At 41.1% G+C, this 288,358-nt stretch overlaps 4 protein-coding genes and 1 long non-coding RNA gene across 6 annotated transcripts; 2 read left to right on the top strand and 3 right to left on the bottom strand.

Moving 5' to 3' along the window:
* Positions 1–1,631: 1,631 nt before the first annotated feature.
* On the top strand, positions 1,632–146,439 carry LOC134882591 (copine-9-like). Of its 2 annotated transcripts, XM_063910393.1 has the most exons (20): positions 1,632–1,864; positions 18,741–18,781; positions 27,496–27,542; positions 65,693–65,796; positions 77,372–77,411; positions 78,002–78,081; positions 108,750–108,813; positions 109,758–109,861; positions 110,364–110,468; positions 113,010–113,051; positions 117,885–117,960; positions 118,253–118,306; positions 118,423–118,484; positions 121,027–121,073; positions 122,927–123,108; positions 129,466–129,593; positions 131,812–131,914; positions 134,283–134,340; positions 143,578–143,651; positions 144,267–146,439. In XM_063910393.1, the coding sequence occupies exons 1-20, from the start codon at positions 1,788–1,790 to the stop codon at positions 144,480–144,482; spliced, it is 1,704 nt and encodes a 567-aa protein (XP_063766463.1). In that variant the 5' UTR covers positions 1,632–1,787; the 3' UTR covers positions 144,483–146,439. The 2 variants fall into 2 exon arrangements, with proteins under 2 accessions (XP_063766463.1, XP_063766464.1); XM_063910394.1 differs by lacking the exons at positions 1,632–1,864; positions 18,741–18,781; positions 27,496–27,542 and adding an exon at positions 58,311–58,527.
* A 5,474-nt stretch (positions 146,440–151,913) lies between these two features.
* On the bottom strand, positions 151,914–158,755 carry LOC134883469 (cytochrome c1, heme protein, mitochondrial). The gene is made up of 7 exons (XM_063911840.1): positions 158,603–158,755; positions 155,159–155,349; positions 154,348–154,474; positions 154,073–154,230; positions 153,830–153,990; positions 153,100–153,200; positions 151,914–152,553 (listed from the first exon to the last, which is right to left on the bottom strand). Exons 1-7 carry the CDS (start codon positions 158,681–158,683, stop codon positions 152,449–152,451), a joined length of 924 nt encoding a protein of 307 aa, XP_063767910.1. The 5' UTR covers positions 158,684–158,755; the 3' UTR covers positions 151,914–152,448.
* A 15,080-nt stretch (positions 158,756–173,835) lies between these two features.
* On the bottom strand, positions 173,836–176,683 carry LOC134883599 (E3 ubiquitin-protein ligase TRIM39-like). The gene is made up of 2 exons (XM_063912054.1): positions 176,577–176,683; positions 173,836–176,473 (listed from the first exon to the last, which is right to left on the bottom strand). Exon 2 carries the CDS (start codon positions 176,464–176,466, stop codon positions 175,090–175,092), a length of 1,377 nt encoding a protein of 458 aa, XP_063768124.1. The 5' UTR covers positions 176,467–176,473; positions 176,577–176,683; the 3' UTR covers positions 173,836–175,089.
* A 12,766-nt stretch (positions 176,684–189,449) lies between these two features.
* On the bottom strand, positions 189,450–190,551 carry LOC134883348 (uncharacterized). The gene is made up of 2 exons (XR_010168263.1): positions 190,277–190,551; positions 189,450–189,495 (listed from the first exon to the last, which is right to left on the bottom strand). It is a non-coding gene; the product is annotated as an uncharacterized LOC134883348 (long non-coding RNA).
* An 8,351-nt stretch (positions 190,552–198,902) lies between these two features.
* Positions 198,903–214,963, top strand: LOC134883147 (uncharacterized). The gene is made up of 10 exons (XM_063911356.1): positions 198,903–198,911; positions 199,002–199,069; positions 199,648–199,878; positions 200,667–200,870; positions 201,356–201,443; positions 201,591–201,657; positions 201,842–202,007; positions 202,326–202,364; positions 214,266–214,278; positions 214,364–214,963. Exons 1-10 carry the CDS (start codon positions 198,903–198,905, stop codon positions 214,961–214,963), a joined length of 1,485 nt encoding a protein of 494 aa, XP_063767426.1.
* Positions 214,964–288,358: the final 73,395 nt, after the last annotated feature.

Raw genomic sequence — 288,358 nt, forward strand, 5'->3', positions numbered from 1 at the left:
ACATTCATAAAGCGGTCCTTAAATCAACCTTAAACGTTCGTTTTCAAAGATGTGCAACTCACCGGTGCTCACTGGTTAGTGGTGATGCTCCAGAACCAGTGTCTTAGCGAAACACAGTTTCTGTCGTGTTTAATTTGCCTTTTTGTATTCCAAATATCAAGCGGAAGTTAATAGCCTACTCAGTGAGGTATCTGAAAACATAGTTCCACAATAGCAAATAACAGGATGGAAACCAAATATTTCACCGATATATTTTCTGTAAAACAACTACGAACACCACTTACCACTCGGTGAGTTGCTCAGCTTTGAAAACGAATGTTTAAGGTTGTTTTAAGGACAATGTTATGAATGCCTGTAGCCAACCATTCTGAAGCAGGGGGTGATTCCAAATTAGCCAAAAGCTGGAGACTGGACCAATCTTCAACATTTCTATTTCATCCAAGGCGACCCAGAAAGGGGGCTCCAAGTGCAAAATAGTGAACTTATCCATTAATGAACCCACAGGAGATACCGTTTAGCGTGTTCAGTGTACAGTCTCATTGATATGTAGCTAGCTGTTAGCTTTCATTCAAAACTTACCATTGTTTGTGCAACTTCAAATGTCGAACGAAGTTGGAAGTTGTCGCGTCTCCGTCTGTTATCTTCGTCCCGCATGTTTTACAGACTGCAGTTCTTTTTTTGTTGACCACCTCGAAGTTTTTATATCCAAACAAACTACCCGTGGTATCATTGTCGCCTACTTGGCGCCTTATAGTTTGTTCCGCCTCATTGGTTGTCCAGTACTTTGATTGGTTGGATGCTGTCAGATCAAAACAACGTGGATCTAATTTGATTGGATGTCGTGCCACACACACACACACACACACACACACACACACACACACACACACACACACACACACACACACACACACACACACACACACACACACACACACACACACACACGTTACGCACACAGGTGCAAAGAGAGATAGCGCTGTCCATGTCAACATACTTTTTAATGTTTGGGTTTGGGAAAAGTCTTTTCAAGTCAAAAGGAGCAAGTCCAACTCCAAATGCGAGTCACTGATGTTAAAGTCCAAGTCAAAGTCCTTTTAGATTTTGTCAAGTCAAGTCTAAAGTCATCAAATTCATGACTTGAGTCACATGACTTGGACTCGAAACCCAAACGACTCGAGTCCACAACTCTGCTGTTTAGTGATCTCTTTAACCAACAAAACAAAAGAGGATCATTTTGAAAATCAGCCTTCAATGTCTTTTATTGTATTTTTATTGAAAATCCTTCAAAAAATATTGTTATAAATATTTGAACAGTGGTAAACAGTTCAGCATGTACTTTAAAAAGTCTCTTAAAAGCCTCTCTGCCACGTGCTCTCCTGAGGCACTCATAACCCCCCATACAGGGACAGACAGCAGACAGCCGTACCTATACTGAAGGGTCTCTGCCTCCACCTGGCGATGGATGGATATCTCTCTCTCTCTCTCTCTCTCTCTCTCTCTCTCTCTCTCTCTCTCTCTCTCTCTCTCTCTCTCTCTCTCTCTCTCTCTCTCTCTCTCTCTCTCTCTCTCTCTCTCTCTATGAATGAAGGCTCTTCTTCAAGTACGCCTCCTCTCCCTCCGCTGCGCTCCAGCCGTCAGCAGGAACACTTACTCCAGCCAGAGCAGATTCCCTCCGCGTTTCTGTGACTGTCGCTGGATGAAACCCTTCAGAGCCACAGGAAAAGTCGAGCTGTGATAGAAGTGAGAATTTGAAGGATCCGGAGGAAGTGAGTAAAGCCTAAGTCATGGCGACAATAGGGGATTTCGATCCGCTCAACTCCACCGTACCTGCGACCAAGATAGAGATCACCGTCTCCTGCAGGTAAGAGCCAACAGCTTCACAAACACCTGCAAACGTTCATCGGTCATCTCACACTCCCACATCCTGGATGTTTGTTGTTAAATATAATCTGTGCGTTTATTACACTCTTGTGCGTAATTTCCTTGTTTTTTTTTTTGCTATTGTTCATATCGCTTTAAATCAGCATTTTGTGTCTTTAAAGTGCAACTCTTCTTCATCCTGAGGAGGAATTTGCATGCGCTGTGGGTGTGTGTGTGGGGGTGCAGCAACTATTCTGAGTGTCTTGGAGAGCTCCGGAGAGACTCTCAGAGATCACAGTGCGTGGATCATGCTCCCACTGACAGTGAAGAAGGACACTGAATATAATGTGAACAGTGGTGAGTTTAATGAGGTCTGGAGATAAAGAGAAGATCATTGTTAGGAATACTTATCATCAGCACATGGAGACTGTGGTGCCATGGAGCTTTAAGCTTTATTGTGAATTTGTGATAAAGGGCCATGACAGACCAATTAAAGGGGAAAACATAATATTGTCCAGGATCTTTCAGAGACCTTTCCTCTCCCTGTTTCTCCTGCTCCATCTATCAAAGAACACGGTGAAATATTCAGTGTTGGGAAAGTTTGTGGTATTTAGCATTAGATACTTCTCTGTATTTGACCAATCACTGCATATAAAAATGAATTTGCATAGGGAATGTAACTATTTCTGCTAGTGTTGAATATCTGCTCCAATACCCTTTTAATCCACACATAGCCATATTACTGTAGTGTTGCTGTGGCAGATGGGAATCAGAACACACACACACACACACACACACACACACACACACTGGATCAAAACAGTCCTTATTTATTGACAGATGTTAGATTATTGACAGTAAATTGCTGTTATTGTGACAGCATTATTTTATTTAGTGAGTCACCAGGGTTTACCTGGGTTTTTAAAAAGGCTTAGTTGCTATGCAGCCCCAGGTGAATCTAAAAGGATTTAAACTTAAAGTTACACAATTTCACATCATTTTGTTCTAATATTTTTCAGTAAGATTCTATGTTCTATAGCAGGGGTTCTTAACCTTTTTGACCTTGAGGAACAATTTTTATAGTACAAAGTGGCCCGGGGCCCATTAAATATTTACACTGTATAGGTTTAATTGACCTCACTCACGGTTTGATTTGTATTCAATCATAAACCAAATCCACTTACAGTTTAACAAGCAAAAACCTTGTCAAATAAAATGACATGATAAAATGGGATCATCACAAAGACGTTTATTAGACATGTGTATGTAAACCTGCACACACATCAAGCCACTGAATAGGCTGATAATTCCTGGCACAAATCAAGCCGGGACAAGAATTTTTTTTAAAGGATCAAGTCAGGCTTTTTAAATAAAAAAGGACCAATATTTAGATTTTACTTATAATAAAGAAATTACAAATATATATATAAATCAATCAATAAAAAGGTGATAAAATATGAATATTTTTTTTAATGAAATAAACTGTAAATAAAATTGAAATAAAGTGCAAATGAAACTATAGCCTTATAATCTGTGAAGTCATTTGACAATTGTTTCAGCAGGCATGCAGAACCAGAAGAAACTTTATATCTGACAATTCAACACTAACAGCAACAATAACAACAATGAACAACAGTAATACAACTCCCTTTTTTATCTTCACCTCCTAATGAGACATTTGGGCCTGCCTCTGAGACATAATCAGATCCAGTCTGGGTGGAATGGGGGAAAGGCTCACTCTCAGAGTATAGCCTCCAGCATTGCTCTGAGTCTGTTTCGGGCTTTGGTCTTGGTTGTGGCCACAATGGAGAATCCTGATTCACACAGGTATGTAGTTGTGAATGGGAGGAGTTTCACAGCCCTCAGTGCAAGACATGGGTACTCCTTTGAGACAGCAATCCAGAAGGAGCCCAGGTCCAGTTTGCCCCACTGCAACTTTAAAGTGCTGTCAGTGGAAACTTCCAGAAGCTGGGATTCCAGATGTGAGGGCAAAGCAACATCATTTTTAGTGGGATCCACTGAAAATGGGTCAAAATCCACGTTTCCCTCTCTGGGATCCTCAGGAAAGTAGTTATCAAATTTCTCTGCCAGTTGTGAGAGGTGCTGAGAGACTGAGTCACTGATATTCACCTGAGGGGAGTTTTCCAAAATGTCAGACAAAAGTGGAAACATGTCCATCCTCTTTTCCTGGGGCCTCTTGGTCCACAAAGCAAGTTTCCTCTTGAAAGCTTGAACTTTTTCTGCAACAAAAAATATGTTGCCGTTTCCTCCTTGAAGTGAGATGTTCAGTTGGTTCAGCAGTGAAAAAATGTCACAGAGGTAGGCCAGTTTTGCTGTGAACATTGTGTTGGCATAGTACTGTGCAAGATGATTGTTTTTCTCAGTGAGAAAAGAGAAGACCTCATTCCTCAGTTCAAACAACGCTTAAAGACCAGTCCTCTTGAGAGCCATCTCACTTCACTGTGATACAGCAGCTGGATGTGATCTGCTTCTATGTCCTCGCAAAGCTTAGCAAAACATCTGGAGTTTGCAGCATTGTTTTTAATAAAGTGTATGGTTTTCACACTTACATCCATCACCTGGTGGAAATCTGGTGACAACTGTTTTGCTGCAAGGCTTTGACGGTGGAGAAAACAGTGTGTCCATTTAGCTTCTGGTGCACGATCGAGTATCTGTCTGATGACACCCTGATGCCTGCCAGTCATTGATGATGCACCGTCACTGCACACCCCGACACAGTTCTGCCAGTCCAGGCCGTTCTCAGTGAAGTAGTTATCCATGCAGCGGAAACATTCCTGAGCCATGGTACGTGTTGGTAGCTCTCCACAAAACAGTATGTCTTAGTGCAAACTACTGTCCCAGCGATAGCGAACAAAAACCAGCAGCAGTGCAGCATTCGTGACATCCGTGGACTCGTCTAGTTGTAAAGAGAAAAACTGGCTACTTTTTATTCTTTCAAGAAGTTGATGCTGTATGTCTGAGGCCATGTCCGCGATACGGTGACTCACAGTGTGGGATGGTCAGCAGCTTCTTTGCAGCGGCCTCTCCGATCATCTCACGGCACATATCAACAGTGGCAGGCAGAACCAACTCCTCCGCTATGGTGAACGCCTCCTTGCTCTGTGCCACACGTCTGGCTACGAGGTAGCTGGCTTTCAGTGCATATTTGGAGCTGCCAGTCAGTGACACGACCGACCTTTTCTGCATCTGCAGCCCATTTTCTTTTCTTTTGAAAAATTCCACCGGCTTTCCCACGAGCGTCGGGTGCTTGGTCTGTAGATGCCGCTGTAGTTTTGAGGGCTTTAGTGCCTCATTTGACTGCGTTAGCCCACACTCCACACACTGGGCTATCGGCACTGCCTCGGTACCTCCGTTTACGAAGCCGTATTTTATATAATCGGGATTGTACCGACGCAAAAATTTACTCTTTTGTGGGGGGTCGGCACGATGTTCATCATTTTTCCGTTTTAAAAACTTCTCCATAATTTTATATATATATAAAATATATAATATATATATATATATATATATTAAGAAGACAGTCTTCTTCTCTACGCTAGATACATATAATATATATATATATATATATATATAAAATATATAAAATATATATATAGCTATATATCGCTATATATCTAGCGTAGAGAAGAAGACAGTCTTCTTCTCTGTCTATTGCAGCTCATTAAAAAACTGACTGATGCATTACCGCCACCACGTGGTCGAAAGCTGCATTGTAACTGAGCTTCTCATGGATAACATCTCCTTGCGGCCCACAGGTGCAAAACTAAAAGTTTTTTGCGGCCCTCTAGGTGGCGCTGGCGGCCCAACTAGTGTCCGGGCTGCGTCAGGCTACGTTCCCAAATCCCCATAGGGTTAGCCACAGTTTGCATCAGTACTTGTGTAGAGCATTAAAATTGTATTGATTTATAGACCCCCCTTCCACTTAACATCCCCTACAGCGGCTCATGCTCTTCACATCGCATTTACATTGATTCTGCACAGGTTTAGCGACATTGTTCAGGACGTTCACCTACGCAATATGATGGCATGGAACAGCCTGGGCACTTTTCACATTTTTGCTTAAAGTGGGGGAACACCTTGCATTTACTACACATCCCTCCAAACACTGGTCTGGTTCGATGCTGGATATTACGCTCTATCTGCCTTACAACCTCCTCCAGGTGAGTACCTTCTATTCTTTGTAGTCCACCTTTGTGATATCGCAGATCTGCTGACACGTCACTTGTAAAGCAGCACCTTGTACTCTTTGATCTCCTCTTGGTGTCTGCAAGACCCAGCGGAGGAGTCTTTATGTCCTGGGAAAGTGAAAAGGCAGTGGTTCCACTTGATTCCTTGACCTAACATCTGGAAAACTCTCTCAGAGAGGGTCAGTTGTGTTACACATTAGGATCCTTTCAAGAACTGACGCTTAAGATATGTGTATGTGTAGAGGAAGCAGGCTTATATAATATTGTGTAGGTCCCCCTTTTGCGGCCAAAACAGCCCTGCCCAACCGTGGCATGGACTCCAGTAGACCTGTGCTGTGGTGTCTGGCTCCATGACGCTAGTAGCAGATCCTTTAAGACCTGTAAGTAGAGAGGTTGGGCCTCCATGGATCAGACTTGTTTATCCAGCACATTCCACAGATGCTCAATGGATTGAGATCTGGGGAATTTGGAGGCCAAGTCAAAACCTTGAACCCATTGTCGAGTATGGGCAATGGGTCAGCATGAGCACCCTGACTGGTCTGCAGGATAAGAAAAATATATATAAGAAAGTTTAAAACCATAATGACTCGGAGCTTTGAAAATAAAAACATGAATGCTGAATATTTTTGAATGTGTGTGTGGAAAAAAATATATTGTCAACGTCCCATATGCAACAAGCTGTGATGCTCTGTGAGTTCTGACAGCTTTCTAACAGAACCAGCATTAACTGTTTCAGCAGTTTGAGCTACAGCATCTCTTCTGTTGGATCGGACCACAGGGGCCAGCCTTTGCTCGCCATGAACATCAATGAGCCTTGGCCTCCCGTGACCCTGTCGCCGGCTCAACAGTTTTCCTTTCTTGGACCACTTTTGGTGTACTGACCCCTGAAGACTGGGAACCCCCCACAAGAGCTGCAGTTTTGGAGATGCTCTGACCCAGTTGTCTAGACATCACAGTTTGGCCTTCGTCAAAGTCGCTCTCGTCCTTACGCTTGCCCATTTTTCCTGCTTCCAACACATCAACTTTGTGGACAAAGTGTTCCCTTGCTGCCTAACATATTCATGGGCTTTAGTAGCAAGGCACTTTTTTTGAAAAGTTCTCTCACAAACAAATGGAACACGATCAGCTTCTATCTCTGCATGAGTTCTGGCTTCCTTCCCTGAAAAGAGAAGGTAACGCGTGCTTCTGTCTCAGGGGACCAATGTGATCTAAAGGTTAAAGTGAGACCCCTCAAACACTTCTGCAAAGACAGCTCCACTATAACAATGCAAGATATGTCAAACAACTTTTAGAAATGTTCTTTCTGCCTGTGGTTCAAGAAAAATTTGCCTGGCTATAAATTCAGGGGGCAAAAAATAGGTGGTTTTACCCCAAGAAACAAGGCTTTTTACTTTCTTGAAATTCCTTTTTTGCAGTGCATATAAGTAATAAAGGTCAGCATTCACACAGAGGCTCAGGGAGTAACATTCCGTGGGCAATGCATGAGGATCAATTCAGGGTTAAAGTGTCTTGCCCAGGGATTCATACATGCTAACTGCATGTATGAACGCAGTTAGTCTGATTTGTAGATGACTACTCCAGCCACTGTCAGTCGACAACCTGAATAATAGCTTCATTGACACTTCCATGTGCAATGCTGTGGATTTCTAAATGGAGAGTGATTTTGCTGTGAATGAGACAGAAGATGTTATAGAGCTCTGAAATTGCCGATGATTGATACTCTTCTCTGCTGACAGAAACAGGGCTGCTCGGGGTTGATGCTGGTGATCTTTTTGTTGCTTCTCATCAGAACACCTGCTGCCTCCTTCATCACCACCCTCCTTCCTCACCTTCCTGCATCATCCTGTCTGAGAGGACGCGCCTGATGTGTCGTGACATTTGATGATTCTTTCATGTAGCCACACTGTCATTATTGCATGAACGTTGCAGTATTGTCAGGGGAGGTTATCTGGAGGTGAAATATTTTATTTCTAAAGCCTGTGACTTCTCTCTTATTCTCAACTTTTTAAATCTCAGCTTGTTTTGCAATATGAGAAGGATTTGCCTGAAGAGAAAAGAAATGGGTCTGTCTCCACACACTCGATGCCTCAGCCAATCTATTCTCTGCCGTCTCTTTTTTCCATTACGGGTTTCAGCTGTGCTGCTGCAGCCCAGAGCCCCGGCAGGTGGTAATGAGGTGGATTGCTTTCTCCACTCAGGTTAAGATGCCTGACACAGAGGTTACTGTTCAAACGGATAAGTCACAAGTGGAAAAGGGAAATGAGAATGAGGGGAGAGCCCGGGAGAGTCTTGTCCCTGCACAGAATGAGTTCATTAAAGCGAAGACAGGCGGGCAGCTGCATCAAGCCTCAGATCTGCTTTAAGTGTTTGGTACGTGACGCGGTTTTAAGTCACGTTGGGATAAGGAAACAAAAGAAGAGCAGTCATTGTGAATTACAACTAGAACAGGTGCATTGAGGGGAGAGCCTGCACCGATGCTCAGCTATATTCCATTTTATATTCGTAAGTTAAATAGGTTTTTTGGTTTAGGATTATGAAAAACATTTAATGTTTGATTCCAGATGTGTCCTGCTGTCTGATCTTCCTTCTGTTAGGGGGGTATACTTTTCAATCTTAAAGAAAACTATAGCGACTTCAAAAAGCAAATAAGTAGCTGAGAGGCTGAGGCCGGGCCTGGTCGCAATTGTGTGACACGCTATCAAAAAAATGACTTACTGAGATCAAAATGTGAGGTGAATAATAAGGTACTTTAATGAAATAACGAGAGGATCCATTTAGGACAACAAATGATGATAATAATCAAAGTAATCGTACTGTTTGCAGTCAACAAAAAATACAACGACCCTGTCGTCACCCTCTCTTCCGCACACTCACACAGCTGCCTCAGGTGAACAGGTGATTATGCCTGTGAGTGCCGCCCATATCCATGTGATCCAAACGAACCAACCCATTGCGATCACACACACACACACACACACACACACACACACACACACACACACACACACACACACACACACACACACACACACACACACACACACACACACACAATAGTAGCAAAAGAAACTCCCTCTGGAGTGAACACAGGGATTTAGCATTTGCAGACCACAACAACATATAGAACACACCACAGGAAAGAGCCTCTTTAATCTCCAACTGATGAAAACAGAGTAAATCAGGAAGTGTGTGAAAACCTTGAAGCTCCTACTGTTGTTATTGTCATGTGACTATAGCATCTTCCACATCATTCTGATGGAAAAGATTTGATTGTGAAAATCATGGGTACAATCGGTGCAGCCTGTCTGTTGATCTATCCTACACCACAGTCTTTTTAGGTTTTACTAGGACACATTCTAACACTGCTTCCTAACGTGGCTTTAAAATGAGCAGAATTGGCTCCACCACAACAAGGGTTACATAACGTCCCATGTTAATCAGTATAAGTACACAGTGTCATGATTCCTGCGGTGTTGCTCTGTGGAAACCACTGTTGCAAGTGGAGTTGTTTTTTGTGTGTGTGTGGTGTAATCTTTTCCCCTCGGGCGAGTCGTGTAACGTGTGTCGTGACACTCACCTGAAGCAGCGAGAAGAGTGGATGACATTACAGGCTCCTATCTGACAATAAAGCGCCCTGAATCAGTGGTGTGAAAAATGGGTGTAAAATTACCAGGGAGTTGTTGTAAAGGTTGGAGATTGAATTTGCCAAACGAGCCGTCAGAAAGTGACTGTAAAGGTCCAACACTAAGAATCTGCTTTACATGAATCTTCGGGATAATCATACAATGCTAAGTTCGCTAGCTAATGTGCTAAGCTGGACCAAAACAGTTCAACTTGGTTGTTCCCAACAAGTTAATGTTGGAATTTTGAGTGTGCAGTAAGTATTTGTATTAAGCCAAACAGAAGACTAAAACCTCTGTTTATAGTTCATTTCATATCATTTACTTATCCCTAGTAACATCCCTCACAACATTTTTCAATACTGAATGCTCTGCCTTCCTCTCTGTCCACGCACATCGCAGCATCTCGTTAAGCTGGACTTCTCCTTCCTGGTGGGGTCCCTGGTGGAGCAGAGGCTTGTAGCTGTGGGTGGCGGTCGTGCACTGATGCTCCGTCTACAATGCACAAATAAAACAAGCAGCGATAGCAGCACAGCACTGTTCACTCACACAGAGGTTATGCTTCTCCTCTACATGTAGATCAATGCTTTTCTTTTCTTTTTTTAATTCTGTGTTACACCTTTAGTCTTACTTCAGTCCAACCCATTACCACACATTTTCCCTTAGTTTTGGAATTTAGGGCCTAGTTTACATGAAAGTATACCCTATTTTTGATCGCAAAAGTTTTCATTTGGGGTCAGAAAGACCCAAAGGACTACACAAGTTTAACTACAACTTATATTAATGTTTGTTAAATGCTGCCATTGCCTAAACACAACCATAAAATAAAGATATTGTGGGAAATGCAATAATATATGCCAATATGAACTTTTTGTTACTTGAGATAAGCTTGCTTCCTCATTACATTGATAAAAGATTTGATCTGGACAGCTTTATGTTTAGGGGTCAAGGATATTTATTTTCACTACACAACACAGGTTTGTGCAAAAAAATTAAATTATACTCCATAGTATTTCCAATATTTCCTCATTTTCTTTCTGGTGGCCTCGCAACTCCTCCAACAGGAGTGTTTGTGGAAGCTGTCGTCTACAATTGTAATACGTTGTGGTTACAGTCGGTATTAAAGACAGCCTCCACCTCAGAGACAGAGGATTTGACAATACATTTAGAGGCTTGTTGCTGCATCCAGAGCTGTCAGACTGTATTTTGCTGTACAACAGTTCAGAAATGACAGAAAGTGAAGACTGCTCTTATTTGATCACTCGATGACAGGGTGAAGGCTCCAGCTTACAGCGCAGGTTTGAGATGAGTCTCAGTGTGTGTGAGAAAGGCAGTCAGACAGTGTGAAAGGAAGCAGGGGGTTTCCTCTGTCTGATAGAAGTGTCAGCCAGTCTTCAGTCTGCATTGATTACCGCTGCCACAGGCCTGTTACATGAGACTAATAAATGACATCTGCTCTCGAGGAAGCGAAGCACCTAATAACCCAATCTCTAGCTCTCTGGTGAAGATTTCAACAGGGTGACTGTGGCTGTGAGGTAGAACAGTTTTCTTTTAATCGAATGTTGATCTTCGAATGTCATGTTGATGTATCCTAGGGCAAGATTCTTAAACCCAAATTGCTCCTGATGGCAGTGAGTGTGAATGTTTGTGTAGCCCAGTTACATTTGTGTTGCCCAGTTATTCCCTAGTTTAATTAGGGAAGGGCCCTGAGTTTGTTAACTCTATAAATCAAATTTACAATAAAGAATACATAAGGTAATGTTGTCTTATTTCTCTTTCGTTATCCTGTTTATATGTTACCAATGTACCCTTTGTGTTATCTTGAGTCCCTTTAAGCACCTTTAAATAATGTAACTTCACTTGTCACTTACCTTAAACACATAGTTTAAATACCTCTATTAACAGAAATCACCAAATTTCACACTGAATCAGTTTAAGACATAGAGATCTCAATTATTTACTGTGTACTTATGAACAAACAACATTAATATACAGTCAGAATGTGCCTTCAATAATGTCAGATTAATAATCCCTTTAACTGGAAATTATTGTAATACCAAAATAGTTCAGGTCACCTTTGTATCAATTTCACACTTAACTCAGTGGGCCCACACTCATTCAGCACACACACACACACACACACACACACACACACACACACACACACACACACACACACACAAGCCGGCAAATAACATGAAATAAAACCCCTCACGTTGCAGGCCTGATGTGATGCTTGAGAGCGTTCAAAGTCAACACTATTTGTCCTCTTCACTCCAATGAGCAATAAAACCAAAGCGATACCTGAACATCTGCAACTCCAAACTGCAACTGCACCGACCCCTCTGTCTCAGGCTACGTGCCCACGACAACGCTCTGAAGCAAAAACGCAGATGTCCGTTTTTCCCCTCCACAATTTATCTGCGTTTATCTGCGTTCTCACGAGCGTTTTGGGGGTGGATATCTGTCTATCCATGGGAACAGGGAAAACGTATAAAACTCATAATACTCGCAGTTTGCCGATGAAGTAAGCACGCCCCGGACGTAGGTGGCAGTAGCAACAATACACCACATCATTAACGAAGTTCTCCCACCACTCGGAGCTTCTCCCTGGCCTCGTCCACACTCGTCTCTCACTTCGTCGTGTCTCCTCCTCCGGTGCGTCAATAATGTCCAATATCCGTTGGTATCGTCTCCTATGGTCTAAATGACTCTCGGTAAAGAGTCTCGCCATTTGTTGGCCTGCATGCATACCATTCAACGCGGCTACTGCTACACGTTCATCCATGTTTATCAAAGGGCAGGCTCAAATTTGGCGCTAGAACGTCACTTCCAGATGCCTGTGCAAAAAAAAAACCTGTGCAAAAAACGCACTTCTGCGTTTTGAACTGTTCCTACGGCGACGAGAGACTGGAACGTTTTCAAGATCTCCACTTTGAGGGGCGTTTGCGTTTTCTCCGTTTTCAACTCCTAAAAACGCCGTCGCCGTGTGCACGATAGGCACATCTGTCGAAATGTTCTACGTTTATCTGTCGTTACCGTTGTCGTGGGCACGGGGCCTCAGATGGCGATCAACGGCGGCGGGAAGGTGTCCAGCGACCACGTGCTCTCTCGTATTGTCCAAAACTCCTCACTGTCACCCTCTTGCAGCAAAACTGCTAAAGATCCTCAGGGTGTTCATGCCGAAAAACCCCAAACTGAAGCCAATAGCGCAAGCTGAGTTCGCTATAACATGGCTAAGAGTACATTCACTTTATTAATGAATGCTAACACTCAGTTGCTAACAAGCTAATATACACACGTGGGTAACTATGTGACAAACTTCGAGTACAACGGTATCCAGTTCCTTTTAGATGCTGTGCAGAAAAGGAATCCACATGAAGACCATTGAGCCGACAATCCTGGGACACTAACTGCATACTTATTTGCCACAAACTCTAACTTTAATTCACTCTAGTGCCGCGACTTTGTCAATCAAAAACCCCCCCTCTCACGCCCCTCTCTCCCTCCATCCACTTTCTGCCAACTTCCACCCGACCCCCTGAACCAATCAGTGACCAGCATTTTCCTTATTCACAAATATTACTTCCTGTTTTAACCATAAACTTTCAAAATAACACACAATATTTATACTTTGCAGGAACTACCTATTTCAACCTGGTTACACTTGCCTCGTTGAGCATGTGGAATCCTTTATGGCCTCTGTATGAACGGTGTGAAGAGTGACTGTAAAAACACTTTTAGGGGTAACGAAGACTGGATAAAGCTCCATGTAAAATGCAGTCCATTTAAAAAAACCTTCAAAGACAATGGTATAGGTTAAACAATCAACTGCTAACACACCAAAATTATACATAATTATTTAAACTGAGACTAAAAGAGCAAAACCTCAGCCCAGATCTCGACAACTATAAGCACATTTTCGGCCTCACACATATTGCGAAACACCACAAACATTCAATATTGCACACACAAATCTGACATGATATCACTTCTTTGCCTTAAAAAAGCCTAGACCTGCCTTGGTTAAAGAAAAGGGTCTTAAAGGTCCCCTGTTATAATATTTTTCACCAATATATTCCAGGTCTCAGATACAGTGGAGGAAATAAGTATTTGATCCACTGCCATTTTAGTTAGTTTACCCACTTACAAAGAAATGCACAGTCTGTCATTTTTATGGTAGGTTTATTTCCACAGTCAGAGACAGAATAACATTTTTTTTTAAATACAGAAATGTACATAAAAGAAAAAAGATATAAATGAATGTGCATTTAATGGTGGGAAATAAGTGTTTGATCCCCTTGCAGAACATGCCTCAGTTCTTGGTAGAGAAAGCCTTGTTGACAGCACAGAGGTCAGATGCTTCTTGTAGTTGGTCACCAGGTTTGCTCACATCTCAGGAGGGATTTTGGTCCTCTCCTCTCTGCAGATTCTCTCCAAATCCTTAAGGTTTGGAGGCTGATGCCTGGCAGCTGGAAGCTTCAGCTCCCTCCACAGATTTTCTTTGGGATGGAGGTCCGGAGACTGCCTAGGCCCCTCCATCACCTTAATGGGCTTCTTCTTTAGCCACTCCTCAGTTCCTTGGCCGTATGTTTTGGGTCATTGTGGTACTGGAAGACCTATCCATGTCACATTTTCAGTGTCCTGGCTGAGGGAAGGAGGTTATCAGCCAATATTTTACGATACATGTCCCCCTCCATTCTCCCCTCGATGCGGTGAATCGCCCTGTCTCCTTAGCAGAGAAACCCCCCCAAAGCATCATGTTTCTACAATCTTGTCCCTGATGTCCTTAGACATTAGTTCCACCATGATCACAAGACCTGTCTCTGGTCTTCCCATTGTGGAGAGATTGTAATCTGATTTATTGACTGTGGACAGGTGTCTTTTATCCAGGTAAAGAGTTTACATCAGGAGTACTTTTTTAAAACGAGAGGACTCAACCGGTCCGTGGGAGCCAGAATCCTTATTGGTTGCAAGGGGATCAAATTCTTATATCCCACAATTAAACGCACATCAATGTATATCTTTTTTTAATGTACATTTCTGGATTTTCTTTTTGATATTCTGTCTCTGACTGTTCAAATAAATCGACCATAAAATATACAGACTGTTAATTTCTTTGTAAGTGGGTAAACTGACTAAATTGGCAGGGGATCAAATACTTATTTCCTCCACTGTATATACAGAACATGTCTCTGATTGGCTGAAACACCAAACAGATCATTGGAGCATCCCATAAACCCCTCTATTTCAGCCCTGTTCCAATTGTGCTGATTCTGTGTCTGTAGCTTTAAATGCTAATGAGCTGCTGCTGGCCACGCCCCTCTGAGAGATGATTGTTTTAAAAAATCACAATGGTGCTCTAGGAGGACATTCAGGTGATAAGGTAGGCGGGGGCTACCATGGTTGGTTATTGGCTAATGGTTGCTCAACCCAAAAAACATTATGAACTCACAAAGTGTCCAAAATCTGATCAACTCATTTTCAGACAGGTTTTTATCGAGATGGATCAGGACAAAAAGAGAGAGGGTCTTTGTTCCTGAATCGTTCAGAATGTCTTAAAACAGAGGGGATACTATTTATGTTTAAAGGGTGAAAAAGGTGATTTTGGGTAATTTGGTACAAAAACTTGACTTATCACTTTTCTTTCATATTAAGTTCCAATGGACCAATGATCATACATGGCCATCAGGTTTACAGACACTGACTGGATCTTACAGGTAACCCTAAAAGATTGGTCTGTAAACTAGGAATCAAAAGGATTCAAACTTTTGAAATGAATACTATTTCCACATTTATACATTCTGGAATTTTCATTGGGGATAGAGGAGTCACTTTACACATGTTCAACCCGATTGAAGTGAGTGTGAAACATATAGGGTGTTCTCCAGGAGGGCAGCGATGGCTTACAGAGCCTCTGCACTGTGACTGCTGCTCAGCTTGTTGGAGGTCTGATGCTAAAAAGTGTATTTGCCTGTGTTTCACAGCGAAATGCCAGGTAGGTCAGTGAGTGCAGGGAGCCAGGACTTCTCAGTGGGAGAATGTCAATCACAGCAGGAGGAGGGCTCTGATTGGATACCCAGCTTCCCTCATATCTTGTCCTGAAGGTCTCATGCATAAGGACACATTACAAGCAGAAACCTTTGTCAGCTAAGTGAGATTAGTGTCTAACAGAAGTTAAGCTTCAAAGAAAAAAGCATCACCAATCAAAACCCTTCTGAAGAACGACAGCAGCCATGTGCACGTCCGAGGATTTGAAGTGAAAATGTCAAGCTTGTTGTTGGTTTATTGTTTCTTTTTAAAAGTATATGTGGGATTTAAAGGAAACCTTTCACACACATGTTCAGCCAAAGAGTTGGTGAAATTATTCTTATTATGGAATTTTAGCCTCAATATTCTTAAACGGATGCATTTGTTTATTTTTGTACATTTATGGGCTGCTGTTGATTTTTAAATACACATATTTATACTAAAGTATTTATTTAGTATTTGTTCATATTTGAATACAACACATCATGTGTTAGACATGTCTACACATGAGATTATGCATTGACTCAGGAAATGTCTCTGTTACCCTGCAGATACACATGACAGACAGCAGTCTGAGCCTCACAGGAATACTCTCCTCTGTAAGGCTATTTATAACAGCAACATGGCACCCATAAACTGATATGTTGTGCATGTATGGAGTAAAGCTAAGATATGGATACATTGATATTCATCTGACTTTACCAGACAAAAACTAACAATGTAACAAACAGGCTGAGAAATCCAGAACACCCACTAACAAACACACGTCTTCTTGGAGGCCACTTTTTTTTAAACTCAGATTCACATGACACATTTCTACATGTGTTTTGTTTAGAATTCACAGAATAATCTTTATAAATTAGCCAACTGGAACTTGTTTGAACCATGTGGTCGAAGTGGCACCACCTTTTTATGCTGGAGATTGGTGGAGTTTTGTGGAAGCTGTTCCAAAGTTCCAGTCCCAATGCTAGCAACTACATGCTACTCCTCTAGCTTCTGTAATGCGATATCATTTGTCCTATTTATTTTGTCTGCAAATCTACTGTTAAACAACAAAGTCAAACAATTGATTTGTAAGCAGGCAACAATCACAGCTCCCATAAAATGATTTAAGTATGTTTATGTCATTGTAGCATGTTCCTTCATATTCAACCATTTAGATTCTCTCAGGATTATAAGAAACATAAATAAGATGCTGTGCTTTTGTTAGAGCTATGATTGGATATGCAGGTTGGCCAGCCTTTGACTTTCTAGTGTGACATTGTGTTCATTAAATTCTGCAAAAACTGAAACACTGAATAAAATAAGATTCAATTGATGTGTACCATACCTAAAAATAGAAAATGAAATCCTGTTGAGCAAGGTCTCTTTGTCTCTGATTGGTCTATTTCTTCAGTCAGGTGAAAAATGTACAACTCTATAAAAGACACAGTCAATCCTGTATGATGTATGCGTGTATACATGTGGGGGAAGCCATATGGCTGTTATAGCAGGGGGAGGGCTTCTGTTCTGAGGTCGCCGCATGAATATGAAAATGAACATGAACATATTGCATGTCAACATGAACAGTGCATGAACATGTGAGCATTCTCACTGGGGGCCCCCTGCGGTGGCCCCTCGTCACCTTGACAGCTCGGAGGCCTCTGGAGATGAGCCTGTCAGTCACTGCTCACTAATGTGTCAAGTTGTGAGGAGAAACTGGGTCGTTATCCTGGCATGGTTTATTGTGTGTGTGTGTGTGTGTGTGTGTGTGTGTGTGTGTGTGTGTGTGTGTGTGTGTGTGTGTGTGTGTGTGTGTGTGTGTGTGTGTGTGTGTGTGTGTGTGTGTGTGTGTGTGTGTGTGTGTGTGTGTGTGTGTGTGTGTGTGTGTGTGTGTGTGTGTGTGTGTGTGTGTGTGTGTGTGTGTGTGTGTGTTATGATGCTCTTTGTGTGTGTATGACTCTCCCTTGATGAGGCTACTCTACTTTCATATTATTGGCCATATAACAGTTTGAACCTTTACTCATTCCCCTTCATCTTTTTGTTGTCAGTTGAGAAATTCCAATGCTTCCAACACATGATGACAAAATATATAGAATGAAATATTACACACAGACTGACTGACTGGGAGTTTTTATTTCTGTTTTTTGTATTGGATATGAAAGCTATCATTGATCATAACTGATGGAAACAACGGCTAAACCTACAAAATGAAGGCTGGAGTTGTGCTAAATTATTACAAACTAAGGGGCCCTATTATGTTTTTTTGCAACTTAAACGTCTTTGAGCACCAGGAAAACTGCTATTAATACCATGTATTATTAATATTATTATTATTAGTAGTAGTAGTAGTATTTGGGGGTTTTCTCTTTCCTGTATTGTGTTTTATATGTTTTTGTGCATGTTAATGGTCTGAAAAGGCAAAAATCTCTGTGTTGCCTCCAGAGGTAGTTTCTTACAGAGTGACATCAATATGTAACACCCGTGCTTCTATTGGATAGCACTCCAACACATTGTAGGCGATAGGCTAAAGGGCTGGACATCTCTAAGTGTTTGACCACTCACAACAGAGCCGGCCAGCTAACCAATCAGAGCAGACTGGGCGGTGGTTTCAGACAGAGGGTGAAAACAGGTGCTGCAGCACAGGCAGTATGAGAAAAATAAAGAGCTTTTTGAACAATAAAGCATGGAGACTTTTCCAGGAAAAGACAATATATACAAATATGAACCTGAAAATGAGTATATGTCCTCTTTTAAGAAAAGGACCACATTCTGTTGAGCTGAAACAGTACTCACAATTCCTTATGAACATTAAAATGTCTTTGATCACTAATTCCTTCCTTTTTCTGTACTGGCCACAAAGAGATCCCTCTCAGTGATGCCTTCTGAGATATTTAATCAACAGCTGGTTGACTTGCCTGTCATTATTTTCACCACACCACATTCGGAATTATTTCGGAATGTGGTTCCGAAATATGACTGTGTGCAACGTAATGTGAGACCTCTTTCAATCTTTAAAACGTCTTTCCTTTTGTTGCAGAAACCTGTTGGACATGGACACCTTCTCTAAGTCAGATCCAGGTAACTGCTGCCTCTTCTTCATTTATTCTTTAATCAAATTCAACTTTCATGTCTTTAATTTCAGCTCGACAGTGATTTCAAATCCCCAATGCCATTTACAGAAGTGAATGTGTTCAATTTCATGCAGTGATTGATAAATCGCCTCTTCATGCACCTTATCAGTGCACAGCGAGCATCAGTAAGCAGCAACACAGCCAGAGCACACACACACACACACACACACACACACACACCACACACACACACACACACACACACACACACACACACACACACACACACACACACACACACACACACACACACACAGTACAGCAGCCCATTGATGAAAAGCTCGGTCCCAGGGGTCAACTGGCAGACTTTCAATCAAGTGTGTTATTAGAGCAACTACCTACTGCAGGATGATTGACATATAGCGCTTGTTTGCCACCTAGCAGGAGGTACAGTATGAGCAGCAGAGAGTGGTGGACAGTTACTGTGATTACTGCTGCTAAGGAGGACAGAAAGAAAAAACTGAAACGACTTTAATTAAATGTATTATGTCAACAAATGTCATAAAACTGTATTAGGTTAGTAAAAAGCAATAATATTAAGTTGAACCTAGTATTTTTATCCTTTTTGATTTGAAGTTACCTAAAACAGTTTTTTAAAATCTGTTAACATAATACATTTAATTAAAATTAAGTCAAAGTTTCTGTCTTTTCAGTGACAATGATAGCAAAGGAGAAAAAGAAAGCAAGCAACGCGTAACAATAGTGTTTATTTCTGCCTCTTGACACAGAGTGTTCAGGAATCTGTCCTACAAATGAGTTAGCATTCTGCCTCTTCTAGTTTCCTCGTCTTGGAGTCAGCAATTTTTCAAACGGGTTTTTGGTTAGATGCCTGAAATAAGATCCGTATTATACACTAATTTTTGAGGTTTTCATGTTTATACGATGTACAATACACCAGTAAATAATCCCCTCTTAAGTGTCATCATCTCGAACTGACTCAGCGGTGGTAACTTGAATATATATTGTCTCCAGCCTCCCAGCCTCCCAGCCTCCCAGCCCTCTACAAAGCCATGTTCTTCTTCTTTCTTCTTGCTCCCCATGTCTTCAGTTGTCAACTTTTGTAAAGCCAAGCCATTATGTTTCAATAAAACTTTAATTGCAATTGCCAAGTGAGCAGGATCTGCACAGCGGAGCGGCAAGTGCTGTGTTAGAGTGACCCAATTATGTCAACAATACAGGTTGAGAAATAGCAGGGTTTACTTGAACACATCAATCCTTCAGATACATTAGACTGCATGCTTCAGAAAAAGGTCTTAAGGGTTGATCATTGACTGTGACTCTGAGTGTTCAAAGTGAGTGTGTGTAATATACAGTACTGCCTTTTGGTCCTTATAGTGCCCTATTTGCCTGAGGTTTGTGTGGGTGTGTGTTTGTGTGTGATAATGATTGTGTATGTTAGTGCTGTTGGCTTGTGTATTCTACAGTGAGTGTTTCTCCGTAGCACAGATGAAGGCGCTTCAGATCTCGGTGTCAAAGCCCACAGTACTATCACCAAAAGAAAAGCAATTCTCTTTGAACGTGAGTCGTGCACTACAACCCAACAAATCATGCTTGAGCTTTAGCTACTTTCTGCTTGACACAAAAAGGAGTCGAGTCAAAACAAATCCCAGAGCAGGCTCTCTGACTGTAAGCCCCTTCAGGTGAAGGTGCTTTGTGATCTATTGTGTAACAGATGTGCAGAGGGAATGTTATGAGATAGCTTTATGACACAAGAACCTTCTGTTCAGAAAAGCAAAGAAGGCTCTTTAAGAGATCCTGGAAATGGACGAAGGGGTGAAAGTGATTGAAAAAATAATTGAGACACTTTTAGTCTAGTTAGGGAGGCAGGAAGCAGAGTGTGTCTAGGTAATGTTTAAGGACCAAATACATTTATTTTTCTGGCAGGAAGACGCTGGCAGGGCACTGAGGAACGCCTGCTCCCAGTGTTTCATCAGAAAATCCTCCCAGCGCTCTTTTATTGTTTCTATGACAACAATAAGTCATATTTGTAAGACAAATAGCATGGATTTATTACATGTTTGTGCTACTATACATTATTTCGACACAGTTTTTTAAATATAAGCCACCACCCAAGACTCTAGCTCTCACTTTTGTATGAATGGGTTTGAAATAGATATAGCGAGGGGAATAAGACGGTAAAAGTCACACACTCACCAGCAGCAACACCTGGTGTCCACCGGGCCGATCTGGTCCAACAAACAGGCTTTCCCGTCTTTGTTATGCTAGTTTCTGTTTGAAACACACGACCAAAAACAAACTTGCTGATGGCATGCTCTCTGTTCTTATGGAATCATAAGCTGACTTTTTCGGTACGGTTTTAGTTGTCATTAGAGGCACAAAAAAAACTCAGAATCAAAGCTCATCTCTCCAGTAGAACGCCACGCCAATGCTAACTGTGGTTTCTGCTTCATCAGTATCAATTATTTTCTTTGCTGCTGAACGTGGTGACTTATCAGTAGCATGTGGTTTGGATGGTGATAAAAGTTTCTTGTCAAGTGTTATAGCAAATGAAGAACTACTGGCATAAGAGACCCAATACTTCAGGTTGATGCCACTTTCCCAGCTTGTATACGAACTACAATCCACTGTGGTTTGTCTGTCTATCTTGATACTGTCACAAAAGGTACTGTGATAGTAGCGTTAGTGTAACCTTTTACAGTTGATGCTACATTTTCCTGTAGGCAACGAATAAGCAAACCAAACCTTTCTATCGCTTTTCAGACCCTAACTCTTTCTTTGTGTCTCTACCAACACAAAGAACCTGTTTGTAAAGAGATGGTTTGTTTGACAAGCCGTGGGAAAGCCAAACCTTGATTGGTTGTTTAATACCGACCGGAAAGATAAAAAAAAAAGACCTCAGCTGTGCCCTGAAAGTAACTGTGTCCATTCAGGGACTTCAACTGGCGACCCTCCAGTTCCAAGGCCATGTCTCTAGAGACTGAACCACTGCTGCCTTGTTTCATCCTATTTAGATTAGGGAAGTTTCCCTTTATTGGAGAGTCAATTGTATAGAGGCAGACCGAAAATGTGCATATAGTGATACACTTTGACATACCTTTAGTGATAGAACCTGAGGTCATTGGGGGTTTAGGGTTTGGACACACTGTGTCACATTGGCATTACATATAGCAGGCCGAGGTCTGAGGTCTTTGTGTTTCCCGAGACGCTGTGTCGCTCAAATGATATGTCCACTATTTTATGGGGTATGGAAACGTTAGCAGGGGCAAGTCTTGTCGTAGTAGTTTCCATTTCATGCCTCTCTGATCCGATCACTTTAGTGAGTTCTAAGCTTCCTGGAACCTCTGGGATTCTCCTCTCCTGCAGAGACAAGTGTCTCACAGGAAACAAGGGGAAAGAGATGGGCAATCAAAGTCATCAACTGGAAAAAAACAGGGAAGTTGAATAGTTATATTGCATCACTGTAATCTTTGACAAGTTGAACACCCGAAGCAGTAAAAAACGAAGATGCCTGCTCTTCCCAGTGAATATCCCTCATCTTAATGATTTTTAGAAACCTGGCTAGAACATACAAAGTTTAGTCCCCACTAACACAATTTCATTCAAGTCTTCTTTGACTGACTCAACACACCTAATTCTTTGACTGGCTGTGTGCGAGCGATGCAGGAACATGTTTTGACACTTCTAAAATTATATAATCATTGTAGAGCATCATGTTTGTCTTTTGTTTGCAGTTTTTAAAACCAAACACGATTTGTTTGTTGTAACATCTCCCAATATGTCTCATTACTGTACCTTCATTTCTTGGCCCTGTAACAACTCTCACAATAGTATATTGGTGGTAGGATCCTGCAGTCATTATGTAATGGCAGTCAGTAGGTCTGGATCTGGTTCATGGACAACTTCAGTATTGATGATGAAGCGAATAGTTAACAAAATCATTTCAGAGTTTGGGGGTTTAAATAGACACAAAAGACATGTTCCACTGCAGTTATCAGTCAGTGTTAACATCTGATTATAGTCACGATCTAAATTCCAGTAAATTAAAGATTCTGACAATGTACTTGCCAAGTCCTGCCTCATAACTCAGTTTCATGATTAACATCCTGTATGCATCATTTAATAGGTGTTATTATCTTAATGGTACCACCACTAGACACCAATGTGAGTATTATCTACCACTGTATTACTTTTAGATTAGTTAATCAGCTATAAATTGGTAATATAGCCTTTGAATGGGAAAGACCTGCAGATTCTGGACAGCATGTGCTTCTTGTTACGGTTGGGTATGGACAGTTCGATCATCAGTCTCATATCCTGTTCAGCAGTCAGCAGGCCACAGGTAGGTTATTGACACATCCCATAGATGAGTCTTTCTTCCTGTGCTGGTGGAGGTGGGGAACCATAATGCAGGGTAATGATTATGTCAGAGGGGTCCTGAACTTCAAACCCCCCTCCCCACTGGGTCAGAGAGGGAAGCTGGACTAGCTGTGACCCCGCTGACCCTCCAGCTCTTTCATGTCCCGCCTCTCTCTGAGCCAGGCGTCCGGCTCAACAGGACCGGGTCGATGCGTCCTGATAATGTCACACAGCGTTCCACAGGTAGACTCACGCTGTGAGGTCACTGAGGTGGTTCAGAGCCCAAGTTAAGCAACAGAACATTTCTGTATTAACTCTTTTATAAATGTACCCAATCAATTAACTAACTCTGTGTCAAGAGGCAGAAATAAAACATAAATCATCATACGGCATAATGCTCTGTCATGTTATTACATTTACGGTTGGCCTATTAATTGCTCAGTCTAATTAAAATACAGTAATATGACAGGAGTCTCATTCAGGCAGGGCGATATGGAAAACACCACAATATTTCAGATCAAATAACCCAATGTCAATAGTCCAACAACATTGCAGGGTTAATAGGAGCGTTTACAAAATATTTTCACAATGGAGTTTTTATAAATATCATCAGTAATGTGGATATAATGGCTAAGTGGGTAAATGCAAATCATTGAACAGCTTGAAAAGTCTTGTAATTTCACAAAATGAAATCAATTCCCTGTACCTGAGCCTATAAAACCAGGGGAAATACAAGACTTTAGCCCTTTATCATTTCTCAACTTTCGCCTCCTCGACTCCTCGGTCCTCCGGTAGTGACTCGGAAATTGATTCCAGCGCGTCATGTTGAAGGACATCTCATTTCTCTAAAGGCACATTGAGGATCGAGGATAAAGCACTGAGGAGGCTCTCTGGAGGAGCTATAACCGAGGATACACTGATGTGTCCTCCGAGGATTGTATTTCCGGCAACAGTGATGTTTAACAGAGGTGTGATGCGCGGCTGGACTTACCTGAACCAATGACAGCTCTGCAAACTGTTATTTAAGAGGATCAAATGTAGCTACATCAAACGTTCTGCCCTTCTCCGTTTGTTACTCACTAATCACATCAATCATGCAAAGTTTACAGTGAGAACAGCTGTGAGGTCCGTGCAGAAAGCAGAGCAGTGTTAGAATAGATTACACTCAGTAATATATGTAACAGACCTACCTTACACTCATTTCACTTCAGGGTGGAAGCAGGCCACCTCAGAAAGTCACTCAGACAATATCAGGACCTTCTGATGTACAGTTTAAAAATAAAAGACCTTTGAAATGTCAATATATCCTCTCTCCTCGGTACCCCTCCTCGACTCCTCCGCTCGCATCTCCTGCGAGCGGAGGAGTCGAGGAGGGGAAACTGAGAAATGAGAAAGGGCTCATGAGTAGTCTCATATGAGAATATTGATATTTTGTTTATATGACGCCCAGCCCTAGTCTCATCGTTTAGTCTAAGGGTTTAGGTGCTCTTGTTAAACCTCATTTCAATCAGCAGCAGGCAGCTTGTTCTGCTGTCTACCAGAGGCCAACATATAAATGAATGTTCCTTTTGATTTCTTCAGGAAGTGCAGCTCTTAAAATGTCCAGGACCGCCTGCACTGCAGTCCATGGTGTTCAGACCAGAGCAGTGTTGGGCCCCTTGTGATTCCCACCTCTCCCTCTGTCCTTGCATAGCGTACAGTATTTTTGTGCTGCAATACTTTCTGATTGAAATGCAAATGCTGTAAACAAATTATAATGACGATTGTAACACTCGATGGTTGCTAAAGGATTTTTAATAGTAGGAGACTTTTTCAAAGTGTATTTGGACACAATTGAAGCTCATAAAAAAGAATGAACATACAGTATAAATAATTAGCAATGATTAAAAATGTCAGTAACATTTCCCAATAAACAGGTTTTTTTAATTTCTCATTTGCTTTTGCACGTCGTTTGTTCCAACTATAGTTTTTCTGACCATGTAAAAGAATGTTTGGTTTGAATATGTAAAACTGTTATTTAATATGCATAAATTCAGCTTTTGTGATAACTATTAGCAGTAACAGCTTGGATGTAGATGATTATGACTAATCATTAAATACATATACACATGTCCCCAATATGACATCATACACTAAATCCAAAATTACATTATAATGGTTTTTATTTTATTTATATTTACATATTCCTATTCTTTAACCTCTGATGTTTCTATAAAATTTCTATTTTATTTTATTATAAATTGAAGCTACTTTAACAACCCCCCCCCCACTACCGCTAAATAAAGGAGCTTGATTCAGATTCAGACTCGATGCCCTCACACTTCAGTGCCAACATGATGTAACCTCGACAACGCACTCTGTAAATGCTTCACAAGTGATGGCCTCTATCAATTAAAACACACATACACACACACACACACACACACACACACACACACACACACACACACACACACACACACACACACACACACACACACACACACACACACACACACACACACACACACACACACACACACACACACACACACACACACACACTCCCTTTTCCTTTCTATCCACCCCCTCTCTGTTTCGGTATTTATTTATTTAGCTCGACCCTGTTTTCCTTTCTTGCCCTTTCCCTCTTTCCATTTTTTATTCTTTCAGGCGGAGAACAGGTAGAGAACATCAGGATGCGCTGCATGCCCTGACACCCTGCTTTAGAGAGGAGAGGGGAGAAGGGGGGAGGAGATGAGAGAAGAGACTTGCTTTTCGAAGTACCTTTATGAATCTATTGTCAGACAGCAGATCACTTGAGGACAAACAAACAGAAAACAAACTCAGTACTCAGAAATCCAAATATACCCCCACAGAGCATGAACACCCCCCAACGGCACAAATCTAAAAGCAAGCACATCTCCTATCATGCGATAGTAGGTGTATTCCATCCTCAGTCGGGCTTTCTGCAGCCCCTCCAGAACCGGCACCAATTCCTCACTCCAAGCAACCTGGACCCGTTTCCTGTGTGTCAGGGCCAACTTTTGAGCCGAGTACTTTGGGCCAACAATAAATACAACTATGGAAAACTCCTCAAGACCCTGAAGCACTTTATCTCAAAGCTGAAACAGAGCAGCAGATGAATGTTCCAGCGTTTGGACAGAAAACCCTCCCCTCCCCCAGCTCCAGACTCAGGTGCGCTCTGTTTCTGTTTGTAGCTATTGCCCGTGTTTAACCCTCCCCTGGAGGTCTGCAGTCTAATTAGCATAACTTGTCCAAGGGGGGGTGTAAATGACAGCATCTGAACTATCCCTCAGGCCGGTCTCTTACAGTTGCTGTGATTATCAAAGATTGGAAACCTTAATCACAGTGATTACAGTTCCTCCATCCACTGATGTGTCAGGGCCAACTTTTGAGCCGAGTACTTTGGGCCAACAATAAATACAACTATGGAAAACTCCATAGTTGGATGGATGGATGGAAACCTTAATCACAGTGATTACAGTTCCTCCATCCACTGATCACACTGGGCAGTGTCCTCGGGGAACTCCCTCATGATGTTCTGCTTCAGTACAGAGACCAGCGCACAGGAAGCTTTATTATGAGCAGCGATAACAGGGTTCGGAATATGTTTTAGTTTTATGACCTTCTTATGTTGGCACTTCTCGCTGTAAATGGAGACCTCATTTTCTTTGAAGAACGCGATCCAGAGAAAGACACAACTGCATATGGAGATTGAGGGTGAAAGGGGGAGCAAGCTAAACGTCATTATTCTGCAGTCTTTCATCCGGGCATTCACTTCAAAGAGACAGGTTAAAGGACAGAAATGTTGTCTACTGACACTTTAAAGTATCATTGTGTGTGACGTAGTCTCTGTCCATTGTTGAGGTGCTTCTGCCCTGCACTGCCAAAACATGTGCAAATGAATATTTTCTTGTCACTTATTGCTATACTCCTACTCGCTACGTAATATTGCAGGGTGGTGTCATGATCAGAAGTTTTCTGTTCTCGTATATTGTCTGCTTTCCCTTCCTGTCGTTGTGTTTTCCCGCCTTTAATTGTCTGCCCACCCTGAGACTTTCCACCTGGGTGTATTCACCTGCTGCATTTGTGTTTTTGCTTGCCCTCTCCAGCTGTGTCTTGTCTACAGTATGTGAGTAGTTGCTCTGTGTGTATGCCTCTTTCTCTGTTGTCAATGTTCCCACAGATGTTTTTCTGTGATTCTGCTTGTCAATGTTTTCTTGGGATTCTGCAAGAGGAGAGCTGATTTTGCACATGATTTAGTACTGCACCTGTGCTAATCTGCTTTCATGAGCGTGTAAAAGTAACTCTAAAATGTTTGCATATCTTTTCTGTTCTCAGTGGTGGTGTTATACGTCCAAGGCCTGGGGACCAAGGAGTGGAGAGAGGTGAGTGAATGAAATGCAATTTGTGGAATCAACCTGTTAGATCTAAAGATTAAAATGATAAGGCTGACCAAAGTGTGTGCTTTGCAGAAAGATTAGATGGGGGATAATAAGCTGCTCGCATATTTAGATGTGGATGGACTTTCTGTTATTATATCTGGCTAAATTCCATCATCAGAATCATCTTTGCCCACGTGTTGTGGAAGGGGTTGACATGTGACACGTATTGATGCCATTAGCAGGAGCAGTAGCTGTACTCAATGAGGGGATGTAACTAAGTACAAATACTTGAGTATTTTACTTTTTAAAAAAAATGTAAGTACTTTACTTGACTATTTTCACATTATGCTACTTTATACTTTTTACTCAATACATTTTTTTCTGACAGATTTAGTTGCTAGCAACTTTGCAGATTTAGATTATTTACATACAATATAAATCAACTAATGCATTATGGTATATTTAAATTAAGCTACCCAGTGTTTCATTTAAATAAACCGCACATTTAGCAAGTGCAGCACTGAAGTGATGAACACATTAATCAATCAATAATTAAAAACAATAATTCTATAAAAAATATGTATGGTGATTAAATGCACCATGCTGCAGAAAGAGTACTTTTACTTGTAATACTTAATATATTTTGATGCAAACACTTTTTTGCTTTTACAATTTTGAACACAGGCGTAAACTTGTAACTGAGTATTTTTACACTGCAGTATTGCTACTCTTACTTTAGATAATCTGAGTCCCTCCTCCACCTCTGGTGCTGACTGTGTATCACATTTATGAGTAAATGTAATTTCTCTGCGTTTGTGAGGAAGGCAAAAGAAAACCAGATTCTGTGACCAGACAGCATGATGATGAGAGAACCTACAGAGCTCATCGGAGTCACTACTCGTCCACTTTCACATTTTCTGATTCCCACACATGAGATGTTAGAGAAGAACTGATCACAATGGTCAGGGATCCTTGATTAATACTCACTACTTAACGGCTTTGAAATAAATAAGCCTTAAAGTTGGGATGAAGCATCAGATGGAAGTTTTTTTTTTTCAAATTAATTCGATAATAATACTGATCATCTTCACTGATGAGTTCAGCCTGCTACCTAATACATCTCCAGTCTTCCTGTGTGTGGTATAAGACATTTATTTAGACTGCAACAACACAGTATCTGCCACCTGCCATCAGGGCTGTGCCTCAACAGTATACACAGTACAGAAAGATATTCAACTCCAGACACAAGACATGCATTCTGTAGTTAATTTTAGTTAAGTACACAGACTGTTCTCTGTGTGTATTAGAAAGCAGGGAAAGCACTAAAATGAGTCTTCAAAATGGAAAAAGTTTCAGCAAACAAGGCCAAGGTTGAAAAGAACAGCAATCATTTGAAAAGCTTTTATCATTCTGAGCACATTAAAGATTACAAAATGTGAAAAATGGCCTTTTCTTTCCTCCAGTAAGGTCACAACTAAAGAGAGTCTAAGCAGCCGTGAAACAAAGTGCCCTGTGACGGTCACACTGATCACTCTGCTTTACAGCAAACAGAACTTATTAACATAGTAAGCCCTTCTGTGAAGCCTGAGCATCCAAATATAGGAATTCATAAATTGGAAAAAACAACTGAGACGCATTGGGAGGTTGGCCTGGAACTCTGTGCTGCTCTCTGGCTCATTTCTGCTCTGTGCTATCACAGAAAATCAGTCCTGACTCAGTGGGGATCCCAACACGTACATACAGATCTCAGGGAGCCTCAATCAGTCTCACAGGGAGAGGAGGCACACACACACACACACACACACACACACACACACAAACAGACGCACTTTGGCCGTAACTTGCCAAAGTGCGTCCGTTTTGAACGTTCAACACGATAATAACCAAAAGGAGAAATATGAACTTTACTTTTTTACTGAAATGATCAAATAAAGTCCACATTTCTCAGTGATTACTGAGCGGTGTGGGGTTTCTTACATTTTTTAATCATTATACAATCATACGTATTGGGATTCATGTGAATAAGTGTGGACCAGAGACTGACAGCAATAAGTTTCACATAAAACCATACCATCAGAGCGCACGGTGCCAAGTCTCTAGAGTCTTACAGTAGTCCTTGTTTCCCCAACACACATTAATAACGTCCTTCATCATAAACCCGTCGGATAGTGTCAGTGCAGTCGGATTCTCAAAGCACCTCAGTCTCTTTTCCTCCGTCCTTTTGAATTCTCCTATCCACTATTCCTTAACCTCGTGACGTTTCACACAGAGGTCAAGGAATACAGAATAGGAGAAGACGATAGGAGCTGATTTTTTGACAATTTGACCGCAACCCATGTATTGCCTTCCCTGTTTGTACCCTACTTCATGGTTGGCATCATGCAGTGGCGGGCCGTGCATTTCACACCGAGGCCTTCAGTGATGTCCTACACAGTCCTACCTGAATTATTCCACCTCTTAATACCATCATTATGACGCCATGGCTCTAGAAACTATACATTTAGACAGAAACGCAGCATAACCGGGCGTTGCATCACCTTAACATAGTCAAGTACAACAGAGGTATATTAATATTTCTGAAGCATTTACAATTAACCTTTCCGAGAACCAGCACCTTATCGTGGTGGAGAGGTTTGTGTGCCCCGATGAACCTGGGGGCTGTGTTGTCTGGAACCTTGTGTTCCTGGTAGGGTCTCCCATGGCAAATTGGTGTCAGGTAAGGGGCCAGACCAAGATTGGTTCAAAAGACCTCATGACAAACAAACTTGAAAACGAGGATACCCGGCCCGGAGGAAGCCCGGGGTCCCCTTCTGGGAGCCAGGCCCAGAAGGAGGACTCGTCAGCGAGCGTCTGGTGGCCGGGCTTGCCACGGAGCCCGGCCGGTCACAGCCCGAAAAAGCAACGTGGGCAACACCTCCGCTTCTCCGTCCCGCGGGCCCACCACCTACGGGAAACAACGATGGGGTCGGGTGCGCTGCCAGAAGGGTGGCAGTGAAAGCAGAGGGTCTCGACGGACCAGACGAAAAAGGGGGATCAATTCCAGTCTCACGGGGGGAAGTCGCTGAGGTAGTTAAACAGCTCCACAGTGGCAAAGCCCCGGGGGTGGATGAGATCCGCCCAGAAATGCTGAAGGCTCTGGGTGTTGAGGGACTGTCATGGTTGACACGTCTCATCAACATTGCGTGGAAGTCGGAAACAGTACCGAAGGAGTGGCAGACCGGGGTGGTGGTTCCTCTTTTTAAAAAGGGGGATCAGAGGGTGTGTGCCAATTACAGAGGCATCACACTACTCAGCCTCCCCGGGAAATAATTTTACTTTAAGGTGCTGGAAAGGAGGGTCCGGCCGATTGTCGAACCTCAGATTGAGGAGGAACAATGCGGTTTTCGTCCTGGTGGTGGAACGACGGACCAGCTTTTCACTCTCGCAAGGATCCTGGAGGGGGCCTGGGAGTACGCTCATCTGGTCTACATGTGCTTTGTGGATTTGGAGAAGGCGTATGACTGGGTTCCCAGGGAGATACGGTGGGAGGTGCTGCGGGAGTATGGGGTGAGGGGGTCTCTATTCAGGGCCATCCAATCTCTGTACTCTCAAAGCAAGAGCTGTGTCCGGGTCCTCGGTAGCACGTCGGACCGATTTCCGGTGAGGGTTGGCCTCCTCCAGGGCTGCGCTTTGTCACCAATCCTGTTTGTGATATTCATGGACAGGATTTCTAGGCGTAGTCGTGGGGGAGGGGGTCTGCAGTTCGATGGGCTAAGGATTGCACCACTGCTTTTTGCAGATGATGTGGTCCTAATGGCTTCATCGGTCTCTGACCTTCAGGCTAAGGTGAGAAGTTCAGTCATCCGGGAGGGACTCGGAGTAGAACCGCTGCTCCTTCGTGTTGAAAGGAGCCAGTTGAGGTGGTTCAGGCACCTAGTGAGGATGCCACCTGGGCGCCTCCCTAGGGAGGTGTTCCAGGCACGTCCAGCTGGGAAGAGACCGAGGGGTAGACCTAGGACCAGGTGGAGGGATTATATATCTTCGCTGGCCTGGGAGCGTCTTGGAATCCCCCAGTCAGAGCTGGTTGATGTGGCCAGGGAAAGGAAAGTTTGGGGCTCTCTGCTGGAGCTGTTACCTCCGCGACCCTGACGGAAAAGCAGGACAAGATGGATGGACGGATTTATAATTAATAAATCCGCATTTACAATTAAGAGTGTTAAACTAACAGCTTTAAGATCGCTTGGATACTGTCAAAACTTAAAAATACAAGGCGGTTTTAAGGGATTAGTCTACAAAGTTTTATTAAGTCCACCAAAAGTATGTGAGCTTTAACAAGTTTGATCACTAAACAGCACATTGTCGCACCCACAGCAGTTTCATTTAAGAAACGTGACGATAAAGACACAAACTATTCACTGAAAATAAAAGAAAACAAACAAATAATTTGCATTTGTGCGCCACACACATCTCTTGCAGAAGCATCCAACATGTATTTTTTATATATATTAGTCATTTTAATTAGGCCTACATATATATTAATTCGTTAATATTGATTTAATATTAACGAAATGAAATGACAAAAATATATAAAAATAAAATGTAAATTAAAATGCTCTGTACTCACCAAAACAACTGATTATTTGAACATAAAAGCCATCCTCCTGACCCCGGCGGTGGCGCAACTGGCTGGGGCACCTGCGCCGTTTGCCGGCGACCCGGGTTCGATTCCCGACCCGTGGTCCTTTCCGGATCCCACCCCGACTCTCTCTCCCACTTTCCTGTCACTCTCCACTGTCCTCTCCGATTAAAGGCAAAAAGCCCCCAAAAAATAACGACGAAAAAAAAAAAAAAAAGCCATCCTCCTTTCTTTCCCCAAGAAGACTTCAATTACTCTGTTGGACAGTTTATCAGTGCGCTTCAGTTCCACCAATAAGTCCTTTTCAATAGACATCAAAGCTAATGTTGAAAACCGAGTCTGTCCATGTAGAATTTCTGACATACGTTTTTATTCGTTTTAAGGCCGAGAATGACTGCTCGACAGAAGCAGTGGACACAGGGATTGTCACTGCCACACATGCCAATGTGCAAAGCTCCCCCATGCTCTCGCTCAGATTTTTTTGCTTAAGGAAATCAAGGAGATCAGTGTGACTTTTCCCTTCAAAATCAGTCATGGCATACATTACAGTCAGTTCTGTTTTTATCCGGGACATATATCTGCGACCAAATCAATCTCTTCTCCTCCTTCAGCCATTGTGGGTTGAAAAAAAATAGGTTGTAGAAATCTACACAAATTAGCTCGCTCAAGTTCTAGTTCAGTTTGCTAGCTCTGCCCATAGACTGTATGGCTCTGCCTAGCTCTGCCACTCAATAGTGCGTATCCAATCAGAAGACGTGCACGTGCTAACGTTAGCGTAGGCCTGCTAGCTGGCCTGTTGTTGGCAACACGAAATCTGATTGGTTAACGCCACAGTTTTGCGTTCACTTTAAGCTACAGGCGCCCGCACTGTTGATTCTGAAGGCCTAAGGGCAGATTTCTTTGACCCTAGCAACACATTATGGCTAAAATATGATTGGATAAAAGCTCTAACATAAAAGCCAGCCCTCCAAAGGTCGTTCTGAGGCTGGAAGCAGCGCAACCAAGACGAAAGCTATGAAAGGAAGAGAACAGACTATGGGGAATAATTTAATACATATTTGTGGTAAAAATATATCAAAATTAAATGTATATTCTGATGATGTTTAGGCCAGGAGAGAAGGCCTTGCTGGCCCTGACGGCCCACCACTGGCATCATGTGAAGGCAGCCAGGAACACTGATTCCTAATGTGCTCTCTGTTGTTTATGTGTTTATTTATGCATTAGTGTTAACCATCACATCACAGCTAATGATATGTAAAAAAGTGCCTCTTTCAATAGATCATAATCACATTCACAAGGTTGATCTTTTAATGACAGCCAGTGATTGTAAAGCATGAATGAAACAGCTCAAGCCTGTAAGTATAAACATTGCGTGTAAGTGTCTTGGGATCAAAGTGTCATAAGTAACGTAATGTAATGTAAAGTGTCTTTGAGCACCGGGACAGTGATAAATAAAAAACTTGTATTATTATTATTATTGTTATTATTTTTAAGAAAGCCTTTACAATACATTGTTACTTGTAAACTGTCATACCTTTGAAAATGAAAGTATTACATGTATTATTCACATATCCATTGATGGTTTTTTTAGGCGCTTATATTCTACAGGGAGAACTGTATTGGAGGGGTGTCTCCATGGAGTCAGGATTACTGTGTGTGTGTGTGTGTGTGTGTGTGTGTGTGTCTCACCTAACAGCAGCTGGGAGGTAATGGAGGGAGAGAGAAGCTTTGATTAAAATAAAGACAGTAGCAAATACCATGTTAACTGTGTGTTGCTGAGCTGAAGGGTAGACCTGATCAGCCGATAGGAACAGCTGATATTTGATTGACAGCTCCAGACAGTGAAGGGAATTGGGAGGATGTATTAGAAATAAACTACAGGCATAAACATTCAGAAGAGTAGTGTTCCTGAGTCCAGAAGGGTTGCCGGTTCAGGTCTTGGACACCTTGCTCCCTGGCGCCAGACATCCTGGCAGCCGCTTTGCTCTGGTACCTCTCTTTATAAATGCATGTGTTTGTGAATATCTGTATTCACACCTAATCTGTAAGCATGCGTGTGATTTGAAAAGTGTGATTACAATACCAGAGTGGAAAACTGATTCTCCTTGGGAATTAATAAAGGCTCATCTTATCTTAGCTTACCTTGTCTGATCTTATCTTATAATTTGACATCTGTAAAGGTGAAATATTCACAAGCTAACATTAGCTTTGTTACTTCAGTTAGCTCAACATTCATGACCGCTAGGTAGTGGGCACACATATTTGGTAACAAATCATTTGGTAAGAACTCATTTGTGAGTGAAACCCTTTTATTTAGTGGTGCTTTAATGTCTGTGTAGTATAAATTGGCAATAAACAAGAACAGCTGGAGTTTCCACCTGTAGTTTGTCCATTTTCATTCAATGCATTATAGTCACTTTACTAAAAAGAACCTGAACCTCGTTCACTCAAATAAAAGTACTTGGAAGTAAAGCTAAACTTAAGTCATGTTTAATCATAATTTCACGAGAATGATTAATATCTTTGATTTGCTGCTCTTTGCAGCATATAAATGTATAGTATGGTGTTGGTGGCAAAGTCGGACTTGGCTAGGCAACCGGAAGGTCACCGGTTCAAGTCCCCGAAAGACCAAGTGCTACCTAGGTGTCAATGAGCAAAGCACCGTTCCCTACACTGCTCTCCGGGCGCCGTACATAATGGCAGCCTACTAGTCCTAACACTAGGGGTAGATCTCACTTCTCTTAACTTGCGCATTAGTCCCTCCCACCAGGGATGCACGGTGAGACGCAAGGAAACCACGCGGAGAGAGCAAGCAAAGAAATATATTTTAAGAGCAATGGGACGTCCTTTCCTCAGAAAGCCATGTTCGTTAGTGATGACCAGGTACAGCTGGATGGATGTTCTGACAGCAGCTTCTGTCCCCATTTCATTCAACCACCCCCCCCCCCCCCCCCCGTATCATTTGTTGTAGACCCAAATACATTTAATGAAATACTGTAAGAACTCATTTTCAAAAAAAGATAAAAGCCATTCTTAAAAATGTAAAACAGAAAAGCTGTTCCTGCGGACAGATATTAAATCCATCTCTTTGAATTTTATTGTGTTCATAATAATAATAAGTATTATAAACATTATTTTGTTGTTCTTTTTTAGCCTTCCAGTTTCTTTTCTCCCTTATCACTCACAAAGACCCTGCATTGACTGCATGCTTACAGATGCATTATATCTTTCTGAACCTCTGAGTGAGTTGCTGGGAACATTTTACTGGGAGCGATAGAGCAGAAATCCTATCACAGATTTGCTCTCTAAAGCCTCCATCCAGCACGGTTGGAAAATATATTGCATGCCTCTGCTTCTCTAAGAACATCAAAGTTTATCTGGGAGCATCCTAAACCTTATTTTTCCTCACTGCCTCTCTATCTCGTAGAAACCAAGCCATGTGGTTTGGCTGCGACTGTGTTTACCACTGCTCTTTATTTTTAATAATCCGAGCTGATTGAAGACAGAGGAGCTTTCTTCAGGCCATGGTTGCCAGTTTGGGTAGCAGCCACGGTTGGAGATCTTCCATATGGTTGCAGGTCCCACGCAGCCGCCCACGTCCTCCTCTGTCTGCTTGGACACTGGCGTAGCTGTCTGTCAACAAGCAGAGGGAAACAAGCCCTCTCCCTGCGACGCGGGTATTGTCAGCAGCTTGTACTGTGTGGGCTGCCTGAACACATTGGCGGATTTGGCTCGAGGCATTTTTTGATGCAATTAGCAGAAAATCTAGTTTAAAAATTAATGTGGAGAAATAATAATAACAGATCTGCCAACTTTCTGGTGGGTGACAGACAACAACCTGCACAGAAAACATACCAAACAAAAAGAGAAGCTGTCGAAAAAAACAACTTATTAAAGTTACTTGTCAGTGTGTGTGTGTGTGTGTGTGTGTGTGTGTGTGTGTATGAGGGAGGGAGGAAGGGAGGGAGGGAGAGAGAGAGTAGCTCATTATCTCATTGAAATCTGTTTCCTACTTTACCCCTCATGTCTGTCAGTGTTGGGCTTGTTACCCTAAACCAGGGGTGCCCAAATACTTCCCGATGGAGGGCCAAAATTGAACGTGAGGGGAGGTGCCGAGGGCCAAAATGATAATTTTGCAGTACATTAAGTGTGCGGTAAATATATGAGTGCAGTACATTACGTGTGTAAGTTAAGCATATGTGTGCAAAATAAACACTATATCACAAAGTCCTTTTGAAAAAAGAATTGCACTGTTTATTGTGCTTCACATTTAGGTCAATAACATTTCAGAACATCGATCTGGCTTCTTTAAATTAAAAAAATAACTGAAGCACTATGAAATATTTGTGGACAGGTGTGGAACATTAGGCTACCAGTCCTTGGGCCTACCCAGGGTTTCCCACAGCGCTTTCCTGTTAAGGCGGCCGCCTTAACAACACGGGGTTGCCGCCTTGACTAACGTCACGTCTCCAGAAAAAAAAAAAAAAATGATATAGATATAGGCCTATAGCGATATTTGCCGTTTTACTCTTTCATGTTTTCTACCTTTCATTCCAAACCGTGACTGACAGTCTATCTTCTCTGCAGAACGCATTTTAAAATAAAAAACAAAAAACAAATAAAAGAAACGTTTTAAAATGTGGGGCTATGCCTCCAAATATGCCTCTGAATCGCGTGATGCGTCCGAACAGCGGCATCTAGTGGTATATGTCATTGTGCTATCATCGTTCGACCAACATCCTTCAAAACCAGCATTTTTCGGAAAGACTACTATTTGGATAGCTGACAACCTGTCGAATCTACTATTTGGATTTGACATTTGCACGTAATTTTCTCTCGCAATGTTCACAGCCAAATGGATCGAAAAACTCAGCCCAAAATCGCCGGCTTCTTCATGCGACGTAGCCGGCCGACTTCACCCTCTGCATCGTCGGCCGACTTCACCCTCCGCATCGTCTCCCCCCCCCCCCCCCCCCCCCCCCCCCCCCCCCCGGAGATGAGTACGTGCCCCCCCCCCCTCACCACCTTGACTAACACATTTTCTGGGGGAAACCCTGCTACCATACTCCCAGGTGACACAATGGGGGCCTAGGGCAGGCCTACATATTCTGCCTGTAGTAGTCCAATCAGTGGGAAACATGAAGCCTGTTCTTGGTTTTTAAAAGCCTCTCAATATCAGGTTCAAGCTGACTAACTGACAAAGTGAGAATGTCATGTAGGTGAGAGTCAGATAAAGCATTCCTCAGTTTGGACTTGTTAAGATTCATAAGGCTGAAAGCCTGCTCACAGACATAAGTACTTCCAAAGAGGGATAACATAACCTGGGCATGTTTGCGGATCTTGCCATATCTGTGTGCGGGAATAGACCTGTAAAAGTCTTGTAAGGAAAGCTCTCTGAACCTGCTATGGAGGTCTGAATCAGACTGAAGTTCCAAAAGTTCCATTTGAAGCTCCTCACTGACTGCATCCACATTCACAGAAAAAGGTTGAGCAAACAGCTCAAATGCTGTTGTATTTCCACAAAAATCTTCAAAGCGATGGTCGAACTCCACCTCAAGATTGTTGAGAATGTCGAGGTATTTTGGTGTGTCTTACTCCATCAACCCAACTTCTCTGAGGCTGGGGAAATGTGCCAAATTTCCTGAAAATACAGACACAAAGACAAAAGCAGCAATGTAAGATGCAAGGTTGTTCATGAAATGAAATGAAATACCAATCATCAATCAAATGGTGGGCAGGGGATATATTTTGTTTTGTTTATGGCTGCAGTAGACTATGAAAAGCAATACAACTACTGTTTTGGATTTAATGCCTGGTTTAGTGGTTTTAAAAAGAACATCTATTTTCCACCAACACAAAGTATACATGCATCACAAACAATATATCTATGATAGCATGTTGTGACAACAAGCGTAATACATTGTTTTATGTTCAATAAAATATTAAAGTTAGATCTCACCTGTTGAAAGATGTCTGCTAAGCAGCTGGAGCTTTTGCTTGAAGGCTTTGACATGGTCATACATCTGCGTGATCATCTGGTCTCTCCCTTGGAGCTGAAGATTGAGGATATTCAGCAGCTCTGTGATGTCCACAAGAAAAGCCAGGTCTGCAAGCCAGTGTCTGTCCGTGGGCACTTGGATGTTGTTCGTCTTCATGGCTTGAAACTCTCTTATTTCCTCGCGCAGATCAAAGAAACGCCGCAAAACTTTCCCACGGCTCAACCACCGCACCTCCTGATGGTACAATACATCACCATACTGGGCATCCATCTCATCAAGCAGAGCTTTGAATTGACGGTGTGAGAGGGCCTTTGAGCGAATATTGTTGACAATGGCGACGACATCCTGCATTACGTTTTTCAAGCCCATGTTTTTAGCGCACAGTTGCTCCTGATGCAAAATACAATGGTACTTTAAAATCGAGCCACCAAACTCGGAGACCTTGTCCGACACAGCAGTTAGCCCTGCTCGCTTACCGACCATGGCGGGGGCTCCATCAGTCGTGATGCCAGATAGGGTTTCCCACTTCAAACCGTTCTTGTCCAGAACTCGCTCCACTGCCATAAAAATATCCACACCTTTTGTTGTCCCTTTCAATGTTTCAAGGCCCGCTAGTTCTTGACACACTTCAAAGTCCTCATTGACGCCTCGCAAAAACACCAGCAACTGTGCTGAGTCGGACATGTCGGTGCTTTCATCGCACGCAATGGAGAAGGCAGAAAAGTGACTTGCTCTTTGGGCTATCTGACCTCGAACGTCTTCGGCCATGTCCTCAACGCGGCGGGTGACAGTGTTCCGTGACAGGCTAATTTGAGAAAATACACGCATCTGATTTGGACACACATCTTGGGCAGCAATTGTCAAACACTCCTTGACGAAATCACCCGCTGCAAAAGCTCTCCCACTTCTCACGATTGCATTGCTAATGCGATAACTAGCCCGAGTGGCATTTTCTTGTGCAGTCGACGGCTGAAGTAGAGTTCGCTGCTGGGTGGTTAGCTTTGTTAGCAAGTCTGCTAACTTGACCTTGCGATGTTCTCCATTGTACTTTGCGAACTCAGCCGCATGCTTAGTTAGATAGTGACGGCCAGTGCCGCTGCTAGCCATTTTGGTGCCCTAAGCATAATTCCTTCATGATGCCCTCCCCCCCCCCCCCCAATAAAAAAACATTCGCGGAAAAGTTTAACTTTTTTATTACCAAACATATAAAACAATAGCAGCAGCAAACACACAGCAAAACAACAAACTTTTGACATTTGAAAGTGCAAACTTTCCTTCAGTAACTTTGAATAAATCACACTAAATAACATCAATAAGTACAATCAATAAAATCTTAAATAAAACAAAGATTTAGAGGACGAAAAGTCACAACTTTACTTACTTTGTAAACAGTAAGGCTTTGTAGAACAGCTAAAACACATTCAAGTAAAGTGCAAAAAAAGTGTTATCAAAATACATCAAGGACATCCTTTTTGAGAGAGCATAATGCTATTCTTTAACAATCAAGCATTTCTCTATAAAGACTCTATAGAGGAACACGTCTGCATTTCCTCGCTGCAAAGTCATTAATTAGGTCATCATAGGACAGCCTCTGAGCCACTTCACCATTAATGCTGATGACAGCAAGACCACTTAGACGTTCCTGCCCCATTGTTGAACGTAAGTAAGTTTTGATGAGCTTCAGTTTCGAAAAACTTCGCTCAGCAGAGGCAACTGTAACAGGGAGAGTCAATGCGATTCGAAGAGCAACCCAGAGATTTGGATACACCTCTTGAAGGCGATTCTCATGGAGAAATGAGAGCAACTCCAAGGCAGTTGTTTGTGGTGGCAGTTGAGGAAGGTTGATGATTTCCTGAACCATCTCAAGTCCATCAATATCCGAATTTCCTTTCTCAGTCAGTGTCTTCTGCACTTCGATGCAGTTTTTTTGCAGGTTCTCCTTGGACATTCCGTGCACTCTGCTGAAATCAAGCAGCACTCCAAATTTGTCTCTGACCTGGGTCATGGTCTCAAAACGCTCCTGCAGTGACATCAAAGCGGAGTCCACAACACTGTTGAAAAAGGATACCTCAAGCCTTTTGAGGGCATCACTGAAGGGCTCGTCTGCAGCCTCATATGCAAACTGCTTTCTTGTGTTCCTGAGCCTTTTCTCCTTGAGCTCTGGCTCTATGTTCATCGCCTCGCAAAGGTCCTTGGCAGTTGACACTGCCTGAGCAAACCCAGAGTGCCTGTATCTGGAGAGGGAGGTTTTGGCATTGTCAATGAGCCCGACGGCAATGTCAAGCTGCATTGAACTTGTCTGCAGGAGCTTGTTTACCTGGTTAGTGGTTGTAAGAATTTCACACCAGACAACAGAACAGATCAGAAATCTGAAAGAGGCCACTTCTTCTGCCAGGGCTTGAGCCTCTATTTTTGCAACAGAGTCATTGACAGTTTCCCTAGCCTCGATGAGCGCATTTTGGATTTCTTTGATTTGACTTCTGACAGCTGTGACACTCCTAAGCCTGCTCTCCCACCTCACATCACTCCATGATTTCACAGTTAGGTTGATGTGTTTTGTCAAGATGCTCCACCGCTTTGTAGCTCCTGAGAAGAAACAAAATAGCTTCTGCAAATAGCCAAAAAAGCCAGTGGCATCCCTGGATGACTTCGCAGCATCAGCTATGACAAGGTTCATAGAATGAGCTGCGCAAGGAACAAACAACGCCCTCGAATTCAACTGTAGCAGTCGGGCCTGAACTCCTTGCTTTTTCCCCTTCATGTTCGCACCATTGTCGTAGGCCTGTCCGCGGCAATCATCAAATGGAATGTCGAGTTCCTTTAATTTGTCTAAAAGGACAGTAGACAGGTTCAGGCCAGTTGTTTCAACCACCTCCATATACCCAAGGAAATACTCCTTGATATTTGGCTTTGGCTCCAATTCAACAATGCGCACGATGAGGGACATTTGCTCCTTGTGGCTTATATCAGGTGGACAGTCAAGAATTATGGAGAAATATTTCGCTTCCTGAATCTGTGTGTGGATTGTTTGCAATGTTTTGTTGGAGACGATCTGGATCAGCTCATTTTGTGTCTGCTGACCAAGATAATGTGTTCGGGAGCTTTCATCGGTTATCTTGGTCAGGTGGTTCTCCATCACAGGATCAAAACTGCCTAAAAGTTCCACTTCTTTTAAGAAGTTGCCATTGTCTGGTTCATACAGACACTGTGAAGAGCCTCTAAATGACAAATTCCTTGAGGCAAGAGATAGGGTTATTTTCAGTAAGCGTTTGAGAACATCTCGCCACCTTCTTTTTTCTGCCTCCAGCAATGTCTGTTCCTGGTAGTCTATTGTCGTATTTGTCTGTAAACGTGTGTCCAGTTCTCTCCATTTAAACATGCACTGGGCATGGTCTGAGCTACATTCATGACTTATCAAATTATTGTTAATGTTGGACCAGTCACCGTTGCCCTCTGCAGTGAGCTTTATAGCTTTCAAACTGAAAAGCTTACACGCAAAACAGAATGCAGCATTGTTCTGTTTCGAGTAAACAAGCCAACTTCTCTTGACTTTCTCTCCATTTGAGAGCGTTTTGAAATGCAGGCTACTATGAAACGCCCTGCCATCTAGTCCCTTTGGAAAATTAAAATCTGATGGGACTCTAAATGGACCTCTTCGTACGATCTCAACACCATCCGCATCTAAAATCCGTAATGGCCAGAGAGCAGGATCAGTTGGAGAGGGCAAACCCGTTTCTACCTTGTCACCTTCTGACGGACTCTCAGTGACAGGACTTTCAGAGGTGGTGGTTATCTGCTGTGTATCTGTGGTGGTTGAGGGTGGTTGATCAGGGCTTAGTACTGTTGCGGGGTGTACAGACCTGCTTGCTGGCTGGGGTTGATTGGGTGAACTTGTCGATGGTTCTTCCTCATCTGTGTCCTCTTCTTGGCCTCGTGCTCCCGCTTGAACGTATTTCAGCATTGACCCTGCATTAATTTAGAAATACGAAGAAAAAAGATCAGTATAGAAAGAGACAAAATATTCAAATAAAGAATCTTATACCAAAAAAGAAAATAAAGATTTAAAACTGAAAGCATGCAACCAAGGAGCTCTCCCCCTTTATTACTTATATATCAACTATTTGATCAATCTTATCTAATCTAATATAAAAACATTATAGAATGAGTTGCAATATTGTACACAATTTAATAATAATGTTTGCTTTATATCATTCATAATGGATATTTTATATTTATATCTTAACAACAGGAATAAAAGGAATAAAAGCAAAATGATACACCTTACACAAGACTATTAAACTCTACATTTAATTGAATACAATATGGTTAGGAGGGCATTTTGTTTACTACAAAACGTTTTTCTATTTCACCGACAGATGTCGTCCATGCCTTTGCATGATATAAATGCAATCAAAACGCCAGTTAATTTAGTCATGTATCTTCTGTCACTCTCAGATATAGCTAAGCTAGCTGTAGCAGTAGCTACAGGCTTCACATTATCACGAACCCTTTTCTGTCCCATTGCACATAGAACACCTAACCTTATTTATGTGAGACTGTAGCCTATTTTGCTGAATTCTACCGAATGACAATCCTAAAGATGGCCGTGGGTTTATTATGCATTGGCATTGCAAACTCCAAAATAAAATATACTTTCTCAAATGCTATGTAAACTTTTCTAAATGCCTGGCTAAACACTATTAATTTCACGCCACACAGTGATAAATGGTCTGAAGCCAGAATTGTTAGCCTACCTAGTGCAATGACTGCTAACTGTTACTGAGAAAGTATTGGCCACCGTCACGTCAAAATAAACCATAAACTGTCTACTATTCAATATCTAAAGTAAAGTAACGGCTAACTGGCATCAGTTACTTGCAAAATGCAGTTATAATTTTTAACAGCAAAATCTCAATTTAGCTTGCGCCTAAGTTATAACACATATTTGAGTTTGCTAACATTAGCAATAACGTCAGCTAGTTCAAGGTGTATGCATAGGCTAAGCTTTACACTAGCTGCACATATTTCCCGTATTTAAGAAAGATTAAACGTGGACACTTACCTGCAAGTGATGCACGGGCATCATCTCGCTGTTTCCTCTTTTTTCTTTTTTCTGCTCCTGACTCCTGTTGCCTTTTCATTTCCAAAAATGTCGAGTAATCCAAAAGACCACTGACAGCAAGGGCACCCACAGGGCGCTTGGGACGCAGATTGTGCAGATTGTGTTTTCGTTTGTGTTTGTGTGAGTGGGGAGGGGAGGGGGGAGGGGAGAGGGGGGCACCATCGGTACCTTTGAGTAGTATGCCTAAAAAGTGCCTCATATTTCTATAGTCTACTGAAATAATTTCGGCCTTATAATTATTATGACGATTTTTCATTAGGCTATTTTTGGTGGTGCCCCCTCGACACTTGGTGCCCTACGCACAGCGCGTAATGCGCGTTATGGGAGCGGCGGCACTGGTGACGGCGAATGTTGTATTCCTTTGAAACAGCGACCCTCTGCTTACATACCAGACACACTGCATTGGAATCTACCTCGGTAAAAAAATAGTCCTGTTCCCAAGTTTTTTTAAATTTTCGTTTGTCTGTGTGCCACAGCCTACTACGCTCCATCCTTGAATCCTCTCACTCACTGGTCTTGGGCGTTATCGGGTAGCTAGGAGCTGACTGGAGCTCAACAGCGCCATCCTATGGCATTATTTGGTAGTGCGCCAATAAATAATTTTCAACGAGAGCTTCCGATCGTTTATGGTGGGACAGTGCGGGAAGGCACGGGCCAAATATAATCGGTCGCGGGCCAAGTTTGGCCCGCGGGCCCCAATTTGGGCAGCCATGCCCTAAACCTACAACACTCCTTTCACTTTTTTTTAAAAGAAAGTATTACATTATGGGAGCAGTTCTGTCGCATAAAACAAAATCCATCCAAGGTCTCTTCTTCTTCCTCCTCCTCCTCCTCCCCCTCTTCCTCTTCTTCTTCTTCTTCTTCTTCTTCTTCTTCCGGTGCATGCTGGGAGATTTCGGAGTGTGAGCGAAAGAAAAGAGCGACGTTATATAGTTAAATTTTTTCCGTTTTTACTTGTTTATGGGTGTTAGTTTAATATAGTTTATCGGTGATAGTTTACTTTGCTTAATTTTTGGGTCTTTTGGTGCTGTTTTTGGGGTGTTTTGCGGGCTTCTCCTGCCGGTGTCTCGCCGGCCGGCGTCTGACGCCATGGTGAATGGAGACTTTGCCAGACTCACTCGGAAGCACGGCATCAAAATATCGGCCGGCTTCCCATGCACTGTGGAGGATATCGGGCTGGCTGTGGGGGAGAAGGTCGGACACAGCAGCATTAAGTCCCTGGCGCGGATGAACAGTGCGGTCGTGATCTTTCTGGACCAGGTGGAGAAAGTGAACCGCGTTATCGAGACAGGCATCACGGTGAGTGAAATGTTTGTGCGGGTGCAGCCGCTGACGCTCCCTGCAACCAAAGTGGTTTTATCCAACGTCCCTCCCTTCATAACTGATGAGTTCCTCAGTAGAGAGCTATCCAGACACGGGAAACTTGTTTCTCCGGTGAAGAAGATGCTGTCTGGGTGTAAGTCTCAGTTACTGAAGCACGTGGTGTCTCTTCTTCTTCTTCTTCTTATATATTTGATTGGCGGTTGGCAAACAACTTTTTAGCAGCATTACCGCCATCTACCGTATTGGAGTGTGAGTCTGGGCGAAAATGCTCTAATCTAGAAAATAAATAAATGAATAAAATAAAATAAAAATAAAAAAAATAAAAAATAAAAGGAGGTATTATATCCTTTTAATCAGTCCTGTGGCTTCTAGATATTGGAAAAGGTACTTAAAGCACATCTGACTTGAGCTCTTCTGCAGAATTGTTTTCCTGCTTAACTGCACACTTTCAGAATCTAGTCCAAGGATGAGTTGCTGCCTCTCCTGGTCAAACCTAACACAATGCTCTAATACATGCTCCACGGTCTCAGTAGCACCACATACACTACACTTTCCGTCTGCATGCTTTTTAAAAACAAATAGCGTACTGTTCAGACCAGAATGCCCAAACCTCATCCTTGATATAATGTCCTCCTCTTTGGTGGATCTTGCTGTTGGTCTAGCATGACCAACCACCCCTTGGATGGCAAAGTACATTCTCCCAGTAGCTGCACCACTCCACTCACTCTGCCAGATCTCCCTGGACTTTGCCTTAACAAGTGTTTTTATCTCTGACTTGCTGTGGGCTATTTCTAAGGTGACCTCAGGGATCACACATGCTTTCTTAGCGTACGTATCCGCCAACTCATTCCCTCTTATCCCAAAGTGTGCTGGTACCCATAGGAAGCTGATATCAGTGCCTGTACTTATAATTCCATTCACCACCTGTGCAATTTCTAAAACAATGTCCTGTCTGGACTCCGACATGTTACTCTCAATACTCATTAAGGCAGAAGCAGAATCTGAGGCAATTAGCACTCCACTCCTTGGTCTATTCCCCTCTATCCAGGTCAGAGCAGTGAGGATGGCAACTAGTTCTGCGGTGTATACTGCAAGATCATTGTTTATCCTTTCGTTTTTGCACACCTTAATCTCTGGTATTACAAATGCCACACCCACTTTCCCGTCAGTTGATTTTGAAGCGTCTGTAAAAAACACCAGTTTATTCTTGTACTGAGCTCTGATATGGCACTCAACCATTTCTTTGCTGAACTCCTCCTGCTTCTTCAACTCTAGAAGCATTAAATCTATTACAGGTTCCTTTAACAGCCATGGTGGTACAACTGTATATGTGATAGCTGGACACAGAGTAAGTTCCTGTAGGCCCAGAGCCTCTGCCTTTTGAGGAACCACCCACCCAAAGCTTCTACCTGGTTTATCTTTCTCCTGGCAGTGAGTTAACACAGGTAGACTGATGTGACCTTCCCTTTGCCCTCTGAGGTTAGCCCAATAGACTAAGGCCAGCTGATCTCTCCTTATATGCAGTGGCATTTCCCCCATCTCTACCTGTATAGCATTAACAGGAGTCGACTTCATTGCTCCACAACATAGTCTTAGGGCTTTGTACTGAATAACATCCAGTTTTGCCAGGAGCGTCTTAGATGCAGATCTGTAAGCCACACATCCATAGTCAAATACAGCCCTAATAATGCTGATGTATATCGTTCTCAAGGCTGACCTGTTGGCTCCCCAGTCCACCCCTTTCAGACAGCGCATGACATTCAGTACCTTTTTACATTTCTCAATCATTTTTTGCACGTGCACAGACCAGGTTAATCTCTTATCTAACCACAGGCCTAGATATTTAAAAAAGTTTACTCTCTCTAGCTCAGCGCCTGATAACTTCAGCTTCAAACCCGTGGGAATGTTCCTTCTGGTAAAAAACAAGGTTTTAGTTTTATCAATAGATATTCTAAATCCCCATTCTAGGGCCCACGCTTGGACATGGTCTACTGCCTGCTGCATTTTACGCACAATGAAATCCACATTTCTCCCCCTTATCCACATTGCACCATCATCTGCAAACAGAGCAACATGGACAGATTCCTGCACCTCTTTAAAGACATCATTAATCATGATCAGGAACAATATCGGGCTGATAATGCTTCCTTGCGGAGTGCCGTTTTCCACTGTATATTCACTGCTGAGCTCTTCATTAATTTTGACCGTGATTCTCCTGCCTGATAGGAAATCCTTGACCCACTGAAATATTCTACCCTTGATACCCATCTGCCTGAGTTTAATTAGGAGTCCCTCTCTCCAGACCATATCATAAGCCTTCTCAACATCAAAGAATACTGTCAGTACTGTCTCCTTGTTAACTTGAGCTTTCCTAATTGAGTCTTCTAAGGCCACTACTGGGTCCATGGTGCCCCTTCTCTGCCTAAATCCACTCTGGTAGCTGTGCAACATATTTCTCTTTTCCAACCAGTAAACCAACCTGTCATTCACCATTCTTTCCATTACTTTACCCAACTGTGAGGTCAGCGCTATAGGTCTATAGTTTGATGGCATCTTTGCATCTTTCCCAGGCTTCCTAATAGGGATTATAACAGACAGCTTCCATTCAGCTGGAATAACTCCCTCCACCCACACCTTATTGATTAAACCCAAAACCACCTCTTTCCCCTTATCAGTCAACTTCTCCAACATAATGTAGCAGATCTCATCCCTTCCTGGGGTGGACCTACCCACTTTCTTTAACGCCCTATTCAGTTCACTCAGTCTAAAGGGCGTATTTAGCGCATCCTCCTCCCCCATCTCTTCCTCTAACATATGCCTGTAGCAATCTATTGTGATTTCTCTTCCTCTTGCCTCAATGGGAGTAAGATTCCCTGAACTGTGTACCTGTACCAGTGATTTAGCAATGGCCTCTGCCTTATCCTTACTGCCTACAATAACTCTGTCCTCTACCATCATTATTGGATATTCCAGCTCTCTCCTAATGCCTCTCATTTTTTTAATCATTCCCCATACATTCCCTATTGGGGTAGTTCTGTCCAAAGTTTCACAAAATGCTTTCCAGTACTCTCTCTTAGATTTTTTAACTGTATACCTCACTACCGCTTGACACTGCTTGTACTTTATCAAAGTCTCAAAGTTCAAAGTTTTCTTTAAAATTCTAAAGGCTTTGTTGCGCTCCTTGATAGCCTTCCTGCACTCTTTGGACCACCAAGGCACTATCTTTCTTACCTTACCTGGCCCATTTTTAGGGATAGCACTCTCGGCTGCCCTGATTACACCATTGGTGACTGTCCTACACATGCTCTCAACACAACCCCCTGCTGTAATATTCATTAAGTTGCGCTCACTAGACTCTGAGAAGGTTTCCCAGTCTGCTTCCCTTAACTTCCATTTCCCTTTCCTCACCACCTGTTCTCGTATTACTTCTACCTCAAGCACAACTACTACTGGAAAGTGATCACTACCCACTGTGCTGTCCAGTACCTCCCAGTTGCACCTGACTGCTAAAGTTTGAGAGACTATTGTGAGGTCAATAGCAGAGCCAGTTCCCTTTGCTACGTCTATTCGTGTGTGCGAGCCATCATTTAAACATACAAGCCCCACCTCGTCCAGAAACTCTTCCACAATGCCACCATTTGCATCATTTTTATCCCCCCACAGTGTGCTGTGAGCATTGAAATCCCCACACCATATTACCTTGTCACCCAGCCCCTCCCAGATCGCCACTAATTGCTCCATCTGAATTTGCTTACATGGGTTGTAGTAGTTTACAATGCTCACACTGCCCTCTTTAGTCCATACTTCTACACATAAAACCTCCAACTCCACACTTTTCCTCAGTTCCCTGAACTGAACTCCATTTTTTACAAAGGTGACACACCCCCCACCACCACAACTCCCCACCCTGTCTCTCCTAATGCTTGTGAACCCTTTAATTACAAAGTCTAGATGACTCTTTAGCCAGGACTCCTGAACACAAATAACATCTGGCACCTTGCTTAGCTCTTGGATAAAACCTTTAAACTCTTGCCCATTCGCAATAAGACTTCTGGCGTTCCATTGCAAAACCACTAAATCGGTTTTAATACTGGCGGAGAAGGAGTTAACTCTAGGGACTCGCTCAGATACAGGGCGTGGTTTATCTTATCCTGAGTCACCTCAAGACTCAGGAACTTACTTGCAGCTTTGACTATTACCCTTATTTTCTCATTCTTGGATTTTAGCCCCTCAGTACAATTGATCACGTACGCTATGAAAAGCACAAGCTGCTCCGAACTAAGGCTCGCATCACCCTGTTTTCGCACCGCTTCAAACTTTTCACGCTGCCCTTTATCTCTGTCTACCTCTTTCACAGCATCAGCGTAGGAAAGATTTGTTGTGGCTCTGACCTGCTGCACATTCGCAGCCCTTTTCCTCACTGGACAGCCACCATAGGCGGCTGAGTGATCCCCCCCACAGTTACAGCATTTCCTTACTACCCCCTCACCACACTGACCGTAATCGTGGTTACCCCCACATTTTCCGCATCTCTGCCTCCCGCTGCAGTTAGCCGCTATGTGACCATATCTTTGGCACTTAAAGCACCTCATCGGAGGAGGTATGAATTCACGCACTTTGAAGCTCATATAACCAATCATCACTTTCTCAGGAATGCGTAGTTCTTTAAACCCCAGCAACAGAGAAGTACTCTCAACCTTTTCCCCATTTCGCTTAGCCAGCAGTCTTTTAATAGTCAACACTGTTCCTCCTTTAATATTCTTTTTGATTTCCTCCAAGTTTTCACTCAGCGCCACTCCTGTAATCACTCCTCTGACTCCACGCTCTCCAAACTTCCTCACCTCTGCTATTTCCTTTTGACACACCACCTGGGCTTTCATAACTTTATCCCTCTGAGCTGCATCTTTGCATGTAACTAGTAGGGACCCATCAAACATCACACTCGCCTGTACAATTTCTCCCCAAGACTTCTTCAAACCCGCTGTTAAGCGGACCAAGCCAACCTCCCTAATGTTGTGGCCCTCCTTGAATTTCACAATCAACTTCAAATCAGTTGCAGGATCCTGTACGATTCTCCTTCTAACGTCCCTGCTCTTTCCACATTCTTCTTCCTCATCACGGTCTTTCCTCTTATTTTCCTCTTTACTTCCCGCTACACCACCCCACTGAGTGCTAGGTCTACCTCCATTACCTCTACCCCTACCTCCACTACCTACTCCACGTAAGTCTTCGCTAATCATGAATACTTCCGAGGACAGAAAGTCCTCTTCCATATCATCCTCCATGCCCTACCACTAGACTTGCCCAGACTCAGTCACAATCGGTTTATGCCAACACGCCAAAAAACTCCTTCGAAAAACCAACCCAGCACCTTCTTTGTCCCAAGATGCATTGGTGTTTAACCCCGTTAGCCCACGTGGTGTCTCATCGCAGGCAAGTCTATATGATACTTAACAATCGGAACGCGGAGCTCAACCTCCGTTTTCACGTTAAAGTAGATGATTATGACTACGTGATTTTTGCAACCTCATCGGTTATGAAGTGTTTTGGTTGCGGGGAAGAGGGGCACACCATGAGTGCCTGTCCGGGGCGCGGGGACTCGGCTCCGCCTGGTCCGGATGTCACTTCTGCCTCCGCGCCGGGGCCGGCTGCGGCCGGGCCGGTTGTAGTGGAGCAGCGGGCGGCTGCGGTTGCTGAAGGTGGGGTGTCTCCAGCGGCGGTGTCCGCTGGTGCGGCCGCCGTGGTGGTTGAGGGCTCCCCTCCGGAGGCGGCGGCTGCTGCTGAGGGAGGGGTGTCTCCAGCGACGGTGGCCGTTAACGCGGCTGCTGTGGTGGTGGGGGGCTCCCCTCCGGAGGCGGCGGCGGCTGCTGAGGGAGGGGTGTCTCCAGCGACGGTGGCCGTTGATGTGGCCGCTGTGGCGGTGGGGGGCTCCCCTCCGGAGGCGGCCGCGGCTGCTGACAGCGCCGCTGCAGCCGGCTGTTGCTGTGTCTGACGGGGCATGCGGGGGTGTTGCACAGGGTGTGGGTGATGGTAAGGATGTTCACGAAAGGGAGGTTGTGGTTTTGTGTAGAGGTGAAGAAAATCAGGTGGTGGGAGAAAAAGAAAAAAAAATAATTAAAAAAATGGTGAAAAAAACACAAGAAAAAACTGAGGTAATCGAAAAAATGGTAGAGACAGGTGAAGTCTGCCAAACACAGGAGGAAAATATGGTGAAAACAGGAGAGGAGAGGAAAACATGGGGTGAGCAGGTGGAGATTGCTGAGATGGAGGATGAAGAGGTGGCAACAGCAATAGCAACAACAAAAAAGACTGCCAATAAACGCAGAAGCACGAGGAACAACGCACCTACTCTTAGAAAGAGTAGCAAAGTGGTGAGCGAGGGAAAGAAAGGAAGAGAGCAAGGGCAGACAGATGAGAGTGAGGATGAGTGTGTGTCAGACGGCAGTGACGTGATAGGGTTCAGTGACAGTCAAAAGGGAAAAATGTACACAGCGGAAATGATAAAAAACTATCTACTGCAGACAAAGAACCAGCATGGGGTAGTTGTGGAAGACTATTTCCCTGATTTGGTTGTTTTTTGTTCTTCGGCCAAGTTCCATCTTAGTCGAAAAGAGGAGTCTGCCTTCACAGAACAGGAAGCTTGGAGACTAAAGAAACTGGTGCATAAAGTACGAAAACAAATAAGCAGCAATGAAGTTAAAACCCCTTATGTGTGTTTTATTTAACTTATTTGTTTTTATTGTTGTATGCACTACCTCACTCACAATGGACACTTTTAGAGTGGGAAGCCTGAACGTCAATGGAGCCAGAGAGCTAAGAAAGAGGGCGTTAATTTATCAAACAGCAAGTATAAAACATGTCGACGTGCTTTTTTTTACAGGAGACGCACAGCGACGTTGGTAACGAGAATGAGTGGAAAAAAGAGTGGGAGGGGGAAGTCATTTTAAGCCACAGCACCTCTCTCAGTGGAGGGGTGGGCTTCCTTCTCTCCAAGTCTTTTAATCCTGTCTCACTGGAGGTCGAGCAGTTTATCAAGGGGAGGTTGCTTTTAATAAAAGCAAGGTTTGACCTTTTTACGGCTGTTTTTATAAATGTGTATGCTCCAACAAACGGTGCAGAGAGGAAGCTGTTTTTACAAAAAGTGAATGATGTTTTAAACGGCTGTGCCACGGAGGACTTTTTATTCTTGGGTGGGGATTTTAATTGTACGGAGAATGCATCTTTAGATCGCAACCATGCAGAGCCGCATCCAGCATCCCAGCATGCTCTGAGGCAGCTGGTCCACTCCCACGGCCTAGTGGATGTATGGAGAAGGATGCACACAGACGATAGGCAGTACACCTGGTCCCACATCCGAGAGAATAGGATTTCATCAGCCAGACTAGATCGCATTTATTGCTTTAAGCATCATTTTAACACTTTTAAAATGTGCAGTATACTCCCTGCTGGTTTTACAGATCACTCTTTGCTTCTATGTAATGTTTTTATTAGAAATGTTTTACCGAGAAGTGCTTACTGGCATTTTAATTCGGTTTTAACATTTGATAAACATTTTAAAGAGGCCCTCACTTATTTCTGGAGTGTTTTTAGACAGAGGAAGGGAGAGTTTAGCAGTCTTAGGCAGTGGTGGGACCATGGTAAGACTGAGATAAGAATGCTCTGTCAACAGCACACCCTCAATGTCACACAGGACAACATCAGATCTATGAAAGACCTGGAGAGTGATATAGTGGAACTAGAAACAATAAGCGAGTCCACAGGAGATTGAGGATATATTGAAATCCTCAAAGAGAAAAAGATGGCTCTAGCCAGCCTGCTGGACGTTAAAGTTCAGGGTGCACTGGTCAGGTCCCGGTTTTTAAACATAAACGAGATGGATGCCCCCACTAGTTTCTTCTTTGGCCTGGAGAAAAAGAATGGACAGAGGCGGGTAATCCACTCACTGCTGTCAGACACAGGGCAGGAATTAACAGAGCCAAGCCAGATCAGGAGGCGAGCTGTGAGTTTTTATTCCACCCTCTACACGAGTGAATATAACGAGGACGAAACGCTGTCAGAGGAGTTTTGTGCAGAACTACCTCAGGTCTCTGAGGAGGCCAACTCACAGCTCGCAGGGCCGTTGACAACGCAGGATTTGCAGGCCGCACTGCAAGGCATGCAGGGACGGCGGGCTCCTGGTATCGACGGCCTCTCGGTTGAGTTTTTTAAAGCCTATTGGGACATCTTGTCTCATGACCTGTTAGACGTTTTTAATGAGAGTCTGGCCTCTGGCTCTATGCCAATGTCCTGCAGCAGAGCGGTGATCACGCTGCTGCCAAAAAAAGGGAACTTGCAGGACATCAAAAACTGGCGCCCTGTGTCTTTGCTGTGTGTGGATTACAAGCTTCTGTCCAAGGCTTTGGCCACCAGTTTGGGGAGAGCTATTGAGCAGGTCATCCATCGGGACCAGACCTACTGTGTGCCCGGCAGGTCCATGGTGGACAATGTTCACCTGATTCGAGATGTTTTGGAGGTCTCCAGCTCATTGGGCATTGATACTGGTCTGATTTCTCTAGATCAGGAAAAGGCTTTTGACCGCGTTGAGCACAGCTTCCTCTGGAAAGTAATGGAGAAGTTTGGGTTCAGCGCTGGTTTCATAGCTAAGATCAAAGTGTTGTACAATAAGATTGAGAGTGTGCTGAAGTTCAACGGTGGGCTGTGTGCTCCTTTTAGAGTGTGTAGAGGGGTCCGGCAGGGCTGTGCTCTGTCTGGGATGCTCTATGCACTCTCCCTAGAACCCCTCCTCTGCAAAATACGCTCTAAACTACAAGGGCTGTTTTTACCTGGTTTTAATGGAAGCACGGTTTTATCTGCGTATGCGGACGACATTGTTGTTTTTATTAGTGACCAGAGGGATGCAGACATTTTAACCAATATTGTGACAGATTTTGGTTCAGCATCGGCAGCGAGGGTCAATTGGAAGAAGAGCGAGGCCCTCGCTGTCGGTGAGTGGCGTGGCGGTCTCCCAGTTCTCCCCCAGGGAATGACATGGAAAAGAGATGGCATAAAGTACCTGGGGGTGTTTGTAGGGAACACAAATATAGTCCAGAAGAACTGGGAGAACGTCACAGAGAAAATTGAGGAAAAACTGTCCAAATGGAAGTGGCTGCTACCGCAGATGTCTTTTAAAGGTAGAGTGTTGGTTTTAAACAACCTTGTGGCATCCCAACTGTGGCACCGCCTTACCTGTGTAGACCCTCCCTCAGGCCTACTGGCCCAAATACAAAAGAGATTGGTAGATTTCTTTTGGGATGGGCTACACTGGGTGCCACAGGGGGTGCTGTTTTTACCTAGAGAGGAGGGGGGACAGGGCCTTGTCCACCTGGCCAGCCGAACAGCCACCTTTAGAGTGCAGTTTCTGCAAAGGTATCTTACCGGCCCGGCTGATTTGGTGTGGAGAGATGTGAGCAGCTGCATTCTAAGACGCGTGAGTAACCTGGGGCTGGATGCTGCTCTGTTTTTAACTGATTTAACCATTTTAAAGTTAAGTGGGCTACCTCCCTTTTATCAAGGTGTTTTTAAGTCTTGGGCCCTTTTTAACCATAGAAGGTGTCCAAAGACTGACTCTCTGCACTGGTTGTTAAAAGAGCCTCTGATTCATGGAGCCAGGCTGGACGTTAGCTGCAGCGAGACACCAGGACTGGCGGTGGTGCTGCGCAGATCTGGGACCCTGAGCCTTCAGCAGGTGGTGGAAGCAGCGGGGCCGGAGCTGAGCGGTGCCCGGGCCTTGGGTTCTCTGCTGGGTCTACACTCTGTCCGGGTGGCCCAGAGGATTCTGCAACTCTGGAGCCGGAGCCTCTGCGCTGAGGAGCAGAGACTGTTAAGGAGCTACGGACAGGGCAGAGCCAAACCGGACCCAACAGACCCTTTCCCGGAGATATACCTGAGCCCAGGGCTCGGAGAGCTGACGGGCCCCCTGCTCAAGGTTGCAAACCCAGAGAAGATGACCATACACAAAGCTGACAAAAAGACTATATACACGAACATTGTAAAAACTATTAACAAAAATGGACTGAAGGACAGGGCCTCCACTGTGTGGAGCACTAGACTGGGTGCCGGAAACGGACCAGGCCCACAGTGGAGGATTCTGTACAAACCCCCCTTAAAGAAACGTACTGCCGACCTCCAGTGGAGAATTTTACACGGCGCTATCGCCTCCAATTCTTTTATCTCTGTCATCAATCCTGCTGTCAGTAACAACTGTCCATTTTGTGGTTTTAGAGAGACTGTCTTCCATGTTTTTACAGAGTGCCAGAGACTCACGGGTTTCTTCTCTCTTTTAACATTGGTTTTTAGTCTTTTTAGTATAGCTTTTACAGAGAGCGTGTTTATCATGGGAGCGCCATACAAAAAGACAAGCAAGGAAAAGTGGCAGCTCCTAAACTACCTCTCTGGTGAGGCAAAAATGGCTATATACTTAAGTAGGAAGAACAGAGTGGAAAACAAAAAGGGACAAGAAGCAAAAGCGATCTGGCTGTGCAACATCAGAGCCAGACTCTGGCTAGAGCATCGTTTTTATAAAAACATCGGGGACTTGGAAGCTTTTAAACAACGGTGGTGTTATAAAGACATTGTATGTTCTGTGGTGAATGATGATTTGCACTTTACACAAGTTTTTAAGGCGTAGCTTTTTTATTTACCTATTCTAGGTAAATAGATTTTTGTTGTACTTGATGTAAACCTGTAATAAAGTGTTTTTGTAAAAGTCAAAAAGTCTTCTTCTTCTTCTTCTTCTTCTTCTTCTTCTTCTTCTTCTTCTTCTTCTTCTTCTTCACTACCCTGTACTTTTAAGTCTGGGAAATGTTTGGTTAGTGTGTATCAACATCAACTGATTTTAAGTAAAGATAATGAGCTGATGTAAATGCAGTTTGGTCATAGATATGTCTAGTATCTCCTGCTTGTTCTTGGGGGAAAGTGCAGAGCTTGCCTGAGGCGTAACATAAACAAAGCAGCTGGTCAATGGTTTGGTTTAATCAGGCAGTATTTGAATGTATACAATTGTCCCAAATTAGAGTGCAATTGGAGTCACACTGAATTATGAGGTTCTCTAATAAAAAGTGTTCAATCTAAAACAGCGCAGGATGAAGACCGAGGTCAATCTGTGTGCCATATATACAGCTCCGGAAAAAATGAAAAGCACACCGCAAATTGTTCTTAAATCTTTATCTCTACAAGTATGGCATCATTCCAGTGTCTGTTGAATTCCAACACAGAGAAAAACGGTCAGTAGTTTAGGCCTATAGAATACAATTAAAAAAATTAAATATGAACTCAAAGACATACCTAATAAAACCAGAGAAAATGATAATGCCGCTTCCGCGGCTGTGTACATCCACGCAATCTGCAATACATTTGTGACAGTTACAATGTAAAATATAGTGCAATAGTGTCTGGCTCTTGGCAAACATACCATGACTTGGTACCAGAGCCGGCCCGAAATCACAAAACACACTACACCATACCACAATAGCATTAACATAGCCTATTAATTAGTCGGACTTCCCGCGTTCAGTTAGACCTGAGCGATTCACTGATCATGAAACGTCACGTCATGCATACATAGGCTATAATGAACGTGTTGGCTCTGCTGCAAATTTGCGAAGTTCAAGTCTAGGCGCAGTCATGTCAAAAAGACCAAAGCCGTCTGGTGCCCAGGCAAGAAAAAGAAGGATAGAAGAGGAGAAACAACGGGAAAAAGACAGAGGTAGTGTGATGAATGAATAGTTCATCAATGTTAGCCTATAACAGGCTATTAGTGATTGGAGCACAGTGTTATTTTGGATAGCATACCTTTCCCTCATTCAGTAAATAGCTACGTAATGTGCTTCCACCATAAATACATTATGAATTCATAAGGGGAAGTTTGAAAGTCAATCCCGCTATTTGGCAAATGACCTTAATAATTTTGAGAAATGTGGGTTTTTTTTTCTCTCAAATTTCCTGCATGCAGATGCAATGCTTTCCTTATTTCTTTCCCCCTTTGTAATTAAAACTGCAACTATTTGTGTTTTCAATATTGATTACTCTTACATGTAAAGCAAACGGCATGCATTATGTGAGAAAGGTGATTGAATATTGAATTCTAGTTATCTTACTGCTTTTGTTGACGATAGGCTAGGTTATAATGTATTTTAGGCATTATTATTGTCTGGATTATACCATTGACACCTTTTTGTATTATTACAATGCAAGTTACCACCACCATTGGTCACAGTGTTTTGGTTTGTGTGTAAATAAATTAAATTACATAAAGTCACTTCAATTTGGTGGTTGCATTGATTGCGATAAAAGGGGCACCAGCTAAAATCTCGCCTAGGGCACCAAATTGGCCAGGGCCGGCACTGCTTGGTACCCATGCTATGATTATATTGTCACTGTACGTTTAACCTCCTACTTCCAAGTACCCCGGGGCGGTGCTCAACGTGGGCGGAGTCAGCATCTCCCTACTTCAGGCACAAAAAAGGGCAGGGTTTCCTCTAGGATTTTTTCTTGCGGGCCAAGTCTCCGAAAACAATTTGTTTTCCCGGACAAATTCGAAATTTACCGGTCATGATTCAATAACAGATGTTACAAAAGCAACTATAATGTTTTTTCCCCCAACCCCCGAAGTCTAAAGCCTGATTTAGCTCTGGTTCTTCGCCGGTAAAATATGCCGCTGTTGTTGTTGTTGTTGTTGTTGTAGCCGGTTTATGCCACAATAAGATAGCAAGTAGTCAAGGTAGTCAGATTAGTTTCCGCTGTTATGCTAATATCACCCGTCAGGCAAACTTTCATAACAGCGTTGTGTTGCCAAACAGCGTCAATTCAGACTGAAACACATTCACTATGGGAATGTTGTTGTTGTTGTGAGCAGCGTTGGGGAGAAAATCCGCGAAGTAAATGGTGATGTCATGACGCAGCACAGGGGCGGAGCCAGACTTTATAAACATTCGGGGCTTGAGCCCAAAGCTAACCTAGGAGGTTCGAGGCGTTAAACTGCATTAAAACACGTGGAAAACAACTGTCGTTATTTTCTGAGAAGAGAGAGGTATACAAACCCAATGTATAAAGTCCTGCATTTAACCTCTTTGTGCAGAAGCGCCCCTAGTGGCCCGCCGCCGTGCCCATTCGAAATAAAGATTTCGCTATATACTTCTACAATTATCAATATACAACCAAAAAAACCAAAAAACAACAGATCATTGTTACTAGTATCACAACGATGTGCATAGGTATTTTGGGCAACCTTAATGCAATTGTTAGCTAGAACGAGATAGATTTACCTAGCTTGGTATTTCGCTAATGTTTACACAGGAAGTAGCCTCCCTACAAACATACCTCTTTAAACATGTTTAGGATGCAAGTCAAGCTCAAATAAACTCAAAATAAACTGATTTACCTTCAAAGCATCTGAATAAGTGGTCTCAGCTGCATGAATATGTCCAAAAGGTTGTGTATTTGCTTGCTCACTTTATCGTGAAGAACAGTAACTGTGTTGTCCTCACTGCAGTGTAGCAACTGTAGCTATTGTAAGAAATAATAATCAATATTCAGAGTAACCACAACACAATCTTATTTTGAAATAGTTTATTATTGTAACCGGATATATACAACACTGATGACACTTGATGCCGGACGGGAGAAAACTGCGGGTTTGAGCGTTGGTTTCCTTAGCGGACAGAATCTGGATAAAGGGTGAATAGGGGAATTACTTGTGGTGTTATACATTACACACAATGATTAATTATCCTTATTGACGCTGTAATACCCTAAGGAGGGAGACGACCCTATGCCACGTATACGCTAAACTGACCGGAAGTACTGTTACGACCTGAGGCGACCTCTAGACAAAGAGCAATGCAACTAAGGAATCGACCTCTTTGGCTCGGACCCACGGACAGTAAACACCTGGTGAGCCCTATTCATTTGTTGGGCCTTTTCAAGTGTGTTCTGAGCTACTGAACTTTTGTAAAGCCTACTGCTGCATCCTTTTATTAAATACTCCTTTTAAAACTTATATGAGGAGCCTCACTTCGGTTTCTTTTAGATTGACTCCTGGACTTCGAATAAAAGAACATTTCCTACAACATACAACCAGCTAACTCTGATGCAAAAAGACGCCGAGTCGTAGTGAGCATTTTTCTTGCTGTTTACTGTGGCTTCCAACATCATCTTACATGACAGAGTGAAAACTGTAACAAAAGAATAAAGTTTGACTGTTTTAGCATAAATGTTGTAACTAAGTGTAGTCTTTCCTTTATAAACGGTATTTTAACATTAACCTATTAACCTAACAATGAGTTTGTACTTACGACATTGCCTCTAGTGCTAACAGCAGATGGATTTCACGTGCATACATTCAGATTGTTTACTTTCAACTCTACAGGAAATAGCCGTTCTAACCCCAAAACCCGGAACCGATCTACAGCTTGTCAAATTAAAAGTCCCTTAAACATTTTGCCTTAATGAAAAGCTAAAGATGTCCTCTATAAAATCCAAGAGTTGTTATTTGCTGTAAACTAACTCGTTTTCATAAACGACGGTCTGTGTCCCCTATGACGAGAGAACTCGTCTTGTTTACATAAAAACGTGGTCTCACTTGAATTCCTAATTCGTGTCAGGCTTCCCAGAAGTGATTGACACCTTTCTTAACGAATAGTATGCCTTCTTACCCAAACGTAGAGGGGTCATTTACCCTGATTGGTCTATCCATGTGTTCCCAAGGGCTTGGAGAGGTTATGGACACTTGCTTCAAAATTTTGGTTGTAGCTTCCTAAGAACATGTAGAATCAGGAAATGTAGTGTATGACCTGAAATTCTAACACACCATCCGTGGACTCACTGAAAACTACAAAGATAATAGGCGTTTTTTACTTTTTTGACATTTTGCTCTGTATATGATATTCTGAAATGTACACTTAATGAAGGAAATAAAGGGCTGGAGGCAAATGAATGTCTTGGCCCATTTGTCTTCTTCAATTTAAGCCCTCAATGACCAATGTGCTGCATGTAAAACTTTAGATAATGAATCTTAAATTCTTTAAGTACAAATCGCTCCAAATTAAGCTGGATTTCCCATCTGCACAAAAAGGTTTAAGAATTAAATGAACACTTTTATACTTTCCTTGTCTCCCCTTTCACCTTTATTTTCTTCACTTTCTCTTTCATTCCATTCTTCTGCGCATTCTTCCATTGTTGGAAACTGAAAAACAAATAACTATGTACATGTAAAAGCTACGAGTCATACAGAAATACTGTATATCTAACCTCTAAAGAAACTAGCATGTTAAGCATCTCCATTCTGTCCACTGCTTCTCTTCTTTCTTCACTCTCCGCTCCTTTCCTGCCCTATGTGAACTCTTTCTTCCATTTCTTCTTTCCTTTCCGACTGTTGTCCCTCAATTCCTTGTCTTCTTTCTCAGTTTGCCCTCCTATTGATGTCTGGGTCAGGACATTTTCTCCTTTACTTTTGTGGTGGCAACATAAGGCTGTACCTACGTGCTTTCAACTGAGCAAACCTGTCAATAACGTTGTCAGGGTTTATGGCATCCAGGTTGTCCTTTTCAACTGACATGATGGCCAGGTCGTTGAGCCTGTCTTGGCCCATGGTGCTCCTTAACCATGTGTGAAGACGACGTAAGGCGCTGAAGGAGCGTTCACAGCTGCTGACTGGAATAGTCAGGGCCAGTTGGAAGACAGCCTTCAGGGGGGGAAACATATCTTCATCAAGCATTGGGAATACAGTGGCTGTGTCAGGTACTGTCTCTTTCTCCATCCTTCTCTTGATGGAACCTTTAGCCACCAGGAGTTCTTCTGGCTTCAATTGAATCCTATAATGGGTAGCAAGGCTTTTGAGTGCTTCTTCAAAGAGAACGGTCTCTGTGGTTGGGCTGCAGGCTTGAATAGCTGACACAAGCTCTTCTCCCACACCTGAAAACCAACAGGTGAGCTCCTCTACCATCCTGTCCAGGCATGGATAAAAAAGCTGATGTCTGAAATCATCTGAGGTGGTCAGATTTGAGGTTGACCCACAGGCTGACTCCACCACGAAACCATCAAATCATTTTTGTTTCTGCCTGGGACCAACAGGGAGCTCGATGTCATTTGCCTCACTAAAGGCCATGGCCCTCTTGAACACATCTTCACCACCAGCGTCTGTGTGGAGCTCTGTCAGAGTTTGAGTGACTGCCATCTTGTACTGGACTGCTTTGCCCAAGCACAAACTTTCCCCTTGTAGGTACCGGTGTAACCCTTCAGTTATGCCGAGGAGTTTGGAGAACATCACCAGCATGTACAGTGTCCTCGCCATGCACAGCTTTGACTAGATGTTTATGGTTCTAAGGCAGGTTAAAATGGCAGGAAGGTTTAGCAACACAGCATTGGCAGACCTCACCTGGCACGCCCATCTTGTTGTGGAGAGCTGCAGTTCAGATGCCCTTAATCCGAGATGTTTTTGAATCTCTATGAAGTTGTTGTGGTTCACAAGGGAACTGCTGAAAAATGTGTATACATTCTCCAGTAGTTCAAAGAACGTGGTAGCGTCAGGTATGGCTTTGCACGTGGAGCACAGGACAAGGTTAAGGTTTCAAGGTTCAAAGGTTTTATTGGTCATATGCACAGCATATACAATGTATATGTTGGCAATGAAAATCTTATATCCCATGCTCCTCCAACAACTCAACATACATGGTGCAAATAATGGTATAATATATAGATATGTGTACTATAAACAGGTATGTATGGCAGATGTATAATATATATATACAGTGGTATGCAAAAGTTTGGGCACCCCTTAGGAAAACCACTGCATCAGTTTGTCACTTGCTGAGCTTTTGAAGCAGCAACTTCATTTTAACATATGTTATACCTTATGGTAACAGAAACATCTCAGTAGTGAAATAACTTTTATTGGTCAAACAGAAACATGTTTATGTGCATTCAAACAAAAATAGGCATGTGCATAAATTTGGGCACCCCTAAGAAATAATTCCATTAATATTTAGTATTGCCTCCTTTTGCTGCAATAACGGCCTGTAGACGCCTCCTGTAGCCACAGACAAGTCCCTTAAGCCTGGCAGGTGGTATTTTGGCCCATTCTTCCACACAAAACGTCTCCAGTTCAGTCAGGTTTCTTGGCCTCCGTGCATGGACAGCCTTCTTCAAATAAATCCATACATTTTCAATGATGTTAAGGTCTGGGGACTGGGATGGCCATTCCAGAACATTGTACCTGTGCTTCTGCATGAATTCCTTGGTGGATTTTGATCGGTGCTTAGGATCATTGTCCTGCTGAAAAATCCAACCCCGGCGTAGCTTCAACTTTGTGACTGACTCTAGAACATTCTTGTCAAGAATCTCCTGGTACTGTAAGGAATTCATGTGGCCCTCAACTTTAACAAGTTTTCCAGTACCTGTGCTAGCCACACAGCCCCATAACATGATAGATCCTCCACCAAATTTTACAGTGGGCAACAAGTTCTTTTCATTGAATGCAGTGTGTTTTTTTCGCCATGCATACCTGTTCATGTTATGACCAAATAACTCAATCTTGGTCTCATCTGACCACAGTATTTTGTTCCCAAATGCTTCTGGCTTGTCCAGATGTGCTTTTGCATACCTCATGCGACTCTTCTTGTGATTAACACTCAGGAAAGGCTTTTTGCACATCACCCTTCCAATGAGCTCTTCCTGGTGCAAAGTACGCTGGATTGTGGAACGGTGAACAACTACACCATCAGCAGCCAGATGTTGTTGTAGTTCTCTGGAGGTGGTCTGTGGCTTCTCTGTGACCATTTTCACCATCCTTCGCCTGTGCCTTTCCCCTATTTTTGTCGGCCTACCACATCTTTCCTTCACACGGACTGTTCCTGTGGCCTTCCATTTCACAACTACGTTTCTGACTGTGGAGACAGACAGTTTAAACCTGTCAGATAATTTTTTGTACCCTTCTCCTAATTTATAATGTTGGATTATCTTAGCTTTCAGGTCAGTGGAGAGTTGTTTTGAGGTCCCCATCTTGCCACTCCCTAAGAAAGAACCTAGGCCAGGCACAGCCAGCTATTACCTATGTTAAATAGCCTTTTTCATGATTGGTTCCACCTGTCTTTGTAATTGAAGGTCTAATGAGCTAATCAAAGCAATTTTGTGCAGCAACCTGTCAGCTATAAATCCGTACAGGTGTTGAAATGAATGCTATTTATAAGGGTGCCCAAACTTTTGCACATCCCATTTTTTGCATTTTATTTTATTATAATAAAACTATGTAATGCTACCCTAAGAATTTTGGTCTGGAAAACACTAAAACGTCTACATCTTTGTAGGAAAACAAATGTTGTTGCTGTGATCTTCTATTATAAAGGAAAAGCAAATTGTCATGAAATCTCAGAGGGGTGCCCAAACTTTTGCATACCACTGTATATATATATATATGTATGTGTGTACTATAAACAGATGTGAGTAGACATTCACAGAGCTCAGGAGTTCAGCAGTCTTATAGCCTGTGGTATAAAACTGTCTCTGAGTCTGGTGGTCTTGGTCCGGATGCTGCGGTACCGTCTGCCAGACGGCAGCAGACAGAACAGATTGTTACTGGGGTGATGGGGGTCCTTTAATATCCTACCGGCCTTCTTCCTACACCGCTGGGTGTAGAGGTCCTCCATGGATGGCAGCTCCGTCCTGGTGATGTGCTGAGCAGTTTTCACCACCCTCTGTAGAGTCTTCACGGTTGAGTGCGGTGCAACTGCCATACCAGGCGGTGATGCAGCCAGTCAGGATACTCTCGATGGTGCACCTGTAGAAGTTGCAGAGTATCCTGGAGTCCATGTTGAACTTCCGCAGCCTGCGGAGGAAGAAGAGCCGCTGTCGAGCCGTCTTGGATATGACCCTGGTGTGATGTGTGGTGAGGAGCTCGAGACACGGCAGCCATCTTGCATGGATTTGCCTCATGTGCATAGCAGCACATACACTGCTTCAGGGTGTTGCTCTCTCAAGCGGGATTGGTCACCCCCCACTGCTCCACTCATGACAGCTGCACCATCATATGCTTGTGCAACACACATCAGATCCCCCAAGTTATGCGACTCAAGCATCTCCTCCATTGCATCTACAATGGACTGTGCATTAAAGCCCTGTAGCTCCTGAAGCCCAAGAAAGCACTCCCTCACTATGCCCTCTTGCGTAACAAAACGCACACAGACTGCAAACTGCTCCGTGTGTCTGTCCCTGGCTTCGTCTGCCATCACAGACTACATCTTTGACCTTTTCATTTGTTTGATTATACCTTCTGTGATTTGTTCTGAATTGCAACTGATAATTTCCCCCGGAATGGGGGCATGATCCTAAAAAGTTGGCTTCTGCCACAATATTGAAGATATTGGCGCCTCTCTGATATGTCTGCTGCACTAGCAGTTTTCCGCTGCTCAATTACATCCCCTTGACTTTTTGTGCTTTTAAAGCTCTGCCAGCATGTCATGGTGGAGATGTGGAGGGCACTTTTCACGTTTATGTTAGCCTAAAATAAGGATAACCTATTGACATAACGGTAAGCTATATCAAATTCATCACGTTTATAACAGTAATGTTAATATATTCTAAAATAACTGAAATGTTACTCCTGTTGCTTAGTGTTGGCATTTCTTTTCGTAACGAAAACGAAGCACAAAAGTCTAGGATTTACATTTTGAACGGGTCAGAACACCTCTTTAAGACGGCGGTGACCGAGACATTTCACAAGCTCTAACGTATATTTACTGTAACGTTATGCTCAAAAACAGTCAAATCAGCTAACGTTAGCTAGCGAGCTAAACGCAGCTAATGTTACCGAGGTAGCCAACAGCAACCCTGGGCAACCCTGGGCTAAGTCACCTCACCAACTCACTGCTACTAGCCTAATGTTAAAGCTGCAAATTCACAAACCTGAAACATCTTTCCGCAATTCAAATTCAGTGGTCATCAATGCTGAATCAGATGCTGCTGCAGCTGTACCACTTTCTGTGGATGGCGACTTAGGTTGACAGCTCTTCTTGAAAAAACCTCTTATGTCCATATTCAAACCTACCGGTATGTCCTCCTAACGTTAGTAAGCTCACTGAGGTGACAGACTGATACGTACGTTAGCTACTAGAAAGCAAAGAATCTTAGTAGTCTTAGAATCTTAGAAGTAGCGCTCTAGAATCTTTGCTGGAAAGCTCGTTCACTGACAGACTGACAAGCCAACAATGTTAGATAGCGATACTTCCCCAGCAATAGAACTTCTGCTCCATCGATTTGCCGGTCCAGTCATAGAGACAGAGGGGAAATTACACAAAGTTGATGTTACCCTTAATTAAAAAACCTAAAAAAAGATTTGAGGCTTTTGAGAAAACATTCGGGGCTTGAGCCCCAGAAGCCACCCGCAGCTCTGCCCCTGACGCAGCACCAGTAATGTAGCTGCCAAAACACAAATGTGTAGGGATAGCCTACATTATCTAAGTGTTGTATGAGCATTATAACCAGACATTTTGAATGGCAGGTTTTGAATGTATCGTTTTTTTATACATTTCACCAGTTAAAAACCAGTAATTACCGGCTAACGGAAACCCTGAAACATGGATGTTAGCAAATTGTGATTCAAACTTTTCAAAAAATCCACTTTGCAGGTATCTTATGAGGTAGGAAGAGCATTTAACATGTTTCGTGGATCTCAGAGATTCACACATAACCAGTAACGGTTCATGTAAACATCCTTTTAGTGAGGCCCCCCCGAATGCTTGGTCTTGGCCTGAGTAAAGTGTCTCCAGCAGAGATGGTCCTTTCTCTGTCATGCTAGATTGACTCTTTTTTACTGCCAGCCTAACCTGTTCCAGCAGGGAGGCACACACTGTAGCCATGCTGCCTTGTTAGCAGCAGGCGGTTGGGTATCCCAGTTTGAGGCTGTCACCACTGGTTCAATAGATATTGATGCAACATTAGGTCGAGAGGTTTGAAAGAAGAAATAGTACAGGAGTTACCCTTCTGCACTGTTAGCCTTTACCTCTCATAAAGATTGATAGGTGTATATGTAAGTTGTTGACTGTCTTCTCTTTTTCTTTATTCCCAGTTTGGTCGGACAGAGGTGATCGATAACACACTGAACCCAGACTTTGTGAGGAAGTTTGTCCTTGATTTCTTCTTTGAAGAGAAGCAGAATCTCCGCTTTGATGCGTAAGTTGGAACATCACTTTGTTTTTCCTTGACAGCATTGACTTCTCTGTTATCTTTTTTATACCAGAGGATAACGTCAATCAATTATCTCTTATATTGCATCGCTGACTCATACCACGATTGTTTACAAACCTCCAGTCAGAGTCAATACCATAGATATATTTTCTCTGTCATTGCTAGAGAGTAAATACGCAGAATCACTCAGTATATCAGCAATGTCTGAATATCTTTGGATACTTTTGAAAAAGTCCTAAAACACAATGTATTGAAAAACAAAATATATTAATAAAAATTGTATACACTGTCAATATAAAATTATGCCTTCAACGTTTTGAGATTGTTTGTTGTTGTTTTTCTTAAATGGACATTTCTAGTACCATGTAACATTAATAACTTCAAGAAAATGAATATATTTATCAAGTGTAAATATTAAGGCACTTTTAAGGGTAAAAGAGAAGGGTAAAATGAAAATCTCAAAGTACAAAGTCTAAAAAAACAAATGAAATTGTTCTCTCTTTGGAATCATTTCAACAGATATATTCCTCTTTATTCGGTTGTCTGCATCAGTGGCTGAACACTGCTTATATGGCTCAATATCCCCACACCCACTGCAGATACTGGATTAAAGACCATCTTTGGGGTGAATGGGAATCAAAAGCTTTGTGATACATTTAGTACAATGACAAATTCAACATGAGGTAATGTGTACTTTCTGCATCAGTGTGGCTGCTTCGCTCCATAAAAGTCTGCTGAGTTCAAGTTTATCAGAGGAGTCCATATGGAAGTACTTCATTTTAGCATTTTCTTAAAGTTAAGTATTATTTACTGAGCTACATCCCCTCGTGCACCCCTCTCAGCTCTTTCCCACATTTTAGCATTTTTCTAAATGACTGGAGTGATGGATTTAGTCTCAGATCTAAGTGTGAAGTTAAACTTTATTGAGAAGAGACTCAAAGCAGAGACTGCAGGTAAAGAAAGAAAGACGAGGTAGGACAAACTTAAGAGTTTCACCGCCTTCATTCTTTCCTAGAATCGAAGATATAGAGGGGGGTCAGAGCAGAGAGCCAGCACGGGGCCAGGTTAAAGAAGAGGCTATCACATCTCTCCTATTGATCAGAGCTGCTCTCTACCCCCCAACCCCCCTGTGTGATCAATAACTGTACACATCAACAACACCAGGCTGCCACATTCACATAACTGATCCAATAGCAACAGAAACCACAGTCTGAATTGACATGTTTTTGTTTGTCTTGAAATGTCGAGAAGGGGACTTCCGTTGAAGACAGTGACCAACATGGCTGCTTAGCCCTTTGCTCGGCTCCGCTGAGCTACTCTGCCCCCATGCCACAGTTATAACACTTGACCAAATTTTGCTAAAACAGAGCCCGACAGAGATGGGAGCTCAAGGCGGCGGACAGGCAACACGTGCCGACGGGTTACATGCTGCTATTCTGACATACCTCTACTCCGACATTGACGTCTAATTGTCGGAGTGGCGGCATTTACATTTTTTTTTAAACGTGCCACTACTCCGACAACATTTTCTCCATTGTCGGAGTAGTGGCACTTTACTTTTTTTTCAAACATTCCGACATGGTGCGTTGGGTCTGCATAGCTCCACTTAAGTGGAAGCATTCGGAGCGGTGGTTGACACTGTCAGACACGCAGGGCCCCCCTCCTCCCTCATGGACGCTTCTGATAGCCCTCCCGAATCCACCAACACTGCTCCTCCAAGTCTCTCTATCGTCATCCCATCAACTCCGGTCTACAGCTCCGCAGAATTGGGAGCAGCCTCGATGGCTTGCATAGCTTTAACTTTCTTTGAGGGACTCCCTTGCAGATCGGATGCAGGGCAGAGATGGAAATTAACTTTTTAGCCCACCGGCCACTGTGACTGGTGGATTCTAAAATGTACCAGCCACTCAACTTTTTTACCAGCCACTTTTTATACGTAATATATATATATATGCGTTAATATTTACAATATAATAGGGTATATTATTTTTTTCTAATCAGTAATTGATTATACAATAACTAGGTGCTACCAAGGAACTGAGTTGCAAATGTTACACTCTTACTGCATATGATATTATAAACAATACACAAGTATCTGCCATGTTAAGTAATGTTTATTCTGGGAAACATTGTGCCATTAAACTTCATAAATGTACCTATTTCCTCAGGAAAAGGTTAACACTTTCAGTCACAGACAACACAAGCACAACCCACTTGCCAACATTACAAATACAAACCATAGGCATAGACAGTGCATCAAACTATCCAAGATGCTTCATAGAAAAGGATGATCTCCAAAACATCAGCGAGAAAACTTTTAGAGAAGTCACCACAGTTCAGCATGTTAACCCTGAGTCCACACAACAGTACAGAACAATTCCGTCAACCTCAATGGCCCAGTTACAAATGTTACATAACTAGCTATTTTCAGGACGTCAACATGACATTTAGATGACTCGTGGTCCTTCAAAGCTTCAAATTTCAGGTTTTTTGTCCCCACGTTGAAGTTGTTTGACCTGTGAGCGTCCGATGCGTACAGACGACAGGCTGAGCAGTACATGGTCTGGCTCGTTTCCTCGTACACCAGCCTGTCGCGATCTGTTGTTTGCCATCTCTCTTTAAAAAAGCGCTTAGCCTTTTTTTCGGTGGTAGGTCCCCCCCCCCTCTCCTGTACACTCTCCTCTGCGGGTCTTTTCACCCCGGTGATGTAACGCCACATTTTTGGTTTAAACTAGCAGCTGTGATGGCCGCAGGTTTAGGTAGCCTCCTGCAACATTCTTTATCTCTCCGCAACAAATAGTTCCACTTTGATCAGCCTGTTTTGATTTAAGCGCAGAGTAATAATTGTGGATAAGGAGTCGGAGTGTCATTCTCACGCCGCTTCGACCCAATCAGAAACACGTCATTTGACCGGATCTGACTGTATGGTTGTGGAAAGCGCAGCTGTCATGCGTATGACCCATGTATGATAGGCGAATTCGATCGGATATGACTGAAAAGTTTTACCCGCCACAGTGGCTGGTAAAGTGACACAATATACCCGCCAGCATACAAATCCACCCGCATATGGCGTGTGGCGGGTGCTAATTTCAATCCCTAATGCATGGCGATCGGACAACAACGAAATTTAGTGCCAACCAGTCAGTGCATCCGTTACAACAATAGGCTATATTATATTATACAAAATAAACTGAATATGTTAAAAAGACACACAAACAAAAATGAAAGAAAGACGATGCCCCGACGTGCCTGGGTAGACTGTCGGAATGGCGGTACAAAACTGTTGGAATGGCAATACTAAAGTTGTGTCGTAATAGGGGCATGGCGTAACAGGGGGATGTCGGGATAGAGGTTGCACCCCATGCCGACGACACCAAATCTGAACTTGCTAGCATCAACAGCCTTTTAAGAGGGATTGCAGCAGATGTGAGCAGTATGAAACTGGGTCTGGAAGTACTACAGAGCACGGTGGAGAACCTTGGAGGAAGGATATTCTACCATTGAGCTTGCCATGCAATGCGCTGTTGAAATATAATGAAGTTGTATACAAATTTCTATGGGATGACAAAAAAACATATAAATCGCACAAAACTTTATGCAGCCATAGAGGACGGTGGCCTAGGCCTTCCCCATATAGATTGGTATCACTATGCGTTTTGTTTGAAACAGTTATCCAAAATATATATGACAGCTGGACAAGCCCCAATGTGGGTGTCTATCGAGAGACAACTTTTAAACCCTCACCCTATCCATGCTTTTATTACGCAAACACAATGGGTCACCCCTTATGATAACCCAGTTCTCGCCTTTTCACAGGAAACAACGAGAACCGCACTCAAGATCACGGGCTCAAACCCTGCTTTTACTTGTAAAACATGATTATGGCATAACACAAATTTGAAAATAGGCAAAAAAACATTTTACTTGGCTGGGTGGTTCAAATTGGGAATTGTTTATATTGGGGATCTATTTGATGGAGATCAACTTATGTCCTTCGAACAATTAAGGAAACAGTATAGACTCCCAAGAAGGGATTTTTGGAAGTATCTGCAGCTACGGAGTTGTATCCTGACACGCCCTAGACAAATTACCACTTATTTCAAAAACAGAGATACAGGACAGGCTAGAAAGAGTTTGGCACTTAAAAACTAAGACATCATGCTTTTATAACCTTCTGAGGGGGTCTCATGCACCCACATTTGCAGGCCTTAAGAGATTCTGGGACATAGGGGAAGAGATAACTGGTGAAACATGGGGGGAAATTATTGGGTCATGGTTTAAAGTTTCAAGGGAAATGCAGACACATCTGATTAATTATAAAATCATCAATAGAACATATTGGACCCCGAGTAAAATGGCAAGGCTAAGACTCAGAGACTCCGACTTGTGTTGGAGATGTGATGCTGTATGTGGCACTCTCCTACACATGTTGTATTCATGCCCCATGATTGATATCTTATGGTCAAAGATTATCTCCTTCATTAATACGGTGATGGCTTCCTCTCTCGTACAGTGACCAATGCTTTGCATGGTAGGTATGGTACCAAAGGAAAGTGGTCTGAATGCCTACCAGATCTCATGGTGCAGAATAGCCCTTATTACTGGATGTAGGATAGTGTTGCGACACTGGAAAACTAAAGGGGGATATATCCCTTAAGGAATGGATGGATGAAATAGACAAAATCTCCTCCTATGAAAGAGTATGTTATAAGATGATGGATAGAGTAGATATTTACATGAAAATATGTTGCTGAAGAGTTCCACCCTTTCAAATAATTCAAAACACAAAAATGAAGCAACAATATGATGTACTATGTATTTGATGTATAAATATAAGGTGTTGTACCCTGATAGGTGCAGGATGGTTTGCATACTGCGTATCATGTATATCGTGTATATCATGGAGGATGCTCTACCTCTGTACAGTTCCCTTTGTCCCTCTTTTCTGTTTTAGTCCTGTCTATGGTGTAGCTTGCTGTGGTACTTTGACATTTTGACATGTGATGTATTTAGCAGGATGTGTTGGTGTGTATGTATGTCTCTCTTTTTCTGAAAAAACAATAAAAAGACAATACCAAAAAAAGAAAAGAAGAAATGTCGATAAAGGAGCTACGCATTTAACATTAGGGTCCAGTGTAGACAGTGAGAGGGTAAAAATCATAAGATTGTTGACCTTTACGTCCAGGTTGTGTTTACTAGAAGGTTGCTAACATATACAGTTAAAGGTGACTGAGCTGAGTTTTATTGGTACTTTATTCAACTCATATAATTCAAATTGTTTAAGTTTTATGTATGAGACCCCACGTCTCGTTTGGATACCAAGAAAAAGCAATCCCAACTGGGCTGAATTTGTACTGATGGACAGTTCTCACTGCTTTATGACATCGGCTACATAACGGACGTTCCACAACCAGTCCCGATTGTGATTGCTACGGTACACACAGCACTTAACAAACAAGTTGTGATGATTCAGGGTTTTTTAATTCACTATTTAAGTCATGTACCAATATACTGGGGCCGTTTTATAGGATTAATAGAGCTGTCTGTAACAACAGACGGAATTCAGAGTTCAGAAATACTTTCCTTTATTATTTATTATCCTTTATTAGTCCCACAGCGGGGACATTTACATTGTCACAGCAAAAGAGGCATAGCAGGTAAAAAAAGGTATGCAATAATAGAGAATAATCTGACATAATAATACATAGAATAAAAGCACACATTGGGTATATTAGAATAAAAATACAGACAAATAAGTAGGTAAGTACACATACATGGCTAAAAATGATGAGCAGCAACTACATAACTAATTTCTGTTGAGCAGCTGTGTGCAACTTGAGACAACACTACAGTCAAAATGAATGTACTGCATAAGTGTTCACAGTGAACCAAATTAAGACAACTGTCATATATTTTGAGCTGCGGAGATACAAATGCAAAGCCTGGCTTATACAATGACAAACATGTTTGTACATATTCATTTAAAAATAATGCTGTGCTGTTCCTGGAGCTATTGTAATGAATGAGGAAAAATACTGAGCTGGAAACTAATTCAGAAACTCAGTTGGTATTCTATCTGTATAACAGTCCACAGTATTCAGTGCAGTGAGAGTAGAGCTTGAAGCTTCCTCCCCTGGGACAGCAGCTGCACGCTTAGTCCTAATCTCATGACAAAGTAAATCATTAATGCTGAATTATTAAGTAATGCAAAATGTAACACACACAATGGAAATACACACACACACACACACACACACACACACACACACACACACACACACACACACACACACACACACACACACACACACACACACACACACACACACACACACACACACACACACAAACACTCACACACACTCTCCCTGTTGAGTGAAGTGCATCATGGGTGTTGGTACCTGAAGTGCCTCCTGCATGCCTGTCCTTGGTAGCATCTTGTATTACTGTGCCGTTACTTGATATATGTTTTCAGACCTCTTGAAACGCTCCAATATATACAATGCAAAGCAAGCAAATACCAAAACAAACAAATACAAACACCTAGCCATGAGTGCTGATAGCATACATTTCACCCTAAAGGAATGAATCAGACCTAACACAGCGTGCGGTGCAGTGCAATGAGGTGTTTATATTTACACTGCACTCTGCAGTTTCAGACCGAGACTGTGATTATGAGACACCTCATCCATGATGCAAACTAAATACGTACATCACATCATGCCCAACTTCACATTTCCATACACAGCTTATATCATCATCTTCTTTCTTCACAGACGAAGTCAATGCAGAGAAGTCAATGCAAAGCATGCATAAAATGTCTACATGGTTAAAATATATTACGTACAGTTGGAATTCCTCAAATAAGAAAAAGTTTCAAATGAGTCATGTGATTTTTACAACACTGTGCATGGTCTGGGAATTGAAAATGTCATTAAAAGCTAATGACTCTCTGTAACAAAGTAATTATAATGCCTTGCCATATATATCATTTCTCAAGTCAAGTCAAGCCAAGAACATTTTATTTTCTAAAACCCAATATCATAAATCACCTGTTTGCCACAAGGGCTTTTACAATCTCATTTCGACAGGTTTGGCTGGTAGTGACATAATGTACCTCAGCGTGTGAAAATCATAACTTGCCCGATACTCCCTTGTCCAATCTCCACTTCTTCTGCTCTTACTCTCACCTCTGTGTGTGTATTCTCTGTGGAGAATCCCTGAGCTGTACTCTGAGTGGTTGTGAAGTGAGGAGGATTTGTCAACATTGCATGAAACCCACCTTAAGGCTTCAAGTCTGTGTCTTGTCACGACCCGGTTCTGAAAAAAGAGAGGGAACCGCCGGCTGATGATAATAGTGAACTCAAAATGGACTAACATAAGACGAGACATGAATATCAGTAAAGATCTGTGGCGAGGGTGCAAGCATGAGTGTGTAATCAGAGTAGGAGATGGCCCACCTGATACACTGGTGTATCAGATTTTTACAAAAAAATTACGAATTATTCTTTTTGTTAGCTGCTTCAGGCTGATACAAGGCTCAATCAATCGATCAATCAATCAATCAATCAATCAACCAACCAACCAACCAACCAACCAACCAACCAACCGACCGACCGATCAATCAATCATTTCGGTTCATTCCACAATTCAAGTCCAACCTTAAGGATAATAAAGATTTGTAAAACCCTGAATAACTATGGACCCAGACACTTTCAGTCGAAGGCAGGCAGTATTTAAAAAAAGAGTTTTACAAAATAATAGCTAATATTGTGTCTTATCATAACATCTTTGGTCTGGAAACAGTGTAGCAGAATTCTTAATCCGCTGTCGCCAAAGATTACTTAACTAATCAGAAGGATGGTGACAATATTATGAAAACAGCCTCTTGCATTGTCTTTCAAAGTATCACTATCGCGTGTATACAATATTGACCCGACAATCACAGCCAAGTTTAATCAAGGCTAAATATAGGGTTCCTTATCGCTGTTGGTTAGGGCTGAATACCTAATTTACATAACAGCCAGGTCCTAGCTATGTCAATTTCAATATATATGAATATTCATTTCCTTTTTTAAAATATAAAGCAGCATTTCACTGTAATTCACCATAACAGTGCCTGCACTTTAAGTTCTGTCTTCAGGGCTAAGGTAATAGACAGTCCAAATGAAACAGAATAAACAAAGACTGTAAATATAGAAATGAAAAATGGAACTGAAAGGATGCCAGTCTGAGCAACACAACTTCCTCTCATTGTAACATGAAGGTAGGACAGACAAGCAGCATAATGAAAACTGAAGCACTTTATTGTATTACAGAGAGGAGAATCAACACTTTTCATTTCTTTAAGGCCACATCAGAGTAGGAGGAACATTTGAGCTGCAGTTTTAGCCGGTTCAGCCTTTCTTTGATGTATTTTGCCTCCTCATGGCAGATCATGATGGATTTAAAAATATGTCTCTCATTATAGTGTTGGTTTTCACCGGCTGACACTTACATAACAGTAATGTAATTTCACTGCACTAATCACCCCCATGGTGACTAAATGAATCAGCCTATATGACTTACATTCTGCACGCTGTAAGGCTCTTACTGCTAAGTTCCCTGAGCGAATGTGTTGCCATTAAGCTGTGAAGAGGAGGGAATCCTTTTCAATAAACACAAACTCAGCGGTCTCTGGGGGAAATGATGCCATGAATCCCCGAGGAAGATTCTAAATGATGAGGATCAGGCGTGTGAATCTCATTCACAAAAGACCCCTGTCGTTTTACATTGTGTGATCTGAATCCTGTGTGGTTTGCAGAACAATACAAAAGCAGGGAGAAAGGAAAGATATGGCAAAATATGAAGGCGACATATTTCACTGTTTTCCATAATTTTTGATTAAAGCCCTCCAGCTCCCCTGACGCCTGCGATGGTAATCAAGGTCATTTGATTTTTTTTTGCAACTCTATTACTCCTCCACATTCAAATCTCATTTAGCATCCCTCACAGGCTTATCATACCGTGTGGTAATTTCATCTGATCCCACCCAAACTCCACAGAGCAGTGTGACATCTTTGGAGATGGAGAGGTGTTGAGCCGGGGGAGATTTCTGTTGAAATGGAGGGCAAGGAGGGGAGAGATTGAACTTGTGAGCATAGAAATATAGAGGATAGAGAAGTGTGTCGAAGGCTGTTTATGAGCACTGCATTTTGCCCTTTTGGCCTGCCTACAAACACTGTTGGCAGTTTATGACACATGGCAAACAGAAGAGAAATAAATCCAACATACAGAAGGCAATCTAAGTGATACCCTTACTGGGTGCTTATATTGATGTTACAAAATAACCCCATAATTGTAAACCTTCTCAGTTGGTAGAACTAGAAAAAAAGTGTTGTAGTTTTGAGGACTAAAAACACTTCTCCTGATGCATGTTGTGTTGGTCAGTTCCTCGCATCGTTGTCAGTCCTGTCACATTTATTATTTTTGTCACCTGTCAGAGCTATCTCTGGGAAGGAATGCGGTAGAGGAACCATGTTTAATAACTAAACCTTTTTTTGTGTTTGCTACAGAAAACCCTAACCCCAACTGAAGAGTTGTCACATAACAAATCATATATATTTTAGAGGAAGCCCTTGAGATGTAATGTCTTGATTCAATTGTCTGCTACATATACAGCAGCACTAAACATGTCATGATTATAGGGTTTTGATTCCTGTTTTATTTTTGAAATGTTTTCCCTCCTATCTTTCATGTCTGTATTTTTTCCTGTCTGTGTTTTCCCTCCTGTCTGATTGTGGTCACCTGTTGTCCCTGTGTTTCACCTCCCCTCTCCAGCTGGGCCTTGTCTTGTCATTAGTCCCTGTGTATTTAGTCTTGTCTTCCCTTTGTGTTCCTCGTTGTGTCGTCTTTCTTTGGTCGTCATTCCCTTGCTCCTGTCTGATCCCCAGTCTGTCCTACCTGCCTGCCTCCCTGGACTTCCCGGTTTGTTTCCCATTGTTTGTTTATTCACTTTTGTTAAACTAGTTTGTCCCAGCAGTTTTGTATTTTTGTATTCAGCTTTTTAATAAAGCTTGCTTTTCGTTTGAACACCTCATACCTGCCTCCCCTTGTTTTCACTACTGCACTTGGGTCCTGTTTTCAACCACATGACAGAACCGTGACAAGAAAAATTACACAGCTGGGGCTGAAATGATTGTCATCATTTGACCTAAGAGTCATGCTAGAAATGCAGTAAAAATCTTTGTTTCCTTCCGTAAGAAAGTGACATCACACTCGCACTTTTATTGGCTAGTGCTCCAACACATTTTAAGTGATAGGGGCGGGACATCTCTAAGCAGTTGACCAATCACAACCAAATCGGTCAGCTAACCAATCAGAGCAGAATGGGCTCTGGTTTCAGACAGAGGGTGCGAAGAGGTGCTGCAGCACAGGCAGAATGAGAAAAATAAAGAGCTTTTTGAACATTAAAGCATGGAGACATGTCCCAGTAGAGGAACTAAACAGCAAACACTAATATGAACCTGAAATTGAGCAGAATATGTCCTCATTTAAGAATAAGAAGTAACAACAAATACTCTAACAGTTGAGGTAGTGGATCAAGGGAGATCACGGAAGAAGAGTTTGGGACACAAACCAACACCTCTACCATTCTTTCCTCCATCTTTCACTTTGAAATGGGAAATTTGCTGTAGTGTATGAACATCTTAAATAACTTCAACATTTTTATTGTCTTGGTTTTGACTTTTACCACCGGCCTACATTAAAGCAGGCAGTCCCTGGAGCTCCTTCACATACATACCATATTAAAGCTCTCACTCATCTTCTTCAAGCCTGCCTGCTCCCCTGAGAAACACACACTTCTGAGACACTTCATCTTTATAGTAAAGTAAAAGCAGCTAGCGCAGTACAGTATCAAATACTGCTCCCCCTCTGAGTCAATTAAGAAGTCCCTTTACATACTTCATGTGCTTCCATGCTTGGAACTCCTATAGTGGATGTTAATTAATGTCATAAGTTATGTGTAAATAAATTAGAGGACGAAGAAAACACAGGTGAAAAGATTGTAGCATGTTTGAGTGCTCTGTGGCTTCTCCTTGGAAAGATGCTGATGGCAAAAGAGCGCAGCAGAGATGAAGAGCTGAAGAATACATGACATGTGTAATATCTCGACACTCCAGAAGCTTTCCTTTCTCAGAAATGAGCAGCAGATTTTTCAAAGATGAAAACTCTTAAGAGCAGGTCCTTGGGGAGGCAGTAGCCTTAAGAAAAAGTAAGAAGCTGCCAGAGAGGAAGTGACTTTTATCTGCACGCTGATCCCATAGTTCATTATGTAGCAATGCTGCTCTACATCCATACTTTCATCCTTCATCACTATTCTCTTCACAGCATGTCTCACTGTTTAATCGCGCCCATTATCTCTGTGTTGCCTTTTAAAGAATATAGGTTAAAATCAGGTTGTTTTTACATTGAGACTGTATTTTTGTCCTATTTATATCTAAAAGTCTGTTGTAAGGGATAGCAGTGTGTATTCCAAATGAAAATACCTCAAATGTGTTTGTTCTTTGTTTACTTGCAGGTACAATGTGGATACCAGGAGCTCCAACCTTTCCAAACATGTAAGCAGCCTTTAAGATATCCTGTGAATATGCTGATATAATATAGGCAAACTGGTATTGAGGCCCGAAAAAGACAAGCAGTAATAAAATGAATAATGCTTTTATCGGAAAAACGAGGCCATATAGAAATATATCCCTCCCTTTACTTAGGAAGTTATTTTTATGATTAACTTAATGATGTTTTTATTGTGTCTTACTGCTTTTCCTCTAACTTGTGTTTGCCTTTTCTTACTGCTTACCCTCCTGGATGAGCAGAAGGTAAGCTGACATTATACCTCGATTTAATTTCTCTCTGAAGTCTTTGTGTTAAACATATAGCCTGAAGACTTTCCACAGATGAAATATCATCTGGGTTTGTAAGTGGATCCGCTCATCCCCAAGACTGTGACTGTTCTCTCAAAATCCCACAACATAATCTATCCATCTAGCTCATCCTGATACCATCCCCTTTCAGACGTGTGAAGCAAAACAGTGTCTTCTCTGATAAGCTAGCAATAGTAAATAGCCGCAGATTTTCCCCCAAATGCCACTTTGCCTCCAGTTGGACTGTGATATTCAGTACTAACTGTGTGCTGGTGCTCTGCTCTGTGAAGGACTTTCTGGGTCAGATGTTCTGTACGCTGGGGGAGATCATCGGCTCGACAGGTAGCAGGCTGGAACGGACGCTCTCGTAAGTACAATTTACATTAATCTTCACCAGGGATCACAGAGATCTCTGAGAGCGCCGTGCAGGAATGTGGTCTTAAAGAAGCCCTATTGTGCATTTGGGGGTAATCCCAATTCCTGTAGTGTGTTCTATAGGTTTTTGTGCATGTAAATGGTCTGCAAAAAGTCAAATCACGAAGTTCACCCTAGAGGGAGTCTTCAGTCTGTAAATCTAACACCTAACCTTGCAACAGGAAGTTACACGTTGTGTACTTTTAGGACCTACTTATCGCAAATTTAGCACATCCATTTGAAATTTGGATGTGGATGATGCTACAAGGTGAAAGTTGTGCGTCCACGTTAAACTCCTTGTACTTCTGTAGGCTTTGCCATGAAGAAATAAATTGTATTAAGTGCACTCTCTACAAAATGTTGTGTGTTTGTGTGTGTGTACTGTATACAAGATTTCCCATGCACACACAAACATCTGACTGTTAGAACTTGGTATATATCAGAAACGTCAACAAGAATGATAACCAAGATAGGAGGATACCCAGCACACAACGTGATATACTGGAAGAGGTTTAAGTTTAAAGCATAGACGAGTTTCCAAGGCAACTGAGAGCTTGAAGTGTACTTCACCCTCAGTGCTGCTGAAATATCAAGCTGGGTGAGCCATTGCCTCCATGCTGCTCTATTCTCCTGTGCACAAGATGACATCAGAACCACAGCATGGATCTATTTTCAGACGTTGGGTGGGAAGAGGAAGCCCTTTGGCATTTAATGCGTGGAGGAAAGGATAATAAGGGAAACCCACCACAAGAACCAAAGTCACGACTCACACTGTGTTTAGGCCGTTTGTAAGTCCTCACGGGCTAAAATTAGGGTCTGTAACATTATTCACCCGCCTGCTGACCTGAACTGCACCGCCTCCTGTGCTTTGGTAATGTACTCTACAATCAAGCTCTGCAGAAAGCACTATGGCTGATGTGACACATGACCAAGACTGACTGGAAAACAGTCCGTAATATACCCGCCTTGGGTTGACATGGATGTTAGAACACCAATTACCCATAAATTACAAGGATCTGATGCCCTTCTATGTTTTTTAAAACAAACCATTAATCAACCGTCAATAAAAGTGAATCCTGTTTTCTATGGACAGCAGGGACCTACAGTAAAGGTATACCAACATACAGGATGTACAGTATCTCACAAAAGTGAGTACACCCCTCACATTTTGGTAAGTATGTTATTATATCTTCATATGGGACAACACTGAAGACATGACACTTTGATCCAATGTAAAGTAGTCAGTGTACCGCTTGTATAACAGTGTAAATTTGCTGCGCCCTCAAAATAACTCAACACACAGCCATTAATGTCTAAACCGCTGGCAACAAAAGTGAGTGCACCCCTAAGTGAAAATGGGCAAATTGTGCCCAAAGTGTCAATATTTTGTGTGGCCACCATTATTTTCCAGAACTGCCTTAACTCTCTTGGGCATAGAGTTCACTAGAGCTTCACAGGCTGCCACTGGATTCCTCCACTACAGCCCTAAGTGAAAATGGCCAAATTGTGCCCAATTCACCATTTTCCCTGCCCGGTGTCATGTGACTCGTTATGGTTACAAGGTCTCACATATGGTGTTATCGCTCTCACACTCTCTCATATTGGTCACTGGAAGGTCAACATGGCACCTCATGGCAAAGAACTCTCTGAGGATCTGAACAAAACAATTGGTGCTCTACATAAAGATGGCCTAGGCTAAAAGAAGATTGCCAACACCTTGAAACTGAGCAGCACAGGGGCCAAGACCATACAGCGGTTTAACAGGACATGTTCCACTCAGAACAGGCCTCGCCATGGTCCACCAAAGAAGTTTAGTGCACAGGCTCAGCGTCATATCCAGAGGTTGTCTCTTGAAAATAGACATACGACTGCTGCCAGCATTGGTGCAGAGATTAAAGGGGTGGGGGGTCAGTCTGTCAGTGCTCAGACCATACACCGCACACTGTATCAAATTGGTCTGCATGGCCGTCGTCCCAGAAAGAAGACTCTTCTAAAGATGATGCACAAGAAAGCACCCATCAGTTTGCTGAAGACAAGCAGGCTGAGGACATGGATTACTGGAACCATGTCATGTGGTCTGATGAGACCAAGATAAACTTATTTGGTTCAGATGGTGTCAAGCGTGTGTGGACATTAATGGCTGTGTGTTGAGTTATTTTGAGGGCACAGCAAAATGTACACTGTTATACAAGCTGTACACTGACTACTTTACATTGGATCAAAGTGTCATCTCTTCAGTGTTGTCCCATATGAAGATATAATAACATACTTACAAAAATGTGAGGGGTGTACTCACTTTTGTGAGATACTGTATACAGTACTGGCAGTGACGTGCGGTGAAGTTCATGGCTGGTGAGGCACTGACGTCATCACAATCAGATTTGAACCTTAGAGCATCTTATTAAATGTTCATCTTATGAAAATTGTTTTAGTTTGGATATGCAATCCTCCATTCTAAAAGTAGGGTCAGGCGAGACGAAAAAATAAGCAAACGACTGCACTTGACTTAAGTATAAATTTTAGCTCGCTGTCACTTATTCTGCAGCGCACGAAGAATCACTGGACTCACTAGCACCCCCTGCCATGAGGCAGGAGAACTGCGTGCCTCACCTAGTCTCTCTTCGCAGCAGTTTTGCTCAGCACAAGAGACACGTTACAGACATACAGTTGACAAAAAACACTGTATATTATATACACCAGCTAAAGTATGGAAATTAGTTAATATAGGCAGAGTGTTTGTACATTTTAATAGCGACATACAGACAGGCCCGTTTCTAGGATTTTGGGGGGCCCTAGGCAAAGAAGTTGTTGGGGGCCTTTAAAAAAAAAATTTCCGCAATTCTGTGCGTTTTAATCACAAAAGAGGTCAAACATACACTGAAAAGTAGCCTTTATTATTTTTTTAATTTCCTACTGAAACTGCTGCTTGCGGCCCTTGGCCTCAGCAAATGCAGACACAATCCCCTCCAAGTCCAAAGACCTGCGGACGTCACTCTCAATTGACATGAGTGCCAGTCCAGAGAGCCTCTCTTGGCTCATAGTTGACCTCATGTAATTCTTTATGCGCTTCAGAGATGAAAAGCTCCTCTCTCCGGAGGCAACCGAGACAGGAAGGGTCAGAAGTAGGCGCAGTGCAATGCTTAAATTGCTGTACAGGTCCAACAGCTTCTCACTGTATATGTAGTCCAGCATTTTAAATGGGCACCTGGATACTTCATCTGGAAAGGTGTGGACAGCAGAGTTGATCTCCAATGCCAAGTCGTCTGCATCAATATCATGGAGGGTTTGTTCCACTTTCCTGCATCTCTCATGCAATTTCCCAGTCTTGATTGTGGCCCTCATGATATCAATGCTGAACAGGAAGTCGTACAGGGCATACACCCCCTCCAGTCTGGAAAATCTGTCTTTTAGGCTGGTGATGGCAGTGTCAACCAAAGGCAGGAAGAAGTCCCTTCTGAAGGCCTCTTCTGGGGTCGATTGGGTTTCATCTGTACTCTCGTAAAGGAACTGCCTTTTCTTTTTACGTTGCCTTTTCTCAGGCAATTTCCTCTCAATTTCCAGATCTTCTGCAATCTCCATTGCATCCGTTTGGCTTGATGCGAGTCCATTTTCCCTGAAATCTTCTAGGTACTCTGTCACTCCCTCGGTTTCTTTTTTCAGTGTTTGCATTGAAACATCCGGGCTCTGGAGGAGCTTGCTCATATGGTTAACCTGATACAAAACGTTGTACCAGGTTATTGTGCACAGAAGAAAGGACCATGTTTTAAGCTCACCATGTAAGCTTTTTGCTGAGGACATGGTCTCTGAGTCCCCCTTCTCTGTAGCATATGTCTCCAGTGCTGACAGTCCGTCTAGTATTTCAGGTAGATGGTACCGCACTACCTTCACACTGTCAATTCGGGCCTCCCATCTCGTCCCTGAAAGTGGCTTAAGGGTGAGCTGCTTCACATGCTGCTTCAAAATTGCCCAGCGGTGCACAGAGGAACTGAAAAGGTTGTACAGTCGTTGCAGCATACCAAAAAAAGACATGGACAACACTGAAGACTTGGCAGCATCTGACACAACCAGATTTAGTGTGTGACTGCTGCATGGGATGCATAGCGCCTTGTTGTTCAGCTCTAAAATTCTTGCCTGCACACCCTGTTTGTGGCCCATCATATTGCTGCCATTGTCGTATGACTGCCCACGGCAATCTGAAATGCTGAGGTTGTGCTTCTCCAACTGGTCAAGCAGGATTTCACTGAGCCCTTTACCAGTTGTGTCTTCAACATGTACAAATCCCAAAAAATGCTCAGCAATAGAAACAGGTGTTTCACAGTTGACAATCCTGAGAACAACAGAAAGTTGTTCCTTGTGGCTGATGTCAGGAGTGCAATCCATGATCACGGAGAAGTATTTTGCTTTGTGCACTCTTCTTGCAATCTCCTGTAGGATTTTGTCTCCGACCAGCTGAATGATTTCGTTCTGAATGACTCCACTCAGGTAATGCACCTTTGTCTCTTTGCATTGTATTCGTCTGATGTGTTCATTCATTACCGGATCAAACTGTGCTAGGAGTTCCACTTGAGCCAGAAAATTCCCATTGTGGCGATCATACACGGTACTGGTAGTTCCTCTCAAAGCCTGGTTGCGTTCTGCCAGATGGGAAACTATGGCAATCACTCTCCGAATCACGCCTTTCCAGTGTTCAACTTCAAGTTGCATCAACTCCATCTGTCTTTGATCAATCAGTGTACTGGTTTGCAGTCTCCTCTGAAGGTCGTGCCACTTTTTCACATTGTCACAGTGCACCTTTGTGCACTCGTGTTTTTTTAGGCGATAGGAAAGGTTCTTCCATCCACCGTAGCCACAGGTCGTTAAGGCATTGTCACGCTCACGCTTCCCGAAAACAGTACAAGGGAAACAGAACACTCCATCTGTGTGGATGGAATACACCAGCCACGATCGATGTATATTCTCACCATTTTTCATGGTTCTTTTGTAACTGTGCTTGGTGAATCTTCGAGGAGGATTGTCTAAGTTTTGCGGGAATTCAATGTCCATGATTTGCACAGGTCCTTTTTTGACTATTTCACAGCGCATACTGCTTGTTAGGACACTGGGCCAACATCCTGGGTCATCACTTAATGTGGTGCTTGCAATACCTACAGGTACCCCAGTTCTGGATGGTGGGGTGGTCTCTGCCATGTCAATGTCATCTTCCTCTTTGTCCTCCTCATGAAGTGGAGATGGAGTTGATGGCACTGTTGAAAACATATAGTTGCAAATTAATTTATAGCACAATTGCCATGTGGTAAGTACAGCAACTAGGGAATGGTGATCTACTTGTATAATGCTTTAAAAAGAAAGGGTCATTTTAATACACTTTCATAGCACATGGGTGTTAGGTGATAAGTTGAAATTGTGCGGCTTAATGCACCTTCTGTTGAACCACTGCTGGGAAGTGGTGTGGATGCTTCCACTTGCTCCTCCTCAAGTCGTGATGGAGTTGATGGCACTGCTGAAAAATATGTAATTACAAATTAATTCATGGCACAGTTTCATGTGTGAAGTACGACAACTAAATGCTTAAGGTATGGTGATCTACTTGTGTAACGCTTTATAGCAAATGGTCATTTTAATACACTTTCACAGCACATGCTGCTATAACTTTGGGTCACTATGATAGGTGATAAGTTGAAATTGTGCGGCTTAATGCACCTTCTGTTGAACCACTGCTGGGAAGTGGTGTGGACGCCGCAATGTTGTCTTCCACTTGCTCCTCCTCATAAACATGTGACGAAGACGATGTTGATGGCCCTGGTGCAAAAATAAATAAATACATAAATAATATTCTTTTTATTTATATTGCACATTTTGCATGCATTGATCTCAACAACTCAGTTATTCATTAACATTAGTGAATGTCCCACATATTTGAAATGTCCAGAAGACTCTGTGGGCAAGTGGAATGAATACACACAACTATGACTTGAATTAGAAAAATGTAAAGTCATTTTGATAACATCAAGTGTGTTGATAGAAGGCACTAATAATAGGTAGAAAAGAACGTTACCTTCAGTAGCACCAGAGACAACACTTGGTAGAGCGGGATGAAGAAATTTCAGCAATGCCCCTTGGAGAAAGAATAAGTACTGTATGATTAGCTTGGTTATTTTTCAAATGCTTTTGAAATCCTATCATTTTACAGTCTGATAATTGTGGTGAAATAGATATTAAAAGCATTACACACAGTTCCTACTAGGCGGTTTAGTGGCGGTTTCTATACGACTACAGGTGAAGCACTGCTTCACCAAAAAAAAGTAAAAAAAATAATAATAATAAAATCTTACAATAATCCCGTTTTCACTGGTTTGAAAACAGAAATACAGTCACTAAGACGAGCTGTTTTCCTGAAATCAATTCTGTGAGTGGCAACAGCGCCATCCCCGCACCCGTGGTGTGTCTGTGTGTGTCTGTGTACTGTCTGTGTCCCATAGAAAAAGCTCAAAGCTATCGGTACAGTTTTTAACGGTGGTCCAGTGGTATTTACAGCTATCATGGAGACCAACAACAACAAACAGCAGAATAGGTTTAGAAAAGGATTAATTGACACTAAAGTGGCTGTTTTCTTCATGTGGCTGATCTGCGCCGGGATGTTAACCGTTAAAATGTAAATAAAGTAAGTAAATCAACCCAATGGTATTCTAGCAAAATTATTGTAAACTCCCATGTTAATCTCCTATTAAATAGCTAGCTACTACAGGAATAACTATTTCACTGGTTGTCTCAAGGCTCTAACGACTGAAAACATATGTGAAGTTTATTTAGGATATTAAGAGGAATTAATCGTTGATCAATTTGGCCAGCTGATAACGTTATGAACTTATAGTGAAGTCAAAGGTAGCAGTTTAAGTTTGGTTAGCATGCTAGCATGCCAAACCACTGGTTCCTAGCTAGTCGTCGTTACAACCTCGCTACTCTAGCAAAATATGGTATACCCTGCCTGGCACAATTTTCATGTTGATTGTGTATATTCTACTTACCGGTGTCTTGTTTTCTTTTCTGCTCCTCTTCCCTTTTCTTCTTCTTTTTTTGATTGCCGGAGAGATAATTTCGCTTCATTTTAATTTTTCACTTTTCACTTGCACTTGACGCTGTCGCGCTAATGCATGGGAAAGGGGGGCCCCCTCGAGCTGGGGTATTTCGACTACAATGTGTCGTTGCGCTTTTCGGACATCGCATGCTCTAGGGAGGCGCTGTTGCTGCCCTCGCAGTCGCAGCAGAGCCCTTCATATACAGATGACTGCTTATTATTATGAAGCTATTTAAAATCGTCATTGCTGTTGAATACATGACCTGTCTTATTGGTATGCATGTTGTTTGATTCATGTTGCATTTGTATCAGACTTTTCTTTGAATTTTGAAAAAAAAAAAAAAAAAAAAAAAAAAAAATCTTAACCTGTCGTCTTTGGGGGGCCTCCTCCTACTCGGGGGCCCTAGGCAATTGCCTACCATGCCTACCTGAACGCGACGGGCCTGCATACAGACAGACAGCAGTTACAGTCTCGCTGTATAGCATGTCAGCAGGTTGGTGCCTCACCGAGCAGCCGTTCTCAGTGTTTGAACGTGAATATGAAAATTCAGCGATTTTGGATCAACATAATGTAAAACTGGTGAAATTAAAAGGAAAATAACTTTATAATACAAACAACTGGATAATTATGATCATTACATTTATTTCTTCATTTTACTTTGAGGCACGGCCTCACCTGCCTCCCCTCACCGCACGTCACTGAGTACTGGAAAACAAATACAGTTTAAGTCAAAAGTAACCTAGAGACAGTACGTTACTTCTTTCCAACTCCTCGAGTTAGTTTTATTTGTATTCATGACTAAATGAACAAGAACATTTTATTTCAGAAAAAAAACATATGAGTTTATGAAGTACAAAAATCATATTTATGAACCTGTCATAACGAACCCAGTAGACAGATTAATTTCTCAGTTGCTATTTTTACTATACCGCCTGCTGACATCAAGAGAAGTCTCAGGGAGCCATGGCCTGCAGTGATTGAAAGGTATCTATGGCAACCAGCATCATCGGGTCCACCAGCAAAGCAGGTGTCTATAACACAGAAGAGGAAATGCGCTATTACTATTTTATATGTATGTATATGTATTATACATCTGTCAGTGAAATGCTCACAGCGGGTTGCTTTTCACATGTGTATTTCACTCTCCGACGGTCAGACAGAGTCAGATTACATATACAATTGATTGCACATGAACATATGCATGACTTACATTTTCTCTTCATTATTTTTCCCTCTGCATGCAACCTACTTTCCTACGAGAAGTAACTTCTGTTCTCTCCTCCGCTGCCTCACACATCACAAATGAATGTGTGGAGAGATCCCAGCCTGGTATTTACACTGCAGCGAGTGTGAAGTTCTCTGTGCTCTCAGATGTGAAGGAGTGCATGTTGGGGGCGGGGGGCTGTGCTGTATTTGATTTGCTCTCTGCCCTCCTGCACTCTGTGCTGCGGCTCTGCAGATATCTGTTGACATAAGTTGTGCCATTGATCCGAGCAAAGCCAAACACTCCAGACAGTATATTCATCTGTGGCTTCACAAAAGGGCTGTTAATGAGCAGCTGGCACACTTTATTAACTTTTGAGCTTAATGAGGAATTTGCCTCGCTGATGTAAATCTCTTTCTATTGGCAGTCCGTCTGATTAAATATTAAAAAGCCATATGCAGATGGATGCTTGATGTTTTGCCACTGATACAGCAGACTGGCATGAGCTCAGCTCTTTGATCAATCCCATGATTCCTGCCTGCTAACAGACCCTCTCATTCATTTGTCACTCCATGGCATCACTGTTTCTGGCCCACCCGGTGTTTAATATCAGATCTTTTGACATGAACCTTAGGATTCCCTTAACTCTGAAAGCTTCTCATTACAATCTAAAAGTAGCATCAAAGCATGTGGCTCTGCCTTTGATATGTTGGATGAGTTACGACAGAGCAGGAAGTTTGTGTTTTGATCTGAATGTCGTCCTTGTGCCTGTCTGACTCTTATTTATTTTGAGCTGTTCAGAGAGGGTGCTGCTGTGGAGAGGAGAATATATCGCTGTGTTCACACACTTCTGCTGCGACGAGTTTCTGATGGAGCAACACCTCAGGGCCATGGAAATAAGATGAGCTTTAAATTCTGCCTGTGGGTACTCTTGGGATTACATTATGTGGGAATTGATTTCAGCGTGCTGATGAACTTTGACAGAACTTCTAGAAGACAGACATAGAGCTTAAGCGGGTATTTTAAATCCTCAACTCTGGAACACTACCTGGCCAGGTCGCTAAAGACATATCCACAGCATCACTCTTCTCAAAGCAGAAAAACAATTAAAAGGGGCTTATTATGCTAATGGTTATATTAGTACTTTTCTGCCTCTACTGGGTGCTTTAATGTTCAAAAAGCTCTTTATTTTTCTCATACTGCCTGTGCTGCAGCACCTCTTTTCACCGTCTGTCTGAAACCAGAGCCCAGTCTGCTCTGATTGGTTAGCTGGCGGGCTCTGGTGTGATTGATCAACTGCTTAAAGATGTCCCGCCCCTAAGCCTATCACATACAATATGTTGGAGCACTAGGCAATAGAGGCTTAGGTTGCGGTGGAATTGTCAAAAAATCAGCTCCTGTCGTCTATTCCTATGCTCTATTCCTTGACCTTTGTGTGAAACGTCACGAGCTTAAGGAATAGTGGATAGGAGCACTCAAAAGGACTTAGGAAAGGAGAACTGCGGTGCTTTAAGAATCCGCCTGCACTTACACTGTCCCACGTATTCATGATGAAGGACGTTATTAATGTGCGTCTGCAGTTGGAACTACAGTCTCTATAAAGCGGACTGCTGAAAGTGCATCTACTCTGCACCGTGCTCTCTGATGATGCTGTTTTATGCTTTATGAACGAGGACAACAGAGAGACATATATTCTTCATTACAAAGGTTGGAATTGAAATAAAAAAGGAACGTGAAACTTATGCTCGTCACCCTCCGCTCCACACGTATTAACCCACATGAATCCCAATACGTATGATTATATGAAAATTCAAACATGTTTTAAAACGTTTCAGAAACCCCACAGAGCTCAGTACTGAAATGTGGACTTTATCCTTTCAGTAAAAAAGTAACGTTCATATTTCTCCTTTTGATTAATACAGAGCTGAACGCTCAAAACAAAGCACTAAAGCAAGTTACAGTATAAGTTTTAAACTGCTTATAAGCACCGTAACTTTCATGAAACGCATTTCGATCACGATCGGTTGTTTCTGTGAGCGGCCGAAAGCTGCGGCCGCAAGGCATTGTGGGACAGCATTTTCTCCTTTCCGTTCGTAAAGGAAGGTCCAGTGTTTCCTAATTTAAAGGAGGCTATAAAGGAAGTTTCAGAGCTCCTTTCCTATCATAGAGAGAATTCAAACAGCTCTTATCATGGCTGCCACTGAGGTACTTCCGGGTCATTTCGCTCCGTTAGGAACTGTCCTAAGATAAACTGACTATTCGACCGCACCTCTAGTGTTAGTGATGTCACTATGTTATGGAAGTTAACAGGGGAGTCCAATGGAGGCGTTTCAGTCATGGGGGAGAGTGTTTGGGAGAGAAACTCCCTCTGGAGGGAATACAGGGATTTTAGCCTTTGCAGACCATTTACATGCACTAAAAGCTAAAGGGGAAAGGCGGAATTGGACTTCTTCAAACTCAAGCAACAAACTCAACAAGGACGTATAAATTACGCCTCTTGTCTCAGATACCATTAAAGAGAGAATCCCCTTAAAGAGACGGGTAGTAAGTAGCTCCACAGATTCCTTCACTGTCTTACAGAACGTGTGACATGCTGCTGCAGCGTTTCTCTGATCCCTGATTGCTTCATCAGATGATATATATGGGTGAGGAAGTGGCTCCAACTTCGTCCATATAAAGTCATTGGTTATTGTTTATAGATCGAGCTTCATGAGACAGGCCAATGTGATTTGCATTCAGCCCCGGGAAGCCCAGATGGATCTTTTTTATGGTCTGGCCATCGGGAGCCGCATGTGGTTAATTTTAGATTCAAATCTAATCTCGGTATATCTGGATGTGGAGCACTTGAAATGAGAGTGTGAATGAGTCAATCCTTGTGTGTATCTGTAATTTTGAAGTTAGGGTCATACAAAACTTCACAGCCCACCATGATGTTTGTCTGTCTTTTTGTCTAGTCTGTTCTTGTCTGGATCCCAACTATTAGTGAGTCAGTATAGTGAGTCAAAGAAAATAAAATTGTAAAAGATTTTTGCAGGAATGGGTCCTAAAACCCAGAAATAAGTCAGCATTTTACTACGTTCCCTTGTCTCAAATGTTTTTTGAACGTGCTTTTGGTAAGTAGCCTGAAATTATATCGGTGGTCAACAAAAGCTGAAGAGATATTTACATTTTGTTTCTACGACATGAAAGACGTTAGTAAATACCCCGCTGGTTAATGTCTTGTGCTTGTTTTTGTTAAAAACAGCAGTTGCTATCAAGTTAGTGGCACGTTAGTTGCCTTTAGCTTAGCGGTGGTTACGTGCAGCCATGTGACTGTGATGTGGTTTGTTTATAGCCTAACGTTTCCTTTTCACTTCTGTTGATTACATTTAAACTTCAGAAATCATGATGTGGAGATTATCCTGCTGAACCAAACATGTATGTATGTATTATAAACATGTGTTTGCCAAGAACCTTATATCTTCACCACTTTATGTCGAGAGAGCCCAAACTTGAGTCCATGTTTGTTACGACTGAGAAAACGGGATTGAACTCAAATGCACGACTCACACCGGCTTTAACAAAAAGAGGTTTATTCAAACCAAAGATCCACTATGATGGACAAAAAACAGCATCAACACAAAATCACTCTTAAGGAGGAAAAAACACTGGGAGCATGAAAAAAACAAAAGCAACTGAATCACGACGTGGCTCGAAGCTCTGAGGCGTATTCGTGGCTTAATGACATCGGTAGAAATTCACCATGAACAAACACGAACTGGCACAGGACAAAGGGCGACGAGGACAATAAATACACCAGGTAATGGGGAACAGGTGGAAACAATCAGGGGCGGGGCGAACAATCACAGGAGAGGGATTCTGAAATGAGAGGGAAGGTTAATTCAAAAATAAAGGGAAAAGTCACAAGACCAAAACACTTAAATAAACTTAACATAATTTCCGAGATATGACAATGTTTGTTCTGCTAGTTTCCATCATGGAGTAAAATCAAACATTCATATGAATATTTTCTCCCTCCCTCTGTTTCAATATCTCCAAGCCCATCAATAGGTCACAGTGCCACCATTAAATTGCTACCCCGGCTCTAACAATTTATTTCATATACATGCATAATTAAATCTCCCCCAGTACAGAAGATGGAGTCTCATTCCCAAAATAAATTAAATCCAGCAAACATCAATTTACAGCAGGAAGAAGCTGTCGGGGGCTTTTTTGAGATGTATGAGAAGGGGGGTTCCCAGCTAAATCAGAGGAGGAGGAAACTGACAGGATATACCAGGGGTGTCCAAACTATGGGCCGGGGGCCAAATGCGGCCCACAGGGCATTTTGAATCGGCCCCCAGCAAATTCTAAAAGTATATTGGCCCAAAAATTAAACTTTTGCTTGTCTTATATTGTACTTCTCAAATATATATGTTAATATAAATTACACAGTATTCATTTGTTACTGAGCCCACTTTTCAAATAATTTCAGTCATTTAGAATTTAAAACATTCTCTGACAAATCTTAGTTGATTAAAAAAAAAAACAATAACTAATTTCTATAACAAGCTTGAAATTGAACCTTCATATTAACTCTGATTATCAGCAATCTGAGGCTTCAGTTTTAAGGAATGAGCTGCCAACAAAATAAATGAAACCCTAAAGACAGATGGGATGTAGGCTGTGTTTTCCTTAAAGCATTTGAAAGTAGGCTATTGCGCATTATTCACCTACATTTGATTTATTTTGCTAACTTATAACTTAACTTATGAGGCAATATTCACCTCTATAAGTGGCCCAGCTCTCCGTATATTTTTCTGTATGTGGCCCTCGGTGAAAAAAGTTTGGACACCCCTGGGATACACCATCACCACCATCCAATCCACCTACCTACCACCACTGTGCTCTCAACTATGCTTTATTTGAACTGGTACAATGCGAGAAAACCTGAACCTGAACACATGATTTAGCTTTTTATTCTCTCTGTTTCTGTTTCATTGGCAGTTTTTGATTTGGACAGCGTCTGTATGCTTTGGCCTTATTCAGCTCATTCATGTAGATTCTGGGTAGAATTAATGTTGCAGTGCTGGACTGAAGCCTTTTAGAAAGTTATTACTCTGACTGACAGCGACAGACAGGTAAATCACTTCTGGGCACAATAGTCTGATTCAAATGTCTGGTGTTTTATTAGCTGCTTTGTCCTTGTTCTCCCGCTCTCAGTTAGACGCGCAGAGCAGCTTTGTGGAGCCTCTTAAATTCATGTAATTATATTCCACATTGTGTGCGCCTTTTATCCCTGATAAATTAATAGTCAGGTGAAATATGTTTTCCCTCGTTCATATCTTCCTCCCCGTCGGTGTATCCTACATATGACCGCTGCCTTTAACAACAGAGGAAGTACTAACAGATCATACAGTTAGCCCGGCCCAGTTCCAGCAGTGCTCCAATCACAGCCAACTATTAACTTTTACAATCCCTGAGTTTATTTTAAAGACTGCATAAGAAAACAAATCACCGATGACACTGTAACGTGTTCCCTCGCTGGTTTGCTTCCATTCCATATACTGCTGTTCTGAACAGTGACATGTTTGAGTGCACTCATTGTAAGTCGCTTTCTAGTTCTTTAAATTACATTTCAATTAGATCAAAATCCGGACAAAATATATTCCCCCTAAAACTTAAATGACCACACATTTTTTGTAAAGGAACGCTTTGCTATGGAGACCAGGCTACCTGTCTGCAGGCTGTATCTTAAGGCATTTTCTAAGGAAAATCTATTTAAATCCCCCTCATTTACAAAAAGAACAGTAGACACAGAAATAAACTAGTTTGATTAAATAAACTGGTGGAACATGTAAAAGGAGATTAATGCACAAATAAGCATATATAAAAACGGGGATCGTTGCAAAGGGGGATTTAAAGAAAAAACAAATTAGATTCAAGATGCAAAGGCTTTAATGTCATTCATTTAATGCACATAAGCTACAGTGTAGAAACGGCAATGACAATCTTAAGTCCCAAGCTCCTCCAACAATGCAACATAGTTAAATAAGATATAAAACAAATTCAAAAATAAAATACAAATGTATGTACAGGTAAATACAATATGACATATACAAGAGAGAGAGAAATCAATGTATGTCACATTTAATCAATATTAATGCCTATGTTTATTTGTACTACCTTTGTCGGTCATTTTTAATGGCATTCATTCATCAAGCCTTTTACTTATTTTTTTGTATGTAATGTTTGCCGTGGTGTACTTTTATTAGAACAGACAGCTAAAGTAAGGTCTAACAACTGTGAACAATATATTTCCCCACTGGCTTTATCGAGGCCAGATTTGTTGACAGCTAGTGTGAGCACACTCTATCTGGAGCGTTTGTTTTATATTGTGTTGTTTTTTTACTAAAAGTATTTTTACATGCCTTTTTCTCTTGGCTTTTCTCCTTTCCATAAGCAAACTTTTTGGCACATTGAATGCTCCGACTTTAATAAACAATGAACATAATTTTCACAGTAGGATGTTTGATGTTTGTCCAAATAAATAATTAGCTCGCGATGCTACAGAAAGCCACCCACCGTCTTCCTGTCTCAGAGGTGCTGTGAGGAGGTGCTGGCGGAGCGGTTCTGGAGGGGTTTCTTCAGGGTTTTTGCGTGGAGGATTTGGCTGGCTGGGGTTATTAATAGCAGCATTTACCCTGCAGATGATCACCATATTTATTGAGGCTCACTAACTGACTGACTGTGTGGCAATTAGGCTGAGAGTTCATTGTAGTATTTTTGTATCTTTGTTTTGGAAGATAGACATTTTTTTGCTTCTGTCATACAAGAAGGCATAATGGACAGAAGTTCACTAAAAGATCCATCCATTAATCCATCCATTCTTTATTTCTAGTATACCCTGTATACTGGGTCATGGTAGCCGGCTTCCCCCCATGCAGTTATCATGGTAAATGGGCTGGATTTATTTATAGCACTTTTCTAGTCTTTTCTACCTCTCAAAGCACTTTTACATGTACGAGTCAGCATTCACCCACTGAAGAGCAGAGGCCTATGGATGGAAGCAATGACCTTCTTGTCCTTAAATTAGCATGTTTCCAGAACATCAAACAGGTGTGCAGGAGGCATCCTCATCAGATGCCTAAACTACCAATGCATATTCAGTCCAAGCAGATAATTGCAGAAGGATCGTACAGCAGAGATTTTCTGAAAATACTGTGAGACTTTTGGCTTTCTCTCATGGCTTTGTCCAGAGAAATTTCCAGTTCTGAAACAAACCACATCTTAACTTTTTCTGATGGTTGATCAGAATGATGAGTTAAATTACACAGGATTACAATTATCATTAATGCCCTCACCTTGTTATGTTGAACCTGTCTGATTATGTCTGAATGTGTCTTTAGTCTTCATGTTGGGCATTTAGGGCTGTAGTGTGGTGGTATTAAATAGAAACTAACTAGTAAAGTATTAGTAAATCATTTGTGTTTATCGTTATAAAGGAACATTTCACCCGTTGCAACAGTGGTTGCATTGATGTGTTTTTACATGTGCAATGTGTAGCTTGAGCCACCTGCTCCAAAGAAATAGGGGTCAGTATTTAATCTTTACTATCTGGACCATACAATCTTTATTGGGTATTCAAATGTATTCTTTATACTGTGAATTTAGCTTTATATAATGTTATCTCTTCTGGTTTATTTTTTATCAGCACCTAGATATATTTTACTCCCATGTGAAACCTTTCTGTCAGCCAATCAGTCACTAAGATGGCAACAATATTCTAAATTCAAAGATTCAAGATCCAAAGGCTGTATTTTATTTTGAATAACAGTTATAGCGTAGTTGTTGGCAATAAAATCTGAAGACCAAGGCTCCTCCGAAATTGCAACATCATAGTTAAAGTGGACTTTATGGTAAATCTTTCAATTGTGTGTGTCGAAATACTGTTTCACACAGTCCCGAGGTATAAATCACGTAAATGTAAAAATATACAAATATAAATAGAGAAATGTTGTCAGTAGTTTAGAGAATACAATAAAAATCAAATTAAAAAAGGTTTTTTTTAACTCAAAGACAAACCTATAAATAATAAAAAGGGAAAATGATAATGCTGAAGTGGTCTCTTCACTTTTTTCCGCGACTGTATATATAGACACACACATGATATACTTAACTATACTTAACATACAATTTCCTTAAGATGAAAAGAAAGAGACATACAATAGTGCGATAAAATAGTGCAAAATTAAAACAACTGTGTAAGTTAAGGAAAGAAACTGTAAAGTTGAAAAAAGATAAAAAGTAATGCAAAAATGATAATAAAGTGGATTTGAATTGAATAAAATACCGCTTGTTATAAATATTCGTAAATACAAATGTGGATTATCAAAAGATGTATAACTAATAAAGATATGAAGGTGGAGACAAGTTCACACTGAAAAAACTGAAACATTGACTTTAATTAAATGTATTATGTCAACAGATTTCATATACCTGTATAAGGTTAGTTGAAAGCAATCATTGCAGGTTTACATACAAAATATTAGGTTCAACTTAATGTTATTGCTTTCAACTAACCTGATTCTTTGCACTGTAGTTCCATTGGCGATAACGTTGAATGTCCCTCTCACTATAAGCATGAGCTAACCTGAGCCTAATTAGAGATCAATACACAATAATGTTAAGGAGCTGACAAATCAAGTCACTGGAATGCACGCGAGACATGTTGGATGGCATCCATTTATTCCAACTCATGCTTCATAATAGACCAACATCACATCTGCGCTAACCCTTTCCACAAAAGGTCGGACATCTTTTTTCTATGCAAATCTAGGACCAGGAACCTCTCAATATCCAAACTGCCAATGTTTTTCAATACTGGGTCAAAGCAATGAGAACATTTGATCCTTGACTTAGAAAAGACAGATTTAATTAACAGGAGGATTCTGACCTGAGAAATTCCTGCTGCTGGGAATTGATGTCGGAGCTTTTGAGCGGTCGTGGAATCAGAATGAATATGTCTCTGAAATGTTGAGAAGAATGGAAAAAAGAACAAAATAGCAGGGGCAATAATGAACAACAACTATTTGTGTGAAATCAAAGACTTTCAGAAAAGAGAATACAAATCAGAGTTCTGGGAGACCTTCAAGTGTCTGTTATGCCAAGTAAGGTGACATTTCTCTTTTGCGCAAGCTCTTTCCTGTCTTTTCTCTCTAAACTTCAGAACAACAGAACAAAGACGTAAAGTTTGTGGATTCATGTTTTTCTGTTGTTTTTTAACAATGATGTATTCCTAGGAAAAGGGTTGGTGTAAGGGGCAAAACATCATTTCCTGTCAGTTGTTATTCATGACTAAAATGCTGACTCAATCGCGTGTCATCCCAGAGAGGAGGCTGTTATGATTCAAATGTGAAAAGAAATGTTGGCAGTTTGATGTGAAAATTGTAATCCCACCACTTCAAACTCTTTTCACTATGCAGTGCTTGTTTACAATGATTACATTTCTGTTCGGAAAACAGTGACAATTACAAATGTGAGTTTCTAAAAATCACTTCGTTTTCAAGTATGGTCCTCTAATCCATCTAGGATGTTTTTTCAGCTGTGGCAAATTTCCAACACAGGTGCAAAAATGTTTTGTCTGGCCTTCATGCCCTTTTCAAAAATGGAATGCAAGTATGAAACAGTTCTGAATTTGAATTTTCTGACTGGATTGGGAAACGCAGAATTGTGCACCTGCCTTGTTGCATGTGAATCTCTGAGCAGAGCTGAGAAGTGAAGCGAGATGGCTCACCTGTTAGCTCCTTCCGGTATCAGCTCCAGTCTGAATTAAATAGATGTTTTTTCTCAGAGATGATGATGGAAGTAACCAAGACATAATTTAGTTCTAAGCTCTGAGAGGTTAACAAGTACATTGCCAAAACGTGACAAGTGTGTATCCCTGTGTCCTATGATTCATTATGTCAACTAGCCAGACAGTTTGTCAGTAATATGATTGGTAAATCATGGAGAATCAGAAATAAATTAGTAAAATAAAAAGTACATAAATACATTCTATAATCCCCTCTGATTTGAATGGATTGTGTACGCATTTTAGCATCCCGATACAGTGAGGAAATAAGTATTTGATCCCCTGCCAATTTAGTTAATTTACCCACTTACAAAGAATTTAACATTCAGTATATTTTATGGTAGGTCTATTTTAACAGTGAGATACAGAATATCAAAAAGAAAATCCAGAAATGTACTTTAAAAAAAGATATACATTGAGTTGCTTTTAATTGTGGGAAATAAGTATTTGATCCCCTTGCAACCAACAAGAATTCTGGCTCCCACGGAGCGGTTAAATAAGTCCTCTCGCTTTAAGAAAGTACTCCTGATGTAAACTCTTTACCTGGATAAAAGACACCTGTCCACAGTCAATAAATCAGATTACAACCTCTCCACAATGGGAAGACCAGAGACAGGTTTGTGATCATGGTGGAACTAATGTCTAAGGACATCAGGGACCAGATTGTAGACCAGCACAGGACTGGAATAGAAGACAAGAACACCAGCAAGCAGCTTGGTGAGAGAGAGACAACTGGTTTGATTATTAGAAGATGGAAGAAGCACAAAATGACCATCAATCGCCCTCGATCTGGGGCTCCACCATCTAAGATCACCTTCTCATAAGCCTTCTCTGAATCATTCAGAGGATCACTGGCAGACTTCAGACGGCGCAGTGTGTTACCAATGTTTTCTTGGTGCCTGTGGTCCCAGCTGCCTTCAGATCATTAACAAGTCCCTCCTGTAGTTCTTGGCTGACCCCTCACCTTTCTCATGATCATTGAGGCCCCAAGAGGTGAGATCTTAGATGGCGGAGACCCAGATCGAGGGCGATTTTGTGCTTCTTCCATCTTCTCATAATCAAACCAATTGTCTCTCTCTCACCAAGCTGCTTGCTGGTGTTCTTGTCTTCTATTCCAGTGCTGGTCTACAATCTTGTCCCTGATGTCCTTAGACATTAGTTCCACCATGATCACAAGACCTGTCTCTGGTCTTCCCATTGTGGAGAGGTTGTAATCTGATGTATTGACTGTGGACAGGTGTCTTTTATCCAGGTAAAGAGTTTACATCAGGAGTACTTTCTTAAAGCGAGAGGACTTAACCGGTCCGTGGGAGCCAGAATTCTTATTGGTTGCAAGGGGATCAAATTCTTATTTCCCAGAATTAGAAGCAACTCCGTTTATATCTTTTTTTAAAGTACATTTCTGGATTTTCTTTTTTACATTCTGTCTCTTATTGTTAAAATAAACCTACCATACAAATTACAGACTGTTGAATTCTTTGTAAGTGGGTAAACTAACTAAATTGCCAGGGGATCAAATACTTATTTCCTCCACTGTATGTGATGTTACTAATGTCTGCCCCATTATCTTTATCAAACCACTGTGTCTATTCCCAAGTCAACTGATATCTGACTCTGCGAACCATCAATCTAGACATCAGCTCATACACGCATAGTCAATTAGAGCTGTCTCAGTTTTTCAAATTTGACTGCAACATGAATCGAAAAAAACATATTTCCTATAGCAGATTACAGCACTTTATTAATGAAATTATGGGTTTCAGTGGCTTGCCTTTATTCGGTCCAGTCAAACCAACAAATCAAACTGAAATGGTTGATACAATGGGACACTTTTTCGTCTCAAGAATAATGCAATGGGATGTGTGGTGCAACAGGGTAGTATCTTGGTTCCTGTTTTCCTTTACACTTAACTTTGGTTCTTAAACACTCATGTAATCTTTTTGTTTATATGATGACAATTCTGTTTCATTTGTAGCACATGAATATAATGCAGTGGTTGAGAATACTGTCTGTAAGGTTTTTCAAAATGTAAGTAAGTGGTTTGAAGATAATAAATGATCCCTACAATTTAAGCAATACAGGAAGCCACATTCTTTGGGTCTACATTTTATTTTAATTTATAAAAGTAAACTGAAAAAGGCAAACAATAATTGATAAGAGTTATATTTAAGGCAAGGCAAGTTCATCCACAATACTACGCAATTATTTTTTACTTCTAAGAGAAAATCCTAGCTACTTGAGGTAACATGATAGACTTCATACCCTTTTGATAAAATAGCCTAAAGGGTCAAAACACACTGAAACTGAGCATTTCAATAGGCATGTTTAAAATGTTCCTTAAATACATTGTTACAAAGTACAACATACATGTATCTGATATATATGACGATAATAACAGCATGTTGATGTTGCCACACTGCTGCCTACTATTGCAAACATTTATTATTATCACAACGATAATACCCACAGGGTTCACAAATGCTCCATAGCTACCCCTTCTCATGATGCAATAGTCTGTTGATAGAGCAGATAGGCATCACAATAGATCATTTTAAATAATCACATTCAGACTATGCTCCTCTGTTTTGAATCCATTTCCTTTAAAGTTGATGGAGTCTGTTAGAATGAGGTCCAATGAGCCTCACACAGGGTTACCAATGGGAAACCCTGCTCTGTTTTTTCCTCTGTCACTCTTTCCATAAACCCCCTCACATGAGCAGCAGAAAGAGGTCAGAGTGTCTCTTTGGAGATATATTTCTGGCTCTTTCTCAGCTCCCGACCAGCACTTCTTATAACCCACCAGTTAGCATGTACACTATACAGTCCATAAACTATTTAGTAATCGGTGAGAACCCAACTGCGATATTACATTACGATCACAAATCATGTTCCTGCCTCTCCTGATTGAGGATATCCTAGAGCAGTCTGAGTAAATATTCAATAAGCTGAAACTGAAATATCACCAGCTCCCCCCTTCAGGACATAAACTACACCTCTGTGCTCCTTTTTCTCAACTCAGTCTTGATGCTTGCAGCCATTACTGTTAGCACTTTCCTTTGGTGTAATGAGGTGTAATAAGTACGGCAGGGATTGCACAACTCACTAATGAACAAGTTCCTCAGTGTTTCACATCTCCTCCTAGACGCTCAACCTAATTCATTCAGGCTATTATTTATTAAAGGCAACCTAATAGCTGGGCTGTGGTTCTAACCTAGATAGTTCTGTCTTAACCAATGCTCTGTACATAGCCTACCACCCACATTGGATCTGAAGTGACACCATGCATATTCCAATGTGGAGGCTGCACTGTTAATTGTGGCATTTCTTTGGGGAGTTTTTACTTGCGCACTGCAAGGGTCTAAAGACAGACAGTCTGTAAAGCCTCCAATTTTTAATATTGGGCTGAAAGAAATATTTGATTTGGATAGACAATTTGTACTGCGCCACTGCCTGAAATTGACTCAAAGTCTTACCTCAATATGTATCAAACTGTTCAAATGATTATTTTGGAATTACAAATTAAAGGCAGACCAAACAATTGCAATATAAAAGTTTGTGGAGAAGCTAGCATCTACTAAGCATTGCCAGTATCTGCCTTTTTGACTCAAACTAGATGTGGAGGCGGGGCTTATTTCATGTTGATACCAACAAAAAGAACACGATTAACAGATTTGACCTTGATTTAGTTGTAGTACACATATCAAAATGATGCCGATATAACAACATACCAATAATATCATCCAATTTGAAAAAATCATTAATTAATGCTTTTTTCAAGACGGCAGACAAAACACTTAAAATGTGTGTTTTCTGAATGAAGATCGATCAAAAGTCTGCGTTAAAATAACGATGTAGGGGCTGCGTCCACACTCACAATAACATGAAATATAATGTCGATCTGCATTGACTTAACATTTAACGGCAGGTGTGAAATAGCTTTGTGTCTGGTATGAATGCACAATAACCTTTAACATTTTCACTCACCACCATTACTGGTTTCACAAAAGGGCACTTTGAACTCTACACAGCTTTCCTGCCTTTGTTAACAGATTTATTTAGCTTAGCTAAAAAAAAGAGCGCCCATTATCAAATTAGCTATTTGAAGCAGCGTTCATTTGTAGGAACTGAGGTTTAACGTGGAGCAAGATTCCCTTTTCCTGACTAAAAGGAAGTGTTGCTGCTTTAGATGCACAAATTGGGCTTCCTCCTTTTAGGCAACGGGTAATGATTGCCTAAACATTTGATCATCACAATTGATTTAACACAGCAGCTAAATCTACATGCATGTGATTAGAATTGAAAAGTGTCTGACTCTGAGCTGGTTTGGTTCCAAACTTTTTTCCAGGGTTTCTTTTCATGGCACGTTAAAAATGTAGGCCAAACCAGCACAAAACTAGAAAGCTTCTACTTCCTGTTGCTTATTGCTCTACAACTCCTCAATAATCCACTTAAGTACCAGTGCAAAGATAATTACCCACAGTGCCTATCACTGCTGATTAAAAAGCTCTCTTCTCATCCTGTGAAAAATGTCTTTTGACATTTTGCAGGAGAGGGAGCGTAAAGCAAGAAACACAAATATGCATAATGAATCGTCCTCCTTCTCATGGAAAAGGCCAATAGACGTGTTTTATCTTTCATTACTGTCTCCGGGGGGGGGGGGGGGGGGGCAGAAGGGCACAGAAGGGCACAGATCTTCCTTCTAATCTCTTCTGCTATTCTGTCTCTCTCTTAACGTGGATGGAAAACGTTGAGTTGCAGTGTCTGGCTGACATGCTTTGTCTTTAATAATGTATTTAGAAAACAAAACAGACTGTCTTAACCTTTCTCTCCAATGCCTGACGCAACTCTTGTTGTGGTTGTACCAGGACCAAATGAGTTGTAGCTACAGACCTCGCACCCTTTTGTGTTTCAAAGCTCAAGCTAAACCCAGTCGGTCAAAAGGACTTCTGAGCTGCCTACAGTATCTTAGTCACATTTTGTCTTGGTAAAGATCTTGAGGGCTGAAATGATGGATGGATGGGTCCCTTAGAAACGAATGACTGATTGAAATAAACAAAACATTTAAAAGGCACAAGTCTTATTGGTTAGTACTACCTTACCCTGAACCAAGATTTGGTTTTAATTAATCTAATCGGGCTTTCCTGTTCTTTTTTTGCATGTTTATTTCAGATAGGGTCTAAGGGTCAGGTCCCTTTTGGATCCAGCCTCTTTTTTGGGAAGTCGATTTTAGAACATCATCCATTTACTGGTAACCCACATACCAACCAAACAGAGAAGCAGATGCCAGTGCTATGTACTAGATAATAAGATGATTAAAGTGGTGATACACATCACCCTCTTTTTTCTCTTCCAGCAGTTACGCTAGATCAGATGTAGTTTGCTTTTTGTCAATGACAGTTTAGTAGTTGTTGCTGTTGGATAATTTGTCTGTTCTGTAATGATGGCTGGCACTGCTAATGTTAAATCCCCATTACTTCCTATTTAATTTACAATAACCTAAATGCATAAGGCCCTTTTTTTGCTTGATAACCCTTCCAAACAAAGAAGTATGAAGCGCAGATTAATCAAATGAGTGATATGCTGATATTTTTGTAGCTTTGTTTACAGTTTTTGTATGTAGACCTCGACTTTTACTTAAAAACTGTTTAAAATATATTAACGATCTGCTATTGCATTGAGTTCAATATTCCTTTATTCCTATAAACATAGCTGTGTAGTTTTTCTAATACTGAAATAACTGCGCATTCAACCTTGGGAAGACGTAACTGAGCATGATCCAAGACACTGCTCTATTATTTCACTGTTTTGTTGGCCTAAACTAACCCTAACCCTAACCCTAATTTCAATGTTTCTGCTCTGTCCTTGCCTAGCAAACCAAATATTAGAATCAAACAATTCAAATTTAAATTGAATATGTTTTGAATAGCAAGATACTTCTGGTGAACATGCACTTGTTGTTTCCTAATTAAAATGTATCTTTGTGATTGCACATTCCTCAACTCTTTTGTACTTTAATTTGTTTCTGTCCTTCTCACTTAACGTGACTCTAATTCATATTCCCTCCACCTATTCCCAAACAGCTTCCCTTCTCTCCTCCATGCATCCCTCCGTCCTCCGTTCTCTCAGGAGGACATGAAAGCTTTTCATCAGAGAGCTGTGTAATTGACTGAGCTGCCACCCTGTCTTCCCCATCAGTGGGTGACAGGAGAGAGAAAGAGACAGAGGGTGTGTGTGTTTGGCAGAGGCCAACATTACCATTTACCCTTCCCCCCCTCTCTACGCATACACCCTGCCCTGTGATCCAAATGAACATCAGCGCTGCCATGCAGAAAGCACCATGGGGAGGGATACTTTGGCAGAGGGACAACCTCACACATTGTCAGAATGGACCTGGACGCACACTTATGATTGTTGTACCCTCACAGCTGCACACATATTAATGTGCACACACACTCACACACCAGTTTACTCTTTCATCTCTTCTTTAGGTTCACTTCTCCATGACAGGGAGTTGAGCAGCAGTAAATCTGTGTTGCCGGGCAGAATGGTTTTAGTCTTCTTGTGATTTGCTAGTTCTATGTTCATCTGTTTCCTGTAAATCCAGTCATTTAACTGATATAGTTTGACAATGGGATTGAAGAAGAATAAAGCAAATGAAAAAACTATGAAGTTCAAATAAAAAAGGAAGCTCTTACACCTTTCAGTCTGAGGTTTAATCTACTGCCGCTGAGCAAACACTGAGGTTAAAGAACACTTACGCTAGAGAGATTCGTAGGACCTGCAGGCGCGAAGCGGAATATCTAAAAATAAGACATTTAGGTTGTGGTAATTCATGGATGATGTGAATATTGTAATGGCTGTAGAATAAACGAAGCATCCATGTTTAGTTTGGTTCTCTCTAAGAGGTGGTCAGTGTTGGGTGTCAACGTGAAACTATGACTGCTTTTTGACAGCTGGAATTGCTTCTTTTAATAGTGCAAATGCAAGCTCTTGCTTAAAGAACTTCTGTTAGCACGACAACAAGACTCAACAACCAGTACACCGCAACAACAGGACCTTACTTTTTCTTAATCAAAAAGGATTCGCCAGCTAAGCGAACAAGTTATTAGCAGTAGTTGCATTTGCAATCATGGACTGAACATCTACTGGATGTAGTATATTATTTAATATACTTCAACTTTACATTAATCAGTAAGCATCCATACTATTTTAAATATTTGTACATGTTTTGATTTCGTTTTATTGCTAAGCTTAGTGGGTTGTTTTTAGCTAACAGGTAGCATAGTCATCAGGTGACTTGATGGAAATGAGGTCATACTTATTGTAATTAAAAATGATATTAAATATAATGACACATAAATGGTTTTCATACAGTATGTATTAACACCTATTTATGTATTTATTTATATTAATAGATGGATTATTTTTAAATTGTCATTAATAAATGTTAACAACCAGACGGGCTCCAACCAGAACATCAGATATTCAACTACTGCTGCCGTTCTGCTTTCCGTGTCACTTTGACCTCTAATTTATTTTGGTCATCAACATTAATGTGGTGATGCTGCTGTCGTGACCTGGATTTTACAATCTTACTATGACTATCTGGGAGAAATGAAAGCAATAAAAATCATGAATGTAAATTTCTCATGATGCCTTTGATTAACATATAATTTAAAGTGAAATCAAGAATATTTAAACTTATTGACGCACACTACATCATTAATATGATTACTTTAGTGCAGAAAAGGAGTCATAAAACTTTTAAGGGATTCATTTTAAAGGAAGTTATCTTTCTAGACACTATGACAGTTTCCCTCAAAACTAAAGTAAAACTTGAAGTTGTACTTCAATTAATTAAGTGAAAGTTTATCAGCAATTAGTTGAGATACTTTTTATCGAGAACACTTTTTCACTTGATCTGACATGAAGAAGTGTATTGAAGTAGCTCCGACCATTGTTCCCTGCTACACTTTGCTTTAGTAATTGCTGTGTCTTTGAACATTAATCTGGTTTGACAATGGCATAATATCTGCAGGTGTAAAAGTCTTAGGAAGCATGGAGATCAGTTTGCTCAGATAAAAGCCATGTTTTTAGTGATAAAGCCATGGATCTGTTTAGAAAAATCAGTATTGAATATGTTTTGTGACCTGCTCTTCACTCTAAAGTATTTTTAAAAAGGTTTTCCACAGTACTTTCATGCTTTGGGAACCTGAAAAAACTGAAACTTTTACTTTAATTAAATGTACTACGTCAACAAATACCACATGACTGTATTAGGTTGGTTGAAAGCAATCAGATTAATTTGAACCTAATATATTTTATGCAAACTTAATATTATTGCTTTCAACCAACCTAATACATTTATGTGAAATCTGTTGACATAATTTATTTAATTATTATAATTAACTTTTGAGTTTTTTCAGTGTTCTGTCCATAGGAACCTGGTACTCGACCACATGTATTTTGCTGTGTTGCTGTGTTCCCAGATAGCAGCAGATCTCAATGGAAAGGATGGCCGGAGCAACTAAAGCTAAAAAAAAGTTTCATTAGTAAAGTATGGTGATTAGTAAGGTCAGGACACAGATATATGTAGTGAACTATATTCTTAAAACTATTCATGACTGTGGATACAAGGGAGTGATGTCGCTTTTCAATCAGAAGGTGGTGAGTTTGATTCCAAAACTTCTGGAGCCTACTTTTCCCATAATGCAGCTTCATCATGAGCGTCTGGTCCCTGTGTGCCTGGTACGCAGATCTTTCTGCTCCACAGTTTGTAATGCCGGCTCTCCTTTTTCCTTAAGACATTATAGTCTGTCCATGCCCAAGCAGGGATAGACTTTATTTTCTCAGACTTAACAAAGCTTCTCTAGTGCCACACACAGACATAATAAAGAGTGTCCACAGCAGAACTCCTGAAATGTAAGTAAACTTGAAGTGAAAATCAGTGTAGTTCCCTGTAATTAGATCATTTAGGTATTTGTTACTTTCCACATCTACCCACACGTGCATAAATACATACTTTGATAATAGTCACAGCCCCCCCCCCCCATCAAAGACACTGTGCACCATGATCTATTACAGGCACCAAAGGAGCCATCAGATCCACTGCTCCACAGTGCACCACATGTATTCCTAGTAGTGACAGGGATCCCCAGCCCTGTACGCGTGGTCAGGAGACCGAAGGCTTTCTGCCCACGTTCTCTGGTGAGAGCCCTGCTTACTCATGTGTACTCTCCACAAGTACTTGATGTACGTGGCCACAAAGAGGTTATATAATATGCATGTAACTCGAGAGACTCAGCTTTACATAACTCCACATCATCTTCCACAACTGCTGGTGTTCCCGGTAGATTTACTATAGCAGTGGAGTGACTGTGGTAGAGAGGTGTGATGAAATAGAGTTCACTACTCTCTGGTTCTCTCTGAGGCACCAGAGGCACTCACATTCTTTAGTGTGGTAAAACTACAAGCATTCGAGTTTTCTGAAAAGTCTACATTTTGGCAGTACACCATTTCTCTTGACAACTGTAATATTTGCACATTTGTACATAGTATGCTATATTTTGACATATTTTTAGCAGATTGGTCTGGAGTATTCTAAATTATTCAGTCTGTTTTATATTGTGTATTTTTAGATACCTTATTTATATATTTTTTCTATTATTGATATTCATTTATTTATTACATTTATTTAATGTTATTATTATTAAATATGACATTACAATATTAGTTAATTTTCTATAGTTATAACTTGGGTGCGATGCCTGGTGTTGTGACAAGAAAAAGATCAATATGGGATTAATAAAGAATATCTAATCTAGTCTAATCTAATGTTTTAATGAAGAAATCTTCAGAAATATGAATCTGCTCACACGTTTGTAGCTGTTTTATAAATGCATAATTCAAAGTACAACATTTCTCTCTTAAAAGTAGTGTAGCAAGTGACCATCTCCTGATCTTTGTATCCATGCAGAGCCACAATTGGACCAACACAATGTCAAAAACATCCAACAAAACACAAAATACCACCAAATATTTTGAAAAAACTCTGAATGAGACCATACTGGAATAATCTGGAAGACTTAAATAACAAAAATTATCAAATGTTAAAAGAAAATATCAAAAGAAGTACACATGGAAAATGTATAAATACAATCTTACTGTAGAAGTACTAAAAGTACTATTATTGTTTATTTGTATTTGTGTATGTTTGAGCGTTGCCAGTGGGAGATGAGGAAGGATGATAAGGAATTGTGTGGGAAAATTCTGCTGAAAGACTTCATTTAGATTTTCCTTTGTTACCCGCATCCTTAGGTTATTTTTCTCATCACTGTTTTGTCGATTTCTTCCATCGTGCTCCTGTCAACTAGTGTTGTCGGGTTGCAGAAGGAATGCGAATAGGAATTTGTGTGTGTGTGTTCACACATATTGCCATCTCCCCACAAGACCATGCACAAGTCATTATGGGAGGGATGGCAGCCTGCACACACTCATTCATCACTGTTAGCGTTCTTCTTTAATGGAGGTTCAGCAGAGATTGATTAAAAAGAAAACCAAAGTGAGAGGAAGTTAGAGGTGCACGAATTAATTATTGTTCAGGTGAGGAGCTTCGCTTGTTGGAATGAATAATAGACTGATGTGAAGCCATGGGTCAAGGTTTCAGCAAACAGGCTCCAAGGAGAATAACTAATGTGTTGGTACAAAAGTATCACCCCTTCAGCATAATGGATTGTGTTATAGGTTTGTGTCTGCCTTCATATGTGTCACACGTAGACATCGTTTATCCCAGCCAGATTTGAATCACAGCATCAGGTCGCTTTTACGCTTCGTGTTGTTATAGATCCCGAAACCTGTGCCTATTATAATATGTTACATTATAGGAGAATATGTAACTGGAATCCCTTTGGGCAAATAAAACCTTTCCTGTCTGGTGGGGAAAGTTTGGTTGACTAACCGCACTGATATCCCCCATGACCAGCTCACTGAGATCAGGCGACTCCTCGGGTGCAGGTCATCGGTCAAGCTGGATAGTCCGGCCTTTGGTGTAGGTGTTTAGACTGAAAGTGTGTATCTCATTCATTGCTGATACCAGGGAAGGACTGGCTATCTGTATGTTCTGGAGGATCACAGAACTGGCACGATTGGATTCATATTTTTTATTTTTGGGTCATTTAATTAAACATGATCGTTCAAGTTGCACACTGACCTGTGACAAAAGGCGACAGCACTGATGCAAACGTTTGGTTCTTACTTTACAGCTTAAGATATCTACGATAAACATTACGAGTTAAGATTAAGGCATTGTGACATCCCCCATGCCTGCTTTTGATTTCCCATGGCGATGGCACCAATTGTTGTTGGCTGTGTCAGAGTCCAGGTCTGATCTTCAGTTCCAGTCAGTCCCTGGCTCATGTTGGCCTACCGGGCTTTGAAGGGATCCGGTTCTACCCACACCGAGGACATGGTTAAACCACACACTCCGACACATGCCATGGATTTATAAAGGGAACTGGATACAGCGTTGGAGGTGGGACCCCGTTCATTCGTAGTACCTTAGATCTTACCTGGATGTTGGCCCATAGAGAGTGCCCACTTGAGTTTTCCCTCTCGGCTCACTCTAATGATTAGAGCGGGAAAAATAATTCCACATTTTACAACTTTCAGATCCTAATGATGCAAGGGCTATACAAGTGTTCGTGTAGTTTTGGGTCCAATGACATCACGTCACGTCACAAAACTAGCTTCAAGGTCTGGCACAATTCCAATGGGCTTAACACATGCACGTCGCTCTGCATCAGCCAATCAGCTTGCTACTCTCTTGCTGTGAGTTGGATCCAGGTACCCTTCAACAAAAAACACCCCACTTTGCTATCCTTGCCTCAAAAATTGGTACGTCCCCATTGGTATCAGGGCAGCAGGAAGTCTACACATCATCCGTCACAGACTGAAAACCCACATGTTTCCCCAGCACCAAGGCCAATCAACCCTGCACAACGAACTGCACCAATGCAATGATTATTTTTATTTGAAGAAAATAAAACTGTTGCTGTTGTGAGCTTGTATCTTTATGGTTTATTGCACTTATTGTTAGTCACTTTGGATAAAAGTGTCACCTGTTCGGTTACGAAATGTGGCAGAGGTAAAAAAAATGTGTCCTTGGTGTCTTCCTCATGGCGGTTTCATCCAACTTTATCCCTCACAAAGCTGGTAATAACAGCCAAAGGCAACACACTCCCTGTTGTTGTTACACCAGTTTGACCCTGCCTCCTGCTCCTGCTTAGACGATACTTATGTCCACAATTCATAAAACAACAGACATAACATAACACCACATAACAGAACGACTTCGACTAGACGAAAGGAATCCCTGAGTCATGTTGTGAGTTGGAGTGTACGCATCCACAGGGAATTATGGAGTGGATGTTAAAGGTTTTCTAACTTTTTCTACAGTTTGACTTGACCTGAAAACTGTTAATGATGCCTTTCTATCTCTCTCTCTGTCTCAGTGGGATACCTGGGAAGAAATGTGGAAGCATCATCTTTACAGCCGAGGAGCTCAGTAACTGCAGGGTAAGTATCAGATCATACAGACACACACACACACACACACACACACACACACACACACACACACACACACACACACACACACACACACACACACACACACACACACACACACACTGATAAAGTGGTCAAAAGTTAAGCACTGCAGTCTGATTTTACGTTCTCCGTTCCCATTTCCACATGAATGTAAATTACCACACAGACAGGGTAATGGTATCATCTGCATTAAGTGAAGGGAAATGCGTTTGTACATTTCTCATGAATAATTTACCAAGTGTTACAGTTCATGGGTGAACTATTTGGCCCCCAAATAAAAGAGAAAACATTCATGCAACCACACATACGCACCATTTTATTTGCAAACATATGCATTTGAATCCTTGCTGGCAGTGAATCGACTACTGAAGAAGCAGTTTGCTTAAACAGAATTAGGTGTTGGCGTTCACAGTGATTTTCTGTTCCTCACCTTATCGTTATCAGTTATTCTTTTTTCTCATTGTACGACAAATAGAAATGTGTGAAGGAAAAGTGTGACCGACCATGTACGTTGTACTTTTAATGTTTGAGAGTCGACAGCTCTGATAACACACAATAACCGTGAGACTTTACAGCAGGTGTTTCTTCTTCACAAGTCTCAAAAACCATCCACTTTCTTATCCAAATCTAGGGCTCATTTTGAAACATATGTTGTTTTTATCTGTTGCTTTTTTAAGGGGAATCACAAGCCAAAAGGTTTGAGCCGCTGCTCCTATCTTTAACAATGCACTGTTTTTATATGCTAAGTTTTTCATGTAAGATTCTAATATGGAAAGTTACAATAAACAATCGAAAAAGTGAAGTAGAGGAAAAATATAGTTCAAGTCTTTTGTGCGTTCCAGCTAAAGTGCGACTAATCTATAGTGTAGCTGAATGTCTGAATAAAAGCATACACTGTTGTTGATCTATAGGACATCGCCACCATGCAGCTGTGTGCCAACAAACTGGATAAAAAGGATTTCTTCGGCAAGTCTGACCCTTTCCTCGTGTTCTACCGGAGCAACGAGGACGGAACGTAAGTGTGTTTTTGTTAAAAGACATTAAATCCCTTGTAGTGCATCCCCTCTGTTTGTCCTTCAGCAGATGTGAGTGTGCCGCTCCTCTGTCACGACTCTTCCTGTCACTGACTGAAACCTCTTTCTGTATTGGATCTAGACCCAGGAGGCATTTAAGAGCCTGTTGCCCATCAGATGGAAGAAGGGCTTATAGATTTTATTGACACTGAGACAGAATACTCTAATCTGTATTTAGTGTATCCTTCAATATTTCAGATCTTCAGTCAGGGATCAACACCCTCTGTGAGCCTGTTCTGTTTCTGCTGACTCATACCAAGATTTGATTCATGTATTCTAAGAGAAATGTGTTTCTGAATGATCTACGTTTCAATACTCACTGAGAAAGAAAGATTATAAGAAATGCACATACAGTATACACCCCTATGTTCGTTCTGGTGCCGTTCAACCTGTATTTTTATTTACAAAAAGTGTTTATGTTGGGCTGTCTCTGTTTGTCTCCAGGTTCACAATCTGCCATAAGACTGAGGTGATCAAGAACAATCTGAACCCTGTCTGGCAGCCGTTCACCATCCCTGTCCGAGCGCTCTGTAACGGAGACTATGACAGGTGAGGCCGGAGCAGAGAGGTCAGAGGTTAGATGTTATAATGATCCACTACTCCCTGTGGTTTCTGGTTTATCCTCAAAGCATATTCAACACTCCCTCTCGGCATAACATGTTGTTCATATTGTATTTCTAATGGAAACTTCTGGAGCATGGAGTCGACACAATGAGACACGGGAGAGCTGGAACTTGATGGCAAACACTAAAGGTTTATTATGAAGTTACGGCTGGAGAAGACACAAAGTGACACAGCTCCTGCCAAACCGATTCTGAAGATCTCTCCCCGGTCCCATGTTTTTAGCTAGTTCTGATAGAATAAACAACATTCTGCATAACAAATAAATCTATATAACATCTCATCAGCTGACGACAAAGACAGGAATAGGGAGGCAAAACCGCTTTCTCAGAGAGAGAGAGAGAGAAAGAGAGAGAGAGAGAGAGAGAGAGAGACAGAGAAAGAGAGAGAGAAAGAGAGAGAGAGAGAGAGACAGAGAGAGAGAGAGAGAGACACAGAGAGAGAGAGAGAGAGAGAGAGAGAGAGAGAGAAAGAGAGAGAGAGAGAGACAGAGAAAGAGAGAGAGAGAGAGAGAGAGAGGCCTGTGCTCACTGAGAGAGGTAGAAAGTGATAGACTTGGTCAAAGGTATGGGCCTAGGAAGGTATTTTCCTCAACAGTATTTAGTTTTGATTGGGGCTGAGAATGTGACACTGAAGAACTAACCTGGATAAGCAAGTGTGGAATTAAACTCACAGTAAAAATATACATTGACATTACATTTATTTAGCTGATGCATTCATCCATTTATCCACATTTAGTGAAATAAGATCCTCCACTATGTAAGGACACAGGTGAGATTTGAACTCTCAACCTCCAAACTATGAAGCAGTTTCTCTACCAGCTGAGCTATCATCAGATATCTGCATATATAGTAGTTGAGGCAAACAATTTAGTATGGTTCATATTAAAACATTAAATTCTTTAGACATAGTAAAACCTTTATTTGCCTCAGGTCCGGAGGAATCTAGCCTTCCCTTGAAACAGGCTTCTATTAGAGTCAAGCTTTTACTTCTAATTCACTCTATTTGATCATTATTTTTGATCACATTTCATGAAGCATTCTGCATTTTGCATTAGCCCCTGTTTGCCCTTTTAAAATGTGGTTATGGCATAATGCTTACTGTTTTTCATTTTGAATTAAATGACCATTAGCATTTCATTAGACAGATTCAATTAATTTCATTAGAAGCTTTTATTTGCAGAGACGTGTTGGATTCAGTGACTTGCGTATTACACAATGAGAAAAATTGACCCCTGCCATTATTTGGGACCTTAATTATTTATTAGTAATGTTATAACATGTCCAGATGTTGCTTTCTGTACCTTTAAAAGCTTTGAATAGAGAGGCTGCTGAATGTGAGGATGAGTTTGAGTCTGTGCTGGTCAGAATAATGCCAGCAGTCGGCCGTGCTTCAGTCTCAGGCCAGTGCTGGTGTTATTGAGACCAACATGGAGACGATGCGGCGGCAACCTTCTCTCACTGTTGTAATGTTTTCTCTCACACACACACACACACACACACACACACACACACACACACACACACACACACACACACACACACACACACACACACACACACACACACACACACACACACAAACACAAACAAACAAATAATGAGCTCCAAAATATTTACAATTTTAAATTACTTTCATAGTCATTTCATTTTCATAGCTTTAGTCTGGAATGTAATTCATTTAGATTTAGATTAGATTGTACTGTACTGATCATAATTAGGGAAAATAATAGTGATCTGTAGGAAGAGGGTTCATCATCCTGTGATATGAACAATAAGAAAGACAGTGGTGTAAAGTAACTAAGTAAATGTACTTAAGTACAATTTTGAGGTATTCGTACTTGCGTATTTCCATTTTATGCTACTTTGTACTTGTACTCCAATACAATTCAGAAGTAAATAGTTTACTTGCACTACATTTATTTAATACCTTTAGGCTAGTTACTTTACAGATTTGGATGAATGATGTGAAATACTAGCTGCACCAAGTATTATAAAACATATCAGAGATATTATTCTGAAATGGACCAATCAAACAATGCCTACTTTTACTGTCGCTACTTTAAGTACATTTAGATGAGAGTACTTTCTACTTTCACTGGAGGAACATTTTGAATGCAGGACTTTTACTGTGACAGAGTATTCCTACACTCTGGTACTTCTACTTTTACTGTCGCTACTTTAAGTACATTTTGATGGGTTAGGGTTAGGGTTAGAGTATTCCTACACTCTGGTACTTCTACTTTACTCAAGTACAAGACCTGAGTACTTCTACTTTTACTCAAGTACAAGATCTGAGTACTTCTACTTTTACTCAAGTACACGATCTGACAATTTCACCCATCTCTGAAGAAAGATTTACTTCCTGACCTCCCTCCGCTGTCTCTCAGACTTCTCTTTTTTCTCACACTCTCAATGGTTCTCACTTCTGCCTGTCTCACCCCCACTCCTTTCTCTCGCCTCCCCTCAGGACAGTCAAGGTGGACGTATACGACTGGGACCGAGACGGGAGGTAAGATCTCACACTTTCCTTTGCCTTATTTAATTATCAGCTCTACATTGAATCCATCAAGTAACCCCCCCCCCCCAAACCTGACGTTTGGGCTGTCTGGCTCTGTGTTACTGCTTCCTTTACATTTCAGTTAGGATTCACTTGAAATTCTTGTGGGATCTTTATAAATCCCCGGTCCTAGATTTCTTAATTCCTATCACGTATTCTGCAAGACTGAAAAAGTAGAGATACATGTCTTGCAGTGCTCCAGTCTGACGCAGTCGTCAGGCAGTGATACCCTGGTATTTGCTTTTCAGGGATTGACTGACATTTTGTCTTTCAGTGAGTCATGATACAGATCTTTAACAGTATTGTGACGTTAAAACATTATCAGTGACTTTAGACTAAATAAACCACTGTATAAACGTGGAAAAAGGATGATGCTGGTTTGGGAGGATGTACTGACGTCTAGGCAGGATGGAGGTATCATATTAGACAGGTTTCTGCCCCAGCTGATTCCAACTCCCCTAAGAATTGGATTTAAAATGAGCTGAGATGATTGTGGGCTTGATGGGGTTCATTGAGATTCATGGGAATATAGGAGCGATATGCCTGGGACGATCAGGACCTGAATGGTTTGACCTCGGATGCCTAATAATCTGTCAGCTATACCTATGCAGAAGGAATAGCTTGAAATGTACTCTGAATATATATGTCTAGATTGCTTAGGACTTTATGTAAATGCTTCCAGAACCAGAAATGAGTTTGGGAGAGTATGTTTTTTGAGAGGATGCCTTGAGTCACACTTGAAGATGATGTATCTAGGTAGGAAATCCTTGACATGTAAAGAGATTCCAAGTTTGTTTTTGAACTGAGTGTGAATGTGGATGGTGGTGTCAGATGCATTATAGACAGATAAAGACAGGGCTAAATTAAGCACAGAAAAAATGCTTTGTAGAGTTGGGTTAAACAAAGGGCATCAAGTGCTTAATTATGGCTTCTTCCAAGTGTAAGGGAGGTGTCCGAGCTGTAGAGATAACTGCAAGCTGCTGCTGAAAACAATGGGAATGGTACAAGAGGAACATTTGATTCTAGGGGCAAACGTCTAAATTCCTCCCATGCTGCTGGAGAAAAATGCCCCTAGAGGGCTTAACAACAATAACCTGTTGCATTATACCCCTGATTGAAGTGACTGGAGCTGTGATTGTAGATGATGAGACGAGATGCAGATCTGATGAGGGGCAGGTCTGAGTTTTTTTGCCGTCTCAAACAGATCTTAAGTACAACACAACAACAATACCAAGAGCCCCTCCATTATACAAATATCACACGATGGCTGATCTGCCCACGGCAAGGCTGCGTCTCTTCAAACCACCATTCTGGTCCACTGGTGTAGACTGTTTTGGACCCTTTATCATTCACCATGGCCGTAGAACAGAGAAGCGATGGGGAATTATCTTTAAATGCTTAACCACTCGTTGCTTACATCTGGATTTGCTTGGAAGCATGGATGTCGATGCCTTTCTCCTAGCACTCCGTCGTTTCATCTCCCGTCGTGGCAAGCCCTTTGAGATCTGGGCGGACAGGGGAACAAACTTCCGTGCTGGGGACAGGGAGTTGAATCAATGTTTCCAGGCCATGGAACCCAAGCTTCAGGAACACTTGGCCAATCAGCAGATTTCCTTCAACTTCAATCCGCCATGTTCTCCACACTTTGGAGGAGTCTGGGAGCGCGAAATCAGATCAGTCAAGAACGCCCTACGAGTGATCCTCGGGAATCAGACCACTTCCGAAGCTGTCCTTCACACTGTCCTGGTTGAGGTAGAAGGCATTATGAATTCAAAGCCTTTAGGCTATCTTTCATCTTCTGCCAGTGATCCTGATCCGGTCACTCCCAACTTGCTGCTGATGGGGCGGCGGGACGCCTCCCTGCCACAAGCCATCTTTGCCAACAGCAAGCTCCTTGGGCGAAGGAAGTGGCGTCATAGCCAGATGTTGGCGGACCATTTCTGGACACGGTTCATTCGTGACTACTTGCCTAACCTACAACCCAGAGGCAAGTGGCTGAGGGAAGTCCAGAATCTGGAAGTAGGGAAGACTGTTCTGATCCTTGACCCCCAACTGCCGCGGGCCTCTTGGCCAACAGGTCGAGTAACAGCTGTCATGGCCGGTAGAGACGGACGTGTTCGGTCCGTTGACGTCCAGGTCGGCCGTCAAACCTACACCAGACCAGTGTGTCGTCTGATGGTGCTTCCAGAGTTGGAAGAAGAGTGAGTCTTTCTTTCAGGAGGAATTGATCCCAATTCCGGGGCGGCTATGAAAAGACTCCCTGGATTTTCGTCCTTTTTTTTCAGTTATCTTTCTAATATGGTGAATCTGCCAAACTGAATCCCACTCCACCTGCCAGCTAAGGGGCGGAGACTATAAATAGCCTGCTCACCCTTTAGTTCATCCTTTGCACTCCCTGCCAGCACACCAATTTAACCCTGTGTCCTGAGTTTCCTCCACATATCCTGAAGTGTGCGTCTTCAAGTTAACGTGAGTGGTCAATTCATTGTTTATTGTTTCATTTGTATGCCTTTGTGGTAGTTTTGCTGATCCCTTTGTTCTCAGACATGTGCTAGGAGCCATGTGGGAATTGTTTGTTGCTTGTTTGTTACTTTGCTGTTTAGTTGTGGATTGCGTATTCACACATGATTGTTGCTTGTTCGTTGCCTTTGCTGTTTAGTTCTGAATTGTGTATTTGCACATGATTGTTGGTTTCTCTGTTTGATTGACCACTTCGTTATTTAATTGTAGTTGTATTGTTTCTTTGTTTTCTCATGCAGCACACAAAATAATCAAGACCAAAAGGGAAAATAAATACTGGTTCTTGCATTAAACCCTGCCTTCTCCTTGCCTCATTGCATCCTTGCCCTTTGGGTCTTCTGACCGAGACCCTGTCTGCTCGCCACACTCACTCTCCCCGAACCAAATCACCCCTACAGTTCCTTCAGGCATCAAGTGCTTAATTATGGCTTCTTCCAAGTGTAAGGGAGGTGTCCGAGCTGTAGAGATAACTGCAAGCTGCTGCTGAAAACAATGGGAATGGTACAAGAGGAACATTTGATTCTAGGGGCAAACGTCTAAATTCCTCCCATGCTGCTGGAGAAAAATGCCCCTAGAGGGCTTAACAACAATAACCTGTTGCATTATACCCCTGATTGAAGTGACTGGAGCTGTGATTGTAGATGATGAGACGAGATGCAGATCTGATGAGGGGCAGGTCTGAGTTTTTTTGCCGTCTCAAACAGATCTTAAGTACAACACAACAACAATACCAAGAGCCCCTCCATTATACAAATATCACACTAATAGATGTTGCTTCCCCCTCACCCACCTGGCATACATAATCTAGCATGATAAGTTACATAAGATGCAATAATAAGCCCCAAAAGAACATCGAAAACCAGCATAACAAGTTTGGATGTCATGACCTAATGACCTTTTATTATGTCCCGATCCCCATCAAATTGCACCAGACCTTCCTGATGTCATTTTCTCTGGCCAACTTTGAAACTTTGCACATGCAGCATTGAAAAGGGACATGGTGTCGTTTTCTGTAACGGATCCAATCATTGCTCGTGATTGGACATGTCATTGAACAGTCCATTGAACATGGACCTGGTAAAGGGAGTCCTGGAAAAGAGAGAACCAATCTCCAAAATGGTCTTCCCCGGTGGAAACTGATTACACCTGCGGAAAAACTGGAAATTAAACAATGAATCAGCGCTGCTGTTTTGGTAATCAGGAAAGAGGTTTTGTCACCAGCTTATGAAAAACATGCGAGTAGCAAGCCTGTGGCGAGGAGGGGAGTGGAGTGAGAAAATTGTTGAAAAGATGGATTAAGAGAGACTTTATATAGTCAGGATCCAGCGCAGAGCTTCTTGAGGAGGGTCAAAAAACTTTAGAGTAATTCTTCAGCTGAAGTTAGGTTAACAAAAGAAAATAGGCAAATTGCAAGAAATGTGGTTGAACGGTCAAGACATCCAATGCGCTGGGGATGACTTCTTTACAAAAAAAACAAGCTCCCTGGCCTGGGAAAGCAGATGAGGGTGATGGCTGGTAGGCTGCCGAGGGCCTGAGACGGTGGTTGGCTTTTAAGAGGAAGATGGAGCAAGAAGTAAGACTTGGGTTTTGTTGCCACAGTATTGATGAAGGCCACATAGAGATGCTTCGTGTATTCTAGCTGCTTTCCAGAAATCCTCCCTGGTGTCAGGCTGTGAGGGACGCTGCTGATGGTGAGAGGGTCGGTGCTGGCTCCAGAAGCTTTGGATTCATCCATGTTTAACAAACAGTTTCTGTATGGCAGTAGCTCTCAGCTTTGGGTCACTGTTAATTTTGTGTGTCCCTGCCTCTTACATTTTATTGACTGAACATTAATAGTTTATTTATTTGACTCCTCTGTGCACATTGTTCCGACATAAATGCACCAATAAGCCACTGGACCGTACCTAGCATTAGAGCATGGTGGAGCATTTAGCAGCTAAGAGACAAATAGCTTTCCAATACAAAATTAAGAGAAGAGTTACCTGGGCTGGTAACCTGATTCAAAACTAATTCCAATGACACTTCATGTAAGCTGTATGTGGACATGAGGAACTGATGGCTTCACTTAACCTGAAGGAGATCCATATTTCAACCATGTGTTTATAGCTTTCTCTTTTTCCAAGAAGTGATGGAATCATTTACTGTAACTATGATGGAATTCATTTTGTTTCTGTTATTCTGTTCTTAAGAATTATGTTGCTGGTTTTCTAGAATTACTTCAACTGCCTCTACTTCTGTTCCTGTCTAATCCTGTCTTTGTTGCAGTCATGACTTTATCGGAGAGTTCACCACCAGCTACAGAGAGCTGTCCCGAGGGCAGAGCCAGTTCAATGTGTATGAGGTAAAATGCAGGAATAGCAAAACAAAAGTTGAAAAAGTTATCAAAATGAACCCGAGACATTCTCCAAAACTTATTTTAAATGATATCCAAACTGTTTAGGGAACTCTCAGCATCATCAGAAATCTTGTCAGTGTTATTTATTATTTATTTGAGTAATCTTTATTGTGTTATAAATATCCGCCCACATCTGAGGACAATGTCATCCACATCCACTCAGCTGAGACTTGCACTGAATAACTAATCATTTGCGTCAGATAGACACTCATCTCTTCTTCTCTATCTTGTGATCAAGGTTTTGAATCCTAAAAAGAAAGGCAAGAAGAAGAAATACGTCAATTCAGGAACGGTAAGAGCTGTCGACTGTTTCAGGGCCATGAGTCACAGCAGCCTTGTTTTGGCTCAGACTCCTTCAGATGTTTACTCTGGTCTCACTTCCTGTTTTCACTGTCTCTCCGTCTTCAGGTGACACTGCTGTCTTTCAAAGTGGAGTCAGAATGCACATTTGTTGACTTCATCAGAGGAGGGTAAGAGTTCCCTGATAAATGTTTCATCAGTGTTTTATCCATTAAAGGACTCCACTGGAGTTTAGGCTTGTGTTTTGGCTGTCTTCCACCAGACAATGGAACAGTGACTTGGATGTTGTCTTCACAAATGTTCCCACATTGTAAATCTGTGTTTACTTCAGCTTTGTTGACAATCTTAAAATGTGGTTGTTCAAATTATTGTTTCAATATGTAATACAATGCAAACTACATGTCGATATTTGAGTTCACTCAATCATTTAATAATAACGAGATTGAGCCATTAAACTTGATCCACAAAAACATTTTCATGCAGACTCTTACCAATGACTATACGTCAAGCTTGTCGGCCCCCGAAGATAGATTTTCGCCAGAGAAAAGGAACTTGACAAAGGAACCGATTTTTGCAAATGTGCGAAATGTACGAGTGGCAACAATTATTTGTTTGATTCAATGTAGAAGTTGTAAAATATTAGGTTCAGCAGTGATAGTTTAAAAATGTCATATCTCCTCTAAACCAATAATTTTAAGACATGATTTAAGTTTAGTTTTAGAGTTATACATTACAGTTGTGCAAAACATGACATGCAATACAATAACAACAACAACAACAACAGCTAGTGATGTAATCAAGACCACCTTAACTGAGACCAAGACATGACCAAGACTTTAAGAGGTCGAAACCAAGTCAAGACCAGTCAGGGAAGTCACGTTATTGGCTAATTAGTAACAGGGCGTTATACATCCAATCACATTCCCAGCCACAGACGTGGTCTTGACATAAAATCTCGAGTCCTATAGGTCCGAGATCTAGACAAGGCCGAGTACAAATGCAGTCGATTCCGAGAAAAGAGCAAGACCTTTAAAAAGGGGCAGAACCGGTACTACACGAGTACTACAAGACTCCCAACAACACAAACAGTCAGCTTGGTTATTCAACAAATCATACTCAACATGTGTTCCTAATTAAAAAGTATCTACCTGATACCATAGCAGATATAGGTGAGTGTTGCCTAGTGACAGTGTTCAGGTTTATGCTTTATTTACCTCCATGTCTCCTCTGCTGCCCACCCATCTTTTATCCTGTTCTTATTTCGCCTGGCTACAATAAAGTCAACCTGCCATCAGGAGCATAAAGAAATGTACATAAAAAGCAGTTATACATTAGCTGCTGCTTCAATTGCTTTGATCTCTTGTGGTTTTCCATTAAAAAAAGCCCAATGTCACTGTTCCTTCTTTATGGTTATTTGATATGACCTAAAAACACAGGTCTCACAACCAAAGCGACGATATCAGGGGTATTGGCTGATACCATTTTTGCATGTGAGTTTGAGAGACAGCTGGAAACTGTTTAACTTCTATTTGTAGAAAGTAGACTTCACTCACCCTAGAGTCGCTGCACTGTTTTAATATTATAAAAGTAAAGTCATGGATTATTTAACCTCTGCTTCTTATTCTCCACAAACATAGTTTGCACTGTAGCTTAGACCCAAACACAGGCAGTGATTCTCGTCAGGGTTTGGGGAAATAGGACCCAAGTGCAGCAACAAAGGGAGTCAGGTATGGGTACAAACGAAAGGCGAGCTTTATTCCAAAAGCTGTTTTATAAAAATACGAAGTTAGGAAAAATCCAGGACATGAAAAAAACACTTGACTTGAACTCATGAAGACGATAAATCCAGGGCATGAAAAACGCTTGACTTGATACATGAAGACGATAAATCCAAGACATGAAAAACGCTTGACTTGATACATGAAAGACGACAACGAACTGACAGAGAACACAAGGGAAAGCAGGACTAAATACAAAGACACTAATCACGACACAAGCCACAGCTGGGGAGGGGAGGCAGAAACACGAGGGCAACAGGTGACAACAATCAGGGGCGGGGCAGACGCTGACAATGGCGGGAAAACACACAGACAGAAAGTAACAGGGCCTGCAATGAGAAACAAGGTAAGTACAAAATAAAACAGGAAATGGAAAACGAGACACAACATGAAACACAGGGGCTTGACTAGACATGACATGACGTGAATACATGAACACCTCACTTGGTATGACATCAATAGTAGATTAAACATGAAATGACAGACATAATAAATAAACATAACTAACAGATTTGACCAGACATAACACTTCTCTGCTCTGTGTTTCTCATGATACTTTAGAGCTTCACCATTTTGTTTGAAATGATCAATTAAACCAAACTGTATGCACAAGTGCAGAACAATAGTCAAAATGAATATGGCATAAGCCATGACAATTAAAAATTATATTGAATTGTCATTACGTCCAAAATATGAGATGAATAAAAGACAAAAAGAAAGTCTTCCGCATTATAATAGTTAGATGTAAAGACTTTGAAAACCAGCAGTGGGATTTTTACAGAGCTTTTATGAGTCATAGTGCAGACCCCTGCCTCGCATGGAGCTGTTGATGAGTGTCTGAGGGAAGGTTGGACATCTGTAAATGTCTTGCGGTACCGCCACAGTGCTATCATCTCTGCTTTGACTGACACGGATGCGCTCCATCTCCCTCCAGGACACAACTCAATTTCACCGTGGCTATCGACTTCACAGCATCCAACGGTAGGACGCGTTTCATCTCTGTGCACGCAGTCAATGTCCTCACCTCTGTTTAGTTAAAAGGTTTCATCTACATGAGTGTCACTGCACGTTTGACGGATTGGATTGGATTGTGTACGTGTTTGGATGTGCGTCAGTGTGAGGGTCTTTGGTAATGCTCTCTCGGTCTGAGTGTGAAAGGGTCAGGATTAATGTCTTTGTGTCAATCAATGAAAAAATGTAAAATACTAGTATTGACTTGTGTGGTGTTGCAATAATGAAATGCTTGACCAACAGTTGAGGGAAATCAGAGGTGTTATTACTTTATTATAACATCTCAGCATAATGATATCTGGCAAGAAGTCCTACAATTTTCAGACGCTTTGCTAAAGCATCGGCAAAGTGCTTTCACATAAAACAGAACACCAAGATACAAAGAGAGCAAGGGACCACTAAACAACAGCACCTACAAATAAAAACACAAAGTAAAACAGATAGAAAATAATTCAACAAGAATAAATAGATGAGAAATACAAATGAAATTAATACAACAACAAAATCACATTAAAGCAAACTTAAAGGTGACTTAAAGGTCTCCTATTATGCTGTATTCAAACAATATATTGTAGGGCAATATCTATACAAAACATGTCTGTGAAGTGTTTTGCTCCAAAAAAATAGCAGCTTTCACATACTTAGATCAGGAGGGAAAGATAGAGATAACTGTTTTTGCTGACACTTTCTGAGTCACACAGGGGAGACATATTTATACATATGTATATATATATATGTATATATATATGTATATATATACATATATATATACATATATATATGTATTAAAGACATTAAAAAGTGCATTTTGCATAATAGGGGACCTTTGAAAGAGCTGACAGATTTAGCAACCGTGATCTCCTCATGGTGTGCTCTACACAGAGCATATTACCTCTGCTGATTTCAGACCGCAAGCACCATCTGTGACCCTGTCAGCTATCTCCCACTCTTGTAAAACAATGAATAAAACTGGCACATGGTGAAACAGATGCCTTTCCTACATTCTCACCACACCTCAAGAAACATGGTAGATCATTTGCCGTAGGTCAGGTGTGCCGTTACTTACTGCCTACTGATCCAGTGGTCTCCAGTCATTGCCACACAGGTAGCTTTTGCCAGTTCCTCAACTTTCTGGTCCTTGTCACTGCCATGCCATGGTAAAGATCTGTGCTGAAATTACACGAAGAAGAAGTTTATTAAGAAATAAAACTGAAAAGATTTACTCAAAAGTAAAACTGCAGCTGATGCACCAGATAGCCAATCATACGCAGGGAAAGATCCAAGTCCAGGCAAGAACGTCATCTGTGTGCTTTTAATTATAATAACAGCATACAAAGAGCAAAGGTTTGACATTCTTTTCCTGTGCCTTTCCTTTAGGCCTTCTTGTGCTAACCCTGGTTAAAAAAAACATATGCCATACTGGTGGCTAATCCCACCACCACCTGTTTTCAATATCTAGGTGCCCAAAACTGCCTTTAAAATAAAAGCATTAAACAACTACTTCAATCAACATAAATTACGCTAACATAAAGTAAATTAACAATAAACAAAAGCAGCAAGAACATAGTTACATACATAGTTAACATGTTTAGAATGAAAGGATTCAGACCATGCATCTGATTAGTTGTTGCTGCTGTGTGCCTCTCTACATATGATGCAATATAACACAAAATACTTCACTACATGCTGTAGACTTATTCCATTCACATGCATAAACTTCAGTGAACATTACTTTGACGAATTTAGGGTCAGATAGATGGAAGATTGAGTACTTGGTCATTGTGTTCATCCCTGTGTGTTGGGTGTGCTGCTGGTCTCTCCAGGTAACCCGTCCCAGCCCACCTCCCTGCATTACATGAGTCCGTACCAGATGAATGCGTACGCCATGGCTCTGAAGGCTGTGGGGGAGATCATCCAGGACTACGACAGTGACAAACTCTTCCCGGCGTACGGCTTTGGAGCTAAACTGCCTCCGGATGGCAAGATCTCCCACGCTTTCCCAATGGTAAGCATCTAAAAGCACTCAGAGAAAATGTACTGGTGTTGTTATTCAAATTCAGTACAAGACCATTTTTTGCTTACTAAGTGCCAAGTGCTTTGACTAACAGTCAGCTTGTTAAAGCAGAGAGACAATGTTGCCAGCTTAACCTTGATTATTTTATTCTTGGCTCTCAGCATTTACTTTATCCGTGCCAGGATGTAAAATGTGTCCATCTGTTCGATGTAAGCTCTTGCTGCACTGATGTAAAGCCTGACTCACTTCTGGACTTCCTTCAAGGCTGACTTTGGCAAAATCATGTTAATCAAACTCTGTTAACACCTGTTCGAGACAGTAACACCATCCAGGCCAGCTGTAGCTTGGTCTGTGTGATCTGGAAACTGAAGGGTCCCCAAGAACAGACCAAGTGCTGAGTGTGTACCTGGAGAGGTGGCATTCATCTCCTGCCTTTGAGCAAGGAACACACCGCTCCCTGGTTGCTTCTGACACTAGGATAGATTAAATGCAGATTCTTTGCTTTCAAATCTTTCATTTCCAGAACACCAACATGGCCCCACAGATGGCTGCCTCGGTGTATCAGCGAGCCCTGTTTTGTTTTGTTTGCTTTTTAATACTGTGCTTGCCAACAATATATTAAGCTCTGTATATTGCAGCTAAGAAATAGTGGATTAGTCTATTGATATGTACCACTGATAATATTCAATCAAAAAAGTCTTCCTTTGACTGGGGCTTCTTGGAAATTTTCCTTGCCCGATGTGAGGGTCCAAGGACAGATGGTGTCATATTCGTATTTATATTCTGCCCAAACTTTAACACCACTGAGACAAATGTAAAGTGTGTGATATTGAGCTTTATAAATACACTTTGATTGATAACTTTAAATCAGCTGAAAACTACATTTAGTTCCACGCATTGCTATCATGGGACAGTCCGTCAATTCTTTGAAGTTTACATCTGCTGCTTCAAGCTTAAAGTTTAAGAGCAGTACAATGTGAATGTCAGGTTGGAACTAAACCAGAGGGTGCATGGGTAGCTCTCTTACTTGCAGCTCCATTATGCCTTGTGCTGTTATAATTATTTTATAGGCCCCTTTTATGAGCACGCCAATCCTGATTGAGCTACCCATTGTCTCTGATTAGGGTTTGAGGTTTTGTAAAACCAACTAAAGAAAAGAAACCAAGGTCCATCTTCCTTCATTGTACATCCCTCAGATCCAAGACAGAATTTTCACAACAACATCGGCCGTTTGCAGTGAAGCTCGGTGGTGAGAGACATTGGTGTGAAAGTAGTGGGCAAACACAGCTTGTTTAAATATGTGTTCATAATAACACAACCTCCTCAGTGATGTTATTACCAAAGCAGCAACATAAATGAAGAATGTCTTGAAAAGTAAAAAAGAGACTCATTCAGTGCTGGTGCTGCAGGATAAGGGTATAGGAATGTTTATGATATGATGTTATGAGGGCTAACTCTCTTTGTATGGACTGTAACATCTCAATGACATGCCTCAGGATTTTTCCTTTGAACTGAAACTGCTGTTTCAATTAGGTTTAGTCAAATCCCATGATCCTCCTGGAGGAAAGTGGTAGACAGCAACCGCAGCTGGGTTATCTAGATTCCTAACTTTATACAACTTAAGTCCTTTCCATGTGAGCGGCCGCTCCATCAGCTTTCCCAATTACAGTTCAGCTCAGCGTGACAAATCCTGGAGCTGCGTCATGCTAAGGCAACTCCAATTAGGAAGCTATTGTTTGGAAACTGCTTGAAGCACATCGAGCAATATAAATTAATCACATATAAAGTTCTACTATGTTGTCCTAAAATGGCCCATGTAAGACAGAACCTCAGTGAGGGGAGAAAATAACCTGTGCAGGAGTGTACTGTTTATATCAATACAGTGAGGAAGTGAAGCTGGCATGGTGCACACAGTCTCTGTAATTATAAACATCCTGCTGAAGGTCAGAATGATTCATTACCAACATAACTTGTATTAACTCCTAATAAAAGCATGTGTAATTTAAAATAGCTCACTTTTGCATCAAATGAATAGTAAGTGCACCCTGAATAATCTCATCCTCACAATTAGATCCAATATTTGTCTTTCATGAGGGTTATTTGACACTGATTAACTTTGAGCTTCAACGGCGTAGCTCCTCCATGCTAGTTCTTAATTAAAAGATCTTGTGAATCGCATTTTGCAACTTTCAAAAAATCCATATTATTAAACAAAAACGTCAGTCTCAGGGGATATAATTAAAAAGTTATTTTTGAGATAGATACAAGAAAGCCTCAACGTGTGTGAAAAAGAGAAGAAACGGTTTCAGGTCAATGCAAAACAAACAGACAGATGTGAATGGATGATCGCTGTGTTCTGGTGAGTCTTCAGCACAGAAGTGTTTCTCTGCAGTCTCAATATGACACTGCAATGCAAAGAGAATCCACCAGAGACATTCACTGTGGTTAACAAACACATGAGCTGTCTCTATTTCACACTGAAACATAATTATATCCAAATCATAAAACTGCAAATAAAACTGCAGCATGCATGTTAAAATGTAATCTGAGTCAGAAGGTGTTCTCACAGACACTGTTTGGGGATGATCGTGTGACAGCTCCAGATCCAGGTTATAAAACGAGAGTGTTTGTGTGCAGGTAAATGGTCTGCAAAGGCTTAAAATCCATGTGTTCCCTCCAGGGGGAGTTTCTCTCCCAAACACTCTGCCTGAAACTCCTTTGTTTACTTCCTAAACATAGTCAGGGTGCGATTTGACAAAAAAACAGAGGGGGGGATGTTTTTTTTAATTTATTCATAGACAAGAACATTGGACTTTTAACTTGCATAACTAGGGAGAAAAAAACGCAAAAAGTAGACAGGCCCTTTTTTCGGGTCCGTGGATTAGTCCCCATCACAACATGGCAAAACTTTTAATAACCCATACATGGATTTCTATTCAACGTCACAAAAACATGCGTACGCACTAACAGGCAGAAAGCACCATAGAACAGCATCAATGCTCTCCATGAAAAGACCCTCCAATTAACTTAAATCAAACACTCAAAATAATTCACTAAATAGCACAACGTGCTGTCAACACTCAGGGACAGGTCTGGAAAACTAGACAAAGTAAACAGTCGGCTCTGTTGACGAATTTGTGGTGGCTTTTTCGTTTTTCCTATCGGGGCATTGTCTGCAGCATTTCGGCCCTCTTCTATCCACAATTCTGCAAATGGGTCCTGTAAAGTAAGATGATATGCTGCTCTGAACGCGTTTCATGTTTGGTTCAGCGCTGTTTTTCCTGCGAAGTTCCCGCACAAAAATGTTACAATGTTTTTGTGTTCGATGACGTTCAGAAATATGCACCGTCTGCCAGAAGGCTGCTGAATAGCCTACTCTGATGTAAAGACACTGAAGATCGTTAGATTTCAAGAGTTTAAGTAGGCTAGCAGTTAAGTTGCATTCATCGCTATCAAGGGGGGGAAATCCTTGTCCCCACCGGAGATAAAAATAATTTAGCAGAGGTAGGGATAGGAAAACCAGAGGGGGGGAAATCCTCACCATCCCCCCCTACAAATCGCACCCTGAACATAGTGATATCACTATTTAACACTCACACTTTTATTGGCTAGCACTCCAACACGTTGTACGTGGTAGGCTAAGCAGCGGGACATCGCTAAGCAGTCGACCAATCACAACAGAGCCGGCAAGCTAGCCAATCAGAGCAGACTGGGCTCTGTTTTCAGACAGAGGGTGAAAAAAGGTGCTGCAGCACATGCAGTATGAGAAGAATACACAGCTTTTTGAACATTAAAGCATGGAGACATGTCCCAGAAGAGACACTACATACTGATATGAAGCTGAAAATGAGCAGAATGTGCCCTTTAACCTTTGTCTGATGGATTACGAGTTCAAGTGTTACTGATTCTTTAATGCATACTATGTAACCATTTTGTAAGTAGATGATTTTAAACTATGTCCAGTTATTGTTAGAACACTGTTAGCTTGAGCAGTGTACTTTCCTCATCAATGACCTGCTCACTGCATATTATCCCATACTTATGTGTCCTTCCTGTCCTTCATATGAACTATAGAAAATCCTATGAAAGACAGAAAACTGAGTCTCAACATGACAAAAAGAAAACTTTAATAAGATCAAAGAGACTTCTTGAGTCGGCCGCTTGTACCTTCAATCTTATTCTTTCAGTTATGACCCCCCCTTCATTACCTAGGGAGAGACTATAACGAAGATGGACCGGTAGATTGAATACTAAGGATGGCACCTTGCCACCTCCCTAGGGAGGGGTTCTGGGCACGTAAAGCTGGGAGGAGACCAAGAGGCAGACCCAGGACCAGGTGGGGGGGTTATATCTTCACGCTGGCATGGGAGAACCTTGGAATCCCCCAGTCAGAGCTGGTTGATGTTGCCTGGGAAAGGAAAGTTTGCATCCACAACACAACTCTGGATTAGAGGTTGGCGATGGACGGATGGATTTCTTTGCTCTTCAGAAAATCAAATCAGAGTAGGTTTTCCAAATAATCCTGAAGAATTTTAAATCCGTGTCATGACTAGGGTTGGGTATCCGTTGGGTTTTATCCGATACCGGTGCCTACTCGGTATTTTTGAAACGGTTCCGGTGCCGAAACGGTTCTCGAACCGGTACTTAAAAAAACGAAAACACACACACGTTGTCAAAAAACAATACCCTTTTATTTCCAGGGCCAAATTGAACACAGTATTAACTTAAATCTTTAAACAATATAAATACAAGTAACATATAGTAATAAATAAACCAATATAGAGAGTCCCAGCTGGGACCCTCTTCTATTTGTCCGACACTGGCTGCTGCCGTTGAAGTGCTTGGCCTCTCGTCACGTAATTTATCAAACATGGTGCATTGATCGGCTTTTCAATAAACTCCATGCACCATCAGATGTTTCATTAAATTAGAAGTGATACCTCCCTTGCATGCTATTGCTTTAACACATGTGTTGCATGTCGCAGAATCTGCATCCTTAGATGTGAAATGAAGCCAAACCTTGGAGCGTTTTACTTTCGGCATCTTTATTCATGCCCAACCCTAGTCATGACCTGGATCAAGGATTGATAAAATCTGGAAACCGTACATGACTCTTTACACAAGTACATTTATTTAAGGAAGCTAAACTAAGTGTGCAGTCATTTAATCTGTAATGTGTTAGTGTGTGGACGTGTGTGAACATAGCAAGGTGTCGGAACCCAAAAAAAAACCAACTCATTTCCAAACAAACCAACTAACCTGAAGGAAGAGAGCGTCTGGTCACACATAGTAATACCAACCCAGGTGTCACCCATCACTCCATGAGACTCTCCATTAAGCAGGACATTGGTCTTGAGATCAAAGGGCCATCACATCAGGGACAGATTATTGGCTGGCCTGAAAATGAATTGTGAGGATCAATGGAATGATGGTGCCTAAGTGACAGGCACTGTTACGGCGATGCACAAAGAGCATTTCAAGGAGTACAAATAATCTAAAGGGTATTACTGTGCGATTGGAGATTGATGAAATAATGATTGATCTTTCTCTGTGGCAAGTATCTTTGTTTTACTGAACAAGGAGCTTCTAAGAGCTTCTCACAGGTTTGGCAGATATGCTTTTCTAAATGATACAGTTCGGTTCATGAAGAACACCGCTGTCAGAATGATTCAGTGTTAGGGTTAAAACATGTACTGTATGTCTAGGGTTGCTAATGCACCATTATCGTATTATACTGCCAACGACCACTTTAGGAAAAATCAGGGGAGCAAAAGTGATTAAATAGAGTTTGATATGCTCTCTAAAGCTTGCCTTTTTGCATTTTTTTTGCCACTTTTCATGTAACCAACACTGAATGCTTCCAGCTGTTCTCCTTTTTTAACACACTAATGTGTCCTTCCCCTCTCTACCTCTGAAGGGTTTTCACATTGCTTCATCTTGCTTCAGACACACACACACACAATAAAGTTGTAGTACCTAAAACATGTATGTCAATTGATGCTAATGCACCAGCACATTCGATAGTTTGGCTTGTTTGAATATACTCGCAAGTTTGAGTTTGTATCTTCATGGTTTTTTGGCATTTAGTCTTTTAGTCACTTTGATAAAAGCATCAGATGAATGAGATGTGATGCAGTGTAATCACTGAGTGCACACCTGAACGGGGGATGGCCTTCACATAAAATTGCATCAGTAAATGGCAGTTTGTTTCAATGGGCTCTTTGCTAGAGTGAGGGTATAGTTTTAGGCATAGCTTAAAGGTACACATTCACCATGAGAATTGGCAGAACCGTATTTGTTTCCTTTGAATGAGTTGGATTTGTTTTAACTGGATCTTCTCTGTTGCAGAACTCAAACACAGAGAACCCAAACTGTGTGGCCATCGAGGGTGTGCTCGAGGCTTACTTCCAGAGCCTGAGGACGGTCCAGCTGTACGGACCCACTAACTTTGCCCCGGTCATCAGCCAGGTGGCTCGGTGAGAAAAACACACACTCACACACACACACACACACAAACACACACACACACACAAACACACACACACACACACACACACACACACACACACACACACACACACACACACACACACACACACACACACACACACACACACACACACACACACACACACACACACACACTTACCATCAATCTTCTTATATACTCTCACTAACACATGTCTTCATACACTCTCATAAATATTCTCTCTTATATACATATTCTACTCATTTCGGTGTGTTTCATATGCATATGTGCCATCAGCTGTTTATGTATGCATGTATACATACAGAAAGAATCTGAGGTGACTTGAGTCACTGAAAAGTGTCAATCATTCTTATCTTTAAGTAGAAATCACAGTTTACTTGGAAATTGTTTCCAAATATTTACATTTTAAGGGCCCTGTGGAATTTTCATTTTAGCAAGCAAAGATTACGTTAAGATTCAACTTGAACTTTCAGTCAACTCCCAGCACTAGCCAGCCTTTTACTGTTTAAGCAAGTAAGAAAGGCTCATATGAAAGGCTCGCAGAAAATCACAAAGATCACACTGCTGTCTCCTTCTGTTCCATACAGAGGGAACCGGATCTCCAATATCCATTTATGAATCAATTTAGACATAAAAGAGAAATATTTTCCTTATTATTTCCAAACTTCTCTCATAAACCTGTCAGATTAACTTGTTGATTGTCTGCTCAGTGCAAACAGGAAGTGTTTTTTTGAGGTGAGCTGTGGAGGGCAGGACACAGTGTGATGACCTTATGTTCCTGAAGTATGCAAAATAGCCAAGATTACTTTAAGATGTATTTATCATAGACTTTACATTCATACATTATTATAAATAGACATATTGCTCTATGAATATCTGACTTCAACTTCAATTTCTGTTTTCTCTATTCATTTTCACCCAGCTCACAGCATTCTCGGTTTTTTATATGTTTTAAAGGTTGGGGTTGAATATATTTCATTATCTATTAATCTGACTAGTTAAGGGATATGGTTGATACCTGTTAGACATTTTTTTTTTTACCTGAAGCAGCTTTATGAAGGGTCTCTGCAGCAGGGCACTTCTTAAACACAAGTTATTACAAACACTTTAAGCCATATACACTCCCAGTGTTTTGGGTAGAGCTGGGTTACGGGTACGGAGGCGCTCAAGGTGCTCCCCATAGAGCATGTCGGTGTCACTGTAAAGGTTAATGATACCCTGCCTGGTAAAACATGCCAACTCCTTCAGATCACCGACACAGAGCCCTGGTGTTCCACTGCCGGGGGGTTAGACTGCGTCATTTTTGACATCACTAGAAACTCTAAATTCCACATTTGTTCAGCTTTAAAACTAAAGGTCTGCTTTGGATGACGTGCTCTATGGTGCTTGTTTTTCTAGGTGTGGTGACCAAACCAGTGGAGGTTAAAAACATCACATAAAAAAAAAATCAAAACTGCTAGCTTAAATTGGGGAAATATTGTGCTCAATAAAGTAAAGTAAAGTCAACTCTGATGGTCAAAGGAAGGAAGAGGAAGAGGAAAAGCCATGGACATTCTCAAAAAGCACCACTGCTAGTCCAACTGACACATACATTTTAATTTCTGATGTACTGCTCCCTACAGAGAAGTGAAGTTACCGAACAGAGTTCGGTAACTTCACTGCGAAGGAAAACATTTTAAAATGTTTCCTATAAAACTAAATTACACATTAAAAACCGGGTTCAGATGAACTGACACACTGCCAATTGGCCCTATCAGCCATAGTTAAATAACGCAATTTTCTTTTTTTGCCACTAAATACGCTTAATAATCACACTGGGTTGCGTTATATTTTTATTTCATTCAGTCTTTTTGAATGGCTGAGCAAACAGAGATGTGGACAGTGATTGGTCCGAATTTGGTTTACCTACACCACAACTCACTTCTCAGATTATTTGTTACAGACAACTCGTATTGTTTAGATTTTGATTAAGAAATTGATTTAGATGGATTCTCTGTCTGTACATTAATGCTTCTTACAGTGTAGCCACATGAAAGATGTTCATGGAGCATTAGTGTAACATTAGCTGAAGTTAGTTCAGTATCCATATGGAACAGGATCAAATATATGTGTGTGTGTGTGTGTGTGTGTGTGTGTGTGTGTATGTGTGTGTGTGTGTGTGTGTATGATTGTGTGTGTGTGTGTGTGTGTGTGTGTTATGGTAGGTGTGCTGCAGAGGTGACAGACGGCTCCCAGTACTTTGTGCTGCTGATGATCACAGATGGCGTCATCTCAGACATGGATCAGACCAAAGAGGCTGTAGTGAATGTGAGTGGACACACGGCACCAGAACACAGCAGCTGACACATGGACCGGGTCTCTTTCAAATCTACACACCCTCCTAACAGGGGGGCTAAATCCTCTCTGAAGAGGGAAGCACAGAACACACGGAGACAGAAAGATGAGTGTTTGTTTCTGGTTGTTTGCATACAACAGGGAAGTATTTTGACTGAAATCAGGTTATTTTTACAGAACCTACACAATAGGGGTTAATACGCTGTTCTTTTTAAGATTTTTTGCCATGTTTCTAAATGGAAAACTCTGGTCTCTGCAGTGATATCCACTTCCACACAGCAAGCAAGTACAGAGCACTGGAGCGGCACTGCTCATGAGCTTATTTTAACAATGCTTGAAATGTGTTTCATTATAGAAGACTCCCATGGTGAGAAACCCACAGAGAATTTTCAATAACTCTGCCGTTCTCCTCAGCTACTGAGAGTTCCAACGGCTTTCAGGTTCTTTCTGGTTCACTGACTGCATCCTAGTAGTTTTCAGTAAAAGAGCTGCACACTGTACTGCTCAGAACCAGACAGATAATAGCCTAGCTTTGGAACACAGTGGAGAATAATACAGATACTTTCTCAGAAGTTGCTGGAGAACAAGCCAGAGCCCAAAATATTGGATATACAGCTCTGGAAAATATTAAGAGACCACTGCAGCATTATCAGTTTATCTAGTTTTACTATTTATAGGTATGTCTTTGAGTTAAATGTTTATTGTATTCTATAAACTCCTGACAACATTTCTCTGTGTTGGAATTCAACAAACAATAGAATGGCTGCCATACATGTAGAGATAACGATTTAAGAAACATTTGGAGTGGTCTTTCTCCAGATCTGTATGTTCATCTGTTGGCCAGAAGCACAAGCTGTGTTCGCTAATTGCTAAAGTTAGCTGACACCTAAGCCATCTGTAGCAACACAATTCCTACTGAATTAAGTCGCTTAAGAGGCTAAGTTTAGTTCTTCATTGAAACCGACTGTTACAGCGAGACCATCAGTCAACAACAGAGGTCGGAGAAGTACTCAGGTCTTGTACGTGAGTGAAAGTAGAAGTACTCAGATCTTGTACTTGAGTAAAAGTAGAAGTACTCAGATCTTGTACTTGAGTAAAGTAGAAGTACTCAGATCTTGTACTTGAGTAAAGTAGAAGTACTCAGATCTTGTACTTGAGTAAAAGTAGAAGTACTCAGATCTTGTACTTGAGTAAAAGTAGAAGTACTCAGATCTTGTATTTGAGTAAAAGTAGAAGTGCTCAGTTCTTGTACTTGAGTAAAGTAGAAGTACTCAGATCTTGTACTTGAGTAAAGTAGAAGTACTCAGATCTTGTACTTGAGTAAAAGTAGAAGTACTCAGATCTTGTACTTGAGTAAAAGTAGAAGTACTCAGATCTTGTACTTGAGTAAAGTAGAAGTACCAGAGTGTAGGAATACTCTGTCACAGTAAAAGTCCTGCATTCAAAATGTTCCTCCAGTGAAAGTAGAAAGTACTCTCATCTAAATGTACTTAAAGTAGCGACAGTAAAAGTAGTCATTGTTTGATTGGTCCATTTCAGAATAATATCTCTGATATGTTTTATAATTATTGATCATTAAAGTGTTCTCAGAGCTGGTAAAGGTGCAGCTAGTTTGAATGGCTTTGTATACTGCAGGGTAGCTGCTGAATTTACTCCAGGTGAACTAAAGTCTGATTTAAGGGCTGATTATATTTACCATCATTAATCCAGATCTGTAACTAAAGGGATTAAATACATGTAGTGGAGTAAAAGTACATCATTTACCCTGAATTGTAGTGGGGTAGAAGTACAAAGTAGCAGAAAATGAAAATACTCAAGTAAAGTACAAAATTGTACTTAATTACAGTATTTGAGTAAATGTACTTAGTTACTCCCCACCTCTGATCAACAAAATGTATCGAACCAATTCACCCTCTTTGTCCATCACACAAGCCCATACAACAGGTACACCAAACACCTTAAACCACGCATGTGACTATTGCATTAAGTGACTAATTTCAGCAGCGTGTGTTGTAAACAAATAAGGACACATTTGAAGATAATCCACAATGGCTAAACAAGCATTTAGGCTCCGACAGAACAACATCTTTAGACCAAATAGTGAAATACAGAGGAATATCATCCTCAGTAGGTTTGCTTATAGGTTAATCTCTGGTCATTTTATTACAAAACAGCACAACCACATTCAAATAAATTAAGTCAAGATAGCAAAATATCTTTGCACTGAAGACTACATAATAATGGGAACAGCTCAGTGGGTCATCTGTGTATTCAGGCTTGTGTATATACTGTACTTCCACTCTGTATTTTTGGATCACACCCCTCCTGTGTGTCTCCACAGGCAGCCGGCCTGCCCATGTCCATCATCATAGTAGGAGTGGGCCCTGCTGAGTTTGATGGTAAGTGTGTGTGTGTGTGTGTGTGTGTGTGTGTGTGTGTGTGTGTGTGTGTGTGTGTGTGTGTGTGTGTGTGTGTGTGTGTGTGTGTGTGTGTGTGTGTGTGTGTGTGTGTGTGTGTGTGTGTGTGCACATTTCTAACATTTAAAGGCCCCAATACACCGAGCTGATTGTTTCCTGTTTGGCAAAATGAAGCCATCATGAGTGTCTGTCGGCCATGTTGTTGTCTGTCCAGCACCAACAGGACTTTCTGCCACTGCCAACAGGCTCCGTTGCTGATTCAGTGTGTTGGCAGAGCAGCCTGTTAATTACTCTGATTGGCTGTTCAGCGTAAGTGTGAGGGAAACAAACAAACAACTCGAGCCAAAAGGGCACTTACTGAGTCTATTAATTTTTCATCCTCATCTCATCCGATCACTCTAAAACACAGATATTTTCAACATGGCCGTTTGATGATGGTAAGCAAACATTTTATTACTGAACGAGAATACACACTGTGATTTCCTCTCACACAGGGGAATGAGAAACATAATGTGGACAGCTCGGGATTGACATTTAATGGCGATAGAGAAGGAGAAGGAATTCTCACACACACACACACACACACACACACACACACACACACACACACACACACACACACACACACACACACACACACACACACACACACACACACACACACACAGACACACACACACACACACACACACACACACATATTGTACAGCAACACAGATAGCTATACACACACATTCATGCTTACACACACACGTATGTAGTTGCATTACATCAGAGTATGTGCAAAGGCAGGTAAATAGAACCCAATGAGTAAGCCAAAAGATAAAATTGAAATGTAAAAATATAACTAGTTATAATGTACCTAACAGCTGAATACACATTTTGTTATATTTTATTTATTTGACGTGTTTTAAATATTATTTATGGTATTTATTTATTTGCCCTTTTTCATTCCTTTCTCCACTATTCCTTTTTTCTTCAATTTTTCCCTTTTCATTTCCATTCCCATCCCCAGGAAATGACACGTTTGTTACACACAAGGACACACTATGCTTGTTGGTGAGTAACACTGAGTGTACACATAAAAATTGCTTTTGCACATTTTCTAAAAGAGTATTATATTGTTGGATCAGAAACATACCATAAGAACAAGCAGCTGATGGATGTCTTGATCCTCCAGCACGAGAGTTTGAGCTTATAATGTAATGTAGAGTTTAGTCTGCCATACCTACAGCTATGAAAAAAGAATAGAGAGCCTTTTTGAAAAATATTAATAGGAATGTGTCCTAGAACCCAGAAATTAGTGAGCTTTTTAAAACGTCTGGTTCCCTCGTCTTGAAGTCAATGGTTATAGGAAAGTCTATTTGGGTTGGATGCTTGAAACAAGGTCTCTGGTTAACACAAGCAGGAGAGATTTTTACATGTGTGTCCTACGACATAAAATATGTCAGTAAATACCCCGCTGGTGAAAGTCTGAATCTTCTATGCGTCTTAAAAAAGAGTGTCTAAATGAGACGACTAAATGTCATCATGCCAAACAACTGCTTTACCTTAGCGGTGACAGAAACGTGACCATGTTATTCCTTTTAAAGCTTAACGTTCTCTTTCATCTTCTGCCAATTGCATTAACGATTCAAAAATCCTAAAGTGGTGTTAATATGTGGAGATTATCTTGCTGAACAAAACATTTAAGAATTATTTGTTTCCCACGGATCTTGTTTCCTCCAATACTAAAAAATAAATTGGAAAAATCCCATTGCTTTTGTTGAGGGACATCCTGCAACTTCAGGGTCAGCCTACGAAAATAAGTAATCACAGGTCCAATCTATTGAGTGGAGGGCTAAGGCTGGGGTCAGAAGTCAATGATTGTGTATGGCAGAAAAATAATGGTGGAAGTGTAAGAGTGTAGAGATTTGGACAACAAAATGGTTCATGTGTGGAGAGGCACCAATGGAACCCGATTTATACAAGACGTGTAGAAAGTGACAAGAGCAGGGCTGCTGTTTGACACGCCTTTAACTCACTTCCTGTCAGAGCCAGTCCCTGCCCCACTAAACACTTTGCACATTCTGTCACTCAGCATAGAGAAATGCTTGATGTGTGTGATTCAGTCTCTCTGCTGCTTTAAAAGCTTTAAAAGTGCACATGTCACTTGTGAAAAAAGATAGTTCATATTCTGGTCTTGCAATTTGCTCTTAGGACGTATTGAGCTGCGGTTATGCAATTGCTGTCAGGGTTGAAGGTAATGAACCAAAACGCAGAATAAAAACAAGGGAGGCAACTAGATGAATATAAACAAAAGCATGCAAAAAAAAATATAAACTGCCGGTGAGGTAGGACTAAAGAAAAACTAACAAACACTGACCAGCTAACACGAGGAACAGGAGTAGGAACAACTGGCAGGTAACATTGACGACAACCGGACAAGGAACAAAAGGGAAGACAAGATTAAATACACAGAAGGGTAATCACAGGACAAGACACAGCTGGGGAGGGGACAAAACAGGGACAACAGGAGAACACACTCAGACAATCAGACAGGAGGGAAACTAAAGACAGGAAGTAAATAAAACCCACACAAACACTGACATATCAGGACAATCTCATTCACTATAACCAATCCTGTTGTTACTTGTTTCATCCCGCCTTCACACATATTTGAGGAGACATTTGTGAAATAAGCTTTAAATTCTATTTGTATATCTGACGCTTTTATTCAAATACATTTGAAGATAACAGAAAATCTGATTTATCTTCCTGTAGGGAATTTACATTTTTCCATTGAGGAGTAATAAACATCCAATTACAGCACCGGAAAGGGTTTGAACTATAAAATGAAGGAAATGCTTGAAAACACCCCGGCACAGCAAGAGTACATCTTTTCATTAATAGTACTTGGGTTTTTCATGTACTTTCTGCTACGCGTGCGTACGTGCATGAAAACCTTTTTATCCTCTTCCTCTGTTCCATAGACCTCCATTAACCCTCATTCAGTTCACATTTTGGACTACTTTACTGTTAAAATGAAATTGACCCTGGGCATTATTGGGGTTTTATAACCAATACAGAAATGAAAATGTACTTACACAACGACTCACACATGTTGTCTTAATTCCCGACAGTATAGATAACACTTATTATCATGTTTGATCATTTTCAACAATGGAATGGTCATTCATTATTTGTGGTAAAGTAATTATTGATGTATAAAATCCACATCTACTATAATAAAGACTGGGTTTGCATATTCATGCTTATCAATGAAAAATTGGTAAAGAAAGCCAAAAAGAGAAGAAGATGCTTGGAAATACCTGAACCCAGCTTAGATTGTTTTAGTCACTATGATACACATCTCTCTAAAATAAATTAAGCCCCGACCTTCAGACAAATGCAAAGATGAGGATTCCAGAGTAGTCATGTAAACATGTGTTCCCATTTCATTCCCATCTAAAACACGTCTCCCCTAAGTTTGGTGGTAACCACAATGATTTTCTGAATTGATTCAGGAATCAACAGCTCTCAAGATGACTTGATGTCATGAACATGTGTCAGTGGTACTGATGAGGCCCCTGGAATCATCTCTATTGTGAAAGCCTTTCACGCACAACGTTTGAAAACCCATCTGTGATCCACATCGCTGCTCTGGCTGTTCCTTCATCACCATGATCACACACTCACTTTCCATATTAGAGTTATTTTGAAGTTCGTTTTATGTTTGCATACCAGCCAGGATCCAGAGGGAGACATTTCCATCATGATGAAAATCCAATCCGACATTTACAACATTTATCAATCTCCACAAAAGAGCACATCTACATATTTTACCAACTGTTATTTATTTCATTGGAGAAATGCAGATGTAACCAGCATTGACTAATGGTCATTCCAGCGAGAGGAGTGCTGTCTTGGAAACATTGATGGATCACTGACATACCACGTGGCATACCACGCACGGGGCCTACACATACAAAGTGTCACTCAAAGATTAATTTCAAGAATTTTGAGAAAGATACTCAAATGGACCGCACAAAGTAACAAAACAACCTTAAGACACAAAAATAAAAAATGAGCAAGATAACTTTACATAATAATAATACGCATGCATCAGGAGCAGCTCTAAGTGCTTTAACAAGGCACACATCACAATTTAAAACAGAAAAACACAAAATAAAACCAAAAGCATGATATAACAGTTCAACACTTTAAGAGACACAGCAGTAAAAGCCATGATAATAAAGAATAACACACAATGAAATGGTGATCCCTCTCTCTAAAACCAAGGAAGACAAAAGGATTAAATATAAATAATTAAAATATAAAATAAAATAAAAACCCAAATAAGACATAAATAATAGAAACCTAATAATTAACAACATTAGGAAAAGTCAAATGATTTAAACACCAACTTAAAAAGGAATTTTGCTAAAATAGTTAAAGCTTATAAAACCTATGAAATATATAAATCAATTTAAAAATAAATAAATATTTTAAAGGAATAAAAGACCATTTAAAAGTGGGGTATCACTCATTTTAAAAGATGTCTCTAACTGTCGTTTAAAAAGGTCCACTGAGACAAAAAATGAAGTGAAATTAATTTTTAAATAACAATAAACATGGAAGTGTTCATTCTAGTACTTAAAGAAAATAGTCTAAATGTTAAATAGATGCTAGATTTATTGCAGGATATGTCTCTCGACCGTTAAGCACAATAATAAATTCTAAGGAAGCAACAAATATTCATGTGGTGTTTTTTTTTTCGCTCAATTCAAAAATACACAAACATAACAAAGAATATATAGTGCAGGAAGAGGTTCATTTGAAGCCTACCCTGCATGTGTGATATAAAAGAGAACACCAGACTAATACACACGTACAAATATGAATTCAATTGCAAATGGTTAAAACACTAGGATATCTAAAAGCACACACACACACACACACACAGACACACAGACACACACACACACACACACACACACACACACACACACACACACACACACACACACACACAGACAGACAGACAGACAGACAGACAGACAGACAGACAGACAGACAGACAGACAGACAGACAGACAGACAGACAGACAGACAGACAGACACACACACACACACACACACACACACACACACACACACACACACACACACACACACACACATACACACACACACACAACACACACACACACACACACACACACACACACACACACACACACACACAGTGAGCAGCTGTTGAAAGGCTGCTGCCTGTTTCTCATTCTGCACACCACTTTGGTCGAGACCGAGTCTCGAGAACTAATGTGTGGATAACCATAAAGTTCTTTAAAGATTTAGTAGTACCCAGAGGGGCTAATCCTGGCTTTCCTCTAGCAGGTCAAAACTCTCCGTAATCTTGAGAAAAATCTCCTGAGAGGAAAAACGTTTTAGTTGAGAACACCACGGGTCAGATGATGCGCTGTAATGACTTCTCTAGCACCACCACGAGGTTAACATTAGTGTTTCACATACAAACTTATAAAGAACAAAGCAATAACAACATAAAAGCACTTAGAGCAACATGGAAATGAGAAATTCAAATAGTAGACCCGTTAAAAGAATAAAACTCAGGGCAGGCAGTCCAATATGATTTGAGCTCAGATTTAAAGGAGCCACAGACATGCCTGCTGTATATCCTGGGGCCTCTCAGAAGTTCTGTGCCGTTAATCTTCCACCAATAAACCCCCTCTGTTTGAAGTGCACTATTGAACCTTTGATCACAGCACCTTAATAAGATAAAAATATATATGGTTTGTCTTTTATTAACTGGATATCTGTTCACATTCCCATCCGCTTTGTGTTCATTGCTAATTAGCAAATGTTAGTATACGCTAAGCTAAGATGGCGTAGTGAAGAGATCTGTCCAGAGGTATTATTTCAAATATTATTGAAAACGTCCCATTGTTGTCTTACTCTTCATGTTAGTTTTCTTTAAATAGTATTTTATTTTACTTTTAATTGAGAATGTAATAGTCAGTCTTGTCAACACATTGGCAAAACAATGTACTGACGAACATTCAAACTGACATCTACAGGCTGGAGTTTAAAAATAATGCATTCATATTTCCCATCGTTCTTCATCAATATCAATCAGAATGTGACTCCATATCCTCTACAGACGTGTGTGTGTTGTCATGTGTTATTCAGGGCATCAGGAGCTACGTGTTTCTGTGGACCCCCCTGCCCACACACATATGCCGGGTTTACCCTCCTTTACTCCTACTTTGTTACACCTTCTGTCTCAATCTATTTCTCTCCCTCTCTTATATAAGCATGTCATTTGATTTCTGTTCCCCTTTCCCCCTTTTTTCTCCTCCTCCTCCTCCTCCTCCTCCTCCTCCTCCTCCTCCTCCTCCTCCTCCTCTCGTGTTTTCCTCTTCTTTTCCTACGTTCCTTTCCCTTCCTCTGTTGCCCTCCTCTTCCTATTTCCCCCTGCTGCCCGGACCACCATCTGCCATGTGTTTGTCCATGCGGAGCCTCAACAGTCTCCCCTCAGCATCATTTCCTCTTCTTTCTCTTCAAACACAAATAGGAGAAGGGTCTCTCTTGGGACTGGCACAGATTGTTTGTCACTTGCTCGTCTTCTTCTTTTTGTTGTTAAAAAACTATAAATAGAGAGATGCAGAACTCAGTTTTTCCAGTGGGTAACGTCTCCTTCCTTCCTGTGGCCTACATAGCTCTAATGAGCTGGTGAGTGTTTCCTGCTGCGCTGCACAGGGACCAGCACCCTGTCTGTGGCCCACTCTGAGGGCCTCTCTGAGGGGCTGTTAGCAGCTAGTACCAAGTTCCCTCTGCTCTTCAAAGATTTTGTGTTGAGGCTTAACTGTGAAGACACATTCTTTTTTTATGGTTTTTTTTTTCAATTGAGTGATTGAGTAATTATTTTTTATTTATCAGTTTATTCCACACATGGAAATTAATATAAAACAAAGCATTGCTACGCAGTTTTTGTAGCGCATGATGGAAAGGAACAGGGAGAAGAACATCTTATTTTGCCTGCACCTTATTCATAAAAAAGATAAACAATCACTGCTGCTTACAAATACTTACAGTAACATGAAACCAAAATCACAACAATCTACTATCAGCAAAACACGGTGCCTGAATTCTCCACACTGTCTAGTTATTCTTCCTTTATACATGTTCTTAAACCTAATATGTTCATACAGCCCTTTAAATCATAAAGAATTCCACAGTTTAACGCAGACTACAGAGAGACACATCTGCTTTAAAGAGCAAACTGGTGCCTAAAGTTACATTTCCTTCCATGTTGCTCCTCCTCCGAAGTTGAAACATGTTTGTTTTGTATATTTTCTGATAGAAAATGGTGTGTTTGTGTGTTCTCAGGGATGTGCGTAATGCAAAATGATCACAGCTTTTTTCTGTGGTGTAATTAGAGATGTTGAATTACTCATATATGGAAAAATCAATGAACAATATGAAATATGCATTGAATTTTAGTCAAGCACTTATGTTGCTTTGTTCATCACCAAATTTTTTGGGGATATTTTACTTTTCCCATATAATAAGATTTCCATTATAACACCCAAAAATCTAAATTCAGACACTACCTCTATACGTACTCCACCTCCCCACAATGAGTTTACTCTGAAGACACATTTTTTATGTTTTTTGTATTTTTTTAGAGTGATTAAGTAATTACAGGACAGGTGAAAACAAAAACATTGTCACATATAAAGACAAAACAAGTCTTTTACAAAGGAAGGCACATATACAGGTGTATCTCAATACATTTGAATATCATGGAAAAGTTGATTAATTTCATTATTTCTATTTAAAAGTGAAACTCATATAGATCACAGATTAATTTCACACAACGTGAATTATTTCCAGCTTGTTTTGAACTTGATGATTACGGTTTACAGCTAATGAAAACCCAAAATTCAGTATCTCAGAAAATTAGAACCAATTTTTTTTTTTTAAAAGGATTTTAAATACAGAAAAGTCTGACTTCTGAAAAGTATATTCATGTTTCTGCTCTCAGTACTTGGTTGGACCTAAAATGACAAACTACCAGGGAAGATTGAAGCAAACTGAGTAATATAACATGTGTTTGGACAGTTTGTTACGTATGTAAAATGTGTCACACACATACCCAACATACAATTATAGTGTATACTCATATAATAAATGTATGCTTCCTTCCATCCATATACACATACAGTCAGTACAAAAGTAGATACATATATCCTATTGTGGATATAGAGCTGTGATCCTAGAAAGAGAGTTTGAGTGAAATTAAATGAATAAACAAAGGGAAATGCAGATGGCATCTCTCCTCTTTTTTAGATTGATGTTTTTTTATGCATGGTCCTTTTTCCTGAAGACAAATGTTAATAATGCAGAACATTTCTATTCTCTACTCTTCCTACAGCGATGCATGGATTTTTTATAAGTTTACTCCTTTGGTAACTCACTCGAGATAAAACAAAAAGCTTTGGCTCAGAATAAGCTGTGTGCCTGCCAACACAGAAAGGTAGTCTCAGTTTACTTGTTGTTCAGAGGATTTGTAAAAGAGAAATAAATTCATCAATAAATTATTGTTTGTTGTGGCTCAGGTTTTCCTTAGAGACGTAATTAACTGTGTTTACTCCAGGAAGGGAAAGTAGTCCAGATTAAAACAATGAGGAGATCAGCATGCTGCTCACACACAGGCTAAAAAACAATACAATAAAATAACAAATTAATGGACAGAGCCTCCATCTTTCATGTGATAGTTATTAACACAAAGTCATTACTTTACAATATTATTTCCCTGTAGAATGATCCACAGCCTAACATCAGGATTGACTGCTTGGTATATCAATATTGCAATATACAATCAGACTTTTAAATGCTTTTAAAAATATATTTCAGTTTCGTATTCAAGCAAGATGTCTAATGTGTTCAGTAAAGAAGATGCAGGATGTTGGTGTAGCGTATATGGCCCGTTGCAAATGTAAGAATTAAGATCTTATTAATTGAGTAAAGTGCCATTACACTACTTTTTATCAAACCTAAAAGAGTAACTTTAAATAAAATATGGTAATATAACGTTTAACAGGTCGGGGCCAAATTAAATGTTTATTTACTAATAAGAATATATAAACTACCAAATAACATAGATATGACATTATGTGAATGGTGAATAACAGTGGAATTCTCTGTGTTCTGCAGCGATGGAGGAGCTGGATGGAGATGAGGTGAGAGTGTCCTCCAGGGGGCGCTTTGCTGAGAGAGACATCGTCCAGGTGATTCCACCATGACCTCACACAGGCCCTTAGTACAGATGTTACACACCTGCAGGAAGGAGCCTCTGATCGGACCCTGGTCATGGTCACACAAAAAGACACATTGAGTTCAAAGCTAAATATATTTGAGTCATTGGGGTGTGTATTTTTGATTCAAAGGTAAAATAATAAATATTGCTGGTGAAATACACACATTTAAGAAATGTAAATCATTCAGTCAGCCTTCCATCAAACTGCTCTCAGCCTCTGTCGGGGCATCGGGGCCAAACCCTTTAAATATGTGCAATTCAACATTAACATCTTAATAACTGATACACTGTATTTGTGGTATACGTTATGTATTGTAGAGCATTATACACATTTTACTTTAACCTCTAATGTTTATGTAAATGTTTTTATTTAATTTAAGTGTATATTTTATTGGACATTGTAGCTACTCAAACTTCTTATTTTACTTAAAACTACAAATAGAGTATTTCATATTTTATTTGCAAACTTCTTGTGTTTATATAAATATCATTTTATATTTTTATTGCATATCTTACTTTAACTTCTTACATTTATATAATATTATTTTTGGAGCAACTGTTAATCGACCTTTTGTCTCCTCTCCAGTTTGTTCCTTTCCGGGACTACATCGATCGCTCTGGGAACCAGGTCCTGAGCATGGCCCGGCTGGCTAAAGACGTCCTGGCAGAGATCCCCGAGCAGCTGCTGTCCTTCATGAAGACCCGGGGGCTGGAACCCCGGCCCCCTCTGCCCGCCGCCTCAGACTCACCCTCAATGTCCACTACAATCCCAGCCCCCAAGCAGAGCAAAAAGCACGCCTGAGAGCCGGCAGATTCACAGAGAGTAGCTAGTGTGTTAGTGTGTACATGTGTGTGTTGCATGGTTTCAGGGTTGTTGACAGGAAATGAGTCAGGATTTTGAAGATCATACTTGGAAGTGGTAAACTACCAGAGATGTTGGAGGGAAGAATTCCTCCAACTGGAATCATAGGAAATGCACTTCTGATCCTTCTAACATTTGAGAGTCTGACTTTTATCAGCACCGATCAGAAGGCGCCCCCTGCAGGTGAAACACACAACTTTGCAATTACACACAAACTGCATTTATATCAAAGGCTTCAAATGTAGTTAGCAATTTTCCCTCATTCATCAATTACATTTCTAATGTTTGACAAGAAGCATTACCAAGCTTTTTGCTGTCACAACTCCTCCTGCAGAGGTCCAGTTCCTGCTCACAGTGAAAGACTGTCTGCTGTACGATGAATCCTGAAGGAGCTACCAGTTGAGTTTATCAGTTGTAAAGAAAGACAGCAGGGGGCTGGGGTCCTCTCCTTGTTTGTTTCTTCTCAGGGCATTTTAGCAACAGTATCAGCAGGTCCGAAACAGAGGAGCAGTCGAGTTGGATCCTGTCCTGTTATGGCATCAGACCACTTCTTTCACCGCTTCATGAACATGCTGCATATATATCTATGCTAAAAAAGTTTTTTTATGTAAAGGGAGGAGAATGTCCTGCAGTTTGAGGTCAACTTTAGATACTGTGCGCCAGAATATTCAAAATAATCCCACTTGGACACACGGGGCAAGAAAGATGCCATGAAATTGTGTGGGGATGGAGAACAGACTGGAACATACCGTGCACTGCCAGCCTCCACTTCCTCCAGCCACCGTAACATTTACAATTTTGGGAGGCACCGACTTCTCCAGCCCCGGTGATGAGGCTGAACAATGCCTCTGCTTCTGAACCTGGCTGGAGAATGTTCCTGTTTAAAGTGGGTTAGTGCACATTTCACAGGTCAGATATGTAGCAGAGAATGTGTGTCACCTTTCATTTTGTTCAGCAGGCACCGACAAAAAGAGTGAGGAGAGGTTTGATATGTAGCGCTGAAATTCACTCTGCCTGACTGCTGTTGGACTGACGCTTCAGTTTGATACATGGCTGCTTTTCTCTTCAGCTACTGTCGAAACAGACTGATTTAAGTGAATGCTCACAAATTGGTTTCATTTTTGATAAGTCTTTCATTGTGTTAGATAGGGATTCAAGCTAAAATGAAGCGGTGTTTCAGTAGAAACCCCAAAATCATTTGACTTTAACAGGCTCTCTGTTCCTCACATACACAAACAATGTCTTTATCTGACCTGTGCTACTTGGATAGGCAGAATTACAGGAAATAAAACGTTTTGGAGGTCTGTAAAGCTAATAATTACAAACATATTCAACAGGATTCGTCAGCTTATTGTATCAGAAAGGAAACGGATATGTGGCCTTACTTCTGTCATAATCCTTACAGGAACGGGTGATGGAGGACTCTATTTTTATATGATAAAACATTAGTTCTATGTTATTTGCATGCTTATTTGGCTAATATGCTGCCAATGATGTTCTGTATTTTATTCATATCCAAAAAAAGACTTCAGACTACATTCCGACATGTTTCTGTGCAGGACAGCTCTGTTTCTGTGGTGTGATCATGGAGACACATGAGCAGTAGGATATGTTTGTGTCACAGTGTTTAATATATGCATGCATGTGTTATGGTCCGCACCAACCCAAAGTCACAAAGCGTATGGGACTCTTTTGTATGGAGCATGTTATAAACAGTGTGCAGTATTAGTTTATTGAACACACTGACAGACAACATTCTGCTCACTAGTTGTGTGTCCATACAGCCTAACATGTAAATACATCTAAAGTAATGCACAGGATATTTTGTAAAGTCTTCCTCCCTTCCGTTTTGTTCTTCTCTTATTCTCTAAATATGTACATGTTATTTTTGTCACTATTTGTGTTGGTCAGAAATTAGTATTAGGTTTGTCAATGTTTTCTAGTTTTTGTTCAGAATCCAAATAAAGGTATATGTTTAAGACTGATTTGTAATCTTTGAATCACTCTATCTAGTCTTTATTCCCTTCACTTTAATTCATTTTGATTAATATTAATAACCAAACAGTTGGAGATGATAGCTCCAGCCATTAAAGTATTGCCATGTGTCATAAAGATTCAAATAAATGTCTGTTTCAGAGTTATACGTTAGCATCCAATTAACATTTAAACACAGTTATGTGTGTTATTATAAATCATGTGTCTATTTACTATCTCTTTACTCCATGAATGGAGAATGGCTGGAACAGTCATCACTTTGTGAAAATGACAAATTACCCTTTTAGCACACAAATCAGAGCTATAGTCAATGTTATTATTCAACGTATGACACAGCAACGCAATTATTAAACCTTCGCCTCTCATAGTTAATATTTGGAACAGAATAGCTCCAGCTTGTATGACTGAGTGAGGCTACCTTTCTCGCAGGCTACCGATGGAGTTTTCTTTTCTTTTTTTTAAGGTCAAATGCATCAATCTGGTGCACTTTGTGGGGCAAAATTAAGAGACTAGATCTATGGACACATCTCTAAACGCCCATGTCAAACAGAACTGTTTACATATTTTCTTTTTATTTATGCATATTTTATAAATCCCTCCCCTTCTAAACTTTCTTTTTGTTTTACTGTCCTATAGTATAATTTTGAATTATTTCATACCTGTTTTTCAGTTATTCTCTGACTATAATGATCATATAAAGGTATGCCTTGGAAATACTTCTTTACACATATCGTGGCCAAACCGTTAGAGACCCACTGAGATAACTCAGACTTAAGTTAACTATTAGGAATTTAATAAAAGAATGTATTAGTAAAATGGATCCAATTTTACATTCCTTTTTGGAACACAGTGCAGGGACTTGTTTTGGCCGCTAGATGGAGGCAGGGAGAGACGGTTCTCCTGGGCTTGTACAGCGGCAGCAATAAATAGGAATCCAGTATTACACAGATAAGACAGACATGAACGTTACTGTCTATATAAGTCTCCTTCAGCTGGTCATGGTTATTACGTTTGCAAGGCTTCCTCTTTTGTTGTAGCTGTCGTTGCTGCCAGAAGTTGCTATTCATCAACTATTTATATTCCTGCAGAAAAAAGCAAGATCCGAACGCTGTAATAGATATAGATAGATAGAAGTACTTTATTGATCCCAATTTGGGACATTTTTTCGTTGCAGCAGCATAAAAACAAGGCATTGTAATTACAATAAAATAGCGTTTAAACAATGTAAAGTTTGATGCTGATGACAGTGCCAGCTTTCCGGATCAGTTTATTGATTCTGCTGGTGTCAGAATCAATAAACGCCCCCCCCCCCAGCAGACGGCAGCATAGGAGAGTGCACTGGCTACAACAGACTGGTAGAAGATCTCCAACATCTTGCTGCACACGTTGAAGGATCTCAGCCTCCTCAGGAAATAGAGTTGGCTCATCCCCTTCTTGTAAACAGCGTCAGTGTTGGCCGTCCAGTTCAGTCCATTGTCGAGGTGCACTCCAAGGTACTTGTAATCCTCCACCACAGCCACATCCTCACCCAGAATGCACAGGGGCAGTGGAGACGTCCTCTTCTTCCTGAAGTCAATGACCATCTCTCTGGTCTTGGCCACATTCAGAAGTAGAAGTTATCTTCCAGTCCACTCCACAAAATCCTCCACCAGCGCCCTGTACTCCTGTCCATCCCTTATACACCCTACCACTGCAGAGTCATCCGAAAACTTCTGCAGGTAGCATGACTCTGAGTTGTATTTAAAGTCAGTGGTGTATAAGCTGAACAGGTGAACATCATGTGACATCCTACCCAAATAACTACCTGCAGGTCTTCTGGATTTTGGAACCTACAAGGTTATATCAGGATAATTTAGCCTGGGACTTACAGGCATCGGTGACCAGCATCTTCATGTATTGAACCCCAGTCCATTTGCTTTAGGTCAAGTTGAGACTTCAAGAAAAGGCTGACCGAGCCGGGCTTGACAGCATACTTTGAGGGCCCTTTCCTAGGCCAAGCACAGCCTGACCCTTACCCTCCTCCTGGAACTCCGTGCAATGTAATGTCCTACTGTGTTGGTTCACTGGCTCATTAGGATGATAGAACATGCATCATTCAGCTTTTTGACCAGGCCATTGTGAAAATATGACTCTGTTTATTCCATGTCCCAAATAGGCGCTCTATATTCAAGGTTCTTGTGTCTGTTATGGGCTGAAGCGTAAGGGGGCCCGGAGACCAGCATGTTCATCTCCCAAACCAAGCGGTGATTTATTATACACCTCAAATTCCTCAGCAACATGGATTCATATTTATTTGAAAGATTTTACTTTGCGTGTCAGTTGTTGCTAGTTCACTGGCGTAAATTGTTCTCCAGATTTAAGCTGAAGAAAACGCCTGACAACCAGTTTGTAACAAGATAATCCCTCAAAAAATAATGAACAAATGCTTTTTGAATGAAAATCACCTCCTTTTTATTATGATGGGAAACATATTTACATATTTTTTGTCAAACAAATAAACCAAAAAATGGTTGATGAGCCTACACTACACGGAGTGTATCAAGGATCAGAATGCCCTGGGTTTCATTTCTCCACCTCTCTTAAGCCTTCAAAGAATGGTTGTCCCACACACAATTAATTTTGCAATGCTGACAGTGAAAGTGAATCTGAAATAGAAAAGCTTTGGTATTCTTTAGTTGCCAGATTAATATTTTCCTTAATGATATTCCTTATGTGTTCCTGTTTTATCTTGGAATTCAGTCTACAAATTGTAATACTGCATACGTTTGTCTTTGAGAGTTATTTTAAATGAAAACAAAACATCTATGTAGTTATTGCACAACATAGAGCAGACACAACAAAATATATCATATTATAAATATAAAACTCTACTCTATAAGTAGTCTCATATATAGTATAAGTGTACACTATTTTACAGAAACCTCTGTTTTTACTGCTACTCACATTAATCCAAACAGAGGGAGCTGTCTGCATTTAAATTGAAATAAAGGCGGGTTTGTAATCTCTCTGAGAAAACACTGCAGCAGTACAGGCTATCATCCTTTTTTCAAACATTAGCCAGCTTCTTTAGATATTTCTGTTCTCTGTTTTTGTTTGGGAAATGTAAAACTGTTTCTGATTTGATCTGGTTCTCTGTGAACAAACTCTGTTCTTTCCTTATCAGTAAGGGGAGATGGCCAGTCTGCAGGGTCTGATGGTGAAGCCTTAACTCCTGGAGCTGCAGCACTGGGCTGTGCTTAGGTGGAGAAGGTGCCTGCAGGTGGCCCACAATATCTCAAACTGAGAGAAGTATGTGAACATTACGATATACATTGAAGAAGATATTGAAAATGTTTCTATAAAAAATGATTAATATTAAATAGAGGAAGTGCCAAAATCTAATAGAAGAAGGTGTGTTTGCTGTCTGCTACAGACTAGTATTCATCTCTGAAAGAAATTGAAGATATAAGGTCACATATAAGGACAGAGAAGCTATTGAAAAAAACCTCGTCATTTTCTATACAAATATTAATGAAAAGGAAGTACAAAAATTCAATATAAAGAGGTGTGTCTATTGTGTGCAGACTATAATCCCATTCTCAAAGTAAATTGAAGTTAAGATAAAATAAGATAAGTAACACAGTACCGAAGGAGTGGCAGACCGGGGTGGTGGTTCCTCTTTTTTAAAAAGGGGGATCAGAGGGTGTGTGCCAATTACAGAGGCATCACATTACTCAGCCTCCCGGGAAAGTTACTCTAAGGTGCTGGAAAGGAGGGTCCGGCCGATTGTCAAACCTCAGATTGAAGAGGAACAATGCGGTTTTCGTCCTGGTGGTGGAACGACGGACCAGCTTTTCACTCTTGCAAGGATTCTGGAGAGGGCCTGGGAGTATGCTCATCCGGTCTACATGTGCTTTGTGGATTTGGAGAAGGCGTACGACAGGGAGATACTGTGGGAGGTGCTGCGGGAGTATGGGGTGAGGGGGTCTCTACTCAGGGCCATCCAATCTCTGTAGACTCCCAAAGTGACAGCTGTGTCAGCGTTGTGTCTCCTTCATCATAAAAGCAGAATATGAAATAATAACCAATCATCTGATGTGTGTGGAGTTTGGACTGTGGCAAACCCCCTGTAATTTTACATCGAATGAAGGTAAACAGTGGCCGGCTGTGCGTTCTGCGGGCTGGCGACACACCTCTCAGAGGCTGCAGGTTCATCAGTGTTTCTGCCTTCACATGCTGTAGAGTTCATGAAGTGAAAACACTTTGAACACTATAAAGAAGCTGTAGGTAGCAACTTCTGTAAGAGCCCCCCACATCCAGTCGTCAAAGTAGACTGGTTACTCACTAAAACCCATGCAGGCATGCACGCATCAGCGTTGTTTTGGGCTGGGTCGGACACACGGTGTCCAGGGCCGTTCATCCCTGGGTCAAACATATAATACTCACTGGCCTATTGACAAAACTCTCACTGGGATCCACTGCTGCAAAATCCACTCCACAGTTTTAGTGAACTGAATGGTACCAATGCTGCTCAGGTACTTTTGTAGCTCGTACCTCAAGATCTGACGGATCTGCAGTTTTCAGTTTAACGCCTTAAGATCAGGATTACAGGCAGGACATCAGGCCTCAAAAAATAATTATATCTGAGCATACATAACATACGTTTATATACTGTAGATCGCAATGGTTTGCCTTTTTACTCGTGACAACACATTTCCATGATGTCCCTGAAGACAGCCTCTGGCCTGCTATAAACCGTGGGGCGGATCCTTGGATCCCTCTGGCCCACTCACAGAATGCGCTCCTGCAGCAAATAGACAGCGCGCGCACAGAGCCAGGCTTGAATTACTAACAGAGGTCCCAGAACATACTTTTGATTAACTAAATGTTATTATGGGCTATAATGACTGATCGATACTATGGTACCAAAAAGCGAATTATGAACATTACGGTAATTACTGTAAAATGATCAAATAAAGTTTGATCGTTTACTGATACGTGGTTTCCTAATATTTGTCCACATTTCTGAATGGTGATGATGTGCATAGTCGTAGTGACATGTGACCACAACAAGTTACTCACATGTTGCATTAAGTTGTATTTATCCTAAATATTTGCATACTAATTGGCATTCATTAGAATTAATGAGTGAAAGAAAGTGTGAGCAACCACTTTTTCACTTTCATTTATTATTTCAATTCCAACCATAGTAATGAAGAACATATTTTACACTGTAGTCCAGGTTTACAGCAGTAACAATCATATAATTCAACATTATAACCTTTGTGAAATAGGACTTGCTGCAGGGCTGTTGTGTGTTACCTTACCTCATTTTTTTGGTTCACATTACATCACGCGTGACAAAAGCATAGGAACAAAGAAAAGCCACACAAACGCTTCCTTTAAGATAATTTATTTTGTACAGTAAAACAGAAGATGGGAGGTTGCACTGCATCCACTGTGATTGTGGAGAGGACGGGGGGGATGGATTTAAGCACCCGGGATGTTACAAACTTTAACAGCAACCATTTCTCAGCGCTTGTGTGATTATTGAGTATCTTACAAAGATGGACAGTCAATCAACTCAGAAGTCAATTGTGACAAAGTGTCTGATACGTGATGACATGACTTTGAACTGCCTCCAGTAACGACTCAATGCAGGTCAAACAAACAAACTTTGTGTACAGCGTGCGTTCAAGGACACCACAACTCTCACAGTACATACTATCACGCCAACAACTAAAACAGGCATTCTTCCGTGGGAATAAACATAGTATATATACTCTTATCTCTGTACCTCCTCTTAGAAAGGCATGTGTGTTTGTCAGTTGTTGTTTGTCCACATGATCATTGTGATGTGAGCGTTGTGGGGTCGTTGAACGCAGCCCGCTCTTATAGGTTTAGGGCCCCGGTAGGGTGCGTTTGTTTCCGTTTACTTGGGAGGCCTGTAGGCAATCTTCCTGCTCTTCAGCACAGACCACCTGTGTCTTTTCATGTAGTAAAGCAGAGGGACCACGATGCTGGCGCCCAACAGCAGCTGGGGGGAGAAAGAGAGAAGATCGATTAATCCCACGACTAAATCCAAGTTTACATCCTGCTTGAACTCGATTGAATTTGTCTGTATGCAGTGAACACTTTAATAAAATGGGATTCAAACACATTTCTGATGCAGGTTGGGGTTGATGATAGTAAATGCTAAGTGCTATTTAATTCTATTGTAATGTACAATGGCTTGTTTTTATGTTGCTGCAACGCAAAAAAATCCCAATTTGGGATCAATAAAGTACATCCATCCATGACAACAACACAGCAGCGTGCGTTCCACCTGTCATGTGACAAGGAACAACCAAAAACAGCCAAGAGATACAGCTCTGAAAAAAATTAAGAGACCAGTGCAGCATTATCTGGTTTTACTATTTATAGGTATGTGTAAAATGGACATTATTTTATTGTATTCTATAAGCTACTGACAACACTTCTCGGTGTTGGAATTCAACAGACACTGGAATGAGATCTGTCTGGAGGGTCACCATATTCATTTTGTGAGCACAGCTGCTAAAAAGTGTGTAGCTGCGCATCGTACCTTCAGTCCCATGCGCTTGCGTTGGTCGTGCGCTGGCTCCGAGGCCCACTTCAGGAACGTACACACGTCCTTAGCAACCTGACTCATGGTGGCAGGTGTTCCTATGGCAGACAATACACACACACACACATCAACCATCAGCACAAAGATTTTAACTGCAGCAAAGTTCGATGCACGATCCTGGAAACGTACATGGGCATGAAACAGTTCAATCTCCATGCGCGTGCAAAAATAGTTTAAAGATCTATTTTTTAAAACCAATTGCAATTTGCAGATTGAAACGATTCAGTGACTTCAAAAACAGTTAATTTGAAACAGCTTGCAATTTTGGTTGCCTTCTAAGATAAAAATAGATAACTTGCACTTGTTTAATATAATAACTATTGCAAGTTGCCACGGCTGCTCACATTAGCATTGCTCATTTGCTGTCACCTTAAATTTAATTATAGTTTTTTTTACAAAAAAAGCTTAATAGTATCTATGTTATATCTTAGTCGTAGTTCCGACTCATTTCTTTACTTCTTCTCTTGGTATTTGAATATTATCCTTCTGTGCAATGCCTGCTTCAGCACAACAATCTCCTTTCTGAAAGTTGAAATGCTATAACGGTTCTTCTGTTCTCTTTCAGTCCATCACGTTGTGTTTCTACTCAGATCCCCACTGTAACTAGGATTAGTTGATAAAGCAGCCTGACCACACAATCAACTACACACTTTGCATCTCAACTCACCATCCTCAAACTCCAGCACCTCATTGTAGATTGGGGGGGCCATGCCGATGGCCTGGCCGGCGAAGTAGGGGTTGTAGTAAAGCCCCTCCCTCACCGCCACTCCTGCTGGAGGCTCACAGTATCCTGTCAGCAGGCTGAACACGTAGTCCTCTCCTCCATGTCTGCGGGAACACAACACGTGAACACCGAGTGCATGAAGCTATCAGATGTGTGAGTGCCCTCAGATGAACAGTTATTAGTTACCTGGCGTTGATGATGTAGCTGAGGTCGGGGGGCAGCGCTCCGTTGTTGGCAGCGCGGGCGGCTTCAGGGTTGGGGTAAGGTTTTGGGAAGTAGTCCGACAGCTTTCCAGGGCGGGTGAACATCTCTCCGCTCTCATCAGGGCCATCCACCACTTCAGCCTGAACACAACACACCATGCATGTTAAAAAAGGAAAACCTCACACACCATGCGTCTTAAGAGAATATTGATCACCGTTTCCCAGATGGTTCAACCCCTCTCACACACACAGCCTCACCTCCTCAGCGAGGGCCTTGGCCTCAGCCTCTGTGTGCGACACTCCCACCAGATTTCTGAAGGCCAGGTACTCCATACTGTGGCAGGCTGAGCACACCTGCTTATACACCGCATAACCACGGCGCACGCTGCGGGGGGGAAACAGAATAGAGGTCATCTTCTAAAAAGCACTACAGGGGCCGAAACTACGGATGAACCTGTTCCAAATTTCTCAGACAAAACCAATGTTTAGAATAATTTCCTGTTTATTTATATCTGTTTCTCTTCAGTGTCAAGGTAACTCAAGGAATAAGAACTGTCTTTCAGCTCGTCATCACACTAACTTTGAACAAGCCAAATTATCTAAAGATAACTTTTACAAAAGCCTTTTTAAACTTTACAACTAAATACTCTAGTAAACTTTATTTGTACTATTTATTTATAATTGTTACTGTCTCCATTATGTTCACTTTCAGGATTTCTGAATCTGCAATAGGTTTCCTCATTGTCAGTCATGATCTTTTATAACCTGTCATATTTAGGATAATAAGTCATATTTCATAGAATTAATTTGCCATTTATCAAATTGAATATGTAAATAATAAATATACAGAACAAGCTTCTGAATTAAGCAACGTATTATGGCAGGAGAAACTCAGATAAACAGAAACAATGCGCTCAATTTTCATTTCATCAGTAAAACCTTAAGTGGGCTGCGGTCATCTTTGAATGTCCCATCATTTGCATTGGTGCATCCCTAGTGTGCTAACACAACAGCACAAAATGAAACAGGAGACTGTGTTTTACTGCGTGCGTGCGTGTGTGTATCAAACCTGGCGTGGTCCAGAGAGGACAGAGGTCCAGCGTGGCTCCATGGGTAAGTAGGGGGGTGAAGCTCCAGGTCGGAGGCTTTGACTGACTGATGCAGCATGAGAGCGAGTCCCGCCCCGCCGGCAGTGACCACGCCTAATGTGCTCAGGGCAACCTTCTTGCTCCGAGGCAGGCTGGCGAAGGACATGTTGGCCTGTGGAGGAGAGAGATGAGCACAACAAGATATCCCTTAGTTAGTGAAAAGCATCCAACTCCATTTGTGAACAGTAGTACTTCACATAAATATAACATAGAAATAATAATAATTTCTGAATAAATGTAAGCAAAAAGTGCACATTTCCCATCTTTGGTCAAAATGAAGGACTACTGATTTCAGAAATTCCCTGAATTTACTGGTTCTCACAACCCAAATGTATTTGCTGTTATTTTTTCTGGCTGAAATTAGGGTTGAACAAATCATATGAAAACCAATTGTCTCTGACATTCATTTTATTTGCTATTCTCGACTAATAGTTGAGAGAACAGAAGCCATTAGCTATATTGTAGACTTTGATGTCTTTGATTTACATTCTTCCTACTCAAAAATTTGATTTGTATTGTAAATAGGGATGCACCGAAATGAAAATTCTTGGCCGAAACCGAAAACCGAAAATGAGGAAACCAAGGCCGAAAACCGAAACACCGAAATAAATTATTATTCCAATTATTAGTACCATTGCATTTATGGCTATGACTGTGTGCTAACCTTACTAAAAATCAAGGCGTTGCAATTCAAAGAATAAATAAATCACGAAATTATGAAAATATTTATTTAGAACTGACATTATGCACAATATAAAATAAAATGAAATGTTTAACTTGACCATCATGTGTAGCCTACATGAAATAATATGTACAGGCTTAAATAACTGCCTAGCTGATGAATATTGTAAAGTAAATTATGCTAGCTCAGATAAACAAACAAAGGTCATTAATTCATTCATCGAAAACGTTAGTGGGCTGCAGGTCATCTTATGCAGCTTGAAATTGTGCATCCTAGTGTGCTACAAAGTTAAATGATAACCAGGAGCACTGTTTTACTGGTCTATCGGTGCGTGAATATTCTGAAACTAGTCCAGAGGCAGAGCTCCAGGGGTTGCACACATTGAACAGGGGGGTAAAATACGTCTGGAATGTCGCTTTGCTGACTGATGCGCATGAAGGGGTCCCGCCCGTCCGACATGCCACGAACCAAGCTCGCCTCTACACCAGGCAGGCTGGATCACTAAGGCAATGATTCCATCATTTTGTAATGCCCTAGCTTGGCACTCCGGACTTTTAAGTATAAAATGTCCCTTAAAAAAAACCTATGTTTTAGTTAGGGTGAAAAAGATTCCTAGCAGGACAAGCTGCAACTAATATGTATTTTGATTTGTGCTAAGAAGGCAAATCCATTTCCTAAATAAAATGGTTTTGTTGTTTAAAATATATGTTTAAAAAGTTTAAGCCTATTTTGAAAGTCAGTCTAAAAATCGAATAAATGATGACTATTGTAAAACAGAACACAGTAAAGCAGCAGAAACAGGTGCAATTCCACACCTTTGCTTATTCAATTATTTGAAACGATTTGTTTCCAAATGCTAAGTGAAACAATGTTCAGAATACTCTGAGTTCACCTCGAGACCTTTACTGTACAGAGAGCCTGTTGCTGTATAGCAGTGCCCTCCCTCAGTGATGTTATGAAACTGTCCTTCACTACTGCTTCTGTAACTAGGCAGCCGGAATTATATGACTGCACCCCTGAATCACGACACACACACACACAGACACACAGACACAGACACAGACACAGACACAGACACACACAGACACACACACACACACACACACACACACACACACACACACACACACACACACACACACACACACCTTTACTAGTAGAAGGGCAACTTTATCCGAGATTGAATAGTAAAGTGTTGTCCAGCAGCTGACAACCATTTATGTGCCAGGTAGTTTAGTGGACTGGTTGTTAAGATAGATTTCCCAAACCATTATCTAAACCCCTGATTTTATTACGGACCTTTGTTAGAAACTCAGTGCTACATCCTTCCCTGTCTGTTTTTAAACTGACTATAATACATGCACAATTTAAAGATGACACTGTTTTAATGTATGCCAAAAGATAATTAGCTGCTTACCAGCATGGATACAATTCCATTCTAGCAACCAAGAGCTGAAATGATCATTCAATAGCATTTTAAATGTCAAATGACAGAAAAGAATCCCCAAACAGCTGTTCAAGCCATAACGCCTTACACTGTTGCTGCTACATCAAACATAACGTTCAGATACGTTATAGACAAAACAATGAATCAGAAAATTGAACCGCTGATTAATCCATAAATAAAGACAAATGTAACCCCATTAAATAACGGGCAAACCATAATTCATATTTATATAAAAAGGAAGGTTAACTTGAAATATAGAGCTAATCATTCCACCTTTTAGAATGTATATATCATTCTCTTTTCCCCTTTAAATGGGTGATTGTTTTCATTTAGATATGTATCATATATGGTAGTGTACCCCTGGACTAGAATCGTGTTGCTGCATCTATACTATTCATATCAAGCAATACGATGGATTTGATCCGGATATTTGTTACAGTTATTCTAAAATCATATCAACCTTGAGAAACGCTCACAGGGTAAACTGCTCAGTCTCTGTTTGTACCCCAGGCAGGTCACAACTGATAGCGGAGTGAATGACACAAGTACATTTTACTTTCATATATTTACCTCCACTGATTAAAAATAGAAAGCTCAAACTTTTTCAGGACACTTTCACAGATGACATTTAGCCGTCAGATGAAGGGTACAGCAAAAAACGGCTAAAGACAGCTTTCTCACCGGAAGTCCTTTCAGTCCTTGAAACGCTAACTCGTTAGCAAGCCGATTAGCTAGAATACTTTGGCCGTTGACAGCTTTGACTTAATATGAACAAAACATGACTGTTGAAAGACTAAATACTACAACAAAAACTATGTTAAAACACCCTGGAGTGCATTAAAGTATTGGGGTAGTGTAAGCTAAGGTTTACGTTTTATTTTATTGAACCTGGACGTTTGCCGGGTGGTTGACACGACTTCCAGAGTTAGCTTATCGGCTAGCCGGCTCCAGTAAACGATAGCTACCAGGTTTTCTGTATGTGTGGCGTTTGTTTTCGGAATTAAAGAGGCCATGCTGATATTTAAGTTTAAAGAGAAAAAACATATCAGAAAATATAATACAAGACCTGTGGCTACATCCTAAGAAATATGTGTGAACACGAGTGACCTTGTCTCACCCTACTGACAGAACCAGGCTAACATTAGCCCGCCATCCGGACACCACATCATAACTGTTAAAATGTTGCAACAACACCCTGCCTTTAGGGATAGACACAACACTGAGGTATCGACCTACCACAGGAGTCTTGACGGATTTCGATGTGTTGAGGAGGGCTCTCCCACTCCCCGATAGCACCACGACTCGTAGCGCCGCCATCTTCTCTGCGTTCCTCTGAGCTGAGGGAGCACTGACTCGCGCGGATAAACACAGGATCCTTCGGTTCGGAACCTTCAAAATAAAATCATCACGGGTGAAACTCATGGTTTTCAGCTAGGTCACAATTTACAGAATAAAACCACTGTGGCCAATTCCCATCGCATCAACTGTTTTAAGAATGAGAAACTATAATATTAGTGTTCATAATTAACATAAACATACACATGGCAACATACCTTTAGGGTTGAGATTAGTTGTAATAGCTTACCTTTGTCCCTTTAACCATCACACTTGTAAAAGGAATGCAGTTATAGATAAAAGGACATTTTGAAAGTATACAATAGACATTATAGTCGTGTTTTTTATAATACTGCAAAGCTGGCGGCAATAAAAAAAAAAGTTTTCTATTTTTTTATTTCACAAACATCTGTGAAGACCTCAGTAGGAACTATTGCTCCGACAAAGAAGTATCTACCTCAATGTATAAGAGAGTCTTTAATATGTAAAAACACTTTTGTTTTTCCTTGCTGAATGGACCTCATTGCCTCCTGTTCTTTTCAGAAGACTGACTGTTTTTATAGAATACATATATTTTTCCATTTTCTCCCAGTGTCAAGTCTGCTCTTATTTTGAAGGTCACCTGACCGGAAATACATATCCATGCTGACTTCAGCTCTAACTTGACACTCCATTTACACAACCATTTTTTCGCATTGTTAAGTAACATCTTACAAAAACAAAAAAAAACAAAAAAAACAAAACGTAATAATATAATAGAATAGTAATATATTGTTCTTTATACGTCAGATATGAGGGTTATAAAAAAAAAGGTATTTTAAGATATGTGTCTCCATCCAGCGGCGGCTACATGACATCATTATACATTTGACCTACATTGCGAAGTTAGTGTCCGTGATATAATATATATTTAAGTTATGTCAAAAACCTTTTTATATACTTCGATCGAGATTCATCAAGTTGTTTAACATTCACATAAGGACAAGCTCAGTTTATAGAGTCCAGAATAGTCTATGCAGCTCTTCACCCTGAATAACTTTTGAAGGAGAAACTTTATTGAACCCCGGACAGACACGGACAGAGGACAACATGCTGTGTCTTTAATGAACCCTGCGTGTTTTGGCATTTGTTCTTATTTCATAAATAGTTTTACTTCCGTCAAATTAGAAATAACACAATATAGAAATACTCTGTTATAAATAAACATCCTGCATTCATAATAATATTAATTGTTGGTATTAAAATATACTTGGAGTAAAAAAAGCAAGTCATTCTGCACAATGGCCCATGTAAGAATAATTTATTTGATCTCATTGGATCATAATCATTGATGTGTTTATCACTTTAATGATGCAGCTGTTGAAATAGTTGCTTATTTATGTATTTATTTTTTCACTATAGGCCTATCCTGTAGGTTGTGAATCTCACCAAGTGATCGCTAAAGTTAATTTTTTTTATAGATTATATTTTGGGTTATTAATCGGAATTGGAATCTTCCAACTAACTAAAGTTATCTGTAATTTGAAGGGGATTAGAAAGAACATTTGCCAGTGACTTGCGAAAGTATTTAATGCCCTTAGATCTGATCAGATGTGGTTTACAAAATTGTACATCAACGAAAGCTCTTATATGCTAACAGATTATTTGCCAAGCCAGAATTAATGATCCATTAGCAGATCTTTAAAAAAAGAAAGAAAAAAAAGAAACATTCCTCTTGCATAAGTATTCATTTAAGACTGCAGTAACAGCCTGCACTCTTAAATGTTTACCAGCTTGGGCCAAAGTCTGAGTCTTTAATGCAGATCTGCTCCAGGTTGTTCAGGTTGGTTTAATGACGCGTGGTCGTGGACTGCAGCTTTCAAACAGTGCCAGAGATTCTGGATGGAAATCCGATTTGGTCTTCTGTAACTGCACATGACCTTTTTGTTTTTTAAATCCTCCTGTGCTGAAGCGTGTTCTCTTGCTTCAAACTGCTGTAAACTGCTACAAACTTCGCTGCAAACTTTTCGTCATCCATTCTTTATTTCAAGTATGCAAATGTAATATAAATTCCCCCGCTATATGAGTAATAAAGGATTTCTGATTCTGATTTCATTTTTCATTTTAACAAGATGCCCAGCCCCTGCTGATGAAAAGCGTCCCCACAGCATGATGCTGCCACCCCCACTCTTCACTGTGGGGATGATGTTATCCCGCCTCAGGCAGTGTTGATTTTGCGCCACACAAAGCTATTTGAATTTTGGCCAAACATCTCCATCTTCCTCTCCTCAGACCCAAAACCTTGTACCCCATCTCGGAAAACTTGAGAGGCTTTGATATGGCTGTTGTTGTTGTTGTTGTTGTTGTTGTTTGTGGCTCACTGAATGTTGTCCCTCTGTGGCTTCCATCACTTGTTTTCTTATTGTTCAGACCTTTAGTTTTGAGGGACAGGTTGCGGGGATGCTCTTATGCTTCATTTTTTTTACACATTACCTTCAGATTTCAGTCTGGGCAAAAATATTTAAACTTTGGGGGTTATCCAGCTAATCTAAGATAAGCAAATATAACATGATAATTACTCTATTAATCCCAAACTGGGAAATGTTGGTGTTGCAGCAGCATAATACAATACAGGGCATAGCACATAATTAGAAATAAAAAGAAGAAATAAAGAATTCTAAAGTTTACACATCTCAAAGAAAAAATAGAAATAAAAATGACACCGGCATTAGAGAAAACATATATATATACAGTTGACTATGAAGATAAATAATCTATACAGTCAGACAAGTAAACACTGTTGAAATTAACAACATATAAAGCAAGATGTTTTATACATAATAGTGCAGTGAATGGAATATTAAATAAAATATAAATGTACAATGTAAAGTGTAAAGTGTGAATGTTATGTTCCAGTTAACAAGAGAGGCTATGGAGCAGAGATGCAGACAATGGTTCATTGTTCCATTTTAAGGTCTGTAGTGTGCTTCTTAGATAAACATTTTTATTTCGGGAAACTTGTAGCTTCCATAGCACACGGGTTGAATACTTATGAAAACAGCATATTTCAGTTATTTATTTTTCTAATATAAAAGTAATTTCACTTTGACACAAATCATTTTGAGGATCATTATTTTTTAATTAAGTAGATGAAGAAGGAACCGTTAATGTCCCACGGAGGGGACATTTACAATCTGCATTTGACCCATCCTAGTGTTAGGCCCCCGGGGAGCAGTGTAGGGAACAGTGTCTTGCTCGGGGACACCTTGGTAGCACTTGGTCTTTCGGGGTCTTGAGCTAGTGATTCTTCCGGTTCCCAAACCAAGTCCCTATGGACTTCGCCATGACCACCACCAAACAGAACAAAATCTCATGCTTCATTTTTAATCCAGACACATATTATATTTTCCCAGGGGATTGAATACTTTTGCAAGCCACTGTTGGAATTAAATGCAATCCTTAATCATAAACCCAAATATCAGTTGAAGCTGATACCTTGTGTCCTCCAGAAGATGGAGACACAGCATCACAAGATAAAATACAGGGGCATAATGGGGCTTTCACTCCTCTATACTGTACACCTCACACACTAAAAACATACTTTTGTCTTTTCTGTTTTGTTCATTTTTCCTATTCCAGGTGAAAATTGGAATCAGATTTATAGTAGGTTTACCCACAAGTAATTTGCTTTCATGTAAAATGGTGCGTATTTATGTTGTAAGAAAAGGAGCAAAATTATATCAATAATTATAAAACATCAGAGATATTATTCTGAAATGGACCAATCAAACAATGACTACTTTTACTGTCGCTACTTTAAGTACATTTAGATGAGAGTACTTTCTACTTTTACTGGAGGAACATTTTGAATGCAGGACTTTTACTGTGACAGAGTATTCCTACACTCTGGTACTTCTACTTTACTCAAGTACAAGATCTGAGTACTTCTACTTTTACTCAAGTACAAGATCTGAGTACTTCTACTTTTACTCAAGTACAATATCTGAGTATTTCTACTTTTACTGTCGCTACTTTAAGTACATTTAGATGAGAATACTTTCTACTTTTACTGGAGGAACATTTTGAATGCAGGACTTTTACTGTGACAGAGTATTCCTACACTCTGGTACTTCTACTTTACTCAAGTACAAGATCTGAGAACTTCTACTTTTACTCAAGTACAAGATCTGAGTACTTCTACTTTTACTCAAGTACAATATCTGAGTATTTCTACTTTTACTGTCGCTACTTTAAGTACATTTAGATGAGAATACTTTCTACTTTTACTGGAGGAACATTTTGAATGCAGGACTTTTACTGTGACAGAGTATTCCTACACTCTGGTACTTCTACTTTTACTCAAGTACAAGATCTGAGTACTTCTACTTTTACTCAAGTATAACTTCTGAGTACTTCTCTGGCCACAATGGATATAGTCTAGTTACTGTGAACCAAATCTACGGGAACAAATAAATAACCTGAACTGAAACGTGAAAGTTGACTTGATCCCCTGAACAACATGCAATACTGCCAGAAGACTTTATGAGATATCTCAAAACGTAAAACTTATCAGAATCAAAATGCAGAGCTAAGTCGACATCAAAATCTGAATACATTATGTATGCTGGCAGAATTTTGGTTTTGTTTGATTTCAGAATAAATAATAATAACAACTTTAAAAACTAGAATGAATAGATTAATATGAACATGAGAAGTGAACATAATAACATGGAATACAAAGATAATATAAACTAAAGATATTTATATGAACATATAGGTTGAAGTAAAATGTCCAATAAAAGATAAAACAGAATAAACATTTGGAGATCTATAATGAAAACATGAAGCCTGAAATATTAAGATGTATAAACCCGCAGCATGATTGGTAGTGAGTGATGGATGTTTGCTGTTTGACAGCAGGTAGCAAATGAAATATTCATCATGGCCGTCATGTTTCCTGACAGGACGCTTCTTTTCATATGAGCTCATCAGAAACCTCCCTGTGTTTACTGGACTGCAAATAAATAATATAATGCACATATTATTTTCTCATTAATGTGTTATGTTCTTTTTTGTATATCTATATTTCTTGCAAATGTTTAAAAAAAATAAACTTTATTACTGCATCTTAATTTCTCTTACTGTGTTTGTGCACCATTATACATCAAAGCAAATTCCTGGCATATTTAAACCTGGGACATTGTGGTGGCAATTTATTTGTCAAACGTGGATAAGAATTAAACCATTCAGTTGTTTTTTATGTATTTTATTTCTTGCAAGAAAGTTCAGTCAGTCATACAGAGAGCAGACTGTCTGCAGAGTGAAAGACGAAGAATAGGGTTTGGGTTGCATATTTAAACACAGAGAAGAAAGGGGGGGTCAAGCTTGGTGATAATGAAAGGAACATTCAGTAAGCTTTAGGGAGGTAGGGAGGCCGTATCAGGATGTTCTCAACAGAAGTAGAAGGTCATACTGTTGGTGCACACAGAGAGTGTAACTAACATTGCAACAAATCTTCTTAAAAAGGAATTCTAAGAAACAATGATATAGATATAATAAACTAGACTCTGACTGTTTGACCTTCATTTCCATCAATACTAATAAATATGGTGGCATCCTCACTAGGTACCCGAATCACCTCAACTGGCTCCTTTCAAGCGAAGGAGCAGCGGTTCTACTCCGAGTCCCTCCCGGATGACTGAACTTCTCACCTTATCCCTAAGGGAGATGCCAGCCACCTGCGGAGAAATCCCATTTTGGCCGCTTACATCCGCGATCACGTTCTTTTGGCCATGACCCATCCTTCATGACCATAGGTGAGGGTATGAACGAAGATGGCCCGGTAGACAGAGAGCTTTGCCTTCTGGCTCAGCTCTCTTTTCGTCACAACGGTGCAGTAAAGCGACTGCAGTACCGCTCCCGCTGCTCCGATTCTCCGGCCCATCTCACGCTCCATTGTTCCCTCACTCGAGAACAAGACCCCGAGATACTTGAACTCCTTCACTTGGGGTAAGGCCTCATTCCCTAACTGGAGTGGACAGTCCATCAGTTTCCTGCTTAGATGGCTGGGGGAATATTAGCTCTGGGGGAATATTAGTCCCAAATTGGGGGAAAACGATAATTATTTGTGCCCAATCAAATAAGTCCCACCGTCCTCCCTTGTCTGACTCAGACTTGCCCCCGAGTCGTCTGCCCAAAACCGCCTCCACTGCCTTTGTTGTTCCCCCCAGGCCGTCCACCTGTCCTTTTGCTCAACTTTCCCAGCTCCTTCAGTTTTTGTGTTTTGTACCAACATTTTATTTTAATAAAAGTTTGTTACACTCCCATAACCTGCCTCCCTGTCTTGGTACTGCATTTGCTTCCGCATTCCTGCCTAACCCTGACAATAGTGTTAGTTGAAAGGATCAGTTTTCTTTTCTCTGTCAGCTGTTCTGTTCTGTACTGCCTGAATCTGCTTAATGGTTTCACTTTCTTTGGTTCATTTGTTCAGTTTTTAATTCAGCAGGTGAACCTATATGTTCATAAAATTGTGTGTGTGAGCTTAACTGTGTGTGTTAAAGAAAAACAGAGTATTTTCTATCAGCTCATGTGTTATTTCTGCTTTTTTAAGCTGTAGTATGTGCTCGTTTCAGTGCTGCTGCCTGAATATGCTTCATGAAACGCAGCTTTTCATACAAATAAAATAATTTGTGATCCTAAATACAGTATCTTGTTTTTTTCGTGTTATACTGTTGTTGGAGATTAGGTTACAAATATTTTACCAGTAATTGTAAGAGAATCAATTTTTAAGTAACCCTCCCAACCCTGAATGTATGTTTCAGCATGAAGTTAAACAATGCAAACTTATTACATTTCTGATCCACTTTCAGATTTGTTTGAAAAGTGAACAGCCTGCTTTAAATTCTTAACTGACGAAAGGCTTCTAAATTAAACAACCAGCACAATTTGGAATATTTATTAACATCATTTTCAGAAAATATCAATACACTTTAGAAGCTGCATGACTTATGGTTCCATGCAGCAAACCCTAAACCAGAGCTGTTCCTCCTTACAACAGAGAGTACTCTCAGAGAAGAGATGTGACCCAGCAAAGAGAATGAAACTTCAAAAGAGCCAATGAGAGAATATAAGAAGGCAAAAGGAGATGTTGCATAGTCGGTGATGCATCAGTAATGATGTGCTAAGGCTGCTGGTGATGTCTGTCTTTAATGAAGATGACGGGGACATTACAACGCAGGGCAACTTCAAACAAAGGAAACAGCTTCTGCCCTTAGAGGAAAACAGCTATTACACTCGGTGCTCTTCCCCAGTAATGTGTGTTCCATATTAGAGTTATTTTGAAGTTCGTTTTATGTTTGCATACCAGCCAGGATCCAGAGGGAAACATTTCCATCATGATGAAAATCCAGTCCGACATTTACAACATTTATCAATCTCCACAAAAGAGCACATCTACATATTTTACCAACTGTTATTTATTTCATTGGAGAAATGCAGATGTAACCAGCATTGACTAATGGTCATTCCAGCGAGAGGAGTGCTGTCTTGGAAACATTGATGGATCACTGAGCGGGCATACCACGCACGGGGCCTACACATACAAAGTGTCACTCAAAGATTCATTTCAAGAATTTTGAGAAAGAGACTCAAATGGACCGCACAAAGTAACAAAACAACCTTAAGACACAAAAATAAAAAATGAGCAAGATAACTTTACATAACAATAATACGCATGCATCAGGAGCAGCTCTAAGTGCTTTAACAAGGCACACATCACAATTTAAAACAGAAAAACACTAAATAAAACCAAAAGCATGATATAACAGTTCAACACTTTAAGAGACACAGCAGTAAAAGCTATGATAATAAAGAATAACACACAATGAAATGGTGATCCCTCTCTCTAAAACCAAGGAAGACAAAAGGATAAAATATAAATAATTAAAATATAAACTAAAATAAAAACCCAAATAAGACATAAACAATAGAAACCTAATAATTAACAACATTAGGAAAAGTCAAATGATTTAAACACCAACTTAAAAAGGAATTTTGCTAAAATAGTTAAAGCTTATAAAACCTACGAAATATATAAATCAACTTAAAAATAAATAAATATTTTAAAGGAATAAAAGACCATTTAAAAGTGGGGTATCACTCATTTTAAAAGATGTCTCTAACTGTCGTTTAAAAAGGTCCACTGAGACAAAAAATGAAGTGAAATTAATTTTTAAATAACAGTAAACATGGAAGTGTTCATGCTAGTACTTAAAGAAAATAGTCTAAATGTTAAATAGATGCTAGATTTATTGCAGGATATGTCTCTCGACCGTTAAGCACAATAATAAATTCTAAGGAAGCAACAAATATTCATGTGGTGTTTTTTTTTTTTGCTCAATTCAAAAATACACAAACATAACAAAGAATATATAGTGCAGGAAGAGGTTCATTTGAAGCCTACCCCGCATGTGTGATATAAAAGAGAACACAAGACTAACACACGTACAAATATGAATTCAATTGCAAATGGTTAAAACACTAGGATATCTAAAAGCACACACACACACGCACGCACGCACGCACGCACACCCACACACACACACACACACACACACACACACACACACACACACACACACACACACACACACACACACACACACACACTTGATTGTAGCAACCTTGCGTGACTCTGCAGAGCAGCAGGACCTTCACAGCTCAGATCAATACATTTATTAATGAGCCTGACGACGGCATCCCTGAGACTCATAAACAGGTCGTTATCCCTGACCTCCAGGCTCTCCATTCAGACAAGTAACAGCCTCCACCTCCCATGACACGCCTGAATATTAAAAGCCCGGCTCTAAGACGAACTTCATGGGAAGGGAGGGGGGGTTGGAGCGACGAGAGGAAGTTTAAACACATTGCATGTTTTATTTAGCTGTAGAATGTATGACAGAGGATGAGAGCTTGGAGTGAGGAGAAGGTTTCAAGGTTTCAAGGTTTCAAGGTTTCAAGGTTTTATATGCACAGCAGATACAGCATATTTTGGCAATGAAAATCTTATGTCCCATGCTCCTCCAACAACTCAACATACATGGTGCAAATAAGATAAATAAAATAGTGCAAAAAGAGAGAAGAATATTTACAATAACAACAATAAAGATTTGAGGATGTGAAATATATACATATGTGGAATACATTGAGAGTATTTAAACACTTTACACTGTTGAAGAGGAGGTATGGACAGATGCATATATTATGTATAACAGATGTATATGGCAGATGTGTATAATATATAGATATGTGTACTATAAACAGATGTGTATAATATATATATATATATATATATATATATATATATATATATATGTGTGTATCCTATAAACAGATGTGAGTAGACATTCACTGAGCTCAGGAGTTCAGCAGTCTTATAGCCTGTGGTATAAAACTGTCTCTGAGTCTGGTGGTCTTGGTCCGGATGCTGCGGTACCGTCTGCCAGACGGCAGCAGACAGAACAGATTGTTGCTGGGGTGATGGGGGTCCTTTAATATCCTACCGGCCTTCTTCCTGCACCGCTGGGTGTAGAGGTCCTCCATGGATGGCAGCTCCGTCCTGGTGATGTGCTGAGCAGTTTTCACCACCCTCTGTAGAGTCTTACGGTTGAGGGCGGTGCAACTGCCATACCAGGCGGTGATGCAGCCAGTCAGGATACTCTCGATGGTGCACCTGTAGAAGTTGCAGAGTATTCTGGAGTCCATGTTGAACTTCCGCAGCCTGTGGAGGAAGAAGAGCCGCTGTCGAGCCATCTTGGATATGACCCTGGTGTGATGTGTCCATGTCAGGTCCTCACTGATGTTTACCCCGAGGAACCTGAAGCTGCTGACTCTCTCCACAGGAGTCCCGTCGATGGTGATGGGTGTGTGTGCCTCTCTCTGCCTCTTCCTGTAGTCCACAATCAGCTCCTTTGTTTTGCTGACGTTGAGATGGAGGTTGTTGTCCTGGCACCAAGATGTCAGGGCTCTGACCTCCTCTCTGTACGCCGTCTCGTCGCCGTCTGTGATCAGGCCGATGACGGCCGTGTCGTCAGCAAACTTGATGATGGTGTTGGAACTGTGTGTGGCCACGCAGTCGTGCGTGAACAGGGAGTAGAGGAGAGGGCTGAGCACACGACCCTGAGGGGCTCCGGTGTTGAGGGTCAAGGTGGAGGATGTGATGTTCCCCATCCGCACTGCCTGGGATCTGCCTGTCAGGAAGCTCAGGATCCAGTCACAGAGGGCACTGTTGAGCCCAAGGTCCCTGAGTGGGGGAGGGCTTTATATCCATGCCGGAAAGAAGTGTAAACATGGTCCAGTGTATTTCCACCGCGCTTAAGGCAGCTGACGTGCTGATAGTATTTCGGCAGGACTTTCTTCATGTTGGCTCTGTTAAAATCCCCGGCCACAATAAATGCGGCCTCTGGCCGAGAAGCCTCTGTCCTGTCGATAATCCCATACAGCTCCTCCAGCGCTGTGTTGTTGTCAGCGTGCGGCGGAACATACACTGCTGTTAAAACAACAGATGTGAACTCCATCGGCAGATAAAAAGGCCGGCATCCGATCATGATGTGCTCTAGGCTGGGAGAACAGTCCGAAGAAATGATCTCCACATCTGAGCACCACTTGTTGTTAATCATGAAGCAGACACCTCCTCCCTTGCTCTTCCCTGAGTTTATTGTCCGGTCCTGGCGATGAATGGAGAATCCGTGTTGAGCAATGGCGGTGTCCGGTATCGTGGGGTCGAGCCAAGTCTCCGTGAAAACCAAAACATTACAGGTCTTAATGTCCCGTTGAAATGCCACCCTGCTACGGAGTTCGTCCAGCTTATTATCCAGGGATTGGACATTTGCCAGAAGTAAACTCGGTAGAGGAGGCCTGTTTTCACGTTTCCTCAGCCTGACCAGGACCCCGGCCCGGGATCCTTGTGGTCTCTTCCTCCACAGGTAGAGCTCCAGCAGGTAAACACAGAGACTCTCCATTGTTTGCAGGTCGTGGTGGATTATTGCTGTCCACCAGCGACCTGATGTGTAAAAGTTGTTCTCTATCATATTGGATGATAGGGCTCGCTTGGGCGGTTTGCATGTTGCAAAAAAAGTTAAAAACAACCAACAAAGTAAAACAATAAAAACACTACGAAGTGGAGTTGGTGAGGAGCTCGAGACACGGCAGCCATCCTCGGCATCTTCCCAGACAGGTGGAGGTATGTTCTTGTTCTGTCTCATCATCACTTTGTTAGTTTTGTGGTCCTTTTGTGTTTCTTTGTGGATTCTTTTTGTCTACTTTTAGTCTCTTTCTAACTTTCCTTGATAACTTTGATGGTTTTTTGTGTCCCTTTGTGGATTCTTTTTATTGTTGTGTTTATTTCTGAATGTAAGTCTCTCTTGTTAGTCTTTTTCATTAATATAGTTTTGTATAACTTTGTGTCTTTTTGGACATTTTGTTTATTTTTTTGATAATTTTGTGTTTCTTTTCAATTTAATTGTGTCTTTTTTGCAGTTGTCTTTTTGTCTCTTATGATCGTTTTGTTCCTTTTTATGTTCATTTAGTTTCACTTAATTATTTTGTGTCTCTGTGGTCTTTTTGTGTTTGTGTCTTTCTGCCGAAGTCATTGGTGTCCTTTCTTGAGTTATTTAATCCACAATAAACATGTTTTACTCCATCCCGTTAAAAAAAACAAAAAACTCAATAAGCAAATCAGGATTTTTAACCCATAATTTAAATACTCATTTCTTATATCATGAATTACTTTCCATTCAAGTTTTTATGTTACACATCATGCATTCAGACATACAGAGCTTAAGACTGACACAAAGAATGTGTATTCTCCACTAAAGGTTGATAAAGTTTAACTTTGTTGACTTCACTTTATGTTGATGTTGTCTGATTTCATGGTGCCCCCTGAGTTTTTGAGCATGAGAACTACAGCCCTCTGATTTTGACTTTAACGGGTTGTTCTTGAATGCAACACTCTGAGAAACAATCTGATGCTGAGTGCAGAAACCAATGAGAGGTGCTGAGTCAATCGGTTTACCAATGTGTTCTACTGCTTTTTCCTATTGTAGTGTTACCACTGTCAAAGTCTGTTTACCTCAGCTGACTCACACACACACACACACTGGCTGTAGCTAAGCTTCAGCTCTTCACAGGAAAAACAGTAGCAAGCAGAATGAGGGAGATGACATAAAAAGGAGCTGTACTTCTTGCTACTTCACAAATACATGACATGGTGACATGTGCATCGTTGTTATGTTTTATCTTAGTAGTACAAGAACCAATCTATACTTCCTACTGCAGGTGTAGCCTCTAAATGTAATACCAATATTTTAAAGTCACAAGATGTGAATAACCTGAAAGAAAATCTACATTATTGCGGCTTTTTCCACAGTTGTGCATTCCAAAACTGAGTTGTTCTTACCTACCATAAAAAAAACACAGCTGCCCGAGAGAAATACATGATCATTTTTCAAAAGCATAAAGAGAAGCTGATACAGTCGCTAAATATTCAACAACCCTCAGTTTTCTCTCTGCTTTAACAATCCTGCTGCAGTGGAATAATGATTCCACTGTTTCCTCTTCTCCGTCATTCTTTTTAAAATAATTATGTTTAATCTCATCCTGCAGCTTGTTTTTTTGCCCATTTGCTTAAAAAAGAAAAGAAAAAACTAGTTTATGCTTACTGTTTCTGACACTTGTTGCCGTGCTGTGGGAATTGTGACGTTTGGCTGATGGAGTAACATCCATTTCAATTGAATAATGACCATGTTTGCTCAATGTTTCATTTCTCAGTTTTGCTTTTTCTTTCAAAGACTGATCGTTAATAGGATGCTGTTTGGCATTAACACTGGCAGATAGGATATCTGGAGATTACTGGAAAAACATCAAAGCATCACAAACATCATTCAGCTTTTCCGAAGGAGCTTTATTTTCCAAGCATGATTGCACATTAAAGTAGTAAGACTGTGGTTTTTTTGCATTACTTCCAAAGTACTTTCACAGAAATTGCCATAAGTGCTCAAAACAAGGACAACAAAGCTGCAAAAAGGAAGAAGGCATGGAATAAAGAGAACTCATTTTATTAAGACGTTTATTGATTTGTATATTAAAAGTAGATATATTTAAATGGAAATAAATAATATATAAGCTAATAACATCAATGCTATATACAAATGTATCTGAATGTTTAATTAAAATGCATTTTGCAAAGATTTTTTCTTCCCACAGCATTTATACAAGTACAGTATAGGGGAGAGTGGGGTAAGATGAGTCAACTTGTACTAACGTTATCCTCTAGGCAAGGGAAAATAAGATAGAAATCAAATGACAACAACAACCTTTACTTCATGGTGTCTTCTGTCAATCTAAATGATAATAATGCATCACAAAGGGCCATGAAAATATGCTTTTAAAAAAAGGGGTCTTGTGGCTAAACATGACCCATCTAAGTTGATCAGAATCAAGGGGTGAATTGACCAATGGACTTTTTCAAGTTTAAACCTGAAAAATACAACAACAAAAACAGTCATTCATGCTCATCTTTAGCTAAATGATTCACATGGTTATACACCTTGCTAAATAATCAACATGTGTGATATATACTTTATTTCAGACCTGGATACATCTGATTTGACAGAACAGTAATTAAACCTAACTTGTTGAAAAGGTATTTTGACAAGTAGGACATGGTTTATTGTGAAAAAACACATTTACCACTTCACCATGTGCTTCTGTGCACCGCAGCTGAATAGAAATGATGGGTGCTTCGTGAACTTATGGTCACATGTCACACATGCACAGTTCCCTAGACAAAGGGGGTTGGTCATCTTACCCACTGGCTCATCTTATTTGCATGCAGTTGCTAACTAAGGCTAATCAAGTTAAAGGAAAGGCAAAGTCTAGCATAGTTGTTAATGTCACTATGTTATCACAGTGCTATACTAATCTAAGCACCTTTTTAATTGGTTCACATTAAGAAAATGTATGATTAGGAGCTCTATTCATGTGTGCAGTCCTAAGGCAAGTTTCTCATTTTATCAAATGACCAAATACAAAAAATGAATGCTTATCTCTAAAATAATACAAAGGAATGAACAATACATGAGTACAGTATAAATGTTTTTTTAATGTTTCTGTAAATATTTTCTATGCTCCTTTTTATCTATCCTGTTTTGCCCCCGAGGACAATTATCCTGTGATCTGAAGAAAGGGTTCCATTCACACACTCGGGCATCGGCAGGAGCTGTGGTTGATGCCGATGGTGATTGCAGCCGCAGGTCATATCTCCCGAGCTGCAGACAGACTCAACCTGAAGCTCCCTGCAGGCCCGTGTCACATTTAACAGCCAACCTGCAGCCCATAATGCGACCTGACAGGGGGGAGCAGCCAAGGAGAGGTGAACAACGCTTCGACACACACCTACCTTTGATTTGTCACTACTACTTACCGTTCTGAAGAACAGAAAGAGAAGTGAAAGCCCCCTTGTTCAGACAGTCAGCACAGCTTTGTTCACATTGCACAGATATTCTTTTATACATAAGAAGCGTGTCCTATTAATTTCATCATAAGCTGCTGGTACACCTTTCAAATCCAGGAATTCCTGGGTGTTCCAATAAAAGGAATATCCCAGTTTTGCATCTTTATAATGTTGTTCTTTTTTTCTTAGGACTAAAGCTCAAGTACATGCATTTTATTTTTATACTTCATACTGGTAAGTTTGCTCCTTCCTTAGACAATTTTGTACAATCCTTCAAAAATTGCACTGGTCCTTCAATTTACTAATTGCTAAAAAGAGATTCTGCTTCTAGTCTGAGAAGTATTGACCAATCACGTCCAAACATGCTTTAGCTGTGTGCAGCTAAACAGTGGACGGCAGGAGAGGTTACACCAGCTATATTAATATAAATAAATAATTCTGTCTTGGTTTTAAAGGTCTATAAACTCCAATTCAAGCAAATTTCCTCCCTCTCTCCTCGTAGGCCTCCAAATAGCTCACCGCCCGTGAGCTGGAGCTCAGTGAGTCCCTTCTGTGGCACTCCCTTCACGCATTTAATCCCCTCCATTTCCCCCTTTCAATACTGTGACCCAAAAAAGACAAGTTAAAAACTTATCCTGGCAACAAATTATGATACTATGAAACAAACCAATGATTTACTTTATTCAATTGTTCACACAGGAGAGCAGTACAGTCCAATTCAGAGCCAAATCAGCAGTTTATGAGAGCAATCATGAACACCAATGACATTTAGGTATATATATATGACACAGTAAGGAAAATATGTAAAAATAATGTAAATCAATAGTTTACAAAGATTTGTAAAATGGCTGCATTTTCTTTTTATGCACATTACAGGAATCCAATGTGCAACATTTGCACCAAAAGTCCCGGTAAGAAGATCTTTGGGAGCGTTTATTCATGTCCTACAATCTTATTCTGCCGATAGTGTTTGCCTAGTTTATATTTAAAAAATATATAAAATGTCCAGTTTTTACACTTTACAAAGGTTTTTTTGTGATTGAAAGTTCATTCATGACCTCAGAAGATGAAAAAAACAACAACCCCACCACAACATGGGAACCCCTTACTACGTATATACCAGCCAGCAGAAGAACTTTAAAGACCTCAACACACCGGGTTGTGACGAATAAAAAACACGAAAATGCCAAAAACTTGCTCGTGAAAATGTTGCGTAACAGCTATTCATCTTTCATTGAAGGAACACATCAGTAAAAGGCTGAAACAGATTCTCGTTGACTACTGGGATACTATTGGCCCACAGAAACTTCTTGTTATAAGACTATAAGATATATTACAAAGTCAACTGGTAACCAAAATGATCTGCTTGAATTTTAGTTTCCTCTGATTCACAGCTTCACAGTACATGATAACAGCTTTTATCGTGAAAGGTAAGACGGTCTGGGTTAAGGGGAGTAAAAAAGTGTTGGAGTGTATGGAGAACAGAGCCTCTTTGCTGCACAACAGGATTGGTTATAGCCTTGATTGATCCTCGGTGGAAGTTTTTAGAGAAATTGACTCTTTTCACGCCACAATTCCCTCGCATAATCTTTGCTGCATAATATTTACTTTCAAATTGCTCATGAAAAAAATATCTTGAAGTGCAAATCAATTGCATGAAGAAAATATCCCCGGTGTGTTAAGGCCCCACGCCAGGAAAATAATAAACTGCAAACATTTCAAAAAAGCACAATAGTTTGATGCCAGGGCGTAATGATCAGATTCATAGGCCAAACTGCCAGCCCTACATTGTTTTGAGATATCACCTGATGCATCAAATCATATGACAGAATAAACCTAGGACATGCCCACAATGACCTCACTGTACATAACATACTAAAATGGCTGTCTAGTTTCTCTGTTACATCACTACATAGAAAGGAATTGGTAGTATCTTCAATGGTTGAGCATTTACAGTGTTAAAGTACGGAAACAGTTGCTTAGTGAAAGTATGTTTGAACGTGTGTATGTGGGTGTCAGTATCAGAATCAGAGAATGACAGGTTTCCTCTGTTCAAGTCTAGAAAAATTGTGATCCTCTTGATCTTGTTCTTCACTCGGAGAACTGTGGAATACTCTCGATCAGACTCTGCTACGTACTCACCATCGCAGTTTACAACTCTGAAAAATCCATCCAGTTTGTCTACGTTACTCTTAACTGACTCCGCTACCCCCACTGCCCAGACCGGACTATCTCTAACCTTAACATCCCAGCTGTGAGTACCTGAGGTAAAGCCCTCAGAGCCCAGGACAGCGAGAAAGGAATAAATCCTTTCTGGGTTTTCTGGAAGTTCCTGTCTCTCTTCACGTCTCAAACTGGTCAGATCTTCAGACACGATGAGTTCTGGATGAGCAGTGTTTGAGTCCAGAACCACAGGATGGTAGGAGACCAAGTACTTCATCTTACTCCAGATGGTAAAAGCGAGGTTGCCCAGGTGTTTGGCCTCATCTATCAGAGCCCCTGAGGGCAGCTGTGGATCCTCCAGCAGGGGGCGCTGCAGTCTCTCCACTGCAGCCTTGTAGTTGTGCAGGAAGGAGACGTCTTCAGCTCTCAGCTCCTCTTCTGTGGCACTGACTGTGTGTGAAAGAGCTGCTATCTCTTTGCTCACAGCCTCCATCTTGTTCTTCATCATCATCCTCTTCTGCTCCTCTTCCTCCCTGAGTGTAGACATCCTGGCCTCCTCTTCCTCTTCAAGAAACCGGTGAAGCTTCTTAAACTGCTCCTTAATCTGTGTCTCTGTGCGTCGGGCCTGGACCTTCATGTGTCCTGCTGTTTGATCAAACTTCACCTGGGCTTGTTCAAAGCGCTTCAGTTTCTCCTGTAAGGGCTTCAGAGATTTCTGGAGCTCCTCTTTGAGATCCTGTGCAGCTTCATCGATGGGTCTGAATCTGTGGGCAGCGTGAGTTTTTGAATCTCTGCAGACGAGACATACTGGCCGCTGATCATCCAGACAGAAGAGTTGGAGTTTCTCAAAGTGAAGGCTGCAGAGATTCTCAGAACTTTCTTGATCTCTCTCAAGTATAAAGGTCTCACACAGATTCTTTAAAGCCAGGTTACGAGGTGGCTCACTCCTTGATGACCTCCTCTTACACACTGGACACTGCTGTAGTGGATTCCCTCCCCACCAGTTTTGCAGACAGCCTTTACAGAAGCTGTGGCAGCATGTCAGGACAATCGGATCGTCAAAGATGTCATGGCAAATAGGACAGGAGAGATCCTTCTCTAAATTAGAAGCCATTTTCTCTCTAAGTGAAGAGAAAACACAACGGTACACAGATTATCATCATATATCATCATTAATTCATCAGTTCACTCAGGTAAAGTATTCTAAATTACTTAAAGTCTTACCAGTACAATATCCTGTATTCCTGTAGCTGTTATCCTTTAGACCTGTTGGCTGCAATCGTCTCTCAGTGTGTGTTTGTCTGTCTGTGGCAGAGCAGCAGTCTGAGTATTTAGTTTTTTCTCAGCTCGAGTCAGTTAAGGGGTGGAGATTGGTCCTGCCCTTTTGTTACAGTTTTGTTGAGTAAGTAGATTAGTAGATAGAGGTGAGAGATGTGTGGATAAAATATTTATGACGTCATGTTAACACTTGATAAATGTTTCACTACTTTTAGTTTCACTTTAAGTTTCACAGTTAGCTTAACTTAGTAAGCTATATTGTTGTGAGTTCTGACAGAACAAGTTATGACAGACCCTTGTTTTAAGGTTCAATACAGTTAAAAGGTTTAATCTACTGAGAAGCATTAATGTTCTGAGCAATAACCATAGCATTTGGCCAATCATGATCGAGTATGTGAATAGTTGACATCTTAGTCTTAGAGGTGTGCAAAAGACAGGTCAGCAAGGACAGAAATGGAAAGGGGTTTATTTTCTGGGGAGGTTGAATGTGCTCAATAAACCATGTGGCATCGGTCAGCTCTGTGTTCTAATATCATACACTTGCATATGTGTTCTAATGGTGCTGCTCAAGGAAAAGTCAAAGGGTTTTTAAATCAAAAGGGCTCACCCTCTGTGCTCAGAAAATGTCATCTCAATCTGAGAGTCAGACTATGATCATGTGCACAGTTGACAATCGGGCCTGAGAGTTTGAGGTTCCACAAAGGAAAAATGTATCCTTCAGGGAACATGAAGGTGCTCCTTAAATCCTAGAGTAATCTGTCCACTGAATTTTTACATTTATTATAAAAGATAAGGAAAATGATCCCGGTTTGGTGTTTGAGGAAAAGTCTAAATCAAAAGGGTTCTTCCTCTGGGGAGCATGATTACTCTCCTTGAAACCTAAAACTATCCATCCACTGTTTTCATTTTGTAATATCAATCACAACACTATTGTTCCATGTTGGTGCCTGGGTAAAATCCAAATGTCAGAGAATTTAACAGTTTATAATAATCCCTATTATTTTAGGTAAATTCTGTTCATTTTTGATTAAAGACATCACATTTTTCCAAAGAAAGAAGGTCCAGAAAGAGTTCATCATTTTGGGGATATTAATATTCACCGCAATGTTATACTAATAGATTACTTTTTTATTTACAGATCACTTTTTATAGCTCTCAAATAAACTTTGCATTTACATGTTGAGATAATCATATAAAACCACTAAAAATATAGAACACACAACATGACTTATCTATTAAAAGTAGTCCTGGAAAAGTGAGTTTTCATTTGGGATTAAAAAATTAACAGGTTAGTACAGTTTTAGCTGATTGAGGAGAGATTACCAAAGGGAGGAGGCAGATATGGAAAAATAAAAATATGAGAGTATAATGGCAACCTGGGTGTGCTGACAGGTTAGTCAGGAAACTGCCAGTCACACATTTTGCTGATAAGATCATGTGTAGTGTATAAAATGTGTTAAAATGTAAACTGAAACCATGTCCACAAATTGAACGTATGAGGAAGATACCATATGATGGATGTTCTTTTTTTTAATTGATAGCTTTCAATTGATTAAATATTGAAAAAACTTTGTAATATAAATAAATGTTCATTCTGATTAAAACAAGTACAACATATTAATTGTATATACAGTTAGATCTTTATGAAAACCACAGGGTCTTTAAAGACGTCATGGCAGCAAGATATCCGAAACCCATTTTCTCTCCAATAGAGGATAAAATAATAGTAGGATCAGAAATACAACTTAAAATTTTAGAGGATGTTCTTCATTAACATTAAGATACCATCCACTGCATTGAGTATGAGGTATATCTTGTAGCGATGTTTGTGAAAATGATGAAGAAGTCTCCGGAGACACCAGCTTGTATATAATAAGGTTTATTACAACAGCATAGTATCATACACCAACACGGGCAATACGAGGTTCCCAGAGCCAATTGTGGAAGTCCCCCGAACTGTCTTTGTGCATACAATTTATAGGAGAAAAATGTGTGTGCGTGTCCAATGTGTGTGTGCTCACAGGAGGTAATCAAGGACAATGTATGCCTCACTAAGTGACATGTGTCCGTTCATAGGGGCCCCCTAACGTACTTCCTTACTTACTTCCACAAGTACTTCCTCTTCTGTTATTTTTCCGTTGGCACTATGTTTATGATTTTTCTCTCTGTGTCTATGCCTTGCTTCAGTAAACAACAAACCTGTAATTCTTGGTTTTTCTTCAGGTGAGCCAAGTGGGCAATGCAAGGCAAGGCAAGTTTATTTATATAGTACCTTTCAACACAAGGCAATTCAAAGTGCTTTACAAAAAAGAAAGACATTAAGAGTGTTAAAAAATATTGCAGCATAAACACATTATAAAAAGGCATTTAAAAACAGTTAGATAATGAAATAAACACAACAGGTAAAAACTACATGAATAAAAGTCACAGTGCAGTGTTTGATAAGAACAGTTCAATTAAAATCAACGGCAAAAAGAAATGTTTTCAGCCTGGATTTAAAAGTAGTAAGAGTTGCAGCGGACCTGCAGGGTTCTGGGAGTTTGTTCCAGAGATTTGGAGCATAATAACTGAACGCTGCTTCTCCTTGTTTAGTTCTAATTCTGGGGACAGAAAGCTGACCCGTCCCAGAAGACCTGAGAGTTCTGGATGGTTCATAATGTAGCAGGAGATCAGGAATGTATTTTGTCTAAAACTATCTTATTTTGTTTAATTCACGAACAATGCCTCTTAGATTAGACACAAAAGTGTCAACTGTACATATCAAAGTAAAGCTGCCAGAGACATTAAAAGGCATGACTATAAGACAGATGTCAAATTTCACAGCAAACATCACAATGACCAAGATGTGACTGATCAGAACATTTCGTGAGAAGACTAAAGGTCAGTGGATTGTGACTGATTATTTTAACAAGCGAGAGTAAGCTAGTTCAATTGACTTTAACCCTGGGTTCTTTGTTTCTGCAAATAACTTAAACAACTATGGATAAGTTTAAATTGTAAGTCTCCCAGCCTGCTCCTCTGTCTGCAGGTTACACCATGGCAAGGTGAAGTTATCATCGGCACATCCTATTGATCTGTGAGAGTTATTATTCGTCAGGACGACAGCTGCCATTGATGAGGCTTCAGGATTGGTTACACTAGCTGTTGGCTATTGATCCACACTTCTTCCTAATTGAATACACACACTCCTGGGTATTGATAGCACGGAGCTATTCTTTGATACGACAGTGGAGGGTATAGATCTGTGAATCTGATGATCTTATCAAGCAGCGGGGATTATTGATAAATGTGATGGGAGGGGAGTATTGATAAGTATATTGATGGTTCAACGAGGTGAGGTCAATTGAGACGGGATGGCTGTCACCACAGTCTGTGTGTATTTGTGTATTTGTTTTACGTGTTGTCCACCTTATTGCTGAACCGCTTAAAACCTGGACAAATGGTGCATGCATAATGGACCTCCATTATAGTGGCTCATGAGTTAAATGCAGCATAATGATTGATCCACAGCACATCATTTTGAGTGTTGACCTTTGGAAAATGAGAATAAAAAGTGTCTACACATTAAAAACAAGCCATTTACATTCTGGAATTCTACATTTCTGTCAATGTTGAGTTTTATTGATCGACTGCAGGAAGCTTAAAATAATGGCTTCCTATAAGTAACTGGGTATAATTATGCAGTGGTATTCAAATAAAATGAAAAGAGAATCAAGCAAAGGTGCGGAACATCATAATGTCTAACTTGTGATATGTATGAATAACTGTGATATTCAGACGTGGACAAAATTGTATACCCTTCCGCAGTGGCGGGCCGTGCATTTCACACCTAGGCCTTCAGTGATGTCCTACACAGTCCTACCTGAATTATTCCACCTCTTAATGCCATCATTATGACGCCATGGCTCTAGAAACTATACATTTAGACAGGAACGCAGTATAACCGGGCGTTGCATCACCTTAACATAGTCAAGTACAACAGAGTTATATTAATATTTCCGAAGCATTTATAATCAATACATCAGCATTTACAGTTAACTTAATTAATCAGATTATCTGACAAACCGCTCCTTGACACCTGTGTCTGTCACATAACGCAGGACAAGTGCCAGCTGTGCTACATTACCCACATCTGACGTCTCGTCCACCATAACAGCGACAAAGGGTGCTTTTTTAATCTTCATTTTGATCTCTTCTCCCATCACTTCAGCAATAGCATAAATCAGGTCGTTTTGTATTTTGCCTGACGTCCCAGTAAACAAGTTGTTTGTGTACAGGTGGTAATGCAAATCTGTGTTGTTCTCAGCAAGAAAAGAAAGAAGCTCCACGTAGTTTCCTCTGTGTCTGGACTCGGCGCTTTCATCGTGTCCCCTAAATGAAAGTTCCTGTTTACCCAAAAACAGGACACAATCAATCAGTCTTTCAATATTTCCCTATTTTTGTTCACCCTTTCGTTGTGGAGCTCCGTTTCCCTGCGCACTTGTTCGTTGAGCTGTAGATCCACTCGGGTGTCCCCAAAGGTTTTCAAAAGCACCAGTGCTTCCAAGTGCCCAGCTGTGCTTTGGTGTCTCGTTGCTGCCTTGGTTAGACAACTCAAGTTTGCAAATTTAGTGTGGCTCCAAACACCAAATCGATCAGTTGCAAATACCAGGCATCAGTGTCCGAACTACGGGGGGACTCAGGGATCCGAGACCCCCTGAAACTGACACGAGATCCCCCGAAAACATGATTTGGGAAATGTTGGGGGGTCTCTAAAATATTGGCAAAATGTGTTTTATTGATATTGAAATCGTGTGTAACGGGAACTATTTGCATATCAGAAGTGTTGTGTTTACATCAAAGATAAAATAAACAGATATGACAACGACTGCAGTCTATCCCCATAATTTCTCACGAATTCTAGGCCTGTTTGTGTGTGGTTGTGCCTCTTTCCCATGCGCATTTTGATACAATGTATGTTGTGGGTGTGGCCGAAGTTTGAGAAAGTGTTTTTTTAATAATTCCGTCTTCAGTCAGATCGTGTAAGTGCAAGTGGTCAGCGTTAGCAATGGCTAAACGACAGCAAGGCACTCTTTCCCATTTTTGATTTTTTTTAAAAAGCAAAAGTTCTGAGGAACAAGATGTTGTTCAGTCAGCAGATGACAGTGGACAAGCGTCCGCAACCACGTGCATTACTGGAAACGCTGGACCCACGGTCAGCGTGCAGTAGGACCAACGGTCAGCATGCAGCATGCAGCAGGATCGAGCAGGCAGCGTGGAGCTATCTGCCGGTGAGTCCACGTCCGTGGCCCTCTCTCACCCGAGCATCTGGACGAGCCAGCAGTGGACAGAGTGGAAGTCTCGAAACCCCTGGCTGCATACAAAGGATGGCAAGTTGGGATGCTCTGTCTGCCGGGACACAAAAACCCTTTTATCGGAAATGGGAAGTGGCACACACCTGTCTGAGGAATGGATACACGGGGATGTAAGTAGCCAGACACAATTCGGGTTACGTAAAAAAATATACAAACATAGGGATAGCAACGCGCACAGAAGGGCAGTCGAGATAACAGAAACCAAGCAAAAGGACATTCTACCCAACAGAGTTACTGCGATTAATGCCAAAGCGACAGAAGAAACGGCACTGTCCTTTAGATCGGCCTATATGGTGGCCAAGGAAAGGCTAGCCTATCAGAAGCTACCTGCTATAATGAAATTGCAAGAGCTGAATGGGGCAAAAGTGGGTCCTGTGCACAAATCAGACAAATCAGTTGCTGAAATGATTGGTCATATTGCGCAGGAAATGAGAAGAAAGTTAGTTTCAAACATAAAAGAAATGAATTCAAGAATCAGCCTAACCATTGATGAGAGCACAGTGCACGGACGTGCCTATCTCATTATTTATGTAAGATGTGACGTGAGTGGGAAAGGAGACGTGGACAATGTATTTTTGGACATTGCAGAGCTGACACAGGGCACAAATGCAGAATCCATTTTCAATAGTTTGAGACAGAGTTTGCGCCAAGCTGGGTTAGATGACGAGTTTTTGGGCCGGAACCTCATTAGCATTGCCACAGATGGTGCTGCAGTCCTCACCGGTAAAACCACTGGGCTGATTGCGAGGCTGAAACGCGATTTCCCCAACACACAGTCAATCCACTGTCTCGCCCACCGCCTTGAATTGGCTGTCCATGACTCACTCAAGGAGGTTGCTGGATGTAACCACTTTGAGATTTTCATCTCCAAGCTCTATGCTCTGTACCACCAGTCCGCAAAGAATGCACGCTTGCTTGAGGAGGCGGCTGCTGACCTCAATATGCAGGTTTTGAGAATCGGACAAATATTCACTATACGATGGGTGGCTAGTAGCTTTAACACCGTGAGAGCAGTGTGGAACAACTTCCCCGCATTAGCGCGCCACTTCAAAACAGCAAGTGAAGATCCAGGTCGAAATGACACAGAGAGAAAAAAATTCCTGGGGCTATACAAACATCTCACACACAAAGGGTTTTTAATGGATCTGGCGTGCATGAAAGATATGCTACGTGAGCTGCAGGGCCTATCATTAAAACTCCAGCGGAGAGACTTATCCCTAGTGGATGCCACTCGCCACATTCAGCAGACAGTGGATGTCCTGACAGCCATGAAAGAGAGCGGAGGGAAATCCACACTGAAGGCCGAACAACGCGCGTCCGTGGGCCTGTTTAAAGATGTGGAACTGTCCGAGAGCAGGGAGAAAATTAACCGGCGCCAGTTCTATCAGTCGGTGATTGACGGACTTAAAATGCGCATGCCAGAGTCGGACCTTGTCCAGATGTCGAAACCCCTGGAAAAGCACTTCTGGCCAAAAGACCGCAACTCGTTAATCATGTATGGAGAACATGAAGTACGGAAACTAGCGAAAACACTAGGCGAGTCGGCTAAAGAGGCAGCGGATGAGTTTCGTGACTGGAAGTTGCAAGGTGGCGCTCCGGGCAAAACACTGGAAAAGTTGTGTACAGCAAGCAGGACATATCTCCCAACCTCGTCAGGGTGTGAAAGGGAGTTTTCGGCCGTCAATAATACGGACAGTAAAACCCGCAACAGACTGCGCGAGAAAAGCCTGTCATCGCTACTTTTTGTGGATTTAAATGGACCCCCACTGGAGCGTTTTGACCCAGCACCCTTCATCACATCATGGATCAAATCAGGTCATCGCATGTCCACGTCATGGGTTTCTGGACCAACAGCCAAGGAAGACGAGCCAAGGCCTTTGTGGTCTATTCTGCTTTAAAGTAAGACATGATGCATTTAATTATTCCTATATGCTGGGTTTGGAAACGCCTGATGGATTCGTTCATGTTTGTGGTGCCTATTTGTTTGTTGACCCTTGTTGCCGTGCAAGATTGGTTGCTTTATTGTGTATGCCGATGTGAACATGATTTCCAGTGATCTTTGGTGGATGTGTTGAGTAGGCCTATGTTGCCTGTGTTTTTCTTGCGTGTGGTATTATTGTTGACGCGATGTTGTTTTTGAGCATGCCAACGGACATGATTTCCCCTTATGATTGCAGACGCGATGCATGTGTGGAGGTGTGGAGCCTGTGTGCGTAATTGCCGTAAAGCTGTGCTGTCCGCGTATGATTCTGTATGTAGGCTTGTGTTTTCGAGATCCGCGCTCTGAGTCAAGCGCAAGAGCAAGCGCGCCCCCCCCCCCCCCCCCCCCCCCCCCCCCCGAGAGAAAAATGGGACCCCCCGATAGTTCGAACACTGCCAGGCATTCCCGGCAGTACAATTTGCAGTGCCTCTCGGAGGCTGTGAGCCAGGGGTACCGCTCGTAGTTTCCCTGCTGTGCTAGGCTCGCTAGCGTTGGAGTTGGTCGTTCCCTTTTCAAGATGTGTAGCTTTACTTGAAAAGTTCGTTTTGAAAATGGCGTTGTAATTATATCTTCTACCAAATTGATCTCGTCTCCTCCTTCAGCCATTGTGGGTTGAAAAAAATAGCTTGTAGAAATCTACACAAATTAGCTCACTCAAGTTCTAGTTCTGTTTGCTAGCTTTGCCCATAGACTGTATGGCTCTGCCTACTGCCTAGCTCTGCCTCTCAATAGTGCGTATCCAATCAGAAGATGTGCACGTACTAACGTTAGCGTACGCCTGCTAGCTGGCCCGTTGTCGCCACCTCGAAATCTGATTGGTTAACGCCACAGTTTTGTTTGCGTTCACTTTAAGCTACAGCCGCCCGCACTGTTGATTCTGAAGGCCTGAGGGCAGATTTCTTTGACCCTAGCAACACATTATGGCTGAAATATGATTGGATAAAAGCTCTAACATAAAGGCCAGCCCTCCAAATCTCGTTCTGAGGCTGGAAGCAGCGCAGCCAAGACGAACGCTATAAAATGAAGAGAATAGACTATGGGGAATAATTTAATACGTATTTGTGGAAAAAATATATCAAAATTTAATTTATATTCTGATGATGTTTAGGCCAGCAGAGAAAGTTAAAGAAAGAAAGCCCCACAATGGTCACTGAAATAACTTGAAACTGACAAAAGTAATAATAAATAAAAATATATTGAAAAATAACCAATGAAAATTAGACATTGCTTTTGAACTGTGGTTCAACAGAATCATTTAAAAAAACAAAATGATGAAACTGGCCTGGACAAAAATGATGGTACCCCTAGAAAAGACTGAAAATAATTTGACCCCAGGGTCATGTTAAACTAAGGTGTGTCCTGTAATTAGCATCACAGGTGTCTTCAGACTTGTAATTATTCAGTCTGTCTATTTAAAGGGTGAACAGTAGTCACTGTGCTGTTTAGTATCATGGTGACGCTGAACATGGAGCACAGAAAGCTAAGGAGAGAGATGTCTCAGGATATTAGAAAGACAATTATAGACAAGCATGTTAAAGGTAAAGGCTATAAGCTTGATGCTCCTGTTACTACAGTTGGACATATTATTCAGAAGTTTAAGGTCCATGGGATGTGGCCGCAAGAGGAAAATGGATAACAAATTGAAGAGACGGATAATACGAACGTTAACCAAAGAACCCCGAACAACTTCCAAAGAGATTAGAGGTGAACTCCAAGGTCAAGGTACGTCAGTGTCAGATCGCACCATCCGCCGCTGTTTGAGCCAAAGTGGACTTAATGGAAGACGACCGAGGAGGACACCGCTATTGAAAGCAAATCATAAAAAAGCGAGACTGGAATTTGCCACAATGCATGTTGACAAGCCACAAAGCTTCTGGGAGAATGTCCTTTGGACAGATGAGACAAAACTGGAACTTTTTGGCAAGTCACATCAGCTCTATGTTTACAGACGCAAAAATGAACAATACAAAGAAATGAACACTATACCTACTGTGAAGCATGGAAGAGGCTCTGTATTGTTCTGGGGCTGCTTTGCTGCATCTGGCACAGGGTGTGTTGACTCTGTGCAGGGTATCATGAAATCTCAACACTATCAAGGCATTCTGGAGTGAAATGTGCTACCCAGTGTCAGAAAGCTTGTTCTTAGTCGCAGGCTCAGAACAAAACGCTGGACTGTTCTGAAGTGGCCTTCTATGAGCCCTGATCTAAACCCTATTGAACATCTGTGGAAGGAGCTGAAACATGCAGTCTGGAGAAGGCACCCTTCAAACCTGAGACAACCGGAGCAATTTGTTAACGAGGAGTGGGTTAAAATACCTGACGACAGGTGCAGAAGTCTCATTGAGAGTTACAAAATCACTTGATTGCAGTGATTGACTCAAAAGGTTGTGCAACAAAATATTAACTTAAGGGTACCATCATTTCTGTCCAGGCCAGTTTCATTATTTTGTTTTTTTAAATGATTCTGTTGAACCACAATTCAAAAACAATGCCTGATTTTCATTCGTAATTTTGAATACATTTTTATTTATTATTACTTTTGTCAGTTTCAAGTTATTTCAGTGACCGCTGTGGGTTTTTCTTATTTTAACGGAAGGGTACCAACAATTTTGTCCACGTCTGTATATTGAAGTAGTATCTGTATCAACGTCTGCATGTAGTCAACAACTGACTGAAAAATCTAATAAAGGAAGCACAATTTAAAAACAATTTGAAAATATTTATTGTCACTTAACATTGAGGTATGCAGAAATATAATATTGTCGATATGTAAAATGTTCTTCCCAGGATGCATTTAAAAATGAAATAGAGAAAATCATTTAAATAGCTTGTAAAAAATCTGAAAATAAAGTGTAGCAGCAGCTTGAGTTTTCCTTTTTATTTAACTGTTTCACATCTTGACAGAACAGTCTCAGAAAGTGGTAGAATATATGTGTCAACACATCTTAACAATTGAACAGTTTGACAGTTTCTCTTTGTGTCCCTCTTATTACCCCCCACACCCCACTTTCTTTTGTTCAGTGAGAGAATTGAGCTCTTGTTTGCCCTGCCAGAAATTAAAATCTGCTTATTTTCTGTGAGCTCAGTCCAGACTCGAGTGGGTATGTTTGGTCAAAAACGTTGTCCTTGGTCTCATGCTGGCGTTTCATATTGGCACTTTTAATGCGGGTCTCTGAGCATATGAGACACACTGGTGTTGTTCTCGGAGTGGGCAGGATGAACACGAATGAGTCTGTCCATTCTGGGTTAAAAGCTTTGTTTTAACTGTCCACTATTCTCTTCTTAGAAGGCGCCATATGTAGTTATTCTTCTCCCCTGTCTGCTGCTAACTCGCCTCTCGTCTCTTCTTTTGTGTTTCCAAATTCCCTCCCTGTATGGCTCGTTCTCTTTTGCCCCCTGTCTGCGCCGGTTAGAATATAAGTGCCCGTCAGCATTGAAAATCCCTTTATAATTTATTAATTATAGGTCTGGGTCTGTATAGGTCGGCGCATGGGTCCGAACCCTGACCGCAGTCCTCCATTTGGTGATGCCTGATCTAACGTTTTCAGTCCCTAATGATGAATTCTGAGGATAAAACAGGAAGTCAGTCATTTCTCCCATGTGATGTCTCCATGAAGTCAGTTAGATGAGGTGAATGTGTCTGGTGAAAAGAAAAATTGAGATGGGTGAGAGAGCATGAAGGAATAAAGAGGGAAGAGAGAGAGAACTCTTAGATAATTACCCTGAGATAAATGCGTGTGTGTGTGTGTGTGTGTGTGTGTGTGTGTGTGTGTGTGTGTGTGTGTGTGTGTGTGTGTGTGTGTGTGTGTGTAGTCCTGGGCTGTATCATTTGTCATAACAGCATTGAGGTTTCTCCTAGTACTGCAGCCTTTGACTGGCAGTCACATAATATCCCACATTTCTCCAAACTGCTTCAAAACTTCAGATATTTCAAAATGCAAACAATATTTCACAAATCAGAATGGAACAAACATTGAGTAAAAAAACAGCCCGCTTGATCATATTTCAAAAAGTACATTCATTCACACAAAGTTGTCCTGCAAAAAGCCTAAACCTTTGCCACAACATTATGCAGTCTCATCTGGCAAAAGGCTTATTACGAGGTATTTAAAGAATATAAGCTCACCGGTATGTAACTTTGTAACAGAAAAGACAACCTTTTAGAATCAACAAGATGGAGGAATGAGCAATTGTTGCAGTGTTGTTGTTTATAGAGTTGTAAGAATATACTTTGGTTTAACCCGCTGCGCAGTGTTTTCATTTTCCCTTAAAGTTAACATTTATTTATTACTGCTCTGCCTGTTTGATCATATAACTGCTGATTTCTCTGTCTATATAAGGGAACTAACTCAAATATTTCTCAATTTATTTGATATGATGTTATTTCTTTCCCCCGCCAGCTTTATTTTTGTATGTCAGTAAAGATAAATCACCTTAAAAATATATTAGCACAGCTTCACAGAAACACAAGCAAAGCTCCAACTACTGGAAAAAGCTGTCAAGTAAACAATTGAGCAAATGGGTTCCTAGGTTTACAAGTTGAACCAACTTCAAACCAACACCTTAAAAATATATTAGCACAGCGTTAAAAATGACCAGATGTCCCGGCTCATGTTTCCTGAGCCAACGTTAGGAAAACTGAAACATCTCAGAACGTTTTCCCTAACAACAGATACATGTAAGGTTTCCTTCTAGTATTAAACCGTGCTCATTCATAATTCTGCGCATTGAAGGTCAAACATCCAAATACAGTATAAACAAAAAAGAAATTAGAGAGGAGATGGCTTAAAGATATTGGGTAAGAGTACCCATTAAGCCCACCAAAATCTAAGTTTAGCTATTTTTCCTAGATATAGACATAATTTGTAATTGAAATAATTTGTTATATGGCAAGATTTACCTCTCATTTGAAGATTTACTATTTAGTTTATGTACATTTCAAAATACATAATTAACAAATGTTAAGGAAAAAGTCAAAAGTCTGGCATGGGCTTAAATGGTACCGTGGTACCATTTAAGCCCATGTGTGTTCCAAATAAGCCCACAACATCATTTATTGATAAAATAAACTTGTTTAATGCTTTTTTTTAAAGTGAAAAGCTTTTTATTTAATAAATGACAGTGGAAATGTTTTTAAAATCTCTTTTGAAAAAGATCTGAACAAACGATGTAGGCCTAGATGACAAACAGTGCAGTACACAACACAGAACAATGAATCCGTTAATTTAGTTTAATTTCCTTTTAAATCCCTTGTTGTAAAAGATAATCTGAACTGACATTCAACATGACAAACAGTGCAGTATACATCAACACAGAACATGAATCATTTCATTTAATTTTCTTTTGTTTCAGGCAATTTAATGAGCAGATTTCATCATTTTAATTTTTTGTTTGTATGCAGTCTCCACCTCAATGTGGTTGCTCAGGTCGAATGGGCCTTATTATCCTTATTGCTCCGTCATGGTAAAGGCGACATGCCTCTACCATCTTTGGACATGTGCTGTAGTTTTTTCTCTTTGACATTTCCTTGCTGAAAACAAAGACATCTATAATCATAATCACACCAAGTTAGTTTACATTCTATCTATCTATCTATAGGCTATATCTCTCTGTCTGTCTCTCTATCTCCATCTATCTATCTATCTATGCGTATCTATATAGTAAAGTAGATCAGTAATTTAAAGTCACACATTGCACTGTTTATTTTAAACAATTTTGAACAGAAAACTGCATTTAACTGGTACTAGAGGAAATTCTCTATTGAAATACATGAGGTGGGCTTAAATGGTTCCGCCATGATGAGCGCTGAAAAAAGACAAAGCTTTCTTTTCAAAATGTAAGATATGTTTACAAAAACATGCGTGGAGCTTAAATATAGTTTGAATCAAACATTACAGCAGTTACTGCTGTGCACAAATTCAGAAATATTAAGTTTTTATCATTAAATATTAGCATGTGCTCGCTGTAGTTTGCATGCACTTTCATGTGATGTACCATTTAAGCCCATCTGTAAAAGAAGCTAATTTATGAAATTAATCAACTCCACAGAACAATCTATGATGTATTTATCTAAATATCAATGTTAAAGGAATAACAAAACGCTTAATATTTGTAGCTGACAACTTAAGTTCTTGTGGCAGTGTAGCTTTAACACGGCAGGGGGTATTAGCATGAGATTAGCTATGTTTGCAAGCTCATAAAACTCATCTTTCCATTTGAAGGGAAATGGTATAATTCGGCAAAATACTATATATCTGTATATCAAAATTAGCACATTTACCTCTTATTTGACATAATATTAATGTACTTACCAAAGATGTGGCTGAAAATTGATGAAATTTGATAATTTCTGACAGGTCCCAAAACACCAAAGTTTTTGGCTGTCTTCTTGTCAGGGGTCCCGAACCTATATACATTTGGGCGGGGCTAACTCAACAATGGAAAATGTGATTGGTGTGCAATAAAAAATGTGATAGAAGTAACAAACCATTTGATTGGATGAAATAATTGATGACAAAATATATGTTTTCCTTTTTTTGTAAATTGACATCAAAGTTAAAAGTGGGCTTAAAGGGTGCATGGGCTTAATGGGTACTCCTACCCTTTATATTTCCCTCAATGCAACAGTTTTATTTTCCTGAGCAACGCAGCCTCTTGTTAGGCTGGAGACTTCTCGTGGTGTTACTCCCTTGATTCCTCTTTTTCTCTGCAGCAGACCATGTTCGATATAAAGAGCATTCATTTTACATCCATGACTGCTCAGACTAATCATTTTGATTCTTTCAGTCTTTTATGTTGAGCAGCGGATGTGATACTGTGAGAATAAATTACATCTCTGGGCTCATTTCCACTTCTCCAGGAGAAGAAACTAGCAGCTCTGTGTGAAACCACATGGATCCAGCATCAGTTCATGTTTAAATCTGTTGGTTGGGAGAGATGATGCATAAGTGGGGGGGGGGGGGGGCGGCGAAGTACATAGGGGGCGGAAGGTAACCTACACTGCTCCCCTGGCGCCATACATCGGGAAGCCCACTGCTCCAAACACTGGAATGGGTCAAATGCAGAATGTACGTTTCCCCTCTGTGGGACCATTAAGGGTTCCTTCTTCTTCTAAAGTAACTCCATAAAATACAACATAAACAGTGTAGCAAATATTAAAAGAAAACCTTAACCCTTGTATGGTGTTCGGGGCTTATCAAGCAAAAAATGATACGATTAATTATGTTTTCAAACGCAGATTCAAAGGCCTTGGCTCATTTACTATGAAGAACATATATCAGTACACATTTTCAATGACCACACGTTGCACACCCCCCCTACAAATTTACATTACATACAGGATGTCCGGGTGGAAATGGTAGGAAATGTTAGTGTTGTCCTGTGTACTTCACACTGTGCTCATCCTGTGTGTGTGTGTGTGTGTGTGTGTGTGTGTGTGTGTGTGTGTGTGTGTGTGTGTGTGTCTGCTGTTCCCACACAAGGTTTTAGCATTGTTTCAAAATCAGGCACTGACACCTGTCAGTTCTCACATTCCCGCACATTTACCCTCTGTCTTGCGGGAACCAATGTTAATTTTTTCCTATTCTATCCCAGTCTCAAATTGGAGGACAGGACACAATAAATATCATATATATATATATAAATATAATAGCTTTGCCAGTGTGGTTCCTTATCACAACTGACCAAGATGGCCAAAAGATTCAATTCTTAGAGGGCCTTGCAATTGATTTTGGAAGAAAATAGAAGATTTTGATGATGATGTAGAGCAGTGGTTTTTAACCTTGTTGGAGGTACTGAACCCCACCAGTGCGTTCACCGAACCCTTCTTTATTGGAAAAATAAAATGTGATTTTTTCAAATTCAAGACATAGGTATATGTTTTACTGGTGCACAAAATGAACCGTGCATCAACTTCACAAAAAACAAAACCAGCAAAACATGATTTTCACACAAAAACATAATAATGAATACTTACTGCAAATCAGTGTGACAGCCGCTGTGAGTGTTTCACCAATGGTGTGTGGTTTGCCCTGCTTTGCGATCAGGTAAGTACCTACGTACGATGCAGTGAGGATCGGTTTGTTGATGGGTACAAAGCCGAGAACAGGCAGAGTAGCCTTTTCATCGAATCTGGCTCTCTTCACCTTGCATTCAGCAAGCGTTGTGTTCTTGTATTCCCCATCTCCATGCTGCTTAAGGAAGTGTTCCCTTAGTTTTGCCGGTGCTAGACTAGAATTGCTCAACTTGGCATGGCAAATCATGCAGTTAGGACGCTGATTCCCATCACGTTCCGTTATACATGTGAATCCATATTGTACTTATTCGTCCGACCACTTTCTTTATTTGCTCGATATAGTTAGTATGAAGGGATTAAAATATTAAGAAAGAAATCACACGACGTACCATCACGACAGTCACTCGGCTACTGAGCACATCAAATCCCCTGCAGCACAGATAGGCCAAGCGATGTAGCGTGATCACCTGCAGCCAGTGATGGCCAAGCGGGGCGTGTCATCATAAATCATATGAGTCGGGTGTGTGTCTGGACCTCCGCCGAACCCCTGAGACTGACTCACCGAACCCCTGGGGTTCAATCTAACCCAGGTTAAGAACCACTGATGTAGAGGAAGAGGTTACATAATTTGAGGATCAGAGTACTGAAAAGGTTGAGTCAGACGTTGAAGAAGAGGATGAGTTGTTTTGTGTCTGTTTCCTGTTTTATTTTGAAATGTTTTCCCTCTGTTGTGTCATGTGTAGTTTTACTTCCTGTCTTTTGGTCTGATTGTTTCATTGTTGTCACCTGTTGCCCTCTGTATCTGCCTCCCCTCCCCAGCTGTGGCTTGTCATGTGATTAGTGTCTTTGTATTTAGTCCTGCTTTCCCTTGTGTTCTCGGTCAGTTCGTTATCGTCTTCATGTGTTCAAGTCAAGTGTTTTTCATGTCCTGGATTTTTCCTAACTTTGTATTTTTGTAAAACAGCTTTGGAATAAAGCTCGCCTTTTGTTTGTACCCATACCTGCCTCCCTTTTTGCTGCACTTGGGCCCTATTTCCCCAAACCCTGACAGTTGCAAAACGAATTACACCAAACATACAGAACCACCGTCTGCAGAGCCTGAAGTGTGTAATGTTGTTGCAGTACATGTCTGACACGCGAAGTGTGTGGACCCAAGATGGACAGTTAAACACAAATGCATGCATCAAGTGCAATGTACATATGTAACCCATACACAGTACAAACTCTGCCCCTCATGTGTTGTTTAGACTGGTATGAAAAGGCAATGTGTTCAATGGGACTGATGTGTTGTCTTGACTGGCTGGTTGCTGTGGTCAGCTTGTGCTGTGTAAACTGATGTGAATGAGTTGAATTTCAGATGAAGTTCAAATAAATCAAAAATCAATTGTTATGTGATTCTTGCTTCAGTTGTAAATGGGTTGCATTATTCCACTTATATCTTGATTATAATATATTGTCTTTTTTTATTCTATTTTTTGAAAAACCAACAGAAAACGAGTTGCACTTTAATTCATGAATGTGTTCTAACAAACATAATGGGCAAATTATTAACATTCATTAAAAACAATATTAAAGATAAAAAATAGAAGATAAAAAAAAAAGATTTTTTAAATAAAAAATAAAATAAAAAAATAATTACACAATTCACAAAATGCACAACCTATAAGAGATTTAGCAGCCAGGTAAATATTGCAGTTATTAATGGCATATGTATGTATATATATTGCACATAATTGGCATTGCACGAGAAGTGTTGCTATCGTCTCTGTTGTTATATGTGTTGTTTTATTGCTCAATTTTAAACTGACTTTTACTTTATTTATATGTTGTCTTTTTATTATTACCTCTGTAAAGTGACTTTGAGCATCTGTAAAAGCGCTTACAAAAAATATTAGAAGGTCTTTGTGAAGAGAATGTTTTTAGAGAAAAGTACATTCCAGAAGCGTAGAACATTTTGGAAGAATTTGTGCTGGCAATTCAATCTGGCTTTTTAAGAGCCACAGAAACACAAGCAAAGCTCCAACTACTGGAAAAAGCTGTCAAGTAAACAATTGAGCAAATGGGTTCCTAGGTTTACAAGTTGAACCAACTTCAAACCAACACGTTGGACCCAAATACAGAACGAAAACGAGGGTTTTATTGAAAGTGTTGCTGATGCAAACACTGAACTAAGGAACAATACTAGGGAAACATTAATGACAAAATGAAGGAGAACACACACATGCATATATCCACACACAACTAATCACATCAACAAGACAAACAGAGGTGGGAAGTAACTAAGTAACTAACATTCTGAAATTCAAAAAATTATTGAAATTGATATATTCCTGAAGCAAACTTGTAGGTATCATAAACATTTGTTTGCCACAGATCCTTTTATCCATTTCTCCGAAATCCATGACAAGTCCTTTTGCTGTTGTCGAGGGAGCCTTTAGAACCTGTGGAGACCTTTTAGTGTGTGTGTGTGTGTGTGTGTGTGTGTGTGTGTGTGTGTGTGTGTGTGTGTGTGTGTGTATGTGTGTGTGTGTGTGTGTGTGTGTGTGTGTGTGTGTGTGAGTGTGTGTGTGTGTGTGTGTGTGTGTGTGTGTGTGTGTGTGTGTGTGTGTGTGTGTGTGTGTCAGACTTCATTGAAGCTCTAATAGAGAGGTGAAATAGAGGACGGGCCGCCACTCTGGAACAACCAAAGAAAGGATGTTCAAGGAGAAAAGATTTGATAGACAGAGACAGAGGGATGAAAGACAAGGTGAAGACAGGAGAGCAGACAGGCTGTCACCGACATTTACGTCTCAGACAACCACTTGGCCTTTATATAAAAGCTTAAACACATGCACACACACACTTTTGTAACATAGGTGGTAAGCCATTTAGATGTCTTCACACAGATACAAAATGTGAAAGTGAAATGTTGTTGCTTCCAACTCCCAGACATTGCATAGTATAGAAAATGATTAATAGTTCAATTAATGAAAATATCAGATACAATATATCAGATATAAATATATATATTTTTAAATCCTTGTGTTGTTTTCAACACAAGGATTTCTCTTTTTTTGCAAGAGAATATTCCTTGTGGTGATATTTATACCTTTTTGACTTTTAGCTTGTTACGGAAGCTTGAAAACGGGATTGTTGAGCCAAGTTTGAGCTCATGGAGTTCTCCTTGTTTGCTTGTTGACAAAGTGGATAAGTCCGATCGGATTTGTACGTATTTCCGAAATGTAAACAACGTGGCGAAACCAGACAGTGATCCTTTGCCCAGGATGTAGGATTGTGTTGACGGCCTGGATATTTTTCAGTTTTAATTTGAAATATATTTCCTCTTTGTGTTTTATGTAGTTTTACTTCCTCTTTGACAATTTTAATTTCCTGTAAAGATTTATTTATTTTTAAACAACGAGTCAAATATCATAAATGCTGATGACTATGAACTGAACTTTGAATTTCATGAACAATGTATGCTACAGGGGGTATGACCGGAAAAGTTTTTTTCTTGCCCCTTTTGAACATGATGGAAAACTGCTCAAGCATTTCTTGTCATACCTTGAAAAGTCTTTGTTAACATGTTGAATAAATTACTGTCTTTAGTTTCCCTCATGCATCTGATTGTGTGATTGTGTTCACATGTTGCCCCTGTGTTTCACCTCCCCTCCCAAAATGTGTCTTGTTTTGTGACTACACTTTGTTTTTAGTCTTGACTTCCCTTGTGCTCCTGGTCAGTTCTTTGTTGTTTTTCCTGTGGTTTGGTTCTTGATACTATGTGTGTGTCTCCTGAGTGTTCCTGGGTGGTTATAGGTGTGTTTGCTACTTTTTGTTTAACCTTGACCTGTGGTTTTTGTGTTTTTTTCAGTATAGCTTTCATTTTTAATAAAGCTTTTTAGTTCCCGTTCTTATATCTGCCACCTCGGTTTTTGTGCTGCATTTGGGTCTGCATTCTTACCAAACCCTGACAGCCTCGTATTTCTCAAAGCTGGATTTGCTGAAAGGTTATTGGCAGGTCCCGCTCACTGAACGTCCTTAAGAAATGTAATCATTTGTAATACCAGATAATTCTTTACAGTACACGGATATGGCTTTTGGGGTGCGCTATGTGCTTTAAGCCATTTTGAGGTGTATGTTGGGACATCAAATACTCCTGTGACAAATCTAACTGATCACAATCCTCTTGTGTTTTGCAGGAATGCGTAACATAAATCAGAGATTGATGCTGTGGAGTATTTTCATGCAAGCCTTAAATTTTGAGGTTCAACACATTCGTGGCAAGGATAATGTGTTGGCCGATTCATTGTCGCACTTGTAAACATTGTATAATACAAAACAATAAACAAATCACTCATTTAGGGTGGGGGTGTCCACCTTTTTTTGTTCTCTTTCCTTTGCTGATCTCACTTAATCACTGTATAAAAGGAGAGCTGGAGGAGAAGGAGTATCTCTTTTGCCCAGTCCTTCAGACTTGTCCCATTTAAGTGAGTGTGAAAAATGTTCAATAAAATCATGTTGTTTTTGTAAACTCTATCGGATTTGGTTTTTTAAATATGTTGCGGTTCAGAACTTGAGCCACAAATGTTGTAGTTATGCTGTTGCCGTAACAGTGCTATAATGAAATATTTAAGAAGTGGAATCTTAATAATTGTGGACGGAGTTATGATGCCTTCATGAATAAATTAGTGCTTTTTCATCATTATACAATTATGTGAAAGAATTTATAATATGAATAATGTGGGTCAAATGCAAATGTAAAGACATTATCCCAGATACAACAACGCTTTTCTGCTTAATTTGGTACGGCTATTCACCTTTCAGGTTGTAACTATAATCTGAAATGGAACGAGTCGATCATCGATTAAACGCGGTATTGTTAGCAGTTTTGAGGACTCAAGGAAGTGCAACGTCAGGTGGACGCTCTAGTGATTTACTGTACATATTTATAATTGAGTTAAATATGTACATTTTGCTTTAATTTATGCAACCATTTTGTTGATAATCAGAGCAAAACCGCACCAAGCATTGTAAGAGTGAAAACTGTAAAGCAACTGGTAACATATATTATAACCAGGATTGGGGAGTAACGGATTACATGTAACAGTTAAAAGGATACACATTTTTTAAAACTTTATTCCCTTACAGTTACATAAAAAAATAAGAAGGTATAAACAGATTACTGGTAGGCTACATTAAAAAAAGCAGTTTAATAGCGGGATTAAAATGTTGCACCACACTTTAAAAGAAAGAATGATTCATTACAAGGCACTAACTGAAACGTTATTATTCAAGCCACTAGTTGAAACAAAAACGTCTTATTTGATCGGAACATGTAGGTGTGCTCTCATATTTTTGAATGCGGTACACTGTCAAAAAGTACCAGCATTTCACAATGATTAACAGTATTATTTTACAGTAACTTGTTGTAATTAAGTTCCCCTGTAATATCCCAATGAATACCTGTAAAAAGTATCCTTGAATTTTACAGCATTTAACTGTTACTTCACAGTAAAACCCTGCAATCAAAAAACCCCTGTTATATCACAACAAGGTCTGTAATATCACAGCAACACAGTAAAACAAATAATACGGAAAATACCCAAACAGCCGTGAGTACTGTGCTCCAAATTGCGCATGGGTCAGACCGCGTTTTTGACTGAGCGGGAAAGCGAACTCTTCACTGACATCTTCCTCTCGCTGCCGGCGGCCATCTAACGGAAAGGAAGGTAAAGCCATTTGATGTGTATAATAGCGCGAATGCGAATGGTAATTTATGAAATGATGAGACATTCCACTTCACTTGTATTCCGCGTGCGTCCGTGTTACGTGCCATATCCTGACGCTAACTTTTGGTTCAAGTAATATTACTTGAACCGAAAGTTATGACAGATACGACAACACAAATACACTCATCGTAACGTGTATAGCTAAATGATGCAATAATAATATTTACTTTCAAATGAACGTTTATCGCATGACACAGCTCATGTTTTGTTAGCAAGTGCCCGAAATTGTCAAACGTTCTCTCACAGCTTTTGCTAATAGTTATTTAAAAGTAGAGTCTGGAGTTCTGTTCGTTGCAGTTTGTAAAAAAACCATTCAAACTGGGCCCCTCCTCTCGGGCTAAACTGTGCAGCCTACTGCCCCAGACAGCAGCAGTAGCAGTTGTCAGGACCGTAAAGGAAAGGAAATACCGTCCGATTGAAGCGCTGGAGCCGCGGGCCAAACCCTGCCGTCACCGGCAACGTGAGCCTCCAGTGGTAGGAGCAGGAGGGCCGTTGTGTTGAGCTGGGAAGCGGGTGTTAGCGGCGGATGCTAACCGCTACTGCTAGCTGAAGTTAGTATCGAGCTAGCTCACCACAACGGCCCTCATACTTGTTACCCGTGGAGGCTTTAGTTGTCGGTGACGGCCGGGTATCGGTCCGCGGCTCCAGCGCTTCACTCTGACTGTATTTCTGTTTCTTTGGGGTGCTGCTGCACTTGGATTATTGATTATTTCTTTTAATTTACTTAGACGGTGTATTACAGTATCACCCCAAGTGGAAACATGACCCGAGAGCAAAAGCGGTTTAATAATATTGATAATAGCAGTAATGATAATATTGCAGTACACCCAAAGGTGATGTAACTCCAAAAATGTCCATAAAGTTTCTCTCTCTCTTTAAAAAAACAAACAAACCAGCAAATATGTACAGATGTCATGTTTTTTACAACATGCTCATGATCATAATCTGCATTCAAACTGAAATTCGTATTGTTGGTTGCCTTTGTGTAATTTCTCCTTTCCCTTTTCTTTCTAGGTCATCAGAGGGCGAGGCTAACCATCCTGTCCAGTGTCAGGCAGGCTAACCATCCTGTTCAGTGTCAGGCAGGCTAACCATCCTGTTCAGTGTCAGGTAGGCTAACCATCCTGTTCAGTGTCAGGCTAACAGTGAGGAGAAATGGTTTGGGTAGGTGACTAGTTAAAATGCACCACAATGTTCCACTGTAAATTGGTTGGATGTGAGCATGTGTCTGAGAATGTGTATAACTTTGTTCAGCACACAAAGCTGCATAGTAATGCCCCCAATTATCACTACCAGTGTGGGGTGCCTGACTGCTCACAGAGGTACAGAAAACACACGGGACTGCAAATTCATATGTATAGGCAGCATAAGTCCTACCTACAAGCTGCTGGGCCTCACGTTTTTTTTTAATTTCACATATTTCCAGGAAACATAGGTGTGCAGAGGATTCAGTTTTAGATGACTTTGTTCTAGACAAGTCTATTACTACAGAACCATTGCCAGGACCCAGTCTGTCATATTCAGAAGCTGCTGCTGCTGAACATATTGAACCAGAAATGACATTCGCTGTGGACGAAAACCTATTTTTACAGAACCTTACACTTTTCTACTTGAAATTGCAATCTAAGTTACTCTTACCGGCAAGCACCATACAAACCATTATTGATGGCTTTCAAAGTGCTCATGAACTTGGCCTGTCTAATTCACTTAATTCACTTTCTGAGTGAGAAATTGAAAGAACTCGGATTCCCTCAGGCCAATATAAGTTCATCATTGAGGAAATGAACAGAGATGATCTACTCACACTCTATAACAGGGGAAGGCTCAGTACAGATGCAAAGAGGAAGGCTGCTTTTAAATAGTGTTTTAACTATGTTCATCCCATCCCATCCCCTCCAAGCACTGCCCCAAGCACGTCAAGCCCTTCACAGCTTGGCATGCCATGGTATGTAGACTTTCGTCTCAACTGGGACCAGGTGTCCTCAGCCATTCGACTTAGAGTGGAAAAAGAAGAAAGACCATTGCAAGACCAGAGAAAGGCCTTCGTGGTCGTGCTCGTGGACCAAATGATGCAGCACGACCGCAACCCATCCAGAGCCATGTGCCACAGCGTTGTGAGAAACGTTGTCAGGTAGGGATGGGACTACTATCAATATTATCGTTAATTGTAATTTAAAAAAACACAATTAACGTCAGTTAATCCCGAGCCCCACCCCCTTTAACTGTTTGTAGTTTTCATTGACTAATTTCCTGCACCTGTGATGTCACAAGGGTGCAGAAGTGAAGACTTTGTAAACATGGTTTGTTAAAACAGAGCTAGTATAGTCAAGGAAACCAGACTTATGCTGTATTCACATGGAGTCCGGCAGACGGCAAACCGGATGTCATTTTAGTGGACGACATTACGACAGTAAAACTTAGTTAAAGAGTTAAAATATTTTAACTTTTGCCGTCTGCGGCGACGGTATCCTCAACCGGATGTGACGTATGAGTATGTCGACATCGCCATAGCAACATAGTGAGGCGTTGTGCCGTCCTGTCAGACCGTTTGTTTGTTTTTAACCGTTCTGTCTAGTGGCATTGGCCGTTTGCTGTCTGCTGGACTCCATGTGAACGCAGCATTATTAATCCCGTATATTATTATTAAAATACAGGTTTTTTTAGCCTATTTTTTTTTTTGAAGTTACCCTCACATTAGCTGTTAGCTTATGTGGCACGTGTCTTGGCCTGCATGCAAGTTAGTGTTCAGGTTTCCCTTTGAACCACACTGGTTCAAAGTAGAAGCTACAGTTTGACGCTACGATACAATGCATGTTGGACCTTTTGTACTTATATTTCGTATTGCTATTATATAGTTTATCGTGATTATTTTGGCCACAATGGTGACATATTTTCTAATTGTCCCACCCCTATTTTCAGGAGCCATTCAAACACATTTGGCGACATTGGCAAGCACGGTGATACTGCTGGAGACGGATGTCACTCTCTTCTGCAACAAGTAAAAACGAGAGTGGAGTACAAAAATAGGAATAATACTCTTGCTCAACGCCGCAGAGAAGGAAGACCGCGCACGGGAATGGCAGGAGAGGCCAGACTGGCAAGAGGTCCTGTTGACCAATACGGGTATGTGGAAATATAGGGGTAAAATCTGTCAACATTTTGATCGAAAGCATTGTATATGACCATGAATAACCCTGAAACAGGACAAAACATACTTTTCTCTTGACTACTTTATTGACACTTTGACACGGACCCTTTTCACAGCAAGCATGCTGCAGTGTCAATAGTGTAGTAAACACAGGTGTAATTACCTGTGATTATGGCCCTGTTCCATTTAGGATTAAGCTGAGCCAGGGTGCTGATATTGTGCATAGTGGCTCTGTGGCATGGCTGTGACACACAAAATACCTTGACCATAATTAATTTGATCAAATACACCTGTGCTTACAACACTATGACACCGCAACATGACTGCTGTGGAATGGGTCTATTTAGACAGTCACAACCGGGAATCAAACTGCTGACCCTTCAGTCATGAGACGACCTGCTCCACCTTCTGAGCTTAGCCGCCCCCAATCGTATTGTTACCCTGTGATGCCCACCCCTAGGTGTATGAGGTGGGGCCCAGCCTGCATCCTGCTGCTCCTAATGTCGTACTTCAAAGAGCGGAAGGAGAATTTGATGCTTGAAGTTGATGTAAGATTTTTTATTCAAATATTTAAAATGCAAAATGAGTGATTACATTAGACGCCATTTATGACCTTGTATGATTTACCTCTGACCAATGAACAATATTTATCCTTTAACGTTAAATCTATGCTATTGTGTGTTACTATGTTACAGCCATGTGCCACTGCTGTGGACCTTAATACTGCAGAACTCCCCAGCACCCCCTGTTTGATCATTCAAGGTAATGTTACTTGGATCTTGTATCGACATTTCTAACTCAGTATTTGGTTTTGATTCTAGGAATCTACATGACCACAATAAATAATAATATTAATAATAATAATGATTACATTTGTATAGCACTTTATATCTGAAACAGATCTCAAAGTGCTCATAACACATGATGTGGTATCTGTTCATTTCAGGTGACATGATGAAGCCCTCTGGATGGCTTATATCCATCGAGGGACATGTCGTAATGGGCCCACACCCTTTGTTTTTACACAGAGTAGCTGCTTTCTTCAGCAGCTATTACGTCTTTAACCTTGAGTATCCTGCCGCTGGATCGTCGACGCTGGACTTCATTCAAAGGTATTGTATAAAGATCACATTTAATCTTGTAATTCATATTATAGTATAGGCTTCCAACTCAAAGATTGACTTGAGGTCTAAAATGCTGACAAAGGAGGTAACTTTGGCTAGCCTGGTGAGACCATCCTGATCTTGCAAACTCATTCAATTTCGCACCCTGGCTAAAAATCATTTCATGGTGAGAGGAAGATCCAACAAGTTTGGATTATAAGTCTATTAGGGTGTGATATTGGAAAAGGCACGAATGAAAACCTTGATAAATGCTGCCTGCAATACATAAGTCTATTTAAAACTGAAACTATCTTTGCTTATTAACAGGTGCTTCTTGGGCATCAATCCTGAAAGAGGCTCAAAAGGGTGTGAGCACCCTTTTGAGGAAGCTTATTGACTTTGAGTGGGCATCATTGACTTTTTGCAGCAGAAGTTGTCAGGCTCAGTTTTGAGTAGTTCTTTTTGTACTTTTCTGAAGACAACTTTTTTGCACAACGCTGTTACGTGTGGACTCATTATAGAATGTTTGAGACTGAGAGGAGCGCCTGACCCCTTCACGACATCCCTTCATCGCTCTCTCCTTTCCTCTCTTACCTTGCCATGTAGGCCTCATTCCCATCCTCTTACTGTTATTGTGACACAGCTAGTTGAATCGTTGAATTGTGACACAGGTAGTTTCTCTGCATTTTAAGGAACGTTTATGAGTAGGAAGTTGAATATCTTGAATTCTTGAATTTTTGGGCATTTATGTTGAAAAACCTTTATTTGTAAATAAATATGCCATTGGGCTAACATTGACTTTACCTTGTGTGTTGGTAGATTTTAATTGTACAATGATTGTAAATTCACAGTAAATGGAATCTTCATCTGCATGCACAGTAAATTACTGGCCAATTTTTGCAGGACTTCCACAGTATACATTGTAAATTCACAGTAAATTACTGTCAACTTGTGCATTACTTTCACAGTACGCACTGTAAAAGTACAGGGCCTTGTTGTAATGATGTACGGTACAGCAAAAGGTTGTAATTCCCCAGTAATGAACTGTAATATCACAGTAAGTACTTTGTCATTGAAGCTGTGAAGTTACAGTATACAGTTGTGCTTTTACAACAATGCATTGTAATATCACAGATGTGAAATCACAGTAAATTCCTGTGAGTACATTTCACAGTGTATTGCTGTAATCCTTACTGTGAAAGTCATGCAAAACTTATCCAATTATTTATTGTGAATTCACAACATTTTTGGAGTGTAGGTGGACACCTGATTTATTAAATACAAATACTATCTACATTTAATTCATGGATCAAACTGAATAGCATTCTTAAAGTATACTTACACCTTGCCTATAATGTATATAATGTATGATCTGTTTTGTATTGATTGCATTGCATATGATATTGAGGTAATCCAAAAGTAACGGAAAGTAAAAAGGTTACATTCATTTCATAATGAAATACATGTTAAAGGAACCCTCCTGACCCTGAGTATAACTGAATGAAATGTAACATTTTGAACACAAAGAAAGCAGCGTCTGTAGCTGCAGGCCAACCAAACTACTTCATTAGGATGAGGTGAATCTGCCGCTAATAAAAGGTATTACTCCCTCGAAACACAGGAACACACTATTGTCTTTCTCTTAACAGGTGTATTTGTCTCCAATGTACCGTGTAAAGCTGAACATAAAAACGCACTACACGTACTCAAATAAAATATGAAGCATTTACCATGTGGTTTAATATGTAGTTCCTTTGAATTGAAAAGAATCTTTATCCTGCTGGTTTGTGAAACATCTGTAATGGGATTACAACTTCGGATGCCTTGAAGCAGAACTGTGGGGGTTTCAAATTATAAACCGCAGCTTGTAATATTTCTAATGTGGGTCAAATGTAAACAGCCTCTTTGGAAACCATAAGGAATACATCGAGGCAGAGAGATGGCATACTTATTGATACATTGAAAGAGACCTGAGGCCTGAACTACCAAGCCAGTTCAACAGACCCTGGATATGTTTGAGTTATCTGGCTTCATTAACCCTAACAAGCGCGATCTCGCTAAACCGTCCTACGACGCTGGTCATCCACCCGGTAAATCAACCCAGGTTTTCCCCAATCTAGTTATGAGCATTCACATAAAAAGGGGCGGTATTTGGAGCATTCGACCAATTGCTATCATGGGGGAGTCTAGAGCGACTTACTTTACAATGGAGGAGCAGGAAATAATTCTACAGCACTATGAAGATTATAGAAATATAATCCAGGCGAGAGCAACACGGCTGCAGCTGCCAAACTAAGGAAAGACAGCGGGCAAAAGCAGACTCCGTGAATGTGTGAGTAGAATACGTCCTATAATATTATGTACAAGTAACAGCAGGCACAGCTCCACATCTTTAAAAGTGTATTGGATGCAAAAACGGGCCAGCATTAACAGATGAACGTTCTTGTTTGTCAATGAGTGCCAGACTTTTGCTTCTTTTTGATATCACTGCCCGAAGGTCAGGAGTAGACTTGAAGCCTAATAAGGTTTTACTTCATGTGTCTGCCATCATGTGCCTGATTGTCTGAGTGTTCACCTGTTGCCCCTCCCCTCTCCAGCTGTGTCTTCCCTCATGTTCTTGGTGTGATCGTCATACATGTTTCCTCATGTTCCTGTCTCAGCTTCTGCTCCTGTGCCTTGTGTCCTCTCGTTTGTACTTGTTAGTGATTGTGGTCTGGTCCCCCTCTTATGTAACTCCTTTTTAAAATAAAGCTCACTTTATGCAGCTTCCAGTGTGTTACTGTGTTTGGGGCCTATCAAATAGCACATCCCTGACATAATATTTTTGAATTCCTTTTGAATTGATTACATTGCTTAGTGAAACGTTTATTTTTGAATTCAAGCTGTGTATCCGGACACAAATGTATATGTTCATGTAACAGTTACTTACCTGTACATCATTTTAATTAAGTGTGAGTACTGTCCTGTTTTTCATTCTCACTCTGTTACTGCATAAACTCCTGAATTTCCCCTCTGGCATTAATAAAAGGTACATCTTATCTTATATGATCAATTATTTTCTTTTGTCAGATGTAACCCCGGCCGGAGTAACAGGACCAAAAGGTATATAAAAACATTATTCAAAGTGCTAAGTTGGCCTCTTTTGAGATTTAAAAAAACAACTACAAGTATTTAGTGCTTTAACTAGTCTGTTTCATAACGGTATAGAAAGCAGTTAAATGTTTTCACAATTCTTGCAGCCAAAAAGAAAAAAAAGTGACTTGAGGAAGACAGGAGGGGGCCCTCCAATGCAAGACTTCACCACTGCTGAGGAGCTGGCCCTCAGCAATTATCAGGGTCGGACCCTAATGGTAGGGCTGGAAGGGGGTGTCTCTACCGCCCCTGGTGGCAGCCACTCCTGTGACATTGTATACAGGAGTCTGTGTCCTATAACTTGCTGGGGCTCTATTAAAACACAATTATATAATATCCCTGCTTGTGTGGGAGTAAGTAACATGTACTTTATTTTCCTGCAGATGATGGGGATAACGAGGTGTTGCTGCCACCCCCATATTACAGCCTACCCCATACAAGTAAGTTAACCTTCTATCCCCGGTATATCAGCTGTGGCTGATTATGGATAAAATACACCATTTACATTTCTTCTTTTTTCAGGAGGGCGTAGATGAAGAGACGGTGTCTGTTGCTCAGACAGAGCTCTGGCAGTACACTTTAGCATTTTGTTACCAATTATATGAAGTTTCCGGTTTGCCCTTATCAACACAGACAGTGGGGGCGAGGACACTTTGGTTTAATTGGTTATTTCTGATTACTTGCAAATTGTGGTGGTCTACACAATCAACTATTCTCTTGCGAAAAATAAATGATTTGCTTTGCTCAATTTGCAGGAAGAAGGAACTTTACCTCCCCTGGAGCCTGGGCCCTCCATGCCTAGGCCAGTGTCATCACAACTAATTAATTAAGCTCAATTAAAAAGTAGTCAATTTAAAATGTGGGGACAGTGCTTGAATGATAAAGCAACTTATATGTGATTCATTTGTTTCAGGCTGCAGCAGACAATGTGAGGGCCCTGTCCAAAAGAACATTAGAGCTTGATATTGAAATAAAGGGGCTTGAACTCTAACATACACATAATTCAATAATCAATTCAATAAATTCATGTAAAAAGCCAAACTGGAAGTGGAAAAATGGGTGAAAGAAAAACGAGTAATTCAGTAACAATTTATTGTTAGTAACTTTAAATCTATGTTCCTTTTTTTTCAGAATAAAAGAACTTTGAAATCTCATGTATGAGCTATTGTCAAATAAATAAATAAAAACTGTCCAAACTGGAATCAAACCATCATTTCACTTCAGGGTGGTAGCACGCAAAGATGAGACTGATACATCTGTGAGGAAAAAACTAGGGGCAGAGAAAAATCGTATTATTAAAGACAGCAGCATCATAGAGGCCAACAAGACTGACAAGGGGGTGTCACTGTGCTAAGGATAGTTGTGAGCAGTATCCAGGCCAGCCTCTGAAGACTTTCCAAGGGGTAAACATGCTGCTGCTGCTCGAGTACTGACTGGAAGCAGTGCTGATATCATGTCTACCATAGCCTCTTAAAATACTCTGTCCAACAATATCATGAAGAAATGTTTAACACTTATTAAAGATAGCAGAACAAATGCGTATACAGGAGGGGACTTTGACAGAGGACTACTCAAAAAGTAAGCAGTAAAAGTACTTCATCGTACTTATGGGAGGAGTTTCACTAGTACTGAGCCCAACAGTATCAACCTCACGAAGGACTTATGGCAAACAATCATTTTATCCCTCATCAAACTGAGAGGTGGCTTGATCTTGTTCTCAGGAGGGGACTTTCATATTTTTATTTAAAAATAAAATACACAGTAAAAGTATTTCATTGTATTGTTGATAGTAAGCTTACTACTACAAAGTTGAACAGTATCAATTTCATTAAGAACTAATGTCAAAATGAAACATATTTGTGTTACTCATCAAATATAGCAGGAAATAAATGAAGAGCTGCTGATCTGACCGAGCCAACGCGAAAGACGGCTGAGTTCACCGCAGTCAGAATCGCTGAATATTTTAAATCTCCCAACAATGTTGTCCATTTTAGACAGAGCCATACGGCATCAACAAGTCTTTTATGGAATAATGACTTGTTGATGAAAATCAAACTGTGTAATAAACACCTGCCAGTAGGGCAGTCTAGAGTGATGGGGTCTACCACATCCGTTGGTTGGGTGTCTGCAGGAGGGGCCTTCTCTTCTGAGCCCTCGCAGGCAGGAGAACCAGGCCTCCAGTAAACCAAAGGTCATTTCAATCCTGACCCTGGTTTTGGAACGTTAAAGTGCACAACTCTGACACTGACACTGGCAATGTAAGGCTCGAGGAGCTACCACAGATTAGTCAGCCCTTCTGACGAGAATCTGTATCTTTCATACAAATACTCAGAGAAAGCCTATAGATGGAACTTTAATAGGCTGGTGTATAGCATAAGTTACCATGGCGATTTACCCCGGTAGGAAGTGAACCAGCGCAGGACCCAAAACCCAGAGTTAACCCTGATGTTTCCTCTCTCACTGCAAATCCTGCTTCGTCGTACAGGCCTCAAGTCTTTGCGGCTCACGATAATCATGTTTCGTGCCTTCAAGCAAATCTAGCAAATGCATTATGTTTAATTTTTAAAAAGGTAAGGGAACACATGTTATTTTCTATTTGTAAGCTCCATTCTGCTTAAGGGTACTACAGATGCACACCTTTGCAATGGGAGCTGGGGAACCACAGAACAGCTGCAGATTAAAATCATTATTCAGTCTCTCAAGTCGGAAGAAATACAGCTAACAATACTTAAACATGCACAAAAACAAACAGTAACAGGATAATGAGGGATCTCAGAGTATGCAGGGACTTAGCACCGGGATAACAGGTGTGTGTATGTGTGTGTGTGTAGGGTTACAGACTACATTATTCCTCTTAAATCAGCCGTTAAAGACGCACAACTAGACAATGATGAAGGAAGGGCTGTCCTGAGTGTGTGTAATTGTCATTATCTTATATCTATGAGTGGAATATGATCATAAATTCAATTTATGATCATATTGTTGTTTTTCTGTTTGAGGATTAGCACTTAAACTGGTTTTTGGTTTGGACCAGGTCAGACCTTCTTTCCATCTCACTATTTTAAAGCTATTTCCCTTTGATTTAAATTACAAACAAAAAGCTTGACCTCTCTAATGGTGCACACTGGACACTGGAGCTGGCTGGTTAGCAGAAATATCTCTGGTGAGCTGGGAGAGACGTCCAAGGAAAAACGTCTGGAGTACACACAAAAACTGGAGCTCTGGAACAGAAGGCTGTAAGCAGCAGAGAGACACTACATGGAATCCTCTGGCAGAAAAGTGGAGTGAGGACCAGACTTCTATGGAGCTGGTTGATGAGGTGATTTGAATCAGGTGTGCCTCGTCTGCCGCCAGGAGCAAGCTAGCCACGCCCACTGCTACACAGAAGCCCTTCAGAGAAGGGAGGGGGAGAGAGAGCAAGTGCCAAAGAAAACACAAAACCAAAAACCATTGCATGAGCATAACATATAAGATGATATTTTCAGTGTGGCCTGATCAGCTACAACTGTAGCAGAGCATAGCGGTCCGATCTCCATTCAGAAATCAAGCATTTGAAAAGTGTTTTGCGTGCTATTTTCGTCCACTTGCCAAAGCATTAATTCATATTTTTTGCTCATCATTTTGATAATTATCTTACAATTCAATCACATGCATAATATGTCCATTCTGTTGGTAGCCCTGACACCTCGCCAGTTTGAGTAGTTTGTAACGGGACGCGGGTTAACCCAACTGATGCTGTGGTCAAACTAGCAAGATTAACACGGAGCGCGGCGTGAACGCACCACAACACTGTATGCTGATGCAATCTGGCATTCATACAGCTGTACCCGTAGTGAAAGAAACCATTCAAATGTTCTTTAGATGTTCCCATTTTCCATTTTTGTGTGTAATTTCTAAGGTTGAAACAACATGGACAGTAAGAATAATGTGTGTTGTACTCTATGGCTCAGGTAGGCTAATTTAAAAAATGAATTGATAGATATGTGTGATTTTTGGTTCATTCTGACACATGCAGCATAAATGTACTATTTAAGTAACAAAAGTATTGCTCCATGTTGCACATCTCTGCCAAATTTCATGAAAAGCAGGCAGTAATTCTGTAATTCTGCTGACAAACAAACAGACAAAACATACCCTCCTTGGCAGAGGCCATAAGATCAGAGCAGAATTAACGCTTTCAGAACTCGCGTTTCTTGGAATAGGTTTGCTTTGGAGCAAGGGGGAAGGCACAGAGCTGATATTACACACCTTTAAAAAGATGGTTTCCCTTGCAAGTTCTAACCTGTCTGAATAGGTTGGAGGGATACTGGCACCAAGCTGAGCTGCACCAACTCCAACCGTGGCGAGAATGGATTTTCACGGCACAGCGTGGCTAGGTAAAAGGTATTGTTTACTACGATGACGCGTGAGGAGTGCTAGTTTGTACAAACCACAGAAGAGCCTGTTCTCTGCAGATCTGTAGTACCAGCTCTGCCTTCAACATTCTCACCTGAAGTATTGGCACAGGAAACCTCCATATTGATATGATTTTTGTGAAAATTGGGTTAGTTTCAATATAGATTCTGGTTTGAGGACATTAAGGTGTTCCTTTTCAGATCTACTCATTCCGCTGTGAGCTAATAATAGGTGGTGAATTATGGCATCAAAGCAGAATAAGGTGTTAATATTTAGTTAATATGTACTTTTTTAAAGTTATATCAACTAATTGTTACAATGTAAAAACACAAAAGCTAACCTAAGATCTCTATCTGTATAGATACAGATTTTTGTTGTTGCCAAACTGCCACAAATAATAACTTACAGTACATCACTTTATATGAAAAGGTTTTACTAATTTCTCAGTGACTTCAACAATAACAAGTTCAGTAACACACGTGACAAAAATGTGTGTTAGGCCTGCCTTTTAAATCTAAAAAACAAGCGCATTTAAACGTGTACACAAAATAACTCTGTATATAATAGGATAATAATAATAATAATAATAATAATAATAATAATAATAATAATAATAATAATAATAATAATAATAATAATAATAATAATAATAATAGTAGCTTTAACTTCCAAAAGTAGGAATATCAAGCTTCGAATTATAACGTTTTTACAAGTTTTGCAGTTCAGGATGAATTTGTAATCTTAGGAAATAGACCTCTTGATTCTCGAGGGTTTATGTAAATGTGTATATGTGTGTGTGCAAGTGTTGTGGTTGAAAATGTGCGAGTCAATTTCGACTGCCCATGACCAAAGATGCCAAGAGGCTGTGATTTAGTGTGGATTTCCAGCTTGGAAACACACACATAAACTAATGTGTACAAATGTGTGTGTATGTGTGTGTGTGTGTGTGTGTGTGTGTGTGTGTGTGTGTGTGTGTGTGTGTGTGTGTGTGTGTGTGTGTGTGTTTTATCATGATTGATGTTGAGCTGACAGTGCAGTCACACCAGAGGAGCTAAACACATCTACTCACCATTCATTTTATTTCTAGAGGTCTCTAAAGGAAACACACGTGCACACACACACACACACACACACACACACACACACACACACACACACACACACACACACACACACACACACACACACACACACACACACACACACACACACACACAGCATTTAAGAAGAACAAAGCAACACCGTCTTTCTCTCACTCTCTTAATTCTGCACTTCATTTTATTTCTTTGATCGATTACAGTCCGTGCTTTTCCTTCAGCGCTGATGTTTCCAGTTAAATCTGACACTCAAACACACCGTCTCTCTTTGAGGCAACACATTTATTTTCCTCTTACTCTTTTCTCGTCTCTGGGGCTCTTTTTAGATAAGCACATCCAACACAGCAGCACTAACAAGAGTGCAGTGATTTTAGATTTAAGAAAAGGCTCCATTACCTCATTACAGTGCACGTGTGAGTGTTTCAAAACAGACATGTAAGATACAGTGTACTAGGCAAATTGCTGGTTTCAGAATGTCAGCTGTCAGATTGGGGTGTAAAAGTGAAATTAAAATAATTTAATCTCATTTCAGTTCATTTTTCCTGTTCTTTGGTCCATCATCTGTGACTATCAGACTGATGTTTGACATAATGACCCTCTATTCACTGAGCACAAAGATGCTGATTGCTGGTTAAAAGCTTTATCTTTTGACTTGAACCACTGATTTAAATGATTACAGGCTTACAAAGGAACCGGAAGAAATGAAAAGCTAGGAGCCATGTCAGATCGGAAAACAGCTCGGTGAGATTCAGGACATTTTGGCCAACAGTTTCTGTTACACTATTTCAGGTAACAAACTACATTTCGCAACGATCTCCAATGGTTGTTTCCAGGCTTGGAATGCTGTCATTTTAGGGGCAAATCCATTTGGCCTTGTGTGTCACACATTTTTTTTAGGGCACAAAGGCCATTTAGGGAAAAATTAGGATTTGGAGCTTACAAATAAACAACTTCACTTTCTGATAATAAAAACACATGAATGACATGGAAAACAAATCACTTTTTTACCGCACTGCGCATTGAATAGAGTAGATTTTCAAATAATGTGTGCGGCAAAAAATAAATCACAAGTGGAGCAAAGCGCTCGCTGCCCAACCAAAACGTCATCTCATAAGTCAGAGCTGATGACTGTAAGTGTGTGTGCGAAAACTGTTTTTATGAAGGGGAGACGAGAGAGCTTAGAGTATCACCAGCGGTAAATAATACAAACAGAACATGAAACAAGTTGACCAGGTACTGGAGCTTTGGTGAGCGAAAGTATAGTTTATGTTGATCTCTGTGTTAGCCTTTATCAAACTGCTGGATCGATTGCTATTGTAACCACGGTGACGAGTGTCTGTGTCAGTCCTACAGATGTTTTCATGCTGAGGCATCACGGTTGTTGTTGTTGTTGTTGTTGTTGTTGTTGTTAAGTTTTGCTTTGTGATAGCGCTCTTTACTCCATGTATTAAGGTACAAGAAGCCTATATATAAATATCTAAGTTGTTCGTGCCACCAGTTTTGTACATATAAAAACGCCACTGGGTGAGGAGAAGGGAGGTTCCTAGATAGAGAGAGCTAACGGTGTATGTGTGTGCAAGTGAGATCTTAACAGTATCAGGGCGAAGAGGACGTACAATTATTTTCAGGGCAATGAAAGCCATGGCCGTCATTACCGCTGTGAAATTCCTACCCCGGTTGTTACTGTACCTGTTATCTCTGCTCAGTCAGCTGCCATTGTATGTGTTAACGCTGTGGCCCCTCGTCCACCCCATCCACCTCCAATCATCACATCCAGAGCTCTGGTTGAGCTCAGTCCCTCATCAAATCCAGATCTCCATCCCATCATCTTCACCACCAGTGTGTAGAACAAGCATTGTGTGAGCTTGTTAGGCAAGGGGATGATTGGAACTCATTTGCATGAAAAATACAACAACTACAAAGCAACAGATCCGGAAAAATATCCCCCTCAGGGACCATTAAACTACAGTATTTGCAAAGCAATAATCACTTAGTTATATACTGATACCCAGATATGGTACTGCATGCCCTACACTTTATCAAAATCAAGTCAGTGGCTTTACATTTACAGAAAACACATTGTCAACCCCCAACAATGGACGAGCTAGTTATACATATGGTGGGTGAAACTAGAGCTTTACTGGAAGTGGTAGTAGTTAGTAAAGGGACTTGACAGATAACATTGAGTAGACAATTGTTTCTTTTCATGCATGTTTCGAATAAGTGACTGTGAAACATGTGAGTTAAATGTTATGCATGAGAACATTGCAAGATATGCCTTGTGAACAGTAAAAGCACTCCCAGTTTTATGTTCAGTCCAGAGCAGTTGTTTACACTCACCTTGGCCACCCCCCTGATATCCTTAGTATTTGCACACATTATGTCAATGTGATTTGTTAGGAACAGCCACTAGCAATATTAACCTACTACAATAAAGTCAATAACCCAAGGTATATGTGCTAAGGGACATTTATTATAATATTAAGTACCATTTTTCCATGAGATTATGGAAAGAACCAACTGTGTTGCTTCTTTAAAGATCTCACATTGACTATCCTCTTTAGAATCACATTAGGATGACTTTGATATATTTATGGTGAATATTCCTTATTTGTTTATAGCAGTGGGGTTGGACTACACACACACATAGACAAACACATACGCACACTAGCAATGTGTCTCTGTGACACACACAAACTTAATTCACCTGCTTCCTTCATTAATCCTGCCATCAGGACACACACACACACACACACACACACAGCTTGTGTGATGTTTGTGTGTGTGTGTGTGTGTGTGCAATTGTGTGTGTGTCTGCATTTGTGCGTGGCTGTATTGAAGTCTGAGGTTGTTGAATGGTCTTCAGGGACCACTCCATTACACTGTCTGCTAGCAATTAGCACTAGTGCTGATGACAAGACAGTGACGGATGGTAAACACACACACACACACACACACACACACACACACACACACACAAACACACACGCACACATACGCACGCACACACACACACACACCCTATGTATGGATACACTTGGATAGGATACACAAATGCACAAACGGATGCAGGAATGTATACACACACACATGCACATCAGAAGTACTTCATTATTCTGCGTACTCGCAATTAGCATCAGTGCTAACGACAGCAAAATGATGAAGGGAGCACACACACACACACACACACACACACACACACACACACACACACACACACACACACACACACACACACACACACACACCAATGAAGACAAGTTAATTATTCTCTCTGCTAGCCATTAGCATTGGCAGTAATAACAGTAAACACACACACACACACACACACACACACACACACACACACACACACACACACACACACACACACACACACACACACACACACACACACAACCGCATAATAAGAGCTTGGAACTATGAGCAGAGCCTCGAAGTGCTGACTTAATATTTGGAGGTAAATAAGGTTCATTCCTCTTGGCTGCAAAGCACAAGTTTTGATTTTTTTAAGTTTGAGAAATCATTTACCTGACTCCCTAAACAGATGCCCCTTTACATCATATACTTCACTGACAGACAACAGTTTGTACAACTCGGCAACCACAAGTCAGGGTGTTCTGTTTCACTGGGTGTCCCCCAGGAGTCAGTACTGGGTCTGATCCTTTTCATCATATATCTCCTCCCCCTGGGCACAATCCTCCGTCACCATGAGGTTCACTTTCACTGCTATGCACACAGCTCTACATTGCTTCCAAACCCACCACTGCCCTACCCCCCACCTCCCGCACCACCTGCCTTGAGGACATCAGGAGCTGGATGAGCAGGAATTTCCTGAAGCTCAATTGTAGTAAAACTGAGGCCCTGCTCATCGGCTCCAAATCCACCCTCACCAAGTCAAAAAACACCCCAGCTCAAAACATCATCATCGACGGCTTCCCCATACCATTCTCTGCCCAAGTGAAAAGCCTCGTTGTCATTCTGGATGGCTCCCTCTCATTCGCCCCACACATTAAAAACATCACCCGCACTGCCTTCTTCCATCTTCGGAACATCTTTAGACTCCACTCATCTCTGTCCCAACCCAGCACTGGAATCCTGGTCCACTCATTCGTTACATCCCGGATTGATTACTGCAATGCACTCCTGACTGGCCTTCCCACCAAACTCCTTAATAGACTGCAGATAATTCAGAACTCTGCTGCCCGGATCATCACCCGCACCAACTCATCCGACCGACTCAACCCCATTCTCATTCAACTACACTGGCTTCCTGTACGATACCTCATTGACTACAAAAACATTCTACTCACATATACTGTAAAGTTCCCCAAAACCTAGCCCCCATCTACATAACTGACCTCCTTCAGGAGTACACCCCCTCCCGCACCCTCCGCTCTTCCTCCATTGGACTACTGTCGATCCCCAGCTCTCGCCTCAGCACCATGGGTGCTCGAGCTTTCAGTTGCTCGGCACCAAGACTCTGGAACTCCCTGCCACTGCATAAGAGACAGTCTGATTCCATAACAACATTCAAAACCCAACTCAAAACCCATCTATTCAAACTGGCATTCTCACTATTAGCTGTACTACCACTTCCTGTTGTGTTTCTTGTTTTACCCCAGATGTCCACTGTTTTAACTCTCCCTATATTACCTTATGCCCTGTAAGGTGTCCTTGGGAGCTTTGAAAGGCACCCCCCAAATATTATTATTATTAAAGGAAATTTAGGAACGGTCAGTGCCTTAATGTCAGTGCAGTCTTTGACTGTGAAAAAGGAATCCCGGTCATTTCTGGTGAGTTGTAATATTGCATGAATAAAATCATTCATGTGCCAATCTTTCTTGCCACTGTAGCTAGGTTGTCATATTTAAAGATACTTGGCCTTTTGTCCTTTTGATAAACAAAATGTCTTACCACGTTTTTTGTTTAAAGTCTGAGGTTAACATAAGTTAGCGAGTTATTCCACTTTGTTCAACAGCATAATATAAATCTGTTAATACCCCTCGTTCAAAACTTCTGTGTCATAAGGTTCACAAGGCTCAGATTACAAATCATGTTGATTTTTCATTCAACCCAAATGCATCAAAAGTAGAAAAGTAATAAGTGGGGTTGATCAAAGTTACATTTTCATTTTTATTAAACATGTTCTGTTACAATTTTCTGCTTACAATTGTGTGTAACTGACCTTGTTTTTGATTTTTTTTAAATTCACGTGTCCCCTGAAGTACAAAAAAACGCTTTGGTATACTGGAACCCCATTTGAGGGCCACAGGCATGTATCACTATGACCGTATAAAGTACATTCACGGAAACAAAAACCTGTTATTAACTACAGTCTGCAGGGTAAAGTGCGTCATACTAACAAAACAGATTCAGGTTGAGTATCACTTTGAAAATGTCCCCATATGTATTTACATGCAATGAATCAGCTGTGCAGTAATTGAGGAAACTCTCTCTCACACGCACGCACGCACACACACACACACACACACACACACACACACACACACACACACACACACACACACACACACACACACACACACACACACACACACACACACACACACACACACAATGAAACACTGATGAAAGGGAGTGTTTTAGCAATACATCTTACACATGCAAGAACTCTATTACAGTGTCTGCCTGCAATTAGAGTCAAGGTGATGGAATACACACTCAATGCATACATACTCTTTCACTCCCCCCCACACACACACAGTGAACACTCCATTTGTGTGTGTTAGTTAACCTCATTTGCTGAGAAGAACTCTCCATGGTCCCTTCTCAATCAGCAAGTATTGATCTGCCTGTGTGTTCATACATGACGTTTCTACAGTTGAGTGAGTGTTGCTCAGTCCATGCAGGGTCCATTGCGGCTTGCACAACACCTTATTCTGTAAGACTTTCCCCTATTTATTATTTTTCCTAATTTAAAAGAAATGAAGACTGTTGCAACAGATATCTCAAAAATGTTTTTAAAAATCCAAGCAGACATGGTATATATTAAATCGTTATTTTTGTAACATAAAATACTAGAGTCATAATCTGAAAAGGAAAAGGAACAAAAGGCCAAGTAGGACTGAGGGAGAAAAGCTCACAACTGACATGCAGCTCTGGAAAAAATGAAGAGACCACTGCAGCATTATCATCTTCTCTGGTTTTATTATTTATGGTATGTCCTTGAGTTAAAAAAAATGTTTTAGTTGTATTCTATAAACTACATTTCTCTGTGTTGGAATTCAACAGACAGTGGAGTGGCTGCCATACATTGAGATTTAAGAACAATTTCGAGTGGTCTCTTAATTTTTTCTGGAGCTGTATGTGAAAAGAACAAGGACGTTAAATACGGTAAAACAGGTTCAAATGTCTAAAAGAAATATAAATTTGTTGATATGACTTAACCTCAGGTCTTCTGGTATTGGCCTTTTAATCAAACCCAAAGGTCAAACAATGACCCGTGGTGAGGCGTCTTTTATCATTACGGACCACAACTGTGGAACAGCCTCCCAGAGGACCTGAGGGTAGCAGAGAGCATTCAAAGCTTTTAAGAGCAAACTCAAGACCCACCTTTTTAATTTTTCTTTAACTGAATTATATTTGATTCTTTATTTCTTTGTTTATTGTATAATTTGATTCCTGTTTTATTCAGTCCTGCGTTGGCACTTAGTCACAAATCACAAACATGCTATGTGCTGCTATACGATACTGTGGTTATAAGTGGGAAAGGAGAGCTAGCAGTGTTTTTATTTTATGTAAATTGTGAGTGGTTTGTTTGCTTTGAGTTACCTTTGTGGCAGAAAAGTGCTATGAATAAAATTGGATTGTGTGTCATAGCGAGAACAAAAAAAGAAAATTTCGACTCATCAGCTCATCAGCCTCCCTCCTCCCCCAGCAGTCAGCAGAGCATTGTATCAGTGTCAGCTCATCAGATAATACCTGATTGAATGGTACTAACCAGCCCTTGGTCTGAATGGAGTGTAATTGTAGTGGTATGTTTTGATGAGCGGATCTTGTGGTTAAGACTTTTGATTGGGAGGATATGAGGTTTTTGTGAAAAATAATGAACAATTGTGTTTTGAGGCATCGGTAAACAAAGTCCAAACCAATGATTAGAAATGTTGCTGTTGAGATATGTGTAATCAAGACTCGATTCAGACTCCACAGTGACAGTAATATCACTTCATAATGTCAGCTCGAGTCATTTTTCAAAAAACAGAAATCATTTGCTCTGTGCTAGGGTAGTGTCACTGTGTTTGCAAGTCATTGTTGATTTAAGGGTATGTTAAATAACTTAAAATATTTTACATAAAAAGATTGGCCTAGATCTCAGATTTTCTAATTGGTGGGAAGAAGCCTAAATAAAAAATGTCATTAGAGTTGAGTTTATTTAAAAAATTCATCCAAATTGCTCTATTTACTGCAGTTGTTGTGTTTTATTATTTGGGTTAACAATGTATCAGTTGTTCTTACCGTTGATGACACTTGAGCTCAGGGTTTAAGGACTGTGACGGTTGGAAGTTTCTGTATATATTTTATGTTGGATTGCAATTTTATGGGTGTATGATGCTTAATGTATGTATGATGTATGATTAACTTTATTCAATACATGAATAAATAATTATATCAGATAGAAAATCTACAAAAAATGATTTGTTTAAATTGTGATACTAACATCGAATGTATTGAAATCTTTGGGTGTATTTTTTATACTAGTCATAATAATTATTGATTATCCCCTTTTGATAAATACGAATGAATAGTTTCTAAAATATAAATAATATAAACCTTATTTCATGTTGATGATGAATAGTTTATTGACTTTATGATTTGGAAAACACTACTGTGATTCTTGGTACATTGTTCTAATCAAGATAAATGAGTTGTGTCATATATTTTTATTCTTTGACAATAAAACCATATTTCTTCTTAAAATGTCTTCGTCCTGATTCCTGAGTGATTTGTGAGCAACATCAGCATGTACAGAAAAGTTCAAACTGAGTGCCAAATTACTATTTCCCTGTGGGGTGTAGAGAGGTCAGATGACCTCCATTATGGTTTCCTGTTTGGCTTAAGGCACTCTGATAGAAAACATTCTACCATACTGCCACTGCATGTGTATATTCGCCTTTGAGTGTGTGTGTGTGTGTGTGTGTGTGTGTGTGTGTGTGTGTGTGTGTGTGTGTGTGTGTGTGTGTGTGTGTGTTCATCCCAGCCCACTATGGTGCTGATCACCAAGCTAATTGTGATGAAGCGTTAATTAAAATGGATATGTGGATGGATATTGGAGCTCTGTCTGTGGTAAACACTCCACTAATCAGACTAACTACTTTAGCCTCTAATAGCCAAATGAGAAGCCACGCTGGGGCTCAATGGGGATAGTTACATTCACCTGCTCGTTCTACTCAAGCTGAATTCATACAATAAAATAATTGTATATCAAACACTATGGCAGTTGGAGCTGTCACATCAAGGCCTGGAATTGATTATTTTAATCACTGCAATCAGAACCCAGTGAATGATCCACTTCAATCAATTGTGGTACGAATTACACAATGCTACAACTCTAAAGAGGCAGACCTTGGTGGAGGCAAGTGCCAATAATAAATGAACAAACACATGTTTAATAGTTACACGTTTGCATCAGGACAATGGATCGTGAGATGGGCCGGAGTATCGGAGCAGCGGTACTGCAGTGAGAGCAAGAAGGCAAAGCTCTCTCTTACCCGGACCATCTTCGTTCGCCTAAGATATTGAAGGGGGGGGTTATGACCGAAAGTACAGCATCGCAAATACAAGCAGCCGAAATGGTTTTCTCTGGAAGGTAGGTGTGGCCTATTTGTCAGCTCACCTTCAATCCGCTCACAGGTGTGGCTAGTTAAGCAACTTTCCTTCCTGATCAGGGAAGGATTTGCTTTTTCTTCAACTTGTTTCTGCTCCAATTTCCCACATGGTTGGATAAATATTAAGCCATACGTAATCTAATATTGAAAGTGACTCTTATAATCTTCCTTATAATGATACCATACTTGTTGGTACACTGTTTTAATGGAGATGTATTACATTTAAAATGTCACTATCAGCATGAAGCAATTGTTTTTGACAGGTTTCATTAAAAAAATATTATAATCAAACACAATAAAAACTTCCCATACACTCAAACTGTATTCTCAATTTTCCCTCATTTTGAGTCAAACCTATTTTCTTCTGGATAACATTGCAGTACTGTTCTCCTGTGTTGGCTGTCCTATTTCCTGAAAACTGATGGGAAAATGCTCATCCATCCATGCATCCATCCACCCATTTTCCAATGCTTATCCAGTCGCAGGGGAAGCTGTTCCAGCAGAGGGGCACACATTTCCCTTTCTATCTTCCTTAAGAATAAGGTGAGAAGTTTAGTCATGGGGAGGCACTAGGGGTACTTTTCAGTTCTCTTATTTGTCATTTCCTCGCTCCTCTGTCTCACCGGAAGTTGATTTGTGTGCGCCATCTTAAGGAGCGTCCCATGGCGCTTATTTGTGCCGGAGGATCGAGGAGCGAGGAACCACCAGACCATCCTCCAGTGAAATCCTCAGCCACTCCCTAAGTGTGTACGTCACTGATTGGACGCTGCAGCGCGTGCGCTGATCTGATGCTTCTTAGCATGAGAGCAGTTTGACAGCAGAGTGAAGACATTAAACTCAAGGGAATCACTCCTCAGTTTTTACAGTGCTTTGTTTCAATTAATGTATCATATCTGGATATCACTTATAACAAAGTGGGAAAAAAAAAGTTTATTAATTTATGGGAAATCTTTTTGATGATCTCCAATTCATTATTATTATGAGCACAATCAAATGAAGAGAGACTGATTTAATATCTGCCCGCAGGAACAGCTTTTCCGTTTTACATTTTTAAGAATGATGTTTAGAGTTCTTATTTCATCAAATGTACTTTTTTCCAAATAAAACTTACACACCGCAATGGGTTGGACTGAACTGCTGTTTCATTCACACCTTTACCCACCTGAACTTAACCAATCTGAATTTAATGGGACTATTTTCATTCAGAATGTAAAGGACATATGACATTTACATACACCACATATTTTTCCTTATTTAATTGATTGTCCTATCTGGTTTTGTGGTTTGAAGTTGAGTTTATAGATATTTTGACTGTATTTTGATCTTTCGATTGAATCTGATCATATACAGTTTTTTCTCAGACATATTAATTGGAAGAAAATGAATTATTTTTCTGTGATTGGTTACTTTTTTGTATTTGTGTAGCTAGGTTAGCCAGGCTATCCCTCCATCTGGTTGACATTAACCTTTACTCTGACATATTAAAATGTAAAACATTCTTATATCTGGAGCCCTAATCACATTTTATACACAGGTGTTAAAAACTATGCAACTAAATATTCCACCAAAGCAGTAAGTCCAGATACTGGGTTTTCCATTTTTCTAACCAGCAGCACTGTGTGTTGAGTGCAAAAGTAAAATCAAACCCATATGTCTTTGTTATTGGATTTATCTGGTCTAAGACTGAATATTTAAAATGACACATGTCTTTAGAGCGTAACCATGAGAGAAACATTTATTGTTTGCATGTGTTGCTCGAGGCATTAGAGTGTTGTGCTGATGAACGGGGATCTTAAAGGGAAACATCAAGTGCAACATAACCTGGAGGATATATTAAATATTGAACACTGAAAACACACAGTAATAACATATTTTCATGGTGTAAAATTCAGGAACCCCATGAAATTGAACCTCTGTTTGTACTCCTCCTGCCACACTTTGATGGATCTGTTTTCATGCTGTGCTTATCCTCGAGACTCAAGCTGGACTGTAATATCATGAGGACTACCACTCTTTGTTTGGGAGTATTTCCTCTATAACTGACGAAAGGTGTGTGTACAGTGATTTAGTGTAGGAGAGAATAGCTTGAAGTACATTTCAAAATAGCAGTGTAGAAGAACATTTAAAGACAATGTAGTTTACTAGGATTGATGTGTGCTGCATTCGTTCACCAGTGAATCCCAGTTGGTTTGAGAGGAACATTTTGTTGCTGTAGCAGTTCTTTACCAAAAGAGACACATTATACTGCAGACAGCCAATTGTTCCAAAGGTAGTCCGGCAAAATTTCCCACTGGAACAAAAGCATATTTTTTCCGTGAGTCCATTAATTGGATACGAAACCCCCTATTCGCTCCGAAACATACACACTCTGCTGCTACTCTGTTCCCAAAAAACAACCACAGAAAGCCTTAATGATTACCGCCCTGTAGCACTCACACCTGTTATAATGAAGTGCTTTGAGAGGCTGGTGCTACATCACATTAAGGCCTTCCTCCCTCCCACACTTGACCCACACCAGTTTGCCTACAGAGCCAACAGATCTACCGAGGACGCCATAGCTCTCCACTCTGCACTGAGCCATCTAGAACCTCGTGGGAGCTATGCCAAGATACTCTTCATCGACTACAGCTCAGCATTCAACACCATGAACCCTGACATTCTGGTTGAAAAACTGTTAAACCTAGGCCTCCCCACACCCTGGATCAAATACTTTTTAACCGACTGGCCCCAGTCTGTGAAACTTTGCCCCCATCACTCCTCCACCTGCACACTCAGCACCTGCTCTCCGCAGGGCTGTGTGCTGAGTCCACTCCTTTACCGGCTCTATACACACGACTGCAGTCCAGCCCACCCAGCTTCTTCCTCAGAGCAATAATTGCACTAAACTCCAGCTTGCACAGACACAATATATATATATATATATATATATACATATATTTATATATGTTTTTATATATAAATATATATAAACATATATTTATGACAATATATGACGTATAATGACAATAAAGGATTCTATTCTATCCTATTCTATACAGGAAGGTATCACCTGCCTTGTTTGTACCCCTAGTTGGTAAGTACTTGTTGCCTTTATTGGTTGGATTGGTTAGGGTAAGAATATCATGGTAAGCCAATCTGAGGCTGGTTGGTTGGATCATGCCTTCACTGTCATTTTGCATACATTTCCGAACAGTTGGCATGTGTTTTTGAGGCAAGGGACCTACCGACTATTGGGCATTTGGGCCAATGGGAAATTCTGTGGACTATTTGGGTTTTAGGATAGTGAGCCTTTGGTACAATTGCATGGATTGTACCTGCTGTCTGATGCTAATACTGCTAAAACTATTATTGTGTGTGCAGTGGTGTAAAATAACTCAGTAGATTTACTTAAGTACAATTGTGAGGAACGTGTACTTAGTATTTTCCATTTTCTGCTTCTTTTTAGTTTTACTCCACTACCAGTCAGAAATAAATGGTGTACCTTTACTCCACTACATTTTTTTATTACCTTTAGTTACTTTACAGTTCTGGATTAATGATGTGAAACAGGATCAACCCTTAAATCAGACTTTAGTTCACCTGGAGTAAATCCAGCAGCTACCCTGCAGTATACAAAGCCATTCAAACTAGCTGCACCTTTACCAGCTCTGAGAACACTTTAATGATCAATAATTATAAAACATATCAGAGATATTATTCTGAAATGGACCAATCAGACAATGACTACTTTTACTGTCGCTACTTTAAGTACATTTAGATGAGAGTACTTTCTACTTTCACTGGAGGAACATTTAGAAAGCAGGACTTTCACTGTGACAGAGTATTCCTACACTCTGGTACTTCTACTTTACTCAAGTACAAGATCTGAGTACTTCTACTTTTTACTCAAGTACAAGATCTGAGTACTTCTACTTTTACTCAAGTACAAGATCTGAGTACTTCTACTTTTACTCAAGTACAAGATCTGAGTACTTCTACTTTTACTCAAGTACAAGATCTGAAAACTTTTTCCACCTCTGTGTGTGACTGGCGAAACGATACTTTAATAACACACTCTCTTATCCTATTGCATACTGTCTGATTAAAACTCCATTTAACAGCATCATTATTGGTATCTGCTTAACTCTGGCGATGTGTTCGTTGGTGCCAGTCACGCACTAAAACATTTCCTCATAGGAGAATTTTCGAGTTAAGTTTAGTGTTTTTACCTTTTTATGCCATTAAAAGTAGCAGTACCATATAGAAAGTGTAATATGCTTTTCAGTTAAAGTGTATAATCTTTTATTTAAGTGTTTTTCTAACGGTTCAAGTACATCAGTAAAATATATTAAAAGAAGTAAAAGTAAATAACACTTTTTCAAAATCAGAGTCAAAACATACTTCATTGTTCCAAATGGGGAGATTGGATTACATAACAGTGTAAGAATATATTAGAAATAGTGAAGTTATAGTGGTTGTAGTTAAAATTGCTCCATGGTTGGGTTCATTGTAGTGTTTGCACAGCAGTTAGCCAGCTGTGATAAGCTATTCCTAATTAGCACAGCCGACAGAGCGCCACATAGTGTGGTCTTAAATTCTCCCACACTAGAGGATTGTGGGCGAGTTCTTTTAGCTGAAGCTCGTTCTCTGGGGAAATCCATGCTTTTACAGAGTGCTGCCATTCATGCATAGCGCCTACGCACCTGATTGATATCGACATACTTTTGAAATCAATTGATTACGTTGAAAAAAACAACATTCCTACAAATATTGCAGTTTTGCATCAACAGCTAGCTTAGCATTTGTGTGTTCCTATGTTGTACATATTTTTTTCAGTTCTTACCTCTTTTTTTTTCTTGTTGACTTTCAGTACTTTGTATCCCAGCAAACAAAGATAAAATAATGCATAAAAAGTTACTGATTATAGAGTTCTTCATCTCAAAGTGTGCATGGAGACCAATTAGAGCGGAAACAGATTGCTAACTCAGTCATACATCAATTAATTCAGGTGCTTCACTGCCTGTCACTCATATGCTAGTCCTACACACACACACACACACACACACACACACACACACACACACACACACACACACACACACACACACACACACACACACACACACACACACACACACACACACACACACACACACACACACACACACACACACACACACAGTTATCATGCCATTATGAGTGTAGATTAGTGGGACTGCCTCTGTGTTACACTGCATGTTAACATCTCCACCTTTTAATCTGCTAAATTGTCCGTGTAGTCCCAGTAGCAGAGTTAACCCTCAAGGACAGGATGGAGCAGCAAGATATCGGGTAGTTTTAGCACTTAAAAAAAAAAGGTCATTTTGAACAATTCATTTAACGTTTTATAAAATGACTTAAGGTGGAAATGTAAAGATAAGTGCAGGGAGGGCTCTTAGAGCATGACGCTGTCACAGACGATAAATGAGACAATTTACAATGATTTAAAGATGCGGTACGGATCATTTTTAAATTAGTGTACATAAGTGTATTATTAGTATTTGGTGCCATTATGTTCAGAAAATGACTCCATGACAAAGACGGTCACCTCTGTCTTACAAAGTAATTTTGATGGCTCGTATTTCTGCAAAATGAAACCATATTTAACATTTAATCTAGCCTTGCTTTCCATCTGTGCCCCCAGACAAAGAGAAACATTTCCTTTCACTGCTTGCACTATTGATTTTAAAATGCCTCACAGAGCATCTTTAATTTGAACCAGCATCAATTGATCACTTTGTGTATGTAGTGGAATTTGCAGGTTCCCCGATTAGATTACAAGTCATGCCCTTTGGTCTTGTATGTTTTTGAACACTGAGTGGTGATGAAAGATAACTTATTGACAACCATCTCATTAACTCTTTCTCTTTTGTATTTATCTTTTTTTTCATGTATGCTTTTTAAAAAATGTTTCCAATGGTGCTAATTAATTTTTTTGGTGTCATGTTGAAATCTTGAATGCAATCTAATTATACCCCCACACATCCAGTAGAAAAAGGCCATTGTTTATATCCAGAGCCTCTAGTTAAAACATGTATATTATTTTATAAGTAGATGAACTTCTCAGTGCCACTTTACATGATTATTACCCAGGTAGCACCGAGCATTAACAAATGAAAGACTTAGCACTAATTTAGAGCATTTGTTTCCCAACGATTTATTATATGGACAAAACCTTCAAAAACCTGATTTATTGTGTATTTATTCTAATTTACCAGAAGGAAATTACATTTTTCAATTAAATTAACTTATATGAACACTAAATATTTTTTTTATTTTTGGTGGGCGAGTCTGAAAATGTGTACAGCCATTATATATCATTCCCAGTCCATCACTGATTGCTTTCCATTCGTGGCATTCTTTACTGTTTGCTGAATAAAACCAGATGAGGATCTCCTTGGGATCGTAATGTTTCTTTATTAAATTTCTTGTGCGTTATCGACACAGTGTGCAACTCTGATTCCTCCTTTTAATGGCTGCATTGATGTTGTGTTTGAGTTTGACATTCATGTTCCCTCAAGGATGAACTTTATTGATCCAGTGACCGCAGTAACAACATTGCAGCCTCTATAGAAGCTACAGACAGTGCTCTGAAAATGATTTGAAAGTGTTTATGTTGACCATTAATTTCATTTTTTTAAAGAATCTAGGGTTTCCTACTTTTGTTTCAGCAATCTGACATTGTACACAAGATAATTGAGTTCTGGGACACCTGACCCGACCAGTTATGTATCTGGAATTTGCTTTGCACCAGTGGTAAAGCCACCGACACTGTTAATACCGCCATAATAATTAGAAAAAGCAGAAAAAAGGATGAAATACTGTTACATTCAACATAAAATAACATCTAGTTAAAACACTAGAGGCTGTTGGGAATATAGCAGCAACATCAAACAACCAAATGCATAATATTTAAAGTAATTTACATTTGAATATTCAGTATTGTGTGTTATCAGGTAAATACCTTAAATTCAATTTAAAGCAGTAAAATATGAATTTGCCTCTAAGATTTAGTGCAGTAGAAGTATGAACAGGACATGGAAAAACTCAAGCTGTTGAGAAACATGTTGAGTTACTTTACAGTACTTGAGTGAATGCACTTGTACCAAATTAATGGTTTAGTTTCATGACATTAAAACATAGAATATTTCAAGGGTTGTTAATACTGTACAACAACTTATAACAAAATGTTCTTGTGTCCATCTGTTCCATACATTTTCATCACGTTCTTTGTCATTTTTTCTATTTCATAGATTAAGCAGGTAAACTATATTGTAAATTGACAAACCTTTTCTTAATCCCACTTACCAAACCATACATTTTTTCCTCCAACTGCTCTTAAGTTGCTTATTCAACTTTAACTGTTTGCATGTGTTAATGTTTCTTAACCCGTTCGTAAATAATCTAAAAGCGGTTTCTGTTGTTGGACACTAAGGTATCATTGAGGACATTCCTTCTCATTATTTGCACAGACACTTCAACCTGATGATTTACCAGGAAGTTATGTCTTCCATTCAGCCAAATTTGGTGTCTGTCTTGCTAACTAATAGCTCCGCTGCTTTGGGCCTGGACTGTGTGGATAATTAGAAAGGTGAGGATAAATACTCTGGCTCTCCAGAGACTGCCATTGTGATGGATGAATAAGTATGGCAGATGGCAATTTTGGAGGAGACTAGATAAAAAAATGAAAAAGGCGATAGAGGGAGAGACGAATGGATGTTTGAGCTGACTGTTGATGGAGGATAAGTTGTTTGGATCACAGAGAGATGTGAAAAGAGACACATTATACAGAGGACTGGCAATTGTTCCAAAAGTAGTCAGATGTCTGATCTTTTGTTTTAGGTAGTGTCCTTTGGTGGCTGAAGGAAACGGCAACCTTCTTCTGGAATCTGGAAATTGACAACAAAAACTCAACATCGGTAAAAAGGGCTTTAGTGAAAGAGCAACAAAGGTGCCTAAAGACATAAAGGAAAACACAAGATATATGATTGGTCGTCAGATGGCCTCTAACAAGCTCTGGACCTCCAAACTATTCAGTCGGAAGATACTATGGAAAGGACATTAAGTCAGTAACAAAGCCAATGCACTGGAAAATGCAATGGAGACACTTTCCAATTAAACAACAAAGAGCCTCAAGATTGTTTAGACCAATGACCACGCTGACAGTAAGCCTTTTTACATTCCTGAGTCTGAATCACAGGCTGTTACAGGCTTCCTCTGCTGTCTGCATCTTCTGGACTCTGTGCTAACAAGCTGTGGCTGGTTTCCAGTCGCTGGTCCCCAGGGGCCCATCAGGCCTCTTCTGACAGCTGAAGATAAGCAGCGAGGCCCCCAGAGAGCTGTTACACTGACACCTGTGTCAACCAGATGTCAGGTTTGCTTTAATCATATGCAGGTTATATGCGTGTCTCTTCACCTGTTCTTGTTTATCAAAGGCTGTGGGGATACAAGAAAGAGCCCCAGTTCCACCTTTCTTACATGTCATGTTATTTATTTGATCCTTTTATCTAACGCAACTTATATTCACTCTAATAGGTAGGCAACATTCCTACGTTAGCAATTTGGGGTTCACTATCTTGCCGAAGGACAATTTGACATGTTGACTGCAGAGACTGGGGATCGGAACACTGACTCACTTGGTAGATGTACATTTAACCCCTCCGCTACAGCCGCCCACACACGAGCTTCATGCAGCCTAAATGATATGCTAATTGTAGTGTAATATTTTTGCGGGTCCTCTGCGGGAAGCCAAGGGCCTGTAGTGTTTTGTAACAATAAGAAAATATTCCTTCATGTGTTAATCGAAAAACAACTATTTTGGTAAAAAATATATAACATTTCCTATTTGTATAATGTGTTCATTTTAGGTTCATCAAAAAAAAATATTATAAAAGTTTATTTGTAGACCTGGTTAAAATGTAGAACAAATGCTAATGTTATTAAAGGTTAACAGTTGTGTTCCTCTAGTGTGTGAAGAGTAACAATTTATCCACAGAGTGAGATTTCCATTCCTAAACAAGTAGTCCTGACTACAGAGCAGGAATATCTAGCAAAACAATATTTTGAAGCATCGTACAATCTGGGTTTTTCTGACAACAGCTTACTGATAATTTGAACGGCAGAGGCAGAGCTGTAACAGTTATTACATTTGATCAGAAACTTGAGAAGTGATTGAAACAACTGTACTGGCAAATAATTATAACATTTATACATACAAATAAAAATGGCTGAAAGCATTTATTGTAAATCGCTTTGGATAAAATATTCAGCCAAATATAACACAATGAATTGTGCTGTATTTCAAGTCAACACATTGCAATAAATAGCAAAACTGTCTGTTGTAAAACGACAAATGCCAACTGAATGGTAATCTGCATGAGAATAAATATAGGAAATACATAACATTGGTTGTAGACAAAAACATTAACTGTATCCATTTTCCATTGTATTGGATAATCATTTCCAATAACCAAAAATCAAGCATTGACTTCATCTGTCCAGCAGGAATGTGCAAAAAAAACCCCCCCAAAAAACAGCAATGAATACAAATCAGTTTAATACCAGAATGTCAATACATTTGCAATTTATTCTGACAAAATATGTTTTATATTTTGAATGTTTCCCAGCAAGAACAAATAAGTATCCTTTAGGTCCTTTATGGATGAAGGAGTACACAATTTTAAATTTCAGCTTTTTATTTTACCAATATATGACTGATAAGTGTATGTATGCCTTAGAATTTATGCACAAAATAATAAACATCCTCAATTAAAGTGAGTGAGTCAGTATAGTCTGGAGCTTTTGTGGGGCTTTATGATGACCTATGAAATCTCATACAGTGTCATTAATCCTTAGGGCAGCAATTGATCTATGAACTAAGATAAATTATGTCATACTGGGAATTAAAAAAGATTGACCGAGAGATTGAGAGAGCAATGGGGAGATGGAAAATGAGGAGAGAGAGAAGAGCATTTCAATCCTAAATGTAGAAGAAACACAGAGCAATGAGCTGGGCACGCCTCCAGAGACCCATGCATGTCAATCAGCTGTCTCTCTCAAATAATGATATGCTGCGCCGTGTCTCAGGAGAGCCCTCTCCTCTTTATGAGACTGTCTTTAGTTCATGGATATGGATGTTCGTATGCATAAAGATAATAATAATGCATTTTATTTATATGGCGCTTTTTGGAAACTCAAAGACACATTCATAAAAACATAGTTAAAAGAACACACTACACAAATATAAAACACAACATTAATTACAAATTAAAAGCAGTTCTGAAAAGGTGAGGTTTGAGTTCTGATTCGACATGGTGAGACTGGGGCAGTCAAGTAAGTGTTGTGAGTAAACTGTAAAGTCCACTGAGACAAATGTAGAATTTGTGATACTGGGCTATACAAACACACAGTGAGTGAGTGAGTGAGTGAGTGTCTGAAACTATACATTTCAAATGTGTCTTTAAATAGAAATGTCAGGTAGGCCTAAGGCTTCAATGATTCTAAACTCGATGTGTAAGTAGTCTGTTACGAACCAACAGAAGATTCCAGACTGTCTAAATTCACACAAAGGGCACATAGAGCATATTCCACTTTAAAATGATATATTATTGTAACCCACTCAAATACATGCAGTGTACAGTACAAGTACAATACAGTATAAGTACACACAGTAAAAGTACATCATTGTATTGTTGGTAGATGGTTATTATTATAAAGTAAAACAGTATCAATTTCATTAAGAACTAATGTCAAAATAAAAAAATATGTGTGTTACTCATCAAACATAGCAGGAAATAAATGAAGAGCTGCTGATCTGACCGAGCCAACGCGAGGGACGGCTGAGTTGACCGCAGTCAGAATCGCTGAATATTTAAAATCTCCTCACAATGTTGTCCATTTTATACAGACGACGCTTAGTGGCTCATTACATTTACAGCCTGAATAACATTTGTTTTCTGGGCTCTGTATGTGTCTGAGCTGTTTTCATTGTGATCGCAATGAACCAGCCTGAAACCTCGTTCTCCCATGTTTAGAATATTATCATCGTTCCTTCAATGCAAATGTATTTTAGCGTGCGAGTGCTTTTGTTTTGAAATATCTTTTCGCCCCGACCCTCGCTCCAATGACCATTTGACCGTTTAGAAAGGTGAAAAGGAAAATTGAAAACATCCCCTCAGATGCTCTTCCGTTTACTGGTACAATAGAAAGAAAATCAAATGGTCCGTAGACACACCGATCGTGAGGGTGTCGTTTAAATGGTTATTTAATGTTTAGTAATGACGCCGATGGGCGATCGCCTGATCTCGGGGCTAGGGAGGTTCTCGCGAGAACACACGGCAGGAGGGAAGAAATTCGGTTGTAGGAGAAGAGACGAGTAAACGCGGTAGTATTGAATGCTTTTCGGGCGGATCTGCATAAACTGTACTCTGACTGTAACATCATGTCAACTAGTTCAGATGGATATAATGGGAATGAAATGGAGTGGATGCTATCTAGGGCTGCGAGGCGGAAAAGGGCTTTGAAAGAAAGAGACAGGCTAGAAAGAGCGGGAAGCTGGTCAGATCATAGTGAGGCCAGGGGTAGTACCAAAAAATCAAGAACCAGTCAAGGTGAAAGACAGACAACTAACGATCAAACACAAGAGAATGAGTGGAAAGTAATAATCGAATTCAATCAGGATGGTGGACACTATCACCCGATTAAACTTACCAGAGCGATCGAGGATGAGATCGGCAAAATCAAATACGCTAGATTTATGAACAATAAGTGAGTGTTGATACACGCAAACAACAAACGTCAGCAAGAACAGATAATCAACATGTCGACACTCAATGGGGAAGGGATGAAAGCGCATATCCCTGGAGCAATGGCAAAGGTGAGAGGAGTAATTTGTTGTGTCTCGCTTGATTTCCCCTCCTTGGTTGTCCCTCCCCTTGACCTGATTAACTGCCCCGCCCTTATTGTTTACACCTGTGTTCACCTTGTGTATTTAAGCTGTGTTTGTCTCTGTGCCCAGTGCCAGATCGTTTTGAGTGGCCACCACGCTAGTTTGCGTATGCTAATAATTTTGTGACTATGGAATATTACCTCTAGTAAAAAACCTTTTTTGGAAACTCTTTTTGTGTCGAGTCGTGCATTTGGGTTTTATCTTTTTATTGTGCCCCAGACGTAACATAATTTCAGGAGTACCATTGGGTATGTCTATAAAAGACGTTAAAAATTAGATTAAAGGAGGTAAAGTAATTAACACCACAAGGCTGAAGAGTAATAGGGATGGCTCACTGAAAGAAACCCCATCAGTAGTAGTGCAGTTTGAGAAAACACTCCCTAAATGTGTGCAAATGGGCTACATGAATTACAGTGTAAGAGAATATATACCCAAACCACTTAGGTGTTATGCATGTCAAAGAATAGGGCACACAGCACAGCAGTGTAAAGGAAAATTGAGGTGTGCGAGATGTGGAGGTGAACATGAATATGGAAAATGTGAAAAGGATGCCAAGGTTAAATGTTGTAACTGCGGAGATGAGCACAGTGCGGCATTTGGAGGCTGTGCAGCGCAGAGAGAAGCCAGAGAGGTCCAGAGAATTAAGATAATGAACGAAGTTTCATATGCAGAGGCAATAAAGAAAGTAAGGGGGGCAGGAACAAACAGGGATTCTAGTGGAATGGCCCAAAGCAATACAAAACAAAGGGACAGTAACACACCAGAAAAGCAGGCCCAAACCCAAGCCCGTGTACCAACTTGTACTCATAAATGTAAAGTAGATAATGACACACTAGTGGTGAACAAAGGGAAATGTGTGGTCTTCATCTGCCTTCATCTACATGAGAGAATTAAAAGCAGACCAGATACATGCATTACTAACAGCAACTGAAGTAGGAGAAAAAGGACAGGTTGAGGGTTAACACTTTAATAATGGTACTACACATTCTTCAGTGGAATGCGAGAAGCCTTATAGCCAATGGACAGAAATTTAAAAAATACATATATGAATCAGAAGTAGTTCCAGATATAGTATGTTTATACTATATATATATATATATATAGTATAAACATACTATATATATATATATATTTATACGATAGTTGTTTATATATACATATTTGTCCCCTCATCCTTCACGAGCACTCTGCAGATCACCAGAAACTCTTAGACACTGATATACGTTTTTTATTCATGTGACCTCCCATTAATATTGCAACACCATTATGTCAGCTATATATCAAAATATAATACTATTCTGAAGCATACAATGAAATACAAGCAGAAAATGCAGCAGTGTTTGCTGTGGTGGAAACTTCAGAAGCAATGGAGACGAAACAGAGAGACGCTGGAGAGCAGGAACTTGATGGCAAAACACTGTTGGGTTTATTCAGAGTTACGGCCGGGGAATCGACAAGACATTCGCGGTAGACACGAGTTACCACAGCGGTTGCCTCACCAATTCTGAAGGTCTCAGAGATAGCAGACCCTCCAGTATTTCGCGATGTTGCGATTTGCAACTTCAATGCAACATCAACCAATCCCCGCGAATTCAGGGTGGTGTTGCAATTTTATCCAATTAACGCAACTTTCCCGCAAATTTGACCAATCATTCGCGTCGTTTTGAACTGACGTCGACAAACTACGTTCCGCTTTACTTCTGTGTTTACTAGTTCAAGAGATTCAAGAAATGCAGCATGTGCGCGTCCAACGTTGAACACTTGTCGACCAAAATAACTGCGAAAGATCCCGCGAAGCAGTATCCAGGCATTCTACATGAAAGCGGGGGGGAATTATTTTGCACTGCATGCAACATTGTGGTGGAACATAAGCGGAAATCTTCCCTTGACAAGCATTTTGCCACCGCGAAACATAACTACAGAACTGCAGAACTCCAGGCAGGACGTCAGATGACGAGGCAGATCACTATGACACAGGCTGTTGCATCCAAGTCAATTGCCAGCGTGGAAAGAATCAAGGTGAGTTATTTTAAATGTGCATGACTAGTGGTAAAGTTTGTATAAAGGATCATGTAGTCGCACTGGTGTGCTTTCTTGGTTGCATATAGCCTCTCCCTCTCGCTGTCTCTCCCTCTCTCTCTCTTGTTGCCAAGATAGGTTGTATTAGCCTACACAGTAGTAGGCTATAACAAGACAACAAAGAAACAGAAACTAGCAGACAATTTTGTGCTATCATGAGCAGGACTAAACAAATGTCTTTTTTTCAGTAATAACTTTATATTTAACATATTACTCAGCAAAATCGCAGTACTAACTTAATATTTAACATCAGGAAAATCGCAACTTTCGTAACTTTTATCGCAACTTTCACTTCCTCTCGCACTTTAATCGCAACAAAAGCCTAAACGCTGCAACTTTCATCGCAATTTTTTAGAAAAGCTCACACAACATCAGGCATTTTAGGCCGCAACAATCTCAATCTCAAAATAAATCCTGGAGGGAATGGGAGAGGAAGAGATTTTAACTAGTTCCAAATGAGTAATCAACATTCTCAGAGCAGCAGACAAAATCAAAATCTAGGACAATACGTCAAAACTTAACCTGACATCCCGGTCACACATAAGGTACGATACGAAGCATCTGGGCTCAGCCCCAAACAATAAAACCAATCTAAGAACAGGCGTGAGAGTGTACCCACTATGGGAACAAGGTTGTGGAAACTCGGGCTGCCCCTCCTTAATGAAGATAACAGCACCTGCAAGGCCGTTAGGAGGACAGAGAGGAAGGAGACAACTGGCTAACTTGAAAACAAGCAGTACACAAGCAGCTGTGAGGAGACCAATGGTCACGTCTTTAAATAGGTCACAGGCCTGAGCGAAAGGTTAAATCAGATAGAGGAGCTCATTATAATTTTTAAAAATGCGTGTATTCTCGTGTAAAAACGGCCGTATATACGCGGGTTTGTAGAAAAAATGGGCAAAATAAATGGGCGTAAAGTGGCACAGTTGGCTTTCTATAAAAAACGGGCGTTTATTCGTGCGTTTAAAAAAAAAAAAACGGGCGAAATGACGGGCAAATAGTGGCACACTTGGCTTTCCATTCACCGAAGCATGCAGCCGTTGAATTGACACATGGCTTGTATAGGTTAGCTCTGCTAATTGGACTGTGACATTCACATAAACCCTGAGGGGGTGTTTGAGGAGGCCACCACCCAACTCTAACCAGCACTTTCCTCAATCTCCCCTGCAATGTACAATGGACTGACCCAGAGTTGTATAAATCCCTGCAGTGTGGAGAAGAGAGGCAGTGCTCCTGAGAAGAGGAGCCCTCACACACCAGCCACTTTGTTGAAGTGTGCCATTAATTAAGATGTATATTGTATCTGTTTGTTATAGATCATTTAATTTTGATTTGCATCCTAGCCGATTTATTTCCCATCCTAAAACTTGTATATATATTTTGGGTAAAATAAAATCCTTACTTTTTTGCAACCTTTACCTGCATCTCTTGTTTTTTGCATACCCTGGTCCCTCACAGCTCACCAAAGCTAATTATTTGCAGCAACTAAATAATATTTTTTAGGCCGATTAAGTGAAATTGGTAGTGATGGCGAGATGAAGCTTTATGAAGCTTTCCAGCCAATTGGTTCGCAAAAGGGTTCATCTCATGAGACTTCATTTGCACACAACCCCCCTGTTGGTCAAAGTTCGTAAAACAGGCAGATATGAACCCCCCCACAGTATGATCCCTTTATACAGAGTTCCCAATGAGGGAAGCTTTAACAATAACCCTTAAAAATGAACATAAATCATATTTCCATGTAATCAATTCGTATCAATATAGTATATATTGCAGTTGAATGGATTTGATTGAAAACCCTAAGGACGCTGGTAAACATTGCAAAGAGGGATTTTTATTCCTAAATAATATTTGTAAATGTATCCATGTTATAGCCTCAGAAAAGGTAAACAACATCAAAGTATACATTTATTAACTACATTATGACATTAAACCTACGCTTTTATAAACAAAATAAATAAGTATTATCCGGTCGTTGATCCTGCGACCCTGCAGTTGATAGTCAGCTGCTTTCCAGCTGAGCCAAAGCCTACATTTTGAAATACTCTGAAAACTCTTTAAATTCCAGTTAATTTACTTTGTTGATTCTCTGTCAATCGACACGTTCCTGCATTTCTAATTCTCACTCGTCGTATCCCGACTGTAGAGGGCTTCAGTGGGGATGTGTCATTTGGTGCAAAACTTTTATTCAAAACCGGGAAAGATAAGCAGGTTAGGAAATCAAACTTAGTTATGTGTTGCGTCTATCTAGTTTGCTGCGCTTCGCTTCAGCTCCGTAACTGCACACACACAACCCCAGCCCGACACAGTACATCAAGAAGTGAAACAAACAATCCTCAGAGAGGTTTAAGTGAGGCTTTGAGTCCTCCTAATCCCATCGACGCACTGGGGCCGGGTACAGGAGGGGGAATATGAGTGTTATAAAACTGTGAAGTATCAGTGGTTCAACCGATCCGAAGCACTATCTGAAGCAGTCACGTGGTATTGGCTGGCAGCGAGGCTTCGTTTGTCATCAATGTCGTCACTGGCCTTAAACGATACAAGCCTCAATACGCGCTTCACAACATTTCCTGGATTACTCAACACACGCTCTGAAGCCTCAGCGCAGTACTTAACATCACTAGAAATTGGACTATTTACCACGGCACACCTGAGTCTAGAGGTCAAATCGTCTTTGCTGAGCTTGGGCTGCTGTGTGACGTGTGCATCCTTGTTGTCGAGTAGATTGTGCCGGGAAGTCTCTCCATTGCTGGTTCAATGTGATAACTTTGTGGAGTCTCTGCAGGTTGGATGATTGTTGCAGGTGCCCATCGTCCATCTTCCTGCTAGAAGTGGATGGGTTCTCCGCTGTGAATCACCGAGCTGAATTGTTGTAGAGCTGCTTCTGGCGGCACTGGCATTCCTCCCTCCTATCTTGCACTTTGCCCGGGGTGACAGTTGTTGTGGGCACAGTCTGTGGCTCGTTAAAATTTGGTCACTGTCTTTTTTAAGAAACATGCCCTTGAGTCAGAGCATATCTGTTCTGAGCTTGTGTGGAATTATTATTTTTCTAACCTTTTAGACCTGCTTCAGAGAGCTCATCACGGTGGTTTCGGCAGTGGCGGCTCCTGAAAAAAATCTCAAGGGGGGGACATTTTTTTCTGATAATGATTAAGGTGAGCCATTCAATAGGTACTAAGCAAGACCATATCAATTTGTTGTTAGCTGATTAACTCAGACCGAGATCCCTCTGAGGTCCACTAGATGGCAACACAGTACAGAAATATTTCACCTCTAGATACATCTCAGCACAAGCACCAGCTGTGTCTGTGTGGAGACTTCCGTAGACTCATCAGCTTGGATGGCTACATAGTTCGCTGACTTCACCTCCTCCACAATGCTTTCCCTCACGACCGCTAGCATACACTCCAGTAGCTTGTTTCGAACAGTCTTTGATGTGCCCTTGAACACCGTAGCACGTTTTAGGTGCTCATCAAAAACTTCATCTAACTGTGCCACGAAGTCGACCAGTCCAGGAAAAATGCCAGGATTGGTGGAGCCCTCAGTTTCATCTTTGCCTCGCAAAGCTAGCTCAAACACCCTGCAGAATTTCACACACTGGACAAGCCGGTTGAGGATGTGAGGGTTCTTACTCACCTCATCATTGTGGCGACGAACAGCTAGCCCGTATCCCTCATCCAGTTGAGTGGCAATGTCCACCCTCCCAAAAGACGAAAATGTCAAGCAGCTATCCATGTGGATCTTCGACAGATAGATGGTGCATACAGTGTGGAGAACAAGTATTTCAAGTTTCCCCCCTTCAAAGCATGTAGAGGTCTGTCATTTTTATCATAGGTACTCTTCAACTGTGAGAGACGGAATCTAAAACAAAAATCCAGAAAATCACATTGTATGATTTTTAAGTAATTAATTTGCATTTTATTGCATGACATAAGTATTTGATCACCTACCAACCAGTAAGAATTCCAGCTCTCACAGACCTGTTAGTTGTTCTTTAAGAAGCCCTCCTGTTCTCCACTCATTACCTGTATTAACAGCACCTGTTTGAACTTGTTACCTGTATAAAAGAGACCTGTCCACACACTCAATCAAACAGACTCCAACCTCTCCACAATGGCCAAGACCAGAGAGCTGTGTAAGGACATCAGGGATAAAATTGTAGACCTGCACAAGGCTGGGATGGGCTACAGGACAATAGGCAAGCAGCGTGGTGAGAAGGCAACAACTGTTGGCGCAATTATTAGAAAATGGAAGAAGTTCAAGATGACGGTCAATCTCCCTCGGTCTGGGGCTCCATGCAAGATCTCACCTCGTGGGGCATCAATGATCATGAGGAAGGTGAGGGATCAGCCCAGAACTACACGGCAGGACCTGGTCAATGACCTGAAGAGAGCTGGGACCGCAGTCTCAAAGAAAACCATTAGTAATACACTACGCCGTCATGGATTAAAATCCTGCAGCGCACGCAAGGTCCCCCTGCTCAAGCCAGCGCATGTCCTGGCCCGTCTGAATTTTGCCATTGACCATCTGGATGATCCAGAGGAGGAATGGGAGAAGGTCATGTGGTCTGATGAGACAAAAATAGAGCTTTTTGGTCTAAACTCCACTCGCCGTGTTTGGAGGAAGAACAAGGATGAGTACAACCCCAAGAACACCATCCCAACCGTGAAGCATGGAGGTGGACACATCATTCTTTGGGGATGCTTTTCTGCAAAGGGGACAGGACGACGGCAGCGTATTGAGGGTGTATCAAATACTTGTTCTCCCCACTGTATATGTTACACCAGTCGACGACCAAGCATTGCTGTTGCAGTGCCACCTTCAGGGTGAAACAGTAGGCAGGGATAGCAGGAGACTGCGTTGGCTACTTCAGAGCCTGCTAGCCAGGTTTTTCGCTCATACCAATGTGTAGAAAATCCTCAGGTGTAGGTCTTCCCCGCCCTTTGTAGAAACTTGTTGAATGGTTAAATTTGGTCTTGGAGTTCCTTGTTTGAATGCCAGTTTATCTGGATTTGCACGCCGACTAACAGGAACTTCTTTCAAAGACACAATGGAATTGCACTGAACGCTAGCCATCTTGAGAGTAGTAAGTGATTTGATCGAAGAAGCTGCCCGCTTTTTTTCTCTGTTACGTATGACGAAAGCACGTAAGTGCAAACCCATAGAGATTGCATTTCCCGTTGGTAGTGCGTCGCACAAATCGCCCTAATACACAAACCGCCCCTGGGTTTCGGTATTCACTGATGAATGGGGAACAATTTCTTCTCGTCTCCGGCCAGCCTGACAAAATAACATGTTTGAGAGCGGACAGCTGGGTGTCCTGGCATGTAACTGTCCTGAAGCCTGTCTGCACTCACTGGTGCTGTGCTGATGACAGTGTGTACCTGGGTCTCCATAGCCTCAGCTAGTCAGATGTCCTCATCAGTCTTTGCCCGGTAGGTGGATGAGAGTTAAGCTGTATCTATGCGCTGTAGGCGTGGTGGTGTGAGATATAGTGACTTACGGAGTATGGTCTTTATTGGTTTGTGGTCTGATTCCACTGTTATGTGGCGCCCATAGAGGTACTTGTGGAATTTTTTACACATGTGGAGCAGAGTTAAAGCAGTTATTCAGTCAGATGACAGACAGGTTCAGTATTACATCAGTATTGCCTATTCAGTCAAATTAAAAAGGGTGTACCTAAATGTTTCTGTCCAGTGCAAACCCAGTCATTTCAAGTTTGGTGATTTGGACATTTCTAGTACCTCCCGTACTTCTTAAACCAAAAAAAACATTTAATTCACAATTGGTTTATCTGAAAATTGAGGAAACAATTTGGGAAGGAACAGTTTTCACTGCAGTTAATGTTTAGTGCAGTTTTTAAGAGGCTGTTAGGACATAATACGATGATACTTTGTGAGTTTACATTTTCTTACATCACAGCAGCTGTATTTACAACATTAGAAAGGACAAATATTAAAGACAAGAGAGAAGGGAAAACACACCGTTTGTTACAGCCACAGCAGTTGTAGCTCACGCTGTGACACGCAACACAGATTTATCACACAACAAGTGGCGTTTACAATCAGCACAGGCTTTTATTCAAACAAGACTATATTCACAATGGAAGGTCTGGAGTACTGGCCAAAAAGAACACAAGGGGTGGAGGGAGCCTGAGCTAGCCACACCATGGGCCGTAGGACCCAGAACTTCCCCCCCTAAACTAAGGGCAGATGAGCAACCTAAACTGAGGAAAACAAACACGCGAAAACAAAACTACAAGGCCCTCCAGTCATCACAGTCAACGTGCAAACATAGGATAGCGCTAAAGCCATAAGGGGGTCGACATCGAGAATGCCAGTCTGTGTCAGTCAGAGAGAGACGTCCTTCCTCTCCAGCCTTCCTTTTATGCTGGTACGTTTGGAACACCTGGGCAAAGGCGGGGCCAGGGTCAGATTAGGTGATTAGGTGCACCTGTGCACTAGTGAGAGAGCAAAAGGAGGGAGCACGTAACACTGTTGAAGATATATGTTCAAGAGCCTTTAATGTACATTTCCACCATGTGCTACAAAATTTGTATTAAGTGTACATGTTTTGTTTTGTAAAATGAACATGTTTTGTTTTAAAATAACTGCCATGTGTGGAATAAAGAAATATATAAACAAATAAATACATTTGGAATTCAAATCCGTAATCTTCCAAGCAGCGCACTCCTTGTGGACATCTTGTTGTTGAGTTTAATAATTGTTGTGTTGAATGCTTTAATAGTGATGGAACGGAGGAAACTTCACTCTTAACGAGACAAACTTTTTTCTTTGGGCAGCAACTCTAGCTCAGATCAGCAGTTATCGATTAACGGAGAATCAAAGAAGTACAGCACTGCCCACGTTTTATGGGGGATCTCGATAAAAGAACATGAGGATCCAGGAAAGGCAGCAAGCTCATCAATTTTGGCATGGACCCTTATCTCAACGGAAAAGAGCTTGTCTGTCTTTCCCTTGCTTACAAACACAATCCGCTACTTAATCCATCCTGCTGCTTCCTTCTTCACAACGTCCCTCGCCCTCCTCCCCCTGACTTGGTGAAACTCTCCTTCTATGCTTTCCTTCATTAACTCATTCATCTTTTTCTGCCTCCCACAGTCTCCACAGCCCGAGGAGTCTGCTGACACTTCCACTTCCTTATTCATGCTTATAGGAATAAATAAAGAAAACCCAACAACCTCCATTGACCTCATACTTTGCAGTATCTTGAGCTCTATCTCCTGTGAGCTATACTTACTCTCAGTGTAAGAGAGAGAGAATGTGCTGTGTCTTAAATTGGATACTCACATTAGTGTGTGTGTTGATTTCAACTGTTTTATTTCGACTGCACTGAGGTTTGCCGCCGTAAGCTAGCCAGGTTATCGTTTGCAGTAGCAAATCATTAGACTGGTTGATTAAACTGTACAGTACATTTTTTAAAAGCATAACTGCAAATGGCAGAAGTAAAAAGCAAAATTTAGTCTTTTAAAGGTCCCCTATTATGCAAAATGCACTTTTTGCTGTCTTTTATACATAAATATGTGTCCCCGGTGTGTAAGGAGACTCACAAAGTGTCAGAAAATACAACCCTCTCTCTTTTCCTCCTTACCCACATCTCTAAAAAGGGGGGTACAAATGAGCTGATCCAGATTTGCCGTTCTTATGACGTAATAAGGCAAATGTGGGCTGGCTTTACATTGAACTCCTAGCCACGTCCCACCCACTTGACACGTCCCAACCTATTGTCCCCAATATACAGTCGGCGAGCTGAAACCACTCCCGCAGCTGTTTTGGAAGTAATATGGTCTGCGTTTACATTAGCAAGCAACACTGTAACACTCAGAGCTAACGCTGTACTGGAGAGAATATTTGTAAAGAAGCCAAATATAAAAAGGTACTGTGCTTGTGGTAAACCCGCGAGAGAGAAACGTTTGAGCTCCGTACTGTTTCAGAAATAATGCTGGATGTGGTTTGGAACATAATATGGCGTTTTATCACGGCAGAGTTTAGTTTTTTAGGTTCTGCTGGCAAAAAATCTCTCTTCAGAAGAGAAACCATGGCAAAGGGGCATGGCCAGCAGCAGCTAGTTCATTTAAAGGTCTCCTACTATGCAATATCTATACAAAACATGTCTGTGAAGTGTTTTGCTCAAAATACCAAACAGATCACCCATTGTAGCATACTCATCCCCCTCTATTTCAGCCCTGTTCCTGGAGTGCTGATTCAGTGACTGTTTGGTATTCTGTTTGGTATTTTAAGCAAAACACTTCACAGACAAGTTTTGTATAGATATTGCCCTACAATATATTGTTCAAATATAGTATAATAGGAGACCTTTAAATAAACTAGCTGCTGCTGGCCCTTTGGATCGCCATGATTTCTCCTCTGAATAGAGTTTTCTACCAGCAGAAAACTTAACGCTGCCGTGATTAAAAGCCATGGCCATATATATATACTGTATATATATATATATATATATATATATAGCATAATAGGAAACCTTTAACACAGCACCATACACTGACAACCACAGTGTTATCACATATAGTTGTAGCTCTTTTCACAACACAAATACAGGTTGGTTATTTGAAATAGGCATTTATTCTTGACCTTAATCTTGTATCCTCCCTCTCCCATTACGCCGTGAGAACTACACCAACAGACAAGATACATACATAGCCCAACGTCAATATACAGATGGATCCCCTGATTTCGGGAGTCCCCACCCGCACCGGTCTTGTACGGGTCCGTGGCAGGTCCTCGCCAAAAGGAAAACCCCCAGTTTCAAGGTTTCAAGGTTTCAAGGTTTCAAGGTTTTATTTGTCATATGCACAGCAGATACAGCGTATATGTTGGCAATGAAAATCTTATGTCGCGTGCTCCTCCAACAACTCAACATACATGGTGCAAATAAGATAAATAAAATAGTGCAAAAAGAGAGAAGAATATTTACAATAACAACAATAAAGATTTGAGGATGTGAAATATATACAGTGGTATGCAAAAGTTTGGGCACCCCTTAGGAAAACCACTGCATCAGTTTGTCACTTGCTGAGCTTTTGAAGCAGCAACTTCATTTTAACATATGTTATACCTTATGGTAACAGAAACATCTCAGTAGTGAAATAACTTTTATTGGTCAAACAGAAACATGTTTATGTGCATTCAAACAAAAATAGGCATGTGCATAAATTTGGGCACCCCTAAGAAATAATTCCATTAATATTTAGTATTGCCTCCTTTTGCTGCAATAACGGCCTGTAGACGCCTCCTGTAGCCACAGACAAGTCCCTTAAGCCTGGCAGGTGGTATTTTGGCCCATTCTTCCACACAAAACGTCTCCAGTTCAGTCAGGTTTCTTGGCCTCCGTGCATGGACAGCCTTCTTCAAATAAATCCATACATTTTCAATGATGTTAAGGTCTGGGGACTGGGATGGCCATTCCAGAACATTGTACCTGTGCTTCTGCATGAATTCCTTGGTGGATTTTGATCGGTGCTTAGGATCATTGTCCTGCTGAAAAATCCAACCCCGGCGTAGCTTCAACTTTGTGACTGACTCTAGAACATTCTTGTCAAGAATCTCCTGGTACTGTAAGGAATTCATGTGGCCCTCAACTTTAACAAGTTTTCCAGTACCTGTGCTAGCCACACAGCCCCATAACATGATAGATCCTCCACCAAATTTTACAGTGGGCAACAAGTTCTTTTCATTGAATGCAGTGTGTTTTTTTCGCCATGCATACCTGTTCATGTTATGACCAAATAACTCAATCTTGGTCTCATCTGACCACAGTATTTTGTTCCAAAATGCTTCTGGCTTGTCCAGATGTGCTTTTGCATACCTCATGCGACTCTTCTTGTGATTAACACTCAGGAAAGGCTTTTTGCACATCACCCTTCCAATGAGCTCTTCCTGGTGCAAAGTACGCTGGATTGTGGAACGGTGAACAACTACACCATCAGCAGCCAGATGTTGTTGTAGTTCTCTGGAGGTGGTCTGTGGCTTCTCTGTGACCATTTTCACCATCCTTCGCCTGTGCCTTTCCCCTATTTTTGTCGGCCTACCACATCTTTCCTTCACACGGACTGTTCCTGTGGCCTTCCATTTCACAACTACGTTTCTGACTGTGGAGACAGACAGTTTAAACCTGTCAGATAATTTTTTGTACCCTTCTCCTAATTTATAATGTTGGATTATCTTAGCTTTCAGGTCAGTGGAGAGTTGTTTTGAGGTCCCCATCTTGCCACTCCCTAAGAAAGAACCTAGGCCAGGCACAGCCAGCTATTACCTATGTTAAATAGCCTTTTTCATGATTGGTTCCACCTGTCTTTGTAATTGAAGGTCTAATGAGCTAATCAAAGCAATTTTGTGCAGCAACCTGTCAGCTATAAATCCGTACAGGTGTTGAAATGAATGCTATTTATAAGGGTGCCCAAACTTTTGCACATCCCATTTTTTGCATTTTATTTTATTATAATAAAACTATGTAATGCTACCCTAAGAATTTTGGTCTGGAAAACACTAAAACGTCTACATCTTTGTAGGAAAACAAATGTTGTTGCTGTGATCTTCTATTATAAAGGAAAAGCAAATTGTCATGAAATCTCAGAGGGGTGCCCAAACTTTTGCATACCACTGTATGTGGAATACATTGAGAGTATTTAAATACTTGTGGAATGAGGAGGTATGGACAGATGCATATTATGTATAACAGATGTATATGGCAGATATGTATAATATATAGATATGTGTACTATAAACAGATGTGTATGGCAGATGTGTATAATATATATATATATATATATGTATGTATGTACTATAAACAGATGTGAGTAGACATTCACACAGCTCAGGAGTTCAGTAGTCTTATAGCCTGTGGTATAAAACTGTCTCTGAGTCTGGTGGTCTTGGTCCGGATGCTGCGGTACCGTCTGCCAGACGGCAGCAGACAGAACAGATTGTTGCTGGGGTGATGGGGGTCCTTTAATATCCTACCGGCCTTCTTCCTACACCGCTGGGTGTAGAGGTCCTCCAGGGATGGCAGCTCCGTCCTGGTGATGTGCTGAGCAGTTTTCACCACCCTCTGTAGAGTCTTACGGTTGAGGGCGGTGCAACTGCCATACCAGGCGGTGATGCAGCCAGTCAGGATACTCTCGATGGTGCACCTGTAGAAGTTGCAGAGTATCCTGGAGTCCATGTTGAACTTCCGCAGCCTGCGGAGGAAGAAGAGCCGCTGTCGAGCTGTCTTGGATATGACCCTGGTGTGATGTGTCCATGTCAGGTCCTCACTGATGTTTACCCCGAGGAACCTGAAGCTGCTGACTCTCTCCACAGGAGTCCCGTCGATGGTGATGGGTGTGTGTGCCTCTCTCTGCCTCTTCCTGTAGTCCACAATCAGCTCCTTTGTTTTGCTGACGTTGAGATGGAGGTTGTTGTCCTGGCACCAAGATGTCAGGGCTCTGACCTCCTCTCTGTACGCCGTCTCGTCGCCGTCTGTGATCAGGCCGATGACGGTCGTGTCGTCAGCAAACTTGATGATGGTGTTGGAGCTGTGTGTGGCCACGCAGTCGTGCGTGAACAGGGAGTAGAGGAGAGGGCTGAGCACACAACCCTGAGGGGCTCCGGTGTTGAGGGTCAAGGTGGAGGATGTGATGTTCCCCATCCGCACTGCCTGGGATCTGCCCGTCAGGAAGCTCATGATCCAGTCACAGAGGGCGCTGTTGAGCCCAAGGTCCCTGAGCTTAATGATGAGCTTGGAGGGCACAATGGTGTTGAATGCTGAACTGTAGTCAATGAACAGCATTCTCACATAACTGTTCCTCTGGTCCAGGTGGGAGAGGGCAGTGTGGAGGGTGAGGGAGATGGCATCATCCGTGGACCTGTTTGCTCTGTAGGGTCCAGTGAGTCAGGGAGGGAGGAGGTGATAAAAGTTTTGACTAACCGCTCACAGCACTTCATGATGATGGAGGTGAGTGCAACTGGGCGGTAGTCATTGAGGCAGATGGGTTTTGTCTTTTTGGGGACATGGACAATGATGGACTCTTTAAAACATGTGGGGACTACAGACTGGAGCAGTGACCTATTGAAAATGTCTGTGAACACATCTGCCAGCTGAACTGCACACACCTTGAGAGCACGGCCAGGGATGCCATCAGGTCCAGGAGCCCTGTGTGCGTTGATCCTTTTCAGAGATCTACACACATCTGCACTGGTTAAAACCAGTGAGCAGGGATCCTGGGCCTTTTGTGCCTCCACAGCCGGGGGCTTCTCAAAGCGTGCATAAAATGTGTTCAGTTCATCTGGGAGAGATGCAGACACTTCCTCAGCACCACTCGTTGTCCTTTTGTAGTCTGTTATTGTTTTTAGTCCAGACCACATATTTCTGTCTTTTAGCATTGCTAATAGCTCTCCGGAGTGCATACCTGGAATTCCTGTACTCATCCAAATCACCGCCGCTGTGCGCGATGGCCCGTGCTTTAAGTTTAGCTCGGACCTCGCCGTTTATCCAGGGCTTCTCATTTGGGAATGTCCGTACAGTAATCCGCGGCACGACGTCATCGATGCATTTGCCGATGTAGCAAATGACCGCGTCAGTGTGTGTGTTTATATCGTCCTCCTCAAACACACACCACTCGGTGATGCCAAAGCAGTGGTGGAGAGCAGAGTCAGACTGCTCCGACCAACGCTGCACTGTCCTCGTCACAGGTCGGTCCCTCTTCAGTCTCTGCCGGTAAACGGGGAGCAGAAGAAGAGATATGTGGTCTGACTTGCCGAAGGGGGGGCGGGGGAGGGCTTTATATCCATGCCGGAAAGGAGTGTAAACATGGTCCAGTGTATTTCCACCGCGCGTGGGGCAGCTGACGTGCTGATAGTATTTCGGCAGGACTTTCTTCATGTTGGCGAAAGTCCTGCCCCCCTGTGTGACATAATGGACACGGCTCAGACTTGTGACGCCCCCTTGATAATTTATATAGAAAGAAACTGAAATGGCTCATCGATCCACCAGGAGGCGCATTGATGGACGCTGCCACCATGGAACTCATGAAATAAACAGCTGATTCCTCAGAGGGTGCTGCTTCTAAAATAGTGAGAAAACATGCCTCTGGTTTATAATTATATAACTTATTTTCTCCATAAAAGCTGGTGGATTGAAAGCAATAAAGGAGGTGAACATAATTATACGTGTATGTAGAATACTGAAGTAACTGTCGATGCAGGGGCTTTATCTGAAAACTGATGGCATAATTAAATTTATGGCTCGGGACACACATATGCATTTACATATGTTTTAAACAAGTTTAATTAAAAGGCTGAAGGGTTTTTGTTCTGCCAGGAACAACAAGGGGATTTTATTTCATTTTATCAGAATCAGAAATACTTTTATTCATCCCAAACTGAGATTTCTTTTGTTACAGCATCCATCCATCCATCTTCTGCCGCTTCTCCGTCAGGGTCGCGGAGGTATCAGCTCCAGCAGAGAGCCCCAAACTTTCCTTTCCCTGGCCACATCAACCAGCACTGACTGGGGGATTCCAAGGCGCTCCCAGGCCAGCGAAGAGATATAATCCCTCCACCTGGTCCTAGGTCTACCCCTCGGTCTCTTCCCAGCTGGACGTGCCTGGAACATCTCCCTAGGGAGGCGCCCAGGTGGCCTTACTAGGTGCCCGAACCACCTCAACTGGATCCTTTCAACGCGAAGGCGGGAAGGCATTTTCCCATTGGTCCCAGTCCAGTTGGACCTTTTCACCATGCAGCCTCCGATGTGTCAAATGGCTGGCACTGGTGCTGCCGCTGACCCTGGAGTGGGAGCTGATGTAGCAAACTGACTCCATAACGGATCCGCCGCGAAGGTATTGTAGCCTCCGGAACGGTTCCGCAAAACGGGTCCGGAGCAGAGTCCACTTGCACGCCGCGATGAGGATCGCGGCCGTATCCGCTCCGTATCCTACCCGTATCCGCTCATTAAGCAGCACATCCGCCCAAGATCCGTTTTGGACCCGTTCATCAAGCAGCACATCCGCCACGGATCCGTTTTGGACCCGTTCATCAAGCAGCATATCCGGCCCGGCTCCATTTTGGATCCGGTTCAACAGACACCACATTCAGACCGGATCCGATTTGGACCCGTTTGGGATATCTTATTCAAAATGCCAAAATGGCCAAATCTAGCTACAGAAATATCTATATCTACAGATAGCTATATCTAAATTCTACCTGACCAACATCTAGATTGCACTATACAAGCTTTATTAATATAAATAAAACATTCAGTTCCTTCAAGACCTGGAGAAAAAAAATCTAATTCAGTAAGTCACCGGTTCTCCAGTTAGAAGCTTTCCCTGTGAAGCAGTAGTAGGAAAATTGGGTTTGTATTAGCAGTACCTGTCTGCCGCCAGGTTGAACCACCTTAAAACGTGCCGTTTGATATCTTCCTCCGTAGCGGCATGGGCTACGTGGCTCTTCTTCACGGCATCTGTAATCACACAAGCAGATTTTCATACAAAGTGTAATGAACTCCCATTGCAACCACTAGTTGCCACGTGCCACAGAGGACCAACAACAACTGACTAGCTTGGGGCGCTAATTTCAGCCCCGTTTAGAAATCAGATTGGCTAAAGATTGGCTAAACAGTGGCTGCGCTCCTGCACTCAGTGAGAGGTTTGAGCACCCATTTTTATTTTGCGTTCACCAACGATGGCAAAAACGTTGCACAAACGAGAGAGCGGTGTATCGCTGCACAAGGTGACTACTTCGAAGGGGATGATGTCCAAATTTAAATCAGGTAGGTTTTTGCTTTTTATAGGAACTTTTTGATCACACCTGTATCAAGAATTTACTGGAAATTAATTTAAATCTGCGATCAGACCGAAAATACCACTGTGCTGAGTGACAACAATCGTAATGTACACAGTAAAGTTATCGAGTCTACCAGGAATATAACTTAGTGCTACTGTCTGTTTGAACACAGCTGGGACTATAAGGATGAGATTAGTATTGTGGGGCTGGAGAAACGTTAGGTAATGTAATTTTACCGCAGAACCGCCGGCTGCAGAGGCTGTGGGTCGCCTTGGTCCACTTGGAACCCAAACAGTCTTCGCCTGGGTTGGTAAGGGCTGGTGTCCAGGTGCTCCTTGTGTGCTGGTGGGGTCCCTCTTTCAATATTGTTAAGTCTTTGTGAAAGAGTGTCCATCGCAGACCTTGTTGTTGTTACCAGTGCCAACCTCATGGCGGCCCGCTGTGACTCCGCAGCCTCCAGCTCTCGAGTCATGGTGGCCACTTCGCCTCCGTGGGCGTCAAACAGATTTTAAGTGCACGGATTTCTGCGTCACCAAATCCAGCCGTGCATGAAGCAGACACCGGGATGTGTTTAGGTGTGATGGCCTGTGTAAGAAATGTTCCTTTATTCGAAGTCCAGGAGTAGATTTAAAAGAAAACGAAGTGATGCTCCTCATTAGTTTTAAAAGGAGTATTTAATAAAAGGATGCAGCAGTAGGTTTTACAAAAGTTTCACAGCTGTGACTCAATAGCCCGGGACACGCGTCCACAGGCCGCTGACTGAGTGGAGCTCATCAGTAGTTACTGTCTGGCGGTCCGGAACAAAAGAGAGCTCGGTTCTACAATACAAACATGTTTTATAGAACCACCCCTTTCCGGTCATACAATAAACAACTTCGAAATAAGACGAGCTCCGTTCTCGTCCTCTCATTGGTTAGCAGCGGGGGGCTGGATCCTGTTTGCCGCTTGTTGTCACATGGGGTTCTCAGGACTCTTCTATTGGCTGACGTCGTCGGGGGCGGGTCCTCCCTTGACGTCACCACCGCCATCTTGTTAGCTCAGTCTGGAAGCTCTCACCTACGATATTCTATAGCCTCGTTGCACGGTAACCGTAAATTCTACTTCCGCTGTTACTGTATGCGCTTCTAAACTTCCGGTCGAACACTTCCGTGTTATGATAGCGTTTGACAGCTGGATACCGGTAACCGGCTTTTACTATTTAGAAGTGTACAATGAGTGTGTTCACAATAAAAGAAAGACGACTGACCTTTCAAAGGGTGGGGACATCGGCACTGCACTGTTGTGTACCTCAGTGTACGAATTCTTCGAGGTACAATAAGCTACTTTCCTTTCATTCATTTCCCGTTGACCCGGCGGTACGGCCGAGTGGCTGAGGAGAATCCGAAGGGATAATTTCAGTCCGACGAAACATTCAAAGGTCTGCAGTAGGCACTTTAAAAGCACAGATTTTGTCGTGACAGCCGGGGGACTAAGAAAACTCCAAAAGGGATCAGTCCCTGTTCTGTTTTCTTGGAACGGGTTTGAGCTATCGGCACCTAGACCGAGTGTTTGGGAGAGGCGCCCGCGGCCAGATGTGGAGAGTCCCGATGTCTCTGACAACGAGATGGAAATCGCGGCTGTAGCTACTGACCACGACTACTCGGTGTTGCCACAAACGGTGATACGAGCAAGTGACTTGGTTGAGGACAACGAAGCCTTGCGTCGGAGGATTTTGGACATTGAACATTGAAAAGTCGAGCAAAGACCACGTTAAATTATAAAAGTAAGTAAAGCTATTACCACAGTAATATCACTATGTAAGCGCTAATGTTAGCTATGTAGCTACAATAATATTGTGCCATAGTTACAATTTACCTTCATAATTGTCGATATAACTGGATAGGTACATTTTGTATCCCTTATCACGTTTGCTCTTCGGTGTAGAACTGCCCATCCGAACAAGTCGGTGGACATCTGAGATGGAAATGTTTGAGAGATCCTGCAGGCATCTAGTGTAGAAACTCGCCATGTTTGACGTTCACCGATATCACACCGGAAGTTTAGAAGCGCATACAGTAACAGCGGAAGTAGAATTTACGGTTACCGTGCAACGAGGCTATAGTACATACCGCTTTTTTTTTTAGTCTATCGCTGCTTTTGTTGGCACTGGCTTTTCAGATGACTGCTTTTTTTGCAGCCACCTGCTGGGAGGACTTAAAGGGAGAGCAACATTTTGCCTATGAATAAATAATATAACACTATTAGACACAAACACAAGTGAAATGAAAATAAAAAATCACACATAGGTCTCAAGGGCAGAGTATAGGTTATTTATAATCTGTCAGCTCATCTGTGGTCTCCTGGCCTGGTCTGGGAGCTTCCATTCATTCTTGATTCTCACAATAGCCCAAAAAATTGAGTGGAAATATGGCAGGACCTGCTTCACTCCCATGTTAAGAGACCACAACAAAGAGGCAAGGCTGAGACAAGCTCTTCAGTGGATTTAGTCTGGGGAAACGTTGCATGATGTGCTTTTTAGCTCTGGAACACTTTGCAAGGTATAATTTCAACAACAAGGACCATTCTGTTGCAAAGCCTAAGCCGAAACATCCAATTTGGGAAACCTCTCCTTGATGGCTGACGTGGCTGCATCAATGACAACATTGAAGAATTCAACCTCCAACTTCATCATGTGATTCATATGAGAAGTGGCGATTTGTGGACCTCAGCCTTTTTTGTTTCAAAACAGCCTCCACATTAATTTCTTCACAAAGGTCTTTGGCCGCCATCTGTGCAGTCACAAAGCCACTTGCCCTGTAGCTCTAGAGATCTCTTTCAGTCTTCTTCAACAGACTTACAACCAGGTCCACATGCATATTAGGAGACTGCATGAGTTAGCTGACATGCTGTATTGCTGGCCTGTGGACTCCTCTGCCTCCAGAAATCCCATAAAATGTTCCTTGATATGGGGCTTCTCCATCAGTGATACCACTCTAATAACCACTGACAACTGTTCTGTGTGGTTTATATCTGGGGTGCAGTCCAGAATTACAGAAAAAAACTTTGCCTGCTTGATATCGTCCACTATAGCAGATATGATTTTGCTGCTCTACAAATCAATTAGCTCATTCTGCACATGATGGCCTAGGTTGCTGTTGTGACTTGCTGTTCCTCTTGTGACACGGTTAAGGTGGTCTTTCAAAATGGGATCAAACCTGTCCATAAGTTCGACCTCTTTGAGAAAATTCCCATTTGATGGTGTGAACACTGTTTCTCTGTGTCCCCTTAGAGCCAAATTTCGAACTGCCAGTGACTGCACAATAGCAGTGAGACGTGTCAGCACTGCTCTCCGTCTCACCCTCTCCGCCTCCAGAAGTGCCATCTCCTGCTTATCAATTGTTTCCCCACTTCTTAAGCTCACTGACAGTTCCTTCCATGCTTTCATGCAATTGAGGTGTCTGGACTGTTTTCGTGTGATGTGAGGAAAGCGCTTGCATGTTTCCAATTTGCCATTCCTGAACTTGTTAAATGAATGACGCTCTTGGAAACCAACCAACTTTTTTCATATTTTCACCACTAACTAATGTCTTCTTAAAATATTGGTGGTGGCAACTTCTCCCATCACTCTCATTCCTACGAAAAACCAAGTTAGGTGGCAACCTACTTGGTCCTCTGCGAACCAGCTCAGTCCGAATCCTGTCAGTCAGAGGTGAGGGCCAGTTAGCAGGGTCAATTGACAGAGGCTCATCCTCAGTGGGGCTCAGTGGGGGCTCAGCTCCAGTTGTTTCTATCAGACAGCATATTGGCACATTACTCAAAGCACACAGCAGTGGAACATTACACATAGGCCTACTCGGAAATTATCAGAAATATAATGTACATTCAATTGCAGTTGTCCAATTGTCTTGTAGCCTAGGCATACCCCCTCCACACAAATAGACTCACACACACACACACACACACACACACACACACACACACACACACACACACACACACACACACACACACACACACACACACACACACACAGACATGCAAAAAGCCCACCTGAAGGCTCATGCTGGGGAGAAGTAGGCCTAGAGGCAAAGAGGCCTTCATCTGATTTTTGTGGAGACATAGAATGTGACTGTTTAGCTGATGAGGTAGATGGCTGCTCCTCATCCTGAAGCACTGAACCTACTGCAGAGTCCTGTTTAGCGGGGGAGGTGGTTTGCTCATCCTGACCAGTGGCAGAGGATGCTCCAAAATATTCTAGAAGTGCCCCTGAAATTGCAATTGAATTGCAATTGAAGTTGACATCAAAAGAACGTACGCTACAATATAACACTTATACAAAACATCCATGAATTGCAAATTTTAATATACATGCCCTCACATGCTAAATATCTGTCATTAGACGCTATATTAACCTATCTTTCAGGGAGGAACAATTAGCTGCTTGGTTACTGCCTCAAATTCTATGCATGGCACTTTAAGTTATGACTGGTTAAACTATACTTTGTCACAGTAACAGAAACAGTAACAGTTTTGTTGCAAAGCACAATCTTATGGTGTAATTATATCTCGTGTTTGTTAAGACCGAATTATTGTTGTATAGTAGGCCTATAAGCATAGCCAGCAACATAGCAAGAAGGCTAACAAACGTAAGAGTTATACAATTAACATAGCCCTTCATTCATGACATGGATACCGCGTGAGCACGAGAAACTTTCGTGTGCGCACGAGAAACATTTAAGTTTTTTTTTTATTTCCCCATGTCCCTTTACGGGTTCCTTAGAGTACAACCCAAAGCACATAAATAAAAATAAAATAAAATAAACAGAAAAAAACAAACATACACAAGTCCATCTGAGCTATGCAGTCCTGAGTCCTCAGTCGCTGAAAGCAGAAAGTGTCCCATAGAATTATAGAAAGTGAATTGTGTGCTGTGTCTAAATTGCACTAACTCATGGAGGTGAGTTTAATGTCGGTATTATGTTTCATCACTCCACAGCAACCCCATGTTGGAGTAGCGGTGTTGAGCTCGAGAGAGTTTAGAAGGGGTCAGCCCTATGTTCCCAGGGCCTTATGTTCACCAGATTTACATTGTACTCAATGGGAACATGAAAAAAGGCCCTTTGTTCCCAGATTTAGCTAAAAGCTACATTACATTTGTACTCAATTGCTACTGGATAAAAGGTTGGGTGTAATTGGCTACCAAATTGGGAGAAAGGGGGATAAAATCTGATACATATTTATGAAAAAGGAACATGTGGGAACATAGGGCCTAATTTTCAAAAAGATCTTGGAAATGAGGGAACATAGGGCTGTGGGAACAAAGGCACGCTCCCCCTTAGAGAGCCGCCACTGTAAACAAGATTCATAACTTTGTTGCAGATTGTTGCAATAACTATGATGTTGACTGTCTTGATAAACATAATTACATTGCTTATAATTAATAATAATTATAACATAAATAAACATTTATTTATTATAAACATAATTTATGATTAATAATAAAGTAATCATATTTGTCCACCCACAAAAACTTTGAACATAGTCATTTTGTTTTCAGGTACACAGGACCATATTATACCCATTTATCTTTTACTTTTGCTGACATAGTTTGTACAAAAACATTAATAATCAAAACATATACAGTTTGTTTGATTTTCTCAGGGACACATTTCTGAAAAATACCAAATAAACTCAGGCATTTCACTTTTAGTTCAAATCTCTGCGCTCTAAAGACGAGACATTTTTCTCATCTCATTTGCTCTTTCCTTTCCTTTCTGAATGTCTCTGGCCTTAATATGAAAGTGAAGCTCTAATCCAGTTCCCTCTCCTCATCGCTGTGTCAAATTGGTTTATGTGTTCGTGTTTTCTGAAAACGTTGCTTTCTTTTTTTTCTATTTTGGCCCACCTGTTGTTCCTAATCTCTCCTTTTGTATTTCCTTTTATTGCATTTACTTCCAAACTAATTTTTGGTCTCTACTGTTTCTCAAATCCTCACATTTTGTATTGTCTTCTTTCTCTCTGCCCTCTTTGTTTTGCTTCATCTTTTGCTTATTTTAATCTTTTCTCACTTTATGCTTGTCTGTCAATAAACACGTTTTTTGTGTGTCAAAATGTTTTCATAGAATTTTCCTGACAGAGAAATCAAAACAGGAAAATGATAGACTTGTTCAGGAGACTTGTTTGGTTTATAAATTGAAATTGGAAAACAAATCTTTCTGAAATTGGATTATAATTGTCCCATTTCATTGTGTTTCTGTTTAATATATTTAAAAGTGCTCTGGCTGATTAGCAGTACCATTTTTTGCTGTTTTCTCTAGCTTTAATACTTTTTAATCATCAGAAATAAAAAATAAAACTGTATTTTTAATTTTTTTTTTAGTTAACAGTTACGAAAACATTTGTTAAACCTTTTTATTCAATTCCTAAACTTTACCTTGCATTGTCCTTTCGACAGTCTATCAACATGTTCAAGATCAACTTCCTCAGAGACAACATGAGGGATAGTTTAAGGACAAGATTGTTCTGACTAGAATAAATACTGTAAAAAGTACTTAAGTTTAAACGATGGGTGACATCTACAGTAAATGTTGGTAGGACAGGGAACACACACAAAGGTCTCCTGGTTGAATGTTCAATATTGTTGGACCCACGATCCCCCTCGTCTTCATCACTACGTGGACGTGTTGCTGTGTAATACTTCCTGATTCAAGGTTAAGATAACGTCCAAAACATCCAAACTGATCAAAATGCATACACACATTACACTGCATTCCTTTTCATAGGTATCGCTACACGCACGCTCGCACGCACGCACGCACGCACGCACACACGCACGCACACACACACACACACACACACACACACATAACTGTCGAAGCCTCTGGCTGCCACGGCAACCTTCCAAGGAACGGATTAAACCAAGTCCACAGTGAGCCAGGGCCACAAATAAGTGTTTGTGTATGAGTGAGAGAGTGAGAGAGTGAGAGAGAGAGAAAGAGATGCTGGCATTTGTCAGGCGTCTGGTTGGCACGACCAGTAGCCAACTTACGACAGGTGCGTCTGTTTGGTACACACACACACACACGCACACACACACACACACACACACACACACACACACACACACACACACACACACACACACACACACACACACACACACACACACACACACACACACTTCTCAGATGTATCCAAAGCCTGCAGATCAGTCTGGCTGTGGATCTATAATATAATCAAGCCTGTAAGTGTCGCTGTCATTTATTTCGATTTACTCTCATCTTCAGTCTGAATGTCACCCTCTCACACACCTGCAGGAAATCCAGTCTCTATGATGAGACTTCCTAATGTTACTTCACACAAAAAAAGAGATACAAAACCGACACTAAATATAAATGAGCAAGATTACTATAGTCTAACTTTACATATTATGCTAATGTTCAGGTTCATATTTGTATTTAGTGCCTCTACTGGGACATGTCTCCATGCTTTAATGTTCCAAAAGCTCTTTATATTTCTCATACTGTCTGTGCTGCAGCACCTCTGTTCACCCTCTGTCTGAAACCAGAGCCCAGTCTGTTCTGATTGGTCAACCACTTAGAGATGTCCCAGCGCAGGTGCTATACCGTGATGTCACTATGCACAAAAACCTATAGGAATGGGAAAACTGAATATTTATTCCCAACAAGGGTACTATCTTACTATTCTTTTAAACGTTTTCACTGTGCTTCTGTGATGGGGAGAATAAAACAATACAATAAAAATGTAAAATCATTTTTTTGTTTGTCCATTTTTGTTGCTCAGTGATACCTCTGCAGTGCACAGGAGGTGAACTGGCTCTCCAGCTATTAGTTCACACATAGTATTTTTCGTCCAGTTTGGACTTGGACTGGCGATCCCTTGGTTCCCAACAGACTAAGCTACAACAGGCCCAAAACTGTATTGGAGAATGTGGGCAGTCTGCAGATAGGGGTTTAAACAAAGTGTAAGCAAGACATCCTATGCAGTAATCTTTTAAAAACCCAAAACATATATTTCTGGTTCATTAAGCCCCAATTATCCGGCACTTACTATCCACCAATGTCATCTGTGTGTTCTGTTATTTCAACAAACATGAGCAGATGAGACCAACAAATAATATTTGCGAACAGAATTTGCAAATCAGCCTCATCTCACCTCTCCAAAGTGAGTGTGGAAATGCATGCTGGGGACAGGAAACATGGAGTCCTTTCCAAAATAATAAGCAGTGTTTATAGACTCCAGGTGATCTGACATTTAAAAGCTGACTGCCTTCATCTTGGAAACCATTTTACAGCAATATTTTCAAATCTGGGCAAAGAGGAAGAATGGTGAACTAACTAACTACCAATTTTATTATGTCTTTATGTTTAATTACTGCAGAACTAATGTTTTATTTTGAGATGTTTCACTTCCTCTCATTGATCTTGATGTAATTCTCCTGCGAGGTAAAATTCATCATTAGTCTAGTTTGATTGTTCCTTCCAACTTCTGCAACAAATCCATGTAATTTATTCTTTTTCTTAATGCATAGCTCCGTGCCAAAATTACACGACAGTATGAAACTAACCGTCACCTCGAGCTTGACTTATTTACCCCCGCTCCTCAGATCCCCGTCACTGTGTGGCCCTCAATATCAGCAGCAGCTCTCTCCTCGACTGTTTCCTCGAGCTCACTTCAAAAGAAAAGCTGTGCCACTAATTACTCCCACAAGAGGAGCCCCGCTATTGAGTACAAAGCGTGAAACGTAGATATTCAGCTTTCTTTTCATCTGTGACTCAGAGAGGCTGCTTGCTCCTTCAACTCACTTGACCCTCCTCTCTTGAAGTTTCTGGATTTTTTTCCCCCCGTCTCAGCATGCAAACCTCTGCAGAGCCTCGAACACCATCCACTGTCTCCTGCAGGACTCTTTAGTGGCTCTCTGATAGCTGGAAAAGGAGGGAACGTCTTCAAAGCCAGGCCTGGTTTGTCATGTTTGCAGAGCCTCAGTAGGTTTCCCCGAATAAAATGAGCCTTCATCTATCAACCATTATAGCGTAAGCTACAGCCCTCACCCATTAATAATGTTAGCAGTTTTTTATTGAACTTCTTTTTTACGCTCTTTGGTTTGGCCATTTCACAAACGTCTTGGTCTTCCACTTCGGACTAATTATCAATTTATAGAATCATTTTGAAACCTTCGGGCTCCTGAACTTGGCTTCTTCCATGATATGTGTTACAGTTCTCACTGTAGAACCCAAGGGGTGGCTGTGGCTCATGGGGTGTCTAATCCGAGTGTCAAATATAAAAGTAATGTGACCTGATTATTTCCAATACTAATCAAATACAATGCAAATAAGTACCCAGATAGCAAAATCATTACGGCCCAAATTTGGCCCAAAACTGGCATGCCATTTTGGCAAAGCTTTGGAATGATGTACGAATTAGTACAAATTAGGCGTTCCAAAAGAAAAACAAAAGGAGGCCAAAACCCAGCCAAAACCAATTTCGGAATACCAAAATGTAGCCAGAAGTATTCCAAAGAGTGGCCAAAATCCCCCAAACCTTGCCAAAAACAAGCCATAACTGACCCAAAGTGATGCCAAAACTGACCCAAAGTTTAGTATATTATTATGCACAACAAATGAAACAATGTATTTTAAATAGATATATTCTTTATTATTAGTCATTCAATTTGCTGCTCCATGGTTGGGAGCCGGCTGGCGGTTTTTCCTCCCTCCCTCCCTATCCCCAGCCCAGTAAAACCATCTTTTGGTAGCCTCTGCAATCTGTAGATCTGTAGCGGCTGAGCAGGCTGGATTGCATTTCACTGCATCTGAAATTGAAGACATACACAAAGAAAGTTTGTGTCAGTGATTTTAACAGATATAACTGGATTTAAACAGCAATAATGCATGCTACAATTTTCTTCATTATGCAAGGTTACAACTGTAAGCATTGCCAATACAACTCATTATGCATAGATAGGTGTGTGGGTTCTGTGGTTGTGTGGGCTGTGTGTTGTCTCCCAGAAACATTTCAAAAGTGCTTTGAGTTCAGTTCTGTTCAATTCTACTAGGAAAAGAATTATCTGACAGTCGACTGATGGTTTCAGCCTGATAGAATCCGCATAGGTGCAGGAGCCTTTGGAAAAGAGTTATCAGAGCCTAGAACAGGATGCTTGTGATAAACAGTGATGAACAGTTAAAATGCTTACCCATCACTACTGCCTTCAGATGCAGTTTCTCAAACGGAATCTTTCCGTGCAACCCCGGTTTTAGGATGCACCAAACTGTGTCCTTGACATCGACTCCCCCTGCCAATCCAAGAATGATGACCTATAAAATAAAAAGAACTGGTAGCATTATTTATTCAAAAGTGTAGGGGCTGCTGGGCCACTGTAGTCCAACTCTTATACGTTCCCGTACCTAAGCCCCACCCCTTTTTATCACCCTCCACTGTATCAGTATTGGTTACAGCAGTACTGTAAACGATGACGCAGTCTTGCCCTTAAAATAGCGCGGAATTCAACATTCTTTCTCTCAGTTTGCGCCCTTGCCTTGCGGTGCTACTCTCTCCTCGGGTAGCTACTCCACCCACGCAAGACGGGCCGTCCCGAAAGGACGTAAGCTGAACGGACTATGAACCACGTGTTACCTTGAGTATAGGCCTGCTCAAGCTCAAATCGAAGTTACCAGCAGTGGTGTACTCTGGATTTTTTTTAGTGGGGGGACGCTGGGTATGACGTCATATAAAACGGAATCCCACGTGTTTTCAAAATAATTAAATAAATAGTTCAAAATAATGACCACTACACAAGCCAAGTTGTGATGCCCCCGTGTTCGTTCCCAGCGCCCCCCTGGGTTCTAAGAACGCCCCCCAATGTTGCATTTATCTAATGTGAGAAAAATGTTGTTACTTTAATTCATTTCATCCATGTTTTAACGTGTACACTGTGATTCACTTTCGTTGTGTTAACCACTTCGGTAGGAAGTGGAAGGAATCGGTGATTTGTTGTGTTTAAAGGCCTAGTTGAGACTATCCCAAGTTAGAATTCCTTTGTCTTTCTCCCACATGTGCGCTCACTATTACCTACCCCCATTCTAGTCAACGTCGCACACCGACGCTGCGCATTACATGCACACTGCGCACGATACACTCAGCCTCCTGTGTGCTCTAGCCAGTGTCGTGGCCATATCCCACAATCCCCAGTTGCAATCTAAAAATAAATACACCAAAATACATAGTTGTTAGCTTTAAAAAAATATTTAATGATCACTAAAAGATGTTGTCAATATTAATTAAAATATGTTTGTGTAATTACTTTATACAGCCTATATGGTATGCTATTTGGATGGACATGCTTCCAGGTAACCATGAAGTAGAGTGTGAGACTCTGATGACTTCATATAACGCCAGATACTCAGCCATAATCAGTGTTGTGCCTCAAATGGAATACCAAGGAGCGACTCGGTTCGATTAATAACTTAAAGCTGAATGAAGGGCCCGGGCGGGGGAGATGAAATTGTTGTCGTGGGTGGAGCCCTCCAAAGGTTGACGGGCCCTGTAAGCGCTTACCGATAGTGACTCCACTGGGAAACACGTTGGTTAAAACACGTTGGGTAAATAAGCATTGGTCCCCCCCAAAGTCGAAGACCTTCCTACGCTCCTGCATGTCAAGTGAAGGCTGGAGGAGTGTAACACAATAATTCGTACTTCCACACATTTGGTCACAGCCTCTGATGTCATGATGGGTCGGGTTGTAAGACTGAGTCCCTGTCCCTGGACTGACAGACTGGCCCTGGTAAATCGTTGTCCCTGCCATCTCTGCCTCTGACCCTGCCATGTCACCTTTACCATAGCTATTGTTAATTGCCTGGCGAAGGGATGACCCCAAGGTCATTACATGCTGGAGGTGGGCGTAAAAAAAAAACATATATATAAACACCTATGAATTGCTATAATTTCACCTTTCAACTTTATTTTCAATTATGATTGCCTAGTTTATTAGTGAACAACAATTCACATCGTTTATCACCTATAATCTCCACTAAACAAGCAACTTTTAAATAACATTTTATTTAAAACTAAAGACTTAAATTACTTATGCAATTCTACTACCTGAAAGTCCTGAGGCTCCAGATTGGTCACAGGGACCTCAATACACCTACTCTGTGTGGACTGCTGGATAAGGTCCAGCAGTCCACACAGTTGAAGTTGGATGGTCGAGGGATAGCCGGGGCCTTAGGGAAATTCTGGGTGCCTGTTTTTTTTGGAGGACTGGGGTCGATGTCAATTTGGACATGTCTACTTGGCCTTTATTAGAGACAGATAAAACAAAAGACAAATATATTAGTTCATAAAGAGACTGGGTTTACACAAATATGTTTATTTAAATAACAAATTAATGTTGAGGGCCTCGTAAAATTCTTGCCCAAAGTATTGGACACATACAGACATAATTACTTTGACTTATAATGATGGAAAGGACATGAACACGAAGTGGGAGGAACAAAAGGCACTTTGAGATGCATAAAAGTCATACTTGATTGTTCTTTTAGGCCTTTGGTCTGTGATTGGGTCTTCAGCCTCTGATGCCAGATCAGTCTGGTCTTGAGCCAGTGGCAGCTTCTGGCGACATTCCAGATAGTTATCTGTTGAACAGAACTCAATTTTAGGATTGTGTTTATTGATATCATGACTGATCAGTTCATTATTTAAGGATACATACCTGAAGAAAATAGAGGCCAGGTATCCTGGGGCTCTTCAAGCTTCCTTATGGCCCGATTGACTCCCTCAGCCTTGTGGGGGGGCCACCTGCATGCCCCATTATTGTACCATTGTGTTGGTACAAACTCCACCTCCTCGGACTTGTCAAAACAAACAACGGAATACATAGCTGGTCTTCTGCAATGAGAACAAAAATCCAACTGTGTTAACCAGTTTAACCCTACTGCCTTGCCTGCCTGCCTAACCTACAAATATACTTTTTTTGGGGGCCCACCACCACCCCCCCTCTTCGGAGGTCAATTTTATTTTTATTTCAAATCAAAGAACATTGATTAACACAAATTTGATTGATCTGATCAATACTATATAACAAGAACAATTAAATAACTGAACAGCAAGCGTTCCTTGCTATCTGCGCATGTAAGGGTATGGTTGCTAGCTAAGGACTCGAAAGTGCGCGAGAAGCTAGACTAGAGTGAGTGGATATTACAATAGCAGAAGCTACAAAATCTTAAACTTAGGAGGATTATTTTTTTGTTCAAAAGCGGCATAATGTATAGAACGTCATTATCGGGAAAATATGTCTTCTGAATTTTTTTTTCATTTTAGGGGCTATAATTCAGTCCCTCGAAAAAAGTTCAAAGTCTACTGCCCTCTTCGAACTTTATCCTATCGTCGTCGCCTGTCTGTTGTGGGGCACAAAATGGACCAGGAAACAAATCACTGTATTTTGTGATAATGCTGCTGGACGACAGAGTGAGTGATGAGCAGTGTGTATTGATCATTTCAGGAAGAAATCATCAATAAAGGGCGCTCAAAAATACCAATGATCTGTGTGGTGTGTAGCAATGTTCTTTCTTTCGAAGTCCAGGAGTAGATTTAAAAAAAAAAAAAAAAGTGAAGCTCCTCTTGTAAGTTTTTAAAGGACTATTTATTAAAATGATGCGGCAGTAGGTTTTACAAAAGTTTCACAGCCTTTGGGCTGTGGCTCAATGGTTTGGGACACGCTTCCACAGGCCACGTAAGACTCGAAACTCAAAGCAGTTATCTGTCTGGTGGTCAGCGGACATAAGAGAGCGATTTTACAATACAAACGTATTTTGTGCTACAATCCCTTTCCGGTCATAAAAATAAACAACTTCAAAATAAGACAAGTTCCGGTCTCGTCTTCTCTCATTGGTTGGTAGATGGGGGCTGGATCCTGTTGGCCCCTTTTTGTCACATGGGTGTTTCCCGGTCTCTTTTATTAGATGACGTCGTCGGAGGCGGGGCCTCCTATGACATCGCCACATACGATATTCTGTTATGCAATCCTTCTGATGTTTATCAGTTATTAAACACGCAATAGTATCATTGCAGCATCAATGAGTGAGAGGTAGAGGCGGTGTGTTTAGTATGTAACTCCACGAGCCCTTCTCCTTCTACTCATATATAAAATACAATATTAGCTACATGCTATCTGAGACTAAAACCAACATCCAGTTACAAAATAAACAGTTTCAAAATAAGACAGTGTTGTAGTTATACATGATGTTGATTATTATTTCTTACAGGCTCTATCTAAACCCTCCTGTTGTTTGGATGACAGCTTGCGCATCGACGTACTCCGTGAAGGTATCTCATGTTCGGGTTCATTTGTTTTTAGTTTTACTTTGCTTCCTGCAAGTGACAATTGTTGTTTTCTTCTCTGTGAAAGTTTTTTCGCTGTTCTTTTACCATTTTGAGATTGAAATGTCACACGGAAAGCTAAACCAGGAAGTTTCATAGCACACTACGTGATGCATCTGAACGAATCACGTTGTCAGAAATTGACACCACCCAATGATATTTTGTTTCTTAGTCTAAAGCCCCCTTTGTACTTTCCCGATTGGTTGCTGATACAAAGGATATGACCATATTTGGATCCAATGACATTGTGCAGGAGAGACGGAGTTTTATAACGATACCAGGGATTACATGGTGCAAACAGCGGTCGCGGTATATATGTTGCGTTAGAATGCTAACTTCTGCTGAATTTAGCAGAAATCTACAAACGCAAATAGACAAACTATAGTAAAATAAACACCTAAATGTGTATTTTGTACGGATTCCTTACAAAACACTGAAAGAAAACCTGTTATGGAATCAAAATAGCACAAAATCTCAAAATCGATCAGTGCATGAAAAACTATGTTTTTGCCTGCCGTGTCTCTCCTTAATGTTGAAAAATTGGTTTATTTTCCTCACACTGCCTGTACATAAATTACCACTTTTCACTCTGTCTTAAACGCTCTGAAGAGCTCATGCCCCCACCTTTGCCAAAGTGCACTCTGCTCTGATTGGTTAGCTGGCGACTCTGCTGTCATTGGTCTAATGCTTAAACCGGGATTCCACTGGGTGCATCTGCACCGCGTTCCATCTTCACCACAGTTTTGTTCCGACCACCGAACGGCATCATACCCCATCGGGAGCGTTTCATAAGCAGAGCGTCTTGCGATGCAAAAATATACATACAACGGCTCATTACATCACAAAATATCCACATGAATATATGTTTACATGCAAAAGTGCTGTGTAATACACATTACAAAACATGTGCTGACTATGCATCAAACATATCACTGAATAACAATCTACTTAACATAGAAACATCTAAATAAACATAGATATCCACTTGAATATGTAAAGAACCAAAAATACTTATAGACAATGCTTTCCACAACATAGCAAAGAAGGATGGATGCAGATTCAAACTATAATCTCTGTCTCTGTCAACCACTACTCACATATGGGTATCACTTCCTATGTTTTCACTGTTAATCTTTCCCATTGGCTGCTACTAACAACAGAAGAAATAAAGCAAAAAGAAACACCACCACCTGCTGGCTGGAGTAAGAGGGCGTCTTAGACAGCACACTCCCCGCTTGACATCTATGAGATGTCACAATTACATTTTATTTTGATTGTTCCTATCATTAGTGTTTGGAAGGAGGAAGACAGTGTCCGTTATGGGCCTCAAGAAAACCTTGCATGTTCCTCCAGATGCAACCTTGACTTCTACCTTCCTGACCTTTCCGTCGTGGATGGGGAAGGTTTTGACCACCATGCCCATTGGCCATTGATTCCGATGGGCTTGACTGTCCTTCAGCAACACAAGGTCCCCTTCTTGCAGGTTAGGTCTCTCCGATTGCCATTTCCTGCGGCCTTGTAGGGTAGAGAGGTATTGGTTTTTCCAACGCTGCCAGAAAGCGTTTGTGAGATGTTGTACCTGCTTCCACTGGCGTTTCTAGAGGTCACTGTTTTTGAAGTCACCAAGAGGTATTGATGAAACGCCGACCTTCTGGGTTTTGAGGGTAGCTGGTGTTAAGATGATAGGGAAGCTTGGGTCGGTGGACACTGGGATGAAAGGTCTTGTGTTCACAATGGCTGTCACCTCTGGTTGCGGCGCAAGTTTAGCCTTGCCGAACAGAAATCCAAGTTCACTTTTGCCTTCTGCATCCGTTACTTTACTGTAGGCTACAGCTGCTATGGCTTGTGTAGAGGCGTCGCAGAAAATGGAAAGCTCCCTGTTTGTCGAACTGCTCAGGGGAATGGTGGTGTATGTCCTTGGAATGCGGACGTGTTCCAGATCTTTGATAAAGTCTTTCCACTCACACCAGTCTTGAAGCTTCTTTTCAGGAAGGGGTTCGTCCCACTGGCAGGACTCCATTGTAAGCTCTCTTAGCAGGGCTCTACCTTTAATGCTGACTGGATCTGCAAAACCAAGCAACGGAGCTACCCAGCTGTTTGAGTCGTCTTGGTAGCCTTCCTTCTCCATTATCTGCAGGAAGGTTCTTTCTTCTATGGAGTAGGCAGGTTTCTCGTCTGCACTAGTAGACTGAAAGACTGTATCTCCCATGGCATCTGCATGGGAGTCCTTCCTGTAGCGATCTTGGCAATCAAAACTTTCCTTTACCAGCATGCTGTTTTGACATGAAAGGAAGTAGCTTGGTCTTCCATTTTCCAAGATGTTTGTCTTTAGAACGTTTACATGTCCAGGATTGTGAGCTCCGCCAAGACAAACGTCGCCAACAATAACCCACCCCAGAGCTAACTTCTGTGCGAATGGAGCATTTGGGGGTCCATTGCGCTGTTTGAGCACCTTGTGGGTCTAAATAACATCTCTTCCAAGTAGCAACAGAATATCAGCCTTGGGATCAAGTGCTGGAATCTCTGGAGTGACGTCCTTGAGATGTGGATGATAGTGAGCGGCTTCAGGAGTTGGTATTTCATTTCGATTGTCAGGGAACATGTCACATTCAATAAGCGTGGGTAAAGCCAGACTGGATTGGCCATCTGCTGATTCCACTATGAAATTACTTGCTCTTCTCCCAGTCACCTTTGAAACACCTGCACCTGTCTTAAGAATGTATGGAGAAGAGTTTTTGTCAAGCCCAAAGATGTCGAAGAAGGAAGATTTAGCCAGAGACTTGTTGCTCTGATCATCCAAGATAGCATAAACTCTGAGTTGCCGGTCATGGTGATCTTTTGGGTAGACATCAACGAGGCAAATCTTGGCACATGAGTGTCCCCCGACCCTATTTCCACACACCTGTGTGCATGTAGATGTGGTAATGGGTGAAGCTGAGCCTTGCTCCCCGCCGTGGTCAAAGACAGGTCCTGCAAACCTGTGTGTCACCCATGGTGCAGGACCAGCGTGGAGAGCACTGATGTGTGAGTTACCTTCACATTCTGAACAGTGGATTTCCATCTTACAGTTCTTTGCTTGATGGCTGGAAGAAGCACAGCATCGGAAACATATCTGGTTTTGTCTCAGATAAGCCTTCCGTTCTTCCAGAGACTTCTCCCGGAATAACCTGCATTTTTTTAATGGATGAATTTTTTTGGGATGGGTCACTCTTTGCTGGGGTCTGTAGCTGCTTTTCCAGCACTTGGCTTTTGTTCAGAGCTAACCACTTCTGTTCTGTGGACTGTGAAAGGCATTTTTGATTTGTCGTGTTTTCCCAGATGCTTGTCTGCTTTGAATGCCGTGAAGGTGGGTGGAACCAAAGACATAAAACTGGGGTCATTTCTCATTTTGGCTTCATCTTTAATGAAGGTGGCGAGGCCGAAAATAGAGGGAATGACGCCGAATGTTCACGTTTGTTATCTGGTTCCGTTCATCATCCATTTCTCTTGCAGGCCAAATGGAAGTTTATCCACTATGGGATGGATTCCCTGTGCTGTGTAAATAAAAACATCTTCAACTGCAGTAAGGCTTCAAGTTTCCTCCTTGGATTCAGCGTGTCAGGCAGAGCCCTGTGTTCCCCTCTCTGTGAATACTTTAGCGCTTGATAGTCACTGAACATTGTCAACAGAAACAGCGACACTTCTGATGCTTCTTTGGATTGCATGTAAAACAGTGGACTGCTCAGCTACTTTGGATGTTGACCGTGAGTAAATGTGGATGAAGTGACGGAGCACAGTGCAACCCATGGTATGTGGACCTCAGTTTGTTCATACTGTGAAGTTTATGCTTACCTGGACACATTTGATGCTGGTAACTACTGCATATTGGATGCACATGGATGCTGTGGCTGTTGTTTGATGTCGTTCTTGCCATATTGCTTGTGGAAAAGTGGATCGCTTGTTTTGTGCGCATTAAAGGAGTGAAGTTGGATTTACTGCTGATGCTCAAGCTTGAATAAATAGTGTGAACTGTGAACTTGGAGACAACATTGGATTGTTCATGTATGGAGTCAGATTTGTGCCAATATGAATCTGGATTGATGATGCAGATGTGGATATGGATTGTGACATTTGCTCTCTGAATTTTTGTGGTGTATACTTTGTTGGACATCAATATGAGTGGGTCAAAGGCTGGTTCACATGTGAATGGATCGAAGTCTGATTCAAATGCAAATTAAAATGATAACAATGAAATTGTCAAAAGGAAAATCATTCCCACTGAAAAGGCTTTGGTGTGTAAAATGGAGATGCTTCAAAAGGAACGCAAAGCAAGAGTGACCAGAATGAAAAGTGTCATCATTGCTTTAAAGGAGCTCATGGAGAATGATAAGAATGTTTCACGGTGTAAACTAAAATGGACATGTTGACGCAATTGCATGGTGAGGCAATTTCCCTGCATGGATCGTTGATGGAAATAATACCTGAGATGGAAAAGGATAAACAAAAGGTGTGGTTTGCAAGCATCAATAAATTCAACAAAGGATTTATTGAGGATGTGAAATGGTGGCTCTCTGGAACTAAGAGTCCAGTCTCAAGACATGCAACAAATGACAATGTGGAGAGATTACCAACTAACAATAAATGTGAAAATCTTCCAAGCTTGCCACTGCATGAGCCACATCTTGATAGCAAAATGTCCCCAGACATGGGACAGGAGGATGTGACTGGAAAAATTCATGACATGGAACAGCATGAATTACCTCAAAACACACATCATATTGAGGAGAACGTCTTGTTCGGAGTAGTCCAGGATGATGTTCAGCCAAACGACAGTATCTCAAATGTTGGAAGCAGAAAATATGGATCAAAAGCTGGGAATTCAAGAACTTCAAGCTCCTCCATTTCCTCTTCTCGGGTCAAAGCAGAGGCTGAAATGGCTGCTCTTCTCACTCGTCAGCAATTACTCAAACAAAAACAAGAACTGGGCCAACAAGAGGAGGAAATAAAGAAAAAGAAAGAAAGATTTGAGCTTGAATTGGAGATAGCAGCTGCTCAGGCTAGGATGGAGGTCCTAAGAGTCTCAGGAAGCAGTGTGAAAGGCAGCAGATGTAAAAAATCTGATGGTATGGAATCCTACATGGCCAAAAGGGCTTATGCTGCTTTTAATGCTGATGTTGATTCATTTGTGCCTGGTGGCCAAAAGGTATATGACAGTCGAATCACATCCAAGTCTCATCTGACAAAGGTAAATTAAAGGAAACTTACCATTGATGTTGGATCTCAAATAGTCCAGCAGAGGCTGCCTGGGTTCCTGTTGGCTCCTAATGTGAGGAGTGATATTTCAGCTGCTCAGGTTGCAGTTAGTCCACATGCTCAGGTGCCAGTCATCGATGACAGTCATAACTTGCTATCCATAATGGCAAGACAAAATGATATTTCTGCTCTGCTTGCGCAACAACATAACATCTCTCATTTGCCAAAAAGAGAGATCCAGGTGTTTGATGGAGATCCTCTTCACTATCAAGCCTTTATAAGAGCCTTTGAGCACAATGTAGAAGAGAGGACAAGTGACACTGGAGACTGTCTGCACTTCCTGGCACAGTAAACAAGAGGAGAACCAAGAGAGCTTGTTCGAAGCTGCCAACACATGCCTGCAGACAGAGGATACCAAAAGGCAAAGGCTTTGTTAGAAGAGCATTTTGGGAATGAGCAAAAGATTGCTTCAGCTTATTTGGACAAAGCACTCCAATGGCCTGTGGTTAAAGCAGAGGATGCCAAGTCTCTCCAAGCTTATGGTCTCTTCTTAAGAGGATGTTGTAACGCAATGGATGACATTCAGTACATGGCTGAGCTTAATATGCCTGCAAACATGTTGACGGGGATCAAGAAGTTGCCGTACAAGCTGAGAGACAGATGGAGGTCAGTAGCTTGCGATATTCAACAGATCCGCCATCGAAAAGCTACTTTCCCTGACATTGTGAGTTTCATTGAGCGCCAAGTCAGAATTGCAGCAGACCCTGTATTTGGCAATATACAGGGCTACTCCAAAGACAATGCAAATTAAAGATGGCAGCAAAGATAATTATCAGCGTTGCACACGAAACCAAGGAAGTAGTTTTGCCACTACTATAGCTTCAGTTGATGGAAAGACCCATGTGAAGAAGGAAGGAGTCCCACTGGATAAAAGGACCTGCTTATACTGTAAGGGTGATCATGCATTGGACTCGTGTGCTCTATTGGGGAAGAGGGCGCACAAAGAAAAGTTCACTTTTCTGAAAGAGCATGGAGTCTGCTTTGGCTGTCTGTGCACAGGGCACATAAGTAAGGACTGCAGGAGGCGACTGTCATGTAAAACATGTGGAGCTAGTCACCCTAGCATGCTTCATATTCACCCAAAGAACAAGGGCCAGAATAAAGATCAAGGAGGTGTAGCAGATACAAACACAGCAGTGGGCAGCTCTCTGGTGGCGATACAAAGTAGTGGTCTCACTGGGGCCGGTGACCATGACTGCAAGCTCTCCATCGTGCCAGTTAAGGTCAAGTCTAAAAAAGGTCACAAAATTGTGGAAACGTATGCCTTCTTGGATCAAGGCAGTTCTGGCTCCTTTTGTACATCAAATCTGATGAATAAACTGAATGTGTCAGGAAGAGGAACTAAAATTCTCTTGCGTACTATGGGCCAGGAAAAGCTCGTGGGAAGTTGCATTGTTTCGGATCTGGAGGTAGCTGGTCTGGAAAGTGACCTCTACCGTGACTTGCCAGATGTCTTTACACAGAAGAAGATGCCTGTGTGCAGGAGCAACATACCACAGGAGCAGGATCTAGTCAGATGGCCATATTTGCGAGGCGTACACCTACCTGAAATTGATGCAGACATTGAGCTTTTGATCGGCTTTGAATGCACCTAGAGCCCTGGAACCAATAAAGGTGATTCCAAGTGAAAATGACGGGCCATACGCTGTTCAGACATTGTTGGGATGGACTGTTAATGGGCCAATGTTTAGTGAAGCAGACTTCGAGCAACCCAAGGTCTGCTTACCGCAACTCTTGGATCATGGGGAGAGTGGTCAAAACTGTTCAAGATAAGAGAGGACTAGTTCGACAAGTCAAGATCAAGACCAGGACGAACTGCCTGGACAGTCCTGTCACAAAGATTTGTCTGCTTCAGGAAGCCGAGGACACCTGATGGAGTACTTGTTGACGTGACTTGTTTTGACATGACTTGACTTTGAACATGACATGAGACTTCTATCTAGGCTCCGTAAGTTCTGGAACCTCTGGCCTAGAGACACTTGAAGACACATGGAGAACGCGCTTATTCAAGGACATGGAAAATGTACTATTCTCATCTTTGTAAAAAAAAAAGGGAAAAAAAAGGGGATACTGAATTGTTCATCTTGTTTGCATGTATTTTGCATTGAATTATCCCATGCTGCTATTATTGTTCGGTAATTATTATGTTATAGTACCATATAGTCCAGTACAGCAAGTCACTCAACAATAAAATGTATGTTAGCATGTATGTTTTATTGCAAGGGAAATAAAAACATCTTCAACTGCAGTACGGCTTCAAGTTTCCTCCTTGGATTCAGCGTGTCAGGCAGAGCCCTGTGTTCCCCTCTCTGTGACTACTTTAGCGCTTGATAGTCACTGAACACCTGGTATATGGCCTTCGCTCTTAGTGGAGTCAATCTCTAACAGAAGGTCACCAAGGTCACATAGTAGATGAGGCTCCTTGTTGGTAATTCTGGGGAACTGCTCTAGCCTATCAAACAAAGCCTTTTCTAAGGCCTCAGGAGATCCATAACACTCTTCAAGTCTCTCCTACAATTTGTTCAGACCGAAAGAAGGGTGGTTGATATGCACTGCTCTGAGGCGTTTTGCATGTTGTGAGGATTCGTTGCCTAACCACTTAGTCAACAAGTCAAGCTCTTCGCTGGCTGTTAGATGTAGACCTTGGATGGCATTTTCAAACGAGGATTTCAACGCCCAGTAGTCACCTGGCTTGTCGCTAAACCTTGTAAGACCTCCAGTGAGCAACTCATGTCTAGCTAGAAATCTGGGAAGGTCATAAAGTACTTGAGGTTCCTTGTGGGGGAATCCGAGGACTTGACCATTGTGGTTGTTCATGCACTGCAAAGCTCCTAGGTGGCTGGGATGCTCTGTCGTTTGCATTGTTCTTGCGGGGCAGCAACATGTATGGAGATCTCGGGTCAGGCGTTTCAACTTCCTGCTTGAGTTGGTTCAATGTTGAACCCGCTGGAGCTTCGTTAGGCTTCAGGGTTGCATGTGGGGTTCATTTTTCATTTTGGAGAAATTGGTCTTTCACATACACACTTGTGCGTTCTAATGGGTGAAATTCCTGTGGGAGGCGAAAGCTTATGCGGTCTTCTTCTCTTTTGCTTGCTGCAGTCTCGAATACATTGGCTTCAGCGAGAGCTGCCTCTGCATCTCGTTCCTGATGAAACGCTTCCAATGTAGCCTCCAGACGTGTTTCTTCCACTCTGAGTTCTGCTTGTTTTACTCTCATTTCAATTTTCTTTTGAGCATAGGCCGCTTTGGCTCGTGCTGCCTCCGCCCTAGCATTGACCGCAGTCAAGCTGGCAGATGACTTACTGGAGCCCTTTGATGATTTTGATGCGTGAGTGTGGACTGACGTGGATTCATTATCTCGTGGCTGAGACATGTTTAGTTTCTTAGGGAAGACTGACGTGTGTATCCACTTGGTATTTTGATGATGTAGACAAATCTGTCTTTTTACTGTTCTTCACTGTTGTTATGAGTACAGTTATGCAGATAGATAACTCCTCGACAAGTGGCAAGCATTTATCTTCTTTAGTAAGATGTTTACATCCACAAGTCAACAGAGTAAAACTGAAAGAAACACAATATACATACGAATTAGGCACTTAGCTGTGATGCAAAAATATACATACAATGGGTCATTACATCCCAAACATCCCAAAATATCCACATGAATATATGTTTACATGCAAAAGTGCTGTGTAATACACATACAAACATGTGCTGACTATGCATCAAACATATCACTGAATAACAATCTACTTAACATAGAAACATCTAAATAAACATAGATATCCACTTGAATATGTAAAGAACCAAAAATACTTACAGACAATGCTTTCCACAACATAGCAAAGAAGGCATGGATGCAGATTCCAGCTTTAATATACTCGTCTCTGTCCCTGTCAACCACTACTCACATAAGGGTATCACTTCCTAAGTTTTCACTGTAAATCTTTCCCTTTGGCTGCTACTAACAACAGAAGAAATAAAGCAAAAAGCAATAGCACCACCTGCTGGCTTGAGTAAGACGGCGTCTTAGACAGCACAGGCCGCGATTGCCCGGTGTGGCGCAGACGTAACGCGGTGCAGACGGACCCGGTGGAAAATGGGGTTTAGAGATGTCGAAAATGTCCCGCCCCTTAAAAAAACTGTGAAGAAATGGCATCGCTTGTTGCGCCGTACCAGTTTATTACAAATACATAATGATGGATTATCAGTAATCATTTCACAGTGACACACAGACACCTGATTAACCTTCAGCAGCGTCTGTATGACCTTCAGCAGCGTTTGTATGACCTTGAACACAACTTTTGATCCCAAACAGCAAAGACTGTTTATAGCTATGACTCTGTAAAGTGAAGCAGTTGTCTTGCTCTTTCTTGGCTGCTAGTTCAGTGATTTTGTTTATACAGTGATGAATCTATGGAATCTAAGGTTTCATATGATATGTGGTGTGTGCAGATCGCATGAAGTTAAAAAATCGCCATAGATCACTCGCTGCTATGTAGCGTTAGCTCGTTTTCGAAAAGTGCTGATTTAGACGCTTGGTGCTGGAATTGTGTTTTGTTTAGGTAAAAATGGTTAATATGGTCTGGTAGCTGAGTTTCTTCCCGTTAAGTGGGTATGCCACATTAATAGGTTGTTAAATGTTAACATGCCCTGAGACACTGTTTCTTACAGGTTGCTGCGTCTGGGCTCAAGAGGTTAACGTGTTGTGAATGAAAAACCAGCTCCGTATTTCTGCACAGTTCAGGTAAAGTTAGTGTGCATTACAAAAAAGAAAAATGTTCCCAGTTTGAGATAAATAAAGTATTTCTGATTCTAATACAGCCTAAAAGCTTGGTAGCATAGCGTTGATAGCGTGAGCTTGCAACAACAGCTCCACAATTCAGTGAAATGTCGAGAACACAACCATAATTTGGGTTTTTGCTCTGGGGAATAATGGTAAAAATAAATGCAAGCCACTTGTTCTTCACACCTTCTTCCTTAGGTATGGCAGACAAAGAATGTTTTGGTTTGCAGCGAAAGTGGCAGCTTCTTCTCGCCATGGCTCCTCTGCTCGGGTCGGCTTTACGGAGCAGCTCGCACTGCTGTTGGCTAGAATTCAGTTCGGTATCACGGTGATGTCACTCTGATACGGAACTGAACCAGGAAGTAAAGAAAGGAATCAATCGAGGCGTTTCAGGCATGGGGGAGGGATATGGGAGACAATCTCCCTCTGGCCTGAACTTTGGGATCTTAGCTTTTGCAGACCTATTACATGCACACAAACATAAATAACACCCTACAGGAAAGGGAAAACCTCAAAAAGCATAATATCGCCCCTTTCATTGATAAAATAAATGCAAAATACTAATATTTTTTTCATTTAATTAAAGGTAATTGTGAGAATAAATCAATATATTGTGACGGAACATTAAAGGACATAACTCACTGTTGACCAACGCACCGGATGGTGGGCGACACCTTGGAGTATCCTGTTTGAGAGTATATGGAGAATAACGCGTAGAGTTCCATACAAAACAAACCCCCGCCAACTCCCACTCATTGATGCTACAATATCAACTATCATTATGTGTTTATTTATGTAATATTCTATATCAGATGAACCGTGTAACAAAGATATTATCAGAGACGTATTATACTCACATCATAAACGGGTGAGAGAAGAAAATGACGATGCAGAATGTGCCGAAGGACCCGCCCCGTCGGCACTAACCAATGAGAAAGGACGAGACCGGAAGGACCATAGAGTAGAAAACAAGATGTAAAGTTAGAGAACTTCCTTTTTCCTATGCTGTAGACAGATAACCACTCAAAAGTGGACTGTGGACCAGTGAGATAGGAGAGGACCTCGGCTGAGTGCCCTCTGTAGATTTATCATATCATTGTGTTAATAAATGCTGTTAAACTTGACGAGAAGCTTTTTGTATTCTTTTCGCCTATTCCTACTTAAGAATTAAGAACCCTACAATTACAAGGTAGTGATGTGCAGAGGGGATTAGGATATGCTATCATTCAGTCTTTCAGCTGCTACCCCTGTTCAATTCACACAATTCATAAATCACCAAGGGTGAAAAAGAGGAGGGATGATTTTATAAATATTAATTCATAACACATATTTACCCACCTATAACCATGTTCATATATATATATATATATACTCAGTGTATCTACTCTGGACTGGTTATAATGAACACGCCTCTACTGATGTCCACAACGACTTTATTTTCTCCAAGTTACGGAACACCGTGAAAACTGTAAAACACACATTTCACATACAACAATTGATCAGAAATTATTTCTTATGCAAAGGTACACAAGTTTCAGTATTCAAAATAATTACTGTGTGCGCCTCGTTAGCCAGTAGTAGACGGTTACACAGTTCTCTCTCGTCTCTTTCCCACAATTCCCAGCTCACGTCACTCAAACAGGAAGTGACCTCACAACAACTCAACAAAGTCCGACAGCAAAACCATGCACCACACTGCAGGAGATCTCATCACAACGCAACAAATGTAAACATAATAACAAATACATTGCAAGCTTCAGCTACACTCAGCCTTAAGAAAGCTAGCAAAATGACTGTCCTGACCTTGATTTAACCTCTTGCAAACCTTTTTTCGTAGCCCACCACAAACTTACATAGCTACAAATATTAGATCCTGGTTGAAAACCAAACAAATGTTCCTGCTGTCCTGTCTGCAGTCCTCAGTTTCACCATGCCATGTGTCTGTTCCCACCATGCATTAGCAGCTGATCGCCCGGTCTGACATTTGCAGATGTTAAATGATTGAAGAGCTTTGGTGTATCTTTGTGAGATGGTGGCGGGCTATCTGCAGGCTGGAGGCCTGAGCAGAGTCAGGCAGACACTGAGAACATGCTGGACGGAGAGCTCAGCAGAGTGTGTTCCTGAAGGCTGCAGAGAGTTATCACGCATAGGTTTATTACAGCCTTAGGACACACACACACACACACACACACACACACACACACACACACACACACACACACACACACACACACACACACACACCACACACACACACACACACACACACACACACACACACGGGGACAAATGATGACACAGAGGCTCATAAAATACACACATGCAGTGATCTGAGTACACACCATCTGCGTGTGTATCAGTGTTCAACACACACACACACACACACACACACACACACACACACACACACACACACACACACACACACACACACACACACACACACACACACACACACACACACACACACACACAGGAGGGTAGATAAGGTGTAACCTGTCAGACTCTCTGGGCATCAATGAACTTTAACGTTGATCACTTCTAACTGGTTTTCACTTCAGCTGCTGTGCTCTGATTCAGCAGTGTGTGTGTCCCTTCACCGTAAGGGAAGACACTTCCTTTCTTTGTAGTCTAAATAAATTGAAAAATACATTTTCATTTAATCCTGGCCAAATCTATGCTGGATTGGCTATCTTTTGATGTTCCCTTTCTTTTTACAAAAACTGCACACTTATGAGTACTGTGTGTACTTATGAATAAGTGTCTTTGAATTTTTATGTGTGTGTCTTTGTGTTTGTAATAATAACAATACATTTTATTTGTAAAGCACACTTAAAACGTAATCTTAAGGTGCTTCACAATACTATGAGAAAAAACCTAAGAAACATATTAAATAAAATACATTAAAAAAATAGAAATGCTTTGTTCCCTGGAAGCTGATTCCACAGACATGTGTCCCAGGGAGGAGAAAGCATGGTCCCCCATGCTGGCCAGTTTTGTCAGGAGATTGGTCCTGGCAGACCTGAGGGAGCATGAGGTTTGTAAATGTTGTTTAGTAAGCAGCTCCTGGAGGTAAGTGGGGCCAGTGAGGTTGATGGCTTGTACACCATTATGAGGACTGAGTGGAGTGACGAGCCAGTGGAGTGAGTGAAAGATGGAGGTGATGTGCTCTGATTTGCGTGTTTTTGTGAGAACCTGTGTTGTAGTGGTGGGTGGATCGATCTAAAATATTGATGTATCGAAACCAGCGTTGGTATCAGTACTGATCAATACTTGCGTGATGAGATCGATACTTAAGTTTCAGTTTCTCTTCTCTAGATTCAGTACACTTCTGCCTTTATAGCATAGTGGTTGTGCATGTGCAAACACCGCTCTACTCCCTCTGCACCTCCCCTGCTATACTGTGAGTGTCCGGCTTGCTGAGGGAGTTTCGCATTTTGGAGATGTTCCTCAGGAGGAAGTATGAGGCTTGGCAGACAGTCTTCATGTGTGCTTGGAATGAAAGGAATGAGTCCAGTTTCACACCTAGGCTTGTTACTAGTGGGGAATGAGGAATGGAGTGGCCATTGATGGTGATATGAGGGATTTTCGGCTTTGTGTTGTTGTCGTGATGTGGCGTTCCAATGAAAATGGCCTCTGATTTGCTGGTATTTAGTTGGAGGGAGTTATTGTGCTCAATCTTCCCACCCTCTGATTTTTGGGCTCTGAGCTGGTCAGTGTACCATGGGGCACGGCGATGAAAAGACACCAGTGTTGTTTTTTCAGGTGCCAACCTCTCATGCAGGGTGTTATTATGCACATGCTCTTCAAGTGAGACTGTGGCATGGGGCCTGGATAGGGCAGAGGAGATGGCAGATGTGGTCGATGTCCTTGGTTTTCGGAAGGTTATGGTTTTTAGTCATGACATCCAGCAGCATCATCCGGTGGTCAGACATGCCAAGATCAAGAGTGTGGGTTTTGGTAATATTGACATCACCAGAGATGGCAAGATCAAGGGTGTGGCCATGTTTATGGGTGGGATCTTGTATATGTTGGGAAAGAGGGAGACAGTCCAGGAGGTTCAGGAAGTCTGAGCCCAGTGAGCACTTAGGGGCATCTGCATGAATGTTAAAGTCCCCAAGAATCACAAGCCTGGTGAAAGTATGGCATATACACTGCCTGGCCAAAAAAAAGGTCACACACTCTTATATTTCGTAGGGCCGCCTTTAGCTTTGATTACGGCACGCATTCTCTGTGGCATCGTTTCCACAAGCTTCTGCAATGTCACAACATTTATTTCTGTCCAGAGTTGCATTAATTTTTCGCCAAGATCTTGCATTGATGACGGGAGATTCGGACCACTGCGCAAAGTCTTCTCCAGCACATCCCAAAGATTCTCAATCGGGTTCAGGTCTGGACTCTGTGGGGGCCAATCCATGTGATGAAAATGATGTCTCATGCTCCCTGAACCACTCTTTGACAATTTGAGCCCTATGGATCCTGGCATTGTCATCTTGGAACATGCCCGTGCCATCAGGGAAGAAAAGATCCATTGATGGAATAACCTGGTCATTCAGTATGTTCAGGTAGTCAGCTGACCTCATTCTTTGGGCACATAACGTTGCTGAACCTAGACCAGACCAACTGCAGCAACCCCAGATCATAGCACTGCCCCCACAGGCTTGTACAGTAGGCACTAGGCATGATGGGTGCATAACTCCAGCAGCCTCTCTTCTTACCCTGATGCGCCCATCACTCTGGAACAGGGTGAGTCCGGACTCATCAGACCACATGACCTTCTTCCATTGCTCGAGAGTCGAATCTTTACGCTCCCTAGCAAATTGAACCTGTTTTCTCCGATTAGCCTCACTGACAAGTGGTTTTCTTACGGCTACACAGCTGTTTAGTCCCAATCGCCACATTCCTTCTGGAAGATGATGTTTCCCCACTGTCCTTCCAGTTTTGAATAATGCGTTGGACAGTTCTTAACCCGATTTTAGTAGTTTCAGCAATCTCCTTAGATGTTTTCTTTGCTTGATGCATGCCAATAATTTGACCCTTCTGAAACAGATTAACATATTTTCCAAGACCACCGGATATGTCTTTCGACATGACTGTTTAACAAATGAAGAGCTACTCACTGCATCAGTTAGTTAAATCCAGGAATCATTTTAATGAACAGGTTGCATCTCTACAGTTTACATTAATTGATCCACATCCAGTAATGTGCAATAAACACATTTTAATTAATAAATGAGTCTAAACCTGGCAAAACTTGTGAAAACCTTGAGAAACATTGTAATGCACACAAAATCCTTGGGGTTCTCTGCCCTCAACAGACCGATTTGGGATATAACAGTCCTGTGTGCAGTCCATTTCAAATGTATTTAGAACAAACTGTCTCAGTGTGCCTTGCTTCTTGTCTTATCAGCACGGGCCTTATTCAAGAGCAATTCCAGCTACCAAAGCACCACAGGAAAACCTGCCGAGAGACGCACACACACACACACACACACACACACACACACACACACACACACAGTGTGAGAGAGAGAGAAGGGGGAGAAAGAGAGAGAAAGAGACTTAAAATAGAAGCTTACCAAACAAGTCATCATCATCATCATCATAGGCGCCGATTTATGTTTCTGCCTCTGGGTGCTCAAAACAGTGGAATGTCCCCCACCCCCACGCCAAAGATAAATCTCTCTACAATAAACATAGTGTGGAAATTGGGTGAAGAACGAAGCAAAACATTTTCTCACGTTGACCACGGAAGTGCGTGACTCGTTTATTTCTGAATGAAATAACTCGGATTTGGAAAAAGTAGTCAGACGCACTCATTTCAGCACCATAGGAAATTAACAGCTACGACCGACACACATTCACTCACACAAAATATTTACAGGGATTGGAGATTAAACGTTTAACTAATGATACACACCAGGAAACGCACGGAAAGTAATAATCACTGCCACCAAAATTATTTAGTAAAAAAGGCTCACGTGAACATTAATCATAGGGCACAATCCAACACATGTCCGACACCGCCGTGGCAGGGACACCGCTGCTCTAGCACATGAATAACGCAAAATAACAGTGTAGGCTACAAGGGGCCTCCTTATTAATAAGCTAAATAAGATTATAATAGGCTAAATAATGTTGTTACACATGCAAAGAAAGCATACAAGCGGACGCCATAAAATACAGTCAATTAACCATCAACACAAAGGGCACAGAAATATGAATTATTTGATTTGTTTTTCGCTCACCATTGACGGTACTTTTTTATGAGGAAAGTGTTACTCGTTGCAGCCGTGCGCTTGATGAATTCATCTGCGATTACATCCAGGTCCCTATTTCGTGACACATTTTTATGACAGTTCAATACAGCAACATGGTTCAGTCTTGCTTGCCCCATCGCGGACCGCAGATAGGTTTTAAGACGCTGCAGGCCTGAAAATGACCTTTCTGAACTGCAGGATGTTACTGGGACAGTCAGTGCGAGTTTCACTAGTTTGGTGATCTCTAGCAACATGGTTCTCAAGTGCCCTCCCTGATCGCCTTTCAGAAAGTCCACTACATCTTGAAAAGTAGCTAGGCGAACTCCTCGTCGTTTTGCTACATCCATACACATATCACGATGCAGTGTCAGCCTGACTTCATCCAAATCATCCCCATGGAACTGCATAAATGTTTTTGCAGTCGCTCTTTCCGGTCACAAAATCCTCAACATCTTGCATGTGTTTGAATGCAGAAGGAGTAAATCTGCAGTCCAGGGATGCTGATGCTGTATCCATGATCTCGAAGTATTGCTGTCGATACATCGCTTCTGGTGTTTGAAAGCTGTGTGGTGGGCACCTCCATCTTCCAGTCGGCGGGGAATTTTTCTTGGTCTTGCACGGTCGTGCTCTCCATGTTCAGATCATGTGCTGCTGCTGTAGTGTTTTCCCCAAATTCTTGGAATCCTTCTTCACAAAGACACTTTATGTCTTCTGAGCGTGTCAATCATCTGTCTAGCTTTCTGTAGGTGCAACTGGCTCTTTTGGAGTGCAGCATTGACTGTCTCCATGCAAGAGAAGAATTTCAGCATGAGTTTGAATAAGAAAAAAGTGCTACATTTCTGCAGCTGCAAAAGCAGACCAGTTGGCTTCAGCTCCTGCATCACCTTTGTCGTTTAAACACAGGTCCTCTAGGAAATTCCATTAGTGCGCTGTAGTTAGAAGAAATGGATTGTAACGAGGCCGTTTTCACGGTCCAGCGCGTCGGGCACAGAGGTCTCAAAGACGGTGCTTCTTTGCCTTGAAACTCTTGGAACCAGATGAGTTGCTTTGGCGAATTTCTGATCAGTGTTATCATGTCACGAATAATTGCCATGAAGTTGCGACATGCAGTAAGGTTTTGGGCAACATCATGCACAACCAAATTCACGACATGTGCAGTGCAATGGACATACTGCGCTCGGGGGTCCTGTTCCTGCACACGAGCCTGTACACCTGTTCGAATGCCAGACACATTTGATGCGCCGTCGTAGCACTGTCCTCTACATTTACCGATCGGCAGTGAGAATCTCATCAGAACGTTTTTTAACAGCTGAAAAAGTGCGTCTGCTGTTGTTTTTGGTGTCTCATAAAATCCAACAAAAGTTCCTCTGGCTCTAGATTTTCAGTCACAACACGTAGGCAGATAGACACCTGCCCTTGACCGTAATGTCGGCTGTCTCGTCCATAATCACAGAGAAAACTCAGCAGACTTCATTTCTTCAATTAGCATTCTCAACACATCATGGGCCATAATTTCAGTCATCTCGTTTAGGATATCATGAGATAGCTAATTGCTCTCCTTACGAGCCAGCCATGACTGTAACTCTGGGACATCCTGGCCACGCAAGTTTAGCAACTGGGTCAAATTGGACTCCTCGTCTGTATTTCCTCGAATAGCCAATCCCTGACTCGAAAGATATTGGATAGAGGATAGAATATACAACAAAGCTGTCCTCACATCAGCCATCTGCTTTTGTTTACCGGCAGAAATGGAAGCGGCAACATTAACACCCACATTAGCAGCGGCAACAATGCCAACAGCAGCTCGATGCAGATTTGACTTTTCGTGGAATCGGAATCGTTCTAGTCATTTAGCGCAGCTGGAAAAGACATCTCGTACAAAAGCTTTCAAAGATTCTTGATCGTGTGTTGTCACAAAATACCTTGTTTGTTGTGGCTTCATAGGCTATCCAGGGAAATTTTACTTTCCAGCTAATTTGAAAAGTCTGTCCCTTCTTTTGTCCATCTTTGCTTCTGCGGTTGTTGCTATCTTCGTTACTGCTGCTCGTTGACTGGGCACTGCTGGAGACACTGGTGGAACTGGAACAGAAAAATGCTTTTTTGTCAGGCAAACGCATAACCAAAAACAAAAACAAAACCCTATCTACTTGGCAATCAACTTCAAGGATCCGACAACAACTGAAAGACGAAATGAACCTAAATACCAGCAAGACTAATCACAAAGACAAGAAACAGGTGGGGAGGGAGGGAAAACGCAGGAGCACCAGGTGAACATCATCAGGTAATCAAACAAGAGGGTAACAGAGTAAAAACAGACATAACTAGGGGGGTGAAGACTTATCAAAATAAAATGGGAAAACAAAGATAGATCTTGACATGACAAAATAAAACAGGTAAACACTGACAGATTGTGACAATAGGTCTATACTATCGGTTGCCGATTTCTGCTCCATAGCCCAAGAGAAGTGCAGAGGTTCATCCAGGGGAATGATAATGATTATACAGATCCCTCAAACTTATGGGAAAAAAAAAACAAAGTTAAAAAAACAACGACGACATGAACATAAGCATGATGGGTGTAAATCCACTTGGGATAAAGCCATAAGAACCCGAACTGCACAATTATTTCTCAAAAATCTGAAAAGGTATTGTTTAGACAAAAATAAAATATATGAATATGCAAATAGATCATGTAACAAATCCTCAGTGAAACGGTCAGGGAAACCTCCTGCTTACTGCAGAACGTTTCTCATTATCTCTTGTAATGTCTTTAACGCACGTTGTCTGATTATATAATCTCATCTGCTACAGTCTGTTGACATGCTCTCCAGATTAACAGCAGAATAAAAATAACCTCCAAGTATTCCATGCTCCATGGTGAAGGCTACGGGAGAAATTGCCGGGATTTGCGTTTTTACCCGCTTAATGTCTGACAAATTGTTGAACAGCATTTCCTTGCACATGACTTTTGTTTACAGTTTATAGTCTGTTTGAGGTTTTGCCCGTGGGAACGCAAACCAAACTTTCTGTAAAATGAAACAATGTAATCACCTTGATTCTGGTGCGCACCATGTTGTCCTTAATGTTTTAGTATTCTCTCACCTTGTAACTTCAAAAAACATTAAAATAATAAAATGTTTTTTCTCTGTTGGCCTTCTGACAGGTCAAAAATGTGATCGGTCGTGGAGTTGTTCTGATTTCCCCCATGGCGAGGCTGTTATAATATGAATCTAACTTCAGAGAAATTGTTTAACATTATTGGAATGGGACTTGACATGAGGGGATACAGTTGTATTATTGACTGAAAAAGAGGAGCAGATTTGACCAATTGTGGCTTATTTTTTTGGGGGGGGAGTTCTGTGTTTTAAAGGTCCCCTATTATCAAAATGTACTTTTTGCTGTCTTTTATACATAAATATGTGTCCCCGGTGTGTAAGCAGACTCACAAAGTGTCACAAAATACAACCCTCTCTCTTTTCCTCCTTACCCACATCTCTAAAAAAGAAAGGGGTACAAACGAGCTGATCCAGATTTCCTGCCGATATGACGTCATAACCAAAATGTGGGCTGGCTTTACATTGAACTGCTGGCAACGTCCCGCTGACGGGACACGTCCCAACCAATCGTCCCCCATATACAGTCTGCGAGCTGAATCCCTTCCGCAGCACCTCTGTGTGTCTGTGTGTTCAGCAGGTTGTCTGCAGGAGGACTTAGAGTAAAGTTGTTGTATATTTAATATATATAATGTCTCTGCTCTAGTGTTAAACACTGAGAAAAACAAGTGTTTAAGAAATCATGCTTGATGTGGTTTTGAACAGAATATGGTGTTTAATTACATCAGCCTTTAGCTGAGTTTTTCCCGGTAGAAAAGTCTCTTCAGACAGAGAGCTTTTTTGGGTTACTACCCCAACATTTGCGTCAACATAAATTGTCCTCCAAGTAGCGTGTTACTAAATCTCAGGCACACTGACTTCATACACACACCATGCATGTCCACACACACACACACACACACACACACACACACACACACACACACACACACACACACACACACACACACACACACACACACACACACACACACACACACACGTAGCAGCTGGCGTCATCTCGGAGAGCAGGAAGCATGTGATGAAAGCTGCTTGTTGCCAATCAGGTTTCTCTTTGATGTGAGATCCTCCAGGTTACAACCATTCCCTCTGAGAGTCCTTCAACAAGACCCTCCAGAGGTGAGGGGGAGGGGAGAGAGAGAGAGATAAGACATCAACAGTTCACAGAATGTAATATTCATACACACGAGCAGTGGGAAAGTGATGACAGACGAAACTGTCTTAACATGCTGATCACATGTTAGTGTTAGCTAACAGTTTAAGTTTTAGGTTCTATCTGTAAAAAGACAAAACAAAAGATTTATTTTCTCCGCCACATTGGAAAAATACTACATAATAAATTTAATTAAAGTCAACATTTCTATTTTTCAGTATACCTTAGGTCTTTCGGGGTGAAAAGGCAAATTATTTAGTTGTTTTACATCAGTGATGATCAGTGTTTCACAGTATTGCAATACTACATGCCACAAATGTTTGTCTACCAAAGATTCCCAATAAACCCTTTGAGAAACTCTATGAATCAACCAACCACAATCACATTCTCAAGGGGCGAACTTACGGGCATGAACCCAAACGCACGACTCAGAGACAAGGGGTTTCAGGAAAAGTCCTTTTACTGGATGATCTTTGTACAAAGGCATTCACAAACAAAAACCACTCGTATGAGGGAAAAACGTAACTGAGACAAGGGTCTAGGAGTATACATGAGCCTGGGGCTGGATGTCGGACATTCATGTATGACGAACTGGCACTGGAACAGGGGAGACGAGAATATATACACAAGGTGAGGAGAAACAGGTGGAAGACAATCACGAAATTGGGAGACACGGGAGCCCAGAGACCTGAAACGAGAGAGGGAATTAATGTTCAACATAAAACTGGGAGGCACAAGACAACAAAGGGACAGGACGAAAACTAATATGAATAAAACAACATTATATTTTGAGACATCACACATATGAACATTGTCTCTGAACCAAACATCCTGAACAGCGCCTATGAATATTACCATCAAATGTGAGATGCAGAGTCCCACTATGAAAACCAATATGAAATGAACATTAAAGGCTCCTGAAAATTCCTCTGATTGAACTTATAATCAAGTGTTTTCTTCTGTTTCTTTGCCTATTATTTGTCGCTGTTGATGTTGTAAATAAAACCACTGTAATGCAAGAAAACTTTCCGACATGATCTGATTAATAAAGTATCAGTGTATCATACACTGAAAAAACTGAAACATTGACTTTAATTAAATGCAACATGTCAATAGATTTCTAAGGTTGCTGACAAAGGCAAATGCATTTCAAGTGCCCAAAACATTTCCATTAGGAGAAACGAATTGCATTTTTAAAAATGCTGCAAATTAAAAGAGAAGCAAATTAAACAAAACTGCAAGAAGAACAGAAAAAAGGGGATACTAAAAAGTAATACACGCAGCTGGGAGCGGAGTGCTTGATGGGATTATAAAATTGGCCCACTGGCACTGTTGGCAGGGGTAGTGTGTTTCATAAAAGTGTTTTGTCAGTTTATCTGAAATGACTGGGTAGGGTAGTTTAGGTAGCTATCGTACAACAGATCTGCAATAATATCAGAAGGAATCCTGCGATCATATTGTTAAATAAACCAGTACAATGTATATTTTAGGAAGGTTTCCAGTGACAGAGACAGTTGGCCAACTGTATAATCCCCATGTCCAGGTCCCCGCTGTGTAATGATGTAGTGATGACTGGTTCCGTTGGGTTTGAGCTTCTTGCTGCTTTTTGTTATTTGCATGGTTTTGTTTTTGCAGTGTTTTTTTAATTGCAGCGATTCGTTTATGCAGCGGTTTTTGTAAACAATGCCCATGTGTTGTCAAGTTGGTGAAGATGGAAGTTGTTGCCTGATGTTTTGGGCCACCGAATATTTCACATAACTGTATTAGCTTAGTTGAAAGGGTACCACTTTACAACAAGACTACCCTTATAAAGGGTTTACACATATTTGTAATTCATTTCTTAATTAGGTTGTGAACACTTTATAAGTCATTAATAAGCTTTTATAAGACAAGAAATTGAAGTATATCTTGTAGCGATGTTTGTGAAGATGATGAAGAAGTCTCCGGAGACACCAGCTTGTATATAATAAGGTTTATTACAACAGCATAGTATCAGACACCAACACGGGCAATACGAGGTTCCCAGAGCCAATTGTGGAAGTCCCCCCAAACTGTCTTTGTGCATACAATTTATAGAAGAAAAATTTGTGTGCGTGTCCAAAGTGTGTGTGCTCACAGGAGGTAATCAATAACAATGTATGCCTCACTAAGTGACATGTGTCCGTTCATAGGGGCCCCCTAACGTACTTCAGAGGTTATTATACAACATCCGACTGCCCACCATATGGCCCCTGAACGACGTCTTCTCTGCACTCTCTAGGACCTCAGAGAGTAACTAGCTGTATTATGAACCGATTTAACTAACTGTATGTATGAACAGATTTAATACATCACATGATAAACAGGGCAACTGCGACTGGTTGCTTGCCAAATAATAAGCCCACATTTATCTGTACTGCTAAGTCTTATATTGGCTACTTAGCTCAAGAGATGCCAGGAAACATCAAGATGGATGGGGGGGAGAATCAACTCAGTGAACAACAGATACCAAGGATGTTTGCTGATAAAGAACACGAAGTAAGCTAGGTAGGCAATATAAGCTTATTCATCCTGCCAAATAGTGAGCCTTTGTTGATGTATGAAAACTATGTTAAAACTGGTTTATAAATGGTTCTTAATGATTAATACAGTGTGTACAACCTAATTATAAACCTTTTATGAATCCTTTATAAGTGTAGTCTTATTGTACCGTTGAAAGCAACAATTTTGAATAAAACATATTAGATCCAATTCATATTATTGCTTTCTACTAAATACAGTTCAGTCAGACAACTCACATGTTTCATAATTAATATGTTTATTAGAAGCAGTATATAGTTTGAGTTTGGCATGTAGGCTCGGGCCTCATCACTGCATATATTAACATAGAACATTGAGTGATGATTAGATAACTATCCCCAAAGCCTACAGGTGGAAGCTGGGGAGGAAGCTGGGGTGGTGGTGGGGCAGGCGAGCATCGCCAACGTGAACGCAGCAGCAGTGAGGTGAACGCAGCAGCAGTGAGGTGAACACAGCGTGGAAACTGCAGTTGTAGTAGCAGCTGCATTAGTGAGGCAGGGGTAGGCGGATCCAACAGGTTAAATAGAGTGCCAGATTAGGATATTATGTGTGGTTGGTTGCAAGTGTGACAAGGGGCGTTATGTGCGAATGTATCATTGGTGCTCGAGTTGACTGCCTAAACTAGCTCGCAGGCTTCACCCGTTTTCAGTCAGACAACTCACGTGTTTCATTAATATGTTTATTAGAAACAGTATATAGTTTCAGTTTGGCGTCTAGGCTCGGACCTCATCACTCCACATATTAACATAGAACATTGAGTGATGATTAGATAGCGATCCCACGAAACTACGTTGACTGATAGCCTGACGCTGATGATGTAATTCTGATATGTAGAGGGCCTGGCCAGGCTGCCATGTGGTCATCACCCTTAAGCACCATGGCTTAAGGGTAATATACTACCTTGTGAAACTGCTTTGTGAGGCCCGGGAAACCCCCCTTAAAGCCATCCCCCTTAAGCTCCGCGGCTTTAAGGGGAATATACTACCTTGTGAAACTGCTATGTGAGGCCCGGGAACAGTCCGTAAAGCCATCCCCATTAAGTTCCGCGACTTTAAGGGGAATATACTACCTTGTGAAACTGCTATGTAAGGCCCGGGAACAGCCCGTAAAGCCATCCCCCTTAAACTCTGCGAATTAAGGGGAATATACTACCTTGTTAAACTGCTATGTGAGGCCTGGGAACAGCCCTTAAAGCCATCGCCCTTAAGCTCCGCCAATTAAGGGGAATATAATACCTCGTGAAACTGCTATGTGAGGCCCGGGAACAGCCCGTAAAGCCATCCCCCTTAAGCTCCGCCAATTAAGGGGAATATAATACCTCGTGAAACTGCTATGTGAGGCCCGGGAACAGTCCGTAAAGCCATCCCCCTTAAGTTCCGCGACTTTAAGGGGAATATACTACCTTGTGAAACTGCTATGTAAGGCCCGGGAACAGTCCGTAAAGCCATCCCCCTTAAGCTCCGCGAATTAAGGGGAATATACTACCTTGTTAAACTGCTATGTGAGGCCTGGGAACAGCCCTTAAAGCCATTGCCCTTAAGCTCCGCCAATTAAGGGGAATATAATACCTCGTGAAACTGCTATGTGAGGCCCGGGAACAGTCCGTAAAGCCATCCCCCTTAAGTTCCGCGACTTTAAGGGGAATATACTACCTTGTGAAACTGCTATGTAAGGCCCGGGAATAGCCCGTAAAGCCATACCCCTTAAGCTCCGCGAATTAAGGGGAATATACTACCTTGTTAAACTGCTATGTGAGACCTGGGAACAGCCCTTAAAGCCATCGCCCTTAAGCTCTGCCAATTAAGGGGAATATAATACCTCGTGAAACTGCTATGTGAGTTCCGGGAACAGCCCGTAAAGCCCCCTTAAACACTTTGGGTTTGCAGCCATCTGATAATAAACAGGGAGCCGACCCATGTGTCAGAGGGTCATGATGCAGGATGTTCAGCATGGAAGATAAGGACAAAGAGAACAGTGTTAGTCTCAGCAATAATTATTTGAGTAACGTGAGTAATGTGAGTAACAACCATATCCAAGACTACAGTGTCCTTAGGTCTGGACAGAATAAGTGAGAGTGTGAAACGAATGTTGGGTGATGCACTTACCAAAGTAAAGGTTTCCATAAAAATATAAAAACATCTCCTTAAGAGAGACGTACAGCAACAGATATGATGGCAGTTATCGGTATAAGATGTGTTACACATCTAATATGTAGTAATATTGTAATGTAAAACACTTTGAGCACCTGGAAAAGCATTACATTTTTAAACCATTCGCCCGTTTGGGATCAATAAGGTACATCTTATCTTAAATAAATACTATAAATTATAATTATGGCTGATCTGATATGGGACAGCTTGTGTTGTGGCAGTGAATCTTACATTGGCACACCATCGAGAATGATACCGATAGTTCTAGAAGTGATGAAGGGCCTGCAGTTTCTGTTCTGAAATAGGTATATAGGCCACAGAAAATATCTGTGATGTCTGCTTTCCCTAGTCATGCG

This window comes from Eleginops maclovinus, chromosome 20, assembly GCF_036324505.1.
Source record: "Eleginops maclovinus isolate JMC-PN-2008 ecotype Puerto Natales chromosome 20, JC_Emac_rtc_rv5, whole genome shotgun sequence".
Classification (NCBI taxonomy): Eukaryota; Metazoa; Chordata; class Actinopteri; order Perciformes; family Eleginopidae; genus Eleginops; species Eleginops maclovinus.

Coding starts and splice junctions, on each gene's coding strand:
- LOC134882591 (XM_063910393.1), top strand. CDS start 1,788: ATGGCGACAATAGGGGATTTCGATCCGCTCAACTCCACCGTACCTGCG. Junction 65,797..77,371: donor CAGAATCTCCGCTTTGATGC/GTAAGTTGGAAC, acceptor GTTTACTTGCAG/GTACAATGTGGATACCAGGA. Junction 113,052..117,884: donor GACTGGGACCGAGACGGGAG/GTAAGATCTCAC, acceptor TCTTTGTTGCAG/TCATGACTTTATCGGAGAGT.
- LOC134883469 (XM_063911840.1), bottom strand. CDS start 158,683: ATGGCGGCGCTACGAGTCGTGGTGCTATCGGGGAGTGGGAGAGCCCTC. Junction 154,231..154,347: donor CCAAGGCCCTCGCTGAGGAG/GTGAGGCTGTGT, acceptor TGTTGTGTTCAG/GCTGAAGTGGTGGATGGCCC. Junction 152,554..153,099: donor GCAAGCGCATGGGACTGAAG/GTACGATGCGCA, acceptor TTCTCCCCCCAG/CTGCTGTTGGGCGCCAGCAT.
- LOC134883599 (XM_063912054.1), bottom strand. CDS start 176,466: ATGGCTTCTAATTTAGAGAAGGATCTCTCCTGTCCTATTTGCCATGAC.
- LOC134883147 (XM_063911356.1), top strand. Junction 200,871..201,355: donor GGTCCTGTTGACCAATACGG/GTATGTGGAAAT, acceptor GCCCACCCCTAG/GTGTATGAGGTGGGGCCCAG. Junction 201,658..201,841: donor CCCCTGTTTGATCATTCAAG/GTAATGTTACTT, acceptor TGTTCATTTCAG/GTGACATGATGAAGCCCTCT.